The sequence below is a fragment of the Oncorhynchus masou genome, chromosome 6 (assembly GCF_036934945.1).
Source record: "Oncorhynchus masou masou isolate Uvic2021 chromosome 6, UVic_Omas_1.1, whole genome shotgun sequence".
Lineage (NCBI taxonomy): Eukaryota > Metazoa > Chordata > Actinopteri > Salmoniformes > Salmonidae > Oncorhynchus > Oncorhynchus masou.
The window spans coordinates 17,528,386-17,816,743 of NC_088217.1; the positions used below are offsets into that span (position 1 = coordinate 17,528,386).

The 288,358-nt window shown below is 42.9% G+C and overlaps 6 protein-coding genes, 1 long non-coding RNA gene, 1 other non-coding gene and 1 pseudogene across 16 annotated transcripts; 5 read left to right on the forward strand and 4 right to left on the reverse strand.

The window, feature by feature from the left end:
* Positions 1 to 15,766: 15,766 nt before the first annotated feature.
* On the reverse strand, positions 15,767 to 37,532 carry LOC135541470 (GTPase IMAP family member 8-like; annotated as a pseudogene).
* Positions 37,533 to 51,387: 13,855 nt separating this feature from the next.
* Positions 51,388 to 118,680, forward strand: LOC135541434 (disks large-associated protein 4-like). 2 transcript variants are annotated; one of them, XM_064967686.1, is made up of 10 exons: positions 51,388 to 52,758; positions 53,496 to 53,716; positions 62,004 to 62,166; positions 63,791 to 64,055; positions 90,092 to 90,540; positions 92,260 to 92,357; positions 96,914 to 97,413; positions 98,840 to 98,931; positions 108,720 to 108,884; positions 113,832 to 118,680. In XM_064967686.1, exons 1-10 carry the CDS (start codon positions 51,445 to 51,447, stop codon positions 114,069 to 114,071), a joined length of 3,507 nt encoding a protein of 1,168 aa, XP_064823758.1. In that variant the 5' UTR covers positions 51,388 to 51,444; the 3' UTR covers positions 114,072 to 118,680. The 2 variants fall into 2 exon arrangements, with proteins under 2 accessions (XP_064823758.1, XP_064823757.1); XM_064967685.1 differs by lacking the exon at positions 113,832 to 118,680 and having other exon boundaries at positions 108,720 to 109,359.
* LOC135541437 (uncharacterized) lies at positions 113,943 to 126,999 on the reverse strand. Its single transcript, XR_010455966.1, has 3 exons — positions 125,997 to 126,999; positions 117,008 to 117,130; positions 113,943 to 114,197 (listed from the first exon to the last, which is right to left on the reverse strand). It is a non-coding gene; the product is annotated as an uncharacterized LOC135541437 (long non-coding RNA).
* Positions 123,204 to 130,755, forward strand: LOC135541435 (homeobox protein TGIF1-like). Of its 2 annotated transcripts, none has more exons than XM_064967687.1 (3): positions 123,204 to 123,553; positions 125,492 to 125,742; positions 126,996 to 130,755. In XM_064967687.1, exons 1-3 carry the CDS (start codon positions 123,535 to 123,537, stop codon positions 128,100 to 128,102), a joined length of 1,377 nt encoding a protein of 458 aa, XP_064823759.1. In that variant the 5' UTR covers positions 123,204 to 123,534; the 3' UTR covers positions 128,103 to 130,755. The 2 variants fall into 2 exon arrangements, with proteins under 2 accessions (XP_064823759.1, XP_064823760.1); XM_064967688.1 differs by having other exon boundaries at positions 123,277 to 123,289.
* A 2,626-nt stretch (positions 130,756 to 133,381) lies between these two features.
* On the reverse strand, positions 133,382 to 138,039 carry LOC135541436 (myosin regulatory light polypeptide 9-like). The gene is made up of 4 exons (XM_064967689.1): positions 137,933 to 138,039; positions 135,287 to 135,488; positions 134,739 to 134,900; positions 133,382 to 134,484 (listed from the first exon to the last, which is right to left on the reverse strand). The coding sequence occupies exons 2-4, from the start codon at positions 135,468 to 135,470 to the stop codon at positions 134,309 to 134,311; spliced, it is 522 nt and encodes a 173-aa protein (XP_064823761.1). The 5' UTR covers positions 135,471 to 135,488; positions 137,933 to 138,039; the 3' UTR covers positions 133,382 to 134,308.
* A 6,074-nt stretch (positions 138,040 to 144,113) lies between these two features.
* LOC135541438 (phosphatidate phosphatase LPIN2-like) lies at positions 144,114 to 167,199 on the forward strand. Of its 2 annotated transcripts, XM_064967690.1 has the most exons (19): positions 144,114 to 144,180; positions 148,463 to 148,663; positions 148,780 to 148,875; positions 150,617 to 150,876; positions 153,132 to 153,239; positions 153,989 to 154,097; positions 155,576 to 156,578; positions 156,752 to 156,848; positions 158,564 to 158,751; positions 159,053 to 159,146; positions 159,264 to 159,333; positions 159,533 to 159,631; positions 160,202 to 160,296; positions 160,400 to 160,538; positions 163,334 to 163,482; positions 163,624 to 163,710; positions 164,022 to 164,289; positions 165,161 to 165,264; positions 165,543 to 167,199. In XM_064967690.1, the coding sequence occupies exons 2-19, from the start codon at positions 148,472 to 148,474 to the stop codon at positions 165,688 to 165,690; spliced, it is 3,306 nt and encodes a 1,101-aa protein (XP_064823762.1). In that variant the 5' UTR covers positions 144,114 to 144,180; positions 148,463 to 148,471; the 3' UTR covers positions 165,691 to 167,199. The 2 variants fall into 2 exon arrangements, with proteins under 2 accessions (XP_064823762.1, XP_064823763.1); XM_064967691.1 differs by lacking the exons at positions 144,114 to 144,180; positions 148,463 to 148,663; positions 148,780 to 148,875 and having other exon boundaries at positions 150,685 to 150,916.
* Positions 167,200 to 169,248: 2,049 nt separating this feature from the next.
* On the forward strand, positions 169,249 to 178,743 carry trim107 (tripartite motif containing 107). 3 transcript variants are annotated; one of them, XM_064967692.1, is made up of 2 exons: positions 169,249 to 169,414; positions 176,095 to 178,743. In XM_064967692.1, the coding sequence occupies exons 1-2, from the start codon at positions 169,399 to 169,401 to the stop codon at positions 177,621 to 177,623; spliced, it is 1,545 nt and encodes a 514-aa protein (XP_064823764.1). In that variant the 5' UTR covers positions 169,249 to 169,398; the 3' UTR covers positions 177,624 to 178,743. The 3 variants fall into 3 exon arrangements, with proteins under 3 accessions (XP_064823764.1, XP_064823765.1, XP_064823766.1); XM_064967693.1 differs by lacking the exon at positions 169,249 to 169,414 and adding an exon at positions 169,579 to 169,823; XM_064967694.1 differs by lacking the exon at positions 169,249 to 169,414 and adding an exon at positions 169,893 to 170,164.
* A 4,260-nt stretch (positions 178,744 to 183,003) lies between these two features.
* Positions 183,004 to 196,828, forward strand: LOC135541441 (transmembrane protein adipocyte-associated 1 homolog). Of its 4 annotated transcripts, none has more exons than XM_064967696.1 (11): positions 183,004 to 183,319; positions 183,949 to 184,114; positions 184,937 to 185,069; positions 185,457 to 185,543; positions 188,799 to 188,871; positions 189,647 to 189,726; positions 189,891 to 190,001; positions 190,325 to 190,385; positions 191,597 to 191,699; positions 193,489 to 193,572; positions 193,918 to 196,828. In XM_064967696.1, exons 2-11 carry the CDS (start codon positions 183,963 to 183,965, stop codon positions 194,177 to 194,179), a joined length of 1,146 nt encoding a protein of 381 aa, XP_064823768.1. In that variant the 5' UTR covers positions 183,004 to 183,319; positions 183,949 to 183,962; the 3' UTR covers positions 194,180 to 196,828. The 4 variants fall into 4 exon arrangements, with proteins under 4 accessions (XP_064823768.1, XP_064823767.1, XP_064823770.1 ...); XM_064967695.1 differs by having other exon boundaries at positions 183,005 to 183,458; XM_064967697.1 differs by having other exon boundaries at positions 183,007 to 183,458; positions 193,492 to 193,572.
* LOC135542820 (U7 small nuclear RNA) lies at positions 196,763 to 196,817 on the reverse strand. Its single transcript, XR_010456141.1, has one exon. It is a non-coding gene; the product is annotated as a U7 small nuclear RNA (small nuclear RNA).
* Positions 196,829 to 288,358: the final 91,530 nt, after the last annotated feature.

Genomic DNA, 288,358 nt, shown 5'->3' on the forward strand with positions numbered 1-288,358 from the left:
ATGTCTTTATATTCACACCCGTGACTTTAATAGCTTTACTTCAAGACCATAGCTGTACATTCAATCATGAATTAGTGAGGCAGCTTTTTGTTATCCTACACAGGGGAAATAGAATCCACTGAGTGTACCAAACATTGGATTGTGTGTGTGAGCCATTCAGAGGGTGAGTGGTCAAGACAAAAGATTGAAATCCCTTTCAACAGGGTATGGTAGTAGGTGCCCGGCGCACCGGTTTGAGTGTGTCAAGAACTGCAACGCTGCTGGGTTTTTCACGCTCAACAGTTTCCCGGTCCACCACCCAATGGACACCCAGCCAACTTAACAGCAGTGGAAAGTACTGGAGTCAACATGGGCCAACATCCCTGTGGAATGCTTTCGACACCTTATAGAATCCATGTCCCAACGAATTGAGGCTGTTCTGAGGGGAATAGGGGGTGTAAATCAATATTTAGGAAAGAGTTCCTAATGTTCTGTACACTCAGTGTATTTCCTCAGTTAAAAGATTTTCCTCGACTATATGCATGCCCAGAAACTATTTCAGCACTCAATTATCATTGCTCAGTTTGGAATTACCCATGCAAAATCTCTAACAGATACATTGTTATTGTTACTCAGTAGAGCCATTTACTGTTAGTGAGGACTCCTACCCCACACACATGCCCAATCTGGGAGAAAAATGTACCCACGAAAGTTGAGTTGACATTCATTATGCATTTCCTAAATTAAAATAAGAGCCTAATCCAACAACCCATCACCCGCAGATCCCTCATTGTGCTTACAAATGTTTTCTCTCGTTTGTCTTATAGTACTTTCCATTCCACAACCCCAGTGTGTGTGTGTGTGTGTGTGTGTGTGTGTGTGTGTGTGTGTGTGTGTGTGTGTGTGTGTGTGTGTGTGTTGTGTGTGTGAGTGTATGTTTTCTAGCGCCTGTGTGTGACTTCAAATCCATCTGCAGTGGGCTAAAAGAAGCCAGTGAATTCTGCTCAACATTATTCCCACTACTTCTAAATTCTGCTCAACATTACTCCCCCTACCTCTACATTCTGCTCAACATTACTCCCCCTACCTCTACATTCTGCTCAACATTACTCCCCCTACCTCTACATTCTGCTCAACATTACTCCCCCTACCTCTACATTCTGCTCAACATTACTCCCCCTACCTCTACATTTTGCTCAACATTACTCCCACTACTTCTAAATTCTGCTCAACATTACTCCCCCTACCTCTACATTCTGCTCAACATTACTCCCCCTACCTCTACATTCTGCTCAACATTACTCCCCCTACCTCTACATTCTGCTCAACATTACTCCCCCTGCCTCTACATTCTGCTCAACATTACTCCCCCTACCTCTCCATTCTGCTCAACATTACTCCCACTACTTCTAAATTCTGCTCAACATTACTCCCCCTACCTCTCCATTCTGCTCCATATTACTCCCCCTACCTCTACATTCTGCTCAACATTACTCCCCCTACTTCTACATTCTGCTCAACATTACTCCCCCTACCTCTCCATTCTGCTCCATATTACTCCCCCTACTTCTACATTCTGCTCAACATTATTCCCCCTACTTCTAAATTCTGCTCAACATTACTCCCCCTACCTCTACATTCTGCTCAACATTACTCCCACTACTTCTAAATTCTGCTCAACATTACTCCCCCTACCTCTCCATTCTGCTCCATATTACTCCCCCTACTTCTACATTCTGCTCAACATTCTGCTCAACATTATTTTTGAATAATCATAATTCTGCCAAATGTGAATTATTTCATTATGGTCAAAATGATCTTGTTGTTGTTGTTACAGTAAGTGCTCTAACTGGGTAGAAGGCATTGAGAAGATGACTGTCTTGTTTTATCTGATTTTGTTCCATCCGCACGCAGCACTATTGATAGACATTGTGACGATGAGGGGTTTTGAAATTAATCTGACTGAAAGAAAAGTATGGAATTGAGATGGAAATAGAATGAAATAGAAAGACATAACATCACTTCCACCACAGTTTGAATGGATTAAATGTTCAAGGGCTACTTTCACATTTGCTTTGCTGTGCTACATTAAATGCTGCCAAACACCTTGACGAGGAATGACAAACCAAAACAGTTTCATTTTAAAACTGGAAGATAAAGTGAGATTTCAGTACTTGTGCAGACTGGCTGTTCGTGAACCAAGACAGAGGTTGAGTCAGACACAACATCACTTTTTGTGAACACAAGTCTCTCCTCTCTCCAGCCAGTCTGTGCTGCTGTAGTCTGTGTCCCTCTCATACAACATATTGGATGTCTACTTTCATTCTTCCATAAAACAAGAGCAGGACTTCATGCCGAGATACTTTTGCTCCCCCAGTCTTCAAACGGGCTACATCCACTTTGAATATACATATAGAGGAGCATATTTTCCGTTCCTTCATATGGGAAAGTATTAAAAGCTTTATGCGTAATTTCTACCATCTCCCTTTCTTGAACCTTTGTAGTTGGTCTTTGTTTTTTGGGATAGAGCAGTGGTTGATGGTCCTTGTACAGTATGCACACACACACGTAGGCGCGGAAGCACATGCACGCGCGTATGCACAGACACACACACACAAACAATTAATCTCTGACAGAGAGAATCTGAGGAAGCTCTCCCTATGTAGTTGAAAGATTAGCCTCTGCCCTCGGGCCACTGTTAGCTCTGCCCAAACGAGCCCTCCACACATCAGAGTTGCCTTCGCTGGGACCCACTATGGTCCTCGATTAGTGAGCTCCAACAGGGCCTAGCCATGTCCAAACTCCAGCCTATAGTCCCAGAAAAAACAGAGAGGGGGCATTATAATTGGATGGTCAAACTGAACTCCCATAGCTAAGCTAACCCATCCCTAGTCAGCTGGATCCAACCCCAGCCTAAAGGCCCATAAATAACCCAGCCTAAAGGCGCATAATAACCCAGCCTAAATGCCCTTAACCAAGCCCCAATCAGCTGGCTCCAACCACAGCATAAACCCAAACTTTTTCACTCAGGCCCCAATTCCAGCATTGGGGAACATCTATTTCTATGGGCATAATGTCATGTATACTCCCTCTCTGGTGCTCCAGGTCGTCAGGCTGCTCATTATTACGCACACCTGTCACCATCATTACGCACATCAGCGCCTGATCAGACTCACCTGGACTCAATCGCCTGCCTGATTACCTTCCCTATATATGTCACTCCCTTGGGTTCTTCTGCCTGATTACCATCCCTATATATGTCACTCCCTTTGGTTCTTTCCCTATGCATATTGTTTCTGTTCCTGTGTTTCATGTCTCTGCTCTACTCGTGTTTGTTATATAGTTCCATATTATGTTTATTATTAACTCACCACCTGCACTTGCTTTCCTACTCCCAGTGTCCACGTTACACATAAGCACTGTTCACGACATACCTCTGATGTTGTTGGAGAGAAAATGTTGCATGTTCCTGCAATTCCACACATTTTTTCATGGGGTTCATAGGAAATTTGGCCGGTTTAAAGCAAATTGTCTTGCAATTCTAAACAATTTGCCAGGTCTAATGTAGAGGTCGAACGATTATGATTTTTCAACGCCGATACCAATACCGATTATTGGAGGGCCAAAAAAAACCTTGATACCGATTAATCGGCCGATTTTTAATTTTTATTTATTTGTAGTAATGACAATTACAACAATACTGAATGAACACTTACTTTAACCTAATATAATACATAAATAAAAATCAATTTAGCCTCAAATAAATAATGACACATGTTCAATTTGGATTAAATAATACAAAAACAAAGTGTTGGAGAAGTAAAAGTGCAATATGTGCCATGTAAAAAAGCTAAAGTTTGAGTTCCTTGCTCAGAACATGAGAACATATGAAAGTTGGTGCTTCATTTTAACATGAGACTTCAATATTCCAAGGTAAGAGGTTTTAGGTTGTAGTTAATATAGTATTTATAGGACTATTTCTCTCTATACCATTTGTATTTCGTTAACCTTTGACTATTGGATGTTCTTATAAGCACTTTAGTATTGCCAGTGTAACAGTATAGCTTCCGTCCCTCTCCTCACCCCTACCTGGGCTTGAACCAGGAACACATCGACAACAGCCACACTCGAAGCGGCGTTACCCATCGCTCCACAAAAGCCACGGCCCTTGCAGCGCAAGGGGAATAACTACTCCAAGTCTCAGTGACGTTTGAAACACTATTAGCGCGCACCCCGCTAACTAGCTAGCCATTTCAGAACGGTTACACCAGCCATTCGGCTGATAGGCTTATAATATATTAACACGCAGAAATATGAGCCTTTGGTCATTAATATGGTAGAATCCGTAAACTCTCATCTCGAAAACAAGACGTTTATTCTTTCAGTGAAATAAGGAACCATTCAGTATTTTATCTAACAGGTGGAATCCCTAAGTCTAAATATTCTTGTTACAATGTACAACCTTCAATGTTATGTCACAATTACGTAAAATTCTGGCAAATTTGTTCGCAATGAGCCAGGCTGCCCAAACTGTTGCATATACCCTGACTCTGTGTGCAATGAACGCAAGAGAAGTGACACAATTTCACCTGGTTAATATTGCCTGCTAACCTTGTTTTCTTTTAGCTAAATATGCAGGTTTAAAAATATATACTTCTGTGTATTGATTTTAAGAAAGGCATTGGTGTTTATGGTTAGGTACAGTCGCGCAAATGCGCTTTTGTTAAATCATCCCGCAGCGTTGCATCGATTATATGCAACGCAGGACATGCAAGATAAACTAGTAATATCATCAACCATATGTGGTTAACTAGTGATTATGATTGATTGATTGTTTTTTATAAGATAAGTTTAACGCTAGCTTCTACTGCATTCACGTAACAGGCAGTCTCCTCGTGGAGTGCAATGAGAGGCAGGTGGTTAGAGCGTTGGACTAGTTAACCGTAAGGCTACAAGATTGAATCCCAGAGCTGATAAGGTAAAAATCTGTCGTTCTGCCCCTGAACAAGGAAGTTAACCCACCGTTCCTAGGCCGTCGTTGAAAATAAGAATGTGTTCTTAACTGACTTGCCTCGTTAAATAAAGATTAAATAAAGGTGTAAAAAATCATAATACTAATTGGCGTCCAAAAATACCGATTTCCGATTTGTTATGAAAACTTGAAATTGTCCTTAATTAAACGGCCATTCCGATTAATCGTCGACCTCTAAGTCTAATGTCATAGTTGAGTGACTCGAACATTACTACAAAATCTATGACCTAAAAAACCTAACTAAAAACATTGTTTTGATCTGGGCATTTTTGGGACATTTCTGACAGATTATAAATAGCTCTCTAAGGTATACAATGACAGGCCTGACAAGAGAACACTCACACTTGTTATTTCAGGGTCAGTAAGCAGTGTATGGTGATCAGGGTCTCACACACACACACACAGAAAAACACACACACTAAGGCTGTAGTGCCCTTGCCTCCACTTGTATCCCCCTGTAGTATATCACACACACACACACACACACACACACACACACACACACACACACACACACACACACACACACACACACACACACACACACACACACACACACACACACACACACACAATCTTACATAATAAAGAACACACAGTTCACCCCAAGCCCCAGTCAAGCCCAGGTGTGAAAGCACCCTGCTGTTGAAAGGAACCTGAGCCAGCAAAAAACGTAACGGAACAATTTGACAACCCCTAACAAACGTTGAAGTTGTTTTTAATACAGATGAAGATGAGATGTTGTGAAGCCAGTTGGTACCTTTGTTCTCTATACTCTCAGGTGCAAAGAGAGAGAAAGATGAACGTAGGCCAGGGAAGTACAGTACAGTACGGTTGAGTACAGTACCGACTAGTACAGAATAGAATAGTACAGAATAGAATAGTACAGTACAGACTACTACAGTACACAATAGAATAGTACAGTACATATTAGTACAGTACAGAATAGAATAGTACAGCACAGACTAGTACAGCACAGAATAGAATAGACAGTACAGAATAGTCCAGTACAGAATAGAATAGAATAGTACAGTACAGTACAGACTAGTACAGTACAGACCAGTACAGTATAGTATAGTACAGAATATTACAGTAATGTATAGTACATTACAGTATAGTACAGAACATTACAGTAAAGTACAGTATAGTACACTACAGAATAGTACAGTACAAAATAGTGCAGAATAGTATAGTACAGTACAGTATAGTACAGTGCAGAACAGTACATAATTGTGCAATACATAATAGTACAGTACAGAATAGTACAGTACATTACAGTACCAAATAGTACAGTACAGTATAGAATAGTACTGTACAGAATAGTACAGTACATTACAGTACCAAATAGTACAGTACATAATAGAACAGTACAGTACAGAATATAATAGTACAGAATATAATAGTACAGTACAGACTAGTACAGTATAGTACAGAATAGTACAGTAGAGTATAGTACAGTATAGTACAGTACATTGTAGTACAGAATATTACAGTGAAGTACAGTATAATAGAGAATAGTACAGTACAATATAGTATTGTGCAGAATAATACAGTACAGAATAATACATAATAGTACAGTACAGTACAGAATAGTACAGTCCAATACAGTACAGAATAGTACAGTGTTTTTTAAATATATATTTCACCTTTATTTAACCAGGTAGGCTAGTTGAGAACAAGTTCTCATTAACAACTGTGACCTGGCCAAGATAAAGCAAAGCAGTGTGACAACAACACAGAGTTACACATAAACAGACATACAGTCAATAACACAATAGAAAAATCTATGTACAGTTTGTGCAAAAGTAGACGATTAGGGAGGTAAGGCAATAAATAGGCCATAGAGGCGAAATAATTACAATTTAGCAGAACAGTGCAGTACATCACAGTACCGGAATGTAACGGAACAGTACAAAATAGTACAGTACAGAATAGTTCACTACAGTACAGAATTGTACAATACAGAATAGTACAGTACAGAATAGTTCACTACAGTACAGAATTGTACAATACAGAATAGTACAGTACAGAATAGTTCACTACATTACAGAATAGGACAATACAGAATAGTACAGTACTGTGCAGAATAGTACAGTACAGAATAGTTCACTACAGTACAGAATAGTTTACTACAGTACAGAAAAGTTCACTACAGTACAGAAAAGGACAATACAGAATAGTACACTTCAGTACAGAATAGGACAATACAGAATAGTACAGTACAGAATAGTTCACTACATTACAGAATAGTACAGTACAGAATAGTACAGTACAATATAATACAGTACACTACAATACAGAATAGTTCAGTACAGAATAGTAGGGTACAATATATTATAGTCCTCTACAGAATAGGTCACTACAGAATAGCACAGTACACTGCAGTACAGAATAGTACAGTACAGAATAGTATTGTACAGTACAGAATTGTGCAGTACAGACTAGTACAGTACAGACAAGAGGAAACACATGGCATGCTGTTGCTTTGGCTTGATGGCTTGGTCCTAATCAGAAGGTTCCCCTAAAGACTTGTCTAGGATGAGATAATTATGATTTAATGCTGGCTTAGAAGTCAGGTGTGTGTGTGTGTGTGTGTGTGTGTGTGTGTGTGTGTGTGTGTGTGTGTGTGTGTGTGTGTGTGTGTGTGTGTGTGTTACTCAGGGATTTTCCATAGCAACAGCGTGTTTTGAGTTTACCTAAATTACATTAGTTATTCCCTTTACATTACCAAACTCATAATTGTTCTATTTTTCTTTGACAGGAAACTCCTTCCTATCGAGACCTTGGCTCCCCAAGAATGAGCTGTCAATGTAAGTACCTGGGTTGAATAAATTATTGAATGAATAAATGAATGAGTGAATGGATGAATGGATGAATGAGTGAGTGAGTGAGTGAGTGAGTGAGTGAGTGAGTGAGTGAGTGAGTGAGTGAGTGAGTGAGTGAGTGAGTGAGTGAGTGAGTGAATGAATGCCCTGATTCATCAGTTTACGTATATTGGCGGCTTTGGTGATGTCTTTTCATTAGACCATCTTCCGTACCAGGAGAGAAAAGGCAGCATTCAAAATTGATGATCAAGGCTGCTTTCAAGGAGTGGCACTGCTTGTAGTCGTAACCTTTCAGGCCTGTCTCCCTGACCCTTGGAAGGAGACGATGTGATTCCAGTGTTGAGGAAAATCAAGCTTTCATCTGCAGGTTGGGTACCTGGGTATTCTGAAGTTCCCATAGAATTGCAGTCCATGTCATCAGAACTTTTCATTATAGCCTCAGATCAAAAGATATGTCTTTATTCATAAAACGCTGATCTAGGATCAGTCTGTCCATGTTATCTTATTCATTATTATCTGACAGGCAAAGTGGATCCTAAATCAGCACTCCAGAAGCTTTTATGAAAGTGACATGGTCTGAAAGTGGAGAAAAGTATCATCAAATATATGTAGCTAGTCTCTCTCAGACCATGTAGCTAGTCTCTCTCAGACCATGTTGCTAGTCTCTCTCAGACCATGTAGCTAGTCTCTCTCAGACCATGTAGCTAGTCTCTCTCAGACCATGTAGCTAGTCTCTCTCAGACCATATTGCTACTCTCTCTCAGACCATGTAGCTAGTCTCTCTCAGACCATGTTGCTAGTCTCTCTCAGACCATATTGCTAGTCTCTCTCAGACCATGTTGCTAGTCTCTCTCAGACCATGTAGCTAGTCTCTCTCAGACCATGTAGCTAGTCTCTCTCAGACCATGTAGCTAGTCTCTCTCAGACCATGTTGCTAGTCTCTCTGTCTGTCTGTCTGTCTGTCTGTCTGTCTGTCTGTCTATTTCTGTCTGTCTGTCTGTCTGTCTGTCTGTCTGTCTGTCTGTCTGTCTGTCACAGTCTATACAGTCTCCTTTTGTCTGTCTGTCTGTCTGTCTGTCTGTCTGTCTGTCTGTCTGTCACAGTCTATTCAGTCTCCCTTTGTCTGTCTGTCTGTCTGTCTGTCTGTCTGTCTGTCTGTCACAGTCTATACAGTCTCCCTCTGTCTGTCTGTCTGTCTGTCTGTCTGTCTGTCTGTCTGTCTGTCTGTCTGTCTGTCTGTCTGTCTGTCTGTCTGTCTGTCTGTCTGTCTGTCTGTCTGTCTGTCACAGTCTATACAGTCTCCCTCTGTCTGTCTGTCTGTCTGTCTGTCTGTCTGTCTGTCTGTCTGTCTGTCTGTCTGTCTGTCTGTTGATGTCTGTCTGTCTGTCGCAATCCATACAGTCTTTCTCTCTCTCTCTGTCTGTCTCCATCTTGGCTGTGTCCATCTTATGTAACCCCCAACTTAAGGCCCTTTTCCAAAGCTTTCAAATGCATCTTCCAGTTGTTACTGAGCCATTGATTACTTCCATTGAGCGAGCTAGGATGGGTCGGTGGGTGGATGGATGGACGGGTGCATTTCCATTGTTTTTGAATAGGTCCTTGGAATAAAAACATCCCAGCCTGTCCTCCCTCCGGAAATGAGGACAGAGGAGAGGAACGGAGGAGAGAGGAAGGTGGAGTAGAAAGAGAGTGATGTGATTGATGCATTTGTCTGTCTCCACTGTCGCAGCCGAGGGAGTAGACTGATTGGCAATTTCCTTGAGTCAGAGAGCAGAACTTCTCTTCCCTACCTCCTTCTCCTCTATCTCTTTCTCCCCTTTTCCTTCATTGTGTTCTCATCCTATCCTCTTGGACTCAAAAACGTTAAGTGACCTTCTGTACCTCAACTGGTCTACAGTACCTCAACTGACCTACTGTACCTCAACTGGCCTACAGTACCTCAACTTGCCTACGGTACCTCAACTAGCCTACTGTACCTCAACTGGCCTACTGTACCTTACTGGCCTACTGTACCTCAACTCGCTTACTGTACCTCAATTGGCCTACTGTACGTTAAGTGACCTTCTGTACCTCAACTGGTCTACAGTACCTCAACTGACCTACTGTACCTTAACTGGCCTACAGTACCTCAACTTGCCTACTGTACCTCAACTAGCCTACTGTACCTGAAATGGCCTACTGTGCCTAAACTTGCATACTGTACCTCAACTTGCCTACAGAACCTCAAATGGCCTACTGTACCTCAACTGGCCTACTGTACCTCAACTTGCCTACTGTACCTTACTGGCCTACTGTACCTCAAATCGCCTACTGTACCTCAACTGGCCTACTGTACGTTAAGTGACCTTCTGTACCTCAACTGGTCTACAGTACCTCAACTGGCCTACTGTACCTCAAGTGGCCTTCTGTACCTCAACTGGCCTACTGTACCTCAACTGGCCTACTGTACGTTAAGTGACCTTCTGTACCTCATCTGGCCTACAGTACCTCAACTGGCCTTCTGTACCTCAACTGGCCTGCAATACATCAACTGGCCTACAGTACCTGAACTGGTCTACTGTACCTCAACTGGCCTTCTGTACCTCATCTGACCTACTGTACGTTAAGTGACCTTCTGTACCTCAACTGGTCTACAGTACCTCAAGTGGCCTACTGTACCTCAAGTGGCCTACTGTACCTCAAGTGGCTTTCTGTACCTCAACTGGCTTACTGTACCTCTACTGGCCTTCTGTACCTCTACTGGCTTTCTGTACCTCAACTGCCCTTCTGTACCTCACCTGGTCTGCTGTACCTCAACTGCCCTTCTGTACCTCAACTGGCCTACTGTACCTCATCTGGTCTACTGTACCCCCAACTGGCCTACTGTACCTCAACTGGCCTACAGTACCTCAACTTACCTACTGTACCTCAACTTGCCTACTGTACCTCAACTGGCCTACTGTACGTTAAGTGACCTTCTGTACCTCAACTGGTCTACAGTACCTCAACTGACCTACTGTACCTCAACTGGCCTACAGTACCTCAACTTTCCTACGGTACCTCAACTAGCCTATTGTACCTCAACTGGCCTACTGTACCTAAACTGGCCTACTGTACCTCAACTGGCCTACAGTACTTCAACTGGCCTACAGTACCTCAACTGGCCTACTGTACCTCAACTGGCCTACTGTACCTCAACTGGTCTACTGTACCTGAACTGGCCTACTGTACCTGAACTGGCCTACTGTACCTAAACTGGCCTACTGTACCTAAACTGGTCTACTGTACTTCAACTGGCCTACTGTACCTCAACTTGCCTACTATACCTCAACTTGCCTACTGTACCTCAACTGGTCTACAGGACCTCAACTGGCCTACAGTACCTCAACTGGCCTACAGTACCTGAACAGGCCTACAGTACCTCAACTGCATTCTGTACCTCAACTGGCCTTCTGTACCTCATCTGACCTACTGTACCTCAACTGGCCTACTGTACCTCAACTGGCCTTCGGTACCTCAACTAGCCTACTGTACCTTACTGGCCTACTATACTTCAACTGACCTTCTGTACCTCAACTTGCCTTCTGTACCTCAACTGGCCTTCTGTACCTCAACTGGCCTACAGTACCTCAAGGGTCCTACTTTACCTCAACTGGCCTACTGTACCTCAACTGGCCTACTGTACCTCAACTGGCCTACAGTACCTCAACTGGCCTTCTGTACCTCAACTGGTTTACTGTACCTCAACTGGCCTACAGTACCTCAACTGGCCTACTGTACCTCAAGTGGCCTTCTGTACCTCAAGTGGCCTACTGTTCCTCAACTGGCCTACTGTACCTCAAGTGGCCTACAGTACCTCAACTGGCCTTCTGTACCTCTACTGGCCTTCTGTACCTCAACTGGCCTACTGTACCTCAACTGGTCTACTGTACCTTAACTGGCCTACTGTGCCTCAACTGGCCTACTGTACCAAATGGTTTACTGTTACTGTATATATATATATATATATATAGTAGTATATGCTGAGCAAGAGTGTGCAAAGCTGTCATCAAAGCAAAGGATGGTTACTTTGAATAATATAAAATATATTTTGATTTGTTAAACACTTTTTTCGTCACTACATTATGTGTTATTTCATAGTTCTGATGTCTTCACTATTATTCTACAATGTAGAAAATAGTAAAAATAAAGAAAAACCCTTGAATAAGTAGGTGTGTCCAAACTTTTGCTTGGCTATCAACAACAAGGCAACTCCTATGACTAATTGGGAATGGGACGCAAGCGTAGGATTGATCACCCTGTCGCTGGCCGCCTTTGGGGAGGGTGTATAGTGTGAAAGGCCGAAACACCCTAGGAACCAAAGGTACACTACTGACGATGCGCTCCCCAAATTTCACCACGCTCACTGTTCATTAACTCTTGGAAGTGCTTGCACAAAGGATAGTAACATCTCATCCTGTGTTCTTGGAATCATTTGGCACAAATTGCCGTCGTTTCCGTGGTTACGGGCGGCTCCTCCCAGCTGATGTGTTGATAGGTTGACAGACGGCCATTACTGTATTTTGGTGACATCATGAGGGGATTGGGAAACTGACTGACACAGTTCTCTGAGAGGGAGGGGCCCCTGACCCTGTCACACTACTGTCACACTGCCACCCTACTCACACTCACAAACAGGAAATGCTGAATGTGACCTCCAATACCATCTGTCAAAAGAGGAAGTGCTCTTTCCCTTTCCTTCCTGTGGAAGGTCAAGGTCATGTCACTAGTTCAGAATGGCCGCCATGACCCCTGAATGCTGTGGATTTGCTAAGCATTTTGAAATGGATCACAGCTAGTTTGGGTTTATTGTGTAGATTTTAAGGATTTAATAGCCTAGATATGTTGTTTGTTCATTAAAAGAATGTTATTTGTTTATACTACAGTTGGCATGAGATTATGTGTGTATCCTGTTGATGGAGAGATAAACTGCTGTAGTGTGAGAGCTTTGGGTTGAGCATGTGGATTTTTGGACCATGTGTAAATAGTGTAATAGGCTTTCTATTGTACTGGTATGGAATATATTCCACTTTGGTCTTAATGGAATAGTATGCACAGATGGGGTTACATCACAGAGTTATGCTGCTTTATCTGCTGGTGTGTGTGTGTGTGTGTGTGTGTGTGTGTGTGTGTGTGTGTGTGTGTGTGTGTGTGTGTGTGTGTGTGTGTGTGTGTTTGCGAGTCTCTATTAGCCTCAGCTCTGCTCTAAGCACGGCACTTTGGGATAGCTGCCCATGTCCGTTTTATCCTCCCTTGCTAAATAAACACCCATTGTGCTACACACACACACACACAATCATGAGAGGCTGAAAGTAAAATAGCACAAGACTGGGACAACCTCATAGCGTTGCTCCAAACTGCCGCAACACACGTCAGCACTGCCTAATTTAAAGGGAAGCTCCCTTGAAATAGAGTTCCAATCTGGGATTCAAGTACACTACCCTGTTGACTTCACTCTCTTCAATCTGATTGGACTGGATTGGGGTAAGGAAGTGTCATAACAATAGGGTATTCCATCCTGCTCTCACCTCTCCATCTATCCACCTCAAATCCACAAGAGGAAGTCAACTAGGTTAGAGGGTAAGGATTTAGGTTTTCAGAGTGGAACTCAGACCATGCTCTCTACTTGTTCAGAGTGGACCACAGCCCTGCCATCTACTTGTTGTCACAGATGAGAGGTAAACACATTTCATGGCTAAATTACCACTTGTTGAAGCATCCATTTTAAGCTGTTAGTTCATTCTCCCTGTTGCGGCTTATAACTTGCGATATATCTGAGATTCAGAATAGACAGAGCTATAGACAGTATTAGGTCAACAAACTTTTCCAAACCTATCTTGTGCCATATATGCTATACACTGAGTGCACAAAACATTAGGACCACCTGCTTTTTCCATGACATAGACTGACCAGGTATTGATGTCACTTGTTAAATCAACTTTAATCAGTGTAGATGAAGGGGAGGAGACAGGTTAAAGAATAATTAAGCCTTGATACAATTGACACATGGATTGTGAATGTGAGCCGCTCAGAGGGTGAATGGCCAACCAAAAATATTTAAATGCCTTTGACTGGGGTAGTAGGTGCCAGGCTCACTGGTTTATGTCAAGAACTGCAATTCTGTTGTGTTTTTCACACTCAACAGTTTCCGATGTGTTTCGAGAATGGTCCATCACCCAAAGGACATCCAGCCAACTTGACACAACCGTGAGAAGCATTGGTGTCAACATGGGCCAGCATTCGATGGGCCAGAGTCCATGCCCCGATGAATTGAGGCTATTCTGAGGGCAAAAGGGGGTGCAACGCAATATTAGGAAGGTGTTCCTAATGTTTTGTACAGTCAGTGTATATGCCATAGCATGAGGCAAATAACTGCCCAGCACCAATTCATCCATCTCCCCCTTTCTCTCTCAGCATATCCCTTCATCCATCTCTCCCTTTCTCTCTCATCATATCCCTTCGTCCATCTCTCCCTTTCTCTCTCATCATATCCCTACGTCCATCTCTCCCTTTCTCTCTCATCATATCCCTTCGTCCATATCTCCCTTTCTCTCTCATCATATCCCTTCGTCCATCTCTCACTTTCTCTCTCATCATATCCCTACGTCCATCTCTCCTGTTCTCTCTCATCATATCCCATCCATCTCTCCCTTTCTCTCTCATCATATCCCTTTGTCCATATCTCCCTTTCTCTCTCATCATATCCCTTCATCCATCTCCCCCTTTCTCTCTCATCATATCCCTTCATCCATCTCTCCCTTTCTCTCTCATCATATCCCTTCGTCCATCTCTCCCTTTCTCTCTCATCATATCCCTACGTCCATCTCTCCCTTTCTCTCTCATCATATCCCTTCGTCCATATCTCCCTTTCTCTCTCATCATATCCCTTCGTCCATCTCTCACTTTCTCTCTCATCATATCCCTACGTCCATCTCTCCTGTTCTCTCTCATCATATCCCTACGTCCATCTCTCCCTTTCTCTCTCATCATATCCCTTTGTCCATATCTCCCTTTCTCTCTCATCATATCCCTTCATCCATCTCCCCCTTTCTCTCTCATCATATCCCTTCGTCCATCTCTCCCTTTCTCTCTCAGCATATCCCTTCATCCATCTCTCCCTTTCTCTCTCATCATATCCCTACGTCCATCTCTCCCTTTCTCTCTCATCATATCCCTACGTCCATCTCTCCCTTTCTCTCTCATCATATCCCTTTGTCCATATCTCCCTTTCTCTCTCATCATATCCCTACGTCCATATCTCCCTTTCTCTCTCATCATATCCCTACGTCCATCTCTCCCTTTCTCTCTCATCATATCCCTTTGTCCATATCTCCTTTTCTCTCTCATCATATCCCTACGTCCATATCTCCCTTTCTCTCTCATCATATCCCTACGTCCATCTCTCCCTTTCTCTCTCATCATATCCCTTCATCCATCTCCCCCTTTCTCTCTCAGCATATCCCTTCATCCATATCTCCCTTTCTCTCTCATCATATTCCTTCATCCATCTCATCATATTCGTCCATCTCTCCCTTTCTCTCTCATCATATCCCTTCGTCCATCTCTCCCTTTCTCTCTCATCATATCCCTTCATCCATCTCCCCCTTTCTCTCTCATCATATCCCTACGTCCATCTCTCCCTTTCTCTCTCATCATATCTCTTCGTCCATCTCTCCCGTTCTCTCTCAGCATATTCCTTCATCCATCTCTACCGTTCTCTATCAGCATATCCCTTCATCCATCTCTCCCTTTCTCTCTCATCATATCCCTTCGTCCATATCTCCCTTTCGCTCTCATCATATGCCTTTGTCCATCTCTCCCTTTCTCTCTCATCATATCCCTACGTCCATCTCTCCCTTTCTCTCTCATCATATGCCTTTGTCCATCTCTCCCTTTCTCTCTCATCATATCCCTACATCCATCTCTCCTGTTCTCTCTCATCATATCCCTTCGTCCATCTCTCCTGTTCTCTCTCATCATATTCCTTCATCATTCTCTCCCGTTCTCTCTCAGCATATTCCTTCATCCATCTCTACCGTTCTCTATCAGCATATCCCTTCGTCCATCTCTCCTGTTCTCTCTCATCATATCCCTTCGTCCATCTCTCCTGTTCTCTCTCATCATATCCCTTCGTCCATCTCTCCTGTTCTCTCTCATCATATGCCTTCGTCCATCTCTCACTTTCTCTCTCATCATATCCCTTTGTCCATCTCTCCTGTTCTCTCTCATCAAATGCCTTCGTCCATCTCTCCCTTTCTCTCTCATCATATCCCTTCGTCCATCTCTCCTGTTCTCTCTCATCATATCCCTTCGTCCATCTCTCCTGTTCTCTCTCATCATATGCCTTCGTCCATCTCTCCCTTTCTCTCTCATCATATCCCTTCGTCCATCTCTCCCTTTCTCTCTCATCATATCCCTTCGTCCATCTCTCCTGTTCTCTTTCAACCTCTTTCATTTTACAACAGATCTTCTAATTCAACATTTAGCTTTAGATCTTTTAGTTGTTTTTACCAATGTCACCACACCTCTCGTTTGCACCTCTCTCTGTATTATCCTTCAAATGTACATAGAATTTTCAGGTGTATCTATCAAATGTTATTTGTATACTGCTTTGTAAGTTTAGCATTCCAAATTGGGAAATGATTGATGTTGGTAATTGGTATGGAAACATGTGGCTGCCAATATTCATTCATGTTGAAAAGCGAATTGGATAGTGACTAATCAATAAGACCGGTTTTGACAATATTATCCGTCCATAATTTGAGATGCGTATTGTGTAGTATTCTGTCTCCTGTGGGGCTTTATTGCTCCTGATGGCCCAGTCACACTTCACTTTATAAAAATGACCTTGCAATGACCAATCCTAAAGCGTTTCTGAGCTAAAACGTTTGGGATCCACCTGATACTAAAGGAGGCTCCAATGCCAACTGGATCCTTGAAGAAAATTAATATTTCTCAACAAGGCTTATATCCGGCAGCTTACATCTGAGAGACTCTTGGTGGCTTTTACACTTGGAGTTTATCACCTCTAACAGCAAAACAACCAAATAGCCATTGTGTACAAAGATTTCACTATAAGATAAAACAATAGTGATGCATTTTTACAACTGTTATTGTATTAAAACACCACGTTGATTTTAATGGATTACCCATTTTAAAACTGTATATTATGATTCTCTCTGTGTAGAAGTTTCCCTTTAGTACAGATCTGGGATCAGCTTAACCATTACATATCTTAACCTTATCCAATAGGTAGTAAAAACACACAAATGCAAAAACAGACCTTAGAAAAGTGTCTAGGGGCAAATCCATCACACTCCATATGAATGCAGGGAGATAGTTATGTTTGTATTGGATAATATCACCACCTAATGGTTAGAAGGGCACATTGTTTCTATGTTTGTGAATGGAAATGTGGCGAGGTCAGGGATTGGACACCATGCCAAACTCTCCCTTCCCATTGGACCACGAGCAGATGGCAGCTCCCCTGTGCACGAGGCAGGGAGAATTCTCCTCCCATAAGCCGGTAGCAGGGCATGCACACACAAAAGCAGACATATTGACACAGATATACACACAGACAGACACATTGACACAGATATACACACAGACAGACACATTGACAGAGGTAAAAACACAAAACATCCAGATACAAATACAGACAGGACAGACACACAGACTCAAATACAAAAACAAGCCGACAGACAAACGGACACACACACACGCACGCACGCAAACACAGTTCAATTGGTCCTCCAGGCCTGCCTTTGATGCAGCTAACTGCATAATGATGCTTTCTGCTCACCCCTCCTTTATCTCTCTAGCTATTCTCCTCTTGAATCACCTCTTCTTTCTCTGTTAAAGAGATGTTATGGCTATAATGGTAGCAGGAGTTATGCAGTATCTATACCATTGTGCTGGTTATAGATAGCTTATAATAGTCATATTTTTGTGGACCGGGGTACTAAATGTTTGAAGAAATAGTGGGATTGTAAGTCGCATTGGATAACAGTGTCTGATAAATGAGTAAAATGTCAATGTAATAATCAGAGTGTTATTTCCTACCACAAGTTTCTTCATAATGAAAAGTCCATCAGACCATATTGACCTCGCTGCTCCATCAATCATCGCAGTGCGAAGCAGCTAGACTCAACTCAATACTTTCAGTAAATAGAGAAATAGCTGAATCAATTCTCTCCTACCACTGCCTGTGCTTCCATATTTTCAACTGCATGGACTCACTCACTCATTCAATTATATTATATAATTTATTACAGTAACAGACAGAACTGCATGCAGAAAATAAAATCAGAGTAGGCTAGCTACCTAACCCAGGTCTATTCCAAACACAGGTCTAAATCAGAGTAGGCTAGCTACCTAACCCAGGTCTTTTCCAAACACAGGCTAAATCAGAGTAGGCTAGCTACCTAACCCAGGTCTATTCCAAACACAGGGCTAAATCAGAGTAGGCTAGCTACCTAACCCAGGTCTATTCCAAACACAGGGCTAAATCAGAGTAGCCTAGCTACCTAACCCAGGTCTATTCCAAACACAGGGCTAAATCAGCGTAGGCTAGCTACCTAACCCAGGTCTATTCCAAACACAGGGCTAAATCAGAGTAGGCTAGCTACCTAACCCAGGTCTATTCCAAACACAGGGCTAAATCAGAGTAGGCTAGCTACCTAACCCAGGTCTATTCCAAACACAGGGCTAAATCAGAGTAGGCTAGCTACGTAACCCAGGTCTATTCCAAACACAGGGCTAAATCAGAGTAGCCTAGCTACCTAACCCAGGTCTATTCCAAACACAGGGCTAAATCAGAGTAGGCTAGCTACCTAACCCAGGTCTATTCCAAACACAGGGCTAAATCAGAGTAGGCTAGCTACCTAACCCAGGTCTATTCCAAACACAGGGCTAAATCAGCGTAGGCTAGCTACCTAACCCAGGTCTATTCCAAACACAGGGCTAAATCAGAGTAGGCTAGCTACCTAACCCAGGTCTATTCCAAACACAGGGCTAAATCAGAGTAGGCTAGCTACCTAACCCTGTTCTATTCCAAACACAGGGCTAAATCAGAGTAGGCTAGCTACCTAACCCAGGTCTATTCCAAACACAGGGCTAAATCAGCGTAGGCTAGCTCAGCTAATGACTCTGTAAGTGAGGCTGGGTGAGACCTAAGCATAATTATAAGGCATCTTTCTAATCAAGTTTAGCATATTGACTCTATTAAATCTTCACAAATGTGTGTGTATCTTCACTGACAGTCTGTACCTTGCCACTATTTTGGCCTAATGCTTGTCACAGGCGACAACAGCAATTATCATTCAGGAGGCTACACTAAGCCAAGCCGCGTGGCAGGATGTGATATGAGACAGTCAGCTAAATGTGCTGTGAGTTGATTATGAGGAGTTGACACTCTAGGCTATCAATCGGTGTAGAGATTGTATTTAGAGTTCTCTGTGACATTAAATGAGCATGTGTAGGATGCACGTTAATAGCTGTAGGATAGAAGTGGCAGTTGGTTGTGTGGGGAGAGATGCGCTAAGCTAATCGTCGGTTGTGTGGACGGGTGTCGTAATGAATGATAGTTAGGCTACTCTCTGGGAGCTGGGTTATCGAGTGTGTGTGTGCATTCTTTCTGTGTGTGTGTACGCCAGTGTGTGCATTCTTTCTGTGTGTGTGTACGCCAGTGTGTGCATTCTCGCTCCACCATCAGCATCATTCATCTCATTTGCCTATAAGTAAATCACACTCCATTTTCATGGGGCTGTGAATTAATGGAGATATAATCCGTGAGGTATTTGTTTGTCTGTTGCTATCATTTGCAGTCAGCCTAATAATACTGAGCTTCATGCATCTATCCTATTTTATTATTCCCTTTTTATGGGGGTTCAAGTTTGTTAGCATGTGATTGGAGAGTAACACGATTTATAACATAGGTCCTCTATTCCTAGATTACGGTCTAATAAGCTTTTTGTGCAGCAGCTGCGTTTGTATTTCTTTTGTCATCGGTCAGAATCCCCTCAACTTGTATTCGGGGGTCAGAACTACGGACCGTATGTATTCTAACTATCAACAAAAATACTGCATGATGTTGTTATATCACGCTATTAAGACCATATCAAATCAAAAAACAATATCCTGACACCTGAAGTTTTTGAGAGTGCGTATAGAAACTCATACAACGGGTGCATCTAATCCTGAATGTTGATTGGTTAAAAGCGCATTCCAGACGGTGTCAAATTTTTTTATTGACCCTTTCACTAAATATACTAATCAGCCACGTTCTGCATAAAGAAAACAGTGATAAATCAGACACAACATGCAGTGTTTTAGATACTCATAGTTGACCCCATAACCATGTAAAAAAAAAAAAAATGAATGAAAAAAACAGCTACAGGCTTTAGCTTGTACAGTCGAAGTCGGAAGTTTACATACACTTAGGTTGGAGTCATTAAAACTTGTTTTTCAACCACTCCACAAATTTCTTGTTAACAAACTATAGTTTTGGCAAGTCGGTTATGACAACTACATTGTGCATGACACAAGTCATTTTTCCAACAATTGATTACAGACAGATTATTTCACTTATTTCACTGTATCACAATTCCAGTGGGTCAGAAGTTTATATACACTAAGTTGACTGTTTTATTTATTTATTTATTTTTTAATTTCACCTTTATTTAACCAGGTAGGCTAGTTGAGAACAAGTTCTGATTTGCAACTGCGACCTGGCCAAGATAAAGCATAGCAGTGTGAACAGACAACACAGAGTTACACATGGAGTAAACAATTAACAAGTCAATAACACAGTAGAAAAAAAGAGAGTCTATATACATTGTGTGAAAAAGGCATGAGGAGGTAGGCGAATAATTACAATTTTGCAGATTAACACTGGAGTGATAAATGATCAGATGGTCATGTACAGGTAGAGATATTGGTGTGCAAAAGAGCAGAAAAGTAAATAAATATAAACAGTATGGGGATGAGGTAGGTAAAATTGGGTGGGCTATTTACCGGTAGACTATGTACAGCTGCAGCGATCGGTTAGCTGCTCAGATAGCGGATGTTTGAAGTTGGTGAGGGAGATAAAATTCTCCAACTTCAGCAATTTTTGCAATTCGTTCCAGTCACAGGCAGCAGAGAACTGGAACGAAAGGTGGCCAAATGAGGTGTTGGCTTTAGGGATGGAAAATGTGTTCCTTTAAACAGCTTGGAAAATTCAAGAAAATTATGTCATGGCTTTAGAAGCTTCTGATAGGCCAATTGACATCATTTGAGTCAATTGGAGGTGTACCTCTGGAGGTATTTCAAGGCCTACCTTCAAACTCAGTGCCTCTTTGCTGGAACTGTTTGGCCATAATGACCATCGTTATGTTTGGAGGAAAAAGGGGGAGGCTTGCAAGCCGAAGAACACCATCCCAACCGTTAAATACGAGGTTGCAGCATCATGTTGTGGGGGTGCTTTGCTGCAGGAGGGACTGGTGCACTTCACAAAATAGTTGGCATCATGAGGGAAGAAAATGATGTGGATATGTTGAAGCAACATCTCAAGACATCAGTCAGGAAGTTGAAGCTTGGTCACAAATGGGTCTTCCAAATGGACAATGACCCCAAGCATACTTCCAAAGTTGGCTTAAGTACAACAAATGGCTTAAGGACAACAAAGTCAAGGTATTGGAGCGGCCATCACAAAGCCCTGACCTCAATCCTATAGAAAATTTGTGGGCAGAACTGAAAAAGCGTGTGCAATCAAAGAGGCCTACAAACCTGACTCAGTTACACCAGCTCTGTCAGGAGGAATGGGACAAAATTCACCCAACTTATTGTGGGAAGCTTGTGGAAGGCTACCTGAAACGTTTGACCCAAGTTAAACAATTTAAAGGCAATGCTACCAAATACTAATTGAGTGTATGTAAACTTCTGACCCATTGGGAATGCGATAAAAGAATTAAAAGCTGAAATGAATCATTCTCTCTACTATTATTCTGTCATTTCACATTCTTAAAATAAAGTGGTGATCCTAAATTACCTAATCCTTTACTAGGTTAAAACTTCAGGAATTGTGAAAAACTGAGTTTAAATGTAGTTGGCTAAGGTGTATGTAAACTTCCGACTTCAACTGTATATGGGTTTAATTTCTTTGACTCTGCTGTTCCATTTTCAATTGTAAAGTAGCAGAACTCCCTGTGATAAAAAGACATACATCCCAGTGGAGGAGGATGGCTCATAATAATGGCTGGAACGGAGCCAATGGAATGGCATCAAAACACATAGAAACCATTTGTTTGATGTATTTGATATCCTTCCACCAATTCCTCTCCAGACATTAACATGAGCCTATCCTCCCCAATTAAGGTGCCACCAACCTCCTGTGATACACCCCCATTTAACATTTTACTGCAGTGGGCTAAATCAGGGTCACACAGTTTTCTTGCTCGAAAAAACATCCACTTTGCAACAAAAGTATACACCCCACGAACATGGCTATGGTCTTTAAAAAAAGAAGACACATGTACCATGTAAGATATAGAGTTGAAATATAGTCAATTTTTAGTTTGCATCCCAATATTACACTGTAAATACATCACAGAAAACTGAAATACAACAAAACCATTTGACATAGAAACACTGGATTTTCTGATTTTACGTTTTTTTGTGTTTATTAATTATGAAGAATATTAACAACATTCCACCTGTGAGGCCACTAGAGGGCGATTTGGTCATTTTACTGCAGGAAAGGGCCACTACTTTACTACTAAATAGATACTGTAAATATACTATATATCCCCATTAAATTCCAATTAGACCCAGTTCAAACTGGAGCAAACATTCAAACTGGAGCAAACATATCTTAAAGATGTTTTAAAGGCCAATCATCTCCTTAGTACATTCATAACCCTGGCTGAGGTCTCCAACTAGACCTACTGCCATCAATATTGGTGAAGAATAAAATGCCCTGGCTAACGTTACAGCTGCCCCACCAAGTGCTGCCCATTGACAGTATTTCAACATCTCTTCTCCGATCTTTTCCTGTGCCGTCTCATAATCCTCATTGGTGTAGTACTTTCCTCCATTATCCTCCACTATCTGCTCTATCTTCCTCAGCAGCTCTCTGACCTGAGTGTAGTTCTTTCTCTTGGCATTGATGATTGAGTGATATCTGTTCCCACAGCTTGTAACAAGTTTCCGCAGCTCCTTGCTCGTTTTCAGAAACTCAGAAACGGATGTTTCCCCTATCTGATCTTCACCAGTGAACAGCACCATGGTGTACATTGAGGCATCTTCTCCAAAGTTCACCTGGATCCACTTCACAGTGTTCCTTTCCTCCTCTGTGAACCTCCCCAGCCTGATCACCAGCAGGAACACATGGGGTCCTGGAACTGACATGTAGATGCAACTTTCTAGTTCCCTTTTCATTTGATCTACACTCATTGTTGGGTAAAAGAGTGCTGGCGTGTCAATCACATCGATCTTCCACCCATCCACCTCTTCACTCCCTTTCTCACACTCCAGTCTTACCCACCAGAACAATCCTCAGATCAGAGGGCTGCCCTGAATCTGTGGAAACAGACGAAAAAGTGGGGGATGCTTGAGTTGATCATAAAAGCAAGCTTCTAGATAAGATAGAGAAAAACATGTGTTCATGTGTTCTGTGTGCATGTGAAGTATATGGATGCGTACCTTGACATTGACCAGTAAAGATTTGCAGACACAGTGTTACCAGCAATAGAATCATCAGAGTCCTTTCTCTTCCTTGAGCCATCTCAACAGCTGCAGTGACCAACCAAAATCACAGAAACAGACAATTATGTCATTAGTAAGGTTGCAAAGTTCTGGTAAATTGTCCCAAACACCCAGGTTTTCCAGAAATCCTGGGTGTAAGATTCCTGGGTTCAGGAAGGAACAAAAGGGAAATCCCATTATCCTACAACTAGGATTTCTGGAAAACCAAGGAATTTGGGGGAAATTATTGTAATTTTGCAACCCTAGTCATTACCAACCAAACCAGTCCACACTTCTACAGAGACTCATTGGATAATGTATGGCCGTGTTCACAGATGGTTAAACCAATTATCATTTAATCTTAGCTGATTGATATAATGATCTAAACAATAGGCTTACTTTGCTTCACATCACCTGCCATCACATGGTTGGAGAGTTATTTATCCAATAGAGCCCAGAGAGTGTTCTTCAATGGAAGCTTCTCTACCATGCAAAATGTACAGTGCATTGGGCCGTCTATTTTTACAATTGATTTGCCACTGGTCTTACACAAAGCTTGAATGACTATGTATGCCGATGATTGCACATTCTACATGTCAGCACCCAAAGCCAGTGAGCTCACTGACATTCTAAATAAGGAGTTACAGTCAGTATCAGAATGGGTGATTAATAATGAGCTGGTCTTTAATACATCTAAACCTAAAAGCATTGTATTTGGTTCCAAACATTCTCTAAGACCTGAACCTCAACTGGAGTTGTGTATAAAGGTTGTGACCATTGATCAAGTTGAGGAAGCTAAATTCCTGGCTATAACATTGGATGGTCAATTATCATGGTCAAGTCATATTGACAAAGTTGTTATGAGGATGGGGAGGGGTATATCTGTTATAAACATCAACTGTGCTAGTTGTTCAGGCTCTGGTCTTGTCCTCTCTTGTTTACTGTCCGGTAACATGGTCAAGTGCAGCAAAGAAAGACCTAGCAAGGCTACATCATACATCATTAGCTGATCATGTATATCCTGTCTGATTTAACATATTCTGGTGTCTGACTCTGATCAGACCATACAGTTACTGTACAGAGAAGTTACAGGTGTGTCACTCTCACAACAATCTACTTTAAGGTTTATTGATCTAAGATGGACCCACTTGAACAAGATAAATAATTTCTTGAGCAACATTAGGATACCTAGACCTTACTATCCTAGCCTCGTACGATCATCCTGATGTTGTGATTCAATTGAATCTGCGTAGCAAAACTGAATGTAAGCTTGTTAGATCAGGATGGTTGTGCGATGCTGTTACTATCCTGACCTGGAACATATTTGAAGACTTTTTATTGGTTTAGTGGATATTGATGCCATTTTTTTAATCATTTAACGCAAGTAAAGTTTTGTTCAGTTTGGATATTGGTTTGATATTCAGAGTTTACTTGTCAATACCTATTTGACAGAAGGTCCTAGGATGATATACATATCTACACCGAACAATAATATAAACGCAACATGTAAAGTGTTTGTCCCATGTTTCATGAGCTGAAATAAAAGATCCCAGATTTTTTCCAGACGCACATGAGCTTATTTCTGTAAACATTTTTGCACAAATTTGTTTACATCCCTGTTAGTAAGCATTTCTCCATTGCCAAAATAATCCATCCTGTGGCATATCAAGAAGCTGATTAAAAAGCATGATCATTACATTACAGGTGCACCTTGTGCTGGGGACAATAACAGGTCACTCTAAAATGTGCAGTTTTGTCACAGAACACAATGCCACAGATGTCTCTAGTTGAGAGAGCATGGAATTAGCATTCTGACTGCAAGAATGTCCACCAGAGCTGTTGCCAGAGAATTTAATGATACATTAAAGCAGCCTCCAACGTCATTTTATGGAATTTGGCAGCATTTTCTTGAAAGAATGAAATAAAACAACATAATTCATGATGGTTTTTATTTGATTTTTGGAGTGAAAGATAGTTTCAGTATAGTTTTAGTTTTTCATACAGGTTTGTTAATTATTTGATTTTAGAGTACTAAATTTATTTTTCATTATTAGTTTGTGTTTCAGTTTCAGTTTAGTATTATAATCTTGCTATGGAGGAGGGAGGTCAGTGACCTAACATCAATGGTTTTAGATGTATATGCCATTTGGACTGGAAGATATTGAAACTGTGATCTGTATGTGAATTAATAACCACAGTTGTAATATAATAAACATTTGTAGAAAATCAAAGGTGGATAATTTAGAAAAAATGTATGGTGTACATTTGATGAGCGATGTTAAAGAAACTATAACGCTTGTATGTAGATCTGTAGCTCATATGGATAGGAAGGTATTGAAAGTTAGACCTATCACAATAAGTATGCCTGTAAAATCAGGGAAGTGTTGAACTGGAATTCTAACGAATGTAGCTGTCACACCCTGACCATAGTAAGCTGTTTATTCTCTGTGTTTGTTGGGGCGTGATAGTGACTAGGGTGGGTCATCTAGGTTTTTTGTATGTCTATGTTGGCCTGATATGGTTCCCAATCAGAGACAGCTGTTTATCGTTGTCTCGGATTGGGGATAATATTTAGGGAGACATTTCCTCATTTGTGTTTGTGGGATCTTGTCTACATTGAGTTGCCTGAGTGCATAACAGTAGCTTCACCTTTAGTTTGTTCTTTTTTGTTTTGTTTTGTTTGGTGAGTTTCTCTTTATTAAAATATTTGGAACTCTACGCACGCTGTGCCTTGGTCCATTCATTACGACGAACGTGACAGTAGCATGGATGACGGGGTCAGTGACTTCACATTATCTGGTTTTACATCTCCATTTCATCTAGATATGGAGCACCCTTAGTAGTTAGTGGTAACTAATACAAATATCAGGCCCTTCAGCGACTGGAGTCTCGATGCAGTGTGTGTCATCTTCATATTTGGGGAACCCTCCTGAATGGGAATTGCAATCACCTTTATTGCACTTTTATGAAGGTCCCTAAACCACCTGAGTGCCAGAAAACAATGTTGACTACTTTCCGGCTTTGTTAAAACTTCTTAGGGCTGCAATCCCGTAAACAGGTTCGATATGATAACAGCCAGTGAAAGTGTAGGGCGCCAAATTCAAAACAACAGAAATCTCATCATTAAAATTCCTCAGACATACATATATCTTATACCTTTTTAAAGGTAATCTTGATGTTAATCCCACCACAGTGTCCGATTTCAAATAGGCTTTACAGCGAAAGCACCACAAACGATAATGTTAGGTCACCACCAAGCCAAAGAAAAACTCAGCCATTCTTCCAGTCAAAGAGAGTCACAAAAAGCACAAATAGAGAGTTTGCCGTGTTACGTTCACTAGTTCCAAAAACATCCGGTGATATTGCAGAGAGCCACATCATTACAGAAATACTCATTATAAATGTCGATGAAAATTCAAGTGTTAGAAATTACATTATAAATATTCCCTTACCTTTGATGATCTTCATCAGAATGCACTCCCAGGAATCACAGTTCCACAATAAATGCTTGATTTGTTCGATAATGTCCATTATATTTATCCAAGTAGCTACTTTTGTTAGGGCGTTAGGTACACATATAAAAACATCATGCAGGTCAGGCATAACTTCAGACAAAAACTTCCAAAAGTTATATTACAAGTCTTAGAAACATTTCAAACTAAGTATAGAATCAATCTTTAACCTGTTGCGACGAGCATTCCCATATCCGGGAGCGTAACTATAGCCTCAAGCTCATTAGCATAACGCAACGTTAACTATGAAAATCGCAAATGAAATGAAATAAATATATTGGCTCACAAGCTTATCCTTTTGTTAACAACACTGTCATCTCAGATTTTCAAAAAATGCTTTTCAACCATAGCTACACAAGCATTTGTGTAAGAGTATTGATAGCAAGCATAGCATTAAGCCTAGCATTCAGCAGGCAACATTTTCACAAAAACAAGAAAAGCATTCAAATAAAATCATTTACCTCTGAAGAACTTTGGATGTTTTCAATGAGGAGACTCTCAGTTAAATAGCAAATGTTCAGTTTTTCCAAAAAGATTATTTGTGTAGGAGAAATCGCTCCGTTTTGTTCATCACGTTTGGCTAAGAAAAAACCCCGTAAATTCAGTCATTACAACGCAAACTTTTTTCCAAATTAACTCCATAATATCGACAGAAACATGGCAAACGTTGTTTAGAATCAACCCTCAAGATGTTTTTCACATATCTTTCGATGTTAAATCATTCGGGGCAGTTGACTTTCTCTTCTCAATCAAATGGAAACGTGCATGCACCTGGAGATTAAGCAATAGTTTTGACGGAGGACACCGAGCGGACACCTGGTAAATGTAGTCTCTTATGGTCAATTTTCCAATGATATGCCTACAAATACGTCACAATGCTGCAAACACCTTGGGGAAACGACAGAAAGTGTAGGCTCATTCCTTGCGCATTCACAGCCATATAAGGAGACATTGGAACACAGCGCCTCCAAAATCTGTCTCACTTCCTGTATGAAATTTCATCTTGGTTTCGCCTGTAGCATTAGTTCTGGGGCACTCACAGACAATATCTTTGCAGTTTTGGAAACGTCAGAGTGTTTTCTTTCCAAAGCTGTCAATTATATGCATAGTCGAGCATCTTTTCGTGACAAAATATCTTGTTTAATACGGGAACGTTTTTCATCCAAAAATGAAATACTGCCCCCAGAGGTTCAAGAGGTTAAGATGTTTTTATCATAAATCTTCAATAAAGTTCCAACTGGAGAATTCCTTTGTGTGTAGAGGAGCAATGGAACGCAGGTCGATATCATGTGAAATGCGCGTGACCAGGAAATGGCTCTCTGCCAGTAACCTGACTCATTCCCCTCTCATTCATCCCCACAACACAGTAGAAGCCTCATTCAACTTTCTAAAGACGGTTGACATCTAGTGGAAGCCCTAGGGAGTGCAACGTCATCCAATTCATTTCCTGGCATATAAGTTTCATTTTCCCTGTAACTAGTATGTTCTAGCCAATCAGAAAGTGTATTAGGCAAAAACCCAATCCAGTGCAGAGATGAATTCTGATAAATTATTATCAAGTACTCTCCTTAGCCTTATGCCAACAACCATAAAATGAGTGAAAAAATGTGTCAGATAGAATCTGTATACAGAGAGTCTGTCAGTGCCATACTGTATCCAACAACAGGTTGTATAGTATAGGATTCTATTGAGCCTCTGCTTATGTTGTGCTGTCTGTAAGGTAGCAACGTGGGTGGTAGCAAAGCAATGTTAGAGAGTATTAGGAAGGGCGCTCTTTGGATGAAAGGGTCTTGGCAATAATGAAAACTACTGTACTTTCCAAGGCACTGATATCTGGTACTTGATAAGAGCACAGATTTGTATACATTTGTATGGGTGTATGGCTCGATCAAGTTAAAAACAATACTCTGACACATGAAGTTTTTGAAAGTGTGTATAGAAACGGAGGTAGCCTGGCGGTTAGAGAGGCGAGCCGGCAACCAGAGGCTGGGTTGCCAGTTCGAGACACGGGTCCGATTGGAAAAATCTGGCGGGAAGTGAGCTGGCAACCGGAGGTTTGCAGGTATTAAATCCTAGATGCTGTTGTGCCCTTGAGCAAGGCACTTAACTCCCCGGGCACCTCTCCAAAGCCTGTATGTCAGGCAAAGATGTATAGGTGGCAGGGAAGTCAGGCGCAGGAGAGTCAAACGGAGTGTAAAATGGAGTCTTTTAATAAAGTCCACGTAGTATGCTCCATCACACTAAAATGTACATAAACAAACAAACATGGGTACGAGGACCCGACGCGCACCTATACAACAATAACAAACTACACTGACAATAAAACATTCTCTGACAAAGACATGAGGGGAAACAGAGGGTTAAATACACAACAAGTAATGAATGGGATTGAAAACAGGTGTGTGGGAAGACAAGACAAAACCAATGGAAAGTGAAAAATGGGTCAATGATGGCTAGAAGACCGGTGACGTCGAACGCCGAGCACCGCCCGAACAAGGAGAGGCAACGACTTCGGCAGAAGTCATGACAGTGTATGTGTATTTATTCGTGTCTTTTGGAGGGATTGGGTTAACGTGTTCACGCTACACGTTCCCCAAGGGCACCACCCCCCCCAAGCTCAACTCAAAAGATGGCGCACAGAATGCAAAAATATTCTTAGAAATATTTAACCTCCACACATTAACAAGTCCAATAGCTCAAATGAAAGATAAACCCCTTGTTCATCTACCCAGTGAGTCAGATTTCTAAAATGTTTTACGGCGAAAACATAGCACATATGTATATCAAACCACCACTAGGAAAACATACAATATGTAGCCACATTGTCATGCAAATAGCAAATCAAATCAAATTTTATTTGTCACATACACATGGTTAGCAGATGTTAATGCGAGTGTAGCGAAATGCTTGTGCTTCCAGTTCCGACAATGCAGTAATAACCAACAAGTAATCTAACTAACAATTCCAAAATGAATTTGTTATACACAGTGTAAGGGGATAAAGAATATGTACATAAAGATATGAATGAGTGATGGTGCAGAGCAGCATAGGCAAGATACAGTAGATGGTATCGAGTACAGTATATACATATGAGATGAGTATGTAAACAAAGTGGCATAGTTAAAGTGGCTAGTGATACATGTATTACATAAGGATGCAGTAGATGATAGAGTACAGTATATACGTATACATATGAGATGAATAATGTAGGGTATGTAAACATTATATTAGGTAGCATTTTTTAAAGTGGCTAGTGATATATTTTACATCCTTTCCCATCAATTCCCATTATTGAAGTGGCTGGAGTTGAGTCAGTGTGTTGGCAGCAGCCACTCAATGTTAGTGGTTGCTGTTTAACAGTCTGATGGCCTTGAGATAGAAGCTGTTTTTCAGTCTCTCGGTCCCAGCTTTGATGCACCTGTACTGACCTCGCCTTCTGGATGATAGCGGGGTGAACAGGCAGTGGCTCGGGTGGGTGTTGTCCTTGATGATCTTTATGGCCTTCCTGTAACATCGGGTGGTGTAGGTGTCCTGGAGGGCAGGTAGTTTGCCCCCGGTGATACGTTGTGCAGACCTCACTACCCTCTGGAGAGCCTTACGGTTGTGGGCGGAGCAGTTGCCGTACCAGGCGGTGATACAGCCCGCCAGGATGCTCTCGATTGTGCATCTGTAGAAGTTTGTGAGTGTTTTTGGTGACAAGCCGAATTTCTTCAGCCTCCTGAGGTTGAAGAGGCGCTGCTGCGCCTTCTTCACGATGCTGTCTGTGTGAGTGGACCAATTTAGTTTGTCTGTGATGTGTATGCCGAGGAACTTAAAACTTACTACCCTCTCCACTACTGTTCCATCGATGTGGATAGGGGAGTGTTCCCTCTGCTGTTTCCTGAAGTCCACAATCATCTCCTTAGTTTTGTTGACGTTGAGTGTGAGGTTATTGTCCTGACACCACACTCCGAGGGCCCTCACCTCCTCCCTGTAGGCCGTCTCGTCGTTGTTGGTAATCAAGCCTACCACTGTTGTGTCGTCCGCACAATCACAAACGCAGGATTAAAAGAAAAATAATTCACTAACCTTTTGAAAATCTTCATCAGATGACAGTAATAGGACATGTTACACAGTACATTTATGTTTTTTTCAATAATATGCAATTTATATCCATAAATCTCAGTTTACATTGAGCCATGTTCAAAAAATGCTACAGAAATGTTCGGAGAAATTATAAATAGGTCCGACAGATAACGCCAGATAACAGCAATACACATCATAAACTTTGACTAAATATACATGTTCTACATATAGTTAGAAAGATACACTGCTTCTTAATGCAACTGCTGTGTTACATTTATTTTTAACGTTACAGAATTCGTTCACTATTCAATAATCTGAGACGGCGCTCAGACATAAGCAATGTTTCACTGCTATGTTGGAGTCAACAGAAATACAACAATACAACATAAATATTCCCTTTGATGGTCTTCGATCAGAATGTAGTGGAAGGAGTTATACTTACCTAATATAACGTTTGGTTTCAGTTCGTGTGTCTTTGTATTAGCATGTGCTAACAGCTTCAGGAGAATTACACCAAAAAGGACTTCTGATCACGAACAGTTGCGCATCAAAACTTCAAAATTACATATTATATGTCGACTAAACTGGTCAAACTAAGTGCAGAATCAAGCTTTACAAAACAATTGGCGATTCAAACAAAAGAACGCAACTCTCCTCAGACGATGTGGAAAAAAGAGTGCGGTGTCTTCAATCGTGCCCTGACGCGCAGCTAAATTCACGTGACACTTCAGTATTTTGCCCGCCAACCGGTCAAAGCGCGAGGGATTTTCTTCATTACACGCCCCATTGAAAGAACACAGCACGCTGAAGACACAGAAACCGATCCCAGATCCGTAGCTGGTTGGGAAGGGTGGGGGCGATGACGTCAAAGTTGGCCCAACTTTCCTGATGAGAGAGAGTTTGGGAGAATGGCTGCCCTGTGAGTTCTGCTTTACATACAGACATAATTTGAACGGTTTTAGAAGCTTTATAGTGTTTTCTATTCAATAATAATTATTATATGCATATATTAGCAATTTTGGACAGATTTTTTTTCTGTTTACTATGGGCACGCAATTCATCCAAAGGGGGCAGTATTGTGCATAGCTTTAACAGGTTTAACAGAGGAAATAATATTTTGGTTGGACATTGCGGGTAATTGACTAATAAAGTGATCTTAATCTTAATAACAGACAAGAGGTAGTTACACTCTTAATTTATTTGTATTTAGCAATTCACCAAATATATTAATCAGACCCATTTTGCAAATAGAAAACAGTGATAAAATAGATGCACCTTTTTGTGTTATAGGAAAATTCAATAAATATGATTTATTAAATATGAATAAAGAATTGCTAAAGTGCCCAAAAATGTGCGCTTTGACATGTCCCTAGTCATGTTTTTCCAATTTCTAAGAATATTTAACCCACATAACCCACACATGGTTATACATTATTCCCTTTAAAATATTTGTTACAAAAGAAACATTGAACATATAATAGTCCCATTATAGTGTAATAGCAGGTGAGCTGCTTTCTGATATTTTATGGTGAAAACTGAGCCCGTTGAGCATATCAAGTCAACCCTGTTACCCATAGATAGATAGGCTAGAAATGTTGGTGAAAGGTGAAAATCTCAATTCAACCCTGTTACTTTAATGACACGTCCTTTGAACTTACTATACTCTTTTTTATCGCTTGAGACGGGAAAACATGTTTTTTATGGAGTTGATCATGTGCTCCTTATGGCAGAATGTTAAAATGTGGTTAAATTAATAGTTTTTTTGTAATCAAGTTACACTAACCAAAATGTACTCTATTCGTGTAACGAACCAGAACATCATACCACACACCAAACTAAACATACAGCTTCAGGCTTAAACTTAATTTGGGTTTCATTCCCTTGACTATGCTGTTCCATTTCAAATTGTAAAGTTGCAGAACTCCCTGTGATTTTGAATTGTATATCCCCATTAACACACACTTACTAAATACATACACCCTTAATACACACATCCCTATAAAAACATACACCGCTATGTAATACATTTAATACCACTAAATACATACTGTACATACTATATATCCCCACTAAATAAATACACACCCAATAAAATACAGTTGGCCTACACCTGCTTTGTTCAGAAAGTGTAGTGAACGTTTAAGTAAACAGAACATTGAGAATTGTAGCTCCTGTTGTTGATTGGGTGATTATGTATAGTGCACGCCGCGTTAGCAGGAGTTTTGTGTAAGCCAGTCAGGAAACAAGGGCAAGGCCAGACCGGCACGTTGATTTTATCGTATCCGTGAATCCAGTGCTTTCTCAGTGGTAATCATACGTTGATGTAAGGGGAGATGACGCATCGATATCCATACAATTTCCATCCATTTCCACAAATAAAACGTTGAGACGAGTTGAACTTTTGACGTGCCGACTGTTACGTAACCATCCGTTTAGCCAATTAGAAAATAGGGTATATTATACATGGCACACTCTACATGCACCTGGACCATGGACTAAAATGAATCTGTTCTAATTTGGTGTCCACAGACAGTCTGGCCTCGCCCTCAGTTGCCTCTGGTCCATTCCCCGTCATACCCATAAAATAGGAGCAAATGCATCTCAGTTGTAAGAAAACATGTCGTTCAGTATACTGTCGCAAAACATAGCAAAACGTTTAACCAACTGAATGCACCCCTGGCATTTTAAAGGTCAAGCATCTCCGTAGTGCAGTGTTTCTTAATCCCGGTCCTGGGGACACAAAGGGGTGCACATTTTTGGTGTACAGTATTGTTTTTGCTTTACACACCTGATTCAAATCATCAAATCTTGATGATGAGTTGATCATTTGAATCAGCTGTGTAGTGCTAGGGCAAAAATGTGCACCCCTTTGTGTCCCCAGGACCAGGATAATAAAACACTTGCTGAGTGCGTACAGGTAGAGGTATTTGCCACAAACCTGCTAAGCCAAACAACGTCCATGGACTGTGGAATTTAAATTGAGGCCAGATCTCTTCTCCGATCTTTTCCTGTGCCGTCTCATAATCCTCATTGGTGTAGTACTTTCCTCCATTATCCTCCACTATCTGCTCTATCTTCCTCAGCAGCTCTCTGACCTGAGTGTAGTTCTTTCTCTTGGCATTGATGATTGAGTGATATCTGTTCCCACAGCTTGTAACAAGTTTCCGCAGCTCCTTGCTCTCTTTCAGAAACTCAGAAACAGATGTTTCCCCTATCTGATCTTCACCAGTGAACAGCACCATGGTGTACATTGAGGCATCTTCTCCAAAGTTCTCCTGGATCCACTTCACAATGTTCCTTTCCTCCTCTGTGATCCTCCCCAGCCTGATCACCAGCAAGAACACATGGGGTCCTGGAACTGACATGTAGATGCAACTTTCTAGTTCCCTTTTCATTTGATCTACACTCATTGTTGGGTCAAAGAGTCCTGGCGTGTCAATCACATCGATCTTCCACCCATCCACCTCTTCACTCCCTTTCTCACACTTTGCAATGACAGAATCAGCTTTGGCCTCCACTTTAAACACCTCTCTCCCCAGGATAGTGTTTCCTGTTGCACTCTTCCCCACTCCAGTCTTACCCACCAGAACAATCCTCAGATCAGAGGGCTGCCCTGAATCTGTGGAAACAGACGAAAAAGTGGGGGATGCTTGAGTTGATCATAAAAGCAAGCTTCTAGATAAGATAGAGAAAAACATGTGTTCATGTGTTCTGTGTGCATGTGAAGTATATGGATGCGTACCTTGACATTGACCAGTAAAGATTTGCAGACACAGTGTTACCAGCAATAGAATCATCAGAGTCCTTTCTCTTCCTTGAGCCATCTCAACAGCTGCAGTGACCAACCAAAATCACAGAAACAGACAATTATGTCATTAGTAAGGTTGCAAAGTTCTGGTCAATTGTCCCAAACACCCAGGTTTTCCAGAAATCCTGGGTGTAAGATTCCTGGGTTCAGGAAGGAACAAAAGGGAAATCCCATTATCCTACAACTAGGATTTCTGGAAAACCAAGGAATTTGGGGGAAATTATTGTAATTTTGCAACCCTAGTCATTACCAACCAAACCAGTCCACACTTCTACAGAGACTCATTGGATAATGTATGGCCGTGTTCACAGATGGTTAAACCAATTATCATTTAATCTTAGCTGATTGATATAATGATCTAAACAATAGGCTTACTTTGCTTCACATCACCTGCCATCACATGGTTGGAGAGTTATTTATCCAATAGAGCCCAGAGAGTGTTCTTCAATGGAAGCTTCTCTACCATGCAAAATGTACAGTGCGTTGGGCCGTTGCTCTTCTCTATTTTTACAATTGATTTGCCACTGGTCTTACACAAAGCTAGAATGACTATGTATGCCGATGATTCCACATTCTACATGTCAGCACCCAAAGCCAGTGAGCTCACTGACATTCTAAATAAGGAGTCACAGTCAGTATCAGAATGGGTGATTAATAATGAACTGGTCTTTAATACATCTAAACCTAAAAGCATTGTATTTGGTTCCAAACATTCTCTAAGACCTGAACCTCAACTGGAGTTGTGTATAAAGGTTGTGACCATTGATCAAGTTGAGGAAGCTAAATTCCTGGCTATAACATTGGATGGTGAATTATCATGGTCAAGTCATATTGACAAAGTTGTTATGAGGATGGGGAGGGGTATATCTGTTATAAACATCAACTGTGCTAGTTGTTCAGGCTCTGGTCTTGTCCTCTCTTGTTTACTGTCCGGTAACATGGTCAAGTGCAGCAAAGAAAGACCTAGCAAAGCTACATCATACATCATTAGCTGATCATGTATATCCTGTCTGGTTTACTACATCCCTGTTAGTAAGCATTTCTTCATTGCCAAGATAATCCATTGTGTGGCATATCAAGAAGCTGATTAAACAGCATGATCATTACATTACAGGTGCACCTTGTGCTGGGGACAATAACAGGTCACTCTAAAATGTGCAGTTTTGTCACAGAACACAATGCCACAGATGTCTCTAGTTGAGAGAGCATGGAATTAGCATTCTGACTGCAAGAATGTCCACCAGAGCTGTTGCCAGAGAATTTAATGATACATTAAAGCAGCCTCCAACGTCATTTTATGGAATTTGGCAGCATTTTCTTGAAAGAATGAAATAAAACAACATAATTCATGATGGTTTTTATTTGATTTTTGGAGTGAAAGATAGTTTCAGTATAGTTTTAGTTTTTCATACAGGTTTGTTAATTATTTTATTTCAGTGTACAAAAATGATTTTTCATTATTAGTTTGTGTTTCAGTTTCAGTTTAGTATTATAATCTTGCTATGGAGGAGGGAGGTCAGTGACCTAACATCAATGGTTTTAGATGTATATGCCATTTGGACTGGAAGCTATTGAAACTGTGATTTGTATGTGAATTAATAACCACAGTTGTAATATAATAAACATTTGTAGAACATCAAAGGTGGATAATTTAGAAAAAATGTATGGTGTACATTTGATGAGAGATGTTAAAGAAACTATAACGCTTGTATGTAGATCTGTAGCTCATATGGATAGGAAGGTATTGAAAGTTAGACCTATCACAATAAGTATGCTTGTAAAATCTGGGACGTGGTGAACTGGAATTCTAACAAATGTAGCATGGATGACAGGGTCAGTGGCTTAACATTATCTGGTTTCATCTAGATATGGAGCACCCTGAGTAGTTAGTGGTAACTAATACAAATATCGGGCCCTTCAGCGACTGGAGTCTCGATGCAGTGTGTGTCATCTTCATATTTGGTGAACCCTCCTGAATGGGAATTGCAATCACCTTTATTGCACTTTTACGAAGGTCCCTAAACCACCTGAGTGCCAGAAAAGCATGTTGACTACTTTCTTGCTTTGTTAAGGGAAGAGTTCGACTATCGGTCTAAAATAATAATCATAATAATTTAAAATAATCTCATTCTAGATATCACTCTCATCATCCTAGGACCCTCCGTCAGAGAGCTATTAATGAGCCAACCCCTGAATATCCAAAGTCAAAACAAAGTTAATGTGGTGATCAACCATGCATAAAGACCTGGTATGAAGGTATCAATAAACCAGTTGCTATACAGTTATTCAACTATTGTAGAGGAATTGCAGTTGAATACTAGCCGGCTTTCTGAAACTGGCACATTTACAGTAACATTGATTCATGTGCACTGTCCCTGTAAAACGAAATTGAACAAAGGAGAGTAGATTGTTGTAGAACGTTTAGCAAAATATTACTCCTACGGTATAAAGTTGAATACTCACTTTTACTGCAGTTAAATGATTTGTGAATTGGTGCCTATAGTGACTATGAGAGCTGAAGCAATGTGCAGCGCCATATGTTATGAGTTTCGTTTTCCCTGCATGTAAGTTTCGTTTTCCCTGCATATAAGTTTCATTTTCCCTGTAACTAGTATGTTCTAGCCAATCAGAAAGTGTTTTAGGCAAAAACCCAATCCAGTGCAGAGATCAATTCTGATAAATGATTATCAAGTACTCTCCTTCAACCATAAAATGAGTGAAATGTGACATGTGTCAGATAGAATCTGTATACAGAGAGTCTGTCAGTGCCATACTGTAGCAACAACACAGTGAAAGCATTTTATGCATAGTTATAGTATCCAACAACAGGTTGTATAGTATAGGATTGTATTGAGCCTCTGCTTATGTTGTGCTGTCTGTAAGGCAGCAATGTGGGTGGTAGCAAAGCAATGTTAGAGAGTATCAGGAAGGGCGCTCTTTGGATGAAAGGGTCTTGGCAATAATGAAAACTACTGTACTTTCCAAGGCACTGATATCTGATACTTGATATGAGCACAGATTTGTATACATTTGTATGGGTGTATGGCTCGGTTTTGGCCATAATATCTCTCCTGCTGCACCCCTAGTCTCACAGTTTTTGAAAGTGCTTATATATCATTTTAAGGTCATATCAAGTTAAAAACAATACTCTGACACATTAAGTTTTTGAAAGTGTATAGAAACGGAGGTAGCCTGGTGGTTAGAGAGGCGAGCCGGCAACCAGAGGCTGGGTTGCCAGTTCGAGACACGGGTCCGATTGGAAAAACCTGGCGGGAAGTGAGCTGGCAACCGGAGGTTTGCAGGTATTAAATCCTAGATGCTGTTGTGCCATTGAGCAAGGCACTAACTCCCCAGGCACCCAGTGGGGCAGGCACCCCCGCACCTCTCCAAAGCCTGTATGTGTATTTATTTGTGTCTTTCGGAGGGATTGGGTTAACAGAGGAAATAACATTTTGGTTGGACATTGTGGGTAATTGACCAATAGAGTGATCTAAATCTTAATAACAGACAAGAGGTAGTTACGATCTTATTTTTTTTTAATTTAACACTTCACCAAATATATCAATCAGACCCGTTTTGCATATAGAAAACAGTGATATAACAGACACAACTTTCTATGTTGTTGACCCCATAAACATGTAAAAGGGTTGTATAGAGTACATTTTGTGTCCCTTTAATCTGCTGCCCGTGAAAACAGATAAGAAGTGGGGGATGCTTGAGTTGATTATATTGGCAAGCTGTGTGTGTGTGTGTGTGTGTGTGTGTGTGTGTGTGTGTGTGCGTGTGCGTGTGCGTGTGTGTGTGTGTGTGATTCATGTGGATGTTTACCTTGAAATTGACCAGTGACTAACATTGAGTGGCTGCTCTAACACACTGACTCAACTCCAGCGACTTCAATAATGGGAATTGATGGGAAAGGATGTAAAATATCACTAGACACTTTAAACAATGCTACCTAATATAATGTTTACATACCCTACATTATTCATCTCATATGTATATGTATATACTGTACTCTATCATCTACTGCATCCTTACAATGACATGTATCACTAGCCACTTTAACTATGCCACTTTGTTTACATACTCATCTCATATGTATATACTGTCAGCTTGGGGGATACCATCTACTGTATCTTGCCTATGCTGCTCTGCACCATCACTCATTCATATCTTTATGTACATATTCTTTATCCCCTTACACTGATGTATAAGAAATTCGTTTTGGAATTGTCAGTTAGATTACTTGTTGGTTATTACTGCATTGTCGGAACTGGAAGCACATGTTTTTTCCTACACTCGCATTAACATCTGCTAACCATGTGTATGTGACAAATAAAATTTGATTTGATTTGAAGGCTTGCAGAGGCAATGTTAACAGGAACAGAATTGTCTGAATCCCTCCTCTTCCTTGTGTCATCTCAACAGCTGTAGCAACCAATCAAAAGCATGGAAACAGACGATGGTGGCATTAGCAAACAAAAACAGCGGTGCGGTCAGTTTGACTCAACGTTTGCTACATTGCGTGGCGGTTTATCCTGAAAGACACATTTTCCCAAAACGGTGTGCACCGGTCTTCAACAGCCTTTGAGGTACGCTTGCTCCTGTTTGGTGAGTGTGGCCTGATCAGTATGGGTGTGACTATCTGAAATCGCAAAACTCAGCACATCTAATGGTAACTGCCCTCTGGGCCACAGTAATCACAACGTTTTTCACCTGGTCGTTCAGTACAGTACCATTTCCGTTGAATTCAACATGGCACACTGTTCTGTCATAGTGAACGCAACCCATTCTACACTTCTACTGTACCAAAGAAGATTTAGTATGGAGATGCCCAGAAACAGCTTTTCCAATATAAATCCCTGGTCAAACTTGTAGGTGATGTCATGGTAGCTAGCTAAACTCATGCGTAGAAACATGTCAGGGTCTAACAGTCGTGTTGGGCTGCACTGCACGTGTGTAGAAACATGTCATCGGGTCTAACAGGCGTGTTGGGCTGCACTGCTCGTGTGTGGACACATGTCAGGGTCTAACAGGCGTGTTGGGCTGCACTGCTCGTGTGTGGAAACATGTCAAGGTCTAACAGTCGTGTTGGGCTGCATTGCTCGTGTGTAGAAACATGTCATCGGGTCTAACAGGCGTGTTGGGCTGCACTGCTCGTGTGCAGAAACATGTCAGGGTCTAACAGGCGTGTTGGGCTGCACTGCTCGTGTGTAGAAACATGTCAGGGTCTAACAGTCGTGTTGGGCTGCACTGCTCGTGTGTAGAAACATGTCAGGGTCTAACAGTCGTGTTGGGCTGCACTGCTCGTGTGCAGAAACATGTCAGGGTCTAACAGGTGTGTTGGGCTGCACACTCGTCTGCAGAAACATGTCAGGGTCTAACAGGCGTGTTGGGCTGCACTGCTCGTGTGTAGAAACATGTCAGGGTCTAACAGTCGTGTCTGGGCTGCACTGCACAATAGAAACATGTCAGGGTTAACAGTCGTGTTGGGCTGCATTGACATTGTAGAAACATGTCAGGGTCTAACAGTCGTGTTGGGCTGCACTGCAAATGTTAGAAACATGTCATCGGGTCTAAAGTCGTGTTGGGCTGCATTGCTGTTGTAGAAACATGTCAGGGTCTAACAGGCGTGTTGGGCTGCACTTCGTGTGCAGAAACATGTCAGGGTCTAACAGTCGTGTTGGGCTGCACTGCTCGTGTGCAGAAACATGTCAGGGTCTAACAGGATATGGGCTGCACTGCTCGTGTGTAGAAACATGTCAGGGTCTAACAGGCGTGTTGGGCTGCACTGCTCGTGTGTAGAAACATGTCAGGGTCTAACAGTGTGTTATGCACTTCGTGTGTAGAAACATGTCAGGGTCTAACAGTCGTTTGGGCTGCACTGATTTTGTAGAAACATGTCAGGGTCTAACAGGCATGTTGGGCTGCACTGCTTGTGTGCAGAAACATGTCAGGGTCTAACAGGCGTGTTGGGCTGCACTGCTCGTGTGTGGAAACATGTCATCGGGTCTAACAGTTGTGTTGGACTGCACTGCTCGTGTGTGGAAACATGTCAGGGTCTAACAGTCGTGTTGGGCTGCACTGCTCGTGTGTAGAAACATGTCATCGGGTCTAACAGTCGTGTTGGGCTGCACTGCTCGTGTGTGGAAACATGTCAGGGTCTAACAGGCGTGTTGGGCTGCTCTGCTCGTGTGTAGAAACATGTCAGGGTCTAACAGGCGTGTTGGGCTGCACTGATCGTGTGTAGAAACATGTCAGGGTCTAACAGTCGTGTTGGGCTGCACTGCTCGTGTGCGACTGTTTTTGATGAAAATGGAAAACGTGTCAGTTTGTCACTTTCATGAGGTTTGACTTATAACATGTTCAGCTACTTTAGACATTGTCTCGAATCTAGGTAATGCCATTAGAAATCAACATGAACAACTAAGGACAATTGCTTCACTTCTCTAGTTGACTTTCCAAACCCCAAACCCCGGTCTGGTCTGTCAAGCCTGCTTGCGAGGCATTCCCAGAAGTATTGGACTGCTGTGCCTCTGGGTTAGAAAACTCTGTGCTTCTACACAATGACTCTTTAGAGAATGTTCTAGCCTACCATTCTACCATTGCCTGTCTGGTATTTGATCAGACCAGATAGACCTGTTCCTTCACGGTGGTATAATGATCTGTCAGAGAAATCTGAAAGTGTTATACTGTATGTACAGAGAAATCTGAAAGTGTTATACTGTATGTACAGAGAAATCTGAAAGCGTTATACTGTATGTACAGAGAAATCTGAAAGCGTTATACTGTATGTACAGATAAATCTGAAAGCGTTATACTGTATGTACAGGGAAATCTGAATGTGTTATACTGTATGTACAGAGAAATCTGAAAGTGTTATACTGTATGTACAGAGAAATCTGAATGTGTTATACTGTATGTACAGAGAAATCTGAAAGTGTTATACTGTATGTACAGAGAAATCTGAAAGTGTTATACTGTATGTACAGAGAAATCTGAAAGTGTTATACTGTATGTACAGAGAAATCTGAAAGCGTTATACTGTATGTACAGAGAAATCTGAAAGCGTTATACTGTATGTACAGATAAATCTGAAAGCGTTATACTGTATGTACAGAGAAATCTGAAAGTGTTATACTGTATGTACAGAGAAATCTGAAAGTGTTATACTGTATGTACAGAGAAATCTGAATGTGTTATACTGTATGTACAGAGAAATCTGAATGTGTTATACTGTATGTACAGAGAAATCTGAATGTGTTATACTGTATGTACAGAGAAATCTGAATGTGTTATACTGTATGTACAGAGAAATCTGCAGGTGTGTCCCTCTCCAGCAGCTTATTTACTGTAAGGTGTGTTGATCCTAGATTGATCCACTGGAACAAGATACAGTACAACTTGAACTGCACCAGTTCCTGAGCAACATTTTGATAGTTAGGCCTGTTGCTACATTATCCTGACCTTAATTTGATCAATCTTTTGTTGCTGCAAATTTTCTTGCACAATTGGAAATGCAAACTTGTAGTGTATTTGAGGTTTAAAAAACGTCTAATTTCCACTGACATTTCAGACTCGAGTTGCCCTAATGAAAAATGTTTCAAACCCTACAGAAATGTCCATTAATTATAATCTACATAATAATTTACGTTACCTGTTGCTGAAGGATTAATTTCCTGCTGTATAAAACTGGCTCAAATTGAGATACTACCTCTGTGTGGCTTGGCTATGTCCACATGTCTCTCTACCTGCCTCCACAGCAACTCAGACAGCCATTCTAGTCAGTATTTCACAGATTTCATTAATGGCTTCCATGGAATCAGCCTTCATCCATCCACCTTCTGTAAATTCTTGTTAATCTAAATGCACTGCCAATTTACAGTAGATATTACTGTGAAAGAATGCCATGCTATTGTTTGAGGAGAGTGTACAGTTATGTACTTGAAAATGCATTATTAAACCAATTAGGCACATTTGGGAAGTCTTGATATAAAAATTTAACAGAAATGTATTTTCTATTTAACTACACAAGTCAGTTAAGAACAAATTCTTATTTACAATGACAGACTACAAACAGTGGGCCTTGCTCAGGGGAAGAACAACAGATTTTTACCTTGTCAGCTTGGGGATTTGATCTCGTAACCTTTTGGTTACTGGCCCAACACTCTAACCACTAAGATACCTGCCTGCCCAGAAATACAATGATTCATTGGATAAGTCTAAAACTTTGCACATACACCGCTGCCATCTAGTGGCCAAAATCTAAATTGCGCCTGGGCTGGCATTGCGCCTGAGTAGCATGTTTTTTTCTATGTATTATCTTTTACCAGATCTAATGTGTTATGTTCTCCTACATTAATTTAACATTTCCACAAACTTCATAGTGTTTCCTTTCAAATGGTATCAAGAATATGCATATCCTTGCATCAGGTCCTGAGCTACAGGCAGTTAGATTTGGGTATGTAATTTTAGGTGAAAATTGAAGAAAAATTGAATTGAAGAAAAAAAAGGCTGGATCCGAAAGAGGTTTTAACCATCTTGCCAGGCAGGGCACTGGCACAGACCGTCTGGGGCTGGGCAGGCTTGCTGGAGTGGCACCAACCAGCCACCCCCCCTCTGCCACTCCCTGCCACCCGCCGCCGGCCCAATCCTCTTTACCTGCCTCACAATGCCAATCGGTGTGCCACCCTTTGTGCCTCATGCCAGGGATGCCCGTTGGAAAAGCTCTTCTGTTTTGGAGTCTGGCGAGAGAGAGACAGATGGGAAGCTGGGAAGAGGGAGGGGTCTACCCGAAGGTAAGGGCTCTCCTGGTGAAAAGACACTAGGGCTGTGGCTGTGTACCTGCCGGCTGTGGAAGGGGAGGTAGGGGAGATAGTCAGCAGCAGAAGGTGTTGCTATCAGAGTGGAACAGAAGCGAGGTGGAGGTTTGATGTTGGACGTGTGAGAGGAGAGGAGGGGACTCCTTGCTGGGTTTCAGCTGGCTACTCATGCGATGCTGAGAGCAACGACATACTGTATCTCCATCCATCCCCATGCATGAACACACACTCTCTCTCTCTCTCTCTCTCTCTCTCTCTCTCTCTCTATCTCTATCGCACGCTCTCGCTCTCTCACACACAACATACACTCTCTCTCTCTCGCACACTCTCTCTCTCTCTCGCACGCTCTCTCTCTCTCTCTCTCTCTTTCTCTCTCTCTCTCACAACACACACAATCTCTCTCTCTCACACACACACACACAATATAAAATGAACAGTTAACAAAAGTTCCAAAGGAATAGAGACATTTCAAATGTCATGTAATGTCTCTATGCAGTGTTGTAACGATGTGCAAATAGTTAAAGTACAAAAGGGAAAATAAATATGGGTTATATTTACAATTGTGTTTGCTCTTCGCTAGTTGACCTTTTCTTGTGGAAACAGGTCACAAATCTTGCTGCTGTGATGGCACAGTGTGGTATTTCACCCAATAGATATGGGAGTTTATGAACATTTGATTTGTTTTCTAATTCTTTGTGGCTCTGTGTAATCTGAGGGAAATATGTGTCTCTAATATGGTTATACATTTGGCAGGAGGTTAGGAGGTGCAGCTTAGTTTCCACCTCATTTTGAGGGCATTGTACACAAAGCCTGTCTTCTTTTGAGAGCCAGGTCTGCCTACGGCTATGCTCGCTGAGTCTGTACATAGTAAACACTTTCCTTCATTTTGGGTCAGTCACACTGGTCAGATATTCTGCCACTGTGTACTCTCTGTTTAGGGCCAAGTAGTATTCTAGTTTGCTCTGTTTTTTGTTAATTCTTTCCAATGTGTCAAGTAATTATATTTTTGTTTTCTCATGATTTGGTTGGGTCAAATTGTTTTGCTGTCCTGGGGCTCTGTGGTGTCAGTTTGTGTTTGTGAACAGAGCCCCAGGACCAGCTTGCTTAGGGGACTCTTCTCCAGGTGAATCTCTCTGTAGGTGATCGCTTTGTTATGGAAGGGTTAGGAACCACTTCCTTTTAGGTGGTTGTAGAATTGAACAGCTTTTTTCTGGATTTGACCATTAACAACAACCATAAAGGACAATGTATTCTAAACTCAGCAAAAAAAGAAACGTCCTCTCACTGTCAACTGTGTATATTTTCAGCAAACTTAATTAACACGTGTAAATATTTGTATGAACATAAGATTCAACAACTGAGACATAAACTGAACATACTCCATAAACATGTGTCATGTGTCAAGTGTCAGTGTGTAGTGGGTCGGACGAAGTCAGGCGCAGGACACAGAACTGAGTAAAAACTTAACTTTACTCGAAAATAAAGCAAACACCAGCTCACAGAAATACTGACCACTTAACAACGAACAAACACACACAAAAATAATGAACATGTAATTGGGGAATTGAAACCAGGTGCGTAAAACAAAGACAAAACAAAAGGTAAATGAAAGGTGGATCTGCAATGGCTAGGCCGGTGACGTCGAACGCCGAACGCCGCCCGAGCAAGGAGAGGGGCCGACTTCGGAGGAAGTCGTGACAACATGTGACTAACATAAATGGAATAATGTGTCCCTGAACAAATGGGGGGTCAAAAGTAACAGTTAGTATCTGGTGTGGCCAACAGCTGCATTAAGTACTGCAGTGCATCTCCTGCTCATGGACTGCACCAGATTTGCCAGTTCTTGCTGTGAGATGTTACCCCACTCTTCCACCAAGGCACCTGCAAGTTCCCGGACATTTCTGGGGGAAATGGCCCTAGCCCTCACCCTCCGATCCAACAGGTCCCAGACGTGCTCAATAGGATTGAGATCCAGGCTCTTCGCTGGACATAGCAGAACACTGACATTCCTGTCTTGCAGGAAATCACGCACAGAACGAGCAGTATGGCTGGTGGCATTGTCATGCTGGAGGGTCATGTCAGGATGAGCCTGCAGGAAGTGTACCACATGAGGGAGGAGGATGTCTTCCCTGTAACACACAGCGTTGAGATTGCCTGTGATGATAACAAGCTCAGTCCGATGATGCTGTGGCACACCACCCCAGACCATGATGGACCCTCCACCTCCATATCAATCCCGCTCCAGAGTACAGTTCTCGGTGTAAAGAATATGCCTTCGAGGATAAACGCGAATCCGACCATCACCCTGGTGAGACAAAACCGCGACTAGTCCGTGAAGTGCCAATCCTGCCAGTCCTGTCTGGTCCAGCGATGGTGGGTTTGTGCCCATAGGCGACGTTGTTGCCGGTGATGTCTGGTGAGGACCCGCCTTACAACAGGCCTACAAGCCCTTACAATGAAGATCTGTGAAGTTATTTTGGTTTTTACAAATTATCTTTGAAAGACAGGGTCCTGAAAAAGGGCTGTTTCTTTTTTTGCTGAATTTATAACTGATTAAAGTATTTTTAGCCAGAACCTAATTGGTATGTGAATTGTATGTTCCTTTTGATGACGTAGAAGGCCCTTCTTGTCTTGTCTCTCAGATCGTTCACAGCTTTGTGGAAGATACCTGTGTCGCTGATGTTTAGGCTGAGGTATGTATCGTGTTTTTGTGTGCGCTGTGGCAATGGTGTCGAGATGGAATTTGTCTAATCAACAAAAGTATGAGAAAACTTTGCCTTTGTTTTGGTTTGTTTGTTTGTCAATTAAGGTGTGCAGGGTGAATATGTGGTCTGTCGTACGGTAATTTGGTAAAAAGCCAATTTGACATCTGCTCAGAACATCGTTTTTGCTGAGGAAATGTACGAGTCTGCTGTTAATGATAATGCAGAGGATTTTCCTAGCGTTGCTGTTGACGCATATACCATGATAGTGCCATGACGTTGGCCTCTTTGGGTATAGCAAGCCCATCCCCCTCTCCCTGCCTCCCCCTTTCCTCCTTCAACTAGGTTGCTGTGGTCAGAGAGACGTCGTAAATTCCTGAGAATAACCTCAGGGACACACAGTATAGAGAGAGTAGATTTTCATGGAAAACAAAGGAAATCCTTCCACCTCACAGAACTTGAGGTACAAACATTTCATGTTTCGGAGAAAGTATAAAAGATCGGTGCAGAATCCAGCTACGAACTGGTCCGTTTGTCACAACTTGGGGAAGCTCATGAGAGACGGTGTGGCTACATTACCATAACACTGTTTATATAATAGCCTCACATATGAGGTTTACCTAATTTGTCTAATTGTTGTATAAGATGAATGAGTGAGTATGATACTGTTTGTATAATTGTGTAATATGATTTTGGACTGTTTAATGAAGAAAAATACAATTCCCTTTTGATTTGAACTAAATTAGAGGACCGTCCCTGAGCCCACTTAGGGTCAGGCCTCCTGGGACAGCCCCTTTTCTGCTATTCCAAATAAAACCCAACTTTAAGAAATTATCAGCAGAACGAGCTTACCTCAATTACGAGATGGCTAAAGGCTGCAGACCATGTTTTTCTCCAATTGGAGGAGAAAGGTTGTAGAGAATAAGAACAAGTCTTTGATATGAATTACTAGTCTGCAGCTAGGAATTTGGTATCATTGAACGTGAACTACGACAACCCCCGAAACAGCCATTCTATAACAAATTTCACTCTGAACAATTCCCTCTAACCACAACCGAGAGAGAGAGGGAGAGAGACGGACAATTCTCCAAAAGACATGAACTTTTCACCAACGATCAAGACGACACCCTGAGCGTAAATATATATATATATATTGATTGCAATTGTTCCCGAATGAGTGAGCGTTCATGTGTAAAGGATTAGCATTTCAATTGTAATAATTATCACTCTGTAGTGACTTCTTAGTCGACCCCCACTTCCCTTTTGTCTAACAAGCCGCCATGCCAGTTTAGCCCACTAGGGCACATTCTCCTATCATTTGATGTAACCACATTTACCTTGTTTGTTTGTTTGTTTATGCATTTCTGTGAATTACTTAGTTAGTAATAAATAAATGATTTAAAACAATTGATGTATGGATGACTCATAGTGAAGACTGGGTTTGTGCAGATAACCAACAATTTACGACGTTTGGAATGAGACTAACGTGAGGTAAAGTAAATAATTCATTAATTCGAAGACTAATTGATCAGATAAGATATCTGAAAAGTTATTTTAGGAAATGATAACTTTGTAATCTGAATATTTTTCCTTGGTGCCCCGGCTTCCTAGTAATTACGATTACATGATTAGTCAGTCTAATAACTAATTACAGAGAATCTTTGATAAAACTAGAAGTCTTCAGTTAATGATAGTAAAGACATGACAGTAGTTATTGGGGTCAAAATTGTGTCCACTTTTGTGGATTGGGGTCATCTTTCCTTGGTTCCAAATATTGGGGAAGATGCCAGAACTGAGGATGATGTTAAAGAGTTTAAGAATAGCCCATTGGAATTGGTGGTGTGTATATTTTATCATTTAATTTAGGATACCATCAACACCACAGGACTTTTTGGGTGGGAGGGTTTGTATTTTTTTCTGTAGTTTATTCAATGTTTTTGGAGAATACAGTGTGTTCTGGTAGTCTTAAATAGTTGACTCTAAGATTTGTATTTGATCATGTACAGTGCCTTTGGAAAGTATTCAGAACGCTTGACTTTTTTTCACATTTTGTTAGGTTAGAGTCTTATTCAAAAATGTATTCAATTGTTTTTTTCCCCTCATCAATCTACACACAATACCCCATAATGACAATGCAAAAACAGGTTTTTAGAAATTGTTGCAAATAAAACATACAAATAAACTGAAATATAACATTTCCATAAGTATTCAGACCGTTTACTCAGCACCTTTGGCAGCAGTTACAGCCTTCTTGGGTATGACGCTACAAGTTTGGCACACCTGTATTTAGGGAGTTTACTCTCTAGAGCTCTGTCAGAGTGACCATTGGGTTCTTGGTCACCTGTACCTCGACACAACCCTGTCTCGGAGCTCTACGGGCAAATTCCTTTGACCTCATGGCTTGGTTTTTGCTCTGACATGCACTGTAAAACATTATATAGACAGATATGTGCCTTTACAAATCATGTCCAATCAATTAAATTTACCTCAGGTGGACTCCAATCAAGTTGTAGAAACATCTCAAGGATAATCAATGGAAACAGGATGCATCTGAACTTTTTTAAATCAATTTTAGAATAAGGCTGTAATGTAACAAAATGTGGAAAAAGTCATGGGGTCTGAATCCTTTCTGAAGGCACTGTTTGTTTATGCTGTTGGTTATTTATTTTATTTTTTTTACAGCTTTTTTGCTACATATTCATACATTTTACATGTACATTTTACATACGTGTTACTTTTATATAAAGCAGTCACATAACAATAATACATTACCAAACATAAGCTCTTTAATCCCACCCCTCAGCCACTCTCAGCCCATCCCACCTATCACCATAGACCTCAGCTCTTTAATCCCTCCCCTCAGCCACTCTCAGCCCATCCCACCTATCACCATAGACCTCAGCTCTTTAATCCCTCCCCTCAGACACTCTCAGCCCATCCCACCTATTACTATAGACCTCAGCTCTTTAATCCCTCCCCTCAGACACTCTCAGCCCATCCCACCTATCACTATAGACCACCCTCATATGGTTTCCATGTGACATATATTTTTCAATTGTGATGTGATGTTTTACATTATTTTTTTTACCTTTCTAATCGTATAGTATCCACAGATTGTGAGCTAAAGATGAAAACCTTTCCTATGAATTGTATTATATTATTTATTGACTGACTATGGCTTTCCAAATCGCCCAACACTGCTATTTGTAAGGTTCATTTTAAGTGAATGTTGTGATTTTTGAAACATTCTTAAACCTGTGACCAGAAACAAGCTACATGGGGAAAATACAAGAATAAATTATCTATTGATTCTGTCTCTTCGCAGCCAAATCTACAGAGCTGAGATTGTTGTATGTCCCATGCCCCATGTTTGTTTGTTATACAGCCAAACATATTGGAGATGTGGTTTATCCATACATCTCTGTTTTGGATAGATAACTCTTCGTGTTGTTGTTTGTTTAGTGTGTTCCAATTTTCTCAGAAGTGGTTAGATTATATGGATTCTTCAATTACATTGAGCTGATTTCTGACATGTTTTAGTGATTCACCATATTGAAGATGTAGGCTCAGGTTTTCTGGATCTCTATGTTTTTGGTTGGATAGGTTTCTTAATTTCTTTCTTAGGTTTTTCCATTCTTCATCAAACTATTTGTCATTGTTGTTAACAGTTTTAGATTTGATAGGGAATCTGAGAGGTCAAATATTCTGTTTATGATTCTACTGCCAAGTTTGCACCTTTACTATCACAGTGAAATGTATTGTCCAGGAAGTTGTCTAAAAGGGATTGAATTTGCCTAATTGTTTTTTGGTATGTTTCCACACTACTTTCCTTCCATCTATAGTATTCCTTAATATTATTCAGTTCATTTGGCTTTGATGTCTCATGATTGAGTATTGCTCTGTTCAAGTAAAATGTGATTTTGTTGTGATCTGATAGGGGTGTCAGTGGACTGACTGTGAACAATCTAAGAGACTCTGGGTTGAGGTCAGTGATGAAGTAGTCTATAGTACTACTGCCAGGAGATGAGCTATAGGTGTACCTACCATAGGAATCCCTTCGAAGCCTACCATTAACTATGTACATACCCAGCATGCGACAGAGCTGCATGAGTTGTGACCTGTTTTTGTTTTTTATGTTGTCGTTGTTGTGTCTAGGGGGGGCATATGGGGGAGGGAATGCTGACACCTCCAGGTAGGTATTTGTCCCCCTGTGTGCTGAGGGTGTCCGGTTCTTGTCCAGTTCTGGTGTTTAGGTCGCCACAGACTAGTACATGTCCCTGAGCCTGGAAATGGTTGATCTCCCCTGTAGGATGGAGAAGCTCTCTTCATTAAAGTATGGGGATTCTAGTGGTGGGATATAGGTAGCACACAGGAGGACATTATCCTCTGTTGAGATCATTTCCTTTTGAATTTCTCTCTCTCTCTGTCTCACTCACACACACACACACACACACACACACACACACACACACATTGACTCTACAATGCCATAGCTGTAGTTGTTCATGCCTGCTAACATTTGTTGGTTTCCATAATACAAAATTAAATTGTTTCATTTCACTTCCAGTGATTCAACACTGATGTTCACCATGGAAAGCTGTGGGAAGCTGGCTCATTGAGATCTAAATATTTCCTTCACAGCCCTCAGAGGGCTCGTCTGTTTCTGAGCATAAATGGGTGTGTTTGTTTGCCTGCACATTTATGTACTGTATGATCAAAATGGTGTGTGTGCATGCGTGCGTGTTTTTGAAAGTATGTATATTATATTGTACAATGGTGCCTTTAGGGGTGCGCTCGTGTGCATATTTGTGTGTACAGCATGACAGCATTCATCGGTGCATTTCGGTCTGTCTGGGCAGAGCCTACTCTCGCTATCTCTCTTTTTTTTGTAGGACTTATCCTCCAGGCCTGTCGTATCTCTTCCCGGCTGGGGAATCTTCTAGAAGGGGGCCACCATGAAAGGGTTAGGAGCCAAACGCAACCGCCATCTGTCTGACTCCTGCGACCCCACCCAGGGCCCCCCGGAGCCCCTGTACTCACACCAGGCCTCCACCCTGCCTCGGAGCCCCTACCTCCTCAGCCCCACCAATATGGACCACTACGGCACAATGGATCCCCGCCACTACAACCCCAGTATGGAAGCCCACCACAACCAGGGATCCCTGCCCCCGGACTACTCCCTCCCCCTCAACAACCAGCTGTCCAACAGCAGCACCTTCCCCCATGTCCACTACAACTCCCATTATGACCCCAGCGACTTCTCCCCGCCACAGGAGGACAGCATCGGCGGCATAAGTACAGGAACCCTGGGCACCTCCATGTCGATGGGGATGGGGTTGCATGGAATGGGGGGCCTGCAGAGCAGCCGGGGGGCTATGATCACCAGTGGTTCGGCTACTATCTCCGGCGGGGCCAAGATGAACCGGCAGTTGCAGCCCAACCTGTTGGACCAGTTGGAGAAGCAGCTGCCCGGGGGGCCTCGTGACGGCTTCAGCACGCTGCAGTTCCCCCGGAGCACATCGGCTGCCTTCTCCGTCGCCTGCAAGCAGCGCACCGACAGCCCCGGGCGCATCCGTAACCTGATGTGCTCCGTCCAGAAGCTCTTTGCCAAGTCACAGTCCATGGACGGTCACAACCTCAAGGGCGTCAACGGGCGTTCGGGGACAGGTAGCGGCAGTGGCGGGACCTCGTCCGGAACCGAGGACAACGGGAAGCGGGACAGGCGAGCAAAGAGCAAAGACCGGGGCGGAGCCAAGTCAGATGGGGGCGGGACGGGCAAGCGGCGGCCGCGTTCCAACATGTCGGGCTACTGGAGCTCGGACGACCTGGACAACGCCGACCTCAGCAACTACCGCAACCCCATAGCCATGACGCTGGGACGCCCCACCACCCATGCCACCCAGCACACCACCCACGGTATTACCTACGATGCTCAGCAGGGGGCACTACAGCAGCAGCAGGGACAGCAGAGCCGCTACGTGGTCCACAGTGGCTACAACACCATTAGTTCGTCTAAGAGCAGCAACGAAGTCATGAAGTACCAGCAGATGCTGGCAGGACCCGGAGGTGGGGGAGGAGGGGGAGGAGGGATCAGCATGGGAGTGAACACTAATGACTTTATAAAGGGAGGTTCGTGGTCGACGCTGACCCTGGGTCAGCCCAGGCAGGTGCTGCAGAAGGGCCACTCGGCTACCCTAGACCGGTCCATGCTCAAGTCCAAGTCGTGCCAGCAGGAGCTTGCCTGCCACTACCTGCAAGTGGGCCGACAGGTGAGTATTATCTAAACAATTTCTGTTGTCAAACAGTTATCATCATATCGGATGAAGTGCTGGACAGAAAACAAATGTGGAGACAAAGAATAAAGCATAGTGCATACTTAAATACAAATATATTTACTGTCAAGACAGTTTGTCAGGTCAGACAAAGATCTGTTTGGATCTAAACATAAAAGTACTGTAAGTGTTGGACCATTTGAGTGTCAGGTTGATTATTCCTCCACTATGTCTCAGTCAGCCGTCATTTTGTTGCGTTTATTTAACTAAAATATGGCCATTTCTGCAAACGTTTTCTTTTATGAGCCTGACTTTATGTGCTGACATTTATGACATACCACTGTAAATGGCACACACAATTCCATGTGACATTAACATGCTGTTATATAAATGTCAGTTCCAAGTCTACCTATAGAATTGTTTTGACTTTGAAGTAAAGATATTCAGGGAGGAGTTGGTAACTGCCCCGTAGCACTCAAATAATTGTATTTATTTATTGTGTAATCGATAAAACCATATCTATGGTCAAGAAAATTAGAGTGGGAGTCCCTCAGTGATACATTTTGGATCGTCTTTAGCCCATCTGTAGATACTGTAGATTATAGAGTGAATACTGTAAAACAAATGACATTATGTAAAAAAAAAATATTATACTGTCACAATCATGTCAATATAAATGGCATAAGGATATAATGTCATATAGCAAAACATATCTGGGTTGCTGCTTCTTGCAGGGGGACTGGAGTAGCACGCTGGGCCGCGGCGGAGGAGGAGGAGCCAATGAGATCCCATGTCGGCGCATGCGGAGCGGCAGCTACGTGAAGGCCATGGGTGACCTAGAGGACAGCGACGACTCGGACGGCAGCCCCAAGCCCTCGCCCAAAATGGCTGCCCGCCGTCAGAGTTACCTCAGGGCCACCCAGCAGTCTCTGAGCGACCAGCTACCGCCACGCAAGTAAGCTCAGTGCCAAAGTTTCATCGCATGGACAATGGACATGTAAGCATAATGACATACAGTGCATTCGGAAAGTATTCAGACCCCTTGACTTTTTCCACATTTTGTTATGTTATAGACTTATTCTAAAGTTTATTAAATAACACATTTCTCTCATCAATCTACACACAATGCCCCATAATGAGAAAGCAAATCTATTTATTTATTTATCCGTTATTTTACCAGGTATGTTGACTGAGAACACATTCTCAATTGCAGCAACAACCTGGGGCATAGTTACAGGGGAGAGGAGGGGGATGAATGAACCAATTGTAAACTGGGGATTATTAGGTGACCGTGATGGTTTGAGGGCCAGATTGGGAATTTAGCCAGCACACCGGGTTTAACACCCCTACTCTTACGATAAGTGCCATGGGATCTTTAATGCAGGTTTTTAGAAATGTTTGCAAATTTATAAAAATAATAATGATGATACCTTATGTACATAAGTATTCAGACCCTTTGCTACTAGACTCGAAACTGAGCTCAGGTCCATCCTATTTCTATTGATCTAATGATCTATTGACATTTCTACAACGTAATTGGAGTCCACCTGTGGTAAATTCAATTGATTGGACATGATTTGGAAAGGCACACACCTGTTTATATAAGGTCCCACAGTTGATAGTGCATGTCAGAGCAAGAAGTCACAAGGTCAAAGGGATTGTCCGTAGAGCTCCGAGACAAGATTGTGTCGAGGCACAGATCTTTGGAAGGGCATCAATAAATGTATTCAGCATTGAAGGTCCCCAAGAACACTGTGGCCTCTATCATTCTTAAATGGAAGAAGTTTGGAACCACTGAGACTCTTAGAGCTTGCTGCCCGGGCAAACTAAGCAATCAGGGGAGAAGTGTCTTGGTCAGGAAGGTGACCAAGAACCCAATGGTCACTATGACAGAGCTCCAGAGTTCCTCTCTGGAGATGGGAGAACCTTCCAGAAGGACAACCATCTCTGCAGCACTCCACCAATCAGGCCAGACAGAAGCCCCTCAGCAAAAGGCACATGACAGCCCGCTTGGAGTTTTCCAAAAGGCACATGACAGCCCGCTTGGAGTTTTCCAAAAGGCACATGACAGCCCGCTTGGAGTTTTCCAAAAGGCATGACAGCCCGCTTGGAGTTTTCCGCAAAAGCACATGACAGGAGTTTTCCAAAAGGCACATGACATGACAGCCCTTGGAGTTTTCCAAAAGGCACATGGAGTTTTCCAAAAGGCACATGACAAAGGAAGGCACATGACACCATGAGAAACAAGATTCTGTGGTCTGATGAAACCAATATTGAACTCTTTGGCCTGAATGCCAAGCGTCACATCTGGAGGAAACCTGGCACTATCCCTACGGTGAAGCAGGGTGGTGGCAGCATCATGCTGTGGGGATGTTTTTCAGGAGCAGGGACTGGGATTGAGGATTGAGGGAAAGATGAACAGAGCAAAGTACAGAGAGGTCATTGATGAAAACCTCAGGACCTCCTACTGGGGTGAAGGTTCACCTTCCAACAGGACGATGACCCTAAGGACACAGCCAGACTTGAACCAAATCAAACTTCTCTGGAGAGACCTGAAAAAAGTACTGAGTAAAGGGTCTGAATACTTGTGTAAATGTGCCATTTAAGTTTTTTTATACATTTGCAAGCATTTCTAAAAACCTGTTTTTGCTTTGTCATTCAAAAATCGAATTTAAAAAATGATTCATTGTAGAATAAGGCTGTGACCTTAAAAAACAATATGGAAAAGGTCAAGGTGCCTGAATACTTTCCGAATGCAGTGTATGACTTGGTAACACATTCAGGTGGAAAGGAACCTAGACTAACAACAATTATTTTGCATTTCAAACACGCAAGCAAACAAACACACAAATCCTCATGCCCACTCTCTCTTTCTCTCTCAAACCATACATGTACACATATACACACACAGACTCACCACACACACATGGCCCATGGCACCATTTCAAACGGAGGTGTGACGAGGAGAAAGGAGATGGTCAGGCTTCCAGCTCTTGGCATTCCAGTTCACAGGCATACTAAAAGAGACTATAGCAAACACACACAGTCAGACAAGCTGTGCTCACTCAAGCGTGGGATTAAGCACTGTTAGACGCCCACCCCCTACACATGCCAGAGCTCCGATTACGGTTTCCTCATCCTTCATTTATTAAACGTTCCCACAACGTAACGGCTTGGCCTGAAATGATAGACTCCTCACACCGTAGCGTTTCCGCAACATCACAAACACGATGCCGCCTTCAGCTTCTGCTCAGACAGACAGTGAGTCACCACAAACTAAGCTACAGTCTCATCATCTCACACTGACTGACTGAGGTTTCTAGCACGTTGTCTCTAGATGACATCCCTTTCTGAAGCAGACAGACACAGACGGGGCTAGACACAGAGGGACACAATGCATTTGGTATCCTATTCATTTTCACAAAATGAAACCCCATTTGGATGAATAGTGGCAGAGAGTGGGAGCACCAATGAGCAAGCTGCTGTGTTTTGTTTTTTATGTCTCTGTTGATTTGCTCAAACAAAGACATTTGTTGTGTTCTCCGGGTTCTCTGTGGTCAGGGCTGTATTGAAGTAAATTTGTGCCAATAAGATCTTAAACCTAATTTGGCACAAATGTAATTCTATTGGGGAGTTTAGAGTGGCTGGCTATTATTTGGTTCAGATTGCCACCACAAAATGAGGAAGTCTAAAGGCAAAAGGAATACAGTACAATTTCAGTCCACAAGAGGACAGCAAATCATGAAGCAATAAGCATACATGCCTGGTAATATCACTTTATACATCAAATTACACATTTTTGGGGTCACAGACACATAGAAAAGGGGAATATATGAGTTACGTCATTATAGAAGCAGGTTTTTGTTGACAGAGACAACACGCACACGTAGCAGGAAGGTTTTCTCAAAGAAGTAAAAACATGCAGTAAAAAACACTTAAATGAATTTCAAACCTGCACGCTAAATGACTCTAACCCTGCTCCCCTCCTTGCTAAAAACCAAATGCCACACCCCTGTTCTCCCTCGTGGTCTGCTCCACCCTGGTTGTCAGGAGCAGCAGAGCCCTGGATTACACCATGCTGCAGGGGGAGCTGGAAGCACTGTGGTCTCCTCTGCACAGTGTGTCCTCTCTGCACCAACTGGGCAGGTCAGTGCTATGCAGCCAGCCAATCACCACCAAGGGGACAGGTTTACGCTTGCACCAGATTGGACGCTGACCCCAATCAATCAGTCAGTCACCCAGTCCCCCAGGTCTTGCCCACCTCTTCGGTTCACCCATGCTCCATCAGTGACAAAGCCATGCCACTCACCACCAGCCCTTTCCTCCAAGCTAATTCTCCCACCCCATAAAGGAGTGTCATTGCTGAGCTTAGCACATTCCATGCCAGGGGTACCCTGTCTGTACTCAAGGATCATCACAATCACATGACAAGTGCAATGTCATGTCACTATCACTGTGTGCCAGGAAATACCAAAAAATTATAGACTCTCTTTTGGTAATCCCATTCAGTATTTGTGAGCTGAATTTGAATAAATTTCCCTAATGCTCTTTAATGTTGGCACCATGATGTGTGGAATAAGGCTTTACATATGCTTGACCTGTGTATCATTGGCTTTGCATTGTTTGGGTGCTATATGGGGAATATTAATGTAATGAGATGGGAGATATATTATTCACAGGTGTTATAATGGGGCAGCGATGCTGACAGGTGTTATAATGGGGCAGTGATACTGACAGGTGTTATGATGGGGCAGTGATCCTGACAGATGTTATAATGGGGGCAGTGATGCTGACAGGTGTTATAATGGGGGCAGTGATACTGACAGGTGTTATGATGGGGCAGTGATACTGACAGGTGTTATAATGGGGGCAGTGATACTGACAGATGTTATAATGGGGGCAGTGATACTGACAGGTGTTATAATGGGGGCAGTGATACTGACAGATGTTATAATGGGGCAGTGATACTGACAGGTGTTATGATGGGGGCAGTGATACTGACAGGTGTTATAATGGGGCAGTGATCCTGACAGGTGTTATAATGGGGGCAGTGATACTGACAGGTGTTATAATGGGGCAGTGATACTGACAGGTATTATGATGGGGGCAGTGATACTGACAGGTGTTATAATGGGGCAGTGATACTGACAGGTATTATGATGGGGGCATTGATACTGACAGGTGTTATAATGGGGCAGTGATACTGACAGGTGTTATAATGGGGCAGTGATACTGACAGGTGTTATAATGGGGGCAGTGATACTGACAGGTGTTATAATGGGGCAGTGATACTGACAGGTGTTATAATGGGGCAGTGATACTGACAGGTGTTATGATGGGGGCAGTGATACTGACAAGTGTTATAATGGGGCAGTGATACTGACAGGTGTTATAATGGGGCAGTGATACTGACAGGTGTTTAATGGGGGCAGTGATACTGACAGGTGTTATAATGGGGCAGTGATACTGACAGATGTTATAATGGGGCAGTGATGCTGACAGGTGTTATGATGGGGGCAGTGATACTGACAGGTGTTATAATGGGGGCAGTGATGCTGACAGGTGTTATGATGGGGCAGTGATACTGACAGGTGTTATGATGGGGGCAGTGATGCTGACAGGTGTTATGATGGGGCAGTGATACTGACAGGTGTTATAATGGGGGCAGTGATGCTGACAGGTGTTATAATGGGGGCAGTGATACTGACAGGTGTTATGATGGGGGCAGTGATGCTGACAGGTGTTATGATGGGGCAGTGATACTGACAGGTGTTATAATGGGGCAGTGATACTGACAGGTGTTATAATGGGGGCAGTGATACTGACAGCTGTTATAATGGGGCAGTGATGCTGACAGGTATTGTGATGGGGGCGGTGATGCTGACAGGTATTATAATGGGGCAGTGATACTGACAGGTGTTATAATGGGGGCAGTGATACTGACAGGTGTTATAATGGGGCAGTGATACTGACAGGTGTTATAATGGGGGCAGTGATACTGACAGATGTTATAATGGGGCAGTGATACTGACAGGTGTTATAATGGGGCAGTGATGCTGACAGGTATTATGATGGGGCAGTGATGCTGACAGGTGTTATGATGGGGCAGTGATGCTGAGAAATGACAGATGTGTGATATGATGGGGCAGTGATAGTGACAGGTGTTATAATGGGGGCAGTGATACTGACAGATGTTATAATGGGGCAGTGATACTGACAGGTGTTATAATGGGGCAGTGATGCTGACAGGTATTATGATGGGGCAGTGATGCTGACAGGTGTTATGATGGGGCAGTGATGCTGACAAATGTTATAATGGGGCAGTGATGCTGACAGGTGATATGATGGGGCAGGGATAGTGACAGGTGTTATAATGGGGCAGTGATGCTGACAGGTATTATGATGGGGCAGTGATGCTGACAGGTGTTATGATGGGGCAGTGATGCTGACAGATGTTATAATGGGGCAGTGATACTGACAGATGTTATAATGGGGCAGTAATGCTGACAGGTGTTATAATGAGGCAGTGATACTGACAGGTGTTATGATGGGGCAGTGATACTGACAGATGTTATAATGGGGGCAGTGATACTGACAGATGTTATAATGGGGCAGTGATCCTGACAGATGTTGTAATGGAGCAGTGATACTGACAGGTGTTATAATGGGGGCAGTGATACTGACAGGTGTTATAATGGGGGCAGTGATACTGAAAGGTGTTATAATGGGGCAGTGATACTGACAGGTGTTATAATGGGGGCAGTGATACTGACAGGTGTTATGATGGGGGCAGTGATACTGACAGGTATTATAATGGGGGCAGTGATACTGACAGGTATTATAATGGGGGCAGTGATACTGACAGATGTTATAATGGGGCAGTGATACTGACAGATGTTATAATGGGGCAGTGATACTGACAGGTGTTATAATGGGGGCAGTGATTCTGACAGGTGTTATAATGGGGGCAGTGATACTGACAGGTGTTATAATGGGGCAGTGATACTGACAGGTGTTATAATGGGTGCCATGATACGGTCAGGTGTTATGATGGGGGCAGTGATACTGACAGGTATTATAATGGGGGCAGTGATACTGACAGATGTTATAATGGGGCAATGATACTGACAGATGTTATAATGGGGGCAGTGATACTGACAGATGTTATAATGGGGGCAGTGATACTGACAGATGTTATAATGGGGCAGTGATCCTGACAGGTGTTATAATGGGGCAGTGATACTGACAGGTATTATAATGGGGCAGTGATACTGACAGGTGTTATAATGGGGGCAGTGATACTGACTGGTGTTATGATGGGGGCAGTGATGCTGACAGGTGTTATGATGGGGGCAGTGATACTGACAGGTGTTATAATGGGGGCAGTGATGCTGACAGGTGTTATGATGGGGCAGTGATACTGACAGGTGTTATAATGGGGCAGTGATAAGAACAGGTGTTATGATGGGGCAGTGATACTGACAGGTGTTATGATGGGCCATTCATATTGACAGGCAATGTTCCCTCTAAACTGCAGGCTTCTCCAGGACTGCCACGCAGAAGAAATGCCAGGCCACGCACAGTGATGCCAATTTAGCAAATTTTCAGACTACCCTGGCAACTTTTTTTTCAAAAGCAACTAGCAACAAATTTAGCTACTTTTAAAAATGTATTTGGAACTTTTAGCAACTTTTGAAAGTGACTAAAATGCTAAAATACATGCATTTTCCCTCTAAATGACAAAAACGTCAGCAGCAGGCGCTCAGCTCGTGCATGGCAGCAGTCGGCCAGCAGCAATTTCAGCAAATTGCAAATCGTTGTTGGCTGACTGCAGCAGTAGTACGGGTTCGGCGCGCCAAACCCAATGGTCGCGAATGTTTGATCTTGAACAGAACTTACAACATCAATCAACATGTCTCAATCAAAATTGTACAACCAGAAGTACAGAAAAGAGTGGGAGTCTGTACCTGAACACATATCAAATCATATTTTTGCCGAGGTGGCCAGTCAATTTGAGTAACGTTATTGTGTATTCTATGTAATAACGCAGTTTTACGTTATCACGCAATGACATCGCAACGTCATTTATGAACTTTTTGCTGACAGGTGTTATAATGGGGCAGTGATGCTGACAGGTGATATGATGGGGCAGCGATGCTGACAGATGTTATGTTGGAGGCAGTGATGCTGACAGGTGTTATGATGGGAGCAGTGATGCTGACAGGTAATGAAAGGAACCAGGGATGATAAGTGACCTAACCTGAACTTCTTTCTACCTTTCTCAATTCCTCTTTCCTATCATCTCCGTTCCTATTCTTTTCTCTGCTTCTCTCCTCCTCCCCTTTCCTCCCCCTTATCTCTCACATCAACTCCACCCTCCTCCTCTCCTCTCCCTCATCCCCTTCTCTCCTCACACCAACTCTACCCTCCTCCTCTCCTCTCCTCTCCCTCCTCCCCTTCTCTCCTCACATCAACTCTTCCCTCCTACCCTTCTCTCCTCACATCAACTCTTCCCTCCTCCTCTCCTCTCTGATCTTATCCCCTTCTCTCCTCAAATCAACTCTGCCCTCCTATCCTTCTCTCCTCACATCAACTCTTCCCTCCTCCTCTCCTCTCTGATCTTATCCCCTTCTCTCCTCAAATCAACTCTACCCTCCTACCCTTCTCTCCTCACATCAACTCTTCCCTCCTCCTCTCCTCTCTGATCTTATTCCCTTCTCTCCTCACATCAACTCTACCCTCCTCCCCTTCTCTCCTCACATCAACTCTTCTCTCCTCACATCAACTCTATCCTCCTCCTCTCCTCTCCCTCCTCCCCTTCTCTCCTCACATCAACTCTTCCCTCCTACCCTTCTCTCCTCACATCAACTCTATCCTCCTCCTCTCCTCTCCCTCCTCCCCTTCTCTCCTCACATCAACTCTTCCCTCCTACCCTTCTCTCCTCACATCAACTCTTCCCTCCTCCTCTCCTCTCTGATCTTATCTCCTTCTTTCCTAAAATCAACTCTTCCCTTCTACCCTTCTCTCCTCACATCAACTCTTCCCTCCTCCTCTCCTCTCTGATCTTATCCCCTTCTCTCCTCAAATCAACTCTACCCTCCTCTGCCTCCTTCCCTTCCCTCCTCACATCAACTCTATCATTCTCTCCTTTCCTCTCCCTCCTCCCCTTCTCTCTGATCTCATCCCCCTCTCCTCTTCTCTCCTCCCCCTCTCCTCTCTTCCCCTGCTCCTGTCCTCTTCAGCTGTCTTCCTTCACTGCGAGAGCTGTCTACCAATCGTAGCCTGGATAACCTGGACTGTCTGGGGGAACCGGTGAGGGGCTCCCTGTTCCCTCGCTGGGACGATGAGGACTTCAGCCAGGGAGGCGGCTGCAGCACCCTGGGGAGGAGCAGCTACATGGGCCAGGTCAGAGGTCACCAGGGATGGGGTAGTGAGGTACAACTGGCATGTGACTTAAACTTCTCAGGATAAGATTAGTTTTTTCTTCTCCTGATCCCCTTTCAGGTTTGTATATATTTTTTGTGTCAGAATAGTGGGACTGTACAGAAAGAGGGAGATAGATGTAGGAAGGCACAGACAGGAGAGTGACTGAGACAAGGCTCAAACCCTGTTGCCAAATGCCATGCGTCATCCTGAGTTGGGAGCGTTACCACTACACCAGACTTTGGCATTTTAGACCATTTCATTGAACAGATTTTCATTTTAGAATGACCTATCCCATAAACTCTCCACTCCTACACCTCAGTAGACTCTGTTCTAGAAGATTTTGTAAACACCGGAATCCCAACACATAAACATACAAAACCCCTAGACCAGGCTAAACACATAAATCCCCCACGTCACACCCTGACCTAACCAAAATAATAAAGAAAACAACGATAACTAAGGCCAGGGCATGACAGAGTTATTTGGAGCTGCAAGGTACAATGTTAATTATTTCACCCCATTACTTCAGAAAGCCTTCCTGTGAAATTTTACTGTATATCAAACTAAACAGTACAACAATGCAATTGAGTAGACACATGCTGCTGTTATAAATATACAGTACTATAGGACTACTGGAGCAAAAACAGGTCTGGGACCAGGTTATAGATCTCATTCTCTCACTTTCTCTCTCTCTTTCTCTCACTTGCTCTCTCTGTCACTGCTCCCTGCTTTTGATTTGTTACCACTAAATCGTGAGGCCGAGCCAACTCCATAAGTTACAACTCAAATACCATATTTATTATATTCTTGTCACTCCAACACTGTGTTAGGCTTGCATTTTAGTAAGCTTGGTCATGTCCCTCAGTCAAAGCTCAGTCCTTCATTTGCACTGCTGCTCTGATCTAATTTCTCACCATGTTCATGTGAGTCAATCAAATTACTAGTTTTTATGAGAAGTTAAGACATATTTGATTAATACTATAAAAGTGACACTGAAACTAATTGGCAGTAAAAAAAAAAAATCTGTAGCTTGTTAACTACCTTGGACTTTGACTATAAGTTGCTATAAGGAGTTGATTCGGGGTCGGGACCAAGTGTAACTGCTGCACTTTGCTTTCCTCTCACCCAGCCTTAATACTGTAATGTGTCCTTTCGGCTGCATTTGATTGTATCCACGACAACTGTCACACAGGTGGAGCGAGCTCACCCCTCTAACAGACACTGTCAGCTATGCTCTCCATGGCAGACCTGGCTGAGTTCAAATAGTATTAGAAATTTGAAAAACTCAGGGTGTTTTCTTCAGCCTGCCTGAAGTACCTAATGGGTAGTGTTGGCACTTTTGGGACTATTCCATTGGTTCCAATACGCTAGGTAAGCCTGATTAAGCACAGTTAAAGTATTCCAAAAAAATCTAAATACTACTTGAACCCAGTTCTAATGACCATGCCTCTCTTGTCCTGGGACTAACCATGCATTTCTGTCCCAGTCTGGACATCTAGCCTGAAGTAGTAGCCATGCAATGCTGTCCTCTCACTCTAGCACTGCCACCCAGGCCATGATGCCAACCTATGCCACTAGTGCCAACCTGCCTCTCTCCTTTCAGCTGCAGGACCTGGAGATGATTAGCCAATGCTACGACGATAGCTGCTCTGAGTCGGCGTTCCGAGAATCCCACACACTCTCACACTCCCATTCCCAGGCGGTGGAGCCTCCGGATCTGCCAATGCCCACGTGCTTCCGATCCCGTAGCCATAGCTACCTGCGGGCCATCCAGGCCGGATGCTCACAGGATGACGACACTGCTTCCGTGGACTCGGATTCACCGCCGCCCACCGCCACTACGGTTCACACCTATAGCACCAGCACTGGTGAGTAGGCTTACCTACTGCTGCTGATCAATGGTTAGTTTTGCACTATTACCTGCTAACGGTCGAGCTTTACATTAGAGAGCTGGGTATTACGTTAAGCTGATTCTAGATCTGTGCATATGGGCAACTTTGCTGGATTCTTATTGTTGTTGCATTGTCGAGGAGGAACCCGCAAGTAAGCATTTTGTTGGATGGTACCATGTGTGTTCCGTACATAAGACTAATAAAATGTAAACTTGAAAAATGTGAATTATTGGATTATGGATTATGCAACATATCCTACACCGTTGTTGATTAAATTATATTCCTGAATTAAGTTTTGTGTTATTGGTTTGTGGCTGCAAACTGTAATGCTGTGAAAAGAGGATTGTGAAAGTGATGTAATCGTATGGGTCGAGATTGACAGAGATTGACCTGGTTATTGGTTATGTTTGTGCATAGAATCATACCTGTGAGCGCTCTCTGTTTGAATGAGGCATAACCAATAGAACTCTACATTAATAACTTCTTCTTGGCTAGTGACAGTTACCTAGCAATGGCCATTTTGTTTGTGGTGGCTGCAGGGGCGGAGCCAGAGGGGTGTCCAGGAAGGACATGAACTTTTTTGCTCTCCCGCAGAAGCTTTATAACTTTGTATCTGGCTCGTACGTTCATCTCAAGTGACTTACAGTTCAGAAAGAGCTGTATCCAGAGCAGCAGCCCAGGGGACGACAGAGACTTACGGGTGTAAGGTGGGCCTGCAGATACATGGCATGCCATAATCTGAGGGACAGGCTTCCAGCAGTTCTGAGAATGCTACAGGATATCACACTTGAAAATAGTGGTGATAGATCAGTGGAGGCAAAGGGCCTTCTTTCTTAGATAGATTTATATTTCATAGGGCTTTGGTTACCTTTTGTAAAGTGCTTGGTGATGCCAAATGTCTTTCTGACATGCTCCAATCCAGCTCCTGACCTAGAAAGGTCTGTGGGTCTAGTAGGTGCCCTTACAGACACATTACAGGACTACAGAAGTGAGGGTTACTTAGGAGAACTATGGAAGGAGGTTGAAGAGATTTCAGAGCACTGCAAAATAAGTGTACAAACAGTGTGTAAAAGACAGCCTAAAACAAGCTTAAGATTTCACGACTCATTACTGATGAGCACTGTAGGACAGAAAAATAGTGACCAAAGTGATGGTGAGAGCTTCCAAAGAGCTGTCTTTTATCAGGTGCTTGGACAGTCTCATAGCTGAGCTGCAGAGTCGTTTATCTTAGAAGAATTACGAGATAATGTAAGGGGTCCAGTCTCTCAACCCAAAGACTACAACATTCTTCAATGAGGAACCTGTGTACCTTTGCTCAGACCTTTGAGTCAGATTTAGAGGACCTCAAACACAAGGTTCATCACACCAAGCGGCTTCTTGATAGGAGAGAGAAAAGTGGAAGGGACAGACCGTCTACTCTCCATGACTTTGTTGTGTTTCTAGAACCTTATAAAGAGGTCTTCCATGAGCTATTTCTGTTGTTACACCAGTCAGCAGTGTTTCTTGCGAGAGAAGCTTCTCAGCTTCTCAGCTTTACAACTGATTAAAACCCACTTTAGGACAACAATGGTTGATGACAGGTTAAGTCACCTCTGAATTCTCAGTGTTGAGTCAAGGAGGCACTCTCCCTCAACATGGATAAGTTTGCGAAACATTTTGCCAGTTCTCACCAGAACTGCAGAATTATGCTGTTTTAAATCTACCTAGGATAATTTGGCACTTAGGCAGTCCCTCTGGTCATGATTAACACCTGCACTGTGTACTAGCTAGTACACTGACATTCTAAAATTATAAATCCAAAGGGTATCATGTCACACAGATTTAATTTGGTCTTGATTAGTCCAATTCCAAACGTTTTTTTGCTATTAGTTAACATAATATATATGAGCATAAATCTAATTAATAATAATACTAATACATGTAATATTGATGAGCACCAAAATTATTTTTATTTTTGAAGTCCCATTTCTGCTTGATCCTGGTATTTCAAATTGCTGTGTTTTTTTGTAAATAAACTATGCAATTTATGTAACACACAAATGCTCTTATCTCCTTGGTGCTTGAGCTTTATTTTCTGAAAATATTTTGGATGTTCAACACTTATAGACCCAGATTATATATTCATGAAAACAGTGGCCCAAGTCTCTCCCGTATGTGAGTACAGTGTGTGCGTGTGCGTGTGTGCGTGTGCGAGAGAGAGAGAGAGAGAGAGAGAGAGAGAGAGAGAGAAAGAAATTGAGCTGCAGTTCTGAGGTACAGACACTGACTAGTCATAGTATGCTAAAGAATTCTAGTGAAGTAAACCTTTTGGACCACACTATCTGCCTCATTGAAGAATTCCGGGTTAAGTGAATTATCACTTCTACCACTAATCAGCAATCATAGGATTCATTCATGCTCCTTACATGCCAGGTTAGGGTTACACACACATTTTCTGTCATGGTCTATGGATCCCCTGAAGTAGTCTTGGCCACCCCCTGGCCACCCCATGTATAAAACTCTAGTTCCGCCACTGGAGTCTGGCTGAGCAAGTACAGAGGCTGAAATAGACACTCGGTTAGTTAGAATTGACATCGTGAATTTCTTTGCTATTTTGTATCCACGTGTTACAATGCAGATTACAGTGTGTCATGTTGGTTGTTGTCAAAAGCCTCCACATCGCGGCGCTGTTGACCGTTTTCGCCACGCCACTTGACCCAGTTTAAAGAGACCGTTTCCTGGACAGTAGGCTTTACTAAAAGCTTGCTGTTACTATTTATCGTCTTTGACAGATACTGTTTCGACTTTGGATGTTTAGAAGTCAACAGCTCCTGCGATGTTGTCTTCATTTTTTTTAAATATATTTTTGTTTCTTCTGATAGGCTACGAGGGTAAGTGTTTGGTGCCAATAGTGTGACTTTTATGGAAATATCTATCTCAATCGCTTCTCAAGTCCTGAACAGCTTTGCATTGTATATTGTTCGAGCATGTGACGCAAAGGATAGGCTACTGTATATACGATAATGTAGCCGCTGCTATTTGATTTTGAAAGTAAACCTGCGGCGAGGACACAGTTGAGCTCTCTGAGGTATAACATTTGGCCACTGTCTATAGATGCGCAATAATCGTCAATCGAGATCAGAGCGCGCGCGATGTAGCCTATGTAAAGTCAGGTTTCATTCATTATTGTGTGCGAAAGGCGGATCATATTGTATTTAACTGTACGTCGCTATGGATAAGAGCGTATGTTAAATGAAAATGTATTTTGTTTTGTGTAGGCTATTACCAATAAGGTATCTAGGTGTATCTGAGCAACTTTATTCTACATTTCTGTGAAAATAGCCTGCCCTATAGCCAAGGAGAAGTTGTTCATATGGATATGTCTTGGCAATCAATTCTCATTGTCAACGAAGAGACCTCACTTGTAATGTGGGCTTTTGGCTATGTAAGCTTTACAAATAAAATGGGCATAATATCTATATCGCCCTGAACCAGTGAAAGCAAATCTGTTAGTCACATGGTAAAACCGGTAAAACTGACTGTGGGGATTATGTGACATATTACATGTGTTTGTTTAGCATCATTGTTGCCATACAGCAAGGTTTCTCAAAATTGATCCTGGGTCCACGGTTAGTTTTTTTTGCCTTAACACTACACAGCTGATTCAAATAACCAACTCATGATCAAAAGTGTTGATTATTTGAATCAGCTGCGTAGCGTTTCCCAAATGCAGTCCTCGGGACCCCAAGGGATGCCCGTTTTTTTGTTTTTGCACGGACACTACACAGTTGATTAAAAATATTAAAAGCTTGATGATTAGTTGCTTATTTGAATCAGCTGTAGTGGGGGTACCTGCCAAGTCCTAGACCTTTGGCCTGGTGGAAGGAACAAACCCACTCCATCGTGGGAGGGATATTCCAGGGTGAAAGCTCAACAGCTCTCCCAGAAAAAGGTCTCATTAGTGGAATTTGTGTAATATAGGGATGTGCACATATCCTCTGGGTACTCGGTTAAAGAGCATATTTGGCCCCTGTGCCCCTCTATTAGCCACTTCCCCTCTTCTGCTCTCTTTGCTAATCTGTTTCCATGTGGAGGGAGGAGATCTGTAGTAACATCTGCTAAATATGTGTATGAGACCAATAAAAATGGATTTGGATTTGATATGAGACAGCAATGCTCAGGAAACTAAATACCCACTGGGCAAAAACTGGTTGAATCAATGTTGTTTCCATGTCATTTCAACCATCAAAGTCATCAACGTAAGGGAATGTATTTACTTTTTCAAACAACTTTAACCAAAATGTTGGTTGATTTCACATTGAATTCACATTAGTTGACAACTCAGTCAAATGTAAATGAAAACTAGACTTTGAACTGACTTGTCAGTAAATAGTTGTGTTCTTCACTTACGTTTTAAATCAATTCTTTCCATACTTTGGTCTTTTAAAGCCCTTTAATGGAGTTCCATCACCAACAGTGATGTAGGTTGTGGGAATGGGGTTGGCCAATTTCCCTTTTCCAGAATATTCTCATAGCTAACTGTAGAACCCTATTAATAGGGGACAGACTCACTTAGCTGTGGTGAATCGACTGTGGTGAATGTCGAGAAAATTGTAGTTTTCAGTGATTAAATAGTGGTCCAGTTACCGAAGGGAGCCAAGAAACTGCAGTGTGTAATTTTCCTGACTCTCAGCCCTGCCTAGCATAGCAAAGAGCTAGTGAGCTACACAGTCGGCAGTGAAAGGACTGAGGATGACTCATTCGCACCCATGAGCTCATAATATGACACTGAAACCTGGGTGTTAGGGGAGAGGTTAGCTGTAGCTATGTGGGTGTGATCTATGATCCATGAGATCATACCATTCTAAATGACCATCCTCCTCAACTCCTCCCAACCCACCGATGGAGATAAGCTATAAGCTATAGGGAATGTCTGGCTTTGGTTGAAGCAAGCCTTGTGAATTCTAGAGGGAAAGTGTGTTTTGTGAGTGAGATTGTGGCTAGTGTGGTCACACTGAAACAATAGTCCTAATTCTTTTAGGTCTGTTTTACTGTGGGCAGCAGTAATTGAAAAGAGGTTGGGGAGTTAATTTGGCCACTGAATGTGCTGAAGTCCTTAAAGGAAGGTAGCCAAACCACCAAGGCCAGGTCCAATCCTTTATGTTCTGTGGAGAGATTACTTGTCCAAGTAGGATGACAGGAAGGCTGGCAATTCCAAGATGGTAGATACGCAGAAACAAGTTAGGTTTTCGGTTGCTAGGATCAGGAAAGCAGGCACCTGATTTGTCTGTCCATTGTTTCTAATTGGCCAATCTCATTCCTATCTATGGTACATTTCCCATAAATTAGCATAGCGAGCCAAGAACATTTGTTATGTTCATTTTTGTTTTGTTTTTTATAGTAGTTGGCAAGAGACCTTCTACTAAGCACTTTTCTTGGAAGATGCTTAGTGCAATGTTTCTCAAATGATTGGGATTGTACTTTACGGTTCTGTGTGAGTGGAGTCATTTGGACACTACCTATGTTCAGTTATGTATTCTTTCTTCAAATCAAGCCATCCCTGACCTCCAGTTGTCTCTGGGGAAGCAGGACAAATGGCAGTACTAAATACAAGCTGCTGATATGCCTCTACCCCTTTACGTTGCCACGGCATCTGTCTGTTTCTTTTCACCCCTGATGACTAGTGAAAACTTTTTTTAAATTTTATTTTACTAGGCAAGTCAGTTAAGAACAAATTCTTATTTTCAATGACGGCCTAGGAACAGTGGGTTAACTGCCTGTTCAGGGGCAGAACAACAGATTTTGTACCTTGTCAGCTCGGGGATTTGAACTTGCAACCTTTCGGTTATTAGTCCAATGCTCTAACCACTAGGCTACTCTAGAGAGAGAAGGCCTTGTCCCACTTAGTATGTTCATTATTTTTGTAATGACAGTGTGCAAATCATTGGTAAGGTGACACTCTCTCCCTCCGACACCCCTGGATTTACGAGCAGGTGTTAAATTTGTGCCACATCGCCAGGGGAGGCAGCTTTTCACCACCTTTTCAGCGGTGTCATCTCTGTCATGTAATAACCATCAGGCTGCCAATTAGGGCAGTGGCGGTCACAAAATTTAATCAGCCGGTGACTGTCAAGCAATTAACTGTCGGTCTCACAGTAATTGACCATTAATTAACATAAACACAATTAGCATCTCCTGGCTTCCACACGTAGCCTACAAGCCCTACAAGCCCCCACACGTAGCCTACAAAAGTCTAATAAATCCATGTAATATAGCCAACACCTTCACATAAGTCCATTATTTATTCTAGACAAGTCTAAAGAAGCATAATATGAAGAAAATGTAGTCTATTTCAGAAGAAAAGAATAGCATGCTCTGAGTTGTCCTGGTGTGGCTTTGTGAAATGGCTGTGGGCTGCACGAGTTCATTTAGCAGGCAAGATTAGTTTATAATTCCGTGACATTATTTTATAGAATGAATAATACAATTGAACAAAGCTGAATAAAATATAAATATTTTCTCCAAATTATTTGAAGGAGTGCGCACATGCAGCTATTCTGTGTTGAGCGGTTAACAGAGAAATAAGTATTCCTGTATGCTTAATTTAGAGTTATTAATGTGCCTTGAGTTGTTCTACAAACGTTGGGCTATGTTTTGATTTTTAATACATAGTATGGCTGCATGATGAGACTGTTAGTAGTTTGAAAGGCCATGAGCTCTGCTTTGTTTTTTGCACAGGTGGTACTTACTCCAATAGTCTCTCATTCACAATTTGACATGCACTTGATAATGCCTCAAATTTCATGGCGGCATCCCCTTGTGGCCGTAATTCACCCTAAAAAAATCCTGCCTGCTAATTATCTATAGGCTATGTTTCAACTTTTCAATTTCAAATGATTTTCTAACAAGTTGTATTTTCTAACAACAGTTTGAATTGAGCTGTGTTCCGCCTCCTCATTAATTCACATTCAGCGTTGCAGACATTTTATTTTTGAGGTTTTACTGAGCCGGATAAACTTCTCTCTTCGAGGAGAGCACCCCCCCCCGCACTTCATTCATGTTTGCGCAGATCAAGTATGCATATATTTGCGCAGTCTTGCAAGAATTGGAACTTTCTCTGGCGCTCGCTTTGTCTTCCTTGTTGTTTTCCTTACAAATAATAACTTTGGACGTGTGTGCATTCCCATCAAAGTAAGTTCCTTATTTTCTGTATATCATGTTGTCTTTTCTACTGTAGGCGCATACTGTATGTATGTATGTATGTATGTATGTATGTATGTATGTATGTATGTATGTATGTATGTATGTATGTAAACTCAGCAAAAAAAGAAACTGTCAACTGCGTTTATTTTCAGCAAACTTAACATGTGTAAATATTTGTATGAGCATAACAAGATTCAACAACTGAAGATTCAACAACTGAGACATAAACTGAACAAGTTCCACATACATGTGACAAACAGAAATGGAATAACGTGTCCCTGAACAAAGGGAGGTTCAAAATCAAAAGTAACAGTCAGTACCTGGTGTGGCCACCAGCTGCATTAAGTACTGCAGTGCATCTCCTCCTCATGGACTGCACCAGATTTGCCAGTTTTTGCTGTGAGATGTTACCCCACTCTTTCACCAAGGCACCTACAAGTTACTGGACATTTCTGGGGGGAATGGCCCTAGCTTTCACCCTCCGATCCAACAGGTCCCAGATGTGCTCAATGGGATTGAGATCCGGGCTCTTCGATGGCCATGGCAGAACACTGTCATTGCTGTCTTGCAGGAAATCACACACAGAATGAGCACTATGGCTGGTGGCATTGTCATGCTAGAGGGTCATGTCAGGATGAGCCTGCAGGAAGGGTACCACATGAGGGAGGAGGATGTCTTCCTTGTAATGCACAGCGTTGAGATTCCCTGCAATGACAACAAGCTCAGTCCAATGATGCTGTGACACACCGCCCCAGACTATGACGGACCCTTCACCTCCAAATCGATCCCGCTACAGAGTACAGGCCTCGGTGTAACGCTCATTCCTTCAACGATAAATGCAAATTTGATCATCGCCCCTGGTGAGACAATACCGCGTCTCGTCAGTGAAGGGCACTTTTGCCAGTACCGACTGGTCCAGCGATGGTGGGTTTGTGTCCATAGGCAACGTTGTTGCCGGTGATGTCTGGTTAGGACCTGCCTTACAACAGTCTGAGCACTGATGGAGGGATTGTGGTTTAACTCAGGCAGTTGTTGTTGCCAGCCTGTACCACTGCGAGATCGATCAGTCCGTTCTGTCTCTCTGTAGTGCTGTCTTAGGCATCTCACAGTACAGACATTGCAATTTATTGCCCTGGCCACATCTGCAGTCCTCATGCCCCCTTGCAGCATGCCAAAGGCACGTTCACACAAATGTGCAGGGACCCTGGGCATCTTTCTTGTGGTGTTTTTCAGAGTCAGTAGAAAGGCCTCTTTAGTGTCCTAAGTTTTCATAACTGTGACCTTAATTGCCTACCGTCCGTAAGCTGTTAGTGTCTTAACAACGTTCAACAGGTGCATGTTCATTAATTGTTTATGGTTCATTGAACAAGCATGGGAAACCGTGTTTAAATCCTTTACATTGAATATCTGTGAAGTTATTTGTATTTTTATGAATTATCTTTGAAAGACAGGGTCCTAAAAAAAGGGACGTTTCTTTTTTTGCTGAGTTTATGTAGCATAATGTATTTACAGTTTTATTCACAAGTACTCGTGACAAATAATGCATTCCGATTATTTCATATATTGTAATGGACACCTATAATATGTGTAAAATACTTTTTTGAAGGTTGTACTGATTATAATGAGCTAAGCTATTTGCCAGCTATGTGTGGCCCCAATGTTTGTTGACATTATACAATGCATTCTGGGTGTCAGGTAATCTGTCAGACCAAAAATGTTATAATAGGTGAAGGATTGGTTCACTCATCTTTGGGTAAACTTCCGGAAGTGAATGAAGGCAAGTGGATGATCGTAGAGGACACACCCCCTTCAACATGCATACTATAAACAGACCAAACTCATGTTGTCTCCTTTTAATATCTTTGGTTGATGAAAAAAAAAACATTCCAGCGCACAAACTACCCATTTTCAGATTACTTTCGATTTCTAGAAAGAGTTTTACTCCATTATTTCGATCAATGGTGAGCTCACCCATGACGTAATTAATTATAACTTTGTAAAGACCGTGTTTGTGCAAAATGTTTCTGTGAAAAAAAGGGTTGCCAGCTCAAATGCTTATTATTAAGTCATTAGAAAATGGACATTCTAAATAAGCGTTTTAATCAGACGTTCTCATCACACCGGTTTGATCATAGGCAACAGGGACCACTATAGATTGATCACACCTGTTTGTTGGTCCGTGTGAAAAGGTTAAAGATATTGTCAGAACTGTCCACATTTACTATCACCCATAGTACAAAAGTCAACCTATTCTGCGCAACAAATAAATATTCCAAACATAGTCTGGGACAGTTGTGGGATGCGATTGATCCCAAATTAATACAACCACTAGCATTAAAAAAAACGTTTTTTATCCAATGTGGCTGATGCAACCGTTCAAAACCTTTAGCTTAAAATGTTGATAAACTATCAGTCTACTTCTTCGCATTATAAGTGCAGCAATGCACACGTGGTACTAGACTATAAGCGCAAATGTTCCATTAGCGGAAAACACCATTATCAAAAGTGACCGCAAATGCAATTATGCATGTAATGCTTTTATTATAAAGGTGAATTATTTTATTTATTTACCCCTTTGTCTTCCCAATTTCGTGGTATCCAATTGGTTGTTACAGTCATGTCCCATCGCTGCAACTCCAGTATGGACTCTGGAGAGGTGAAGGTCAAGAGCCGTGCGTCTGTAACGTCTGCTTCCAGCTCACACTCACTCATAATCCCCTGAACACAGCTCACACTCACTCATAATCCCCTGAACACAGCTCACACTCACTCATAATCCCCTGAACACAGCTCACACTCACTCATAATCCCCTGAACACAGCTCACACTCACTCATAATCCCCTGAACACAGCTCACACTCACTCATAATCCCCTGAACACAGCTCACTTTCCAGCTCACACTCGCAAACACATAATCCCCTGAACACAGCTCACTTTCCAGCTCACACTCGCAAACACATAATCCCCTGAACACAGCTCACTTTCCAGCTCACACTCAAACACATAATCCCCTGAACACACACTTTCCAGCTCACTCGCAAACACATAATCCCCTGAACACAGCTCACTTTCCAGCTCACACTCGCAAACACATAATCCCCTGAACACAGCTCACTTTCCAGCTCACACTCGCAAACACATAATCCCCTGAACACAGCTCACTTTCCAGCTCACACTCGCAAACACATAATCCCCTGAACACAGCTCACTTTCCAGCTCACACTCGCAAACACATAATCCCCTGAACACAGCTCACTTTCCAGCTTTCAGACACATAATCCCCTGAACACAGCTCACTTTCCAGCTCACACTTTCAGACACAAAATCCCCTGAACACAGCTCACTTTCCAGCTCACACTTTCAGACACAAAATCCCCTGAACACAGCTCACTTTCCAGACACATAGATCCCCTGAATGAAACTCACTCTCCAGATCCCAATCACCTGAATTCTGTGTATGACCTTCTGCCTGCCCCTGGACCCAGCAACCTGCCTCCTCCTGTTGTCCTTTACTAATAAACACCTGCTGTTTGAAACCAGCACTCTGTCTCCCATTATAATAATTGCAGCATCCTCCGAAACACAACCCAGCCAAGTTGCGCTGCTTCTTGACACAATGCCCGCTGAACCCGGAAGCCTGCACCAATGTGGTGACCGTGTCAGCATGCATTGTGCCTGGCCCGCCACAGGAGTCAATAGTGCGCGATGAGACAAGAACAGCCCTGTCGGCCAAACCCTCCCCTAACCCAGACGACACTGGGCCATGGGTCTCCCGGTCGCGGCCGGTTGCGACAGAGCATGGACTCGAACCATGGTCTCTAGTGTCACAACGATGCAGTGCCTTAGACCACTGCGCCACTCTGGAGGCCCTAAAGGTGCATTTTTATGGAGAAAATGATCTTCCCAAACTTGAAACTCACTCGCTGTTTAAACAATGGGGCAAAACAGTATTTAGTCAGCCACCAATTGTGCAAGTTCTCCCACTTAAAAAGATGAGAGAGGCCTGTAATTTTCATCATAGGTACACTTCAACTATGACAGACAAAATGAGAAAAAAAAATCCAGAAAATCACATTGTAGGTATCTCGTCCTGGGACAACAGGTACACATGACTCTTGGGAAGCGCAGCGTTTACCTGGAGATCTATCGTACAATCCCTTCCCGGTCGATAAGGTGGTAATTTAGTCGCTTTCACTTTACTGAAAGCGGTTGCCAAATTGGCATACTCGGGGGAATCCACACCGTGGAACCCTGGTCTGGACTCTCCACCGACGTGGCACCGATGGAAACTCCCAAACACCTTCCAGAACACTCCTCTGACCACCCCTGGAGAACCCCCTGTCTCCACGAAATTTTAGGATTGTGCCGGGCCAGCCAGGGAATCCCCAGCACCACTGGAAACGCAGGCGAATCAATAAAAAAAACTGATATGCTCCCTATGATTCCCCTGCGTCACCATGTCCAGTGGGACCGTGGTCTCCCTGACCATCCCTGACCCTAATGGCCGGCTATCTAGGGAGTGCACGGGAAAAGGAGAATCTATCGGCACCAGCGGAACCCCTAACTTAAGGGCGAGTCCGCGATCCATAAAGTTCCCAGCTGCGCCTGAATCGACTAGCGCCCTATGCTGGGAAGAGGGAAAAAAGTGAAGGAAAAAGGTTAAGACAAACATGTGGCCAACAGGGGGTTCTGGGTGAGTTTGATGCTGACTCACCTGGGGTGACCGAGAAGCGTTCCACCTGCCATCTCTACTCCCAGACGGACCCCCCCAGCACCGATCAGACGTGTGTCCTCTCCGACCACAGTTGGTGCAGGGAAGGCCTCCTCCTCCGGTACCCCTCGGCACAGCCCCTCCCAACTCCATCGGAATCGGGCTGGGTGGTGGACCGCACAGGACCCGCTCTGAACGCCCGCGGGCAGCCAGCAGATTGTCCAGTCGAATGGACATGTCAATTAGCTCATCCAGTGACAGAGCGGTGTCCCGACACGCTAACTCCCGGCGGACGTCCTCTCGGAGACTACACCTGTAGTGGTCAATAAGGGCCCTGTCGTTCCACCCAGATCCTGCTGCCAAGGTCCGCAACTCCAGCGCGTAATCCTGGGCGCTCCTCCTCTCCTGCCTGAGATGATATAGTCGTTCTCCCAAACTCTGGGTAGTGCTCCCGTGCTGAGTCTGGGCCATTCCAGACTGCGTTCGCCCACTCCAGAGCACGACCCGTGAGGCAGGAGATGAGGACACTCACCCTCTCCGCTCCCGAGGGAGTGGGTCTGACGGTGGCCAGGTATAGCTCCAGCTGAAGCAAAAACCCCTGCCCGGGAAGGGAAAACACCCCCGGTCGGACTCGTGACACAGTTAGGCTCTGCACCACTTGTAAAGCTGATTAATGTGCTTAATTTTATTAAGTTATTTGGCCACTTTGGTTGGGGTACAAACCTTATTAAACATAGATAGGCCCATGGGCTAGGCTACATAAGGTGTGCAACTATGATTTGAAAAAGTTGCAAAAAAAGGCATTGTTTCTTATGCTGGGCATCATTCACAAGTGATAATATACTGTATAATTCACAATAATATTGTCATCCATTAGACTATTCTTGATTTAATATTGTCTTTACATATACTAAATAATATTTGTGACATTTGTTTTGATTTAGAATGGACCATTATCCTGCACCTGTATCCTAACGGGCAACGGGGAAAAATACATGTAATCTATTCACTTAAATAGTGAATGGAGGACGCTTTTCCCTGTGGTTTATTTTCATGCCAGCCAGGTTCACTGTACTCCTGTTATGAATATAAGCAATGTGCTTAATATTAGGAAAGTTGATTAAAAATATATAGTTGGCCTAGTGTATAGAAAGCTGATGAGATCCTCGTCTTTTTATTAGTGGCCATCACTCTATTTTCTCCTGCAATTTCATAGCCTATAGAAATGTTGTGCAACATGAGCTCACGGGCTCATGAAGATTCACCAATACATTTTCATTTGTGTCATATTGATTAGAGGGACAATAGAGGGCTGAATACCAGGCAGTTATCAAGTTTGATAGGCTACTAATGACCAGCAGCAGCATCAGAGTTTGGAGAAGCCTAATTACCGTGACTAAACGGTCATGTGTAATTTGACTGCCTTTATGACTCGTGACCGCCGGTGTGGCGGTAAGAAAGTCACCACAACAGCCCTACTGCCGATGGACCTGTAATCATCTCATTTTTTTTTTTTTTGCATCGCCAGTTCTTCTTGGGAGCGAGATCTAGTGGGGGAGAGAGAAAGTGATAGATGCTGAATATTTGTTTTAGTACACTGTTTTGTCATTAGTGTTGCTGGGGTATCTGCGGTTCATTATCATGTGTGCTTATTGCCTGACATTTTGTTAATTATGTAATGAAGTCCTTGCCTTTGCATCAGTGTGAAAGTTTCAGGTTCTCAGCTAAACAGTAAGTCATTTCTAAACAGACACGTAAAATGACTTGTCATGACAACTATCCTGCTTAGTTTGCATCAGGAGGTTGCCTTGCAGTTGGACAGTGTAAGGTGCCACATGATTGGGTTAGTGTCTGTCCATTATGCAGCATTGTTTACACCTCCAAACAACTCATGAACTAGTCTCACAAGTGGACAGCGTCCAGAGGGCATGATAAGACCAGACCGTTGGCTCCTTTCACATTCCACAGAGTAAACATTTTGAACAAAGCTCCGGGTTGTTGCATAACTTCTGGTTAAGTCAGAACAGCTACTCTTATTTAATAGAATTGCACTTCGGGGGTGGCAGCCAGCAACGAGTACAGGCTGAGCTTCATTAAGTCAGGAAAGGTATTTAGATTGACTGTTTGCAAAGCCTTAAACTGTTTTGCAGATGGGTTCTGAATGTGAGCTTTGTCAGCATCACAATTCTGTACATTACTGGTGGAAGGATTAGTTGCATTATCGCAGTCATCACACACTGGGCTGACTATGTTGTATGTAAGTGAATAGGCGTAACAGACAGAATTTGGAGGGAAATTTACTCTGGAGACCTGCACTCTCTTCCGCTATCCATATAAGATCTCACATTTAATTGGCATTTAAAGGAACATTCCACCCTAAAACTATCTTTGAAAGTTAAATATCTTGAAAACTTTGCTGACATGCAAAACATTTTGGGACTACATCAAAAATGGACTAATAAAACAAATGCCAAAAGATGGTTAAATTTCAGTGGCTTCCTTTCCTACATCTTGACTAATCTGAAGATACCAGGCTAGGGGAAAGCAATATGGGAGGATGCCTTCACCAGTACATTTCTTTAATGGCAGGTGCAAATGGCCCAAAGAAGACATTTAAAGGAAGCTACTTTAAACTATTGAGATGCATGTTTTCACCTTCTTTAGATGTTTTCACTCTTCTGTATCCTGGGGTAGCCTGATGTACATTGCCTTCAGAAAGTATTCACACCACTTTCCACATTTTATTGTGTTACAGGCTGAATTTAAAATGGAATGAATTTAGATATTTTGTTCCTGGCCTGCACACAATGCCCCATAATGTGAAAGTGTGTAACGGCGTTCCTCGTTTGTTGAAAGAGAGTCGGACCGAAATGCAGCGTGGTGGTTACTCATGTCTTTAATGAAGCAAAACCGGAACGATACATGAAATAACTAATAAAAACAACAAACGGAACGTGAAACCTAGTACAGCCTATCTGGTGAACACTACACAGAGACAGGAACAATCACCCACCAAATACAAAGTGAAACCCAGGCTACCTAAATATGGTTCCCCATCAGAGACAACAAGAATCACCTGACTCTGATTGAGAACCGCCTCAGGCAGCCAAGCCTAAACTAGACACACCCCTAATCAACCACAATCCCAATGCCTACAAAAACCCCAATACGACAACACAATAAACCCATATCACACCCTGGCCTGAACAAATATATAACGAAAACACAAAATACAATGACCAAGGCGTGACAAAGTGGAATTATGTTTTTAGAAATGAATTCAAATTGACAAGCTGAAACGTCAATATATTCAACCCCTTTGTTATGGCAAGCCGAAATAAGTTCATAAGTAAATATTTCTTAACGAGTCACGTAAGAAATTTAATGGACTCACTGTGTGTGCAATAATTGTTAAACATGATTTTTGAATGACTACCTTATCTCTGTACCCCACTCATACAATTATCTGTAAGGTCCCTCAGATGAACAGTGAATTTCAAACACAGATTCAATGACAAAGACTAGGGAGGTTTCCAATTCCTCGCAAAGAAGATTGGTACAAATTAAACAAGCAGACATTGAATATCCCTTTGAGAAATGTGAACGTATTAATTACACTACATTATTATTAATCACTACAAAGATACAGGAGTTGTTCCTAACTCAGTTGCCGGAGAGGAAGGAAACCATTCAGGGATTTCACACAAGGCCAATTGTGACATTACAATAGTTATAGTTTAATGGCTGTGATAGGAAAAAACTGAGGAAAAACAACTTTGGAGTTACTCCACAATACAAACCTAAATGACAAAGTGAAAAGAAGGAATCCTGTTCAGGTTTAAAATAAAGTAAAACTGCAAAAAATGTGGCAAAGAAATTGACTTCATTTCCTGAATAATAGAGTTTGGGGCAAATCCAACACAACACATCACTGAGTTCCATTCTTCATATTTTCAATCATGGTGGTGGCTGCATCATGTTATGGGAATACTTGTCATCGGCAAGGACTAGGGAGTTGTTTTTTTTATTATAAAAGAAACAGAATAGAGCTAAACACAGGCAAAATCCTAGAGAAAAATCTGGTTCAATCTGCTTTCCACCAGACACTGGGAGATTAATTAACCTTTTAGCAGGACAATAACCTAAAACACAAGGCCAAAGGTACACTGCAGTTGCTTACCAAGACGACATTGAATGTTCCTTCGTGGCCTAGTTACAGTTTTGACTTAAATCTGACTTGAAAATGGCTGTCTAGCAATGATCAACAACCAACATTGACAGAGTTTGAAGAATAATAATGTGCAAATATTGTACAATCCAGGTGTGCAAAACTCTTAGAGATATACCTGGGGGGCGCTAGAGAGCGTGCTATGGAGTAGACATGCTTTGCTTAACATCTCACAACCTATAACTTCAAACATTGTCTAGCAGTATGACAAAAGGAAAAGGCAGCAAAAAAGGGGCGCTAAACGAGATAGACAACGAACCAATTTCAACATCGCCGACCCACGAGGAGTTAGCTGAAGATGCTAGCTCCCAAGAGTTCCCCTCAGAACCTACTCAAAGTGACCTACTGGCTGCTATAAACTCACTAAGCAAAGAGGTGGGCACAAGGTTGGCTGATATCTAAAAGATTATTGGGACTTTGACTGAAACTGTGAAGGCAACTAAGGGCAGGGTGCATGAGGTTGAGCAGACGACAGTTGATCACGAGGCCAGGCTACAGGACAAAGACACCAGAACATCCGAAATTTGGGATCCAGGAGGACACTGAGCAAGGTAAACCCACTGAATTTGTCTCGGGGCTGATACCGGCATTGCTGGGGAGTGAACACTTCAAAACAGCCATCCAGATCGACCACACACACAGATCACAGGCAACGAAGCTGGCCAAGGACGCGCCACCAAGGACATTCATTGCACAGCTGCACAATCCCCAGACCAGGGATCACATCCTCAAGCTGACTAGTCAAAAGTTCCCCTTTAACTACAACGGAGCGAGGGTGTCTTTCTACCCAGATCTTACTTTGGAGTTGAGGAACCGACGAAAAGACTATGATGAGTTATGCAAGAAATGCAGGGCGGCCAACATCCAATATGGATTCCTCTTCCCAGCGCGGTTTAAGGTAACAATTGAGGAATCAACACGTACGTTTGACAACCCCAAATTGGCCGATCTGTTCTTGTCAAGCAAGCTCCCTCGCTGAGGATATAGAACGGTTGTGTCAACCGGCTAAGTGGCCAAATACAGGCCAGGAATGTGTTTGAATTTCCTGCAAATGTATTTTCGATCAGAAGATCAGAAATTGGGACTTACAGTGCTGTCAAAAAGTATTTGCCCCCTTCCTGATTTCTTATTTTTTTGCACATTTGTCACACTTAAATGTTTCAGATCATCAAACAAATTTCAATATTACACAAAGATAACCCAAGTAAACACAAAATGCAGTTTAAGTGATCATTTTATTTATTAAGGGAAAAAAGCTATCCAAAACTTCATGGCCCTATGTGAAAAAGTAATTTCCCCCTAAACCTAATAACTGGTTGTGCAACCCTCAGCAGCAACAACTGCAATCAAGCGTTTGCGATAACTGGCAATGAGTCTTTCACATCACTGTGGAGGAATTTTGGCCCACTCTTCTTTGCAGAATTGTTTTAATTCAGCCACATTGGAGCATTTGAGCATGAACCACCTTTTTAAGGTCACACCATAGTATCTCAATCAGATTCAAGTCCGGACTTTGATTAGGTCACTCCAAAACCTTCATTAAGTTTTTTTAAGCCATTCAGAGGTGGACTTGCTGGTGTGTTTTGGATCATTGTCCTGCTGCAGAACCCAAGTGCTCTTTAGCTTGAGGTCACGAACAGATGGCCGGACATTCTGCTTCAGGGTTTATTGGTATAGAGCAGAATTCACGGTTCCATCAATCACAGCAAGTCATCCAGATCCTGAAGCAGCAAAGCAACCCCAGACCATCACACTAGCACCACCATGTTTGACTGTTGGTATGATGTTCTTTTTCTGAAATGCTGTGTTACTTTTACGCCAGATGTAATGGGACACACACCTTCCAAAAAGTTCAACTTTTGTCTCTTCAGTCCACAGAATATTTTCCCAAAAGTCTTGGGGATCATCAAGATGTTTTTTGCCAAAAGTGAGACGAGCCTTTGTGTTATTTTTGGTCAGCAGTGGTTTTCACCTTGGAACTCTGCCATGGATGCCATTTTTGCCCAGTCTCTTACTTATGGTTTAGTCATGAACACTGACCTTAACTAAGGCAAGTGAGGCCTGCAGTTCTTTAGATGTTGTTGTGGGTTCTTTTGTGACCTCTTGGATGAGTCGTCGCTGCGCTCTTGGGGTAATTTTGGTAGGCCGGCCACTCCTGGGAAGGTTCACCACTGTTCAAAATTTTCTCCATTTGTGGATAATGGCTCTCACCATGGTTTTTAAATATATATATTTTTACCTTTATTTAACTAGGCAAGTCAGTTAAGAACAAATTCTTATTTTCAATGACGGCTTGTAACCCTTTCTAGACTGATGTCAATTACTTTGTTTCTCAACGGTTCCTGAATTTCTTTGGATCACGGCATGATGTCTTGCTTTTTGAGATCTTTTGGCCTACTTCACTTTGTCAGTCTGGTTCTATTTTTTTATTTATATGTGTGTGTGTATGTATATATATATATATATATATATGTGTATGTATTATTTTTATATTTTATTTTTTACCCCTTTTTCTCCCCAATTTTGTGGTATCCAATTGTTTAGGAACTACTATCTTGTCTCATCGCTACAACTCCCGTACGGGCTCGGGAGAGACGAAGGTTGAAAGTCATGCATCCTCCGATACACACCCCAACCAAGCCGCACTGCTTCTTAACACAGCGCCATCCAACCCGGAGGCCAGCCGCACCAATGTGTCGGAGGAAACACCGTGCACCTGGCAACCTTGGTTAGCGCGCACTGCGCCCGGCCCGCCACAGGAGTCTCTGGTGCGCGATGAGACAAGGAATTCCCTACCAGTCAAACCAGCCCTATCCCGGACGACGCTAGGCCAATTGTGCGTCGCCTCACGGACCTCCCGGTCACAAAGGAAAGGAAAAATGAATGGAGCCATGTATCGTGAGATTTTGAGTGAAAACCTCCTTCCATCAGCAAGGGCATTGAAGATGACACGTGGCTGGGTCTTTCAGCATGACAATGTTCCCAAACACACCGCCCGGGCAACAAAGGAGTGGCTTCGTAAGAAGCATTTCAAGGTCCTGGAGTGGCCGAGCCAGTCTCCAGATCTCAACCCCTTAGAAAATCTTTGGAGGGAGTTGAAAGTCCGTGTTGCCCAGCAGCAGCCCCAAAACATCACAGCTCTAGAGGAGATCTGCATGGAGGAATGGGGAAAAATACCAGCAACAGTGTGTGAAAACCTTGTGAAGACTTACAGAAAATGTTTGACCTCTGTCCTTGCCAACAAAGGGTAAATAACAAAGTATTGAGATAAACTTTTGTTATTGACCAAATACTTATTTTCCACCATAATTTGAAAATAAATTCATTAAAAATCCTACAATGTGATTCTCTGGATTTTGTTTTTCTCATTTTGTCTGTCATAGTTGAAGTGTACCTATGATGACTAAATACTTTTTTGCCCCACTGTATATACTACAATTTGAGACGCCTTTTCAACGTAATGTATCATGATCATAAAGTTGAGGCAGTGGTAATTGCTCTTGACGCAGAGAAGGTATTTGATCAAAATATGGCTGGATAAATACTGGATAAATGGTCTAGTCCTGCTTCATAACTGGGTTGATGATCTGCTCCTACTCTGTGCTGTGCTGTACTCCACTCAATATTTATTTTTGGCTTAACTACACTGCTTGTAATGACTATATGCTGTCTTCTTATACATGTACCTTCTAATAGGATTTAGTTTTATTTTGTGTATGTATGACTTAAGTTTTGTTTTGTCCTCTAAATTGGCCATCCCATTCAACAGTCAATGTCAATGTTTGTATTGCTGTCTTTTTTTTTTATTTTTTTTTTGAAAATAATAAACATATATATATATATATATTATTATTATTTTATTTTTTATGTAGATTTACCCAGAAAGATTCACAGCTGTAATCACTTCCAAAAGTGATTCTAACATGTATTGACTCAGGGGGTTGAATACTTATGTAAATGAGATGTATTTCTGTATTTGCAAAAATGTCCCTTTTTTGTAGATTGTTGATAAAATATGACAATTAAATTCATTTGAATCCCACTTTGTAATACAAAATGTGGAAAAAGTCAAGGGGTGTGAATAGTTTCTGAAGATAATGTAGGTTATAGCCAGCTAACCCAAATACTGTAGGACCTCAATAACCCTCTAGCCCAAAATAAACGATGTTCTATGTAATCTGAGAAGAGGAGGTCATTTATGATTTTCTATTTGTAAGAAAAGCTGATTTTATGGGTTTTCCACCCAAGGGTAAATTCTGTTTAGATGTATGCAAGCGTGCTATGACACTTGGAACCCATAGGGCAGGGAAGGCATCCAAATCCTGTCTCGCACGCACACACACACACACACACACACACGCACACGCACACGCACACGCACACACACGCACGCACGCACGCACGCACACACGCACACACTGCAGAATGGAATCTGGAGCAGAGCCAGCATGTCACATAGCTGCCATTACGACAGCAAACCCTTCCAGCCCCGGGAACATCTCTGTTATTCGAGGTGGCAGTGGTCACTGGTCCCACTATCAGCACCATCTTCCTCTGACATGGCTGTCTGTTATAAACTATGGAATATAGTATATGTCTGGTACTGTATAGCATTAAACAGCAGGGAAACACTTTTTCCAAGATTATTTACAAGATTATTTATGTGATACAATCTTACTTAATTGTCTTGCACCAGCCGTATGGTGCTTACCTGTTGAAATACATTTTCTAAAACTTAGGTGGTAAGCACTGCATAAGAGAATTTCCTTAATTCCATAGATTATAATTTATAACCCAGGTATTTACTCTGGTACAGGGTCTTTGCAACATAAATTTTGACCAACAGACCAATATGACACACTACCTAACTAACACAAAGGAACCAACCACTCACAGCAGTTGACATGGCAGTACATCTCCACAGCATGTGTTGCCTTTGATTATTTTTAGAAAATTATCCTTTATTTTCTCCCAAAGCAGTTGGCCTTGCTGTAAGGCAGTCTATGGTCATAGACTAGTGTGAGTGATTTATGGGGCGGGCAGAGCGTGAGGAATCTTTCCTGGAGCCATATAGCCAGGTAGTTACTGGATATGGTGTCAATGGTATGTCAATGTGGAGATGGATGACTACATTGGAAAGATGAACTTATTCTCATCCTTACACAAGCTATGTACTGTTGTTGTTGTTGTACGGCTATAATGCTCTACTGTTGTGGGGAATGAATGTTGTTGCTGCCCTATTTGAACCAGAAATGTGTGAGGTGAGGCAACGTGTAAAGTATGAGAAGAGATAGGAGCAACTAGGTATAGTGTTGTTGTTCCTCATAGTGATGGAATAGCGAAGGCCAGAGATTTCCGAAGAGCATCCTTCATTCAGGGTTCAACCCGTCATGCTGGTGTGTTCATTGCCAATGTGATACCTATCTACAGTGCCTTGCGAAAGTTTTCGGCCCCCTTGAACTTTGCGACCTTTTGCCACATTTCAGGCTTCAAACATAAATATATACAATTTTATTTTTTTGTGAAGAATCAACAACAAGTGGGACACAATCATGAAGTGGAACGACATTTATTGGATATTTCAAACTTTTTTAACAAATCAAAAACTGAAAAATTGGGCGTGCAAAATTATTCAGCCCCCTTAAGTTAATACTTTGTTGCGCCACCTTTTGCTGCGATTACAGCTGTAAGTCGCTTGGGGTATGTCTCTATCAGTTTTGCACATCGAGAGACTGAATTTTTTTCCCATTCCTCCTTGCAAAACAGCTCGAGCTCAGTGAGGCTGGATGGAGAGCATTTGTGAACAGCAGTTTTCAGTTCTTTCCACAGATTCTCGATTGGATTCAGGTCTGGACTTTGACTTGGCCATTCTAACACCTGGATATATTTATTGTTGAACCATTCCATTGTAGATTTTGCTTTATGTTTTGGATCATTGTCTTGTTGGAAGACAAATCTCCGTCCCAGTCTCAGGTCTTGTAACGGCGTTCTTCGTTTGTTGAAAAAGAGTCGGACCGAAATGCAGCGTGGTGGTTCACCTGACTCTGATTGAGAACCGCCTCAGGCAGCCAAACCTAAACTAAACACACCCCTAATCAACCACAATCCCAATGCCTACAAAAACCCCAATACGACAACACAATAACATAAACCCATGTCACACCCTGGCCTGACCAACTAATTAACTAAAACACAAAATACTAAGACCAAGGCATGACAGGTCTTTTGCAGACTCCATCAGGTTTTCTTCCAGAATAGTCCTGTATTTGGCTCCATCCATCTTCCCATCAATTTTAACCATCTTCCCTGTCCCTGCTGAAGAAAAGCAGGCCCAAACCATGATGCTGCCACCACCATGTTTGACAGTGGAGATGGTGTGTTCAGGGTGATGAGCTGTGTTGCTTTACTCCAAACATAACATTTTGCATTGTTGCCAAAAAGTTCAATTTTGGTTTCATCTGGCCAGAGCACCTTCTTCCACATGTTTGGTGTGTCTCCCAGGTGGCTTATGGCAAACTTTAAATGACACTTTTTATGGATATCTTTACGAAATGGCTTTCTTCTTGCCACTCTTCCATAAAGGCCAGATTTGTGCAATATACGACTGATTGTTGTCCTATGGACAGAGTCTCCCACCTCAGCTGTAGATCTCTGCAGTTCATCCAGAGTGATCATGGGCCTCTTGGCTGCATCTCTGATCAGTCTTCTCCTTGTATGAGCTGAAAGTTTAGAGGGACGGCCAGGTCTTGGTAGATTTGCAGTGGTCTGATACTCCTTCCATTTCAATATTATCGCTTGCACAGTGCTCCTTGGGATGTTTAAAGCTTGGGAAATCTTTTTGTATCCAAATCCGGCTTTAAACTTCTTCACAACAGTATCTCGGACCTGCATGGTGTGTTCCTTGTTCTTCATGATGCTCTCTGCTCTTTTAACGGACCTCTGAGACTATCACAGTGCAGGTGCATTTTAGACTTGATTACACACAGGTGGATTGTATTTATCATCATTAGTCATTTAGGTCAACATTGGATCATTCAGAGATCCTCACTGAACTTCTGGAGAGAGTTTGCTGCACTGAAAGTAAAGGGGCTGAATAATTTTGCACGCCCAATTTTTCAGTTTTTGATTTGTTAAAAAAGTTTGAAATATCCAATAAATGTCGTTCCACTTCATGATTGTGTCCCACTTGTTGTTGATTCTTCACAAAAAAATACAGTTTTATATCTTTATGTTTGAAGCCTGAAATGTGGCAAAAGGTTGCAAAGTTCAAGGGGGCCGAATACTTTCGCAAGGCACTGTATTTCTAACATTCTGTGTATTGTTGTTGCATTCCCCATCTTGCTCTTGGACTTGCCATAGGGATTCACTCACTATTTGTGCAATGCATTTTTTTTGCCCTGACCACCCTTTTAGCGGTGTGCCTTACATTTACTGTGAGAAGAGTAGGAAAGATCGTATCTCACTGTGAGATAAGGATGAGACGATTATAACCTTTGAGACAATATGAGACGATTACCAGTATCTGAAAGTTATGATCCTGTCCTTCTGTTGTAGTTTGCAGTTGTTTAGTAAGACTTAAAACTATGAATTCATTGTCTGTAGTTTTAGAGTTATACAATGGCTTAAAGTTTCTAAATGCTGCAGACTAGTTTCACTTTGAGACAAACCTTACCGAGGTTGTAGCCTGCACTTTGACAGAGCAACGAGAGGCAGTGTAAACATTAGCTTGCTGCTTTGCAGTGAAACGAGAGTGAGCTGATGTGAGCATATCATTTGGTGAGGCCGTGACACACACAAAGGCTATAAGTCCTATAAAGCTATAAGTCTGTGGATCAAGCCGCACAACAGATCTTTTGTTTTGAGTGTTTTCTTTCAAGCTCCCTCATGTGTTTATGTTGCTCGTAGGGTTCAAAAAAGCCCCTCTCAAGTAGCTGAGATTTACAGCCATAGGGAGATATTACTAACATAGCAATGTTAATTCTAAAAAAAAGCTGTCGTAGTCGTACACGTTTCCTTTAGGCTAAGGGTGAAACATTTGGAAAAACACCCCAGGGAATATGCTAGAAAAAGATCATGGCTATTAACTGTTTAGCTTTGTAGGTGATCACATGTTGACTTCGATGTCCAAAAAGTGACTGTGCCATGTCATGCCAATGCTTGTTACAGGCTACATCTAGCCTACAGCTGCAACTGCCTGTCATTGAGGATGTTCAACTCACTTTTGATATAATAAATATCTCTGGGCAGATACACCAGGCTAAATTCATCTTCACTTTCAAATAGTATTAAAATATAGTAATTTGAGACTGCACAACCTGACACACGTCCAGAGCCGTCTTAGGACACACCAAAGCAAAGTGTCCTCAGACAAAATCCATTGTCTTGTGCGTCGGTGATGTCAGCATGCGCATTGGTTACATTCATGTGAACATTTTTCCTTTGGCACATTCAGACCTTTGCCAAACCCACCCCAAGCTCCAAAAATGCTAGCTCCCCCACTAAGCCTATGTCCTTACTAACCCTCCTCTAGAAGCCTGCTACGTATCCCCTCCATAAGGAGTGGAAAACAAGGAAGCAAAGTTGTGTCAAAGCCATTATTTGGGCTACAGTAAACGTTGGTGTTTTGGTGAGGCAGATGTCCTCTGTCAAAGGCAGCTATGCTGATTTTTAAACACTCAAAATAGATCCACTCAGAGTCGTCTGTAGCATGATGCTAGACTAAAATTGTATGACATTATTTGAGGATAATTTTGAGTCAATGTGGTTGCCTGTCAGCTGGCCTATAATTTGAGAAGTCACTTCTCCAGTCCTAGATTTGAATGCTGTTTTGGAACTGATTAGTCATTAGGGGAGCAGGCTAACTGTCGTCAGTTGACTCGGATTGTTTACAATGACATTCCTGACCACCACTATAGATGGTTTCAGATACAGCCTCCCATTAGGTGTCAAGTAAGGTTTCCATTGTATATATCTATTGTAGAGATCCCACAGCAACCACTGAATTTTTTGACGTGCACTCATCCCACTCTTATTTCATGAGGAAGACTTGATGTGGGGTGATCAAAAGGCAACAGTGCCACTTTGACACTTTGTCCTGCATGGTGATTGACTGCGCTATTTTGGATTAGTTTCACACCTGACCCCTGTCTGGGAAGAGCAAAAATGTATATATTGTACACAATGTGGGATATTCATCACTGAATGCATTAGACCAGGGGTGGGCAGATGGGGGGGAGGGTGGAACTCAGTCAGGGTCTCAACTTACTGTTGAGAATTAGAATAATAGAATATGCAATGTGCAATTTTGAAAGTTGGTTGTGCATCAGCAGTCACTCAATTAGATTATCTTCCACAATGGAAACAAGTTTTGAGACATTTTTAGATGTTTTTAGACAAATGTATTAAGAATACAAAACAGAAATAGCTTATTTACATAAGTATTCAGACCCTTTGCTATGAGATATGAAATTTAGCTCAGGTGCATCCTGGATCCATTGATCATACTTGAGATATTTTGACAACTTGATTGGAGTCCACCTGTGGTAAATTCAATTCATCGGACATGATTTGGAAAGGCAAACACCTGTCTATATAAGGTCCCACAGTTGACAGTGCATGTCAGAGCAAAAACCAAGCCATGAAGGAATTATTCCGTAGAGCTCCAAGACAGGATTGTGTCGAGGCACAGATATGGGGAAGGGAACCAAAACACTTCAGTAAAATTAATCGTCCCAAACAACACAGTGACCTCCATCATTCTTATATTGAAGAAGTTTGAACCTTCAAAATTGGTGTCCACACTACATACTCTATAGGAATCTCTCTCATGCTCTTTCGCTTTCTCTCTCTCGCTCTCTCTTTCTCTCTCTCTCTTTCCCCCTCTCCTCCAGTCTCCACATGCATCACCACCTGTAAGAAGCCTGTGCCACCGCCCGTGCCGCCCCGCACCACTTCCAAGCCCTACATCTCTGTGACGGTGCAGAGCAGCACTGAGTCAGCCCAGGACACCTACCTGGACCACCAGTCTGAGCGTGATCGCCGCAGCAAGACCATTACCAGTCAGTCCAGCCAAGCCCACAGCAACTCCTCCGACAGCCTCGACAGCACGCGCGCCAACAGCTTGGCTCGGGGTATCCCTTGGCCCATCCCCGTCCCCGTCGCTACCCCCCGGGAACCCCTCACCACCACCACCGTCCACCACACCACCACCGGGACTGACACCAACGACTCCCAGCGTGAACCCTTGAAGACGACGGGCACCAACAGGGGGAACCTGATGGCAGAGGAGCCCCTCGCAGACATCGTGCCCCGGAGGAAGCTTTCCTCCATAGGCATACAGGTTGGAGCTCCGTTACGTGCACCGTTAGTCAGTGACGTTATGGTATCGTCAGTGAAGTTAGAGTCATTAACGTTACATTAGTCCGTAACATCACAGTAGTGGAGCTAGAGTTTCTGTGGCAGTATGGTTAAGGCCCAGCAATGGACTGGCGTGCAGCAACCAATTGGCTGCTGGTTCAAATCCTGAAATGGATGCGTGGGGGTGTGTACTACTATTGTTTCCTTGACAACAGCAATGAATATAGTACCAGTCAAAAGTTTGGGCACACCTACAAATTCAAGGGTTTTTCTTTATTTTTACTATTTTCTACATTGTAGAATAATAATGAAGACCTAAGAACTATGAAATAACACATATGGAATCATGTAGTAACCAAAAAGTGTTAAACATATCAAAATGTATTTTATATTTGAGATTCTTCAAAGTAGCGTGGGGGTGTGTACTACTATTGTGGGGGTGGCTACTTTGAAGAATCTCAAATATAAAATACATTTTGATATGTTTAACACTTTTTGGTTACTACATGATTCCATATGTGTTATTTCATAGTTCTTAGGTCTTCATTATTATTCTACAATGTAGAAAATAGTAAAAATAAAGAAAAACCCTTGAATTTGTAGGTGTGCCTAAACTTTTGACTGGTACTATATTCATTGCTGTTGTCAAGGAAACAATAGTAGTACACACCTTGATGACAGTGTTGCACACTCTTTGCATTCTCTCGACCAGCTTCATGAAGAATGCTTTTCCAACAGTCTTGAAGGAGTTCCCACATATGCTGAGCACTTGTTGGCTGCTTTTCCTTCAGTCTGCGGTCCAACTCATCCCAAACCATCTCAATTGGGTTGAGGTCCGGTGATTGAGGAGGCAAGGTCATCTGATGCAGCACTCCATCCCTATCCTTGGTCAAATAGCCCTTACACAGCCTGGAGGTGTGTTTTGGGTCATTATCCTGTTGAAAAACAAATTATGGTCCCACTAAGCGCAAGCCAGATGGGATGGCGTATCGCTGCAGAATGTTGTGGTAGTAATGCTGGTTAAGTGTGCCTTGAATTCTAAATAGATCAGTGTCAACACACCATCACACCTCCTCCTCCATGCTTCACGGTGGGAACCACACATGTGGAGATCATACGTACACCTACTCTGCGTCTCACAAAGACACAGTGGTTGGAACCAAACATCTCAAATTTGGACTCATCAGACCAAAGGACAGATTTCCACTGGATGTGCAATACTAAATTTCTCAATATGTCAAAATATGTACTTTTACCTTGGGCTCATATTTACAGAGGGTATTAAACCTAACCATTGATTGTTTTAAGAAATAACCAAGCACTATACTGCACTGATGCAGTATGGATTTTTCTTGTGCTTACAGCTCATATGGGGCTTGCTGAATTTTTAGAGCATGCCATCTGGAAAATGAAAAACCCAAAAGAGTACTCCCCATGTTTGCCTGAGGCAAATATTATGGTTTCACTTCATTATTTAAGATGTTTATTTTTTCAGACTCAAGTGTTGAAGGTTTGGAATTAGACAAGTAGTCCTTTTTTTTCATTCGCACTCTGCAAATGGTCAAATCTCACAATGCTAGGAGAAGTGTTTAATATCTCAAGAACCACATTGATATATAATTTTAATCTTGGAATTCTGGATGACCACCAAATTCCTCCAGATTCAACCTTTTGATGACTGTGTTTTCTGATTGGTTGCCAGGTTGACTGCATTCAGGAGGAAGTCCAACGAGTGGAGACACCGACACCACCATTGGCCAGATTCCAGTCAATCGGAATACAGGCGGACGACGGCTGGCAGTAAGTAACAGCACTTCCTGTCCCCCCGGTCATGACATGTCAACCATTTCCCATAAGGAAATAATATTTCTGCTCCACACAATAAAATGTTGCCTATCTGTATTCATCCCTGAGGGGGCATTTTAATGTAGTCACTGAGAAAATGTCCATAATGTGAGAAAACAGTTACATGTCTGTTATGTTGCCAAGAGCATACAGCATTTACATGCAAGATTTGAAGGTCATTCTGTAGTGCTGTAGCGTAGTACTTGTCGTGTAGTTAACATAGTTTTGTGATATTTTGAATTCCAGGAAGTCCTTGCATGCCACACTCGGCTTCACTCCCCTTTGTTCCCTCTGTTTGAAGTGTTATGTTTTATTGGTTGTATGTACAGGATACACATGGTATACACCATCCAATGAAATGCTTAATTGCAGATTCCTTCACGACAATGAACAACAATAAGAAATGAGAAAATACAAGAATACGAGCATGAAGTAAATGGCTCAGGAGAATGGAATTAACATTGTAGAATAAGTATAATACAGGAAGGCACAATTTATAGTAAATTTAGAAATGTATCAGGGACGCGAGGTAACTCCTAGTTTGCATGCAGAGTGTTGTGAAGTTGGTTGTCAGAATTTTCTCACAATTTGATTACTTCTGAATGTGGCCTGTATCAGTTGATATCGTATAAAGAGCCTAAACAAAGAGCTTTGTCTTACTTGACTCAAACAAAATGTGTATATATACTGTTGAAGTCAGAAGTTTACATACACCTTAGCCAAATACATTTGAACTCAGTTTTTCACAATTCCTGACCTTTAATCCGAGTAAGAATTCCCTGTCTTAGGTCAGTTAAGATCACCACTTTATTTTTAGAATGTGAAATGTCAGAATAATAGTAGAGAGAATCGTATATTTCAGATTTTATTTCTTTCATCACATTCACAGTGGGTCAGAAGTTTACATACACTCAATTAGTATTTGGTAGCATTGCCTTAAAATTGCTTAACTTGGGTCAAACATTTCGGGTAGCCTTCCACACGCTTCCCACAATAAATTGGGTGAATTTCAAATCATTCCTCCTGACAGCTGGTGTGACTGAGTCAGGTTTCTAGGCCTCCTTGCTCGCACATGCTTTTTCAGTTCTGCCCACAAATTCTCTATAGGATTGAAGTCAGTGCTTTGTGATGGCCACTCCAATACCTTGACTTTGTTGTCCTTAAGCCATTTTGCCACAACTTTGGAAGTATGCTTGGGGTCATTGTCCATTTGGAAGACCCATTTGTGATCAAGCTTCAACTTCCTGACTGATGTCTTGAGATGTTGCTTTAGTATATCCACATAATTTTCTTACCTCATGTAGCCATATATTTTGTGAAGTGCACCAGTCCCTCCTGCAGCAAAGCACCCCCACAACATGATGCTGCCACCCCCGTGCTTCACGGTTGGGATGGTGTTCTTCGGCTTGCAAGCCTCCCCCTTTTTCCTCCAAACATAACAATGGTCATTATGGCCAAACAGTAATATTTTTGTTTCATCAGACCAGAGGACATTTCTCCAAAAAGTACAATATTTGTCCCCATGTGCAGTTGTAAACTGCAGTCTGGCTTTTTTTATGCCGATTTTGGAGCAGTGTCTTCTTCCTTGCTGAGCGGCCTTTCAGGTTATGTCGATATAGGACTTGTTTTACTGTGGATATAGACACTTTTGTACCTGTTTCCTCCAGCATCTTCACAAGGTCCTTTGCTGTTGTTCTGGGATTGATTTGCACTTTTCGCACTAAAATACGTTCATCTCTAGGAGACAGAATGCGTCTCCTTCCTGAGCGGTATGACGGCTGCGTGGTCCCATGGTGTTTATACTTGTACTATTGTACTATTGTTTGTACAGATGAACGTGGTACCTTCAGGCGTTTGGAAATTGCTCCCAAGGATGAACTAGACTTGTGGAGGTCTACAATTTTTTTTCTGAAGTCTTGGCTGATTTCTTTTGATTTTCCCATGATGTCAAGCAAAGAAGCACTGAGTTTAAAGGTAGGCCTTGAAATACATCCACAGGTACACCTCCAATTGACTCAAATTATGTCAATTAACCCATCAGAAGCTTCTAAAGCCATGATATCATTTTCTGGAATTTTCCCAGCTTTTTAAAGACACAGTCAACTTAGTGTATGTAAACTTCTGACCCACTTGCCAAAACTATACATTTGTGGAGTGGTTGAAACACAAGTTTTAATGACTCCAACGTACGTGTATGTAAACTTCCGAATTCAACTGTATATATGGGTATATATAAGGGTATACTGTATAACTATTGTTATTTAGGGTGTCCATCTAAACAACAGTATTCGTTTTTCAAATAAAAACCTCAATGCTATTTTATTGGCACCCCATACCAACAATTAAAGTACAGTGCCTTCGGAAGTATTCAGACCCCTTGATTTTTCAGCCTTATTCTAAAATGTATTGAATATATTTTTCCTCAGCAATCTACACACAATACCCCATAATGACAAAGCGAAAACAGGTTTTTATACATTTTTGCTAATTTATCAAAAATAAAAAACAGATACCTTATTTACATAAGTATTCAGACCCTTTGCTATGAGACTCAAAATTGAGCTCAGGTTCATCCTGTTTCAATTGATCATCCTTGAGATGTTTCTACAAATTGATTTGAGTCCACCTATGGTAAATTCAATTGATCGGACATGATTTGGAAAGGCAAACACCTGTCCATATAAGGTCCCACAGTTGACAGTGCATGTCAGAGCAAAAACCAAGCCATGAGGTGGAAAAGATTGTCCGTAGAGCTCTGAGAAGGAATTGTGTCGAGGAACAGATCTGGGGAAGGATACTAAAAAGTTTCTGCAGCATTAAAGGTCCCTAAGAACACAGTGGCCTCCATCATTCTTAAATGGAAGAAGTTTGGAGCCACCAAGACTCTTCCTAGAGCTGGCTGCCTGGCCAAACTGAACAATTGGGGGAGAAGGTCTCTAGAATTCCTCTGTGGAGATGGGAGAAGCTTCCAGAAGGACAGCCATCTCTGCAGCACTCAACCAATCGTGCCTTTATGGTAGAGTGTCCAGACAGAAGCCACTCAGTAAAAGGCACATGACAGCCGCTTAGAGTTTGCCATAAGGCACCTAAAGAGTCTCAGACCATGAGAAACTCGATTCTTGGGTCTAATGAAACCAAGATTGAACTCTTTGGCCTGAATGTCAAGTGTCATGTCTGGAGGAAACCTGGCACCATCCCTACAGTGAAGCATGGTGGTGGCAGTACCATGCTGTGGAAATGTTTTTCAGCAACAGGGACTGGGAGACTCGTCAGGATCAAGGCAAAATTGAATGGAGCTAAGTTCAGAGATCCTTGATGAAAACCTGCTCCAGAGCGCTCAGGACCTCAGACTGGGGTGAAGGTTCACCTTCCAACAGGACAATAACCCTAAGCAGGAGTGGCTTCGGGACAAGTCTCTGAATGTCCTTGAGTGGCCCAGCCAGAGCCCGGACTTGAACCCATTTGAACATCTCTTGAACGCTCCCCATCCAACCTGACAGAGCTTGAGAGGATCTGCAGAGAGGAATGGGAGAAACTCCCCAAATACAGGTGTGCCAAGCTTGTAGTGTCATATCCAAGAAGATTCGAGGCTGAAATCGCTGCCAAAGGTGCTTCAACAAAGTACTGTGTAAGGGATCTGAATTATTGTGTACAATTGATTATTCAGTTTAAGAATTTTAGCACATAAATTCTAAAAACCTGTTTTTGCTTTGTCATTTTAGGGTATTGTGGGTAGATTGATGAGGGGGAAAAACTATTTAAAAATAATAATAAGTCAAGGGGTTTGAATACTTTCTGAATAAACTGTATGTCCCTTATTCACTATTATTATTATTGTTTATTATTATCCTATTAAACATGAATATTCAGACTTCTATGTATTTTTCACAGATTTACATCTTCCCCTTGTTTGGTGTTTTCTATCACTTGAATGGGAAGGCAGGATGGTCAGGGTTTGTGTGCTTGTTCCCCAGTCAAGTTCTTTTCCCATACATGTAATGAGTCATCGAGATGGATAGAGGGTGAACTTGCCACAAAAGACTGTGATACCATGTGCAACTACATTTTTTAAAGTAGTTAACTGTGTGGTATGCCCTGTATCCATCTCTATGGTCTAGTCTAGGTTCTGTGTGTTATTCCTATATTGATCAGTCCAGGATGAAGTGTCTGGCATTGAGAACATTGCTTGGTTTGTTTTGTAGCAGGAAAAGGCTTCATCATATGTTTTCCCCTGGTGTTTGTTTTTACACACAAGAATAACAAATGTGATGTTTTTTTCACATCCAGAAGCAATCAGGGTTGGTTTGACTTTGTTTGGCTTTATTTTGGAATTGGTGTTAGGTTGCAGGCACATTCTGGTTCATGAAGTTTACTTATACATATTAGTTTACCAATACTATATATCGCATTGCCTTGACAACATTATTAGAGATGCAATGTCTATTTTCACCATTGTTATTGATTGAGCATTGACCTCGTTTTCCTATGTCACTTTGTGTGTGTTTTTTCAGGCTCAGTCGCTCCAGTAACATGGCTTCCAAGCAGGAGACAGACTCAGACCTACAGGACCTCCCTGTCATCTCCCACGCCAAGCCCGCCCCGGAGAAGAAGAGCATGGTCAACAACGCCTGCCAATCCATGGACTCTCCCCCGAGCGGCGGCCAGTTCAGCCAAGGCAACGGATCAAATCCAACCGCTGACAACAGTACGTCTCCACCTCCGCTACGGCAGTTCCTCAACCGCTCCACCACACGGTCCTCCTCCGACTCCTTCGCCGAGAGCCTGGATCCGGCCCTGGACCCCTCGTTCCTACCTCCTCCGGACCCCTGGCTGGAGAGTGGGAATGAGAATGGGGGCAGTGGGAACCCTAACGCGGTGCCCCCTCCAGGCCCTGCATGCCGGCGGGACGGCCATTGGTTCCTCAAGTTGCTGCAGGCAGAGACGGGCCGCATGGAGGGCTGGTGCCAGCAGATGGAGCAGGAGACCAAAGACAACCAGCTCTCAGAGGAGGGTAAGACACACTTTAGTATATAGCCCCACCATCCACATCATGACAGTGAATTGATCTACAAAGTGTTCTGACATGATGACCTGATCTGACCTGACCCATGGGCTTAAAGCCTAGTGAGGGTTCAACCACAACACACACACACACCGACACTCTGCGGTGGATAAGGCAGTAATAGCTGGAGTTAACACACAGACAGGCCTCTAATTCCAGAATTACACTAATGTACTCTGGACCTGATTACAGATCCAGATTAGTACCTCAACATCAGGCTGAAATAACACACACAGACAGACACACTGAACAGTCCTCACACAAAATCTCAGTCAAGCATGCATGCTATATCAGAATATCTTGACCAAACTAAGAAAAAAGCAAAGGGTCATTTTGTGTCAGTGTATGTTTCTGCCATTTGCAGTGTGTGTGCTTGCGCATTCATTTCTCTCACTTTTGGCACGATAGAGTTGACATTGAATCTGATTAGTGCCGGACCATAGAACCACCTGGTTCTGCTGGCCCCCTAATCTCAGTGAATCTGATTCATTGCAGGACTATAGAAACACCTGGTTCTGCTGGCCCCCTAATCTCATTGAATCTGATTAGTGCCGGACCATAGAAACACCGGGTTCTGCTGACCCCCTAATCTCAGTGAATCTGATTTATTGCAGGACTATAGAAACACCTGGTTCTGCTGGCTAAGAGTGCTACCTTTAAAGAGGATAACACTGCCCATTACACCTAATCCTCTTGGGTGGCCCCCATGTAGTTTTTAGACACCTCACATTTGCTTTGGTTTGTTTTGGGAACGTTGCTGGGATGGTTTGCTGTGTTAATGCGATGTTTCTGTTTGAACAGGCTGAGATTTTTCTCCCTCACAAATCATCTTGTCTCCCTGTGACAAATCCTTTTCAGAGATGTCCTTGTGTGCAATCTAGCTGTCAATTTAGTTGTACAGATAGAGGGAAGTGTGTAGAGACAACCACATCTCCTCTCTTATGATGGTAGTGTTCTAAACCCATACTTTCTTGGGACGAGTGACCTTTAGGCCTGGTGTCCGTGCTCAAAAAGGTCCTCGACTCTCAGTACGTGGCAGAACAGTCTTGTTTTTGAGAATGTACTGAAATGAATGTATAGGAAGACCTGATACACATCAGTTGCTAGGGGGGAAAGTTTATTAGCGTTAGGTTCGAGTTTTGTACCTAAATGGAGCAATGAGAGACACTCCTTGACACGCTCTGTTTATTGGTGTTGCATTCCCAATGCCCCAACAAACTGTGTGTATGTGTGAGTGTCTGCCTGACTACCTAACTGTCTGTCTATGTCTGCCTGCCTGCCTGTCTGTACCTGCCTGTCTACCTGTGTCTATCTGTCTGTCTGTGCACGTGTGTGTCAGTATGACTCAATCTGTATGTATTCTTGTTATCTGCAGTGTTGGGGAAAGTCCGCAGTGCAGTGGGCAGTGCTCAGCTCCTCATGACCAAGAAATTTGAGCAGTTCAGAGGACTGTGTGAACAAAACTTGGTAAGTATCAACTCTCCATGTTACAACTCACCCATACCATTTTGGAGGCTATATACAGGGGGTACTAGACAGGCAGAGGCAGTAGGGATTTTCACACCTACAGTAGCCGGGCTATTAAACATCCCCAGACAAAACAATAAAACACCATCACCAGACAAAACTATACAACACCATCACCAGACAAAACAACACTACCACAACACCATCACATCACCAGACAAAACAATACTACCCCACCACAACACCATTACACCATCACAACATCAGACAAAGCAATACTACCACAACACCATTACACCATCACAACATCAGACAAAACAATACACCACACACCATAACCAGACAAAACAATACTACCCCACCACAACACCATTACACCATCACAACATCAGACAAAACAATACTACCACAACACCATTACACCAACACATCACCAGACAAAACAATACTACCCCACCACAACACCATTACACCATCACAACATCAGACAAAACAATACTACCACACACCATCACAACATCAGACAAAACAATACTACCACAACACCATTACACCATCACAACATCAGACAAAACAATACTACCACAGCACCATTACACCAACACATCACCAGACAAAACAATACTTCCCCACCACAACACCATTACTCCATCACAACATCAGACAAAGCAATACTACAACAACACCATTACACCAACACATCACCAGACAAAACAATACTACGCCACCACAACACCATTACACCATCACAACACCAGACAAAACAATACTACCCCAAAACAACACCATTACACCATCACAACACCAGGCAAAACAATACTACCACAACACCATTACACCATCACATAACCAGACAAAACAATACTACCCCAAAACAACACCAATACACCATCACAACACCAGACAAAACAATACTTCCCCACCACAACACCATTACTCCATCACAACATCAGACAAAGCAATACTACAACAACACCATTACACCAACACATCACCAGACAAAACAATACTACCCCAAAACAACACCAATACACCCACAACACCACAAAACAATTACACCATCACATCACATAACCAGACAAAACAATACTACCCCAAAACAACACCAATACACCATCACAACACCAGGCAAAACAATACTACCACAACACCATTACACCATCACATAACCAGACAAAACAATACTACCCCAAAACAACACCAATACACCATCACAACACCAGACAAAACAATACTACCCCACCCCAACACCATTACACCATCACATCAACAGACAAAACAATACATGACCATCACATAACTAGACAAAACAATACTACCCCACCACAACACCGTTACACCATCACAACACCAGACAAAACAATACTACACCATCATATAACCAGACAAAACAATACTACCCCACCACAACACCATTACATCACCAGACAAAACAATACTATCCCACCACAACACCATTACACCATCACATCACCAGACAAAACAGTACTACACCCTCACATAACCAGACAAAACAATACTACCCCACAACAACACCATTACACCTTCACATCACCAGACAAAACAATACTACACCATCATATAACCAGACAAAACAATACTACCCCACCACAACAAAACAATTACACCATACACATCAAATAACAGACAAAGACAAAACAATACATACAGACCAATCACAATACTATCCACCAGACAAAACAATACTACCCCACCACAACTTCACCAGAAAAAACTATACTATTCCATACTCTACACACACATCAAATAACCAGACTTAACAAAAGTTAACACAACCCAACACACATCAAATAACCAGACTTAACAAACCCTGGATTAACACAATATGTGGACACATTACCAGATAATCAATCCCACATACTAACATTACCAGAACCACTTATATTACCAGATAATCAACCCCACATACTTACATTACCTGAAAACCACTTATATTACCAGATAATCAACCCCAAATACTAACGGAGCATACAGAAAGTATTCAGACCCCCCGATTGAATAAACTTTTTCCTCATCAATCTACAATGAGAACTTGTTCTCAACTAGCCTACCTGGTTAAATAAAGGTGTTCTCAAACCTGGTTAACAAAAAACATCGAAAATCAAAAAGGTTTTTAGAATGTTTTGCAAATGTATTACAAATAAAAAACAAATACCTTATTTATAAATGTATACTTATTTATATAAGTATTCAGACCCTTTGCTATGAGACTCAAAATTGAGCTCAGGTACATCCTGTTTCCATTGATCATCCTTGAGATGTTTCTTCAACTTGATTGGAGTCCACCTGTGGTAAATTCAATTGATTGGACATGATTTGGAAAGGCACACACTTGTCTATATAAAGTCCCACAGTTGACAGTGCATGTCAGAGCAAAAACCAAGCCATGAGGTGAAAGAAATTGTCCGTAGCGCTCCAAGGCAGGATTGTGTTGAGGCACATATCTGGTGAAGGGTACCAAAACATTTCTGCAGCATTGAAGGTCCCCAAGAACACGGTGGCCTCTATCGTTCTTAAATGGAAGAGGTTTTGAACCACCAAGACTCTTCCTGGAGCTGGCTGCCCGGCCAAACTGAGCAATTGGGGGAGAATGGCCTTGGTCAGGAAGGTGACCAAGAACCCGATGGTCACTCTGACAGAGTTTCTCTGTGGAGATAAGAGAACCTTCCAGAAGGACAACCAGCCAGGCCTTTATGGTAGTGTGGACAGACGGAAGCCACTCCTCAGTAAAAGGCACATGACAGCCCGCTTGGAGTTTGCCTTAAGGCACCTAATGGACTCAGACCATGAGAAACAAGATACTCTAATCTGATGAAACCAATATTTCACTATTTGGCCTGAATGCCAGGCATCACGTCTGGAGGAAACCTGGCACCATCCCTACAGTGAAGCGTGGTGGTGGCAGCATCATGCTGTGGGGGATGTTTTTCTGCGACAGGGACTGGGAGACTAAAACGTTCCACGGGTAAAACGTTCCACTGCAATAGTGAAGGTGTAAACTTGGCAGTAGAAAATCTTAACAGTATATTTGACCTCTCAGTTTCCCTATCAAATCTAAAAATATCAAATAGAAAACCGAAGAAAATTAACAACAATTACAAATCGTTTGATGAAGAATGCAAAAATCTAAGAAAGAAATTGAGAAACCTGTTCAACCAAAAACATAGTGAGTCTACGCCTTCACTATGGTGAATCACTAAAACAATACAGAAATACACTACGGAAAAAGAAGGAACAGCACGTCAGAAATCAGCTCAATGTAATTGAAGAATCCATAAACTCTAACCACTTCTGTGAAAATTGGAAAACACTAAACAAACAACAACACAAAGAAGTGTCTATCCAAAATGGAGATGTATGGGTAAACCACTTCTCCAATATTTTTGGCTCTATAACAAAGAATAAAGAGCAAAAACATATACAGTGGGGCAAAAAATTATTTATTCAGCCACCAATTGTGCAGGTTCTCCCACTTAAAAAGATGTGTGAGGCCTGTAATTTTCATCATAGGTACACTTCAACTATGACAGACAAAATGAGAAGAAAAAAAATCCAGAGAATTACATTGTAGGATTTTTAATGAATTTATTTGCAAATTATGGTGGAAAATAAGTATTTGGTCAATAACAAAAGTTTATCTCAATACTTTGTTGGCAATGACAGAGGTCAAACGTTTTCTGTAAGTCTTCACAAGGTTTTCACACACTGTTGCTGGTATTTTGGCCCATTACTCCATGCAGATCTCCTCTGGAGCAGTGAGGTTTTGGAGCTGTTGCTGGGCAACACAGACTTTCAACTCCCTCCAAAGATTTTCTATGGGGTTGAGATCTGGAGACTGAAATGCTTCCTACGAAGCCACTCCTTCGTTGCCCGGGCGGTGTGTTTGGGATCACTGTCATGCTGAAAGACCCAGCCACGTTTCATCTTCAAAGCCCTTGCTGATGGAAGGAGGTTTTCATTCAAAAACTCACGATACATGACCCCATTCATTCTTTCCTTGACACGGATCAGTCGTCCTGGTCCCTTTGCAGAAAAACAGCCCCAAAGCATGATGTTTCCACCCCCATGCTTCACAGTAGGTATGGTGTTCTTTGGATGCAACTCAGCATTCTTTGTCCTCCAAACACGACGAGTTGAGTTTTTACCAAAAAGTTATATTTTGGTTACATCTGACCATATGACATTCTCCCAATCTTCTTCTGGATCATCCAAATGCTCTCTGGCAAACTTCAGATGGGCCTGGACATGTACTGGCTTAAGCAGGGGGACACGTCTGGCACTGCAAGATTTGAGTCCCTGGCGGCGTAGTGTGTTACTGGTGGTAGGCTTTGTTACTTTGGTCCCAGCTCTCTGGAACGAAAGGCGGCCAAATGAGGTGTTGGCTTTAGGGATGATCAGTGAGATACACCTGCTGGAGCGCGTGTAGATGACATCGCCGAAGTCGAGGATCAGTAGGATAGTCAGTTTTACTAGGGTAAGTTTGGCGGCATGAGTGAAGGAGGCTTTGTTGCGGAATAGAAAGCCGACTCTAGATTTGATTTTCGATTGGAGATGTTTGATATGAGTCTGGAAGGAGAGTTTACAGTCTAGCCAGACACCTAGGTACTTATAGATGTCCACATATTCAAGGTCGGAACCATCCAGGGTGGTGATGCTTGTCAGGCTAGCGGGTGCAGGCAGCGAATGGTTGAAAAGCATGCATTTGGTTTTACTAGCGTTTAAGAGCAGTTGGAGGCCACGGAAGGAGTGTTGTATGGCATTGAAGCTTGTTTGGAGGTTTTTGCTCACCGTTCTTGTGATCATTTTGACCCCACGGTGTGAGATCTTGCGTGGAGCCCCAGATCGAGGGAGATTATCAGTGGTCTTGTATGTCTTCCATTTCCTAATAATTGCTCCCACAGGTGATTTCTTCAAACCAAGCTGCTTACCTATTGCAGATTCAGTCTTCCCAGCCTGGTGCAGGTCTACAATTTTGTTTCTGGTGTCCTTTGACAGCTCTTTGGTCTTGGCCATAGTGGAGTTTGGAGTGTGACTGTTTGAGGTTGTGGACAGGTGTCTTTTATACTGATAACAAGATCAAACAGGTGCCATTAATACAGGTAACGAGTGGAGGACAGAGGAGCCTCTTAAAGAATAGTTTACAAGTCTGTGAGAGCCAGAAATCTTGCTTGTTTGTAGGTGACCACCGTAATTTACAAATAAATCCCTTAAAAATCCTACAATGTGATTTTCTGGATTTTTTTTTCATTTTGTCTGTCATAGTTGAAGTGTACCTATGATGAAAATTGCAGGCCTCTCTCATCTTTTTAAGTGGGAGAACTTGCACAATTGGTTGCTGACTAAATACTTTTTTGCCCCACTGTACATGATCAAATACAAATCTTAGAATCAACTATTAAAGACTACCAGAACCCACTGGATTCTCCAATTACCTTGAATGAGTTACAGGACAAAATAAAAACCCTCCAACCCAAAAAGGCCTGTGTTGTTGATGGTATCCTTAATGAAATTATCAAATATACAGACAACAAATTCTAATTGGCTATACTAAAACTCTTTAACATCATCCTTAGCTCTGGCATCTTCCCCAGTATTTGGAACCAAGGACTGATCACCCCAATCCACAAAAGTGGAGACAAATTTGACCTCGATAACTACCGTGGAATATGCGTCAACAGTAACCTTGGGAAAATCCTCTCATTAACATCCGACTTGTACATTTCCTCAATGAAAACAATGTACTGAGCAAATGTCAAATTGGCTTTTTACCAAATTACCGTACAACAGACCATGTATTCACCTTACACACCCTAATTGACAACCAAACAAACCAAAACAAAGGCAAAGTCTTCTAATGCTTTGTAGATTTCAAAAAAAGCCTTCGACTCAATTTGGCATGAGGGTCTGCTATACAAATTGATGGAAAGTTGGGGGTAAAACATGCGACATTATAAAATCCATGTACACAAACAACAAGTGTGTGGTTAAACTTGTCGAAAAATACACAAATTTCTTCACACATGGTCGTGGTGTGAGACAGGGATGCAGCTTAAGCCCCACCCTCTTCAACATATATATCAACAAATTGGCGCAGGCACTAGAAAAGTATTCAGCACCCGGCCTCACCCTACTAGAATCCGAAGTCAAATGTCTACTGTTTGCTGATGATCTGGTGCTTCTGTCACCAACCAAGGAGGGCCTACAGCAGCACCTAGATCTTCTGCACAGATTCTGTCAGACCTGGGCCCTGACAGAAAATCTCAGTAAGACCAAAATAATGGTGTTCCAAAAAAGGTCCAGTCGCCAGGACCACAAATACAAATTCCATCTAGACACTGTTGCCCTAGAGCACACAAAAAACTATACATACCTTGGCCTAAACATCAGCGCCACAAGGAACTTCCAGAAAGCTGTGAACGATCTGAGAGACAAGGCAAGAAGGGCATTCTATGCCATCAAAAGGAACATAAGCAAATCCAAATTTGATAAACTCCCATATCTACTGGGTGAAATTCCACAGTGTGCCATCACAGCAGCAAGATGTGTGACCTGTTGCCACAAGAAAAGGGCAACCAGTGAAGAACAAACATCATTGTAAATACAACCCATATTTATGCTTATTTATTTTCCCTTGTGTACTTTAACCATGTGTACATTGTTACAACACTGTATATATATGTATGTGTGTGTGTGTGTGTGTGTGTGTGTGTGTGTGTGTGTGTGTGTGTGTGTGTGTGTGTGTGTGTGTGTGTGTGTGTGTGTGTGTGTGTGTGTGTATATATATATATATATATATATATATAGACATTTGTAATATCTTTATAGTTTTGAAACTTCTGTATGTGTAATGTTTACTGTTAATTTTTATTGTTTATTTCACTTTTGTATATTATCTACCTCACTTGCTTTGGCAATGTTAACACATGTTTCCCATGCCAATAAAGCCCCTTGAATTGAATTGAATTGACTAGTCAGGATTGAGGGAAGATAAATGAAGCAAAGTATATTCTTGAGGAATACTTGCTCAAGCGTGCTCAGGACCTCAGACTGGGGTGAAGGTTCACCTTCCAACAGGATAACGACCTTACAAAAAAACAGAGCAAAATATAATGCTATTTGGCCTTAAACAGAGAGTACAGTGGCAGAATGGCACACAGCCCAAACATTGCAGGAGTGGCTTCGGGACAAGTCTCTGAGTGTACTTGAGTGGCCCAGCCAGAGCCCAGACTTGAACCCGATTGAACATCTCTGGAGAGACCTGAAAATAGCTGTGCAGTGACACTCCCCATCCAGCCTGACAGAGCTTGAGAGGCTCTGCAGAGAAGAATGGGAGAAACTCCTCAAATACAGGTGTGCCAAGCTTGTAGCATCATACCCAAGAAGACTCGAGGCTGTAATCGCTGCCAAAGGTGCTTCAAAAAAGTACTGAGTAAAGGTTCTGAATACTTATGTAAAGGTCATATTTCAGTTTTTTACTTTAATACAATTGCAAAAATGTCTAAAAACTGTTTTCGCTTTGTCATTATGGGGTATTGTGTGTAGATTGTTGAGTTTTTTTTAACACATTTTATAATAAGGCTGTAACGTTTACAAAATCTTAAATACTTTCCGAATGCACTGTACATGACCACAAAACCCCTTACATTACCAGATAATCAACCCCACACACTTACTTGACCAGATAATCAACCCCACACACTTACATTACCAGATCACCATCCATCCCACACCCTTGTTTACTTTACTTTGTTAAGTTTATTTTTACATGGACAGTGCACATTGATCAACATTTCTGAAAAAGTGCTAGTTTTAGCAAGGCCTGCTAATTTTCGACCACAGTCCCTGGGCACACTTTATCACATCACTAGACAAACACATGCCAAATGGAAAGACACAGAGCTTAAATTTGGCTAGCTAAGTGACAAGCTGAATGCTAACAGACAGTAAGGTCAATGGAGAAGTGATTGATGGGACTTTTTCCAGACCTGAGTGGTTAAACTATCGTAAGGGGTGGACATGGCTGTATCGTTCTCAGGGCAGGTCTGCCGGTTTTGACTAAGATAAATAACTTTTCGTAGCAGGTTAGGAGAATTAACGTGGCAAGTTAGGAGAATGTTTAGGGTTAGCTTTAAATGCCAAAATTGTCGCAGACACGACTCAAACATATCTTGCTACAACCAGACCTGCCCGTGGAACAGTCTTGGTTTACACTAATGTGATGCTGTGTAGACATGTCTCTTTGTATCACGTCACTCTACTGATCTCAGTACAGGGTACTCAGACTGACACCCCCAATTATTAGGATAAGACTAACCTCAGGTTGACGGTCTGCAAATGCCTGCATTTTGTTGGTAGCATTCTCTGACTGTTAGCTATTCTCAGTGGAAATTCAGTGTCATCGTATTCGGAATGTATTATGTTCTCTCAAATGAGAGAGAGACCAGCAGTTATTCAGACAGAGGACCGACAAGCTGTGGTTGTTAATGCAGTTTTAATGAATAATGATAATCTCGTCATGAAGCTCAGTGTAAGTATCAGAGTAGCAAAGGCTACTGATTGTGTTGATTGAGTCAGTTATAATAGGAGTCTATTTTAATGCAGCTACATTATTGAACTCATGTTTTGTATTAATCGTTGTGCAGTGAACCTTTTTGGTTAGCGATTAATTGTGAAATGATGTGGTATCCTAATAAAATTCTATGAAAGGGCACCCTGATCCAAAATAAGTTGAACCATTGTACCATTGCAAAAAGAGTTTGACATCCAGAATAATGTTTTTCCTACATGTAAAAAAATGTATATTTTGTATTTATGGACAATTTCCTATGGATGCTTTTCATATCATTACACAGAAATTCACTCTTTGCATGCTAGTGCTACCATCTTTTGTTGTGCGTTTTGTTCTGTGTATTCTCCTATTTGAAGATCCAGAATGCAGAATTAGCATGATTAAACTTGGCGGAGAGTTGAGTCACAAGGCTCTGGATAAGGGCTCAAACCCCAGTCTAGTTGCAGCTGCAAAGATGCTGCGTGGGCAAGAAACACAAGCAGACCCAACCATAACAAAGAGCATTAGTAACAGAATGAGTGAGTCAGGTGGGAAGAAAAACTATGGGTTTCCGTATGTGGCCCAGGTTCTCTGAAGGAAATTAGGGCGTTATCTCACTATGGGGAATGCTAGAGAGGGCGTGTCCCATAATGAGATGTCACACCGAGTCGACTGAAAGAGAACAAGTCGAAGTGTGACCGTCATCCCATCCATCTGCTCTGACTGACTTATTTTACATACTTTAAAAGGAGATGAGGCAAAACAGAGTCCCTTCCAATTCCCTACGGTTCATGTGAAGTGGTCAGTCCACCTTTTAAAAAAGTGTTGTTTTTTCTTCACAGGGAAAAAATCTATTAATAGTCCCAATAAAGCAGTATAAGTTTTTGACAGGCATACATTAAACAATAATACAGTAGCATCAACATCGACACCTTCCAACATACACAATATTTACCCAGAATAGTCAGATGGAATTAAACTATTCAGTTTGATGAGGTCTCCTGCCATTGTGTTGTAAGACAGCTCCCTCTAGTGTCAAAAGTGGACAAAGCAACACTGAATTCATTTAAATCTCCTCTTTTCAATCTCCTCTTCATGCCTCTCTCCTTTTCTCCCTTTCTGCCCTTCTTACATCCTCTCTCTTCACTATTTCTTTATTTTCTTCCACTTTCCCACACCTCTCTTTCTCCCCCATTTTCTCCTTTCTCCCTCCTTTCAGAATGTGAACGCCAACCTGAAGCCCACAGCCCAGGACCTGGCAGGCTTCTGGGACCTGCTGCAGCTCTCCATCGAGGACATCAGCCTCAAGTTTGATGAGCTCTACCACCTGAAGTCCAGCGACTGGCAGCCCCCTGCCGTGGCCCACTCGCCCCCCGAGCGGAAGGTACTTCCCACCCCTGCTGCCCAGTGCCCAGGCTGGGGTAGGAAAGCCGCCGTAATCGGCCTCTCTCCTCCCTCCCCACCTCCCCTCTCACTTCCCCCCTCCCTATGTGAAGTGAACACTAAAAGGGCCTTCCCAGCCCAATGTGAACGGGCTTGGGAGAAGGCACCTCCCTTTACACATGCATGGGCTTCAATCTCAAAGAGGACAGTTTATGACTGTTTCTGCAGTTTAAGCCGCTCTTTTAAAAATGCATGTCGGGGTACAAGACATGCTCTGCTCTGATGTCTCAAGTATGGTAATGGCAGAGCTGCATCACGTCACGGAATGTGACCTGGCTTTACGCTCTCTCCTGTGTGTGTGTGTGTGTGTGTGTGTGTGCGTGTGCGTGTGCGTGTGCGTGTGCGTGTGTGTGTGTGTGTGTGTGTGTGTGTGTGTGTGTGTGTGTGTGTGTGTGTGTGTGTGTGTGTGTGTGTGTGTGTGTGTGTGTGTGTGTGTGTGTGTGTGTGTGTTTACCAGAAGTCCTTACAAGGATAGTAAAACAAGGAGAATTCGGACAAGGGGGGACATTTGGCTGGTCCCCACAAGGAGAAAGGCTATTTTAGGGTTACGGTTAGGGTAAAAAAAAATATGATTTTGAATGGGAATCAATTTGTTTTGTTTGTTTTGTCCCCATAAGGATAGTAAAATGTGTGTGTGAGTGTGTGAGGGAGAGCTCTTTGTGACTGTGTATGTGTGAATATATAGTTCATTTGTGTGTGTGTGTGCGTGTCTGTTGTCTGTCTCTCTGTGTGCGACACTGCGTGTTGGGGTCGTAGGGGGGTGATTAGTTGGTATGATGCATATGGGGGTGGTAGAGGGGTAATTAGTTGGTATGATGCATGTGGGGGTGGTGGGGGGGTGATTAGTTGGTATGATGTAGGGGGGGATTAGTTGGTATGATGTGTGTGGAAGTGGTGGGGGGGTGATTAGGTGGTATGATGCGTAGGGGGGTGATTAGGTGGTATGATGCGTGTGGGGGTGGTAGGGGGGTGATTAGGTGGTATGATGCATTTGGGGACGGTGATTAGTTGGGATGATGTGGAGGTGGTAGGAGGGGTGATTAGGTGGTATGGTGCAGGTGGAGGTGGTAGGAGAGGTGATTAGGTGGTATGATGCGTGTGGAGGTGGTGGTGGGGTGATTAGGTTTTATGATGCGGGTGGAGGTGGTAGGGGGGTGATTAGGAGGTATGATGCAGGTGGAGGTGGTGGGGGGTGATTAGGTGTTATGATGCGGGTGGAGGTGGTAGGAGGGGTGATTAGGTGGTATGATGCGGGTGGAGGTGGTAGGAGGGGTGATTAGGTGGTATGATGCATGTGGAGGTGGTGGGGGTGATTAGGTGGTATGATGCGTGTGGGGTGGTAGGTGGGTGATTAGGTGTTGTGGTGGATGTGGTAGGGGGTGATTAGGAGGTATGATGCGGGTGGAGGTGGTAGGGGGGTGATTAGGTGGTATGATGCGGGTGGAGGTGGTAGGGGGGTGATTTGGTGGTATGATGCGTGTGGGAGTGTTAGGGTGTGATTAGGTGGTATGATGCGTGTGGGAGTGTTAGGGTGTGATTAGGTGGTATGATGCGTGTGGGGGTGGTGTTTAGTTGGTATGATGCATGTGGGGGTGGTAGGGGGGGGTGATTAGTTGGTATGTTGCGGGTGGAGGTGGTAGGGGGTTGATTAGGTGGTATGATGTGGGTGGAGGTGGTAGGAGGGGTGATAAGGTGGTATGGTGCAGGTGGAGGTGGTAGGAGGGGTGATTAGGTGGTATGATGCGTGTGGAGGTGGTGGGGGGGTGATCAGGTTTTATGATGCGGGTGGAGGTGGTAGGGGGGTGATTAGGAGGTATGATGCGGGTGGAGGTGGTGGGGGGTGATTAGGTGTTATGATGCGGGTGGAGGTGGTAGGAGGGGTGATTAGGTGGTACGATGCGGGTGGAGGTGGTAGGAGGGGTGATTAGGTGGTATGATGCATGTGGAGGTGGTGGGGGGGTGATTAGGTGGTATGATGCGTGTGGGGTGGTAGGTGGGTGATTAGGTGGTGTGGTGGATGTGGTAGGGGGGTGATTAGGAGGTATGATGCGGGTGGAGGTGGTAGGGGGGTGATTAGGTGGTATGATGCGGGTGGAGGTGGTAGGGGGGTGATTTGGTGGTATGATGCGTGTGGGAGTGTTAGGGTGTGATTAGGTGGTATGATGCGTGTGGGAGTGTTAGGGTGTGATTAGGTGGTATGATGCGTGTGGGAGTGTTAGGGTGTGATTAGGTGGTATGATGCGTGTGGGAGTGTTAGGGTGTGATTAGGTGGTATGATGCGTGTGGGGGTGGTGTTTAGTTGGTATGATGCATGTGGGGGTGGTAGGGGGGTGATTAGTTGGTATGTTGCGGGTGGAGGTGGTAGGGGTTGATTAGGTGGTATGATGTGGGTGGAGGTGGTAGGAGGGGTGATAAGGTGGTATGATGCATGTGGGGGTGGTAGGGGGGTGATTAGTTGGTATGTTGCAGGTGGAGGTGGTAGGAGGTGATTAGGTGGTATGATGCGGGTGGAGGTGGTAGGGGGTGATTAGGTGGTATGATGCATGTGGGGGTGGTAGGGGGTGATTAGGTGGTATGATGCGTGTGGGGGTGGTAGGGGGTGATTAGGTGGTATGATGTGGGTGGAGGTGGTAGGGGGTGATTAGGTGGTATGATGTGGGTGGAGGTGGTAGGGGGTGATTAGGTGGTATGATGCGGGTGGAGGTGGTAGGGGGTGATTAGGTGGTATGATGCATGTGGGGGTGGTGATTTGTTTGTATGATGCATATGGGGGTGGTAGGAGGTGATTAGGTGGTATGATGCGGGTGGAGGTGGTAGGGGGTGATTAGGTGGTATGATGCATGTGGAGGTGGTAGGGGGTGATTAGGTGGTATGATGCGTGTGGGGTGGTGTTTAGTTGGTATGATGCATGTGGGGGTTATAGGAGGGGTGATTAGGTGGTATGATGCATGTGGAGGTGGTAGGAGGGGTGATTAGGTGGTATGATGTATGTGGAGGTGGTAGGGGGGTGATTAGGTGGTATGATGCATGTGGAGGTGGTTGGGGGGTGTTGGGTTTGTAGATTGAGTGAAGTCGTACACTACCATTCAAAAGTTTGGGGCCACTTAGAAATATTCTTACTTTTTATAGAAAAGCACATCCCCCCCCCCCCCCCTTTAAAATAACATCAAATTGATCAGAAATACATTGTCTAGTTTGAGAATCAGATGCCTCACAAGTCATCAACTGGCAGCTTCATTAAATAGTACCCACAAAACACCAGTCTCAATGTCAACAGTGAAGAGGCGACTCCGGGATGCTGGCCTTCTAGGCAGAGTTCCTCTGTCCAGTGTCTGTGTTCTTTTCCCCATCTTACTCTTTTCTTTTTTTGGCCAGTCTGAGATATGGCTTTTTCTTTGCAACTCTTCCTAGATGGTCAGCATCCCGGATTCGCCTCTTCACTGTTGACTTTGAGACTGGTGTTTCGCAGTACTATTTAATAAAGCTGCCAGTTGAGGACTTGTGAGGCGTCTGTTTCTCAAACTAGACACTAATGTACTTGTCCTCTTGCTCAGTTGTGCACCGGGGCCTCTCACTCCTCTTTCTATTCTGGTGATAAACAGTTTGCTCTGTTCTGTGAAGGGAGTAGTACACAGCGTTGTACGAGATCTTCAGTTTCTTGGCAATTTCTCGCATGGAATAGAATTTATTTCTCAGAACAAGAATAGACTGACGAGTTTTAGAAGAAAGTTATTTGTTTCTGGCAATTTTGAGCCTGTAATCGAACCCACGAATGCTGATGCTCCAGATACTCAACTAGTCTAAAGAAGGACAGTTTTATTGCTTCTTTAATCCGGACAACAGTTTTCAGCTGTGCTAACATAATTGCAAAAGGGTTTTCTAATGATCAATTAGCCTTTTAAAATTATAAACTTGGATTAGCTAACACAACGTGCCATTAGAACACAGGAGCTATGGTTGCTGATAATGGGCATCTGCATGCCTATGTAGATATTCCATTTAAAAAATCTGCCGTTTCCAGCTACAATAGTCATTTACAACATTAACCATGTCTACACTGTATTTCTGATCAATTTGATGTTATTTTAATGGACCAGAAAAATTTGCTTTCTTTCAAAAACAAGGACATTTCTAAGTGACCCTAAACTTTTGAGTAGTAGTGGATGTTTTGGTGGATGTGTGCTTCAACTACTTTGACTTCATGCCGCTATTTCACTATGACTGCAGTGAATTAAGTGTGGTTTATCCAATGTCCGCATCATAAAATTAATTATTTGAGTACCAAACCAACCCCTAGCCCGTACCCACTAGGCACCAGGTATATTTGAGAAGAGGTTATTGTTGGTTTGGGATTCAGGGATCCAATATTAATTCAGTGTCTAGTCCAAGGAAGAGTTGCCATCAATGTCATATATTTGGCTACACAGTCCATATTATGTATATATATGTAGATTGTCCATGTCAAGCCTACTTTGTACATATTTTGTAGAAACCATAATCAAACATCACTGTCAATGATCCATGTCTACCAAATGAAACTCACTATGCTCTTTTATATAACCTCTGTATTACCTTTCATTGTTTCGTTGCTTTTCGGAAGAAAACCTTGCATCTCCAAAACTGAAGCTTTTCAGGAAACAAAAAAAAGCTATATTTACATACAAGCACAAAACTTCAGAAGTTGTTTTGAATAGTTTTTCTTGGTCCTAAAGTCATAAAATCTTCAAAGTAGGGAGTTACCCCTTTCAATTCATCAACAAAAAAAGGTTTTCTTTCAACAGCAACAACGCCTTGCATCCTCTCACTCTCCCCCCCCCACATGTCTCTTCTGTTTCCTTGTGGTTCACGGTTGACTTCGTCCATTGCGGCCCTCCACCAACACCACCAGGAGGACCAGAAAGAGCCCCCTCCTCCAGTGCCAAAGAAGCCCGTTAAGGGGAGGCCGATGCTGGGACGTGAGAAGAGCGTCGACTCCGCCTCTTCCACCTCTTCAGCGGAGAAGCACCGGACGGAGGCCCGCAGGCGACTGCTGGCCGCCAAGAGGGCGGCCTCGGTTCGGCAGAACTCAGCCACGGAGAGTGCCGACAGTATTGAGATCTACGTCCCCGAGGCCCAAACACGTCTCTGAGAGAGAGAGAGCGAGAGAGGGGGAGAGGGAGAGGGAGATAGGAGGAACTGCCTCTGAGATGGAGGGGAGGGTTGGGGTCTTCTCGCCATACACACACAGGGTAGGCTGGTCCTGGTGGCAGCAAATCTAGATTAAGTGAGAAAGAGAGGAAACAATAAAATAAAAACTATTGGGCTGTAGACTATGGGGAACTCTCGTCTCCTCTCACAAGGCTGTCATGGAAAAACCTCAACCGCAAACTTTGTTACTATTGTTAGTACTCTTGATTATTACAAAAATTATAAAAATGGTTATTGATGATGATATTATCTCCTAACGAACCTATATCAAGACTGTTTTAGATGTACCTGTATCTTGGCTGTAACAGATAAGCGGACAGAGTAAGCATTTGTGCTTTCCACCGCTCCTCCCTGACTCCCTCCCCCATGCCTTGGCCAACTCGTAGTTTGCACAACGCCACCATGTGGTTTAATGTACACACTTACTCAGAGGAGCACACACACACACACACACACACACACACACATGCTTCAGACCCTCAGCTATCTATGTCTTCCTGGTGCTTTTTTGTTTGTTTTTATTTGTTTTGTAAGAGCCCCTTGCCTGCATTCAAAGCAGTTCTAGATTCTTAAAGAGGTTTTGGAGAGCAAGGAACCGAGAACTAAGGGTGGAAATAACAAGTATCACCACTTGTATAAGTGAGATCTATTGAAAGCACAATTGATGTTTACTTAGTTCATTTTTTGTTTAAAAAAAAATATTTTTTATTTTTTATTTATTTAACATTTTAGGTACTTTTTAACTGACTCAAAACACACTCACAAGTCAATATTTTCTGGAATGTAATTTGAATATCCTACTATTCCATTGAGATTATATTGTTTTCTGCCATTTTAGTTTTAGGATGTATTCATCAGCCAATGTCCACAGTCCCATGACAATGGCCACGCTTTGTACTTTCATTTCTGTGTATTGCTCTGTGAATTTATTTCTAGGTCATATTCATGAGGCAGTTAATCAGTTTCACCTTTTGCTACAGTGTGCCCTAATGAATAATATCATGGTGTGGGTATATCAGAGCAATTGAACATAATTCAGGTTTGAGTGAAGGACCAGGACCACCATTGAGAACAATCCCACTGTGCAAAATGTGTTTAAGTCTGCATTGTTTCCTCGTTGTTTCAAGATCCTTTACCAGCGTAATGATGTTGCATCATTGTGGCTATTTCATTGAACATTTAAAAAGCCAGTAGGTTTTTAAAGTAGGTACTTCCAGCAACTCAAGCTGGGTTGCAGCAGCATCAATATCACAAGGATTGAAAGGTTAGAGGGGTTTCTTTCCCCCAACTTCTGCCCAGCGTCTCTCTCTGCAATGAACCTTTTGTTGTTTTGTCGTCACTGTATTTCAATGAGTAAATTAGTTGGCACGGATGCAGGTGCGTTTCCCACATCGGACCCTCACTCAATATACATGGAAAAACATGTGGCCCATTCCACCGTGAAATTCCAGTCACTCCAACCATGATTTGAATTGCCCTCCTATAGAGAATTTAAATGGAATTACACCCAATTTGGACTTGTAGTTAAGCATTAATTAACTTTGACTAATGGCTGCACACTGCACTCGGCAATGGGAATTTGAAATTGATACATTACACTGAATATTCGGTACTATTATAGGTATTTGCTACTGTATGGGGCGGCAGGTAGCCGAGTGGTTAAGAGCATTTGGCCAGTAACCGAATGGTCACTGGTTTCAATTCCCGAGCCGACTAGGTGAAAAAATCTGTCTGTGCCCTTTAGCAAGGCACTTAAGCCTAATTACTCCTGTAAGTCGATAAGTGTCTGCTAAATGACTAAATTCATGTAAGTGTAATATATTTTTCTACATCATGGATCTTGACCAGACACCCTCTTGAAAAGAGATGGCTAGAGAAAGGAAAGGAGACAAGGGAAGGGACTAGGAGAGGAAACCCTGTCTGACTATTGAGATGCTTCAGTGACACTATGTGAAACCAGGAAGTTGTTATTTTATCTTCCTATTGGTCATATTTTGCACTACATCTCAAATGTCCATGACACTTTTGGAGGGAACAAATTCATCCTGGAATGAAGAAGAAACGCATAGTTTTTTAAAATTTGTTCAACCATATTGCTATCTACCATTGTTGTTTTTGTTAAATATCATCCCCAAATGCCTACACTTTTTTTTAATTGAGACAAATCATTAAATCTCTATTACATTACATAAATGTAATTTGTTTGCCATCCTTTGTTTTTGAAAATGCTGTTGATGGTACAAAAAAAGAAATGCATTATCATTGTGCCTCTATGGGAAGTAAGTATAGTGATATCAAAGCTGATTCACTCTTTTAATAGGTCTGTGAAAGTGGAATGGGGGCCTCCCGAGTGGCGCAGCGGTCTAATGCACTGCATCGTAGGCATCACTGCAGACCTGGGTTCGATACCAGGCTGTGTCACAGCTGGCTGTGACTGGGAGACCCATGAGGCGGCGCACAATTGGCCCAGTGTCGCCCAGGTTAGGGGAGGGTTTGGCTGGCTTGGAATTCCATGTTCCATCGCGCTCTAGCGGCTCCTTGTGGCGGGCCGGGCGCCTGCAAGCTGACCCCAAGTCACCAGCTGGACTGTGTTTCCTCCTACAAGTTAAGCTAGCAATGTGTCAAGAAGCAGTGTGGCTTGACAGGGTCGTGTTTCGGAGGATGCATTGGCGGCTCTCAACCTTCACCTCTCCCGAGTCCATAGGGGAGTTGCAGCAATGGGACAAGACTGTACTACCAATTGGATATCTCAAAATTGAGGAGAAAAAAATTACAAATAAAAATGAAAGTGGAATGGAAAATGGTTCCAGGCAAATGATTAAAAAATTATAATCTAACAAAACATTATATCAAATATATTTATATAGCCCTTCTTACATCAGCTAATATATCAAAGTGCTGTACAGTTGAAACTGGAGCAGCAGCACGGCCAGGTGGACTGGGGACAGCAAGGAGTCATCATGCCAGGTAGTCCTGAGGAATGGTCCTAGGGCTCAGGTCCTCCGAGAGAAAGAAAGAAAGAAAGAGAGAGAGAATTAGAGAGAGCATACTTAAATTCACACGACACTGGATAAGACAGGAGAAATACTCCAGATATAACAGACTGACCCTAGCCCCCTATACATAAACTACTGCAGCATAAATATTAAAATGATCAAATATCAAATGATCATAACATATTCTCTGTTTGTGGTTGAGAGATCAAGAAAGTTTGAGTCTCACTGTAGGTATTTGATTGTCCAAAGTGGTGTAGGGTGAAGTTGCCCCTGGACGCTGATTTGGGGTAAGTTTTGCATTTCCCCCACATGGTTAAAGTTAAGATTGGAGGGGGGAAGCTGATGCTAGATCTGTACCTAGCGGAAACTTCAGCCTGGAGTCCCACAGTCAGGTTAAAAAGATCTCACTTGCCAGACTCGCAGAGTGAACTGTATACTAACAGTGAACAGCATTTTTTAACAGTTGGTCATCACAATCATGATTTCCATCATATATTTCCAACCAATAGTAGTTTTTATATCAAATTATGACTTCAAATGACTAACCTTTGTATTTGCATGAACACGTCTGCTAAATGGCATATACACTGAGTATACTAAACATTAGGACTACCTTCCTACTATTGAGTTGCAACCCCCCATCCCCTTTTGCCCTCAGAACAGTATCAAGTTGTCGGGCATGGACTCTACAATCTACAAGGTGTCAAATGGGTTCCATAGGGATGCTGGCCCATGTTGACGCCAATGCTTCCCACAGTTGTGTCAAGTTGGCTGGATGTCCTTTGGGTGGTGGACCATTTTTGATACACACAGGAAACTGTTGAGCGTGAAAAACCCAGCAGCGTGGCAGTTGTTGACACAAACCGGTGAGCTTGGCACATACTACCATACCCCGTTCAAAGGCACTAAAATCTTTTGTCTTGCCCATTCACTTTCTGAAAGGCACACATACACAATCCATGTCTCAATTGTCTCAAGGCTTAAAAATCCTTATTTAACCAGTCTCCTCCCAATCTACACTGATTTGAAGTGACATCCATAAGGGATCATAGTTTCACCTGGATTCACCTGGTCAGTCTATATCATGGAAGGAGCAGGTGTCCTAATGTTTTGTATACTCAGTGTATTTCTGTGTTACTTTCTTGGTTGTGCGAGAAAACACATGCAGTTTTCATGGCTAGGGCATACACATGGCTAGGGCATACAGTAGTGGCTAGGGCATACACATGGCTAGGGCATATAGTAGTGGCTAGGGCATATACAATGGCTAGGGCATACAGTAGTGGCTAGGGCATACACATGGCTAGGGCATACAGTAGTGGCTAGGGCATACATATGGCTAGGGCATACAGTAGTGGCTAGGGCATACACATGGCTAGGGCATACAGTAGTGGCTAGGGCATACACATGGCTAGGGCATACAGTAGTGGCTAGGGCATACACATGGCTAGGGCATACAGTAGTGGCTAGGGCATACACATGGCTAGGGCATACAGTAGTGGCTAGGGCATACACATGGCTAGGGCATACAGTAGTGGCTAGGGCATACACATGGCTAGGGCATACAGTAGTGGCTAGGGCATACACATGGCTAGGGCATACAGTAGTGGCTAGGGCATTCACATGGCTAGGGCATACAGTAGTGGCTAGGGCATACACATGGCTAGGGCATACACATGGCTAGGGCATACAGTAGTGGCTAGGGCATACAGTAGTGGCTAGGGCATACATATGGCTAGGGCATACAGTAGTGATAGGGAGGGAACTCTCCACCTACGTTTGTACTGCGTAGGTCAAAGTCAACTTTAGTAAACAGGTTGTTTGCTCCTTGTCAGGTCTTAGAACAGCCCTTAGTTGAGTTATTTATGCTATAATCCCTGGGTTCTCGTGCCTTATTGCTTTACCAGTTTACTCTGGTTCATCTGAGCATAATTTGTTTTCTTTACATTTCTTCTCCTTGTCCCCCCCACATGTGTTGTGCTGCATCAAATGGCCCGTAAATGTACACTAGCTTTCCCTGCTAATCAAATAGTGGTTCTTATGTTACAATGGCTCCGTCATTTGGAAGATGGTGCTTGCAACACCAGGGTCTCTGCATGGGCCACATACTATGTGTTCACTTGAATAAAAAGGACATTCACTTTTACTCAACCATATGTCGGGTTGCTTGTTATCTAGTTGCTCCATGTCTCTTTTAAATTTGTCATTGTATTTCTCCCTCCACCAATGCAAAGCTTGAGGCTTTGCATTGAAAAGGCCTGGCTGTATTGGCCATCATCCACTCCCTCCTGGGGAGAGATCTCTCTTGATTGCAGGCTATTGTTTGCTGTTGTGTGTTTGCCTAAGCTGCTGATGGCCCCTTTACTCTGCTTAGTAAAAGGTAGGGTGTCAATGGCTCTGGCCCTTCCCTGGTTGAGGCATCTGAATGCTCCTCCATTTGAGCATGGCTCCAATCGTTAGCGCCTCCAGGCTTTGTGTGACAGTGGTCTGTCGTTGGTGTGATCCTTTACCAACGAGGGGGTTTGTGTGACTGCGTCTATTAAATTGTTTTCTTGATTTGCTCTTGTGACCATGAAGTTAGTACTGGCTATTTGTTTTTCCATTGCTAGTCCTGGAACAGTCCTAACTATTTTCTGATGTTCTTGTAGTCCAACGACATGTACTAGGATCTGGACACAATCTGTTATAACATATAACATGCTTTTTTTAAGAATATATAGGATTCCCGCTAGATTGCAAAGAGATGATTTACATCGAATGGAGTTAAAAGAAAATAATGTAATTTCCGTACAAGATTTACCCCAGTGTTTTACCCAAAAGGCTCAGACCTTTCTGTTTCCATCTATGTTGGCCAGCACCCGTGTTTCACTGAGTTATGGCTCCAGCAGACCTGCTCTCACGTGGGGCCAAGCCAGGCCACTGGTACTTCTCAGCTGTCAGGGATCCTGAGTGGCGCAGTGGTCTAAGGCACTGCATCGCATTGCTAGAGGCGTCACTACAGACCTGGGTTCAATCCCAGGCTGTATCACTACCGGCCGTGGTCGGGAGTCCCATAGGGAGGCGCACAATGGGCCCAGTGTTGTCCAGGTTTGGCCGGGTTAGGCCATCATTGTAATTAAGAATTTGTTCTTAACTGACTTGCCTTGATAAATAAACAAAAATATATAAAAAGTTGGTGGTACTGTTCTGGCCCTCAAAAACCCTCTCACACATTGATAAAGGGCAGTTGGAAGTACTGTTCCCAGGTGGTCTCCCATTGAAGCTCTAACCAGGCCCAATAGCTTCAGACGAAAGAGATCGGTCGGCCCTATCAGCTCTATTTTGATTTGAGTCTGTGCCTGACTGGAATTTAAATAATTCAATATGCATATGGGGAGAGTGAGAGAGAGGTGTGTCAAGGACAGAAAGCTATTACAGGGTGACAGAGACAGTTCGCTGCTGCTCTAAACTGCAAAGACATGAATACGTAAATGACAGAAACTATCGGTCACTGAGAGACTAAGGAGTTCGTCTCATACATTTAACAAGGCCCTGGTCCAATACACAAACCAGAGGGCCTCACCTAGGCCTATTTCATCAAGGTCCTGACTCTCTGTGAAAGATCATATCCTATGGCACACTGTTGAAGTGTTTTAAACCATAGTGACATGCATATAGTACCCATTCATTTTGTTGTTGTATGCTATTGTTTTGGAGATATATGCCTAGCCTAAGAGCATTGAATTGCTTTATTTATTCACATACTGTCGCATTTGCTTAAAATTACAAGGCTATTTATTCACTTTCCTAGTTTCCAGGTGAAGTGGCTGTGGAATTTATAAATGGCAGTTGGAAGTACTCTAAAACCAACAACAATTTCATCATGGTCTCTTTGGTGTGGATTACACGATGTGCGTACTGTATATTGAGTTAATGTGCTCTATGAAACTGCATTTGGCCATGTTGTTTCTATGCGTTAAGTATTCACTTGATATTCCTATGCGTTATAGGCCTACCAAACAATACATTTGTAGCAAACCTGACAAGGAAGAGATGTTTTAGACTGTCTTATAATTCACAGCTCTTGTATAATTCACAGCTCTTATATTTTCAAGACTTACAAAATGTGTAATGTGTGGCCATGGTCTGGGTCCTCTTTATTTAGTGTTGCTGTTGGCCTTTCACACCCTAACTCCCTATACTTCAGCAGGGTTTTTCCTCCATTTATTTTTAGGAGCTTTCACTGCACATGTTTTGACCCAACACACCTCTGCTGTTAGTAAGTGTGAAATATTAGGGGAGGAAACAATATTTTTGGGATGTGTTCACTATGGAATTCTGACTGCAGAAAAATGTCCTGTACATTTTTTGACAATTTCGAACTTCTAGAGGACATGACTGTTGTGGTGGACACTTGCCATACTCGCTTGGAGAATACAGCCAACTAATAGCAAACTAATTTCTGTGAGAGTGAAGTCCCTTTGAACTGATTTACAGTACATTACTCTCAACGCTAGGCTTTAACAAGACTTTTGAGGGGTTGTTGGGTCACAGCATGCCGGAAAGAGTAGCCCAAGGTAAGGGTACCTGTCAACCCACTCCCCTGGTTCAAAGGCCTACAAAGTAAAAAGAAGCCCCCTCCTGAATTGTCTGTGCACTTTGGTTTGTACCCTTGGCCTACAAGGGTTGGGAGAGTAGAACAACCAACACTCTTAGCAGAAGAGATATGTAGCAATTCTTTTTTTACTATAACAAACAATAATGAAATATTTTATGAAACAAGCATATATTTTATTGACTAGGATTTGTTCAATATTGATAATGCTTTACAAGTTAGGCTGTGTATGTCAGGGTTTTGGTTTAGTATAAAGGGTTGAGATAAAATGTGAATGAGTGGTTTTGTTCATAAAATGAGATTTACTATGATTCTTGTATTTATATCTACTCTGGTAACATGAATGCATATTGTGGAATACCAAATTAAGTACAATTGGTATATGTTAAGATTTGATGATATAATTTGATGATAAAGCAATTCCATAGCCTGGTCTCTGCTCGTGCTGTGTCTTGGCTTGTCATGCAGCACAAACAGATCTGAGACCAGCTAGTAATTCCCCATGTGCTAATCAATTTATTTTATTTTTTATTTCACCTTTATTTAACTAGGCAAGTCAAATCACATTCTGTTGTGAATAAAAATGAAATCTGAATGCAGAGAACCACTCCATCTTTTACAATGCTGTAGATTTATTTATACAATTACAATGAGCTAATTTGTTAAAATATGTACTGTAAAATACTATGAAGAGAGAATATCATTCAATAAAATGCACACAATACTTTCTCAAACTGTTCACAATGGTCATTTTGTTAATCCTCTATCGGGTTGATGGTGTCAGAGATGATTTTATTATAGTGAGTAATGGGATTATTATAATCTACACTAGGCTATATAGGCTAGTCTATAATCTAATCTAGACAATCTAGAGATTGTAGTCTGTCTAGTGCAGTCATTTGGTTAGTCTTCCACACCAGTGACTATTTACATTCTTGTCACATTGTATTATCACATAATGCAAATTCCTACCTACGTGCGAGACAAAACTAAAATAATATTGCCTGACATGTAGATATTTTGCAGTGGCAACAACAAGCTTTCCGAGGCAGCCCCACGTACAGCACCTAGAGTATTTTGCTGCATATGAAAGAGGATGGGAGCAAGGTGAGAAAGCTTCGACTTTCTCCTGCAGTTGTTGGGAAGATTCTGCTGTTCTATTGACCAGCCTTTTTACTGTTTTATTACTGCATCCATTAGTGGCCGTGGCCCACTGTTGCTGTCAAGATTTTTGATCCCGTTTATGTAACAAGAAAACATGATCGTTTCGGTTACATAATATTCCGAGTACATGAGGAAACCCCCTTTGGTTTGCTGGCCACTAATATGTTGGCAAAAACAATAGTTCGTGTGTGTTCATTTCAATAATGTCGGAAACAAAGCAACATTATTCAATAAAATATTGTACTGGATTTTGAATTAAATGCTTCGTCTGTCAGTCACTCAGGAATGATGACACGGTATGTCTACTGGAAAGAAAGAGCCGTGATTGGATCGCGCAGATACAGGAGGCGGGATTATTCCATCTTCTACTGTCAGATTGGTATAGAGTTGGCTTTGCTTCTGCAGGTAAAAAGAACTGAGCGACACAAATTATGAAACATTTGTTCTAGCAAGACATCGAAACGCTATAGAACAACAGCACGCTTATGTCGCAAGAAAAAAAAGATTTGAAGCCTTGAAAAGCAAAGTAAAAGCGTGCAACACCTTTGGCGCTTGGAAACAAAATCTCGCTTTGTCAACATTTAGCCGGGGCACGCATTTTACAAGGAACTTCGACAGCTGCGTGTTTTCGAGCAAGCCATCAACAAAGAATGAAACCCCTAAAACGAGGTAGGCAGAAATTAGCCATGTTATTTTTATTTCCAGGTATTAATTGTTGCCCTGACCGTGTCTGACGGTTTGCCTGGTGTGCTCGCCCGTTGGTGTTAAATGGAATGCAGTTTTTTGTTGCGAGCAAATGCAGCGTGTGTTTGTTTGAATTTGGAGGGACAGCTAACCAGCTAGTTATCTTTGGAAGCAAGCATGGTGTCCATCTGGCGGAGCGACAGAACAGTCCTACATGCGCTATGGCGTGCGTTCAAAGGGTTCTTTGTACGTTTGCTACGTGACGATGGGAAGATGGCTAGCAAACTTAGTCAATGTTTTCTTTGCTCATTTTTCGAGCTCTAACAGGATTTTCTTATTTTCGCAATTTTTTTTGCATTTGGAAATTGATTGCTTTCAGCTAGATAATTTTGATTTCTCTGGAACAATGTTAACTGCACTAGACGAGATTGAATGGAACAGAATACCAATCACTGACGCGAACTTCATTGTTTGCTTTGTAGCCTGCTAGCCTTAACAGCTAGCTAGTTAACTAGCTAAGTTACGTTGGTTGTAATGCCCTTTTCGCCTTGAGGATTTTAGTGAATTTAGCAACTCGATTTCTACTCACGCCTTTGAAGTTTAACGCATTGAGTAATTTCAAAAATATAATATTAGCTCTAAGATAAGAACGGCCTTTGCTTTGTAGACAGTTGAGGTTTGATAGAGGAGCAACGTGTGAGATGTAAGTTAACTGACTTCAAGCTAACCTCATCAAACTAGTTAGCTCAAATTATCCCACGTTTTATGACCCACCTGGAGTGCATTCATTAGCTACTAGCTGAAATACAGGTCATTACCAGCTGTGTAACGGGATCGCTAGTAACTTTAATTGCTACTTTCAAGCTGTTCAATGGACAAAATATTGACAGAACTAAAACCACTGAAAATCCAGTGTTTTAGACACTATAAAAATAACTAGTTTACCAATTTAAGTCGTTGGCATATTTAGTTTGCTATAATCAATTATCTGTTTTGCCCTTTCATGCACGTAACACTTTTAAAAAGATTATAGCCGCATAGAAACAAGTGAGGAGTGTCTCCAGGACTCTGAATTTCCCTGGCAAGAGGTGAAAATGGTCCCTTGCACGGTCTATAGCTCGCCCGCCGCTGGAGATGGTGATATGCACACAATCTCCTTTGTAAGGACAGGCTGCCCCCCGGGGGTCAGATTTCAACCGGAGAAAGACATTTACTGCGCCCTGTGAGAAAGCATGCTCCATTTTGAGTTGCCCCCGGGGTTCTGAATGTGTTTTAGTTCAATTAATGGCACATCACTTTAATAGTAAGTTGTCATTGATGAATGCTTTTAGTTGTGCTTACCTGACTGCTTTACCCATACTAGGTCTCTAACTCTAGGCGGCATTCTGTCTTCTCCATACAGTTCACAACCATTCACTTCGACCCACGACAGCCCCGCGTGAACCAAAATCGTCTGGATTGTAAACGTTTAGAAATGTAATTCATCGCCTGCGGTAAGGCGTTTGAAACATATGGCCCTTATTGTACATCAGCGAAAGAATCCAAATAAAAAATATGCACTTATTGTAGCAGTTTTGGACAGATGCATACAGCTGTGGGCGCCTCCATCTGACAACACTACACTTCAGTTAAGCTTACACACATGTGTTCAGAGCATACTAGATGGCTAATTGGCACAGGTCACCCCCTGTTTTCTGTAAACAAGCGTCTCAATTTAACCCTTCACCAAACCTATTTCTTTATAGGTTGGTGGATGTACAATAACAAACAGGCCTACAGAAGAAGTAGATGCGTAACATGGTAATCTGATTTGGAGGGAACACAATACATTCCATAACAAATGAGTGAATGTCCAACCCTGTGAACAGTGTCCACCATACAAACACTAGCTCGGCCAAACTGACCCCTCCCCTCCCCCCTTAGCTCTGGAAGAGGAGCAGATACGGGAGCTGTCGTCAGCCATGTCTGACAGCGACCCCTTTGAGGATGACGGCTTTCCCCTTGACCTGTCAGGGGGCGGCGTGGCCTCTGGTAAGCGGCGTCGCCGCGGCAACCTGCCCAAGGAGGCGGTGATTGTGCTGCGGACCTGGCTGTATGAGCACCGCTACAACGCCTACCCTTCAGAGCAGGAGAAACTCAGCCTGTCAGATCAGACCAGCCTCTCCGTGCTACAGGTGAGTGGACCGGCCTAACATTGTTAAAGCAAAATGAATGAAGGAAAGCCTGCACATGGTAAAATGTCCCAAGTGCCTGTAAGGTTATACTATGTGATTTACTATTAATCATTGTGGCCTTCATAGTTCTGATTATGCTGTGGGGTAGATCTCACACTGACCCGAACAAGGCTAGATAGATTTAAACTCGCACTATTTGAACTGTTACAAATGTTTTAGACATTTTAGGTTCGGTTTCATCATGCTCCCCTTACAAGTGTAGTGTTGAAATGAATGATTTACAATGTCCTCCAGTTGAATGGTTCCAGATATGCTGATTAGCTCCTGATGCAGTGTAAACAGTTGATCACAGCAGACACTTGGGGCAAGATGAAGCCATGACCACCTACTCGCCCTGTCGAAGATAGAGAACACAATATCTGATAAACAACTATTGGCCTTGTGTGCGGGGCGATAAATACCGCAGCACCTATAGGCCTACTTCAGGCTGTTGCTAAGTATTCTATAAACAGCGATCCATCCCATGGTATTTACTTCGTACTTATCATCGTACTTCAGCCCTTGGGTGTTTCACAAGTGTAGCAAATATCCCATGACTGATGTACTACTGTACAGATGAATTTGCCACCGTTACAGCAGCCCTTGTAGGCCAACCATGTGATGTTTCCTCTTCCCTCCAATAGACACACTCTCACAACCCAGGAGTTGGTGACATGAGCAGACAGAGCAAGAGGCTAGAGCAGACAGCCGGACCAGTTTTAACTCTTTATTATATGAGTCAGTTGAGCTAATTATTAGGGTCTTCTAGTTGACTTGAAGCCAGCAGACAACCGGGTTGCAATGTTGTGCCCATGGCTGGCTGTGCACTTCTCTTTGGCTAATTTTTCACCCGAGACTTCTTTAATGCCAACAGTCTGAGGCCCCTCATCTCACTGTGTGTGGGGGAGGTGTTTCCCACTAGAGGGCGGTAACCAGGCCTAAAGGTGAGGGAGACTAAGAACATGTGGGCGGAAGTCTATTCCCAAACAACTGGCCTCGGCCCAGTTTTAACACTTTATACTAGTCAGTTGAGCTAATTATTATGGTCTTCTAGTTGACTTGGCACACACACCAAAAAAAAAACTTTCTAAGTGACTTGAGATTTATATCTGTAGTTTGGCTCTTGACAGAAGCCTAGTTGGGCCCTTGAGATGCACCCAGTTTGTTTTCTCAGTCATGCAGGCATTGTTAAAGGAACTTCCTCCACTTTCCAGATATGCAACTGGTTCATCAACGCCCGTCGCCGCCTCCTCCCTGACCTACTCCGCAAGGACGGCAAAGACCCCACCCATTTCACCATCTCCAGGCGGGCAGGAAAAGGTGAGGGTCGCTCATCCACTGGTGGTGGAGGTAGCTCCCCTGAAAGCCCCACCTCCTCGGTCCCCTCACCAGCCCTGCCCCCACTCCGGCCATCAGTCATCCGGCCAGCCCCCACGCTGGACCTCAGCCTCCTGGGCAACACAGCCACGGCCATTCTGACGGGAGCTGGCTACCCAGGCCAAGAGGGCTGCTGCGTCCAGGCCCTGATGCAGCTGGACATGCACGTTCTCCTGAGGGAGGTCGAGGGGAAGGGCTCTACGGTTATTAGCGCCAGTCCCACTGGCGTGCTATTCAACACGCCACCCCCCACCCCTCCGGAGCTGTGCCCCGGCCAGGACTTCAGTGACCTGAGGCTGCTGGTGGACGCAGCTCTTCAGAGGGCCGCTGAGCATGAGAGTCAGACCAAGGCCACTACAGAGGCCACGGTCTGCAGCAGTGCTATGGGTCTGACTTTTCCACCAGAGCCGAGCCAAGCTACGCTGAACTCGCCCAGAGAGCAGAGTCCCACGGAAAAGGCTGTGGTGTCCGCAGTTTCAGTCCCAAGCCCCGGCACGGTCTCTTCAGCACCTAAACTCACCCCAGCCTTCTCCTTCATTCCTGCGCCAAGTCTGCCTCCTCGCCAGGCCCAAATTCCAGTCCTAGTGCCAGTTTCAACCCCTGTCCCAACCTTCATCCCAGCACCAATCATACCCCCTGTGTCAGCCCTAAGCCCCGTTCAAACCTTCACCCCTTCACTAACTTTATCCCCTGTCCCAATCTCATCCCCAACTTTAGCCCGAGTCCAAGCACCTCCGCCAGCCCTCACCCCATTCCTAGGCCTTTCTTCCTCCATCCCCAGCAGCAGCAGCAGTGTCCAGAGGGCCCAGTCGGTGGCCAGTGTGTGGAGCATGGTCCACAGCGATGTTCCAGTTCGACAGCCTGGTCCCGTGGCACAGACTCCCATAGCCACAGTGTGGGGGGCGCAGCACACCCTGCATGCTGTCAGCGAGACAGTCAACTAGAGCCACGGCCCACACCCTGGTCTGTATATGGGGGTGCACCAGGCTGTGTATCTGAGAACATATTCCTTTCATCAACCCACTGATCCTGTATCTCTGCTCTGCAGTTTGAATATGACAAGTCTGTCATATACATCAGACACGGGGATGGAAATACAAGTGTTTTAAAGACTATGCTTTTTTTAAAGCATTTTTTTAATCAGGACTTTAACAAAATATTTTATCCAATAGAGCCTGTTGCTGGGCAGAAGCTGTCAACTTGTCAACATTCCAGAATATAGGTTAAATGTGACGTCAACATAAGAACGACAACAAAAAGTTCTATTATGTAGTTTTGAACTTTTACGATCTCAACCATTTCCAAACGAGGACATTTCCTTCCCCTGTTAAACATTTTTTTTAATGTCTTGAAACCAGCACCAGCAGATCTAGCCTCATCAGTAGCAGTACCGGACTTGGTTGAATGTATAAAGCGGGACTCGATGACTTTAAACCCTGGCTGTCTAGCCTGTCAATCATTCCCACCAAGGCTAAACAAGGGCGGACTTGGGGCGGAGACAACCGTGTTTGTTTCAAGCGCAAGTGTCGTGCTCCTCCAGTACAGTTTATGCACTTTAGATTTTCATTTTTTTAGTCCGGCCTTCACAATCTCAAGCATTCCGACGCCCCCTTCCCCCTCCTCACAATGCCGGAAGACAGGCGGAAGGGAAATTGATTGTACTGCAGTGTGCCTGACTGCACAGCTCCAATGTCCTTCTCTCCTTGCCTTAAAGCGACTAAACATCTACATTGAAGACACACACCCAAAATCATCAGTCGCAAAGTATATGAACACTACCATTTTGTTTTACTTTAAAATATTCATTTTAACCCATTTCCAAAATAGTATCTCAGCAGGTAAGCAGTATTTGTGTGTATATATGAAAAGAGGGATGTTTTTTTTTGTATTGCTCTCTGTTATCTTTATGTATTGTGTATGATTTTCTGGGATGTTTTTAGTGTGGATGTGAAGGAGGTGACTTCCCTGTGTGTGTGTGTGTGAACATAAGGTCATGTAACAGAACTCAATTTCTGCGGTTGACGCTGAAGGCTTAGTCAGGTGACGCCGTCAGGCTAGTGCCCTACTATGCCATAGTTGATGAAGACTGTTACAAACATTTTCAAGCTTTGGGTCATCCTGTTTGGAGAGGGTTTGACCCAAGCAGCAAATCATTGGAGCCTTAAGATCTGGTCCTTGTATTTCAAACCAAAATGTCTTCATTGAAATACTCTTAGTTGTTCCCTCAGATGACAAAGGCTGGTCAGTGTTGTATTGAAGTCATTGATCAATGTTGAGGTTATTGAGAAGCAAACTGTCTGGAAAATTTGACTCTCCTTTCCTCTCTGTATTTTCTCTCTGTTAGTGGACTATATCCTCTCCTCAGTGTTACTCATTCTTATACAGTTGTAGTTTCCATGAAACAGTCTTAGTTTATATACCACATTTTATGGCTAAATCCTAACTTTTGACACAGCACAAACATTAGTGAGACCCTACGTCAAAACACTGTGCTGCGGCAAAGTCTTATATTCTGTCAGTTCAAACAGGTCCAACTTAGACTTCTCTATTCTTTTCAACTCTTAAGCTTTGAAAAGAACATTGTCACAATTCCAGAAAATGTTTGATCTTCCAGCTAGAAAGAAGCATAAGAGCTGATATGGAATTGTATTATTAGCCTGGGTTTGTGACGCGCACTGATCCCATTCTCTCCGTCATGTCTCCCAGATATGTAGGCTACCCCTGGATTTCTTTCATACGGCTGGATGTCGGCATTGTTTCCTGATTTGTTGTTGGGAAAGGTAGATCGTACAGGTACTCCACTAACGGAGATGTGCTGAAGAGTTTTAAGGCTCACACACGCTGCACCCAATGTGGATCTAGCATTCTGCCTGTCATTCAGCACGCTGTCTTTTGGGGACCTGCTGTATATTGACTGCCAAAATGTTAATGTGTTTCTGTGTAAAATCGGTGCGCACTCTGTTGGCAAATTATGTTCACAGGTGCTAAGTATTCTCGGCCAGCAAACACTTTTGGTGCGTCTGAGCCCTTAACTCCTCCTTAAACCAGTTTGGGGGGAAGGAAGGGTTCCTGGTCATAGTGATTTGTAAGAAATAATGGTGTGAATAGATATACAGTACAATTAAGCGGGTACGTGGTTTATTCATTACTACATGCCACTGACTACATGTTACTTGTTGCGATACTGGAAACAACCTGGATACTGGACATTATTTAGAAAGATAGATAGATAGATAGATATATATATCAGGTTTTGGATGCAGAATGAAACTTGGGTCGTAGATGCCAATGTGAAAATGCATGTAAATTCATCAATGTCAGGTGTTTTTCTTTTGGCATGAATTGTAGCTGAAATGACAATGTGTAGCTTCTCAATATGATCAATTGCATCCTAAAAATGTTTTTCCATTTCACTGTATGAATCATGGCTGATGTATTGAAAGTATAACTGGCTATCGTGCCTTAAACATGGGATTGAGGGATATACCCCTTCTACATAGAAACTTTTGAATAGTCTGTGCAATATATGCCTTAAACTTTAAATGTGTTTTGTACAAGCATTTCAGAGAATAAAAGTTTTTCTTTTTCATATGCTGATCCATGTGCTTTGTTTCTTTCTATATAAAATTTGAACTGTAGTGTCACATTACCATGTCCTTTTGTCTTGAAGCACTAAGATTAATGACACAGAATTTACATGCGCAAGATATTGTACCATGGATGCCCTCCCCCAGTTCTATCCAAGACAACCATTTTCATCTAAGTTGAGTCCAAAGGTCTACTGAACCTTTTTCGATGGTCACCTTCCTGCCACCCAGGACCTCTATGGGTGGTGTCAGAGGAACTCCCTAAGTCAGACTGTTCTCTGCTACTGTATGGCAAGCTGTACCGGAGCACCATGTCTGGGACCAAAAGGCTCCTGAACAGCTTCTTCCCAAGCCATGAGACTTGGAACAGTTAATCTGGATCCTGAGTGGAGCAGTGGTCTAAGGCACTGCATCTCAATGCTAAAAGTGTCACTACAGACACTGGTTCGAATCCGGGCTGTATCACAACTGACCGTGATTGGGAGTCACAGGGCGGTGCACAATTGGCCCAGCGTCTGGGTTTGGCCGGAGTAGGCCGTCATTGTAAATAAGAATTTGTTCTTAATGGACTTGAATAGTTAAATAAAAAAATTATCAAATGACTACCTGCACTATTTGCATACACCCCCCCCCTTGCACTTACCCTAGCACAGGCTTGACGTACACTCACTGGACTCTAACCACACAATACCTGGATAAACACAAAAAAACAAATCATTTCTATTGATGCCAAACAGTGCATTTGGTCAGTATTCAGACCCCTTCACTTTTTCCATATGTTACAGCCTTGTTTAAAAAATGAATTCGATTGAGGAGAAAATCTACACACTACTCTCCATAAAGCATAAACTTTTAAATGTTTGCTAATGTATATATTAAAAAAATACAATTCACGTTTACATAAGTAATCAGACCCTTTACTCAGTACTTGGAAGCAGCGTTTTACAGCCTTGAGTCTACTTGGGTGTAGCTAGGGTCGTTGTCCAGTTAGAAGGTGAACCTTTGCACCAGTCTCAGGTCCTGAGCTCTGGAGCAGGTTTTCATCAAGGATCTCTCGGTACTTTCCTCCGTTCATATTTCCCAAGATTCTGACTTGTCTCCCAGTCAAGTGGGAGACTGCTGAAAAACATCCCCACAGCATGATGCTTCACCGTAGGGATGGTAATGGCCAGGTGATGAGCGGTGCTGGTTTCCTTCAGACGTGATGCTTGGCATTTAGGCCATCTTGGTTTCATCACTCCAGAGATTCTTGTTTCTCATGGTCAGAGTCCTTTAGATGCCTTTAGGAAAACTCCAAGCGGGCTGCCATGTGCCTTTTACTAAATAGTAAAGGCCTGATTGAAGTGCTGCAGAGATGGGAGAACCTTCCAGAAGGACAACCATCTCCACAGAGGAACTCTGGAGCTCTGTTGGAGTGACCATCGGGTTCGTGGTCACCTCTCTGACCAAGGCTCTTCACCGATTACTGTTTGGACAGGTGGCCAGCTCTCGGAAGAGTCTTGGTGGTTCCAAACTTAAATTTAAGAATGGAGACCACTGTGTTCTTGGGGACCTTCAATGCTGCAGAAATAATTTGGTACCCTTCCCCCGATCTGTGCCTTGACACAATCTTGTCTCGGAGCTTTACGGACAATTCCTTCTCATGGCTTGGTTTTTGCTCTGAAATGCACTGTCAACTGTGGGACCTCATGTCCAATCAATTTAATTTACCACAGACAGACTCCGAGTTGTAGAAACATCAAGGATGATCAATGGAAACAGGATGCACCTGTGGTCATTTTCGAGTGTCATAGCAAAGGGGCTGAATAGTTACGTAAACAAGGTATTTTTATTATTTACATTAGAAAAATATCAACCTTTTTTTCTTTGTCATTACAGGCTATTTTGTGTAGATTGCTGAGGATTTTTCATTTAATTCATTTCGAATAAGGCTAATGTAACAAAATGTGAAAAGTCCAGGGGTCTGAATACTTCCGAATGCATTGTACATTCATATTCCTTCACATGCTGCTGCTACTCCAGGTTTATATATGCAGTCACTACCCCTACCTACATATTACCTCAACTAACCCGTACCCCTGCACATTGACTTGGTTCCAGTGCCCCTTGTATAAAGCCTCGTTATTTAGTTGATCTTTTTATCCTTTATATTTAGCTTTTTCTGTTGATGCATGAGGTGAAACAATATTAATGACCTTTAAAGTTGATCTGCATTAGGAGAAATGTCGCCACTGGCCGCCCCAGGCGCATTTTTGTTTTTGCATCGCCATAAAACAAATCTGTACATAACACTGTTCTCTCACGTGCAATGATGTCCGGGGGGGGGGATGGTGTTCACTGTTTGAAGTAACATATTGTAATATCGCAAACGGGGTGGCAGTTTCTCTGCTACTGATTTCAGCCAAGACTCGGTGACTCTTGAAATACTGCGTAGTCTACATCTGGTGCTCGTGCTTTAACCTGGATCACTTCATTTGATCATACATTTTTATGTCACATGCTTCTTAAATGATTGGCTAACAGACTAACAGTGAAATGCTTTCTCGCGGGTCCTTTTCCAACAATGCAGAGTTAAAGACATACAGTAAATATTAAGTATTCTTCTCAAAGTGGTGTGAAGTGTCACAACTGCAATGTAAGAATATCAATCAGTTTATATTTTATTTTCTCTGATAGAATATTAAAAAGGTATTGAATGCTGCACTGAATGCAGCAGGACATTGAAATTACTCATCTGAAATAAGGGACACAGTGGAATGTCACTTCAGGGTACTTCGTTAGTCCTAGACAGGCATGATCATTTTCCTGAAACAATAATTCAACCCAAACATGATTATACCCGAACACAACCAAGCCCAACCTCTTCCTTCTGTTCTCTCTTATGAAAGAGCAACGAGTAAACAATTTCAAAAGGCTGACTTTCTTCACGACATCATCCCTCGCTGTCTTGTACAGGTCTGACCCTTCATGTTGAGTGTTTTATCTTGAATGAGGTTGTGGTGCATCAATGCAGGCAGAGTTAGAATAGACCTGACCAGATGACAAGGAGATATGACTAGCACTGGGAAACATGTCCAACGAAAGAAGGGTGGAATGATAAGCATTTAAGCAATGAAGGTAACATACAACCTGTCAAAAACATTACATTAATAGAATAGAAGAGAGTCCATTACAATGTGGTTTTCCAACACAGCTCCTTGATAGAAGGTGCAGTTCTTTACAGAGGTGGTGCTGGTGTGAGGCAAGAAGAGGTACTTGGCTGGTATGTAGTGCGGAATGCTTTTTAGGGGGAGTGGGGCACACATACAAAGGCGTTCAGTGCATCTCAAGAGTCTAATGTTGCTTCCTTTCAACTTGTCACCTTTCCTGGAATGGATTAGAGTAAAGCAATATTCAGATCACTGGGAATCTCAGAAAGGATACAGAGAGGAAGCCACTACAGACTTATTGAGATGCACTTAGCTGAGATACACTCCAATGGATAATCACCATTGACTATAAAACAGAAGTCAATTCCATCTAAAAAGCACTGTGTGTGCGGGCCGCAAAGCAGTTGTCTCTCCCTACATGTCGTCCTTGTCCTTAGCTCCGTGTTTGAGGATGCGGGTGAACTCGGCGTAGTTGAAGTTGCCCTTCGTGTCGATAGGCGCCTCACGGAACAGCTCGTCCACTTCCTCATCAGTGAAGCGGTCGCCCATTGTGGTCAGTAACTCTCGCAGGTGGTCCTCGTGGAGCACTCCTACAAACGGGAGAGTGAGGCGGGTCATCATTTGGCTCTTTCCTTGATTCTTCTCATCCTCTCTCCTTCTCTAAACATTGGAGAAGAAGGTTCGAGTGGGGGGACCTTGAACCTTCCCAATACGGTCGAGAAGGTGGTAAGAAGAGAGGCTGAGAAGAATCGAGGATAAGGATTTCCTTTTAAGTGTTTGACATTACTGTGAAGGTGGATGCTAGTGGTTGACATTGAAGAGCGTTTGTGCTCGTGTGTCTCACCAGAGCCCTCCTCGTCGAAGCAGGCGAAGGCGTTGCGGATAACGTCCTCGGGGTCGGTGCCGTTGAGGCGCTCTCCGAACATGGTGAGAAACATGGTGAAGTTGATGGGCCCCGGTGCCTCCGCCATCATCCCCTCCAGGTACTCATCTGACGGGTTCTTACCTGGGGACCACAACAGAACACTCACACCATAGTCAACATTAAGTGGTAAAATCTGATTCTGTTCTAAGGTAGACATTGAGGAAATCTAAATATTATGGTTCAATCCCCATTGGGACATACTTTCCATGTCCGTTGAACCAATGTTAAATTGACTTATGTGCCCGGTTGGACGTTATTACCGGTCTGCATGCTTATTGTTAGCGCTCTCTGACAGTACTGGTATTTCACTGGGAAATGTTCTGTTGCTATACATCTCTAAGGTTGGTTTTGGGAAGGATGTTTCAGTCTAGAATTGAGGAGTATACGCTCGTTAGGTTTTGTATATAGAATATAGTCAACCCACTAACAACAGGTTCCTATGCGTTCCCCTTTGGCCTATGTCTTACCCAGTGAGGCCAGCATGTCATGAAGATCCTCCTTGTCGATGAAGCCGTCTCGGTTCTGGTCGATCATGTTGAAGGCCTCCTTGAACTCCTGGATCTGAGACTGGTCGAACATGGCGAACACGTTGGACGTGGCCCTCTGGGGCCGCTTTTTGGTGGTCTTCCCCTTTGCACGTTTGCTCGACATGATGGTGGTTGGATGGGCCTAAGGCGTGCAAAATAGGATATAGATGGTTACGGTTGGATGAAAGATACGACTCCTCAAAGTGGGCTGTTGTATTGGGGAAGAGGATGGTTCTCATCTCTCCCACAGGAAATGTCTCCCCCAAAAATGATTGAATAAAGAAAAATGCTCTTAATTTATCATGGCACAAGAGTATAAATGCAAAAGCCTGACAGTGATGATTTAGTTAGGCCTACATGTCAACCTCATCAGCGTGATTGCGATATGCGCTGAATAGGATCATACATGAGCAACATTTTTACATAAATTGTCTAGGTAAGGCTAGGGACTTTACTTGGTGCCAGAAAATTGGTTATTACTTAGTCTCATTTATTACATTTTCAGTCTCTGCATTGGTGCCAGATGCCATCGACCTCCAAATTACACTTTCTCTCTGCACCAAAGATTCTGGTTGTGCCACTGCTAACTGTCATCTGCAGTGAGCAGTGTGAAGAGGTCACAAGATAGCCACCTGGTATCCTGGAGAACAGGCCAAACTTAGACCCGTCACTCAGTGTGCGTCATTGACAATGTGTGCACAGGCGGGGATAGTGCTGCTGGGTGGTGGCACATCAGAATACAGACTGAGCGAGAGCCAATACCATACAGGAAGTAACATGTCATTAAGGTTGAGTCATTTAGAGGTATAATGAGTTCATTGACTGCCAGACTATGACATAATGCATTGAGAGCCACTGAAGCATGTTATTCATATCAATGATTCGCTTAGACTCAGGGACGCTCTCCACACAAAATCTCTTCCTCATGTTGGATGACTGACAGATAAACAAAATATACTCTCTCTCTCTACTGGCATGTGGTACAGGAGATAAAATCACTGGTAACCAAGATATAAAGCAGGCTACCATAACATCATTTAGCAAGCCTTATTTGAGCATAGATGGGAACGACGTGTGTTTGCATGAGTGTGATAGAGGTAGATCACAAAATCATGGCAGTTTTCAACAGGCACAAAATTAGAGATTGTTTTTAAATGTCAAAACGTTCTCATTTTTATTTACCTTTATTATTCATTGGGGCAATGTCAGTTGGTACCAACATATTTTCTACCATTTCATCCCTACTGAACAAGACCCAGTTGTCAAGTGACATAACCCAGTCAAATGTTAGGCAAACGACAGGTCTCTCTCACTCAGAGTGTCTCAGCTTGCTATTGGAGGTAACAGAGATGTAAGGGAGTTGTGACTGGCAAACTGCTTGCTCATTGTCCAGCTTCATTTCAAAGAATGAAGGAATTTTAAGATTTGGGCCTGAGGGCAAAAGTTTCTTCTCAGAAGTTCTCAGTCCTTCTCTTTTCCATGCGTTTATAACATATCACCATGACTCGGGGGCTGTTCAAAAGTGAGAATGTTAGAAGTGAATTTCTCAGGGTTGAGTTACCTGATTTCCTGTAACATTTCACATTCTTGTAGAGGGATGACTAGATCCCTATGTCATTGTAAGCACATCATGCACAACCATTTAAAACGGATCAATTAGTCTTGTCCAAACCCTCATCTCATTCTAACTAACTAGATCTTTAGTCTGAAGCCACCTTGGAAATGCGTTTCCCAACTTCACTCTAGAATTAATTTCTAGGCCATTATTACTTCACTGCTTCTGCAACCAATTGAATTCCTCAGGTTTCTCGACTGGCTGACTCACCGATTTGGTTTAGAAAACATTTCAAGATCATCATTGGTTTGTTATTCTCTGGGATGTACTGTGTGTTTATCAGTGTACCAACCACACCTCATCTCTGCGGTCAGGGCTCCACTGACCAGACACACACACAAACAGTTATGTCAATCACTGTCTTGACCTAACCACCTAACCTCTCATCACGGACACCACGACTACTTCTGAGGGGTCAGCACTGGGGATGTTCCTAAATGCGACATACTTCAACAGACCAAACCAACCTCTCGGTGTCTAAAAACAGGTAAACATAAGGCTCTAGATTAGAAGTGAGGCAGTTCCATTGCATTTTTTCATTGTTCCTCTCTAATCATGGACTGATTTAGACCTGGGACACCAGGTGTGTGCAATTAATTATTAGCTAGGACAGAAAACCAGCAGGCTTCTGACCTCTTCCAGTAGGAGTTGAAGAGTTGAATACCCTTGCTCTAGTGTTTAGAAAGCTCTATATGGGGCACAGAGTGGTGACAACTGGTCAAATCTTAATTCCACAACACCGTGATGAGTAGCTACACCAGATGACCCTCGACCTGTGACTGGTCGCTTTAGGCATACAAGAAGAACTCAGAAACCCTATCCAGCCCTCACCTTTAACTCAGCTTTTACAAATGTTGACAGTTTCCCATACAATTCTAACTAATGCTTTAAAAGTGCCACATCAAATACAAACATAAAATCCCTCTAAGATAAACAACATTAAGGAAAATGTTTTTAAAAATCCATCTCACCTTGGCTTCAGGTGAATTGTAGTTGTTTTGGGGAGTTCTCTGAGGCCTTCTGTCTGGGTCTCAGTGCTTAGTTGGAAGGGAAGCAGGCAGTCCCACTGAAAAGTTTGTTTAAAGAAAGTCTTCAACCGGCCCATCCCACTCCTCCATTGGCCAATCGCCTTGCCCGGCTGTCCCAAACAGAGCCAGCCCTGCTCAGGCATTTACCCATACAAGGGAAAAGAATGTGCAGGCCTGCAGCTCGCCACTGCCACAGCGGAGCCAGGGTTGTTTGGCAATGGGAATATGGCTGAAATGACAGGAACTCTGATAAGCTGCCTTATTTAGAGAAAATGCTAAAGGGCCGCTGTGCGGACGAGCTGTCTATGGTTTGTGGTTTTACATCTGGGAGGGAGAAGATGATAGGAGCCGTGTTCTGAAGCTCCCAGTTGTTTGAAAAGCTGCCTGGGGGACTCCTTAATAAGGCAGTTTGTCTGGCCAAGCTACTGTCTGGATCTCTAGGGAACACCTTTTTATCATGTCATTGCTGTACAGTAGCATAAGTTCTTCTGTGGTACTGTCCTCTGCCATATTGAGAACAACTGTTATTCTGTTCCAATGAAATTACACATTTATATTGTGTTATTGTTCTTGCAAATACCTACCAAGAAACAAAATATCTGGTCACATTTGAGTTGCACAGATGCACTTTCTGTAACTACACAGTAATTGTATTAACATAATTTGGTCAATGTCTTTTACGTTTCACCTTTTAACACCTGATTTACTTAACAAATGGCAAATCCAATAGGTGGTCCAGGTCGAGGGGGGGGGGGGGGGCTTCCTCTTTTATTCTCTATCCTCCTCTTGTTCCTCAACCAAGGGGGACGGCTGATGACATCACATTTGACCATTAGACCAACTCCTTGAATGCCCTACTCCTTGGAAGTTTGCAGTTGTCTAAAAAACACTATTTTGCTTTAGTGTGTGTACTTTACTGTACTAATACTTGGGATATTGCTTTTCAACAGGAGAAGTTCAAAAATGGCTGGAGGACATCTTTAAGAGAAGTATAAAATAGTGTATTATGGATGTAAGTTTAAAGTGTATGAAGGGTTTGTCAATGTCTTTTCAGGTTCTCTCTTTCAGTGGACTTATGCAAATGATGTGTTTATGGAAATTGTGTTTTTTATCAATATAGATTTGCAATAAGAGTTTTGCTTTGACCACATTTTACATTTGCAGAATAACCTGTACTTCATATGGGGCGGCAGTGTAGCCTAGTGGTTAGAGCATTGGACTAGTAACCGAAAGGTTGCAAGTTCAAATCCCCTAACAAGGTACAAAATCTGTCGTTCTGCCCCTGAACAGGCAGTTAACCCACTGTTCCTAGGCCGTCATTGAAAATAAGAATTTGTTCTTAACTGACTTGCCTAGTAAAATAAAGGTAAAAAAAAAAATATGTACAAATAAAAAAATATATGTATTGAGCTTGCAAGTAAGCATTTCACTGTACTGTTTACACCTACTGTATCCTGTGCAGGTGACAAATACACATTTAATTTGTTTACATGCAATGGGTATAAATGTCTGCCTGGAATGATGCACCTATGAAACTCCTATACTTTGCTTTATATTGCCTATGCTACTACTCTGTGCAGAGCATACTGGAGTCCATTGCATCCATTGCCTGTAAACAAGAAAATGATGCCATCTGCACTACACAGCTGATTCAAATAATGTATTCATCTAGCTTTGATCATTTGAATCAACTGTGTAGTGTTTGGGTGGCCAGAGAAAGTTAGTTTTTTTTTGTATAATCTACAGTAATAATGATCGTTTTCTGATTCTATCATAAACTAGTGTTTCCCAAACTACAACACAGTTACACATGGAGTAAACAATAAACAAGTCAATAACACAGTAGAAAAAAGGAAAAAAAGGAGTCTCTATACATTGTGTGCAAAAGGCATGAGGAGGTAGGCGAATAATTACAATTTAGCAGATTAACACTGGAGTGATAAATGAGGGTGGGGGGGGGGGGGGGGGGGAGCTGTTGGCCGAGGTTGGAGTAGCCAGGAGGAAGGCATGGCCAGCCGGTGAGAAATGCTTGTTCAAGTCTTTGATTATCATGGATTTATCGGTGGTGACTGTGTTACCTAGCCTCAGTGCAGTGGGCAGCTGGGAGGAGGTGCTCTTGTTCTCCATGGACTTTACAGTGTCCCAGAACTTTTTGGAGTTAGAGCTACAGGATGCAAATTTCAGCTTGAAAAAGCTGGCCTTTGCTTTCCTGACTGACTGCGTGTATTGGTCTCTGACTTCCCTGAACAGTTGCATATCGCGGGGACTATTCGATGCTATTGCAGTCCGCCACAGGATGTTTTTGTGCTGGTCGAGGGCAGTCAGGTTTGGAGTGAACCAAGGGCTATATCTGTTCTTAGTTCTGCATTTTTTGAACGGAGCATGCTTAACTAAGATGGTGAGGAAGTTACTTTTAAAGAATGACCAGGCATCCTCAAGTGACAGGATGAGGTCAATATCCTTCCAGGATACCCGGGCCAGGTCGATTAGAAAGGCCTGCTCGCAGAAGTGTTTTAGGGAGCGTTTGACAGTGATGAGGGGTCGTCGTTTGACTGCGGAACCTTAGCGGATACAGGCAATGAGGCAGTGATCGCTGAAATCCTGATTGAAGACAGGGGAGGTGTATTTGGAGGGCCAGTTAGGATAACGTCTATGAGGGTGCCCTTGTTTACAAATTTAGGGTTGTACCTGGTGGGTTCCTTGATGATTTGTGTGAGATTGAGGGCATCTAGCTTAGATTGTAGGACTGCCGGGGTGTTAAGCATGTCCCAGTTTAGGTCACCTAAAAGAACAAACTCTGAAGCTAGATGGGGGGCGATCAATTCACAAATGGTGTTTAGGGCACAGCTGGGAGCTGAAGGGGGTCGGTAGCAGGCGGCAACAGTGAGAGACCTTTTTCTGGAGAGATTACTTTTTAGAATTAGAAGTTCGAACTGTTTGGGTATGGACCTGGAAAGTATGACATTACTTTGCAGGCTAACGCCCCCCTTTGGCAGTTCTATCTTGACGGAAAATGTTATAGTTGGGTATGGAAATCTCAGAATTTTTGGTGGCCTTCCTAAGCCAGGATTCAGACACGGCAAGGACAATTAAACGACATCTATTGCAGGATAAATCAATGTTAAAGTTTACATTGCTGGCTATATATGGATGTTACATTTTACTTTGTGTTGGTTATGTAGGCTTCTTCTAACCCATCGCTTTCTACTACATATAATAATATGATTAAAGTATGTCTTAACATTAAAAACCAAAGTCTAACAGAATTCCAGTCATTCCAATAAATGTAATGCCCCTTGATCTGTTATCTTCAAGTATAGATTAGCCAAATTGTTTTACCTGAGCATGACCCCAAAACTAAGGATTTATTAACCAGCCCTACTGTTGTTTATGATTTTGTTGTCATGGAGGACTGATTGGACTCATTGATTCCAGTTGAAAAATGCTGCACTCATGGAATGACATGCTTTGAGCACTACTGAAAAGTGCTATTTACATGTGAAAAATGAATGTCATATGCTGCATTTGCTATAGTCCTATTGTTTACCTTTTGTTGCTGACACTTGATAATATGCAGCTGTTTCAAAGGGCAAATCCACAGATGAAACAATAACAAAACAGTTGCCCTGCCTCTTGGTAAAAAACTGAGGGATGGGCCTGGAGAAATGTGACCACTCTCAGATGAATATACAGAGCTATGGATGCAAGGACTGACCATCCATGATATCATTTGTTTTGTTTCAACCATGTTAGGAGGCTATTCAGTGTTTGTTACATTTACAATGTTTACAAACATTGGAATAAAACAAGCTTATATTTTTGGTTCTCATGAGTGTGACAGTTGAACTAAGCTCATGAAACATTTAAGTTATATTCTTCAAGAATCAATGAAGATATATATTTATATTACTGTTCAAAAGTTTGGGCTCACTTAGAAATGTCCTTGTTTTCCATGAAAACATAGATGAAATTAGTTTAAAAATGAATAGAAAATATTGACAAGGTTATAAATAATGATTTTTAATAGAAATAATAATTGTGTCCTTCAAACTTTGTTTTCGTCAAAGAATCCTCCATTTGCAGCAATTACAGGCTTGCAGACCTTTGGCATTCTAGTTGTCAATTTGTTGAAGTTATCTGAAGAGATTTGACCCCATGCTTCCTGAAGCACCTCCCACAAGTTGGATTGGCTTGATGGGCACTTATTACGTACCATAAGATCAAGCTGCTCCCAAAACAGCTCAATAGGGTTGAGATCCGGTGACAGTGCTGGCCACTCCATTATAGACAGAATACCAGCTGACTGCTTCTTCCCTAAATAGTTCTTGCATAGTTTGGAGCTGTGCTTTGGGTCATTGTCCTGTTGTAGGATGAACTTGGTTCCAATTAAGCGTCGTCCACAGGGTATGGCATAGCATTGCAAAATGGAGTGATAGCCTTCCTTCTTCAAGCCTTCCTTCAACAAATCTCCCACTTTACCACCACCAAAGCACCCCTAGACCATGCCTGACAAATGGCGTCAAGCACTCCTCCAGCATCTTTTCATTTTTTCTGCTTCTCACAAATGTTGTTCTTTGTGATCCGAACACCCCAAACTTAGATTCTGGCCTTAACACTTTTTACCCCAATCTTCCTCTGTCCAGTGTCTGTGTTCTTTTGCCCATCTTAATGGCCCGTCTCAGATATGGCTTTTTATTTGCAACTCTGCCTAGAAGGCCAGCATCCCAGATTACTCTTTTCACTATTGATGTTGAGACGGGTGTTTTGCGGGTACTATTTAATGAAGCTGCCAGTTGAGGACTTGTGAGGCATATGTTTCTCAAACTAGACACTAATGTACTTGTCCTCTTGCTTAGTTGTGCACCGGGGCCTCCCACTCCTTTCTATTCTGGTTAGAAACTGTTTGCGCTGTTCTGTGAAGGGAGTAGTACAGAGCGTTGTACGAGATCTTCAGTTTCTTGGAATAGCCTTTGTTTCTCAAACAAGAATAGACTGACGAGTTTCAGAAGAAATTTGTTTGTTTCTAGCAATTTTGAGCATGTAATCGAACCCACAAATGCTTATGATCCAGATACTCAACTAGTCTAAAGGCCAGTTTTATTGCTTCTTTAATCAGGACAACACTTTTCAGCTGTGCTAACATAATTGCAAAAGGGTTTTCTAATGATTGAGCAATAAAAGCCCAATTTCTATTCCATAGATTTGGATCCGCACTATGTAGCGCATTTTTCATTGGCTGTCCACTGGTTTCAAAAACAATGATTGATAGGCAGCTACAACTTCTTGAATGTAACCATTATTGGGTTCAAATACACATTTAGATTTGTGAACAGCCATCCACAACAACCACCATCTGTAAAGCACAATAATAAGTGACATCCTTATCGCCGTAGACTTCACCACTGCTGTCATCCTTACCTCCAAGCGTTTGTTCTCATTGGATAATCTGTGGATGCCGACAGCAGTCGCACCATTGGAAGACATTGCTTCGACTGTAGCCGACAAAAACCCATTCCTGCTATTTTCCGCGATCCGTGGTGTGTCATCATAGGGGTCTCTGATATGTGGTCATATTCGCTCAGGTGGAACAAATTTAAATTTGAGCCATTTTTCTATGCTGATGTGAATGTCATTGAGAAAATAAAGAATTGTCAAAGATTTTTTTCACAAACATATTTTCTGAATTTCAAAGTAATCCTCGAAGTAATCATCTAGTTTTTCAAAAGTATCTGTAATCTGATTACAATATTTTTGCTGGTAACGTAACGGATTACAATTAGTTTTTGTAATCCCTTACATGTAAGGAATGACATGTAATCTGTTACTCCCCAACCAGCATTCGATAATATATGTTTTATTTATTTAACCTTTATATCCTCAGTTCAATAAGAATTACTTTCATTTACAAGTGTAAATAAAGGCTATTGATTCCGTCGTTTAATACATTCTATTAAACTACGGCATGTTTATTGCGTTTGCCCCAGATTAACCCTTTACGTCTAAATACGTAGCTCTGGGTGCACACATTGAGTACAAAACAAACCAGAGGCGTGTTCTTTGCTTTTTCCCCCATATATTTTAATTGGTTATTCGAATGATTGACTTGCGTCTTCTTCCATTCATAGAATCGTGTGTGCATGCGCCTGAAGTAGGAAGTGTCACTTAATTTTTTGGAAACTCTTGTCTGCCAGGTAAGATAAAATCAACAGAATCGTTACTTTAGTGTTGTTTAAGAGTTCCAAAATGCCAATAGAACGTTGATATGTTATGAAGCTTTGTTTTGTAAAGTAAACCTAATAGTTGCTATTTCAGCCAGCCGCGTTGCAAGAGACTGGGAGTTGGGTCGATCCTGTTGTTATCCAGAATATGAATTCCCTGACAACTATCTAAATTAGCTATGATGGCTGGCTAGCTGGTAGCCCACCACCAACTGCTTTTAGCTACGCAACTGGTTTGAAAACGATAGATAGTTACCGAATGTAGTCTGTTTTAGACATGCAGACTGCCAGGCTAAGTGTCTGGATGTTCGTCATTATAAAAATAATAAATTAATCATAATTTGGAAGCGCGGTTTGTTTGTTTGTTTGTCTGACTGACTAGTTAGTTACTATAGCTAGTTAGCACAGCCACAATGTCAAATGTATTTTAGGAATATTATGGCTACATTTACACAGGCAGCCCAATTCTGATATTTTTTCCCACATTGGTGTTTTCACCAATCAGATAAGATATTTTTCCAACAATGGGCAAACAAATCAGAATTGGGCTGCCTGCCTCAAGGTAAATTCTGTTCACGACATCTGACGTTCTCCCCCAGTTAGGCATGTCAGTTTTTGTCCAAATAATACCCTGTTTGAAATCTGACCCATCCCTTAAATTAACAAATTCACTATTGAGGGAGTGAGGATTTTGGCATCAAATTTGATGCTATTAGATCATGTGACCATGGCAAATTCCACCTACACCTGTTTTACAGGTCACGTCATGGCCATTATTTGCTCCACATCAGGGGCATGCTGGTAGCATATATGTCAGAGGTACACACACAGTAAGTGGATGACATTAACAGATGGGATGAGTCTATTTATTTTTTGCCTCTGGGCTTGTTTGCCTTTGAATTATCTCTACCACTTAAGCTAATCTGAATGAATGGTTCTCCATGACTATGATGCATGTCGTGGCTAAGATGCATCTTGTAGCCTGTCTGACACATCAGGACATGTAGAAATCGCACGCTTTGTCTAACGCTTGAAAGGATCAGCAGCAAAGTCACAAGTCATTCACATACTGGCCATTCATAGTGATCTGAGAAGCCTTACTGCAGTAGTACTACAGTTCAACTAGCTTAATCATGGATGGACGTCTAAATGTCTTGGTTTGTAAGAAATGTATCATCAAATGTCAGTTTCCCCAACTCCCATACTCAATTTGCTCTACCTCCATTTTGTCCATTGTGGGCTTTGTGTCCAGACTCCATTTTACTTCTGACCGCACGTATTATTTCACAAAGTAGCCTAATGTATCACAAAAATTAGCAACCACAACGAGAAAAGCCTGAAATAGCAAAGAGAAGAGCACAATCACACCACCATCGCTCTAGCCCAGGAGCTTTCCACTGGCCCTGCCTACATTTCTAGAAGCAGCATGGCTAAGTTATTAGGTCAATTGCACTGTGTGGACCTCTACTCACACCATACTTTCATCCTCACCCCCTTGTGAAGTGTGCACCAACTCAAATCAAATTTTATTTGTCACATACACATGGTTAGCAGATGTTAATGCGAGTGTAGCGAAATGCTTGTGCTTCTAGTTCCGACAATGCAGTAATAACCAACAAGTAATCTAACTAACAATTCCAAACTAATTTCTTATACACAGTGTAAGGGGATAAAGAATATGTACATAAAGATATGAATGAGTGATGGTGCAGAACTGCATAGGCAAGATACAGTAGATGGTATCGAGTACAGTATATACATATGAGATGAGTATGTAAACAAAGTGGCATAGTTAGTGGCTAGTGATACATGTATTACATAAAGATGCAGTAGATGATATAGAGTACAGTATATACGTATACATATGAGATGAATAATGTAGGGTATGTAAACATTATATAAGGTAGCATTGTTTAAAGTGGCTAGTGATATATTTTACATCATTTCCCATCAATTCCCATTATTAAAGTGGCTGGAGTTGAGTCAGTGTCAGTGTGTTGGCAGCAGCCACTCAATGTTAGTGGTTGCTGTTTAACAGTCTGATGGCCTTGAGATAGAAGCTGTTTTTCAGTCTCTCGGTCCCAGCTTTGATGCACCTGTACTGACCTCGCCTTCTGGATGATAGCGGGGTGAACAGGCAGTGGCTCGGGTGGGTGTTGTCCTTGATGATCTTTATGGCCTTCCTGTAACATCGGGTGGTGTAGGTGTCCTGGAGGGCAGGTAGTTTGCCCCCGGTGATGCGTTGTGCAGACCTCACTACCCTCTGGAGAGCCTTACGGTTGTGGGCAGAGCAGTTGCCGTACCAGGCGGTGATACAGCCCGCCAGGATGCTCTCGATTGTGCATCTGTAGAAGTTTGTGAGTGCTTTTGGTGACAAGCCAAATTTCTTCAGCCTCCTGAGGTTGAAGAGGCGATGCTGCGCCTTCTTCACGATGTTGTCTGTGTGAGTGGACCAATTCAGTTTGTCTGTGATGTGTATGCCGAGGAACTTTAAACTTACTACCCTCTCCACTACTGTTCCATCGATGTGGATAGGGGGGTGTTCCCTCTGCTGTTTCCTGAAGTCCACAATCATCTCCTTAGTTTTGTTGACGTTGAGTGTGAGGTTATTGTCCTGACACCACACTCCGAGGGCCCTCACCTCCTCCCTGTAGGCCGTCTCGTCGTTGTTGGTAATCAAGCCTACCACTGTTGTGTCGTCCGCAAACTTGATGATTTGAGTTGGAGGCGTGCGTTGCCGTGCAGTCGTGGGTGAACAGGGAGTACAGGAGAGGGCTCAGAACGCACCCTTGTGGGGCCCCAGTGTTGAGGATCAGCGGGGTGGAGATGTTGTTGCCTACCCTCACCACCTGGGGGCGGCCCGTCAGGAAGTCCAGTACCCAGTTGCACAGGGCTGTTTAACATAGTGGTACTTTACTTAGACCTATTGTCTGAAATTCTATCTCTAAATGTATTGATTTGTTAGGCCTAGAGCCTGTTACATTGTCATAAAATAGTTAGCAGTAGTCTGCAGTTCAAACAATAACAAAGTGTCAACCAACCACTGATTTAAATGGACAAATATATAATACATTTAAGTGTCTAAAAATGGTTGTAGCAAGTGCAGCTATCCCCTTTGAATTAAGAGAGGGAGATCCATCATATTTCACCCAATGAATAGGAACTATATAAGGTGTGTTGATTCATCATCATGAGTAGTTCAATTAAATCACATCACTAGATTGTTGTGTTGGTTCTGCAGTGCTGAACCTTGATCTTGATCAGAGCAGTGTATCTTTAACCTATTTTTTTCATTCCAAAGGTCAGTAAAGCTTGTTCGGAACACTTAGGCTAGCCTATTAGCATCTTGGTTTAGCATGACAAAAGATTTGACAGTGGACTTGATCCTGGTACACAAAACATTAGGAACACCTTCCTAATATTGAGTTACTTTTGCCCTCAGAACAGCCTCAATTCATCGGGCAAGGTGTCAAGTGTTCCACAGGGATGCTGGCCCCATGTTGACTCCAATGCTTCCCACAGTTGGGTCAAGTTGATGTCCTTTGGTTGGTGGACAATTCAAATAAAATTTTATTTGTCACTTACACATGGCTAGCAGATGTTAATATGAGTGTAGCAAAATGCTTGTGCTTCGAGTTCTGACAATGCAGTAATAACCAACAAGTAATCTAACCTAACAATTCCAAAACTACTACCTTGTACAAACAGCCTCCTGAGGTTGAAGAGGTGCTGCTGCACCTTCTTCACAACGCTGTCTGTGTGGGTGGACCAATTCAGTTTGTCCGTGATGTGTATGCCGAGGAACTTAACTTAATATCCTCTCCACTTCTTGATACACATGGGAATTGTTCAGAAGGAAAAACCCAGCAGCATTGCAGTTCTTGACACAAAACCATTGCACCTTGCACCTACTACCATACCTAATTCAAAGTCACTTACATGTTCTGATTTGTCCATTCACCCTCTGAATGGCACACATGGACCATCCATGTCTCATGGCTTAAAAATCCTTCTTTAACCGATCTCCCCCCTTCATCTAAACTGATTTAAAAAAAATAAAAGGTTTTAACAAGTGACGTCAATAAGGGATCATAGCTTTCACCTGGTTAGTCTATGTCATGGAAAGACCAGGTGTTCCTAATGTTTTGTACTTTCAGTGTATGTAAATATTCTGCTTTGCCAACAAACTTGGATGATATCTCAAATCAATAAGATTGGACAAGAATTGCCCCTTGACCTGCTCTCTCCCCTCCAGTCCCACACCATGAACTACGTGGGGCAGCTGGCGGAGACTGTGTTTGTGACGGTCAAAGAACTATACCGGGGCCTGAACCCGGCCACACTTACGGGGGCCATCGACGTCATCGTGGTTTGTCAGCCCGACGGCAGCCTCCAGTGCTCTCCGTTCCATGTGCGCTTTGGCAAGCTGGGGGTGCTGCGCTCCAAGGAGAAAGTGGTGAGTATGAAGAAGAAGAAGATTGGAGTGTGTGGTGTTTACAAATGGAGGGTGCATGTACTGTATGTAAGCGGATCGTCTCTCACACACACACTGCCTGTGACCGTGTGTTGCAGGTGGACATAGAGATCAATGGGGAGCCAGTTCACCTGCAAATGAAACTGGGGGACAATGGAGAAGCTTTTTTTGTGGAGGAAAATGAGGATTTTGAGGTATGTTTTTAAACATTTTGTTTTGACTATCTGATCCTATAGGTTTGTTCAGTCATGGAGGTGAACCTCTTTATAGTTGTGTTGAGCTAATAGGGAAGGTGACATGATGTAACCTATTTTGTTTCTTCTGTAGCTTATTGATGCTGTACAGGACATTCGGAAGGTATTCAGACCCCTTCACTTTTTCCGTATTTTGTTACAGCTGTATACAATTGGCTCATTCATCCCCCTCCTCTCCCCTGTAACTATTCCGCAGGTCGTTGCTGCAAATGAGAATGTGTTCTCAGTCAACTTACCTGGTAAAATAACGGATAAATAAATTCTAAAATGGCTGAATTTGTATCCCCCCCCTCCCCCTTCAGTAATCTACACATAATACCCCACAATGACAAAGCAAAAACAGGTTTTTAGAAATTTTAGCTAATTTATTACAAATATAAAACTGAAATATCATATTTTACGTAACTATTCAGACCCTTTACTTAGTACTTTGTTGTTGCACCTTTTGGCAGCGATTACAACCTTGAGGCTTCTTGGGTATGACTCTACAAGCTTGGCACACCTGTATTTGGGGAGTTTCTTCCATTCATCTCTCCAGATCCTCTCAAGCCCTGTCAAGTTGGATGGGGAGCGTCACTGCACAGCTATTTTCAGTTCTCTCCAGAGATGTTCTATCAGGTTCAAGTCCAGGCTCTGGCTTGGCCACTAAAGGACATTCAGAGACTTGTCCTGAAACCACTCCTGCATTGTCTTGACTGTGTGCTTAGGGTCGTTGTCCTGTTGGAAGGTGAAACTTTGCCCCAGTCTGAGGTCCTGAGCGCTCTGCAACAGGTTTTCATCGACGATCTCTCTGTACTTTTCTCTCTGTTCATCTTCCCCTCGATCCTGACTAGTCTCCCAGTCCCTGCTGGTAAAAAACATCCCCACAGCATGATGCTGCCATCACCATGCTTCACCGTAGGGATGATGCCAGGTTTCCTCCAGATGTGATACTTGGCATTCAGGCCAAATAGGTCAATCTTGGTTTCATCAGACCAGAGAATCTTGTTTCTTATGGTCTAAGAGTTTTAAGTTGTCTTTTGGCAAACTCCAAGCGGGCTGTCATGTGCCTTTTACTGAGGAGTGGCTTCCGTCTGGACACTCACCATCAATGCCTGATTGGTGGAGTACTGCAGAGATTATTGTTCTGCTGGAAGTTTTTCCCCTCCCCACAGAGGAACTCTGGAGCTCTGTCAGTCACCTCCCTGACCAAGGCCCTTATCCCCCGATTGCTCAGTTTGGTGGTGCCAAACTTCTTCCATTTAAGAAGGATGGAGGCCACTGTATTTTTGGGGACCTTCAATGCTGCAGACATTTTTTGGTAACCTCCAGATCTGTGCCCCGACACAATTGTCTCGGCGCTCTATGGACAATTCATTGGACCTCATGGCTTGGTTTTTGCTCTGACAACTGGGACCATATATATACAGGTGTGTGCCTTTTCAAATCATGTCCAATCAATTGAATTGACCACAGGTGGACTCCATTCAAGTTTTAGAAACATCTGAGCTCAATTTGAGTCTCATAGCAAAGGGAATGAATACATATGTAAATAAGGTATTTCTGTTTTTTATGATGAGGAACAACTTTGATTAACTTTAGAATAAGTCTGTAACGTAACAATGTGGAGAAAGTCAAGGGGTCTGAATACTTTCCCAATGTAATTCAAACCTTAGTTTGACATGTGTACCCCCCCCCCCAGTCCAGAGTGCCAGCCCACCTCTGCACGTCGCCCATCCACATGGAGCTGCTGGAGGTGGCCGAGGAAACCTTAGAGGGGCTCCCCAGTTCCGGAAGCACGCGAAGGAAAAAGAGGCGGCGAGTACGCATACGCTCCGACTCCCACCGACGAGAAGATGGTAGCTCCTCATCCGACGAGAGGGAAAGGGAGAGAGCGAGGGAGCAGTCAGGAGAACAGGAGAGCCACTCCAAAGAAGAGCCCAGCACGCACATGCTTGCCAGGTCACCATCAGGGTTGTTCCACGAATAGAGTACATTTTGGGTAGTGTAACAGGTGTCGTTTTAAGAGTTCAGAAATCAGCGTTTGAAACCTTTTCACCTGTATTTTATATTGAAAGTCACTTTGTTTTTGTTGCTTCGATCAGGGGCGTGCAACTATAATTTTCCTTTGCTGAAAATACATTGCTGCAACACATTTGGCAGAAAATAGCTTCATTCATCAGATGCAATTTGACACAAGTTGGCTAGCAGCCACAAAAGTAATTGAGCTTACAATGAAAAAGCAAGGTATGTTTTTGCCAAAACGATGCATATTTCTAATGTTTGTCATAGAAAGAATGTAGCCAGCTACGTTTGCTTAAATCAGTCTTGCATTTTACCCGAGAAAAGTAGGCTACACCAAGAAAAGTAGCTACACATCTCTCTGCTGATAGAATGCCCATTTGTGAATTCTCATCCGAGTGCAGCTGAAGCACAAAATTAGTCTGAGCAGAAATTACAATGAGATCTGCATTTACAAAACAAGATATTTCATATGCCTTATTTTTTTGCGTGAAAAACATGACACTTCTGAAACTTTATTTTTTTATATTGTCATAAAGAGCACACGTTCAACTTAATAAAACATATATGTTTCCCATCTCAAAATAAAATGACAGTTGATGTTTTCCATCTTAAATCATCCATAAATAACCTTGTGACAGGGGGAATAGAAGCTTGTTGTGTGCAACAGGGAGAGCAATTGAATGCAAGCTTCACAAAAAAGTTTACATTTTTAAAAGATTTCTAAACTATCTATTAGTGCTCAGCGATGAACCGAAATGTCAGTTATTTTTCAATGTCTAATTGTCCAACTTCAGTTCAGTTGTTTGAATTCCATTTACCTCGTTACATTTTGTCCATTTCGTTCGCACATTGCATTGCAGTTTCTCAGATAATGCCTAAACTGTGGGACATTGTAGGGAGTTGTAGTTTCCAACAGGCCAATGTTCTACGTACAGTACCAGTCAAAAGTTTGGACACCTATTAATTTCACGTTTCTATTTTATTTTTACTATTTTCTACATTGTAGAATAATAGTGAAGACATCAACTATGAAATCATACAGTAACCAAAAGTGTTCAACAAATCAAAATATATTTTACATTTGAGATTCTTCAAAGTAGCCACCCTTAAAAAAAAAAAATGTTTAAAAAATACAATAGAAAAATAACAAATAATTAAAGAGCAACAAAATAACAGTAGCGAGGCTATATAAGGGAATACCAGTACAGAGTAAATGTGCGGGGGCACAGGTTAGTCAAGGTAAACAACAAATAAAACAAATGTAATATACACAACAACTGAAATATTTTAGTCATGTAAATAACTGATGGTTAAAAAGTGATATGCAGTCACTACTGTCATGGGACTTTTATATAATCAAACCGAGCTGACCTCATGACTATCTGTGGGTAACGGTTGACATGTTATGCTCGACGGGCTCAGTTTCCCACCACAAAACACCAGAAAATGAACAAAAAGATGACATCCAGCTGTCCTGCTTTTACAGTATAATTTGATTCCATGTTCAATGTTTCTTTTGAAAATATAATTTTAAAGGTATAATTTCATCATATTAAAAAGAGTTAAGTTCACCTATCAGGGTTGACCTTAAAATGAGGGACTGAAGTAAAGTAATCACATGAAATAAATGATAATCTTCAGAAATGATTGTCAAAGCCAGAACGTAAGTAGGGCCTTACAATGATGGTGAAAACGTGGACAAATGGTGGCGATAAGTGGGTTAAAATCTTGCTAGAAGTTTGAAAAACTAGAAGAGAGACAGATTTCTGGCAATGAAGAAAGTCTTTATTCATATAAAAAATCTAATTTATTGAATTTTACTTGTGGTCTATAATAAAGGGCACTTCATGTAAGATAACAGGCTTTTTAAAATTAAATATTGGTGCACAAATGCTACTTAAAATATCAAAGGGATGCAAAATGTACTCTTTGTTGAACAACCTATCAACTACAATTTGAAAACATTGATTCCTTTGGTTGAAAATTACTATTCTATCGGTTTCATTGTGCCGTCCAAGCTAAATCAGGCACACCTTGAGTGTTAGGTGGAAGGCGAATACATATTCAACCCAGGTCTAATTGTTAGATCCAGTATGTAACCAGCATCCAGTATGTGGCTTTGAGTGATCAGCTTTAGTGTTCTGAAACCCTGTGGCTAACTTTTTAAATATATTTCTTTGTCTCCCTAACAGTAAGTCTGTGTACTTCTCGCTGTCAGAGGAGCCGCATGAAGAGTTGGTGGCCGTGCAGACCAGGGACGTCCACCCTCACTCTGATGGAGAGTGGTCCCCCTCAGAGAGGTCAGTCAATCAATCAATCAAATGTATTTCATAAATCCCTTTTTACATCAGCAGTTGTCACAGTGCTTTACAGAAACCCAGCCTAAACTCCCAAAGAGCAAGCAATGCAGGCAGAAGCACCGTGGCCACGAAAAAATAACTGAGAAGCCAGGCTCTGAGTGGCCAGTCCTCTTCTGGCTGTACCGATTAAGAGTACATTTGGCCAGACAACAGGTCAGGAAATTTACCTGCACTTTAAGGGGCAGTTTCCTGGACACAGATTAAGCCTAATCCCAGACCCTAAACAAATTATCCAATGAGTTTGCTTTTTGATCCAGGACTAGGATAGTCTAATCTGTGTCCTACCCACCACCCCTGGTAGTCAGTTAAAATAAGTTTGTATTTTCATTCTCTTTTACTGCCTGTCCCCCTCTTTCTCCAGTTTATGAACCCTCTGTCACTTTTTCCCTCCTTTCTTTTTTTTTCTCCTGCTCTCTCTAATTAGGAAAAACACTCACACATCTGAGGTTAATTGTTGCAGGTGTGTGCAAATTATTTGTAATTGTTGAAATAAGAAAAAAAACCTGCACGCTCCTCTTGCCGCTATCAGTTGTTTATCTAGCTTAGCTTACGTATGCATGACCTTCATCAGAGCCTTCTGAGGGCTTCTTCTGATCCCCCCCCCCATCTCTTTCTGTCTCTCTTTCTCAACAGTTTCTCTCTCTCTTTCCTTCAGTTAATTAGCCTCTCTCTGTGTCTTCTATTTCCAGTGTGTTCTATAGTCGTCCTTCCTCCCCCAAGAGTGACTCTGAGCTGCTGGTGAAGCCTCCGGAGTCTTCAGGGCCTCCGATGCAGTGGAACTGGGGCGGCTTTCCCGAGGTATAACATAACAGGGCATATTGAGGCCCTAACTGGGTGTACAGGTGTCATAACAGGACATATGGGTATCATAACACGGCATATGTGTCATAACAGGAAGTACAGGTGTCATAAAAGGACATTAGGGATGTAACAAGTCACTGATGGGCGTCCATCCCCGGTTCAAAAGTGGCATGAATTGGTCCGAAAATTATTTAACACATCATGAACAGCTGCTTCACTAATGTTTTTTTTTTTACTCATATAATTTTATCCCCCCCCCCCCCCCTCCAAAAATCTAATATTTTGTGACTGAGTTGATGTGTCCTCTCCTTCAGTAGCCTAACTAACTACGCATGTAACTGTGTATGAGTCATTGATCTTTAAGTCTGATAACAACTGCACGCAGAGTGCAGCTGCTCATGCCAACCAGAGCCTCCCTGATCTAATATTCCTAGCATCTTCAGCATTCAAATGTTTGTAAAATGGCTTTCGCAATGTCAACTCATAGGCTTTATTAGTTGGGTGACAACCAATGTTATTTGCTTGGTCATTATTACCAAATGCACTGTAGAAAATCTTTTTACCGACAAGAGTTGTGTACGCTACCGGAGTGTCACAACTCACTGCTGCTGATTGGGGCTTTTCGATTGCCACTTTCACCATTGGAAAGATGAAGGTAGTTTTGCTTTAAATAGTCAGTTTATTTGGTCATTTTTACATGGACAGGGTAAAGTTGTAATTTCTGCTGTACTTATTTTGAGCTGCATTGTAGGCCTATTGTCTGAGCGGGAGTCGGAGTAGAGCAGCTCTCAAAGTTCTAAACATTTAGCAGATGCTCATATCCAGAGTGATTTAGACAGGCGCAATTAGGGTTATGTGCCTTGCTGAAGGTCACATTGACAGATTTTTTTTTTTCACCAAGTCTGCTCGTGGGATTCAACACTCTTAACCGATAGACTACCTACCGCCCCAAATGGTCAAAACCGTTCACTTTTAAGACTGGGGTGAAATCCAAAGCTGTTCTATAATAATTGCTAATTTCTACAGATAAATATTGACATATTACTAAGCGCCCCAAAAAATGTGCTGCAAAATTCTTTTTTTTTTTTTTTTACTAGGCAAGTCAGTTAAAAACAAATTCTTATTTTCAATGACGGCCTAGGAACAGTGGGTTAACTGCCTGTTCAGGTGCAGAACGACAGATTTTGTACCTTGTCAGCTCAGGGATTTGAACTTGCAACCTTTTGGTTACTAGTCCAATGCTCTAACCACTAGGCTACACTGCCGTTAATTGGTGGGTGATGGGGATTCCCCCCCTCCCACACACTCACACAGTACACTCGTTCCTGTACTGTATCAGAGCCCATGTATCTAGATGCGAATCGAATCGTGGTTGAAAGGCACATACCTACATGACACAGGACGTACAGGTGTTATAAACAGTTCGTTCAGTAGCTCCCATCACCACACTGCTTTGTTTTCCCTGCTCCCTCTAGATGTGTCCAACGGAGAGAGAGAGGGTGGAGGTGCAGCATGTCTCTGCTGGCATCCACTGCTCGGACAGCTCCCACTTCCGCACCATCCAGCGGCAGGACTCCTTCGACATGGGCTTGGAGCCCGGGGTCCACTTTGTCCGAGAGAGCAGTAGCGTCACGGTGGTGGTCAGGCCCACGCCCAGGACCGGACCAGCGGTCCAACCCACAGAAAGTTCATGCATAGACCTGGAGAGAGCCTCCAATATGACCCACCCCACCCCGAATCACCACACCTCAGAGCTTCTCTCAGAACCGCTAACATTGGCATCGTTAGCGATGGCTAACATAGAATCGCCCCAAGCCCCAGGGCTGAGAAAAACAAAAATGCAGCCACAAGTAGAGACCCAGCAGGCAGGGGATGAAGTAGCCGAGGAGTCCCCATCCAACCCGGAGCTGGAAGACTCCAGAAACTCCCTGGCTAACACAATTAGTATTGCTAATGTAGACAACACTGATAGACAAGCTAGCGAAGAAAGCACAGCAAATGTTGAATGTGTAGCTAACAACCTGGTTAGCCAAGTTGAAAACGACTGTATAGACACACATATCCCATCCATAAAAGGTAGCAAAGCTGGCACAATCAGCGCAGACAGGCTAGCTAGCGACAGCACAGCTACTTTAGATAACAAGGCTAGTTTGGCTAACACAACTAGCTATGCCAGCGCAGCCAACTTAGGTCTCATTACCACAGAGTATCTGGGTAGCAGAGCACAACCAGAACAGCACAGTGCCTTTCCAGAACCCAATGGACAAGGGCCAGAAGTTGTCTTGAGTGAGGGTGACAGCGGGATTGAGCCCTGCACTGAGGGAGGGGAGAACACAGAGAACGGCTCTGAAATGATGGACAAAGCCGTCTCCCTGACCAATCAGGCTGCAGAGAGTGTCGGAGTGACAGACTTGTTAGCCACTGAGGCTCTGGGGGAGGAGCAGTCTTGCTCAGCAGACCACCAGGACAAGAAGAAAGGTGAGAAACCTATCTCGTCTCACTCCCTAAACCCTGGGCACGCATCCTGTAGATCTGAGAGGATTTGAAAGGTATATGCATTATAGTAACATCTTCAAGAGGATTTGACTGTTGGTTGTGACATGACATTGAATTGTGTGGTCTGTCTCTGCTGCTGTGCTGTGTGAACACAGGTAAACGCAGTCAGCACCTTGGACCCTCTGACATCTACCTGGATGACTTGTCTAACCTGGACCCAGAGGTGGCAGCTCTCTACTTCCCACCTAAAAGGTAAAGGGCTCCCAGCTCTCCTTCCTTCCGTCCTTTTCTTCCTCAATAGCATGCAGTGAATTTATATTAGACGAAAAGCCGAAACAAGTATGACATCCTAGCATTGAAAGTGTAGGTTGGCATTTATTGTCATGCATCTTGCACTGGAGGTAGCTCTGCAAAGTCAGAAAATCAGATTTTAAACTTAACCACACTACTAACCCTAAAGTGTAACCCTAACCAAGACCAAAAAAGCTCCTTTTTGTTTTCAGGAATTTATATAGCCAATTTTGACTCAAATTGGCCCATCTAGTGAAAATTGCTCCAGGGCAAGATTCATGACAGTGAACGTCAACCTTCATTTAACCCTTGTCCTACAATTCTCTCTCCCACACCCTCCACCCTGTGGAAATCAAATAATAAAATCCCCATTAAGAATTGATTTGCTTAAGCTGGAGAGATGCTTTTTTTTGTGCATTGTCTGCTTCTCAATCCACGAAATCTGCTGATATCACCCTTCCACATCAGCGGTAAAATGAGGTAGAGCTAGAGCAGTGTTTGTCAGACCATGATACATTCCAGAAATCAGTCTTCTCACGAAAACGTCTGTAGCGTCCGAACGGTTTGGCCTGAAAACTATTATGAACCCTATATTGACAGATGACTCAATACGACCCCCACAAGCCTCTTGGGACTCCTCTGAAGCTCCCCAGTACTAGTTTAAAAAATGAATGGAAGTGTGTATATATGGAGATAAATGCATGTAAAACAAAATATAAAATATTTCTTATGTCAGAAATAGGGCTGACATTTCAGAACAAACTTCCTTTAGATTTTTTGGGGGGGACTATCTGTTGTAATGTAGTGAATCTGTTATTCAATGCATTTCTATTGGCTAATAGCAGTAATGCAAAATTCAATGTTCCCTCTAGATGGTTAAAGCATACAAAATATTTAATGTCACATTATCTAACTCTCTATTTTTGTATACCCAAAATGCCTACTATTTATAATGCAAGTACAGGTATTCGGACATGGCCAGTGAGCTTACATAGTAGGTGAGTGCATGGATTCTAACATGGAGCTACTTATAGTTAGAACGGACATTATTCTTTATCAACTGGGGTTTTCATGCCCCACAGAATTATGTTTTGGTATTTCCCATGGAATGGAGGTCAACAGGAAATTGATTTCATAATATGTAGCCCAAAATATGTCACCTTTCCCCCACTTCTGTCGAGAAATGACCCAAGTTCCCAGTTGGCATACCTTCCGCAATCCACACTTACTCAGTGTCAAGGATGACACAAATCAGTTAACTATGTGTATAATATAGCAGGATGCGTTCCCTAACCAGATCATGAGTAATGTTATCTTATCTTAGGCTTGACTGTCCTCACAAGGCAGGTCACACTGGTAGGGACTCACATGGACATCAGCAAACATAAGATGTCATAGACTGTATCACATCCTATACCAAATCAATAGTAATTTTTGAGTGTTTCTCAAAGTTAGAACCTATTGATCCCACTCCTGAATAGCACCTGATAAATGCAACAGCTTGGAACTTTCTATTCCCTCATAGTGATGAAATATTAGTGTTAGATTATCCATTATGTACATGGAATTAGCATGGGGATCAATTCCATTTCAACTCGGGCAATTCACTTCTCAAGTAAACACGTAAAAGGCATAGTGGTAGAAGATTTTGCTAATGGTTATGCCTCTCTACTCAGTGAGGCAGAAGGATGCTCGCGGCTCAGTGCGGAGCAAGGGTCCGGTTCTGGTAACCAGTCTCCCCAGTCGGTGGGCAGTGGGGCCATGGACAGCGGCACAGAGTACCTGTCTGACTCTACTACTGACCACATGGACGTTACAATGTCCCTCTGCGGCCATACCGGGCACACCAGTCAAATCAACAAAGGTGTGTGTGTGTGTGTGTGTGTGTACAGATGTGGATCCTAATTTGATCACCCTGTTGCAGAAGAACTTTCCTGCGATGTCCATTTCTGTGCAGCTGTGTATGTGTCCGGATGGAACCACATCCGCTCACCATTAGCTGCTTCTAGTGATGATCTTTAACAAGCAAGAGAGAACAATGAAGACTGACCTTTTTTAGATTAAATATGAACACGTGGTAACCTATGCATTCTTACCAATTTCTAACAGTTGGATTGATGAGACTTTTTCTTGACTTTCTCTATTGCCATTTGCCTCTGTTCCAGATCAGTTTATGGAGCACGTTGTGAACTACCAGGATTTGGTGAGCAACCCTGGAATCATCGAAGATCCAAACCTGGTTATCTGCATCAACTCAAAGTAAGTGTTAGAGTTGCATTTGGTCATGTATAATACGTTGTTTGCTTGTAGTTCTGCCATCATATTTTGAATGTGTCTGTCCATTGACAAATTCATGTTTTTTTTGTGTTCTTTTAGGTATTATAACTGGGCAGTGGCTGCCCCTATGGTCCTGTCAATGCAAGTTTTTCAAAAGAATATACCAAAGGTAAATCTCTAATCTCTACCCTTGTTCACTTCCCTTCGTGAATTTGAAATTAAATGACGAGTATAAATAAATATGAAAGTTTTTCTCTGGCTCATACCTACTGACACCAATGTATGGGGAGTAGTGTATGAGTGCACACTTCAGGAGGAAGTAGGGAAAGTGGTGACAGGTGTGATCTTCAACCTTGTACTGTATGTAGAGTGCCATTGACCAGCTGGTGAAGGACAAGATGCCCAAAAAGTCTGGCCGCTGGTGGTTCTCCTGGAGGAGGAAGGACATGGACACTAACTCAAACCAGGTAGCCAATCACAGGGTTTCTCAATCCATGCCAGGGTTGTGTTCAGTAGGCACAAAACGGAAGAAAAAAGGAAGGTACTATCTGAACTTGTCCAATAAGAAACAATCATTTTTGTTTTCAGTTGCAACATGTTTTGCTAGAGTGTCACATAATTAACACGACCCAGGTTTTCTGGGAACCCCCAGCCATTACACATGTTGTTCCTGTCCAGCACACCTTATAATTAACAGTTTAGTCAGTTTGGAATTTCATGAATCATCATCGTATTTAATTAAGCAATAAGGCACAAAAGGCTGTGCTATATCATGAATATAGTCACAGATAAATGCTGTTGAAAGAAATTCAAGAGAAGGTTCGGACAGCATCGTGGACATGATGATATTCTTATGGCGGCGCAGTGATAACGTTGAAGGAACTGTTAGCAGGCATAGGTGTGCCAATTTCAGCAAATACACCACAGCCTTGAACACTGTTCGTCCAATCAGCATCCAGGATCCAAACTACCCGTGTTATAACGGTAAAGAGCCGCCGAACAACAACAATGTGTTTCTTTGTCTTTCCCTATGGCAGACTGGAGAGAACTCTAAGCAGGACCAAGAGGAGGCACAGACCAAGAATGATGTCTCAACCTCTGTGTCTGTCACTGGTCCCTCAACAACCATACTGTGAGTGATCACACACACACAGTTCCTTATGCGTAACGCATATGACCGATTTTAGTTTATTTTAGCTGATGGACTAGTAATTCTGCCATGTGTGACTTTTCAGGGCGACTCTGGATGACCTGACTAGTGACGAGGAGGCCGGCCTAGGCAGAGTGGGCAACCTATCATCAGAGACCATAAACACTGCCCAGTGTTTTAGCCAAATGTACCGCAAGTCCCTACGCCTCACCTCCGAACAGATAGTACGTCATCACTGCCACACACACACCAGTAATTTTTCTGCCATTGATATCCTTGGGCGGGCTGCTTAAGCATTTTTTTTATTTTTTTCGGATCGCCTAAGTCCATTCCTTTTTTGGGATTGAAAAATGTTTTCCCTGTAATTTTAAATGACTAAAACCCGATATACAGTGCTGTGAAAAAGTATTTGTCCCCAGAGCAGAATTCATGGTTCCTTCTATTAAGGCAAGTCGTCCAGGTCCTGAGGCAGCAAAGCATCCCCAAATTAACACACTACAACCACCATGCTTGACCGTTGGTGTAAGGTTCTTACTATGGAATGCAGTGTTTGATTTTCGTCAGGCATAATGGGACCCATCTCATCCAAAAAGTTATTATTTTGACTAATCTTGTCTATAGAATTCGTCCAAGAGTCTTGATGATCATCCAGGTTATTTTTGGCAAACTTGAGTCAACTTTTTGGTCAAGCATGGTGGTGGTTGTGTGACGGTTTGGGGATTACAGCTTGCCTTAATATAAGGAACCATGAATTCTGCTCTGTATCAGACAATTCTACAGGAGAATGTCAGGCCATCCATCTGTGAGTTGAAGCGCAGCTGGAACATGCAACAAAACAGACAGTGATCCAAAACACACAATCAAGTCAACATTAAATGGTTAAAACTAGACATTTTTAGTTTTGGAATGGCCTAGTCAAAGTCCAGAACTAATCCAAATTGAGATGTTGTTGCAGTCCATGCTTGAAAACCAACACATTTCACTGAGTTAAAGCAGTTCTGCATACAAGAGTGGGCCAACATTCTTCCACAGCGATGTGAAAGACTGATCAACAACTACAGTAAACATTTGGTTGCTGTCATTGAGTGTAAGGGGGCAATTACTTTTTTTACACAGGGGAATCGGTTGTTGAATAACTTTGTTAATTAAAAAAATATATATATGTATGTATGTATGTATGTATGTATATATTTATGTGTATATGTACGCTCTGGTTCCCTTTATCTATTAAGTTTTGTTTGAAGATCCAATTTAACATTCTGTAGCAAAAATAGAGAATCAGAAAGGGTGCAAATACTTTTTCACAGCACTAACTTGTATAGAAAAGGTAATGGATCAACAGTACCAGTCAAATGTTTGGAAACACCTACTCATTCAAGTTGTTTATTTATTTTTTTACTATTTTCTACATTGCAGAATAATAGTGAACACATCAACTATGAAATAGCACATATGGAATCATGTAGTAACCAAAAAAAGTGTTTAAACAAATCTAAATCTATTTTCTATTTGAGATACTTCAAAATAGCCACCCTTTGCCTTGATGACAGCTTTGCACACTCTTGGCATTCTCTCAACAAGCTTCACATGGAGTGTTTTTCGAACAGAGTTCCCACATGCTGAGCACTTGTTGGCTTCTTTTCCTTCACTCTGCAGTCTAACTCATCCCAAACCATCACAAATGGGTTTAGGTCGGGTGATTGTGTAGGCTAGGTCATCTGATGCAGCACTCTATCACTCACTTTCTTGGTCAAATATTCCATACATGCAGAGATCATCAGTTCACCTACTCTGTGTCTCAAAGACACAGCGGTTGGAACCAAAAACCTAAAATTTGGACTCCATTGCTCGTGTTTCTAGGCCCAAGAAAGTTTCTTCTTATTGTCGTCTTTTAGTAGTGGTGTATTTGCAGCAATTCGACCATGAAGGCCTGATTCACGCAGTCTCCTCTGAGCATGTTGAGATTTGTTACTTGAACCCTATGAAGCATTTATTTGGGCTGCAGTGTCTGAGGCTGGTAACGCTAATGAACTTATCCTCTGCAGCAGAGGTAACTCTGGGTCTCCCATTCCTGTGGCGGTCCTCATGAGAGACAGTTTCATCAGAATGCTTGATAGATGGTTTTTGTGACTGCAATTAAAGAAACCTTCTAAGTTCTTGACATTTTCTGCATTGACTGACCTTCATGTCTTAAAGTAATGATGGACTGTAATTTCTCTTTGCTTATTTGAGCTGTTCTTGCAATAATATGGACTGAGCCCTATTTGGTAATAGACCATCTTCTGTATACCACACCTACCTTGTCAACTGATTTTCTCAAACTCATTAAGAAGGAAAGAAATTCCACAAATGAACTTTTAACAAGGCACAGCTGTTAATTGAAATGCGTTCCTGGTGACTACCTCATGAAGCTGGTTGAGAGAATGCCAAGAGCGTGCAAAGCTGTCATCAAGGCATAGGGTGGCTACTTTGTTATAATTCAAACAATATATTTTAGATATTTCACCTTTTTTTGGGGGGGGTTACTGCGTGATTTATAGTTTTGATATCTATACTATTATTCGACCAATGTAGAAAATATTTAAAATAAAGAAAAAATCCTGGAATGAAGTGTCTAAACTTTTGGTGTTTGTTAGACCGTTAGACCAACAGGAAGAATTGAACATTCCAAAAGCAATTTATTTAGCAGTAAAAAAAGAAGTTTGAGCACAATATTAGCCATGGGAAGAATTTGAACATTCCAAAATATGGCAAAATATGTAGAATCGCAGGACTTTTGCTTTAAAACTGCAAACACTTCTCAGGTCCATGGAGAAATGTGCAGAATTGCAGTAAATTGTTTTAAAAATGCTAAACGTTCTCTACACCACCAAGATGGGGGGGCCTCAAATGTTGGCATGGCAGACGAGCCGACTGTGTCCCCCTGCCACCCCCACCACCTAAGCCTGTTTGATCCAGAAAAAACCCTGCACACAGTCATACACACTGCCTCATAATCCCTACCCTGTGTTGTGATCAGGAGCGGTTGAACCTGCGTGAGGGGGCCAACAAGGTTACGTTCAGCGTAACCACTCAGTACCAGGGCACCTGTCGCTGCGAAGCCACCATCTACCTGTGGAACTGGGACGACCACGTCGTCATCTCAGACATCGATGGCACCATCACAAAGTGAGTGTGTGTTTGTGTGTGTAAGAAAGGTACTACCCTGTGCTTTTTGAGACAATTTAGCACCATCATGGCCCAGTATGCTCCAATCTGTATGTACATGTGTGTTTAATGCTTTATGATCTCTCTCCTTGCCCATTACAGGTCTGATGCCCTGGGTCATATCCTACCTCAGCTGGGGAAAGACTGGACACACCACGGCATTGCCCGTCTCTACCATAAAATCCACCAGTAAGTCACACCAGAGTCCTGTTCAGTAGATGTCTAGATAGTCCCTCTCTTTTTCAGTCTGTTTTCTTCTGTTAGGTTCATAATGAACAAGAAGCAGCCGTTCCCTCCACCATCAGTATTTACTGTGCATGTGTTGATTCCAAAACTCTTATTTTGAGCCAAAATGAGAACATTGTGAAACAACACTTCCCGCTCTAAATTAATGTGCCATTCTGTGCCTCTCATTGGAAGCCAGTGATAACTTACAAGATGCTTGTATCCAGTTGTTGTTATATCAATGGGTAACCCCTCCCTCTCGCTCTCCCTTCCAGAAACGGATACAAGTTCCTCTACTGTTCGGCGCGGGCCATTGGCATGGCTGACATCACCAAGGGCTACCTGCAGTGGGTGAACGACAAAGGTACCGTCCTCCCCAAGGGCCCCGTGCTGCTGGCCCCCAGCAGTTTCTTCTCTGCCCTGCACAGAGAGGTGGTAGAGAAGAAGCCGGAGGTGTTCAAGATTGCCTGCCTCACCGACATCCGAGACCTGTTCAACCCCCAGAGGAAGCCCTTCTATGCAGCCTTTGGCAACAAGACCAATGTGAGCCACACACACACACAGGTCTTGTCCGATTCCCTGACTTAAGTTTTTAGTTGTAGGCGCTTTGGGAAAATATAAAGTTTATAGGGGACGGGCTGTACCAAATGAAGAAATGGCGGGAAACAACACAATTATGCATTTGAGCCAAGTATGTTGATATTTTTTGCTCACTGTATACCAAACATATATATTTTTGTACTTTTACCCCCTTTTCATGATATCCAATTGGTAGTTAGTCTTGTCCCATCGCTGCAACTCCCGTACGGACTCGGGAGATGCGAAGGTCGAACCATGCGTCCTCCTGAAACATGACACTGCCAAGTCGCACTGCTTCTAGACGCACTGCTTGCTTAACCTGGAAGCCAGCCGCACCAATGTGTCGGAGGAAACACCGTACAACTGGTGACAGAAGTCAGCGTGCATGCACCGGGCCCACCACAAGGAGTCGCTCGAGCGAAATGGAACAAGGACATCCCAGCCAAACCCTTCCTAACCCGGACAACGCTTTGCCAATGTGCACCGCCTCATGGGTCTCCCGGTTGCGGCCGACTGAGAAACAGCCTTGGATTGAACCGGTGTCTGTAGTGATGCCACTAGTACTGCGATGCAGTGCCTTAGACCGCTGCACCACTCGGGAGGCCCACTGTATACATTTTTACTAAACAGTACTTTCTAAATAGTATGTAGTATGATTAGTCCACCGTATGTGGTTTTAGTAGGTAAGACAGATTTTAGACACTGCCACACACACACACCGCTGACTCACTGTCTGTGTTTGGCAATCGTTTCTCAATCCATTCCCTGGGGGATGGATTGAGTTTTTTTGTATTTTAAATAAACCTTAAATCAAGTGTTGTCTGGGCTTTCCCAGGATGCCAATGCTTATAAGGAAGTGGGTGTCCCTGACACCAGGATCTTCACTGTGAACCCCAAGGGAGAGCTCATTCAGGAGAAGAACAAAGGGAGCAAGTCCTCGTAAGTACACTAGCCACAGAGGAGTGACGGTCATCAGTCTACCCCTCAAAAGTGACACTAAATACATACAGTACAGTTTTTGTCTTGATTTAATAATTATTTTAAAAATGTATTTTTTTTAAATGTTTTAATGCTCCTGATAACAGCATGCTTTGGTTTAGAGCATGCTGTCATGTCTGTTCTAAGATGCGGAATCGATCACTCCTAATAATTACAGCTGAATTTATAGAGCTGTGATAGCTCCGGCACATTATTGTGTGTGTGTGTGTGTGCCACAGGTACACTCACCTGAGCGAGCTGGTGGAGCACTTCTTCCCTATGATCTCTGAGGATGGGAGGTCGTCCTCCTTTGACTTCCCCGAGTTCAGCCACTTCTCCTACTGGAGAGAGCCCCTACCACCACTGGACCTGTCCACTCTGGATTAGACACACACTCGCCATGGGACCTGTCCACTCTGGATTAGACACACACTCGCCACGGGACCTGTCCACTCTGGATTAGACACACACACACACACACTTGCCACTGGACCTGTCCATTCTGGATTAGACACACACACACACACACACACACACTTGCCACTGGACCTGTCCATTCTGGATTAGACACACACACACACACACACACACACACACTCTCGCCACTGGACCTGTCCACTCTGGATTAGACACACACACACACACAGTTGCCACTGGACCTGTCTACTCTGGATTAGACACACACACTGTCTGGGGTGGCAGGTAGCCTAGCCAAAAGGTTGCTGGATCGAGTCCCCGAGAGGACAAGGTAAAAATCTGTCTTTCTGCTCCTGAGTAAGCCAGTTAACCCACTGTTCCCCGGGCGCTGAAGACGTGGATGTTGATTAAGGCAGCCTTCCGCACCTCTCTGTTTCAGAGGTGTTGGGTTAAATGCAGAAGACACATTTCAGTAGAAGCCTTTCAGTTGTACTACTGACTAGACTACTGTACAACTGACTGATTTTCCTTTCTCCTTCTCTCTCATCGCCCCTTTTTTCCCTCTTTTGATCCCTTTCTGAGTTCAGAAATATTTTTAATTGATAAGCATTGATGGCCAGGAATATTGTAGATGTGCAAGGTTCTCATTTAATATACTCTGTTTTATGTTGATTCATCTGATGCAATTGACAACTAAAGTTTCTGGCTTTCAGCTAAATGTACACATGCACAGATGACACTGCATTTTACGCAACACTATATACTTCATATTGTGCAATACTTGATTGCAAAAAGACACTGCACTGGCCATACCATATTGCCATTATCCAAATGATACTGGCGCAATGTGCATTTGTGCTGCTCAAGAATTCCAGTTATATTTACATTTTATTCGTTTCGCACAGGGTTTTCCAAACTTTTTGATTCAGGCCCACCTTTCCAGAATTTGAGAACAATAAGTAAGGTAACTTATTTGAAAAGTAATTTATTACATTTCTCATTTTCTTGAACGTTTGTCATAATTAGTTAAACCAATGAATTTGTATCCGCTCTCGGACTTCGACTGCTTATTTTCTTCAAATCTGAAAACGTTGAAGTCACGCCCATTTTCTGAATAATTACATTATAGGCCCTTAAGCACGGAAAGAGTGTCCACTGCTTGTATACTTCGTATTTTGACAAATGTAGTATTCGAACACAGCTATAGACATGGTATCTACGAGTTCACCGGATTCTTAAGAAGTAGATAAAGGGCCTCATCGGCATTTTGGCAAAGTATCCCTTTAATTATATTTAGAAATATATATATTTTTGTCATCCTAAGTGATACCAATTACTCTGTTTAGAGAGACATTGCATTGGACCTGAAGATCCTTGTTATTTTCAAATGATCTACACTGAAGACAAAATGTGAAGTGTTGGTCCCATGTTTCATGAGCTGAAATAAAAGAACCCAGAAATGTTCCATGTGCACAAAAAGCTTATTTCTCTCAAATTTTGTGAACTAATTTGTTTACATACCTGTTAATTAGCATTTCTCCTTTGCAAAGATAACCCTTCCACCTGACAGGTGTGGCATATCAAGAAGCTAATTAAACAGCATGATCATTACACAGGTGCACCTTGTGTTGGGGACAATAAAAATCCACTAATGTGCTATTTTCTTACACAACACAATGCCACAGATGTCTCAAGTTTAGAGGGAGCGCACAATTAGCATGCGGACTGCACGGATGTCCACAATAGCTGTTGCCAGATAGTTTAATGTTAATTTCTCTACCTTAAGCCACCTCCAATGTTTTAGTAAATTTGGCAGTATAAAAGCAATATGCAACAATTTCAAAGATTTTACTCAGTTACAGTTCATATAAGGAAATCAGTCAATTTAAATAAATGCATTTGGCTCTAATCTATGAATTTCACATGACTGGGAATACAGATATGCATCTGTTGGTTACAGATTCCTTTAAAAAAAGGTAGGGGTGTGGATTAGAAAACCAGTCCGTGTGACCACCATTTGCCTCATGCAGTGCAACACATTTTCTTTGCATAGAGTTGATCATACTGTTGACTGTGGCCTGTTGTCCCACTCCTCTTCAATGGCTGTGTGAAGTTTCTGGATATGGGCAGGAACTGGAACATGCTGTAGTAAATCAAATCATATTTTATTTGTCACATACACATGGCTAGCAGATGTTAATGCGAGTGTAGCGAAATGCTTGTGCTTCTAGTTCCGACAATGCAGTAATAACCAACAAGTAATCTAACTAACAATTCCTAAACTAGTGTCTTATACACAGTGTAAGGGGATAAAGAATATGTACATAAGGATATATGAATGAGTGATGGTACAGAGCAGCATAGGCAAGATACAGTAGATGGTATCGAGTACAGTATATACATATGAGATGAGTATGTAAACAAAGTGGCATAGTTAAAGTGGCTAGTGATACATGTATTACATAAGGATGCAGTCGATGATATAGAGTATAGTATATACGTATGCATATGAGATGAATAATGTAGGGTAAGTAACATTATATAAGGTAGCATTGTTAAAAGTGGCTAGTGATATATTTACATTTCCCATCAATTCCCATTATTAAAGTGGCTGGAGTTGAGTCAGTGTGTTGGCAGCAGCCACTCAATGTTAGTGGTGGCTGTTTAACAGTCTGATGGCCTTGAGATAGAAGCTGTTTTTCAGTCTCTCGGTCCCAGCTTTGATGCACCTGTACTGACCTCGCCTAGTACACGTTGATCCAGAGCATCCCAAATATACTCAATGGGTGACATGTCTGGTGAGTATGCAGGCCAATGAAGAACTGAGACATGTTCAGCTTTCAGGAATTCTGGACAGATCCTTGTGACATTGGTCCGTGCATTATCTTGTTCAAACATGAAGTGATAGAGGCGGATGAATGGCATGACGATGGGCCCAGGACCTTGTCGTGGTATGTGCATTCAAATTGCCATCAAAATGAAATTGTGTTGTCTGTAGGTTATACCTGCCCATACCATAACCCCACCGCCACCATGGGGCACTCTGTTCACATCCGCAAACCGCTTGCCCACACGATGCCATACATATGGTTTGCATTTGTGAGGCTGATTGGATGTACTGCCAAATTATTTATTTAAACTGGAAGAGAAATGAACATTCAATTATCTGGCAACAGCATTTTATGACTTTTTTGTTTGTTTTGGTTTTCGGCAAGGGTTATTTCGGCTGATAGTGCACAGACAAAAATGTCTTGAGGCAAGCCAAAGTCAGTAGCCGAAGTCTATGCCCCTACGTAGGTGATTGGTTAACAGTAGGGATTCTTCAATTAAGTGTTTACAAATCGTTTTTATAAAAATAAAAAAAAATCACTTGAAATACTGCATCAAACATCTTAGTTGGATGTAAAATCTCCTTGACAAATGTCAAAATTAATTCTACTTTTTTTGCGTTCTGAGATTAATTCTGGTTATGGCGAGCACACTCGTTCGCCTTGCCGAGTTTAAACTCGAAGCATGCGGAAGGTTTAAACAGTCTATGGAACACCTATGACAGCAAGCCATGCTTTGGTTTAGTTTCTCTGGCAATTTGAATATGATGGCCAAAAAATGATATAATGGGATTTATGCCACAAATGCTAAAACGTTAGCATGTGAAAACAGTTTCAGGGACTTCTAAGCATGGACTGTTTATACGGTAAGGGAACCGAAATTAAATGTTGTAATCTGGGTTTGCTATTCCTTTTTAATATTACAGGATAGGACTGTTCCACCTTATTTTATTGACTGTAATTACAGTGAACGCCCAGGTAACTTGCAACATAACAGGAAGTAGGTTAATAATTCATTTCATCGTGGACAGGCACTTTTGATGTCACGGTGAAAGTAGGCTACGGCTAATTCAAGACAACTATCATGTTTCTAGTTTGTCTTCACTATTATTATTGACCTAAATTACCATCCCCAGTTGTGCGGTGATGAACAGGTGCTGATCTGTGCAGTTCCTATCCGAATGCGCGTGGAAAAAAAGTCGAATTTTAATGCAATACCAACAACGACAAGGTCTCCACGTTGAAAATATCGTGTCCTACTAAGCAGGATTTTAGGTAAGATACTTTTGTTATGGTTAATTGCATGTTTTGTATTACAGCGACACCGGGAATAGAAACTTCCAAAGCCACCTGATCCCGCGAGTTTACGTGAATTAGAAACGGAATTCCCAGGAAATCGAAAGTTATCTGCGACTCCTCTCCTGTCGTAGACATATTCGACATTGAGCTCATAAGGGCCACAGTTTGGAGATTTCTGACATGTTGCTTAAGTTTAGCCTTGTCATTCGGTATACATTTGGGATTGTGTTCTAAGATTTCCAGATGTCTGAGTTTCTTTGTAAATTATGAACTAATATACTAATATACCTCATTCAGAAGGGCCACAGGGCATGCAGGTAAGGTTTGTTTCATTTCTAGACTAGATCAAGTCAAATAAATGTACCTGACACATCCACATGATTATAATACGGCCTGCTCTACTGTACAAGAGGAATTAGGTTTAATACTATTGTTTGATGGCCTTTTGCACACAATGTATATAGACACTTTTTTTCTACTGTGTTATTGACTTGTTTATTGTTTACTCCATGTGTAACGGTGTTGTCTGTTCACACTGCTATGCTTTATCTTGGCCAGGTCGCAGTTGCAAATGAGAACTTGTTCTCAACTAGCCTACCTGGTTAAATAAAGGTGAAAAAAAAATGGTAGCTGTTTGAGGTGTCAGCTGGATTAATCAAATGATTAAACCTCTACTGGGTGTAGGTTTTCTCAGTTTACAACCCCGAGAGACGTAACTGCATGTTTTGGCCATCCAAACATACTCTTAAGGGACAGATCGAAATTTCCTGGGGGAGATTTTATTTTGGGGAGGGTTTTATTGAGCACAGGGGAGGGGTTGTGTGTTTTTTGCCTGGTTTACTGTTGCTCTTCTGCTCGTATTTTCCCTATAAACAATAGCTTGACTTACTTTTTGATATTACCCTAATACAGTTTAGAAATGCTTGTGACAGTTTGGTATGGTGTGGCTATTATTAAGCTTGAGATAATTCAGGCCTATGATATAAAGGCAGACCATTGTGTTCCAATTGTCTCCGACAGTTGAACGTGACGCGAGGAAGACTGTTTCAGGATATTGCGGACAGTCTGAGCACTGATGGAGGGATTGTGGGTTCCTGGTGTAACTCGGGCAGTTGTTGCTGCCATCCTGTACCTGTCCCGCAGGCTGATGTTCAGATGTACCGATCCTGTGCAGGTGTTTGTTACACTGGTCTGCCCCTGTGAGGACGATCAGCTGTCTGTCCTGTAGCGCTGTCTTAGGCATCTCACAGTATGGACATTGCAATTTATTGCCCTGGCCACATCTGCAGTCCTCATGACTCCTTGCAACATGCCTAAGGCACGTTCACACAGATGAGCAGGGACCCTGGGCATCTTTCTTTTGGTATTTTTCAGTCAGTAGAAAGGCCTCTTTAGTATCCTGAGTTTTTATAACTGTGACCTTAATTGCCTACCGTCTGTAAGCTGTTAGTGTCTTTACGACCGTTCCACAGGTGCATGTTCATTAATTGTTTACAGTTCATTGAACAAGTATGGGAAACAGTGTTCAAACCATTAACAATGAAGATCTGTTAAATTATTTGGATTTTTACTAATTATCTTTGAAAGACAGTGTCCTGAAAATGTTTTTTTTTTATGTTGCTGAGTTTATGTATAGCAGACGCAGTAGCCATCCTGACTTAAAGAAATGTATGTCTGTGTCGTAGAATGCCCCCGTCATATCTCTATCTCAGGGGTTAGGCCTAAGCTTCTGTAAACCCACTCATTCAAGGGTTTTTCTTTTATTTTTACTATTTTCTACATTGTAGAATAATAGTGAAGACATCAAAACTATGAAATAACACATGGAATTACGTAGTAACCAAAAAAAGTGTACAAAATATATTTGATTCTTCAAAGTTGCCACCATTTGCCTTGATGACGGCTTTGCACACTCTTGGCATTCTCTCAACCAGCTTCATGAGGAATTATTTTCCAACAGTCTTGAAGGATTTCCCACATATGCTGAGAACTTGTTAGCTGCTTTTCCTTCTTCCCAAACATTTTCTGTATTGACTGACCTTCGTGTCTTCAAGTAATGACAGACTGTCGTTTCTCTTTGCTTATTTGAGCTGTTCTTGCCATAATATGGATTTGGTTTTTAACCAAATAAGGCTATATTTTGTATACCAACTCTACCTTGTCACAACACAACTGATTGGCTCAAACACATTTGGAAGGACAGAAATTCCACAAATATACTTTTAACAAGGCACACCTGTTAATTGAAATGCATTCCAGGTGACTACCTCATGAAGCTGGTTGAGAGAATGCCACGAGTGTGCAAAGCTGTCAAGGCAAAGGGTGGCTACTTTGAAGTATCTCAAACATAAAATATATTTTGATTTGTTTAACACATTTTTTGTTTACTCCATGATTCCATATGCATTATTTAATAGATTGTCTTCGCTGTTATTCTAAAAAAATAAAAACCCTGGCGTAGGTGTGTCAACTTTTGACTGGTACTGTGTGTGTGTGTGTGTGTGTGTATTACAGTGGACACCTAAGGTTATGTCTACACTTGACACTTATGTGCAACTTCTGCTATCAGAATACGAAAATTGCATTGAAAAGACCCATCTAGACGCACAAAAGTCACTTTTGGTCTGATTGTGTTCAGATCTGGCTGACCAATTCAGGAGGTGGTCATGGATGTGTTGTGTGCAGATTTCTCCTCAGTCTGGACCCAATCAGGCTACCGAAAAGCGCATAAAATGACCGATGTCATCAGCACTCCTCCCACAAGTCTCGGGACCGAGAGGTATCTTTTCATTATAACGTTGGAGGAAATACACAAGGAACGTATTTGCTGGCCTCAAATGCTAGCCAGCTAGATTAATATTTAGAAAAAAAACATTTTTTTTTGTTTGGCAGGAGTTATGCTAACCCTTTTGCAATCTCTTTAGCGTTGCTGGCGAGCTACAGACGTTAGCTTTCTTGTTAGCTACAGTAGTTCGCTACTGCCATCAGTTGTGTTATCATATTTTGCCTTTTCCAACTTTTTGTAGATTGCATATTGGCATTTCAATATAGTGCGGGAAAAGGGAATCCAGATACATTAGACATGGTAGACACATTTAAATGTAGGTGTAGATGCATGTCTCATTTGGAATTCCTTGATCATAATTCTATGATCAGAATACTAAAACTGTTAAGTCTAGACACTGCCTAAGCCTATAGGCCTATGCATGCTGTGCCCTGAAACAGTTAGTGCTCAAATCTCTGACAGCTGAACTGTGAGATGGACAATTATTGTTTATGAAGTAGCCCGCAAAAAATAGGATTTAAGGTTTTGCATATACTACATAGGGAAAAGTATTTTTGTAATTTGTTATAGGCTGTTTTTAAGGACACGTGGCTCATATTTCCAACATCCGTTGTTTATTAATGGTGCTGGCTGCACCAGGTTGGATCTGAATGCATATGGGTGTCTGAAAAATGTTTTTTTTTTTTTTTTAAATATCCATTAAATTAAAATCTTCTCTGTCATGTTGTCTGCCTCCAAATTTTCCTATAGAAAACTCTGAAATAGCATGTTGTCTTTATTAAAAATTTTGAATATTCCCATAAATCTTTTGCCAATTGGATGGAAACCTAGCTGTAGACCCCATAAAGACTCTGGCAAGTGCGCTAGTTCAGTGTCACTTTGATTATGCCTGCACATAATGGCTCACCAGCAGCTCCAAACATCTTAAGACTAAGGTACCAGACAAAAAGAGGGGGGCAAATTCCCGACTTTATTGCGCACTTTGAAAAATCTTTCTTTATATATGTTTTATTTTATTTTACTGACAAATAAAATCAATCCATCCAAACTGTGCAGCGGGAATTGATGAATGGAAAGAGACGTCTATTACAAAACAGCAAAAAGTTTAATGACATTCGGGGATTGCCAAGCCTTCTACACTGGGCACGCGAAGGTAGGCAGGGACGTATTTTTTGTTAGTCGAGATTGACATTAGTCTATTTATTGTGTTGTTGAAAATGCAAACCATGATATTGATGTCGCAGAAGTCGGTATGCTTTGAATGATTGGTTGTGTGGTACATTGCCACAAAGTTTTTGGTGGAAAATTAGTTTGATATTTTATATAATTGTAAATATGGCATCAAAATGTTGAAAATCTAATTTCAAACGTAGCTGATCATTATCTGCAGCCAGCTCTGATTATATTGTAATGAAACAGGCAGAGAGAGTGAGCTCGTCTGTGGTGGTTGGCGAACCCTCAACCTTCTGGCCCGTAGCCCTGCGTGGCATTGGCTATGCCACAAAAGCATGCTGAAGTGGCAAAGTCAATACCCATGTTATTGTTATTTGTGGTGGTAAACATTATTTTGAGTTAATTATATGAGGGGGGAGTGTTCAGTTTATTTTACAGTACAAGGGGAGGGTCATGCAAAAATATTTTGAATGTTGGGGGGGGAGGGTTTGCATTTTTGATTTTGACACCTTGAGTTGGACCAGCTCCCCCACAGTAAATTTCAAGCTGTCCCTAAAAGGCAGTGGTCACCAACTGATGAGATCAACTGGTCGATCTGATCTCCAAAGCATTCCAAGTCAATCACCAAACATTTCTGTAAAAAAACCCAACATTTCTATTAAAAATTCTGCGCTTTTGGCAGTAGGTGTACTTGATTCAGCAGCGCTAGCGCCAGGAAGGCAAAGTGTTCACATTGTTAAGTGTACCTATAGTGCTACCACTGGCCAATCAGATAGCTTCGATCACCCTGTGTGCACAGTTTCCTCGAGCCATAGACTGTAAAATTGAGCATTGTACCGCAAAGTTGATACTGTGACGATGCAAATCTTTTAAAACCATGACTACAGAGACACTCAACGAATACAGCACAAAGCTGCTGTTTTTTTTAAAGTTCACGTTTAAGTTGTTATTCAATACTGTCAACACTTCGTTCAACACTTTTATAAGCCATAAAATGTGCATTCTCACTACATACACTACAACCAGCACTGCAGATGCAATGAGTGAGTATGGCAAAGTTTTCCGATAAGCTTGCGTTGTTATTATTAGCGGCTTGTCTTTTGTAATATCAATGAATATTCACTTTCTCTGGTCATAGGATTAACAACATGAATTGGTGCATGAGGCAGAAATAATGCAGTACGACTTGTGTTTCACCATCAGCTGGAAGACGGTGTCCACTTTGCTCAGTGGAGAGAGGGAAAGCGAGCAGCGGGATATGAGTGAGAGTTAGCCTCACCGCTACGCCCTCCCTCCCCTCAGACCGACCATTAGATGCAGGTCATCAGTCCAGTAAAAAACATCTGGAAATGATTATGCTCACTCAGCTGTGCCTCACAAGTAATACAACAAATTATCTATTACCAGTGTGATCAAATACCTAGCATGTTGAAATATAATTTCAAAATGGTCAGAGAAGAACAACATTGGCAGGGCAATTCAAGCATAGCCAATATGCCGTGCTAATGTATTGGGTCCACAGCCTATTCCACAAACCTCATTGCTACAGAACTGTTTTTAGTTGGTTAATGTTGCATAGGCTTACGTTTTTAAAGCCATGATTAAAAAAAAAGGGAGTGTTATGAAATTCTTACACTGGGACACTCAATCTTAAATTAATCATTCTTTATCAGCACACTGGAGAGGTTCCAACTGACTCAATGCACCAAGTACACATGTCGATCAGGAGCTCTCACGGGGCAGTCCTGTTAGTTCTCTTATATACTTACACAGAAAGTAATAATTGCACGATTTAGCTTATTCATAACTAATTAATTCTCATTAATGTTTGCTATCATTCATGTGACAGACCAATACTGGTTCATTCATGTGACAGACCAATACTGGTTCATGCATGTGACAGACCAATACCTACCTCTTCTTCTCTCCAAGCTGAGACATTGAAACTGAGATATCGTTCTCAAAAAAGGGTCTGGGCGTACTGCGAATTTGCAGATACTATAGTGAGGATTTCTCCCAGGCGTTGCATGAACAATAACCACAAGAAATGGGTTATTAGAAAAGCACAAACAGAACACAGAAATTGTCTGTTAGAAAAGCCCAAATGTAAAAGGTACACAGGTAGATCTTGGCTTGTATTATGACTCGGAGTGATCTTGACTCATACATTAAGGTCTCCTTCAGTTGTATTGAACTACATATAATGTAATTCAAATTAAGAAATCCCTATATACCTATATAGCTACCTGAATTTACATTAATTTTGTGTTTTTTTATTGTGCATTCTAGAGCCTGCCACTGCCAGCATGTCACTGTTTGAGACTGAAGGACCCCTCGTGCTGGACCTGAGCTGCCCTATCTGCCTGCAACTCTTCTCCGACCCTGTGTCCCTACCCTGCGGCCACGTCTACTGCTCAGCCTGCCTTGAGAAGTACATGGACACTGACACGGCCCACCACTACTGTCCCGAATGCCAGGTTGAGTACCAGGGCCTCCAGGCCCTCGTGAAGAACTTCAAGATGTGCAGCATCATCGAGAGCTATAAAGCCACCACAACAGGAAAGGTCAGATCTGTCACAGATGGTGGTGATTGCCACCAGGGGGTATTGTCACCGAACCAGAGAAATGATGGTAAGACCTCTGAATGTCTATTAGACATAGAACAACAAGAGTTACAACACACAGGCTTGGGAGATGCAGCTGCAGCGCCCCCTACTTTTCTGAAAAATCAACTGACCAAGATGGAGAAGTCTAAACTTCTATTAGCGTCTCATGTAACGGAGTTGACGGTGAGGCTGCAGATGGCTGAGGACCAGCTGAGGAGGGAGGAGGAGAGGGAGGTCGAGGTCCGGGCCGCCAATGCCCTTCTGAGAGGAAAGGCAGCCAAGCTGCTGGAGCAGATGACTGAGCTGACGATCAACTACGTTACTGGGATGACAGAGTTGATTGAAGAGGAACTGCGCCCCACCGAGGAGAGCCTAGGCAGCCGAGTACACCAAGTCTCCGAGATCCGAGTGAAGTTGAGGGATGCCCAGCTCCGAGCCAAATCCCTCCTGACCGAGGAAGACAGTGGCGTGTTCAGTGAGGGGCTTCAGGAGGCACAACCGCGCATCATGGAGCTGATGGCCCAGCAACCTCTAGAGGAGCTGGACCACGACAACACCTGTCCTGAGTCGAAAGTTGACCCAGGCCGAGCTTGCGACGAGCTGGAACGGAGGAGCGCAGAGTTGAGGGAGGGACTCGGGACGGCCCAGCGTTCCCTACGCAATGTCCTCAACCCCTCAGAGGTGACCTTTGACCTAGACACTGCCCACCCCAGCTTGGTGCTGTCGGAGGACTTGAAGACGGTGACCTTCAGCACCAAAAAGCAGCCCTACCCGGCCCTGCCAACAAGGTTTAGCAACTTCCTCCAGGTGCTGAGCACCCAGAGCTTCTACGGAGGCGAGCATCGCTGGGAGGTGGAGCTGGACGGATCTTCTCCCTGGATCATAGGGGTGTGCTACAGCGGGGCGCTAGCACGCAGCGGGTTAGCGAGTGCCCTAGAGAGTAGCCGTGGCTCCTGGTGCCTGATGTGGTTCGATAACCTGCTCAGGTCCTTTGAGCAGGGCCATGATGTCCCATTGAAGAGAACCCCGGCAGTACATAGACTGGAGATTACGCTGAGTTTTAAGACTCAGAGGTTGAGCTTCTATAACGTCAGCCAGTGCAGTGGGAAGACTCACGTGTACACCTTTAAGGCGAACCTCACGGAGCCGGTGCATCTGGCTTATAGGATGATGTCAGGCCAACCGAAGGCACGCATAACAGTATGCTCTTGAACGGTCATTGGTACAAAAGAGAACCTAGCAAGATTACATACTTTTGTTTTTATTAATCCTGTATTAATACCAAATGTTTCTTGTTTACATTTTATGTTGTTCATGGTTGTAGAGACATAGTTGTTTTGGTCTGTTACTAGCGGTACGGGAGAGTGGAGTAAGTTGAGCCACCCATTTTTTTTCTAGGAAACCATACACAAAATGTATAATAGATTATAATTTAATGGAGTCTAGAAACCACATGGAAACCCACATGGATAAAGTAGTAAGCAAGCTGGTCCAAAAACTTTTCACAAAGTCAAATTAATATTTTGTCTTATAGGTTTCATGATTCTTGTATCTAAACCAGATAGTTTTAAGATTTGTTTTATAAATCAGTTTGGTTCTCTTTATGCTGCATGGAATAAACCCAGCATGAAAGTGCATCCTTGTAGCTGTGTGGGCTAAGATGGTCAAAATGTTTGCCTTGGGGTAAGTTGAGCCAATGACCACCATACCCCATCCAAATGGCGATTTACAGAGTGTCCGGTTTATGAATAATATTTATATTATTTTTGCAATGTGTCATCCATATGGAATCAAGATGGTGCATTTTTATTGTTGCAGATATCCTCATACCCTGTGTATACAAGTGTAAAACAAGCAGGGGTCTTGCCCCACTTAAGGTTTTTAAGAGTGCAGCCAAGGAAGGGAAGTTCATTTGAGCAGCAGCAAGAGATGGAAAAAATGTACAGAATTGCACGAGGAGGTACATCCACAAAAAAAAAAAATATTTTTCTGTGCGAAAGAGGCACACAACACAATTGATCTGATAACATGGAGTCCGAGCTTATTAAACATATTAAGAATCTCGCACACCAGTTTCTTGGGTTTAATAGCTTCAAATGCAGAGAACTTCCCCACAAATTGGCACATCAAAACTACATCCCTGTCCCAGACAAGAAATGGAAGGGTATATCTGAATGTAGACATACATTTAAGATATACAATATACTCAGAGCCCCACCTTTTGTTTTTTGTTGCCTGTTTTGCATGTTATTTTGGCAATGATATGTGTCACATCAGTTTGCAAACAATGTAAAAAAAAACAATTGAGTTAATAAAGCTGCATACAAACATGGTCTGTTTTTTGCTTTCTTGAGTAAGGCAGCTCCAAAATGCAGGTGTTTCAGCCTAGATCAGTGCTTTTTGTGGTGGTGGGGCAGCCGGCAGAAAATACAGTAGAGGTTGATAATGTTCTCTAGTTGCGCTGTGATTGTCTCAGTATACTGTCACTCATGGGGACACAACGTCACCACAAAATCTACCGGGAGAGCTCGACAATTCAAGCCTGTTGGGTGCTGCCATAGAGTTACATTAGAAGTGCCCATCCAAGAAGGCCACAAAAAAATGACATCAAGTCACATTATAACTACCATAGCTTTGATTGGACTGATCATGTCAACATCATACTTTAAAAATCTTAGCTAGCAAGCTAGACAAGCAGTCATAATCATGAATCACATCGACAATCTATTGGCAAAATCCTTGTCATATGGAGAGAAATTATAGATAAAACATATCGCTGCTCATCGGCCATTGGACATGAACATTACACAACAACATGGGTCAAAAAAGTTTCTGTCAATCCAGCGTGACAGTTCAAAACAACTGGGAACTCGAAAACTGGAAAATCTCAAGACTTCAGTGAGTTCAAGACAACTGGGAACTCGGTAAAACAGTTCCAACTGGGGGGAGAAAGTTGCCATAAATCCAGAGATTGACTGACTTTGATGACAAATCTTGATGACAAACTTTGCACACGAGGACCACCGCATCACCTTTCTGTTTTTGTGAGCACAGCACAACCAGGTGAGTCCAAAAATGTATTGTATGCTGCTGCATACAGTGCATTCGGAAAGTTTTCAGACCCCTTCACTTTTTCCACGTTTTGTTACGTTACAGCCTTATTCTAAAATGGATTAAATAACAATTTTTCCTCAATCTACACACAGTAACCTATAATGACAAAACAGGCTTTTAGAAAGAAATGTTTACAAATTTATTACAAATATTTAAGAAAAATCACATTTATATTTGTATTCAGACCCTTTGCTATGAGACTTGAACGTGAGCTCAGGTGGATCCTGTTTCCATTGATCATCCTTGAGATATTTCTAGAACTTGATTGGAGTTCACCTGTGGTAAATTCAATTTATTGGACATGATTTGGAAAGGCACACCCCTGTCTATATAAGGTCCCACAGTTGACAGTGTATGTCAGCAAAAACCAAGCCATGAAGGAATTGTCCATAGAGCTCCGAGACAGGATTGTGTTGAAGCACAGAACTGGGGAACCAAAGAATTTCTGCTGCATTTAAGGTCCCCAAGAACACACTGTCCATCATTCTTAAATTGAAGAAGTTTGGAACCACCAAGACTTTCTAGAGCTGGCTACCCAGCCAAACTGAGCAATCGGGGAGAAGGGCCATGGTCAGGGAGGTGACCAAGAACCCGATGGTCACTCTGACCGAGCTCTGTGGAGATGGGAGAACCTTCCAGAAGGACAACCATCTCTGCGTTTATGGTAGAGTGGCCAGATGGAAGCCATGACAGCCCACTTGGAGTTTTCCAAAAGGCACCTAAAGGACTCTCAGACCATGAGAAACAAGATTTACTGGTCTGATGAAACCAAGATTGAAGATGGACACTATCCCTACGCTGAAGCATGGTTGTGGCAGCATCATGCTGTGGGGATGATTTTCAGAGGCAAGGACTGGGAGACTAGTCAGGATTGAGGGAAAGATTAACAAAGAAAAGTACAGAAAGATCCTTGATGAAAGTCAGAGTGCTCAGGACCTCAGACTGGAGGAAGGTTCACCTTCCAACAGGCCAACAACCTTAAGCACATAGTCAAGACAACGCAGAAGTGGCTTCGGTACAAGTGTCAATGTCCTTGTGTGGGCCAGCCAGAGCCCGGACTTGAACCTGATCAAACATCTCTGGAGACACCTAAAAATAGCTGTGCAGTGACGCTCCCCATCTAACCTGACACAGCTTGCGACAATCTGCAGAGAACAATGGGACAAACTTCCAAAATACAGGTGTGCCAAGCTTGTAACATCATACCCAAGAAGACTTGAGGCTGTAATCGCTGCTAAAGGTGCTTCAACAAATAATTGAGTGAGGGGTCTGAATACTTATGTAAATGTTATTTTTCAAAAATGTTTTTGTTTTGTCATTATGGGTATTGTGTGTAGATTGCGGGAAACTGTTTAATACATTTTAGAATAAGGTTATAACACAATGTGGAAAAAGTCAATGGGTCTGAATACCTTCCGAATGCACTGTAAATGGTGTAATATGCCAGGGAGAAATGTATATTAAGGCAGCTCCAAAATGCAGGTGTTTCAGCCTAGCTCAGTGCTTTTGTGGTGGTGGGGCAGCCATCAGAAAATACAGAGTGTAGGGGTTGATAATGTTCTCTAGTTGCGCTGTGATTGTCTCAGTGTACTGTCACTCATGGGGACACAACGTCACCGCAACATCTATGGGGAGGGCTCGAAAATTCAAGCCTGTTGGGTGCTGCTATAGAGTTACATTAGAAGTTCCAATCCAAGAAGGCTCAAGGTCATTGGCCACAAATAAGATGACATCACATCACATTATAGCTACTGTAGCTTTGATTGAACTGATCATGTCAACATCATACTTTAAAAATCTTAGCTAGCAAGCTAGATAAGCAGTCACCATCATAAATCAAGTCGATAATCTATTGGCAAAGTAATTTTCAATCCATATCATATGGAGAGAAATTATGGATAAAACGTATCAGTGCTCATAGGCCATTGGACATAAACATTACACAGTTGGAAATTGCAAATTCAACAATGATTAGTTTGGATGGAATCAGTGTGGCAAACTGAAAGCGTTGCAAAGCAATCACTAGCCTGCTATTCAGTGGAGTGGATGTGTGGTCCAAGTCTGGGTTTAAGGGTCTCTTTTCCAAACTTAAAAGGATAAACATTCAACAACATGGGCCAGAAAGGTTTCTGTCAATCCAGCATGACAGTTCAAAACAACTGGAAACTCGGATTTGGGAAATCTCAGACTTCAGTGAGTTCAAGACAACTGGGAACTCGGTAAAAAACAGCTCCGACTGGCAGAAAAAAACAACATTTTGAATGCTCATCCAACTTACGCCTCTTTCTAGAGTTCTGACCTGAAGATCACTGACATCCATGATTCAACTTTCTTTTCCCCCCCAGAGTTACCACTTGTCTTAAAAGCACCATAAATCCAAAGAATGACTAACTTTGATGACAAAATGTGCAAAATGTTCTGTTTTTGTGAGCACAGCACAACCAGGTGAGTCTAAAAATGTCTTGTATGATGCTGTAACAAAATGTGGAAATGTCAAGGGGTCTGAATACCTTCTGAATGCAATGTAAATGATGTCATTTGCCAGGGAGAAATGTATACTGTAGCTAAGGAAGTAATACTAAGTGTATGTTGTGTAGTAAGCTGTTAGTAGCCCATGTGGTTCATCCTAATAATTGGGTCCCTTTCCCCCTCATAACGTAGCTTCATGTTCTGACTTGGTGGTGCACAGCCTCTTTACATTAAAACCCAAAGTCTAACAGAATTCCAGTCATTCCAATAAATGTTAATACCCCTTGATCTTCAAGAATAGGACTTGGAAATATTGAAGTATAGATTAGCCAAATTGTTTTACCTGAGCATGACCCCAAAACTAAGGATTTATTAACCAGCTCTACGGTTGTTTATGATTTTGTCATGGGGGACTGATTGGACTCATTGATTCCAGTTGAAAAATGCTGCACTTATGGAATGACATGCATTGAGCACTACTGAAATGTGCTATTTACATGTGAAAAATGAATGTCATATGCTGCATTTGCTATATTCCTATTGTTTACCTTTTGTTGCTGACACTTGATAATATGCAGCTGTTTTAAAGGGCAAATCCACAGATGAAACAATAACAAAACAGTTGACCCGCCTCTTTTGGTAAAACTGAGGGATGGGATTGGATTAATAGACATAGCTATGGATGCAAGGACTGACCATCCATGATATAACAATTATAGCTTTAACCATGTCATGAGGCTACACAGTGTTTGCAAAGGGTGGCTACTTAGTCTTAAATATAAAATATATTTTGATTTAACACTTTTTTTTTGTGTAGAAAATTGTTGAATTGTTGAAAATCAGTTTGTTTCACAGTACAAGGGGAGGGTCATGTGAAAATATTTGTTATGTTGTGGAGGGGGCGCATTTTTTTTTTTGACACCTTTTCGTTGGACCAACCCCTCCCACCAGTACATTTTGATCTGTCCCTTAATGTTAGAGCTTGTCTTCAAAGACAAGATGCAATACTGGCAACCTAAATAGTTTATTCATATAGCTGTAATACGAATTGTACAGTATCGCATATTACTGGTTACTTATCATGATAGGTACTAATAATTGCAATAATGATGCTTATTTGCATTTTTCACGTTTGCATATGGCGATCCCTAAACTGAACCAAATCGAAGTGGAAGGGAGAATCTCAATCGCACAATTGTCGCATCTTCTCAAAACCCATTGTAGGAGAAATTCAGGGGGACGGGACCTTACTTTCTCATCCACAGTTTTGAGAAGGAGGCGAAGAGAGATGACGCGAGGGTAAAGAAGTGAAAGCGGTTTGTCAGGTGACTAGCTGGCTCGGACAATTCATGAATTTAACAGTCGACAAAAGTATGATATCTAGGTTGTTTGTACCAACATTATTGTCCGCGAAAAGTCCTGCACAATAAACAATTTCCCCCTGAATTTGAGACTACTGAAACGGTAAGATGATTGTTAGCGTGCTAAGTTATGTTATTCAGTTTTGACGTTAGCTCGTTAACTTTTTCTTATCTACTAAAAGTGTAAGTTGGCTCTCTAACGTCAGCATTTAACTTAGTAACTACTAACTTACTGTTAGATGCGTCAGTCAGCATTATACTTAACGTTAGCAAGCTAACGTTACTAGTAGCCAACTAAGTTAACATCAAGTTTCGTGACACTGACCGGTCCTTCCAGCGATACGTAATGTTTACCGCCTGACGTGGAGAAAGACCAGATTGAACAGACAGACAGTAATTTAAGGTTGTGTGGCTACAGAGCGGACACAACAAGCGTGTCGAATAAACCCTTGCGGAATAATTTCCTAATCTATCTGCATCTGTAAATATACCTACGTCAGGGAACAAGAAAACCGCTATTAATTGACCTTGAATAACAACAACCCATTGTGACAATTGTGTCCCCTGTAACACATATCTGCCCCTACTACTAGGCTTTGAACGCATTATGTTTGACACCGTGACTGCGGGGGCGATGATTGCGCAATACAATGGCAGTGTATTGCCTACCTCAGTGGAGAACACATCAGCAACACCAACCTGGGGACCAGAGCCTCACAGATGTTTGCAGGTCCTATACGAGGACATTGGCGAGTTAAGGTAAGCCAGTTAGGGCTATGTTGGTCCTGTCACTATAATTGTGCTTCTTTTCAACTTACTGCATTCCCTCAGTGCAACATTTTGAAACATGTTAAGACAAGGTGTCAGCTCATTCACATTGCTGGAACTGTTGAGTTGTGTATTTTGTGTGGTTGTAAAGTCTGTAGTTTAGGAAGAACAACACTTTCTCTTTTGAAATAACAAGCATATACACTGTAGAAAACAAACTGAGTTTCCATGACAGACCAAGAAAATCCAGGTGAAAGCTATGATCACTTATTGATGTCACCTGTTAAATATACTTCAATCAGTGTAAATAAAGGGGAGGAGACTGGTTAAAGAAGGATTTTTAAGCCTTGAGACATGGAGTGTGTGTGTGTGTGTGTGTGTCATTCAGAGAGTGAATGGGCAAAACAAAAGATTTTGTGTATATGCTTGTGCCTTTGAACGTGGTATTGTGGTAGGTGTCAGGCTCACTAGTTTGTGTCAAGAACTGCAAAGCAGCTGTGGTTTTCACGCCCAAGTGTTCTGTGTGTATTAACAATGGTCCACCACCCGAAGTTGTAGTCAACATGGGCCAGTATCCCTGTGAAATGCTGTCGACGCCTTGTGGAGTCCATGCCCTGACAAATTAAGGCTTTTATGAGGCCAAAAGGGGGTGAAATTCAATATGTGGAAGGTGTTCCTAATGTTTTATACACAGTGTAGACTGCACAGCAGGTGACAGGGTTTGGATTGGTCAATAATAAGGTTTGAGTTTCACAGCCCAAGCTTCCAAGACATTTTCATGTCCTTTTGCCTGTCTCCCCATCTCCCCATCAGAGTGCGGTTTTGGGACCTCATGCTGCTCATTCCCAATGTAATCTTCTTCATGTTCTTGATGTGGAAACTGCCCTCAGCCAGGGCTAAAATCACACTCACCTCCAGCCCCATCTTCATTACCTTCTACATTCTGGTAGGTAACCACTTATATCAAATCTCTGGAAATAGGACTTGTGCAGATAAGAGAAGTGTAGACATATACAAAAAGTAGGCTCTTGATAGATTTTTTAAAAGGCTAATTACATGTAGTTTGACAGCTCTTTGACATGCTTCAGATGCTGAATATAAAATTGAGCAAAAATAAAGGGATAACATAGTGGGTTAACTGAATTCATATTGATTCATTTCACAATATCAGATGGTAATTGCTATCTCAAACATGTGTTTGAGATATTGGTTTTCTACCTTACACTGATATGAACACAATGACACTGACAAATATGGATAATGACGAACCTGTTTGCCCCCACTGCCCACAACCCCTCTTTTTTGAATGCATGTCTGACCCTTGTCCTCCCAGGTTTTTGTGGTGGCAGCGGTGGGAATCACCCGTGCTATCGTGTCCATGACCGTCAGTGCATCAAGTTCTGCCACCATCATTGACAAGGTAAGGCCACATGTAGGGCATAAATGGTGACACACTATGAACCACCTGTGCTCAAGTTACTTACAGTGCCTTTTATCCCACTTGTAGTGTGAAATAGACTTTCTGTCATCATTCAAAACAGCTGAAGGCTCTTTGCAACAGCTGTTGTAGATGCACAAAGACTTTGGATTTGTAATGCACTACACGCAGATGAACCTTATATGGAGGTAGATCATAAGTCAATGAGTGTCCCCGGGTTCAGCCCACCTTGCGTGAAAAGGGGTACCCTGAGGGACTTTCGGATCAAGAAAAGCATAATATCACAGGACATTTCACAAGATGATTATCTCAGAACAGAAAGAGGGCAGTCAGATGTCTGCTATGATCAGGACAAACATGGCATATATCTGAATGTTTCTTTCTTTTCTGAGATAGGACACTACAAGATGACTGAGGTAAAATGTGTTTTTTTTTACAGTTTGCTGTGATAGAAAGGATAGAGGGGACAGGGGGATACCTCGTCAGTTGAACAACTGAAATGTGTCTTCCGTATTTAGGGCTGTGAAGGGCTGTGGTGTACTGCATTAGCATCGGATAGCCCCCGCGATATGCAACTTTTCAGGGAGGTCAGGAACCAATATACACAGTCAGTTAGAAAAGCGAAAGCTAGCTTTTTCAAACAGAAATTTGCATCCTGTAACACTAAAGTCCATGGAGAATAAGGTCACCTCCTCCCAGCTGTCTACTGCACTGAGGCTAGAAAACACTGTCACCATCGATAAATCTATGATAATCGAGAATTTCAATGAGCATTTTCTACGGCCGGCCATGCTTTCCACCTGGCTACCCCTACCCCGGCAAACAGCTCTCCCCCGCAGCAACCTGCCCAATCCCCCCCCTCCTCTCCTTCACCCAAATCCAGATAGCTGATGTTCTGAAAGAACAATCTGGATCCCTACAAATCATCTGGGCTCAACAATCTGGACCCTCTTTCTAAAATTCTGCCGCAATTGTTGCAACCCCTATTACTAGCCTGTTCAGCCTCTCTCTAGTATCGTCGGAGATCCCTAAAGATTGGAAAGCTGCTGCGGTCATCCCCATCTTCAAAGGGGGAGACTCAGACCTATATACCAATATCAATCCTGCCCTGCCTTTCTAAAGTCTTCAAAAGCCAAGTTAACAAACAGATCACCAACCATTTCGAATCCCACTGTACCTTCTCCGCTATGCAATCTGGTTTCCGAGCTGATCATGGGTGCACCTCAGCCACGCTCAAGGTCCTAAACGATATCATAACCGATAAATGACACAACTGTGCAGCCGTTTTCATCTACCTGGCCAAGGCTTTCGACTCTGTCAATCACTGTATTCTTATCGGCAGACTCAATAGCCTTGGTTTCTCAAATGACTGCCTCGCCTGGTTCACCAACTACTTCTCAGACAGAGTTCAGTGTGTCAAATAGGAGGGCCTGTTGTCCGGGCCTCTGGCAGTCTCTATGGGGGTTCCACAGGGATCAATTCTCAGGCAGACTCTTTTCTCTGTATACATCAATAATGTCGCTCTTGCTGCTGGTGATTCTCTGATCCACCTCTACGCAGATGTATACAGAATGGTGTCATCTGGCTCTTTGGACACTGTGAACAAACCTCCAAACGTGCTTCAATGCTATACAGCTCTCTTTCCATGGCCTCCCAACTGCTCTTAAACACTAGTAAAACTAAATGCATGCTCTTCAACCCATCAAAATTAAATCTAGATTCGGCTTCCTATTTCACAACAAAGCCACCCGCCCGCCCGACTAGCATCACTACTCTCAGCAAACTGGACGGTTCTGACTTAGAATATGTGGACAACTACAAATACCTTGGTGTCTGGTTAGACTGTAAACTCTCCTTCCAGACTCAGGCTTCAAACATAAAGATATAAAACATTAAGCATCTCCAATCCAAAATTAAATCTAGATTCGGCTTCCTATTTCACAACAAAGCCGCCTTCACTCATGCTGCTAAGCATACCCTCGTAAAACTGACTATCCTACCGATCCTTGACTTTGACCATGTCATTTACAAAATAGCCTCCAACACTCCCTCAGCAAACTGGATGCAGTCTATCACAGTGCCATCCGTTTTGTCACTAAAGCCCCATATACTACCCACCGCTGCGACCTGTATCTTTTCGTTTTCTGGCTCTCGCTACATATCCGTTGCCAAACCCACTTGCTCCAGGTCATCGATAAGGCTTTGCTAGGTAAAGCCCCACCTTATCTCAGCTCACGGGTCACCATAGCAACACCCACCCATAGCACACGCTCCAATAGGTATATTTCACGTCATCCCCAAAGCCAACACCTCCTTTGGCCGCCTTTCATTCCAGTTCTCTGCTGCCAATGACTGGAATGAATTACAAAAGTCACTGAAGCTGGAGTCTTATGTCTCCCTTACTAATTATAAGCGTCAGCTGTCAGAGCAGCTTACTGATCACTGCACCTGTACACATCCCATCTGTAAATAGCCCACCCAACTACCTCATCCCCATATTGGTATTTTTTTTGTTGGTCTTTCGTTGGTCTCCCAGTATCTCTACTTGCACATCATCATCTGCACATCTATCACTCCAGTGTTAATGCTAAAATGTAATTATTTCGCCACTATGGCCTATTTATTGCCTTACCTCCCTAACCTTACTACATTTGCACACACTGTATATAGATTTTTATTTTGTGTTATTGACTGTACGTTTGTTTATCCCATGTGTAGTAACTCTGTTGTTTTTGTCGCACTGCTTTGCTTTATCTTGGCCAGGTCGCAGTTGTAAATGAGAACTTGTTCTCAACTGGCCTACCTGGTTAAGTGAAGGTGAAATAAAAAATGGGAAAAAATCGACATTCACGTCTTCGGCGCCTGGGGAACAGTGGGTTAACTGTCTTGCTAAGGGGCAGAAGGACAGATTTTTACCTTGTCCGCTCAGGGATTCGATCCAGCGACCTTTCGGTTACTGGCCCAACGCTTCCAACTGCCAGGCTACCTGCCGACCTGCACACCTTTGAGAATGTGGATAAATCCAAAACAGAGGCTAAAATGCTAAAATATTAATAATTTATTTGGACGTCATGATGCCCAAAAAGTGCGTGGTGCAGAAAAGAGCATACATAAAATGACACTGATCTGAGGAGAGCGGATAAGTAAAAGAGAAATGCAGATTAAGGAAAGGTGAAGAGCCGCAGAGGCGTTTTGAGACGACTGAGATTTACCTCTTTTCAATGTTGTCTCCTTTAGGTGCTGTGGGAGATCAGCCGTTTCTTTCTGCTCACCATGGAGCTCAGTGTTATTATCCTGGGACTGGCTTTTGGTGGGTCTTCCAATAACCACCACAGTATTTTGATTCATAACGACATCTCCTGCAACTCAAATCTACTGTACAGTAGCCTGGTCCCAGAATCATCTTATGCTATCATGTCAACCGCTTGATAGCCTGGGTGCCAGTCTGTTTCTGCTAACTGTAAAATATATGAAAACAAACACTACCAAGCACATGCTAAATACAAAGATTTCTTAGGACAATATGGAGAAGTACATGACTAATGTGTGTGTCCGGACAGGATACTGAAAACAGCACATTAGTTAAATAAATGTGCAAGGTACAGTCAAAATGTTTAATTATCTGCAAAACTAAAATACTTCCTGTCGGCACTTCTCACTTCTGCTGTAAGACTAACACTTGGGATGACTTGGTCACCGCAACTGGTATGACTACAGTCACACATATAGTCATGCACTGTATAAGCAGAGGTGGATATATGAGTTGTTTAAACTTAATGTGTCCTTAGAGGGGGGTGGGAATAGGCTGTTTATAGGCAGTATAAACAGTAAAGCTGTATGCAGTTTTTGGCATAGCCAGGGATGTGAGCAGGACAACAGATTTGTATTATTGTTTCATCAGGAAAATTCACATCCCTGATTATTACTACAGCATGTAAAATTATGTTTTTATTTGAATTGGCATGGTGGAATCATCGTCATGTTACATTCACTTTGTGTTCGTTTCCAGTATTAAAGACCAACGCACTCAACTCTTTAGTGGTGCTGTTGAAAGCATGGCTTCTAAATGTTTCCTCTGTTGACAGGCCACCTTGAGAGTCAGTCCAGTATAAAGCGTGTGCTGGCTATCACTGCTGTACTGGCACTGGGCTACTCAATCACACAGGTAAGACTAGAGTCCTGAATGCTGATTTTTAGTTTGACGATGTTTTACATTTTTACTATGTTGTTCGCTACGGAACAAGACCCGGATGTTAGACGCTGAACCAATCACAGCTCCATAGATACCGCGTTTCCTCTTAGCTAGGCTTATTCCCTTTGCACCCTCAGGGCACACTGGAGATCGTGTACCCCGACCAGCACCTGTCTGCCGAGGACTTCAACATCTACGGCCACGGAGGACGCCAGTTTTGGTTGGCCAGCTCTTGCTGCTTCTTCCTGGTGAGCGGCTAGTGGCTGCAAAGCAAATGCAGTGCTTTGAATAAAAAAAAAAAAAAAATCTTATTAATGTAATTGTTCAAAATATAAAGTTAACTTGTGTTCAATTAATACACGGACAGAGAGGATTTTAATCAGTCATGTTGTGAGAAAGGGTCAAATTGAACATGCGTGTTCCACACATTTGGACTTGCAATTTAGCCTTCTCATAGTTTGGATTGGAATGAAAATAAGCACCAATGTGTCCACCACTGTGAACACAAAGCACTAACTGAATAAACTGTTTGAGAGTACAAAAAGGATAACACTGGTCCTTTTCCTTCCAGGTCTACTCTTTGGTTGTCATCCTTCCCAAAACCCCGGTGAGGGAGAGAATATCTCTGCCATGTGAGTAATTGGGACATTTTATTCACCAAGCAAGCTCCACAACATGGCCAAATGTATGTGGACACCTGCTCGTCGAACTTCTCATTCCAAATTCATGGGCAGCATTTGCTTCTATAACACAGGTCCCCCTTTTGCTGCTGAAACAGGAATGGGCCTTCCCCAAACTGTTGCCACAAAGTTGGAAGCACAGAATCATCTAGAATGTCATTGTATGCTGTAGCGTTAAGATTTCCCTTAACTGGAACTAAGGAGCCTGTCACAAACCATGAAAAACAGCCCCAGACCATTATCTAAACGTTACATTTGGCACTATGCATTGGAGCAGGTAGTGTTCTCTTGGCATCCGCCAAACCCAGATTCATCCGTCGGTATGCAAGATGGTGAAGCGTGATTGATTACTCCAGAGAAAGCGTTTCCACTGCTCCAGAGTCCAATGGTGGGGAGCTTTACACCACTCCATCCGACGCTTGGCATTGCACATGGTGATTTTAGGCTTGAGTGCGGCTTCTCGGCCATGAACAGTTTTTGTACTGATGTTGTTTCCAGAGGCAGTTTGTAACTTGGTAGGACTGATGATTTTTACTCCCTTCAGCACTCGGCGGTCCCATTCTGTGAGCTTGTGTGGCCTACCACTTCACAGCTGAACCGGTGTTGCTCATAGACGTTTTCACTTCACAATTACAGCACTTACAGTTGACCGGGGTAGCTCTAGCAGGGCACAAATTTGGCCAACTCACTTGTCAGCAACGGTTGTGGCTGAAATAGCTAAATCCACTAAGTTGAAAGGGGTGTCCACATACTTTAGGCAATGTGTTTTTTTTCAGGGTACTTTCCTCATCTACCACAGTTCTTTTTGACTATCTCTTCTGTTAATGTTTAGCTGGAGAGTGGCCTAGTGTTCTATACAGCTGTCAACATTCTACAAGGAAAGAGCCACATAATCAACATTATATAATCATTAACCAGATTACCCTGGATACCAGACATAAATGAGTGGTAACTCAGTTCTAGAATGTTGTCATTGATGATAATGAATCTAAAAATCTATTGACATATATTCACATTCAGAATTGTTTAATTGATTGTTTAGCCATCCAGAGAACAATGTTCAAATGCACAGTATCTAGTTTTTAGGAGTGGTCTGCAGTAGATTCTATAGCTGCAGAGGTAATGCACACCCCTTGTTTCCTCTTGGTTCCCTCCCTCCACAGCTAAGAAGAGTTTTTATGTGTACGCTGCAATTCTGTCCCTGCTCAATCTGGTCCAGGGGCTGGGCAGTGCCCTTCTGTGTGCCGGCATCATAGAGGGGCTCTGGTGAGTGGCTGCTTCTGTGTGTAGAAGGATGTGCTGGAGATTCAAGAGTTTGTTAAGCAAAAGCGTAAAAGATTAAATCATCACACTACGATTTATTCTAATGAAGATCAAAACAGGCTTGAAAACATTCTTATAAATCACACTTTGAAACATTTATCACAGCGCGTAGTCCGTTTCTTTAACGTCTGTGTTTAATCAGTCAACTGTAGCCTAAATGCAAAGCAATGGATTTCTCAAGGTTTTTATCTGCTGGCCTGTTATGATAGTGTTATGTAGACCTTATAGCTGATGGACCAAGTACATAATAACTGGTGGTCCAAGTAAAAAGGACATATCTGAAATTCACTTTCCCCTCAAAGCGGAGCGGCTTGTTTGGCGTGTCCATGTTCTGATGTTTTCTGTGTAGCCTAACTGAAGCCAAGAGTTATTCTGGTGCCGGCCTATGGAGCTCTTCAAATTGTATTGGTCACATGAGCCGAATACATTAGGTGTAGACCTTACAGTGAAATGCTTACTTACGAGCCCCTAACCAACAATGCAGTTTAAAAAAAATACAGATAAGAGATAAGTAACAAGTAATTAAAGAGCAGCTGTAAAATAACAATTGCGAGACTATATACAGGTGGGTACCGATACAGAGTCAATGTGCGGGGGGGCACTGATTATGTACATGTAGGTAGAGTTATTAAAGTGACTTTGCATAGATGACAACGGAGAGCAGCAGTGGTGTAAAGATGGGACGACAATGCAAATAGTCTGGGTAGCCATTTGACAAGATGTTCAGGAGTGTGATGGCTTGGGGGTTGAAGCTGTTTAGAAGCCTCTTGGACATAGACTTGGCGCTCCGGTACTGCTTGCCGTGCGGTAGCAGAGAGAACAGTCTACACTGTTGTGTCATTGGCAAATTTAATGATGGTGTTTGAGTCGTGCCTGGCCGTGCAGTCATGAGTGCAGAAGGGGATTGAGTACTCTGTGACCCCCACTGTGTTGAGGATCAGCGTGGGGGATGTGTTGTTACCTACCCTTACCACCTGGGGGCGGCCCATCAGGAAGTCCAGAATCCAGTTGCCGAGGGAGGTTTTTAGTCCCAGCATCCTTAGCTTATTGATGAGCTTTGAGGGCAGTGTGGAGGGCAATAGAGATTGCATCATCTGTAGATCTGTTGGGGCGGTATGCAAATTGGAGTTGGTCTAGGGTTTCTGGGATGATAGTGTTGTGAGTCATAACCAGCCTTTCAAAGCACTTCATGGCTACAGATGTGAGTGCTACGGGTCGTTAGGCATGGTGATAGAAATTTTGATTTAAGTTTCCCTGCATTAAAGTCCCCGGCTACTAGGAGCGCCACCTCTGGGTGAGAGTTTTCATGTCTGCTTATGGCGGAATACAGCTCATTCAATGCTTATTTACAGCCAACCTCTGACTGTGGTGGTATGTAAACAGCTACGAAGAATACAGATGAACACACTCTCTTACCAGATGCCGCTGTTCTATCCTGCGGTACATCTTCTAACCAGCCAGCTGTATGTTGATATTGTCGTCGTTCAGTCACAACTCCGTGAAGCATAAAATGTTACTTTTTAATGTCCTGTTGGTAGTTTAATCTTCCGTGTAACTTGTAGATTTTAATTTCCCAAGGAATGCACGTTTGCTAGCAGAATGGAGGGAAGTGGGGGATTATTCAATCACCTACGAATTCTCAGAAGGCAGCCTGCCCTTAAGGTACGGCTACTGCGTAGGGGTCACAGTCAGCCCCCTGTTAAAAGTTTGATGTGTTTCTGTGTCATTTAAGCAGCTGCGTGGATGTCACCACCTTCATCTACTTCTCTGTGTTTGCCCCACTCATCTATGTCACCTTCCTCAAAGGCTTCTTTGGGTATGTAGATCAAAGGCCAAAAACTTTGGCTTTGTCTGAATGTTACTTGATGTCAAATCCTTGCTTCCGCTGTCCTTTTCTTTTTTGATCAATTCCTCGAGGCTCATTGAGGGGAGGTTCAAAGGAGGGGTCTTAGATCCTCTGATCCAATGCGCTTTGAGATGAATTGAGGAAAGAAGGATGGAGGACACGGCAATGTTCTCAAATGTATATTTGGTCACGTTTTACTGCCACCTTGTGATACAATCTCTCTCTCCTGTTGTCTTTGGTCTCTTTATCCCTCACTTTCTCTCCTCTTCCCTCTCTCTACCATCTCTCTTCATCCTTCTCTCCTTCTTTCTCTAGCTCAGAGCCCAAGGTCCTCTTCTCCTACAAGTGCCAGGTGGACGAGCCTGACGACCAGACGGATGTCCACCTGCCCCCCGCCTCAGGCCTGGGCCACAAGGAGCAGCTGGAACGGGGCTCCTTCTACCCCGGCACCCAGATAGATGGCCTGACTGCTGCAACCATGGGCACTGGCATAGCTGCTTACCTGGACAATGTGGCCTCTGGTCCTTTCGGGCCGGACAACATAAACAGCGACCGCTGGAGAGCCATCAACGCCTGAGAGGAAATGAGAAGGCTGGATAGGGGATGTTGGACTTGTTGAGTGGAGAAGTTGAAGTTTGCTATGGCTCTCTCTCCCTCCGGAGACACTGTGAATTGACTCATTTCAGCCCCTGTCTGTTCTCCATTTTGTCCATTCTGGCTCAAACATTACATTTTCCCCCAATACCTGCAGGGGATATTTCTACAACTTCAGTCAAGTATTTTCCCTCCTGTAAATGCGTGTGTGGCTGACCAAGATAAGAAGATAATGTAAAGGTAATGTCCATCGAAGGATTACAACTGAGGTATAGTCCATTAACTGTGGCCTTGTATTAGATTTGTAATCGTCTCGTATTGAAAAACCGCCTCGCTCCCTGTAGGCCAGCCCTGTTCTTATCGAGCTAGGAGCCTTCTCTAAATTGCATCACTCATAATGAATCAAGTGTGCTTAATTATTTTTTTAAATGTTTGATATCAGTGCCCCCCCCTCCCTTGTTGATGATCGAAATCCTACAGTGTAACGTCATGTACAAATTGAAGACCTGTTTGGCTTGAGTCTACAGGGACTTGGTATGCCATGTCAGACAATTAGCAGTGCAACTGGTATCTATAACTTGATGCTGGGAGAGACTCAAAATGGATGCCATTCCGCACCCGCATCGCTCTACCTACTTTGTTTGCCGTCGGTTTTATTTATTTTAGTGACTGCTTGGTTTTATGTCGATAGGTAGTTCCATCAGCTGATCATTCCTGGTATTAAAGGTGCTTATGACTTAGGTAAAACTTTCCAACCACCAGTCAAATGAGATGGAGAAGGCAGGAACAGCACTTGTGGCGAAACAATGTTTATTTGTGGACATTTTTATTTCAAGAAATATTTATGCCCATATACATTGGATTCAACCCAAAAGTGTTTTTTTTTTTGTTTTAAACGATGTAAAATGTGTTTTCACTATATGAAATTATTGATGAAGTCACCTTATGGGGTTTCCCTTGTGTTCTTTATAGTCAACCCTGATTTCATCACAAAGAAAGAGCAACTTTTAAACAAAGTCCTTCTGCTTGCTCATGATGCTCAACGCAAACTAAATACAATTTTCATGAAGCCCTACTTTCTTGCGTTAATTCCTACTTGTATGTCTGCTGTGAACTTAGTAGCCCACCACTCATGGCTTGCTGGGAAACCAATTCTATTGGTGCCAGAAAACGATGTCTTTCCAGTTTGTGTGAATTACGATGTCACTTTTTAGTTTTGTTTATGCCCCTCTTGATTTTGTCACTATATTAATTTCGCCAAAAATTATTACGTTTGCTATGATAAAATGTGAAGTGGGTGAAGTTATTCATGTGACATAGCATCCAGTGGAGGCTAGTGAGGGGAGGATGGCTCATCATAATGGCTGGAACAGAGTAAATGGATTGGAGACCATGTGTTTGATGTATTTTATTCCAGTCATTACCACAAGCCCGTTCTGCCCAATTTAAGGTGTCACCAATTTACTGTGATAGCATCACTACGTAATATAAGAGACATTTATTTTTTTTATAAGCGTAAGCCACCACAAAACAATTGTTTTATGTTGTCATTGTAGTATTTTATACAAGTCTTCTGCTTTGCTCTTCCCAATACCTGCCCTGCATCAACAAACTCTGTTGCTTGCTCTCAAACACTGCCTTATATTTCTAGAGAAATGTCGGAAGAGTTGCGTTTGAGGTACGAAATTATACTATACTCAAATCATCATGAGTAAGGACTCTGGGTGTGGGTTTCAAATGCAAGTGCAGTCATGTTAAAGACTGAATCAAATATTGAAGATGGTAAATGAAAGAACTTTGAAAAAGAGTGAGGATACGTGATGCTAGAAATTTGTGAAGAATTTATAGCTCAATGATACACTATTACAAGAACAGCATTCCATGAGAGACTATTTAAAATCTGCTTCCTTTTCATTCCTATAACCTGCCCGTATGTATTTTCTTTGGACCGTGTCTCCCCTTGGTGTTTTGTGGTATTGCAAATGGAAAAGCGGTCCCAGTAAATGTTTCAGTTGTGCATGGCATGCAGTGTTTCAGTTGTCTGGGGTTAGCCAAAGCTGAATATATGGCATATATATTTTGGACTAACCAATCATCTTTCTTGTACAAAAATGCACAACATTTGGAGATTTAGATTTCTGGGAGGCGGGATGCCTATGATACATGATAAAATGTAATGGCATTCTGATGATTTTATCCACCTATACTGTGGAGAATACCGCATGTCCTTTCCTTTTGGAGGCCCTAAGCAAGATTTGGTGTGAAGGGGGGTCACTTCAGGAGGCAGAGCATTTTAGTGGCCCCCCTCTTGATGGTGGAGAGACACTTTTTTTCTTTAAGTACATTTCCTGTAGTTCTACACATTTTGCCATGGGATCTCACATGACAAAGTTCTATAGTATACTTTGGTATAGATACAGAGAATGGTATATTTTATACTATCGTGTTCACTGTAGTGTTTTAACATTGTTGTGTTTTTGCGGACATGACTAGTATACTGTAGTGTGTCGGTGGACATTACTGTAGTGTACTGTATTTACTACAATGTTTTTATTTTATTGGACATGTGGGCGCTTTCTCATTGAGGAAACCTACAGGACAAATATTAAAAGAGCACATTTTCCAAAACCTGTAGGTAGGACTGGAGTCTGAATGGGTAGTTCAAAGTTTCTGCTCTTTTCTATAACCTGTAGGGAACACAATATATACTTTTTTTCTGAGGACATTACTTTAGTATTCACTAGTGTTTTCTGGGGGGAATAATACTATATTTCCAATAGTATACTACAAAATTCTATAGGAAGTACGACACATGATCGAGGGATACTTGTGTGCTGTGTTTGAGCACACTGCCATGCACAGCTCAGTGACTTTCAACATGGCACCGTCATTGGATGCCACCATTCCAACAAGTCAGTTCGTCAAATTTCGGCCCTGCTAGAGCTGCCTTGGTCAACTGTAAGTGCTGTTATTGTGATGTTTAGCAGCAACAACTGCTCAGCCACAAAGTAGTAGGGCACACAAGCTCACAGAACAGGACCGCTGAACTGCGTAGTGCCTAAAAATAGTCTGTCCTCGGTTGCAACATTCACTACCTAGTTCCAAAAGGCCTCTGGAAGCAACATCAGCCCAACTGTATTCTCGGTTCCCCCAGCCCGCTATGCGTCGTGGTCTGGCCAGCACGCAACACTGTAGCAGCTGGTAGGCTACAATAAGAAAATGAAACTTTTAACCGTAATAGAGCTCGCCAGCTTCTAGTCCTATTACCCTGAAATGGGCTACCTCTAGTTCGTTCTGCCATCTCTAGGGGGAAATTAATGGGGAAAGAATAATATTTTGGAATAAACACCAAAAAATAAGGTTTGAGGTTAATATAGGCTTTGGAGATGTTATTTGTTTTGTTCTATGATATAATAGCAGTTAACATGACCACTACATAAATGCTTTAAAATTCACAAAAAGTGACGTTAGCTGATGTATATTATCTCATAGAACAAAACATATAAGATCTCTGGGTGAACTTCCCCTTTAATTATCTATAAAAGATTGTACAGTTTTATAACCACCTATAAGTAATTATGCACACTTCTAGTCAGTTTCATAATACATTAGAAGTGTATCATAAGGCATTAAAAAGGATGTTATAAATCAGTATACATTTACTTCATAGAAAGTGTTACCCTTACATTTGATCAGGGTTTTCTTTTTTTTACACAACCTTAGACTTTGAACACCTACTTCATATATTCTAACTCACATTTGAGAAGGTTCATTATTTGATTGTTTCCATATTAAGACGCCTAACCTAGGAACACATCTCTGTCCTCTCTTGAAGATGTCTCTCTCTCCCTTACCTCCACTCGCTCCCTTTAACCCTACACCTTTTGCAGAACCAGGAAGTCCCTCCCCCTCCCACAAACTCTCTTCTGAGCAAAGAAAACTGATCTGAGTCCCTGTCTGTCTGTTTGCGAGTGAACAACAGTTTACATGTCTCAACAGGGAGTTCTGCTAGACCAGGACCAGTTCTGTCTGCCTGGATATACTGAAGGAGCTGGTTATTATTAACTGTGGACACATTTACTGTAGGGGCTGTATTGACGGCTGCTGGGATCAGGATGATGACAAAGGGATCTACATCTGCCCCCATTGCACACAGACCTTCACTCCAAGGCCTGCTCTGATGAAAAATAACATGTTTGCTGAGGTGGAAGAAAAAATAAAGAAGATGGGACTCCAAGCTGCTCCCCCTTCTGCTCTGTGCTATGCTGGACCTGGAGATGTGGCATGTGATTTCTACACTGGGACCAGAAAGCCCTCATGTCCTGTCTGGTATGTCTGATGACTGCTGTGAGACTCACCTCCAGCCTCACTATGATAATTCTGGACTAAAGAAACACAATCTGGTCAAAGCCACCGCACATCTACAGGAGAAGATCTTCTCTCGTCATAACAAACTGCTGCATATTTATTGCCGTACCGATCAGCAGTGGGTTTGTTATATTTCTACAATGGATGAACATAAAGACCATGATGCAGTGTCAGCTGCAGCAGAGAGGATGGAAAAACAATGTTTACTGCCTCCAGAGCCCAAGACCAGAGAACACTTCGAACAATATTCCTGTCAGCTTACACTGGACTCAAACACAGCACATAAAGAAGACCCATTTGCGACCAAGCTTTAACTTCCTGACTGTCTTGAGATGTTGCTTCAATATATCCACATAATTTTCTTTCTTTCCTTTCTTTGTGTCATGACGCCATCTATTTTGTGAAGTGCATGAGTCCCTCCTGCGGCAAAGCAACCCCAAAATATGATGCTGCCACCCCAACTTTTCACGGTTGGGATGGTGTTCTTCAGCTTGCAAGCCTCTCCCTTTTTCCTCCTAACATAACAATGGCCATTATGGCCAAACAGTTGTATTTTGTTTCATCAGACCAGAGGACATTTCTCCAAAAAGTACAATCTTTGTCCCCATGGTTGTTTGCAAACCGTAGTCTGGCTTTTTTTTACGGCAATTTTCGAGCAGTGGCTTCTTCCTTGCTGAGCGGCCTTTCAGGTTATGTCGATATAGGACTCCTTTTTACTGTGGATATAAATACTTTTGTACCTGTTTCCTCCAGCATCTTCACAAGGTTCTTTGCTGTTGTTCTGGGATTGATTTGCATTTTTCGCACCAAAGTACGTTAATCTCTAGGAGACAGAACGTGTCTCCTTCCTGAGCGGTATGACTGCTGCGTGGTCCCATGGTGTTTATACTTGCGTGCTATGGTTTGTACAGATGAACGTGGTACCTTCAGGAATTTGGAAATTGTTCCTAAGGATGAACCAGACTTGTGGAGGTCTGCATTTTGTTTTCTGAGGTCTTGGCTGATTTCTTTTGATTTTCCCATGATGTCAAGCAAAAAGGCACTGAAAAATACATAGGCCTTGAAATACATCAACAGGTACACCTCCAATTCACTCAAATGATATCAATTAGCCTATCAGAAGCTTCTAAAGCCATGACACAATTTTCTGGAATTTTCCAAGCTGTTCAAAGGCACAGTCAATTTAGTGTATGTAAACTTTTGACCCATTGGAATTGTGATACAGTGAATTATACGTGAAATAATCTGTCTGTAAACAATTGTTGGAAAAATTACTTGTTTCCTGCACAAAGTAGATGTCCTAACCGACTTGCCAAAACTATAAATTGTGGAGTGGTTGAAAAATGAGTTTTAATGACTACAACCTAAGTGAAGGTCATCTTCCGACTTCAACTGTATATGGGTAGGTTTCCCGGACACAGATTAAGCCTAGTCCTAGACTAAAAAGGATGATCAATGGAGATTCTTAATGGAGATGTCTGGGAAACAAGCCCCACGTTTGTCCTTTATGTTATTGACTAAATAATGAAAAATTGAAAAATATTTCTTAATTTGCCACTCAGTATATCAGTAATGCTCTGAATTTTACTATGATATCATTGGAGATTGACGGTCTTTTAAATCAACTATCCAGAGTGAGGAACACATTAAATTAGGTCTGCTACTGTTCAGGGATTAAATAAGGGTCCTGGTGATGACTGTTTTTAACTTGTAAATGTTACAAATGGTTCCCTATACCCTACATAGTCTACTAGGGTGCTTTTGATCTGGGACCGTATTCACGGGGAGTCTCAGTGGAACTGCTGATCTAGGATCAGGCTCTCCCTCTAATTTTGGGTTGAAAGGCTAAACTGATCTGACTCTAACTCTGGGAAGCTTTGGAAGTTGGCCCAAGACAAAAGTGCTGCCCTACATAGGAAATAGTGTGTATATTTGAGATTTGCTCACAACCCATGTTTCCATCCACAGTTTTTATGCGAGTAAAGTTATACCGTATCTAAAAAAAACAACAGCTGTGATGGAAACAGGAAGTTTCAGTACAATTTTCTAAATGCCAACAGACAAATACAAAGGTTCTCGCGCTTATCCATAATAATTATCATCGCTTAGACTTGCCTACTCACACTGTATCTGCCAGCTGTTGGCTAGAGTACACGTGCCAAGACCACAGTAAGCACATTTAGCTATTTAATGCAACAGTTTGTCACAAAACTATCAGTAGAGTTGAAAATGCTATGAACACATAGAAATGTAGATTTTTATTCAGTACATGAAAACTTTGCTAAAAAGTACATTTTGTGTTCACTACATCATCACACACTGATTTCTATCCACAACAAATCTGTTTGGTGGAAACTCATCACTGGTGGAATATTTTCTTTATGCTGATTTTAGAACATTCGCATGAATGGTTTCCATCCAATTGGCTACAGACTCTCTACTGTCATCAAAATATTGAAATATGGTGCTGTAACGTTAGTGGTCATCCTTCGCCTTTTGTTTTTCATTTTATGTGTGTTTTTGTGTTCCCTGTTCCTCAAATCAATAAACAATCACAAAAAAAGGTTGGTCACCCCTGCTCTACAGATCTTCACTGTCACATGTGTTGTGTTTTTCACGTGTGTCATATGTCCTGTGTGTAAGTTTGAGCGGGAGCATGCCCAGGTTCAGGAGCAACTGTCTCGGCTGGCCCAGAGGGAGAGGGATGCAGCAGTCTAGGCAGCAGCAGCAACAGGGGAGAAATGGGACGCCCACGAAGACCTGAGAAGGGCAGGACCCATGATAGCCTGATGAAAGCCAAACTGGTGAGTCAGTGGGTTCCTCTCTGCTGCCCTCTACAGCTACTCAAGGGACATGTTTCACTTCCACATTTATCACTCTGTTATCATAGAAATGAAATACATAATTATGTCAAAATAGTAAGTGAGTGCTCGTTACTCTTATAGAAATGAAATACATAATTATGTCCAAATAGTAGGTGAGTGAGTGCTCGTTACTCTTATAGAAATGGTATAATGGCGTCAATTGTAATACCTGAGTATGTCAAGGGAAATGCTACATCATAAAGATTACGGCGTATTAGCCTGAAATAGGTTCCAGTACTCATTTTGGGTGCCGAAAATCTGATTTGTTTGTTTTAGGATTCCTGGCAATGTAAATAGTTTGTTTGTATGCTTGTTTGCATGTGACTATTCCTCTTTTGTTTGTTGATATATTTTTTGTAAGTGTAGGTGTGCGTAATGATAGTTGCCAGGACTGGTGGTTAGTACAGTAAACCGGCGACGTCGAACACCGGGGGGGGGGTTAGATGTGACAGAGAAAAATGCGTGTTAGGGAAACTAAAACTAGCGTCAGGTTATTTTGTGTGCAAATACAAATAGTTATTATCTGAGATTCTTTACATTCACTTTAACAGATGGTGACACCAGCTAGGAGCGAAAAGCAGCAAAGTTTCCCAGGTCTCGCCTTCCTTTCGTCCTTCTTGCCTGGATGTCGTAGCACTTGGTCCCCTTCTTGATTCTGCTCCGGTAGCTCCCCTTCAGTTTCTCCTGAGTCTTGTCGATGTTCAGTCTCACCTTGATTGATAACAGGAATAAATGCAGTTATATTTCATATTACAAATACATTCTCTCAAATACAAATCATCCTTTTCTGTCTTTTCATTGTATTTCAATGTTTTCTTTAAAGTGTATTTAATAATTTGTCTCAAATCCCTGATAGTATTTCATGAATATATAAAAAATACATCAATTCACACAACAAAAATATTAAATTCCAAACCAATTCACATCCTAGAATTCTTTAGATTTATACCCCAAACACATTTACTCTTAACTTTAAATAACCTGTTTAGGTTATAATTATGTAACGTTAGTTGACCCGGAGCTAGCCAAAAGCAAACATTTACAGTACAACAACTACAAAGATCTTAAACATCACAGTTACAACATTACATTCTCTTAACAATTAGGATATTGTCAGTGTCTATTAAAAACAAATCAGGAGTTTCACGAGCAGGTGCCCACACAGTGGACATAACCAGCAAAGGAGTCAGATAGCTACCAGAAGCAGTTTAATGGACTGCAAATACTGCTACACAATTGAAACCTATCATGCATTCTACACACACACACAGGTCCAGAGCATGGCAAACCCCAGACAAAAGTGTCCGTGATGAGACTCCAACAGTCAGGCAGAGAACAGCTGCTGTGTTTTGTAGAATATGCCTACCCTATGTACATCCACACAGATAACTACAAGTACTATTGACTTCAATACAGTGTTTTATCAGAAATATGCTTATTGGCTGGAAAGAACATGTCAACAAAGTATGACTCGTCTGTTGTGCTCAAGGTATTTCACATGCCAAACTGTGATTTAATTTTCTAACCAGCAGAGGGCACTGTTCATTATCGCTCCATAGCACTCAACTGTCATCATGAAGTGCTTTCAGAGGCTAGCTAAGGATCATTTCACCTCCATCTTGCCCGAAACCCTAGACCCACTATAAATTTCATACCACCCCAACAGATCCACATATGATCAGATCCGCATGAGGCATACTTGGACTCCATTACCTCACTCATTACCTCCCCTTTATTTGGCACTCCTTTTGGTTCTTTCCCCAGGTAGTATTTGGTCCTGTGTTTCATGTCAAGACGCTACTCCTACGTTGTATCGTTCCATGTTCTTTGTTATATTAAACTTACCACCTGCTTTTCGACAGAATACTGCCTCACAAAATGGAAGCAGCAGGAAATCAGAACATCTCCCAGACGGGTCGACGAGCAAGGATATCTACTTCGTCAACAGCAAGACCAGCTGGCACAACTGGGGACGGCTATGGAAGAGGTTCTTCGCAGTGTTCAACGTCTCGAACATACCTGAGACGCGTTGCCTTCAATTACTGGCGGGTAGTCGACACAGCGAGCCAGCCCATTTAGCAACCCGCCCAGGTCAACAATGCCCGTTTGTCCCTTCCGGATAAATATGACGGCACATCATCTAAATGCCCTGGCTTCCTACTACAGTGCTCCCACTACTTTGTGCACCAGATGGGAGCCCCCACTACCGAGATGTCCAAGGTTGGAGGGAGCAAAGGACCCATTCGTCATCCTCACCGACCATCAGAACCTGAGGTACATACGGACAGCAAGGAGGCTGACTCCACGCGATGTAAGGTGGGCTCTTTTCTTTATGAGATTTGACCTCACGCTAACCTATTGCCCAAGTTCAAAGAACACCAAAGCCGATGCCCTGTCCCGTCTCTACGATTCGGGAGAAGCTCCTGTCCAGAATGTATCCATAAACCCTTGCTCTCGAGTCGTAGCCCCTGTGGTCTGGGACATAGATGTGGACATTCGCCAGGCTCTGGAGAGGGAGCTCGCACCCACTACCTGTCCTCCTGAGTGCATGTACGTTCCCATGGGGTTTAAGGGATGGATTGCTAACCTGGGCGCACACAGCTGTCGTCGCTGAACATCCAGGTACTTCTCATACTACTCAATCTATCTCCGAGAAGTATTGGTGGCCTACCTTGGCGCAGTACTTTTTCGCTACATCAACTCATGTTCCGTATGTTATGTGCTCAAACCAAATCCCCCGGCATGCTCCAGCAGGGAAACTCCTTCCCGTGCTTCATCTTCCCTGGTCTCATCTATCCATTGACTTTTATCACTGATCTCCCCTCTGACGGTTTCACCACCATTTTGGTGGTTGTGGATAGATTTTCCAAATCCTGTCGTTTTATCCTTCTCTCTGGTCTCCCTACTGCTCTCCAGGTCATAGAGGCACTGTTCCAGCAGGTCTTCCTGCATTATGGTCTTCCGGAGGACATTGTCTCCGACCGTGACCCCCAATTCACATCAAGGGGTTGAAGAGCCTTTATGGGGAAGCTTGGGGTCATGGTCAGCCTCACTTCTTCTGGGCAAAGGCCTCAGTCTAACAGGAAGGTGGAGAGTATGAACCAGAAGCTGGGGAAGTTCCTGAGGAGTCACTGACAGGACCGGCAGGGGCAGTGGGCCCAATTCCTTCCATGGGAGGAGTTTCGGACAGAATTTGTTGCGTCACTCCTCCACCGGGCTGACTCCCTTCCAGTGTGTTCTGGGTTTTCAGCCGGGCCTGGCTCCTTGGACTCCGGGCCAGACCAAAGCTCCTGCGGTGGATGAGTGCTTCAGGCATGCAGAAGAAGTGTGAAACGAGGCTCACGTGAGACACCAGCGCACCGGCCACCTCAGGCAGACCGCCACCGCAGTGAGACTCCCGTGTTCCATCCTGGGGATTGTGTCTGGATCTCTACCAGGAACCTCCCACTCCACCTGCCCTGCAAGAAGCTGAGCCCCAGTTTTGTGGGGCCGTTCAAGGTCAACGAGGTGATGTATAGGTTACAGGTTCCCAGTGACTACTGTATCTCACCTTTTCATGTCTCCCTTCTCAGGCCAGTGGTTCCTGGTCCCCTAGCTGATGCTCCCACGACACCCCTCCCCCCGGACATCGAGAGAGGTTCCGCCTATGCCGTCAGGTCCCTACTGGACTCCCGAAGTCGTGGGGGTCGGCTCCGGGTACCTGGTGGAGTGGGAGGGCTACGCCCCAGAGGAGCGGTTTGGGGTTTCGGTAGAGGACATTCAACATCATCCGTGACTTCCATCTTCGCCACCTGGCCTGCTACTCGTTGTCCTGTGGCTGGAGCCACGCGTCGGAGGGGTAGTGTCATGCCTCCCCTCCGACGTTTGACCTTGCCGGTTTACTAACCACCGATCATGTCAACCATCATTACTTGCACCTGGCATCAATCATTATGCACACCTGCCCTTCATCATGAGGCACACCTGGACTCCATCATCACCATCAACCTCCCCTTTATCTGGCATTCCCTTAGGTTCTTTCCCCAGGCAGTATTGTTTCTGTGTTGTATGTCGAGACGCTACTCGATACTTGCTACATTGTATCGTTCTTTGTTATATTAATAACGAGTTTGGAGGGTACTATGGTGTTAAATGCTGAGCTGTAGTCGATGAACAGCATTCTTACATAGGTATTCCTCTTGTCCAGATGGGTTAGGGCAGTGTGAATGCGTCGTCTGTGGACCCATTGGGGCGGTAAGCAAATTGGAGTGGGTCTAGGGTGTCAGGTAGTGATATGGTCCTTGACTAGTCTCTCAAAGCACTTCATGATGACGGAAGTGAGTGCTACGGGGCGGTAGTCATTTAGCTCAGTTACCTTCGCTTTCTTGGGAACAGGAACAATGGTGGCTCTCTTGAAGCATGTGGGAACAGCAGACTGGGATAAGGATTGATTGAATATGTCCGTAAACACACCAGCCAGCTGGTCTGCGCATGCTCTGAGGACGCGGCTGGGGATGCTGTCTGGGCCTGCAGCCTTGCGAGGGTTAAACTTACTTCTCGACTCCCAGCGTCTACGTTAGTTTTCCTAGGGTTACCTCAGTGGAAGCCAACAATCTTCTACAGTTGGAGCAGTTGGCTGGTCGCCCACTGAAAGCACCAGTACCTGGTGGAGTGGGAGGGCTACAACCCAGAGGAGCGGTGTTGGGTTCCGGTGGAGGACATTCTGGATCCCAACATCATTAGTGATTTCCATCTTTGCCACCCGGACCGCCTCTCATTCCTTGGAGGATGGCCTCGAGAAGGGAGACATGGAGAAGGGAGACATGGAGAAGGGAGACATGGAGAAGGGAGACATGGAGAAGGGAGACATGGAGAAGGGAGACATGGAGAAGGGAGACATGGAGAAGGGAGACATGGAGAAGGGAGACATGGAGAAGGGAGACATGGAGAAGGGAGACATGGAGAAGGGAGACATGGAGAAGGGAGACATGGAGAAGGGAGACATGGAGAAGGGAGACATGAAAAGGTGAGATACAGTAGTCACTGGGAAGCTGTAACCTATACATCACCTCGTTGACCTTGAACGGCCCCACAAACCGGGGGCTCAGCTTCTTGCAGGGCAGAAGGAGTGGGAGGTTCCTGGTAGAGATCCAGACACAATCCCCGGGATGGAACGCCCTACACTTCTGTGAAGCCCAATAGACAAAGTATGTTAAGCTGTGGTTGACATTAGCAGGAAATGGTAGTTATGAGTTTATAAAAATGTACCTCTTCAATTTACCTCTTTAAATGACTTTAGGATCGACTGTCTGATTCCCCCAGGAGTTATCCCATCCACCAGAAACAGTGAGTTTGAATCAGTCTGATTGTGCTCTGAGTTGGAGGGGGAACAGCTTGAGGTAGTCTGTACCTTCCAAAAGTGTTAAAGTACATATAACACTGCGCTAGTCCATAACATTTTCTCACAGTAAGTGTAACCTGTGTGTTTGCTTGTTTACGTCTCTGTCTCCGACCCTGTTCCCTTTACACTGCTCCTGTTCTCCAGGACCTAGGGTTCCTGCCCAACACCCAGACATTGATCCACCTGATGTCCTTCATTACTAACCACCCTCCAACTTTTCATTACATCAGCTACTGTTATTGTCATGTTGTCATTATCTGCTAAGAAAGAGCAAGAAAACTATCATACTGGGCATATCATGTGAGATACACAGATGAACTAAAAACACTAGCACTGCAAACACTCAGAACAAAGAGAGCCGCAGCAACTTTGCAGTCTCCCTCTTCAAGTTCCCCTTCTGAGACTGACTGCCTGTTGAGAACAAGTGACAGGCAGAACCTCCCATCCACACAGCAATCACCTCCTCTATATTCCACACACCAGAACTTACTTAAATATTGGCAGGTTGGTTTTCACAGCTGTTTCACAAGGTGGTCATTGTAAGTTGTAAGGTATCCTTTGATGGTATATAATTGTTCCACATGATTCATTGTTGTAGGGTGTACTAATGAGCTATGCGAGAGAGATTTTTTTTTATCCTACTAGAGGACTACTGAAATTATATTACTTCAGTATAGATGAGGGAAACGCAGGTTAAAATAAGAACATGACAGCCAGACAAGCCAGTGTATGAATCAAACAGATTTGCATATGAATGGAGTGGAAATTTGCTGACTTTGTGATCTGTAAGGTAAGTAACAATGTCTTAAGTTGATTACTCATTTTCTTTGCTATTTCTGAAAAGTAGCAATGTTTAGGACATGGGTTTCATGCTGTAATGTTAACAAGGTACCCAGACGTATTTAGAAGTAATTTAAATTTTGTTAGCTAAACAAAACTTGTTTAAATAGCGACATTTTTGCGGAAGTCAGCCTTGTTTGCATAACGATGATGAAAATAATGTAATTTACACTGTAATGATCTCCAAAATTCTAATCATTAGGTCATCACACCGTTGATATAGCAACGGATGCTAATAGTTTATTGATTCCCATTGTGACGCAGTGGCACAGGTTTTGAGGGAGCATGTAATTGGCAGGCTGACTGAAGGAATGTCCACCAGAGCTGTTGCCAGCGATGTAATTTCTCTATCATAAGCCACCTCCAACATCTTTTTAGAGAATTTGGCAGTATGTCCAATTGGCCTCACAACCGCAGACCACGTGTAACCGCGCCAGCCCAGGACCTCCTTACTGATGTCAATGTTGTGAACAGAGTGCCCCATGATGGCGATGGGGCTATGGTACGGGCAGGCATAAGCTATGGACAACAAACACAATTGCATTTTATCGATGGCAATTTAAATGCACAAAGATACCGTGACGAGATCCCGAGGCCCATTGTCGTGCCATTCGTCCTCCGCCATCACCTCATGTTTCAGCATGATAATGCATGGCCCAATGTTGCAAGGATCTGTACACAGTTACTGGAAGCTGAAAATGTCCCAGTTCTTCCATAGACATGCCACCCATTGAGCATGTTTGGGATGCTCTGGATTAATGTGTACGACAATGTGTTTCAGTCAGTTCCCACCAAAATCCAGGAACTTCGCACAGCCATTGAAGAAGACTGGGACAACATTCCACAGGCCACAATCAACAGCATGAGGTAAATGGTGGTCACACCAGATACTGACTGGTTTTCTGATCCATGCCCATACCTTTTTCAAAAAGGTATCTGTATTCCCAGTCATGTGAAATCCATAGATGAGCGCCTATTGATTGATTTCCTTATATGAACTTTACCGCCCTTGCTGTCTCTGCCTGGCCAGTTCCCCCCTCCACTGGGATTCTCTGTCTCTAACCCTATTACAGGGGCTGAGTCACTGGCTTACTGGTGCACATCCATGCCGTCCCTAGGAGGGGTGTGTCACTTGAGTGGGTTGAGTCACTGACGTGATCTTCCTGTCCGGGTTATGCTCTCTCTCATTCTCTTTCTTTCGGAGGACCTGAGCCCTAGGACAATGCCTCAGGACTACCTGATGACTCCTTGCTGTTCCCAGTCTACCTGGTCATGCTGCTGCTTCAGTTTCAACTGTTCTGCCTGCGGCTATGGAACCCTGACCTGTTCACCGGACGTGCTACCTGTCCCAGACCTGCTGTTTTCAACTCTCTAGCGACAGCAGGAGCGGTAGAGATACTCTCGATAATCGGGTATGAAAAGCCAACTGACATTTACTCCTGAGGTGCTGACCTGTTGCACTCTCAAAAACCACTGTGATTATTATTATTTGACCATGCTGGTCATTTATGAACATTTGAACATCTTGGCCATGTTCTGTTATAATCTCCACCCGGCACAGCCAGAAGAGGACTGGCCACCCCTCATAGCCTGGTTCCTCTCTAGGTTTCTTCCTAGGTTCTGGCCTTTCTAGTGAGTTTTTCCTCGCCACCGTGCTACTTCACCTGCATTGCTTGCTGTTTGGGGTTTTAGGCTGGGTTTCTGTACAGCACTTTGAGATATCAGCTGATGCAAGAAGGGCTTTATAAATACATTTGATTTAACTCAGTAAGATCTTTGAAATTGTTGCAATTATTTTTGTTCAGTGCAGAAACAGCAGGTGTTGTGTTATCCATAGCTGTTTTCAGAGTTTGAACAGAAGTGAGAGAGATCCTAGAGATAGTAGTGTTGGCATAAAATCTGATATACCCCCTCTCTCTTTCTTTCTTTCGTGCTTTGTTTTCCTTTCACTTTCTTTTTCACTCTCTTTCTTTCGCTCTCTCTTTTTGTGCGGTGGATGAGGGGGGCTTGGTTTTTATCTTTCTAGTCTGTTCAAATGAAATAAAGTCTTAATTATGTTTTAATTATGTAAGTATTTGTGCCAAATTTGTAATTTAAAATAATCACACACACAGGAGGGATTCTGACAGCATGACTCTTGCTCCAGGGAAATTGCAGTCTTTCTGAAAGGTGTTACCTCCAAACCTTCAACTATTTCTCACCTTATCACAACTACACTGTGTTTACAGCTTCTTGGTTTGGATTGTGTGTGGAATTGGAGTGTGTGTGCACGTTCGTGTGATAAAGGGACCATCTATTTTAAATTTCTTCTATACGCATAATTTCGTTGCTCTCTTGCCTCATCTCAAAGTTTCAGTCTCATCTGACTCCCATTGTTCCATGAATCCAGTCAACAACAACATCCTCCACTCTCAAATGCAAATCTATTGTAAGTGGAGTGTATTAACTCCAGGAGGGCACTTCGGAGAGAGAGGAAGGAGCGAGAGAGAGAATAGAGAAAGGTAGAGAGTGATTGGAAGAGGAGGCATAGCAGGTCTACTCTCAATGTAACTATATTAACCTTAGGAGTGCACTTTAAGAATATACGACAAAGGTACATTAGCATAAAACTCTCCTCCACCACTCTTCTTTCATTAACACATGCTTTCATTCCTTTCACCCCTCTCTGCAAATAAACACTTCTTCTTACGCACAGACACCATACACGCAGGCACGCACATAGGCACTGACAGAGAAAAACACACACTGACAATTGGGAAATGCATTACAAGCTCACATATACAGGAATAACCATCTGCTTCAAACATATGTTTATTCAATTTGGAGTCATTAAGTGTTTGAAAATCTAGTTGGTGCTGACAGGTTGTGTGTGTGTGTGTGTACACAACTATGTAATCCATATGAATTTATTTCCAGTATACTTTATCTTGTAGTTCCTAATCCTGAAAATCCTCCCTTCTGTGCTTTAACACCTCAATCCTGGACTTGTGTTTCACCCCAACAGCAGTCCTGTCACATGGTTTGGGGGTTGGGCTGGGGAAATGTAACGATTCTATTAGATGGTGATTGTTGGACTGACAGTCCATTAAATCGTCATGATCCTTTTAAACATAAAAAAGGTAAGCTCCTCTCTTCACCACTAGATGGCAGTAGTAGATCTTATCATATCCAGGATATGAGCAAGGATTGATCTGTACCCAGCACAGCAACATGTGCTGTCTGCTAACCAGTCTGCTAACCAGACCAGAATTTTTAATTCCCCTCAATTCTCGTGTGTGTGTGTGTGAGTGAAATGGACGGCTAAAGATGAGCCACTGCAGTGCTTCCGACACTGTCCAAAAGAATGATGTTGAAAGCCGTCATGAAAGGCCGAATGTTCATTAAATTCAAGGCTGGGAAAGACACAGACAGACCCACCCACCCTGGCTGGCATATATCAGCAGCTTATGCTCTGCATGTTAACACAGACTCCCTGCTACAGGCTGGAGAATGGGCTGGTTATGACTACGTCATCTCTCCTGTCTACACATGACAAAAAACAGGATTTCCCATAACTTTATAGTTCTTTAGGTGGAGCGGGCTCCATCGAATAGCTCTGTCCTCCCTATACCACAGAGAATACAGCTTTTTTTGCAAAATGTTGACTTTGTCAGCCCTTTGTAAGGAATCTACAATAACAACCAACCTAACTCCATATTGAAATTCCCTCACCCACACAATATCAAGCATCAGTGTGGAGTGCCACCTGAATGAAAAACCCCTCATTTACAGTGAAACACCTGGTAACCGTTGTTGGCAGACTGAAAACAGCGGTTGTGAAGCAAATGGTGGAATTATTGTGACTGCAGTTTAGGAAGCGATATTGAGATGAGAGGTTACAGGAGACTCTGCAGACGATATGATAATGAATTCATTCAGTCGTCTGGCACTAGGCACTAGCGCTCCTTGTTAACTGTGTCTTTGCAAGAACACTAGCGAGAGACGGCTCCGGGCTTGAGCGGGAAGGGAGGACAGGAGGCATCTTGTCAGTGGGTATGGGAGAGAGTGGGGGAAAAAATAAAAGGTGAGACAGAGGAGGAATAGTGAAAGAGAGAGTAGGAAGGAATAAGAGTGAAGTAAAGAGGAGGATTAGAGTGAAAGAGAGGGGGAATGAAAGAGATGAGGAATAGAATGAAAGAGAGCGGGGGAATGAAAGAGATGAGGAATAGAATGAGAGGGGGAATGAAAGATGAGGAATAGAATGAAAGAGAGGGGGAATGAAAGATATGAGGAATAGAATGAAAGAGAGAGGGGGAATGAAAGAGATGAGGAATAGAATGAAAGAGAGAGGGGGAATGAAAGAGATGAGGAATAGAATGAAAGAGAGGGGCATGAGGGGGAAGGAAAGAGATGAGGAATAGAATGAAAGAGAGAGGGGGAATAGAATGGAGTGAAAGAGAGAGGTGGCGAGAAAGCTAAGTGTATTGAAATATAGTCTCAGGGCACCACTGAGAATGAGATCCTGGTCTCAATTGTGCTGTATGTATATTTATTTATATCGATTATATATACAGTTTTAGTCAAGAGTTTGGACACACCTACTCATTCAAGGGTTTTGCTTTATTTGTACTATTTTCTACATTGTAGAATAATAGTGAAGACATCAACACTGTGAAATAACACATATGGAGTCATGTAGTAACCAAAAAAGTGTTAAACAAATCCAAATATATTTTGCATTTGAGATTCTTCAAAGTAGCCATCCTTTGCCTTGATGACAGTTTTGCATACTTTTGACATTCTCTCTACCAGCTTCATTAAGCAGTCATCTGAAATGCACTTCAATTAATAGGTGTGCCTTGTTTAAAGTTCATTTGTATAATTTCTTTCCATCTTATTGAATTTGTGCCAATCAGTTGTGTTGTGACAAGGTAGGGGTGATATACAGAAGATAGCCCTATTTGGTGAAAGACCAAGTCCATATTATCTCAAAAAACGCTCAATTAAGCAAAGAGAAACAACAGTCCATCATTACTTTAAGACATGAAGGTCAGTCAATGTTTCTTCAAGTGTAGTCACAAAAACCATCAATGAGCTATGATGAAACTGGCTCTCATGAGGACAGGCACAGGAAAGGAAGACTCCGAGTTACCTCTGCTGCAGAGGATAAGTTCATTAGTGTTACCAGCTTCAGAAATCGTCAATTAGCTGCACCTTAGAATGCAGCCAAATAATTAGAAGAGACTTGCTTGGGCCAAGAAACATTTGACCAGTGGAAAGCTGTCATTTGGTTTGACAAGTACAAATGAGATTTTTGCTTCCAACTGCCGTATCTTTGTGAGACGCAGAGTAGGTGAACGGATGATTTCCGCATGTGTGGTTCCCACGTGAAGCATGGAGGAGGAGGTATGATGGTGTGAAGGGGCTTTGCTTGTGACACTGTCAATAATATATTTAGAATTCAAGGCACACTTAACAGGCATGGCTACCACAGCATTCTGCAGCGATACGCCATCCGATATGGTTTGCGCTTAGTGGGACTATCATTTGTTTTTCAACAGGACATTGACCCAAAATACACCTCCAGGCTGTGTAAGGGCAATTTGACCAAGAAGGAGAGTGATGGAGTGCTGCATTAGATAAGTAGGTTTCCACAATCACCTGACCTCAACCCAATTGAGATGGTTTGGGTTGAGTTGGACTGCAAATTTAAGAAAAAGCAGCCAACAAGTGCTCAGCATATGTGGGAACTACTTCAAGACGGTTGGATAAGTAATCCTCATGAAGCTGATTGAGAGAATACCAAGAGTGTGCAAAGCTGTCAAGGCAAAGGGTCTAAAATTTAAAATATATTTAACACCTTTCTAGTTACTACTTGATTCCATATGCGTTATTTCATAGTTTTAATGTCTTCTAATATTCTACAATGTAGAAAATAGTCCAAATGAAGAAAAACCCTTAAATTAGTAGGTGTGTCCAAACTTTTGACTTGAACTGTATGTAAAATCCTTTCTATGTTTGGGGGCTAGGGATTGATTTGTGATTGGGGTGATTGACCGATTGACATATAGACACACACATCATCGAACTACATTGCGAGGAGATGAGAAAAGCACCTATGGGCCTCCAGATCCACCCGGGCTTTATCAGTCTATGTAATCACCAGACTTGACATATTTTGGAGCCATTAAGCTCCACTCTCTCTCAGCTCTTCTCCCATCTCCCCCACTCTTCCCGCCCCTACCAACAACAGCCTCTGTAATTATTGAAGAGTTGACCACACGGGCTGAGGACATTGAGAGTGACGTCTGATGGTAATCCTGGCAGCGTAAATGTACTAGGAATACCGTGGGCTCAGATCTTATTGTGTGACTTAATGAGGCAGTGGGATGAGGAGAAGCGTTTTGAATCATGTCGTAGGACACGGTCTGTGTGTTCTAGACAATTTTGGTTCTGTTCCTGAGACAATGGTTATAGCAATCATATGGGGACGGATAGGGGATAACGTTTTTTGAGTAAATGTGATGTGTATTTTCTCCTGTTCGTGGTGTAGTGGTATGAGTGGCTAACCGTTCTCCAAGAGAGCTGACTGTCCTAGAGAGCTGACTGTCCTAGAGAGCTAACCGTCCTCCCCGGAGAGCTAACCGTTCTCTTTTTCTCTCAGCAAACAGTCCTCCCCGGAGAGCAAACAGTCCTCCCCGGAGAGCAAACAGTCCTCCCCGGAGAGCAAACAGTCCTCCCCGGCGAGCGAACAGTCCTCCCCGGCGAGCGAACAGTCCTCCCGGCGAGCGAACAGTCCTCCCGGCGAGCAAACAGTCCTCCCGGCGAGCTAACAGTCCTCCCGGCGAGCAAACAGTCCTCCCGGCGAGCTAACAGTCCTCCCGGCGAGCTAACTGTCTTCCCGGACAGCTAACTGTCTTCCTAGAGATCTACTTGATTGCTGGGCTGTGTTAGAGCAGGAATGCACACCCAGTAGCCCTCCAGGTGGAGTGATGGCCACTGGTTAAAGCAAGCAATACAACGACTTGGGGCCCAATTGGGTCACAACTGGTTTCTGATATACACTACATGACCAAAAGTATGTGGACACCTGTTCGTCGAACATCTCATTCCAAAATCATGGGCATTTATATGAAGTTGGTCCCCCCCTTTGCTGCTACTCTTCTGGGAAAGCTTTCCACTAGATGATGGAACATTGCTGCGGGGACTTGCTTCCATTCAGCCACAAGATTATTAGTGAGGTTGGGCATTGATGTTGGGTGATTAGGTTTGGCTCGCAGTCGGTATTCCAATTCATCCCAAAGGTGTTCGATGGAGTTGAGGTCAAGGCTCTGTGCAGGCCAGTCAGGTTTTTCCACAACAATCTTATTTTTGTATGGATCTCACATTTGTTGCGTTGTCATGCTGAAACAGGAAAGGGCCTTCCCCAAACTGTTGCCACAAAGTTGGATGCACAGAATCGTCTGTAATGTCATTGTATGCTGTAGTGTTAAGATTTCCCTTCACTGGAACTAAGGCACCTAGCCCAAACCATGAAAAACAGCCTATGGCTATTTTTCTACTTGAATGTTTTAAAATGTCAAAATGTAAACATTCTCATCAGACAATGTCAGTTAGTATCAAATGTTTTCTACCGTTTAATTCCTACTCAACAAGACCCAGTTGTCTAGTGAAAGTAACCTCGTTAACTGTCAGACTTGCCGTTTGCCTATCTTCACAGTCCTTTATTGCTCTCTCTCTCTGAAACTCTGTTGCTTTCTCTTTCTCACCCCTTTCTTGCTCTTCATTTTTCACTCACACTTTCTGTTCCTCCCTCCCCTTTATTCCGCAGTTTGTTCTCAGGATAAACTGATGATGAGGTGCTAATTAATTTAGCATCCCGAGCTATGTAAGGAGAACACACACTTAATGAGTGTGAGAGCAAGCAAGCGTATGTTTGTGTGTGAGCAAGCAAGCGTGACTGTGTCTGAACTTGCAGGTCAAATCAAATTGTATTTGTTATCTGCTTTGTAAACAACAGGCGTAGTCTAACAGTGAAATGCTTACTTATGGGCCCTTCCCAACAACGTAGAGAAAAAGAAAATAGAAATAATAAAAGATGTAAAACATGTAATAATCGAAGTAATAATGACTTCACAATGAGTAACTATAACTTGACTTTATACACAGGGTGCCAGTACAGAGTCGATGCGCAGGGGTACAAGGTCATTTAGGTTGATACAGTACCAGTCAAAAGTTTGGACACACCTACTCATTCAATAGTTTTTTTTACATTTTTGACTATTTTCTACACTGTAGAATAATAGTGAAGATATCAAAGCGATTAAATAACGCATATGGAATCATATTGCAACCAAAAAAGTGTTTTAGATTTTTAGATTCTTCAAAGTAGCCACCCTTTGCCTTGATGACAGCTTTGCACACTTTTGGTATTCTCTCAACCAGCTTCATGAGGATTACCTATCCAACAGTCTTGAAGGACTTCCCACATATGCTGAGCACTTGTTGGCTGCTTTTCCTTCACTCTGCGGTCCAACTCATCCCAAACCATGTCAATAGGGTTGAGGTCGGGTGATTGTGGAGGCCAGGTCATCTGATGCAGCACTCCATTACTCTCATTCTTGGTCAAATAGTCCTTACACAGCCTGGACGTGTGTTGTGTCCTGTTGAAAAACAAATGATCATCCCACTAAGTGCAAACAAGATGGGATGGCGTATTGCTGCAGATTTCTGTGGTAGCCAAGCTGGTTAAGTGTGCCTTGAATTCTAAATAAACCACTGACAGTGTCACCAGCAAAGCACCCAAACACCATCACACATCCTCCATGCTTCATGATGGGAACCACACATGCAGAGATCATCCGTTCACCTTCTCTGCGTCTCACAAAGGCATGGTGGTTGGAACCAAAAATCTGAAATTTGGACTCATCACACCAAAGGACAGATTTCCACTGGTCTAATGTCCATTGCTTGTGTTTATTGGCCCAAGCAAGTCTCTACTTCTTATTGGTGTCCTTTAGTAGTGGTTTATTTGTGACAATTCAACCATGAAGGCCTGATTCACACAGTCTCCTCTGAACAATTGATGTCTGTTACTTGAACTCTGTGAAGCATTTACTTGGGCTGCAATCTGTGCAGGTTACTCTAATGATCTTATCCTCTGCAGCAGAGGTAACTCTGGGTCTTCCTTTCTTGTGCCGGTCCTCATGAAAGCCAGTTTCATCAAAGCACTTGATGGTTTTTGCGACTGCACAAGAAGAAACTTTCAAAGTTCTTGAAATGTTTCTAATTAACTGACCTTCATGTCTTAAAGTAATGATGGACTGTTGGTTCTCTTTGTCAAGAACAGCTCAAATAGGCAAAATATGGACTTGGTTTTTCACCAAGTAGGGCTATCTTCTATATACCACCCCTACCTTGTCACAACACAACTAATTGTCTCAAACGCATTAAGAAGGAAATAAGTTCCACAAATTAACTTTAAACAAGGCACACCTGTAAATTGACATATATTCCAGGTGACTACCTCATGAAGCTGGTTGAGAGAATGCCAAGAGGGTGCAAAGCTGTCATCAAGGCAAAGGATGCCTACTTTTAAGAATCTCAAATATAAAACACATTTTCATTTGTTTAACACTTTTTTCGTTACGACATGATTCCATATGTGTTATTTCATAGTTTTGATGTCTTCACTATTATTCTACAATGTAGAAAATAGTACAAATAAAGAACTGTATGTACACACAACTAAGAATAAATTGACTACGTAACAGGATAGATGATAAACAGTAGCATCAGTGTGTGTGATGAGATAAAACAGTTGGTGCAAAAATAATCATTACAGATAGTCCGCTATTGGTCAACTCTAACTCACTATTTTATGGCTTGGGTGTAGAAGCTGTTCACAATCCAGTTGGTTCCAGACTTGGTGCGTGTGTGTGTGTGTGTGTGTGTGTGTGTGTGTGTGTGTGTGTGTGTTAGCACAAATCAAGGCTGTTCCTGGTCCTTACCGACAGGGGGTGTATAAGAGTGTGTGTGAGACTGAGGAGGAGAAGACTGAGTTTTTTGGCGGGGCTTACTGTGTGTGTCTGTGCCTGGGGCTGGTACCCGTTATTTTCAGGAGAGGGTAAGCACTCAAGAACTATAGGCTCAGCCCAAAAACCTCTTTCATATACATTTTACTTTCAGACCTTAGACATCTCTGCCTCTGTGTCTCTCTCTCCCTGTATCTCTCTCCCTCTCTCTCTGTCTCTCTCTCCCTGTCTATCTCTCATCTGTGTCTTTCTCTCTGTCTCTCTCCCTGTCTATCTCTCCTCTGTGTCTTTCTCTCTCTCTCTCCCTCTCCCTGTCTCTCTCTCTCTCCCTGTCTCTCTCTCTCTCTCCCTGTGTCTCTCTCTCTCTCCCTGTGTCTCCCTCTCCCTGTAAATTCAATTTCAATTCAATTCAAGGGGCTTTATTGGCATGAGAAACATACTGTATGTTAACATTGCCAAAGCAAGGGAAGTAGATTATAAACAAAAGTGAAATAAACAATACAAATTAACAGTAAACTCACAGACGTTCCAAAAGACTATGTTATTATAGTGTTGTAACTATGTGAACATGGTTAAAGTACAGAAGGGAACATAAATACGGGTTGTATTTACAATGGTGTTTGTTCTTCAATGGTTGCCCTTTTCTTGTGGCAACAGGTCACAAATCTTGCTGCTGTGAAGGCACACTGTGGTGTTTCACCCAGTAGATATGGGGGTTAATAAAAATTGGTTTTATTTTCAAATTCTTTGTGGATCTGTGTAATCTGAGAGAAATATGTGTCTCTAAAATGGTCATACATTTGCCAGGAGGTTAGGAAGGTTAGGCAACTCAGTTTCCACCTAATTTTGTTGGCAGTGTGCACATAACCTGTCTTCTCTTGAGAGCCAGGTCTGCATACGGCAGCCTTTCTCGATAGCAAGGCTATGCTCAGTCTGTACATAGCCAAAGCTTTCCTTAAGTTTAGGTAAGTCGCAGTGCCACTGTTTACTCTCTGTTTAGGGCCAAAAAGCATTCTAGTTTGTGCTGTTTTTTTTGTTGTTAACATTTTTCCAATGTATCAAATCAAATAATTGTATTAGTCATATGCCCCGAATACAACACGTGTAAACTTTACAATGAAATGCTTACTTACGAGCCCCTAACCAACAATGTAGTTTAAAAAAATGGATAAGAATAAGAAACAAAGTAACAAGTAATTAAAGAGCAGCAGTAAAATAACAATAGAGAGACTATATACAGGTGTAACGGTACAGAGTCAATGTGTGGGGGCACCGGTAAGTTGAGGTAATATGTACATGTAGGTAGAGTTATTAAAGTGACTATGCATAGATGATAACAACAGAGAGTAGAAGCTGTGTAAAAGAGGGGGTGATGCAAATTGTCTGGGTAGCCATTTGATTAGATGTTCAGGAGTCTTATGACTTGGGGTAGAAGCTGTTTAGAATCCTCTTGGACCTAGACTTGACACTCCGGTACCGCTTGCCTTCCTTTTGCAGAGAAAACAGTCTGACTAGGGTGGCTGGAGTCTTTGACAATTTTTCGGCCCTTCCTCTGACATTGCCTGGTATAGAGGTCCTGGATGGCAGGAAGCTTGGCCTCCGTGATGTACTAGGTTGTTCGCGTTACCCTCTGTAGTGATGCAGTGATGCAACAGTCAGGATGCTCTCGATGGTGCAGCTGTAGAACCTTTTCAGGATCTGAGGACCCATGCCAAACCTTTTCAGTCTTCTGATGGGGAATAGGTTTTGTCGTGCCCTCTTCATGACTGTCTTGGTGTGCTTGGATCATGTTAGTTTGTTGGTGATGTGGACACCAAGGAACTTGAAGCTCTCAACCTGCTCCACTGCAGCCCCATCGACGAGAATTGAGGCATGCTCGGTTCTCTTTTTCCTGTAGTCCACAATCATCTCCTTTGTCTTCATCACGTTAAGGGAGAGGTCGTTGTCCTGGCAACACACAGCCAGTTCTCTGACCTCCTCCCTATAGGCTGTCTTGTCGTTGGGTCATCAGCAAACTTAATGATGGTGTTGGAGTTGTGCTTGGCCATGTAGTCATGAGTGAACAGGGAGTACAGGAGGGGACTGAGCACGCAACCCTGAGGGGCCCCTGTGTTGAGGATCAGCGTGGCAGATGTGTTGTTACCTACCCTAACCATCTGGGGGGGGGCGGCCCGTCAGAAAGTCCAGGATCCAGTTGCAGAGGGAGGTGTTCGGTCCTTAGCTTATTGATGAGCTTTGAGAACACTATGTTGTTTGAACACTGAGCTTTAGTCAATGAATAGCATTCTCTATTAGGTTTTCCTTTTGGGGCAGTGTTAAGTGCAATAGAGATGGCATCATCTGTGGATCTGTTGGGGCGGTATGCAAATTGGAGTGGGTCTAGGGTTTCTGGGATAATGGTGTTGATGTGAGCCATGACCAGCCTTTCAAAGCACTTCATGGCTACAGACATGAGTGCTACAGGTCAGTAGTCATTTAGGCAGGTTACCTTAGTGTTCTTGGGCACAGGGACTATGGTGGTCTGCTTAAAACATGTTGGTATTACAGACTCGGAAAGGGAGAGGTTGAAAATGTCAGTGGAGAGGCTTGACAGTTGGTCAGCGCATGCTCGCAGTACATGTCCTGGTAATGTGTCTGGCTCCGTGGCCTTGTGAATGTTGACCTGTTTAAAGATTTTACTCATATCTGCTGCAGAGACTGTGATCACACAGTCGTCCAGAACAGCTGGTGCTCCCATACATGTTTCAGTGTTATTTGCCTTGAAGCGAGCATAGAAGTAGTTTAGCTCATTTTGTAGGCTCGTCTCGTGTCACTGGGCAGCTCTCGGCTATGCTTCCCTTTGTAGTCTGTAATGGTTTGCAAGCCCTGCCACATCTGACGAGCTTCAGAGCTGGGGTAGCACGATTCGATCTTAGTCCTGTATTGACGCTTTGCCTGTTTAATGGTTCGTCAGAGGGCATTGCAGGATTTCTTATCAGCTTTCGGGTTAGAGTCTCGCTCCTTGAAGCGGCAGCTCTAGCCTTTAGCTCATTGCGGATGTTGCCTGTAATCAATGGCTTCTGGTTGAGGTATGTACGTACTGTTACTGTGGGGATGACGTCATCAATGCACTTATCGATGAAGCCAATGATTGTGGTGTACTCCAATGCCATTGGATGAATCCCAGAACATATTCCAGTCTGTGCTAGCAAAACAGTCCTGTAGTTTAGCAGCTGCTTCATCGAACCACTTTTTTATTGATCTAGTCACTGGTGCTTCCTGCTTAAATGTTTGCTTGTAAGCAGGAATCAGGAGATAGAATTATGGTCAGATTGCCAAATGGAGGGCGAGAAAGTACTTTGTATGCTTCTCTGTGTGCGGCGTAAAGGTGGTCCAGAGTTTTTTTCCCCTCTGGTTGCACATTTAACATGCTGATAGAAATTTGGAAAAATGGATTTGTTAAGTTTCCCTGCATTAAAGTCCCCGGCTACTAGGAGCGCTGCCTGTGGGTGAGCGTTTTCTTGTTTGCTTATGGCGGAATACAGCTCATTCAGTGCTGTCTTAGTGCCAGCATCGGTCTGTGGTGGTATGTAAACAGCTACTAAACACAGATAAACTCTCTAGGTAGATAGTGTGGTCTACAGCTTATCATGAGATACTCTACCTAGGCGAGCAATAGCTCGAGACTTTCTTAGATATCGTGCAACAGCTGTTATTTACAAAAATACATAGTCCGCCGCCCCTTGTCTTACCAGATGCTGCTGTTCTATCCTGCCATTACGGAGTATAACGAGCCAGCTGTATGTTGATGGTGTCATCGTTCAGCCACGACTCTGTGAAGCATAAGATATTACAGTTTTGAATTTCCCGTTGGTAGTTTAATCTTCCACGCAGGTCATCTATTTTATTCTCCAATGATTGCACATTTGCTAGCAGAATGGAAGGAAGTGGATATTTTTTTGTTTGCCTACGAATTCTCAAAAGGCAGCCCGCCGCGTGGCCCCTTTTACTCCACCTCCTCTTCACGCAAATCACGGGGACCTGGTCCTGTTCCCGAGAAAGCAGTATATCATTCGCGTCGGGCTCATCAGACTCATTAACTTCCTGGAGCACCCATCCCGTCAGCGGGATCATTTTTGTCAACATCCACTGAATTGCAGAGAGCCAAATTCAAATTAAATTACAAAAAATATTTAATTTTCATGAAATCACAAGTGCAATATAGCAAAACACAGCTTAGCTGTTGTTAATCCACCTGGCGTGTCAGATACAAATTTTAAAAAGCTTTACATCGAAAGCAAACCAATCCTTTATGTGAGGACATCTCTCTCAGCAGACAAAACATTACAAACAGCTAGCAGCAAAGTAGATTGGTCACGAAAGTCAGAAAAGCAATCAAATTAATCGCTTACCTTTGATCTTTGGATGTTTGCACTCACGAGACTCCCAGTTACACAATAAATGTTCCTTTTGTTCGATAAAGTTTATTTTTATATCCAAAAACCTCCATTTGGTAGGCTCGTGCCTGTGGATTAATCAATCCTCAGGTTGTTTTTACAATAAATAATCAATAATATTTCAACCGGACCGTAGCTTTTTCAATAGGAGAGAGAGAGAAAATGTCTGCTCCAAGCTGTTTGCGCATGCAAAACTCTGCTGGCACCCAGCCATCCACTGATGCGATGTGATCATTCTTGCTCATTTTCAGAATAAAAGGCTGAAACTATGTCTAAAGACTGTTCACACCATGTGGAAGCCATGGCGAAAGGAATCTGGTTTTAATACGTTTTAAAATAAGTTTGAAACAAACAAAAAAACACAATCGGTTTGGGACACGTAAAACATCAGGCTTCTTCTCTGGCGCCATGTTACAGTCAAGTAATTATCTTTTTGTTTTCTCATGATTTGGTTGGGTCTAATTGTCTTGATATCCTGGGCCTCTGTGGGGTCTGTTTGTGTTTGTGAACAGAGCCCCAGGACCAGCTTGCTTAGAGGACTGTAGGTGATGGCTTTGTTATGTTTGTTAAGTTTTGGGAATCGCTTCCTTTTTGGTGGTTGTAGAATTCAACAACTCTTTTCTGGATTTTCAGCCTAATTCTGCTCTGCATGCATTACTTGGTGTTTTATGTTGTACACAGAGGATATTTTTGCAGAGTTCTGCATGCAGAGTCTCAATATGGTGTTTTTCCCATTTTGTGAATTTTTGGTTGGTGAGCAGACCACACAACCATAAAGGGCAATGGGTTCTATAACAGATTCAAGTATTTTTTAACCAGATCCTAATTGGTATGTCGAATTTTATGTTCCTTTTGATGGCATAGAAGGCTCTTCTTGCCTTGTCTCTCAGATCGTTCACAGCTTTGTGGAAGTTACCTGTGGCATTGATGTTTAGGCCAAGGTATGTATAGTTTTTTGTGTGCTCTAGGGCAACGGTGTCTAGATGGAATTTGTATTTGTGGTCCTGGCAACTGGACCTTTTTTGGAACACCATTATTTTGTTTTAACTGAAATGTACTGTCAGGGCCCAGGTCTGGCAGAATCTGTGCAGAAGATTTGGTGCTGCTGTAGACCCTCCTTGGGTGGTGACAGAAGCACCAGATCATCAGAAAACAGTAGACATTTGACAACAGATTCTTGTAGGGTGCTGCAGACTGTTCTAGTGCCCTCGCCAATTCGTTGATATATGTGTTGAAGAGGGTGGGGCTTATGCTGCATCCCTGTCTCACCCCACGGCCTTGTGGAAGGGAATGTGTGTGTTTTTTGCCAATTTTAACCACAGATGCATATCCCACGGTAGTTATTGGGGTCAAGTTTGTCTCCACTTTTGTGGATTGGGGTTGATCAGACCTTGGTTCCAAATATTGGGGAAGATGCCAGAGCTAAGGATGATGTTAGAGTTTAAGTATGGCCAATTGCAATTTGATGTCTGTATATTTTATCATTTCATTGAGGATACCATCAACACCATCTGTGTCTCTCTCCCTGTGTCTCTCTCTCCCCTGTGTCTTTCTCCCTGTGCCTCTCTCCTGTCTCTCTCGCTCCCTGTTTATCTCTCCTATCTCTCTCCTCGATCTTTCTCTCCCGGTCTCTCTCTCTCCAGTTCTGACACCAACAAACAAAGTGACGCCAAAATCTTTCCTCCCAAACACCCACAGATTTTATTAAAATGTATCATTTGCATAATTGATACACTTCTCTCCATGCGAGTCAGTGTGTGAGACCAAAAGGTCTCGTCCTCTTGGTAACACACACACACACACACACACACACACACACACACACACACACACACACACACACACACACACACAATTGCTGTTACATTTGGGATATTCCATATCTTGCCTGCGACGTGCTAACTAGGATATCTGTTCGCTATGGTAGTGCACCTCGGGTCACCAGATGCACCAGGTTGGCAATGGTTCATTCCACGGTTGGGTTACGGTGGAAACTCTCTTGCTTTGGCAGGGGGTGAGATTGTGTTATCTTCCAGGGGTGCAGCAGCCACTCTAGCCCAATGGAAAGACCCCATGTTTAGCCTATCTGATGGGCACAAGGATGAGGCTTTGTTGCTATGATGTGCCCAGACAGTACACACACAGACTCAGACACACACACACACACACACACACACACACACACACACACACACACACACACACACACACACACACACACACACACACACACACACACACACACTCTCTCATTTGTGTATGTAACTCAAAATGTGTTGGAGCATATGTTGAAAAGAAATGGTTGAACTTGTTTCGGTAAGATGTAAGGTTTGGGCTGACTGCTTGTCCCTAGGTGAACCCAGAGCGAAGGAAACTAATGGCCAGAAACATACATCTGAAAATTTACGGACCATTTTATAGAGCTCAATGGAGTGTAAATCCAGACCCTTAAATCAGTGTGTGTGTGCGTGCGCTTTTATGTACATCCAAAACTAATCCTTAGCATCCAAAACTAATCATTTGGTCAATATATTCCAACCACAATTGAAATACCAATAGATTCTGTATTACCTAAAATTGTGTTGGTCTAACTCTAACAGTCGGGCTCCCGATTGGCGCAGTGGTCTAAGACACTGTATCTCAGTGCAAGAGGCGTCACTGCAGTACCTGGTTTAAATCCAGGCTGCATCACATCTGGCCGTGATTGGGCGATGCACAATTGGCCCAGCGTCGTCCGGGTTTGGCCAGGGTAGGCCGTCATTATAAATAAGAATTTGTTCTTAACTGACTTGCCAAGTTAAATTGTTGAGGACTACGGTGGGCCCATTTACTATTGTAGATTGTTGAGGACTACGGCGGGCCCATTTACTATTGTAGATTGTTGAGGACTATGGTGGGCCCATTACTATTGTAGATTGTCGAGGACTATGGTGGACCCATTACTATTGTAGATTGTTGAGGACTATGGTGGGCCCATTACTATTGTAGATTGTTGAGGACTATGGTGGGCCCATTTCTAATGTAGATTGTTGAGGACTATGGTGGGCCCATTTCTAATGTAGATTGTTGAGGACTATGGTGGGCCCATTTCTAATGTAGATTGTTGAGGACTATGGTGGGCCCATTTCTAATGTAGATTGTTGAGAACTATGGTGGGCCCATTGCTATTGTAGATTGTTGAGGACTATGGTGGGCCCATTTCTAATGTAGATTGTTGAGGACTATGGTGGGCCCATTTCTAATGTAGATTGTTGAGGACTACGGTGGGCCCATTTACTATTGTAGATAGTTGAGGACTATGGTGGGCCCATTTCTAATGTAGATTGTTGAGGACTATGGTGGGCCCATTACTATTGTAGATTGTTGAGGACTATGGTGGGCCCATTTCTAATGTAGATTGTTGAGGACTATGGTGGGCCCATTACTAATGTAGATTGTTGAAGACTATGGTGGGCCCATTGCTATTGTAGATCTTCTCAAATTGAAATGTTTAAAGTATTCTAAGGGTGATTATTAGGTTGCATAAACATGATTAGTGCAAGTGCATAGTTGGCGATAGGGGATCCAGCCATAACATGAGAAGTTGAGTAGCACTGTGTTGTGTAAAGCCATTGAAAGCCAGTCGCTGCCTGGCGCTTTGCGGTGGAAAAGTAATTCCCAAATAATCAAATTAATCGTAGGTATATTATTGGTGGAATTGACCTGTCTCTAATATTTGTGGGGTCATAACCCTCCTGTCATAAGTTACGCGCCTGCCAGGGAGGTCTTGCAGAGCGTAACACCTCCTATGTGAATGGCGCCACTACATTCCAACAAATAAGACTCATAGTGCACTACCTTTGAGTAGGGTGCCATTCGGGATGCACCCTCTGTGAGGGTTCTGAAGAGAGGGGAGGTTGAAACAGAAACAGATGGGCTGTAACCGTTTCACACCGCCCGCTTCTGTAAGCTCTCCTCATTTACCACAATGGGACATTTTATGGCCCGTGGACATATTTTATTAGCCCACACTCCTATTGTACTCCATGTATTTCTATGACCCTGGGTCCAGTGGTGGAGTACTGTTCAGTGTTTTCCAATTGGTTGCTCTATAGGACCCCCAGGACTGTACTTTTCTGTTCCAGTCTGGCACTGTACTGACCTGACTCGATTAATGAAGAGCTTGGTGGTTTAGTTTAGTAATTGGATGGTGCAGCTGCTGGGTTTGGGCTGGAAGAAAATGTTTTGCGACACTGTGGTGGATGCAGTTACCGAGCAAGACAGTCTAAGTAGTCTTAGTCTTAACCTCGGTTGTCTTCACCTCGGTTGTCTTAAACTACATCACCCTACAGGTGCCCCTAGGGGAACCACGCCCCCCCACTCAACTCAAACCGTGGCGCACAGAATGCAAAAATATTCTTAGAAATATTTAACCTCCACACATTAACAAGTCCAATAGATCAAATGAAAGATAAACACCTTGTTCATCTACCCAGCGAGTCAGATTTCTAAAATGTTTTACGGCGAAAACATAGCACATATGTATATCAAACCACCACAGACACACAGACGATATGCAGCCATTTTGTCAAACAAAAGAAGCAATCACAAACGCAGGATTAAAAGAAAAATAATTCACTAACCTTTTGAAAATCTTCATCAGATGACAGTAATAGGACATGTTACACAGTACATGTATGTTTTTTTCAATAATATGCCATTTATATCCATAAATCTCCGTTTACATTGACGCCATGTTCAAAAAATGCTACAAAAATGTCCTGAGAAATTATAGATAGCTCCGCCAGATAACAGCAATACACATCATAAACTTTGACTAAATATACATGTTCTACATATAGTTAGAAAGATACACTGCTTCTTAATGCAACCGCTGTGTTACATTTATTTTTAACGTTACAGAATTCGTTCACTAGGCAATAATCTGAGACGGCGCTCAGACATAAGCAATATTCCTCCGGTATGTTGGAGTCAACAGAAACACAAAATTACAACATCAACCTTCCCAAGTTCTCTCACGTCACCCCGCTCCTCCGCTCTCTCCACTGGCTTCCAGTTGAAGCTCGCATCCGCTACAAGACCATGGTGCTTGCCTACGGAGCTGTGAGGGGAACGGCACCGCAGTACCTCCAGGCTCTGATCAGGCCCTACACCCAAACAAGGGCACTGCGTTCATCCACCTCTGGCCTGCTCGCCTCCCTACCACCTGAGGAAGTACAGTTCCCGCTCAGCCCAGTCAAAACTGTTCGCTGCTCTGGCCCCCCAATGGTGGAACAAACTCCCTCACGACGCCAGGAACGCGGAGTCAATCACCACCTTCCGGAGACACCTGAAACCCCACCTCTTCAAGGAATACCTAGGATAGGATAAGTAATCCTTCTCACCCCCCCCCCCCTTAAATGATTTAGATGCACTATTGTAAAGTGGCTGTTCCACTGGATGTCAGAAGGTGAATTCACCAATTTGTAAGTCGCTCTGGATAAGAGCGTCTGCTAAATGACTTAAATGTCATGTAAATGTAATAAATATTCCCTTACCTTTGATGGTCTTCGATCAGAATGTAGTGGAAGAAGTCATACTTACCCAAAACATCATTTGGTTTCAATTTGTGTGTCTTTGTATTAGCATATGCTGCAAATTCCAGCTGAAATGCTACCAAAAATTACTTCTGGTCACGAACAGTTGCGCATCAAAACTTCAAAATTACATATTATATGTCGACTAAACTGGTCAAACTAAGTGCAGAATCAAGCTTTATGATGTTCTAAGCGTACAAAACAATTATCTAATCTATCGGACATTCTTGCTTGCTCTCATGCATTCTGGAACAAAAGGACCTCTCTCCAAATTCCGCGCTCTCCTGACTTGGTATATTCTCGTGACACTTCAGTATTTTGCCCGCCAACGGGTTAAAGCTCGCGGGATTTTCTCCATTACTCGCCCTATTGAAAGAACACATCCCGCCGAAGACACAAACTGTTCCCAGATCCGTAGCTGGTTGGGAAGGGTTGGGGCGATGACGTCAAAGTTGGCCTAACTTTCCTGATGTGAGAGAGAGTTTGGGAGAATGGCTGCCCTGTGAGTTCTGCTTTACATACAGACATAATTCGAACGGTTTTAGAAGCTTTAGAGTGTTTTCTATTCAATAATTATTATTATATGCATATATTAGCAATTTTGGACAGATTTCTTTTCTGTTTACTATCGGCACGCAATTCCTCCAAAGGGGGCAGTATTGTCCTGAGCCTTAACAGGTGGGGCTATGGGAAATACTGCCCCCTTTGGATGAATTGTGTGCCCAAAGTAAACTAAAAAAAAACTGTCTCAAATTGCTAATATATGCATATAATAATTATTATTGAATAGAAAACACTCTAAAGCTTCTAAAACCGTTCGAATTATGTCTGTATGTAAAGCAGAACTCACAGGGCAGCCATTCTCCCAAACTCTCTCTCTCCCCTAAGAAAGTTGCTCCAACTTTGACGTCATTGCCCCCACCCTTCCCAACCAGCTATGGATCTGGGAACAGTTTCTATTTCTTCAGCGCGCTCTCGTCTTTCAATGAGACGTGGAATGGAGAAAATAGCACAAGCTTTGACTGCTTGGCAGGCAAAATACTGAGGTGTCACGAGTTTTCAGGAGCGCGCTCTGTGAAAAGGGACTTTTTTTTCCAGTCTGGCTGAAGATAGTTTGTTATGTTTGATTTAATCGCCAATTGTTTTGTACGTTAAAAACATCCTAAAGCTTGATTCTGCACTTAGTTTAACCAGTTTAGTCAACATATAATATGTAAATTTGAAGTTTTGATGCGCAATTTTTGTGATCAGAAGTCCTTTTTGGGGTAAATCACCTGAAGATGTTAGCTTTTGCTAATACAAAGACACACCAACAGCAACCAAACGTTATATTAGGTAAGTATAACTCCTTCCACGGCATTCTTGTCGAAGACCATCAAAGGTAAGGGAATATTTATGTTATAAAATTGTATTTTTGTCGAATCCAACATAGTAGAGAAATAATGCTAATGGCTGAGCGCCGTCTCAGATTATTGAATAGTGAACGAATTCTGTAACGTTAAAAATAAATGTAACACAGCGTTTGCATTAAGAAGAAGTGTATCTTTCTAAATATATGTAGAACATGTATATTTAGTCAAAGTTTATGATGTTTATTGCTGTTATCTGGTGTTAGCTGCCGGAGATATTTATAATTCCTCCGGTCATTTCTGCTGCATTTTTTGAACATGGCTCAATGTAAATGGAGATTTATGGATACAAATTGCATATTATTGAAAAAAACATAAATGTACTGTGTAACATGTGCTATTACTGTCATCTGATGAAGATTTTCAAAAGGTTAGTGAATTATTTTTCTTTTAATCCTGCGTTTGTGATTGTGCTATTTTGCATAGCCATGTGGCTACATATTGTATGTTTCCCTAGTGGTGGTTTAACATAAATATGTGCTATGTTTTTGCTGTAAAACATTTTAAAATTCTGACATGCTGGGTAGATGAACAAGGTGTTTATCTTTCATTTAAGCTATTGGACTTGTTAATGTGTGGAGGTTAAATATTTTTAAGAATATTTTTGCTTTCCCTGAGCCACCGTTTGGGCTGAAGGGGGGGGGAGGGGTTCCTAGTTGGGAACCCGTAGCCCCATATGGTTTTAAATTAACCACGGTTGACATTGTAATGTGGTCAGAAATGCATTATAATATATCATAGTGAGTCTAATATATAGCATAATCAGTGGATATAATTTGAAATACAGAAATTATTTCCCAACCCACCACATTTTCCCACAATGCACCATACTTAACAGTACACTGCAGTAAAACCTTTCACAGTATTTTGCTGTTGATAATACCCCAAATGACCTTATAAATTATATTTTTCCATTATAGTGTAGCCTAAAACCTCTTCCTGTGCTTAATCGCCAATGCAAAACTTCTAACCCTCCACTTGCCACTAGTTCCTCTATTGTGCTAACCTCCTCTCCTCCACAATCTCAGTTCATGATAGTGTTTTCTTTCTTTCTTGATCAGCACTCGTTCTGTACATCAAGACTAAGTCATGTGATTCATGTGGGCTTTGTCTGGTGATAAATTGTCCTTGTGAGATTACCCAATGTCCTCCCCCCCTCTCCTCTTCTCCTCTGCTCCCTGTATCCTCCTCATCTCTGTACTGTCTCCTTAATCATGAGCTATGGCACTGCACTCATTGTTATCCCTGTTTGGTTTCATGGCAGGCGAGCGTTAGCTAGCCGAGCACAGCTCCCAGCGTGGTTGGCGAGCAGCCCATAACTCTATGAATTACTATACTAACCTGGTGTGTTCTGCTTTTCTAGTCTCTCTAGCATCTCCTCTATCTCCACTGTCTCTCACCCTCCTCCTCTCTACCCTCTCTCTCTCAACTCATACTTTCTCTTCTATTCTCTCTGCTTGCTTTTAATCTTACTTTACTCTCTACCTCCATTCTAATGTCATGTTTTCATTGTGCATTAAAACAAGGTTCTGAAGATGCCTCTTCCTCCCCTCCACCCCACTAGCTGCCTTCCCGTCACCAACAACACTTTGGGAGGTATTCAGCTAGAAAATTGCACATCATCTGCTGGCTACCACCACCCGCCGCTATCCTCGCTTACAACAGACAGCAGCTGGAGAAGTAGTGAAAAAAAGGTGTGTGTGTGTGTGTGGGGGGGGGTGTTTGTGTGCGCTCGTGTGTGTGCGTGCAGTATCAGTTAGCATAAGAGTTTGTTAGGTAGTAGGTTTGATTACTTTGGATGTAAGTGTGTGTGGGTGCACATGCGTGTGTGTTGTACTGTACTTGTGAAGATAAGTTCACACTGTAGGATAAGAAAAATAAATTGATCTCTAAAGGGAAAATATGATCACACACAGCAGACATCAGTTATCACTCAGTATTATGTTAGGACATGAAAGTGTCGGTGTGTGAGCGTATCCGCGTGTGTGTCCATGCGTAATTACACACACAAACACACAAGCATGGTCACACATTGCCTCTCACCTTCGTAGACAGTTGAACTAGTATGTTCTTCTGTCTGTCCCTCGCATTGTGTCACTTGCCCTTCAATGTAGGTGCCTCAGTCTATCATAGAATTAGAATAGTAGCAGTGGAGCATGTTGAGAGCTTCAAGTTCCTTGGCTTCCACATCACCAACAAACTAACATTTCTTTTTATTTTAGCTTTATTTATAAAGGTTTTTCTCATTGAGATAACATCTATTTTCCAAGAGAGACCTGGTTCATTAGCAGCAGGGGGATCAATGTTTCAAACAAGCAACTTACACTAACACAACATTAAACAAAACTATAAGCACACATACAGTACAACATGTATTACATATTACATTAAAAACACGAAAGTCTTGACTTAAAAACAGCTGTCCTGAAGACAATTACACTCTTCTATGGTATATACATCCTGAAGACAGTTACACTCTTCTATGGTATATACATCCTGAAGACAGTTACACTCTTCTATGGTATATACATCCTGAAGACAGTTACACTCTTCTATGGTATATACATCCTGAAGACAGTTACACTCTTCTATGGTATATACATCCTGAAGACAGTTACACTCTTCTATGGTATATACATCCTGAAGACAGTTACACTCTTCTATGGTATATACATCCTGAAGACAGTTACACTCTTCTATGGTATATACATCCTGAAGACAGTTACACTCTTCTATGGTATATACATCTTGAAGACAGTTACACTATGGTATATCATCCTGAAGACAGTTACACTCTTCTATGGTATATACATCTTGAAGACAGTTACACTCTTCTATGGTATATACATCCTGAAGACAGTTACACTCTTCTATGGTATATACATCTTGAAGACAGTTACACTCTTCTATGGTATATACATCTTGAAGACAGTTACACTCTTCTATAGTATATACATCCTGAAGACAGTTACACTCTTCTATGGTATATACATCGATCAAGTGTTTTAAACTCCACCAACAAAACTAGATCATCATGCAAGTTAATTACTTAAAAATCATACAATGTGATTTTCTGGATTTTTGTTTTAGATTCTGTCTCTCACAGTTGAAGTGTACCTATGATAAAAATTACAGACCTCTACATGCTTTGTAAGTAGGAAAACCTGCAAAATCGGCAGTGTATCAAATACTTGTTCTCCCCACTGTATATAACATCACTAAAATCTAAAAGCGCCAGTAACATGGTTCAAGCACACCAAGACAGTCATGAAGAGGGCACGACAAAACCTATTCCCCCTCAGGAGACTGAAAAGATTTGGCACCATCAAGAGCATCCTGACGAATTGCATCACTGCCTGGTATGGCAACTACTCGGCCTCCGACCGCAAGGCACGACAGAGGGTAGTGCGTATGGCCCAGTACATCACTGGGGCCAAGCTTCCTGCCATCCAGGACCTCTATACCAGGTGGTGTCAGAGGAAGGCCCTAAAAATTGGCAGACTCCAGCCACCCTAGTCATAGACTGTTCTCTCTGCTACCGCACGTTAATTGATACCGGAGTGCCAAGCCTAGGTCCAAGAAGCTCCTAAATAACTTCTACCCACAAGCCATAAGACTTCTGAACAGCTAATCAAATGGCTACCCAGAATATTCGCACTGCCCCCCTCCGCAATGCTGCTAGTACTCTCTGTTATTATCTATGCATAGTCACTTTAATAACTCTACTTACATGTACATATTACCTCATTTACCTCGACACTGGTGCCTCCGCACATTGACATTGACTCTGTACTAGTACCCCCTGTATATAGCCTCCACATTGACTCTGAACTAGTACCCCCTGTATATAGCCTCCACATTGACTCTGTACTAGTACCCCCTGTATATAGCCTCCACATTGACTCTGTACTAGTACCCCCTGTATAGCCCCGCTACTGTTATTTACTGCTGCTCTATAATTAATATATTTGTAGGTATTTTATTGAAACTGCATTGTTGGTTAAGGACTTGTAAGTAAGCATTTCACTGTAAGGTCTACAGCTGTTGTATTCGGGGCATGTGACATACAATTTGATTTGATATCTTAGAGCTGTTAAGGACAACACTACAAGGAACAGCTAGATATCTTGGAGAAGGCAAGGACAACACTTCTACAAGGATTAGCGAGATATCTTAGAGAAGGCAAGGACAACACTTCTACAAGGAGCAGCTAGAAATCTTAGAGAAGGCAAGGACAACACTTCTACAAGGAGCAGCTAGATATATTAGAGGGAGTAGAAAGAGAGAAGAAAATAACATTGCTGTATACAGGAAGTAGAAAATAACATGGCTATATACAGGTAGTACCATTACTGAGTCAATGTGCAGGGGTATGAGGTAATTGAGGAACCTATGTACATATAGGTAGGGGTAAAGTGCCTAGACAACATAGATAATAGACAGAAGCAGCTGTGTGGTGTGTGTGTGTGTGTGCAAGAGTGTGTCTGTCTGTGCGTGCCTGCCTGCGTGCATCAGTATGCATGTGTGTGTGCTTGCATACGTCTGTGCGCGTCAGTATGTGTGTGCGTGTGTGCACGTGCGTCAGTATGCGTGCGTGTGTGTGTGTGTGTGCGTCAGTATGCATGTGTGTGTGTTATGTATATGTAGTGTGTGAGAAGAAGACAACATAGTATAGGAGTGGAGGGAAGTGTTCAAATTGAAACAAATAAAATTCTATTCAAATTTAATTATAAATCGCAACTTCCGCATTTGGACGTTAACAAGGTGACACCATCTTAACTCCTCCTCCACATTTACTGGATTGGTTGAACAGTACAGAAGAGACCCTCCAGACAGTTTTATTCTTCTCGTCAAGACCAGTATGTAGGGGATCTAGTTTCAGGCATCTCTTTTACGCCTGCTATGTTAGAATACCCGGAAGAGGACACAGGAATCAGTCCTTTGACCAGGAAGTTCTGAGTCTGAGGAAACCAATCAGAAAGACAAAGGGTCTGATGAGCATCAACTCAATTAACCTTTCATTGCATGCTATTGCATTAGCTTGTTTTTGCATTAGCTTTGCATTTGCTTGTAAAAAAAGGGGGAAAAACATTTTATCTACAATTATTGTCTTTGTGTTCCTTATAAGTTATTTAATAATTCATTAATTATTATTACTTAAAATCTGAATAAAATCCATTAGAGTAACACCAAACACGAGAGAGTAGAATATCCCAATTGACACACACACACACACACACACACTTCTTTATGTCCTTGTCAACACTTGAATTAAGATGAAAGGATGAAATGCAGGTCTAAGGGTACATACATTCATGGAACATGCACACATGCGTGCACACACACACTGCACGCTGCAGTATTCACCCACTGTTGCCCTAGCTACTCTTTGTCATTCCACCCCTCAGCGGTCTTCGCTTTGCTTTGGGAGAGGACTATCAGCAGTAGCTCTTATTGTGGCCACCAAAGAAATAAATAACCTTTTTGTCACATGCTTGGTAAACATCAGGTGTAGACTAACAGTAAATTCTTACTTATGGGCTCTTCCCAACAATGCAGAGAGAAAGAACATAGAGAAACAATGGAGAAGTAAAACACGTAAAAAGTAATGATAAATACACAATGAGTAATGATAACATGGCTTTATACACTTTTTATTTTGTTTTAATTTCACCGTTATTTATTAAGTTGAAAACTAGTTGAAAACAAGTTCTCATTTACAACTGCAACCTGGCCAAGATAAAGCAAAGCAGTTCGACACATACAACAACACAGAGTTACACATGGAACTAACAAACATACAGTCAACAATATAGTAGAAAAAGTCTATATACAGTGTGTGCAAATGAGGTAGGATAAGGGAGGTAAGGCAATAAATAGGCCACGGTGGCGAAGTAATTACAATATAGCAATTAAACACTGGAATGGTAGATGTGCAGAAGATGAATGTGCAAATTGATATACTGGGGTGCAAAGGAGCAAGATAAATAAATAAATACAGGATGGGGTAGTTGAATGGGCTATGTACAGGTGCAGTGATTTGTGAGCTGCTCTGACAGCTGGTGCTTAAAGCTAGTGAGGGAGATAATGTGTCTCCAGCTTCAGTCATTTTTGCAGTTCGAGAACTGGAAGGAAAGGCGGCCAAATGAAGAATTGGCTTTGGGGGTGACCAGTTACATATACATGCTGGAGTTCATGCTACTGGTGGGTGCTGCCATGGTGACCAGTGAGCTGAGATAAGGCGGGGCTTTACCTAGCAGAGACTTGTAGATTACCTGGAGCCAGTGGGTTTGGCAACGAGTATGAAGCGAGGGCCAGCCAACGAGAGCATACAGGTCGCAGTGGTGGGTAGTATATGGGGCTTTGGTGACAAAACGGATGGCACTGTGATAGACTACATCCAATTTGTTGAGTAGAGTGTTGGAGGCTATTTTGTAAATACTGTGAAATTGTGAAAATGATGATAATGCCATTTTAGTGTAAGCACAGTTTGAAAAGACCGACTGAAATTTCAGCACGTTTTGGTTGGATGGAGTTTTGTTCTGCCTGGTGACAGTCATAGACCAATAAGAAAGAGTTCCAAACCTCTCTGCCAAAAGCAGCTATTTTTCAGTATCCCCCTCCCAAATAAGACCACTTCCAAACAATCTTAGCAAAATTCTTTCATGAGAAATTGCTCTGTGCTATAAGCTATTTTGACTGTTAAAGTTGAAAACAATCCTAGTAAGGTACTTAATTGCCTCCAAAAAATATTTAATATTGTGATAAAGAATGGCTGTATTGAACCTTTAAGCAACTGCCCTGTTTGTCTCCTTTCATATTGCGCAGTGGAATTGCAGGGTGCCAAAAGAAATTCCAGAATTAAAATTCCTCAAACAAACAAGTATTATCCACCATTTTAAAGATAAACTTCTTGTTAATCCAACCACAGTGTCCTTTTCAAAAAGGCTTTACTGCAAAAGCACACCATGCAATTATGTTAGGTCAGCACCTAGTCACAGAGAACCATACAGCCATTTTTCCAGCCAAAGAGAGGAGTCACAAAAGCAGAAAGAGATAAAATTAATAACTAACCTTTGATGATCTTCATCAGATGGCACTCATAAGACTTCATGTTACACAATACATGTACAGTGAGGCAAAAAAGTATTTAGTCAGCCACCAATTGTGCAAGTTCTCCTACTTAAAAACAATGAGAGGCCTGTAATTTTCATCATAGGTACACTTCAACTATGACAGACAAAATGATAATTTTTTTCCAGAAAATCACATTGTAGGATTTTTAATGAAAAATGCATGTGTGTGTGCTTGCATACGTCTGTGTGCGTCAGTATGTGTGTGCGTGTGTGCGTGTGCACGTGCGTCAGTATGCGTGCGTGTGTGTGTGCACGTGCGTCAGTATGTGCACACACAAATTATGGTGGACAATAAGTATTCGGTCACCTAAAAACAAGCAAGATTTAAGGCTCTCACAGACCTGTAACTTCTTCTTTAAGAGGCTCCTCTGTCCTCCACTCGTTACCTGTATTAATGGCACCTGTTTGAACTTGTTATCAGTATAAAAGACACCTGTCCACAACCTCAAACAGTCACACTCCAAACTCCACTATGGCCAAGACCAAAAAGCTGTCAAAGGACACCAGAAACAAGGCTGGGAAGACTGAATCTGCAATAGGTAAGCAGCTTGGTTTGAAGAAATCAACTGTGGGAGCAATTATTAGGAAATGGAAGACATACAAGACCACTGATATTCTCCCTCGATCTCGCAAGATCTCACCCCGTGGGGTCAAAATGATCACAAGAACGGTGAGCAAAAATCCCAGAACCACACGTGGGGACCTAGTGAATGACCTGCAGAGAGCTGGGACCAAAGTAACAAAGCCTACCATCAGTAACACACTACGCTGCCAGGGACTCAAATCCTGCAGTGCCAGACGTGTCCCCCTGCTTAAGCCAGTACATGTCCAGGCCCGTCTGAAGTTTGCTGGAGAGCATTTGGATGATCCAGAAGAAGATTGGGAGAATGTCATATGGTCAGATGAAACCAAAATATAACTTTTTGCTAAAAACTCAACTTGTCGTGTTTGGAGGACAAAGAATGCTGAGTTGCATCCAAAGAACACTATACCTACTGTGAAGCATGGGGTGGAAACATCATGCTTTGGGGCTGTTTTTCTGCAAAGGGACCAGGACGACTGATCCGTGTCAAGGAAAGAATGAATGGGGTCATGTATCGTGAGTTTTTGAATGAAAACCTCCTTCCATCAGCAAGGGCTTTGAAGATGAAACGTGGCTGGGTCTTTCAGCATGACAGTGATCCCAAACACACCGCCCGGGCAACGAAGGAGTGGCTTCGTAGGAAGCATTTCAGTCTCCAGATCTCAACCCCATAGAACATCTTTGGAGGGAGTTGAAAAGTCCGTGTTACCCAGCAACAGCCCCAAAACATCACTGCTCTAGAGGAGATCTGCATGGAGGAATGGGCCAAAATACCAGCAACAGTGTGTGAAAACCTTTGTGAAGACTTACAGAAAACGTTTGACCTCTGTCATTGCCAACCAAGGTATTATAACAAAGTATTGAGAAACTTTTGTTATTGACCAAATACTTATTTTCCACCATAATTTGCAAATAATTTCATAAAAACCCTACAATGTGATTTTTCTGGATTGTTTTTCTCCTTTTGTCTGTTATAGAGGCCTCTCATCTTTTTAAGTGGGAGAACTTGCACAATTGGTGGCTGACTAAATACTTTTTGCCACCCTGTATGTTTTGTTCATATTTTATATCCAAAAATCATAGTTTATATTGGCACATTATGGTCAGAAATGCATTGTCTCAAACCAACATCCGTTGAAAGTGCAGAGAGCCACATTAAATTACAGAAATTCTTATCATAAACATTGATAAACGATACAATTGTTAAACATACGAATAAAGATACATTTCTCCTTAATGCAACCGCTGTGTCAGATTTCAAAAATGCTTCATGGAGAAAGCACACTTTGCGATTATGTTAGGTCAGCACCTTGCCACAGAAACTCATACAGCCATTTTCCAGCCAAGGAGAGTGTCACAAATGTCAGAAATAGCATTTAAATTGATCACTTACCTTTGATGATCTTCATCTGTTGGCACTTCCAGTTCTCCATGTTAGACAATACATGTTAGTTTTGTTTGCTAATGTCCCTCTTTATGACCAAATACCTCCCTTTTTGTTTGCACGTTTTTTCCAGTAATCCGAATACTTAAGGCACAAAGTCCAGATGAAAAGTTTTTTTTAAAGTACAATAAATGTTAGTAGAAACATGCCAAACGATGTTTAAAATCAATCCTCCGGTTGATTTTGTCATAAATAATCAATAATATTTCACCAGGACAAAAGCTTCAATAGGAAAGGAAAAACAAGAAAGGCGCGTTCCCGATCAGGCGAAATGGCTGATGAATGGAAATTTCCACTGTCCACTGATTGAAAGTGCTGTATCTCCCTCATTTTTCAGAGTAAAAGCCTGAAACAATGCCTAAAGACTGGCCACGTGTAGAGGAAGCCACAGTGCTCATATGGTGGATAGGCTTTCAATGGAAAAACAGCCTTTCAAAATAATAGTACTTCCTGGTTGGATTTTCCTTGGGTTTTCACCTGCCATATCTGTTATATTATTTTAACAGTTTTAGAAACTTTAGTGTTTTCTATCCAAATCTACTAATTATATGCATATCCTATCTTCTGGGCCTGAGTAGCAGGCAGTTTCATTTGGGCACGCTTTTCATCCAAAATTCAGAATTCTGCCCCCTACCCTAGTGAAGTTAAGTTCCCAGCCCTGGCTACTCTCCCTTTACGTCCTCCAATGAGTATTCCTGTTGAGCTTTTGGCACTAGCTAGCTCAGTTGCTAGCGCTGGTGTCTGTATCGAGGCTAACTCTACCTCATTCGTGCTCACTGAATCTGAGTGTTATCACTTCACTAGCTCCTGGAGCCTACCCCGCTGGAGAAGTGACATTTCAACCCAGTCCAGATGCTCTGCCAGTGGGGAGATGCTCTGTCAGTGGGGATATTTAGAGATAACAGTGGCCAAATCCTCCTTGTTTAATTGACTACAGTGCAAGTCCCCAACCTGAACACTGGCAGTCATACTTGGGTTGCTTCACAAATGGCACCCTTTAAAGTGCACTGATTTACACACTAACCTTATGGGCCCTGGTCAAATGTAGTGCACTACATTGGGGATAGGGTGCCATTTGGAACGCTGCCATGGAGTCCTTCTTCCACCCTGGGAGACGTGGTATTTTCACTTGTAGAATCACCAGGGTCAACTGGATTATAGACTCAGGATTTAGGGATGATCGCACGCTGGACACGTGGGCGCTCCATTTCAGCTCAGAACTACCTAACGTTGCCCTTGGACTGTCTTAATTTATGGAAATGTACTCTGGCCTGTGTCATTTTAAAATAATCCCTTCTTCAAGATCTTTAGATTCAAATCCTGCCATAAGTGAAGAAATGCGAGATGGGGAGAGAGTGGTGTATTCCGACCCTTTGACCTTTTCCACATTTTGTTACATTACAGCCTTATTCTGAATTAGATTTTTAAAATCCTCAGCAATCTACACACAATACCCCACAATGACAAAGGGAAAACATTGTGATGTTTCTACATCCTTGAGATGTTTCTACAACTTGATTGGAGTCCACCTGTGGTAAATTCAACTGATAGGACATGATTTAGAAAGGCACACACCTGTTTATATAAAGTCCCACAGTTGACAGTGCATGTCAGAGCAAAATCCAAGCAATGAGGTGGAAGGAAATGTCCGTAGAGCTCTGAGACAGGATTGTGTTGAGGCACAGATCTGGGAACCAAAAAATGTCTGCAGCATTGAAGGTCCCCAAGAACACAGTGGCCTTCATCATTCTAATGGAAAAAGTTTGGAACCACCAAGACTCTTTCTAGAGCTGGCCGCCCGACCAAACTGAGCAATTAGTGGAGAAGGGCCTTGTTCAGAGAGGTGACTAAGCATCCGACAATCACTCTGATAGAGCACTAGATTTCCTCTGTGGAGATGGTAGAAACTTCCAGAAGGACAGCCATCTCTGCAGCACTTCACCAATCAGGCCTTTATGGTAGAGTGGCCAGACGAAAGCCACTCCTCAGTAAAAGGTACATGACAGCCCGCTTGGAGTTTGCCAAAAGGCACCTAAAGACTCTTATGAAACCAAGCTTGTACTCTTTGACCTGAATGCCAAGCGTCACGTCTGGAGGAAACCTGGCACAATCCCTACGGTGAAGCATGGTGGTGGCAGCACCATGCTGTAGGGATGTTTTTCAGGGGCAGGGACTGGGAGACTAGTCAGGATCAAGGAAAAGATGAACGGAGCAAAGAACAGAGAGAACACTTGATGAAAACCGGGGCGGTAGTGTAGCCTAGTGGTTAGAGCGTTGGACTAGTAACCAGAAAGTTGCAAGTTCAAACCCCCGAGCTGACAAGGTACAAATCTGTCGTTCTGCCCCTGAACAGGCAGTTAACCCACTGTTCCTAGGCCGTCATTGAAAATAAGAATTTGTTCTTAACTGACTTGCCTAGTTAAATAAAAGGTTAAAAAAAATTCCAACAGGACAACGATCCTAAGCACACAGCCAAGACAATGCATTAGTAGCTTCGGGACAAGTGTCTGAATGTTCTTGAGTTCTTGAGTCCGTACTTGAATCCAATCGAACATCTCTGGAGAGACCTGAAAATAGCTGTGCAGCAACACTCCCCATCCAAACTGACAGAGCTTGAGAGGATCTGCAGAGAAGAATGGCTGCTGTAATCACTGCCAAAGGTGCTTCAACAAAGTACTAAGGAAAGGGTCTGAATTCTTATGTAAATGTAAATGAGCAAAATGTTCTCAAAACCTGTTTTTTCTTTGTCATTATGGGGTATTGTGTGTAGAATGACGAGGGGGAAAAAACAATACATTTTAGAATAAGGCTGTAAAGTAACAAAATGTGGAAAAAGTCAAGGGGTCGAGATACTTTCCCAAAGCACTGTATATAAGGACACAAGGCGAGACCCAAATGCAGACAGGCGAGAGTTCATAAACCAGGTCAGAGTCCAAACAGTACAAGGGGATAGGCAGGCTGGTAGTCAGAACAAGCAGAGTGGTCAGGCAGGTGGGTTCGGAGTCAGGACAGGCAAGGGTCCAAACCAGGAGGACTAGAAACAAACAGAGACTGGGAATAATGGGAGCAAGGAAAATCGCTGGTTGAATTGGCAAACAAGATGAACTGGCACAGAGAGACAAGAAACACAGGGATAATAAGTGACACCTGGAGGGGGTGGAGAGAATCACAAGGACAGGTGAACCAGATCAGGGTGTGACACTGTATATATAAAGAGTGACATTATATTATCTTAGTTACTGATGTTAGGAGGGACTACTTTATAGATAACAGGTTATCCTGAATATAAGAAACAGGAATAAGAGTAGCCCTTCCATTGGTAGGGATATGAGTTTCCCCCCATAAAACTCCATTGAGCTCCGAGAAAGGTGCCATATGAATCCAATCCATTATTAGAGTGTGTGGAATAATATGAAAATGACTATGGGAATAGGTGGATGGGATTGTAGAGGATGTTCATGTTTCAATTATCCTCTTCCCTTTCTCTTCATCCTTTGAGGATGTCATCGATTATTAATGCATACGGAGTTGAGATCATGGGTATTGGTTTTCAATGGTGATGAGAGAGAGAAGTGCACCTATTTATTTTATTGTACCCTCAATGTCATTTACAGTGCCTTCAGAAAGTTATGAAGCTTTACTTTTTTTACATTTTGTTGGGTTACAGCCTGATTTTAACATGCAAGGTAGTAGCCTAGGAGGAGATTGTGTCACTAATCTACACACAATATCCCATAATGTAAAAGTGGATTTATGTTTTTAGAAACATTAACACATTAATAAAAAATGAAATGATGAAATGTCTTGAGTCAATAAGTATTTGTTATGACAAGCCTAAATAACTTCAGGTGTAAAAATGTGCTTAACAAGTCACATAAGTTGCATGGATTCTGTGTGCAATAATGGTGTTAAACATGTATTTTGAATGACTACCCAATCTCTGTACCCCACACATACAATTATATGTAAGGTCCCTCAGTCGAGCAGTGAATTTCAAGCACCGATTCCAGGAAGGTTTTCCAATGCCTCAAAGAAAGGCACCTATTGGTAGATAAACATAATAAAAACATGGGTGAACATAATAAAAACGTACATTGAATATTCCTTTGACCATGGTGAAGTTAATCATTACACTTTGGATGGTGTATCAATACATCCAGTCACTACAAAGATATGGGCATCTTTCCTAACTCAGTTGAGGAAGGAAACCGCTCAGGGATTTCACCATGAGGCCAATGGTGATTTTAAACCAGTTTCAGACTTTAATGATTGTGATAGGAAAAAGTCTAATGATGGATCAACAACACTGTAGTTACTCCACAATACTAACCTAGTTGACAGAGTGAAAAGAAGGATGCTTGTACAGAATAAAAATATGACAAAACATTCATCCTGTAAGCAAAAAGGCACTAAAGTATTACTGAAAACAATGTAGCAAAGAAATGAACTGTTTGTCCTGAATACAAAGCATTATGTTTGTGTCACACCCTGATCAGTTTCACCTGTCTCGTTATTGTCTCCACCCCCTCCAGGTGTCGCTTGTTTTCCCCAGTGTATTTATCTCTGTGTTTCCCGTCTCTCTGTGCCAGTTTGTCTTCTATGTTTCTCAGTCAAGCAGTGTTTTCGCCATTCTCCTGCTTTTTGCATTCTCCTTTTTCAAGTCCTCCTGGTTTTGACCCTTGCCTGTTTCTGGACTTTGTACCTGCCTGTCTTGACCATGAGCCTGTCTGTAACTCCTGGACTCTTACAATAAACATTGTAAGACTCCAACCATCTGCCTCCTGTCTGCATTTAGGTCTCGCCTTGTGCTTTGATAGTTTGGGGCAAACACAACACATCTCTGAGTACCGCTCTTCATATTTTCGAGCAAGGTGGTGGTTTGCTTTATGTTAGGGACTTTTTTAGGATTAAAAAGATAAGGATTAAAAAGATAAGGAATATAGCTTAGCACAGGTATAGTTCTACAGGAAAACCTGGTTCAGTCTGCTGACATTGGAAGACAAATCCACTTTTCAACAGGAGAGAAACCTAACATGCTGACCAGACCGGACAGGTTGCGTGCGCGAGTGTTGTAAAATACATTTACACATCCATGTTATTCAATCATTGCACCCACACTGCTCACGGGCATCAGCGAGCGTCTGCGTGGCCAGGTACTAAAATAGAAATTGTTTCTATTTGTGACGCTCAACGCGCTGCAAGTCCGGCCTCTCCCATCTCCTCATTGGTTTTTAGGAGCATATACCCACCTGGGTGATTGAAAGATGAACGTAGGTCCACATTCCGGTAGGTTGTAGTAATACTGTAAAGTTGGTTGCCAACCATCATATAAAGTACAAAGAAGAAAAAGAAGCCTTAAGGAAGGAGAAGAGATGATGAGAAACAAATTCGGTTTACCGTTTTATCTGTGGATTGTTTAATTGTCGGAGTTGAGGACCTTGTGCATTTCAGGTAAAATAACAACCCCATGTTTATTTACCAAGACAAATGAACTAGCAACAGCAAGCTAGTTAGCTAAATTACCATAGATGTTTAATTCTTTTTGACCTGTCCACAAATTAATATAACTGGTTCAGAGTTTGTTTTGATATTTCAACCTGCCCGTCCTGATTGCTTCTGGTGTGGAAGAACAAAATCAACGTGTGCACGCAGATACACGCGTGTCCCGTTTGGTCAGCATGTAAAACATTAGGCCAAATGTACACTGGAGTTTCTTACCAAGATGACATTGAATGTTCTTGAGTGGCCTATTTACAGTTTTGACTTAAATTGGCTTCAAAATATATGGCAAGACTTGAAAATGACCAACTTGACAATGCATGAAGAATTAAAAAAAGAATAATGGCAAACATTGTACAATCCAGGTTAGCAAAGCCCTTAAAGACTTACCCAGAAAGACTTACAGGTGTAATCACTGCTAAAGGTGATTCTAACACATTGACTCAGGGTGTTGAATACTTCCGGCGCCGACAGGGATGGCCGCCTCGCTTCGAGTTCCGAGGAAACTATGCAGTATTTTTTTTAACGTGTTATTTCTTGCATTGGTACACCAGGTAATCTTAGGTTTTATTACATACAGTCGGGAGGAACTATTGGATATAAGAGCAATGTCAACTCAACATCATTACGACCAGGAATAAGACTTTCCCGAAGCGGATCCTCTGTTTTGCCCACCACCCAGGACAATGGATCGGATCCCAGCCGGCGAACCAAAACAACAACGCCGTAAAAGGGGCAAACGCAGCGGTCTTCTGGTCAGGCTCCGGAGACGGGCACACCGCGCACCGCTCCCAAGCATACTACTCGCCAATGTCCAGTCTCTTGACAACAAGGTTGATGAAATCCGAGCAAGGGTAGCATTCCAGAGAGACATAAGAGACTGTAACGTTCTTTGCTTCACGGAAACATGGCTCACTCGAGACACGCTATCGTAGTCGGTACAGTCAGCTGGTTTCTTCACGCATCGCGCCGACAGAAACAAGCATCTTCCTGGTAAGAAGAGGTGCGGGGGTGTATGCCTTATGATCAACGAGACGTGGTGTGATCATAACAACATACAGGAACTCAAGTCCTACTGTTCACCTGACTAAGAATTCCTCACAAGCAAATGTCGACCGCATTATCTACCAAGAGAATTCGGTTAAAATCACAGCCGCATATATTCCCCCCCAAGCAGACACATCGATAGCCCTGAACAAACTTTATTTGACTCTATGTAAACTGGAAACCACATATCCTGAGGCTGCATTCATTGTAGCTGGGGATTTTAACAAGGCTAATCTGAAAACAAGACTCCCTAAATTCTATCAGCATATCGATTGTGCAACCAGGACTGGTAAAACCCTGGGTCATTGTTATTCTAACTTCCGCGATGCATATAAGGCCCTCCCCCGCCTTCCTTTTGGAAAAGCTGACCACGACTCCATTTTGTTGCTCCTTGCCTATAGACAGAGACAAAAACAGAAAGCTCCCTTGCTCAGATCTGTTCAACGCTGGTCCGACCAATCTGATTCCACGCTTCAAGATTGCTTCGATCACGTGGATTGGGATATGTTCCGCATTGCATCAAACAACAACATTGACGAATACGCTGATTCGGTTAGCGAGTTTATTAGCAAATGCATCGGCGATGTCGTACCCACAGCAACTATTAATACATTCCTCAACCAGAAACCATGGATTGATGGCAGCATTGGTGCGAAACTGAAAGCGCGAACCACTTCTTTTAATCAGGACAAGGTGACCGGAAACATGACCGAATACAAACAGTGTAGCTATTCCCTCCTCAAGGCAATCAAACAAGCTAAGCGTCAGTATAGAGAAAAAGTAGAGTCGCAATTCAACGGCTCAGACACAAGAGGTATGTGGCAGGGTCTACAGTCAATCACGGATTACAAAAAGAAAACCAGCCCCGTCGCGGACCAGGATGTCTTGCTCCCAGACAGACTAAACAACTTCTTTGCTTGCTTTGAGGACAATACAGTGCCACTGACATGGCCCGCTACCAAAACCTGCGTTCTCTCCTTCACTGCAGCCGACGTGAGTAAAACATTATTATTATTTTTATTTTTTTGGGGGGGATTTTACCCCTTTTTCTCCCCAATTTCATGGTATCCAATTGTTTTTAGTAGCTACTTTCTTGTCTCATCGCTACAACTCCTGTACAGGCTTGGGGGAGACGAAGGTTGAAAATCATGCGTCCTCAGACATACAAATGAGTAAAACATTTAAACGTGTTAACCCTTGCAAGGCTGCAGGCCCAGACGGCATCCCCAGCCATGTCCTCAGAACATGCGCAGACCAGCTGGCTGGTGTGTTTACGGACATATTCAATCAATCCTTATCCCAGTCTGCTGTTCCCACATGCTTCAAGAGAGCCACCATTGTTCTTGTTCCAAAGAAAGCTAAGGTAACTGAGCTAAATGACTACCACCCCGGAGCACTCACTTCCGTCATCAGGAAGTGCTTTGAGAGACTAGTCAAGGACCATATCACTTCCACCTTACCTGACACCCTAGACCCACTCCAATTTGCTTACCGCCCCAATGGGTCCACAGACGAGGCAATCGCAACCGCACTGCACACTGCCCTAACCCATCTGGACAAGAGGAATACATCCAAAGTACATAGTACCCACCTTGGGTCTCGACCCCGCCCTGTGCAACTGGGTACTGGACTTCCTTACGGGCCGCCCCCAGGTGGTGAGGGTAGGTAACAAAATCTCCACCCCGCTGATCCTCAACACTGGGGCCCCACAAGGGTGCGTACTGAGCCCTCTCCTGTACTCCCTGTTCACCCACGACTGCGTAGCCATGCACGCCTCCAACTCAATCATCAAGTTTGGAGATCATCAAGGACAACAACCACCCTAGCCCCTGCCTGTTCACCCCGCTATCATCCAGAAGGTGAGGTCAGTACAGGTCCACACAGGCAGGGACCGAGAGACTGAAAAACAGCTTCTATCACAAGGCCATCAGACTGTTAAACAGCCATCACTAACATTGAGTGGCTGCTGCCAACATGCTGACTCAACTCCAATCGCTTTAATAATGGAAAAATTGATGTAAAAAATTTATCACTAGCCACTATAAACAATGCCACTTAATATAATGTTTACATACCCTACATTACTCATCTCATATGTATATACTGTACCCGATACCATCTACTGCATCTTGCCTATGCCGTTCTGTACCATCACTCATGGCATCGATAAAAGACAGTACTGTGCAGCCGTCTTCATCGACCTGGCCAAGGCTTTCGACTCTGTCAATCACCATATTCTTATCGGCAGACTCAGTAGCCTCGGTTTTTCTAATGACTGCCTTGCCTGGTTCTCCAACTACTTTGCAGACAGAGTTCAGTGTGTCAAATCGGGGGCATGTTGTCCGGTCCTCTGGCAGTCTCTATGGTGGTGCCACAGGGTTCAATTCTCGGGCCGACTCTTGACTCTGTATATTTCAATGATGTTGCTCTTGCTGCGGGCGATTCCCTGATCCACCTCTACGCAGATGACACCATTCTGTATACTTCTGGCCCTTCCTTGGACACTGCTATCTAACCTCCAAACGAGCTTCAATGCCATACAACACTCCTTCCGTGGCCTCCAACTGCTTTTAAACGCTAGTAAACCAAATGCATGCTTTTCAACCATTTGCTGCCTGCACTCGCACGCCCGACTAGCATCACCACCCTGGATGGTTCCAACCTAGAATATGTGGATATCTATAAGTACCTAGGTGTCTGGCTAGACTGTAAACTCTCCTTCCAGACTCATATCAAACATCTCCAATCCAAAATCAAATATAGAATCGGCTTTCTATTTCACAACAAAGCCTCCTTCACTCACGCCGCCAAACTTACCTTAGTAAAACTGACTATCCTACCGATCCTCGACTTCGGCGATGTCATCTACAAAATAGCTTCCAATACTCTACTCAGCAAACTGGATGTAGTTTATGACAGTGCCATCCGCTTTGTTACTAAAGCACATACCACCCACCACTGCGACCTGTATGCTCTAGTCGGCTGGCCCTCGCTACATATTCGTCGCCAGACCCACTGGCTCCAGGTCATCTACAAGTCCATGCTAGGTAAAGCTCCGCCTTATCTCAGTTCACTGGTCACAATGGTAACCTCCTCATGCCTTTTTCACACAATGTATATACACTCTTTTTTGTAATAAAAAAATTATACTGTGTAATTGACTTGTTTATTGCTTACTCCATGTGTAACTCTGTGTTGCTGTCTGTTCACACTGCTATGCTTTATCTTGGCCAGGTCGCAGTTGTAAATGAGAACTTGTTCTCAACTAGCCTACCTGGTTAAATAAAGGTGTTCTCAACTAGCCTACCTGGTTAAATAAAGGTGTTCTCAACTAGCCTACCTGGTTAAATAAAGGTGTTCTCAACTAGCCTACCTGGTTAAATAAAGGTGTTCTCAACTAGCCTACCTGGTTAAATAAAGGTGAAATAAAAATAAATCAATAAAAGGCTGGCATCAGAGCTTGAAATTAAGCAAAAAAACTGTCATATAATCCAAACATGATACTTAGATTTACAAGATGTTTCCAGCTAATTGGTATAACTGGTCCTTTGTCTCTGTCTTTTGCATTTTGACTTCTACCAACAGATGACTGAGCAGTACAACGAGGCAGCCAACACAGCCCAGGCCCATATCAAGTAAGTAGTTTAGGATATATAAGTGTTTCTTAACCTATTGTCACTACTTCTAAGAGGACCACATACAGTAGAACTAAAACTTGAGAACTGTCGAAATGCGTGTCAGCTAACCATCCATTAGCTAACCATCCAATACTTTTACTGTTTAGCCAGTTTATCATTACTGTTAGACAGTCACACCTCAAGAAGAATGGGTTCAACAAATGAATAGTGCGTGCAGACATAGAGAAATACTGGTGACGTCTAGAGAATGATAAGTGGGTTAATTCCTGCTATTCATTATGTAGTACCATAGCAACACATGCATATATCATTCTTATATCCCCTCAGGTTTATGAAATATTGCAGCACATTTCAACAAAAAGAATGACTCTCTAGGTTACCTTGGTGATACATTGGCTACCAATGGTCTTAAACACAGTAGATAAGAAGTAGCCTTTGATTGCCCAATCTGAAGTGAACAATTGCTGTAATCCTTATTTAGAAAAGCGATGGGGATTAGAAGGAAAAGTTTTTCATTTGGGTGGTGCTTTTAAAAGACCACTGAGGAAAGATCCGGTCACTTTTATTCTGCCAGTGATTACCACCATGCTGGCAGTATCCAGATTCTGCCAGTGATTACCACCATGCTGGCAGTATCTAGATTCTGACAGTGATTACCACCATGCTGGCAGTATCCAGATTCTGACAGTGATTACCACCATGCTGGCAGTATCTAGATTCTGCCAGTGATTACCACCATGCTGGCAGTATCTAGATTCTGCCAGTGATTACCACCATGCTGGCAGTATCTAGATTCTGCCAGTGATTACCACCATGCTGGCAGTATCTAGATTATGCCAGTGATTTACCACCATGCTGGCAGTATCTAGATTCTGCCAGTGATTACCACCATGCTGGCAGTATCTAGATTATGCCAGTGATTTATACCACCACCACGCTGGCAGTATCTTCTGCCAGTGATTACCACCATGCCAGTGATTACCACCATGCTGGCAGTATCTAGATTATGCCAGTGATTACCACCATGCTGGCAGTATCTAGATTCTGCCAGTGATTACCACCATGCTGGCAGTATCTAGATTCTGCCAGTGATTTACCACCATGCTGGCAGTATCTAGATTCTTCCAGTGATTACCACCATGCTGGCAGTATCTAGATTCTGCCAGTGATTTCTTCCAGTGATTTACCACCATGCTGGCAGTATTATGCCAGTGATTACCACCATGCTGGCAGTATCCAGTGATTACCACCATGCTGGCAGTATCTAGATTATGCCAGTGATTTACCACCATGCTGGCAGATTAGATTCTGCCAGTGATTTACCACCATGCTGGCAGTATCTAGATTATGCCAGTGATTATCACCATGCTGGCAGTATCTAGATTCTGCCAGTGATTTACCACCATGCTGGCAGTATCTAGATTCTGCCAGTGATTACCACCATGCTGGCAGTATCTAGATTATGCCAGTGATTTACCACCATGCTGGCAGTATCTAGATTCTGCCAGTGATTATGCTGGCAGTATCTAGATTCCCACCATGCTGGCAGTATCTAGATTATGCCAGTGATTTACCACCATGCTGGCAGTATCTAGATTCTGCCAGTGATTACCACCATGCTGGCAGTATCTAGATTATGCCAGTGATTTACCACCATGCTGGCAGTATCTAGATTCTGCCAATTTAGGCTGCTCCACTACCGTCTCTCCCCATCAACCCTATGAATTATATCTCTTGAAACGAGAGTCAATCTGAATAACCAGAAATATTTTCTCTTTGTTTCTAGGTAGGTGTGGACTTATTCTCACGTAACTCATTCAGCTTGTTCGTCTCCTCTGTGATTTCTTCAGGCTTTTAAATCACATTTTCCTTTATAAGTTCCACACAACACCATACAGTACGTCTCAGCCCCTCACCCATCTCGCCACCCACACTCACCCACTCCTCCTAAACTTAGTCTCCCCGTAAATTACATGGTTTTGTTGTTTTTGTTAAGTGTTTCATTCATTAAAAGAGAATGTACGCATACCATGCTGCGCCTTGGTCTCACTCATACGACGATCTTGACACAAACATTTCTTTGGTTGATTAACTTAAAGTAAAATTGTGGTCATAAGTAATTTTTTTATTTTACCTTTATTTAACCAGGCAAGTCAGTTAAGAACAAATTCTTCTTTTCAATGACGGCCTAGGAATAGTGGGTTAACTGCCTGTTCAGGGGCAGAACGACAGATTTGTACCTTGTCAGCTCGGGGGTTTGAACTCACAACCTTCCGGTTACTAGTCCAACGCTCTAACCACTGTGTGACAGTTAAAGGTGAACAAAACACACCGCAAATTTGGGGCCACACACACATGCACGTGTGTGTACAAATGCAAACAACTGTGCAAAGTGAAGATACACAGTGTCACTGGCATAGAAACTGTGATAGAACTAAGATTGTGTGAGCACGGTTTAACATTGACACCCCCAGGCAAAGTGTACCACCATCCACTAACATGTTTCAGTCATGATGAAGAGGATGGGCAAGAGTAGCAGAAATAACATGTCAATACCAAGCCTTCACCTAATATAGAGGAATAGAGAGACAGAAAGAGAGAGGGATGAGAGCATGCCAGATGAAAAGAGATAGAGAGAAGGATGGAGGGAGTGAAATGAAAAGAGAAACAGGGGACGCATTAAAGAGACCAGAACAGAAAACAGAGATAGAAAGGAAGAACAAGACAAACAAAGAGAGAGAGGGCCAGGGAGAGAGAGTGAGTCAGAGACTGAGAACCCAATACAAACACACATATACACACACACACACACACACACACACGCACACACACACGCACACGCACACGCACATGCACACACATGCACACAGATAGTTAACAGTAGGGTGCTTGTGGAGGTCCTCTGCTCTCCCTGCATCAGTAAATTGAATAATTACTGTGTGGTCAGTGTAGTGTGAAATGGCAGTGAGATCACAGCACAATAAAACGCTGCCCAAATTGTGACAGAACATGATGAGTGCAAGCTGACTGAATACAAAGTGTGTTCGTGTCTGTATGAGAGAGAGAGAGAGAGAGACTGCTCATATGTGTGTGTGTGCGTGCGTGCGTGCGTGCGTGCTCACGTGCATGCATGTGTGTGTACACATGCCAGTGCGCACGTACTGCTGCAGGAGCACTGAAAAATAATGAGCAGCACACTGTGACTGGTAAAATGCACTCCCTTTCTAAAGCTCAACACAAAAATGGACATGGAAAACTAGTCTAAACAGAGCTGTATGTGACTGTAATGGACCTCAAACCGGATCTCAATCAATTTGAGTGCTTGTTAATACAATTCCTTTCAGTTCAATTCAGTTCTATTCAATGTGAAATGGTTAGATTCATTTCCTCCCAACTCAACTCAATTTTCTGCCACAGTGGACTGCAATGTCTGTGTAACGTCATGAGATCAGACCTACAGTGCCTTGCGAAAGTATTCGGCCCCCTTGAACTGTGCGACCTTTTGCCACATTTCAGGCTTCAAACATAAAGATATAAAACTGTATTTTTTTGTGAAGAATCAACAACAAGTGGGACACAATCATGAAGTGGAACGACATTTATTGGATATTTCAAACTTTTTTAACAAATCATAAACGGAAAAATTGGGCGTGCAAAATTATTCAGCCCCCTTAAGTTAATACTTTGTAGCGCCACCTTTTGCTGCGATTACAGCTGTAAGTTGCTTGGGGTATGTCTCTATCAGTTTTGCACATCAAGAGACTGACATTTTTTCTCATTCCTCCTTGCAAAACAGCTCGAGCTCAGTGAGGTTGGATGGAGAGCATTTGTGAACAGCAGTTTTCAGTTCTTTCCACAGATTCTCGGGTTTGGACTTTGACTTGGCCATTCTAACACCTGGATATGTTTATTTTTTAACCATTCCATTGTAGATTTTGCTTTATGTTTTGGATCATTGTCTTGTTGGAAGACAAATCTCCATCCCAGTCTCAGGTCTTTTGCAGACTCCATCAGGTTTTCTTCCAGAATGGTCCTGTATTTGGCTCCATCCATCTTCCCATCAATTTTAACCATCTTCCCTGTCCCTGCTGAAGAAAAGCAGGCCCAAACCATGATGCTGCCACCACCATGTTTGACAGTGGGTATGGTGTGTTCAGGGTGATGAGCTGTGTTGCTTTTACGCCAAACATAACGTTTTGCATTGTTGCCAAAAAGTTCAATTTTGGTTTCATCTGACCAGAGCACCTTCTTCCACATGTTTGGTGTTTCTCCCAGGTGGCTTGTGGCAAACTTTAAACAACACTTTTTATGGATATCTTTAAGAAATGGCTTTCTTCTTGCCACTCTTCCATAAAGGCCAGATTTGTGCAATATACGACTGATTGTTGTCCTATGGACAGAGTCTCCCACCTCAGCTGTAGATCTCTGCAGTTCATCCAGAGAGATCATGGGCCTCTTGGCTGCATCTCTGATCAGACTTCTCCTTGTATGAGCTGAAAGTTTAGAGGGACGGCCAGGTCTTGGTAGATTTGCAGTGGTCTGATACTCCTTCCATTTCAATATTATCGCTTGCACAGTGCTCCTTGGGATGTTTAAAGCTTGGGAAATCTTTTTGTATCCAAATCCGGCTTTAAACTTCTTCACAACAGTATCTCGGACCTGCCTGGTGTGTTCCTTGTTCTTCATGATGCTCTGCGCTTTTAACGGACCTCTGAGACTATCACAGTGCAGGTGCATTTATACGGAGACTTGATTACACACAGGTGGATTGTATTTATCATCATTAGTCATTTAGGTCAACATTGGATCATTCAGAGATCCTCACTGAACTTCTGGAGAGAGTTTGCTGCACTGAAAGTAAAGGGGCTGAATAATTTTGCATGCCCAATTTTTGAGTTTTTGATTTGTTAAAAAAGTTTGAAATATCCAATAAATGTCATTCCACTTCATGATTGTGTCCCACTTGTTGTTGATTCTTCACAAAAAAATACAGTTTTATATCTTTATGTTTGAAGCCTGAAATGTAGCAAAAGGTTGCAAAGTTCAAGGGGGACGAATACCTTCGCAACACACTGTAGGTCAAATTCTTAGTTTTGGGACTATTCTATTGGCTCCATCATAAAGTTTTAGATGGATACTATAGGGCATGGATCATCTTTCTTCAATTTATTTTTTAAAATTTAACTTTACCCCTTTTTTCTCCCCAATGTTGTGGTATCCAATTGTTAGTAGTTACTATCTTGTCTCATCGCTACAACTCCCGTACGGGCTCGGGAGAGACGAAGGTTGAAAGTCATGCGTCCTCCGATACACAACCCAACCAAGCTGCACTGCTTCTTAACACAGCGCCATCCAACCCGGAGGCCAGCCGCACCAATGTGTCGGAGGAATCACCATGCACCTTGGTTAGCGCGCACTGTGCCCAGTCCGCCACAGGAGTCGCTGGTGCGCGATGAGACAAGGATTTCCCTACCGGCCAAAACCTCCCTACCCCGGGCGACGCTAGGCCAATTGTGCGTTACCCCACGGACCTCCCAGGTCGCGGCCGGTTACGACAGAGCCTGGGCACAAACCCAGAGTCTCTGGTGTGACAGCTGGCGCTGCAGTACAGCGCCCTTAACCACTGCGCCACCCGGGAGGCTGGGGCATGGATCATCAGCTTGATCCTGAGGACTATTTTTTTCTTGAGCGGATGGTCAGAGGGCTAGAACATAGTTACAAATCATTTCCAACCTTGCTTACATTTGTATACGATCACATATATCTCTCTATTATGCGTGGGAATACTTTGGACCAGATTTCCTCAATTAAAATCACTGCTGATTTGCTGGTGTTTTTACAGTCTTTTATTATTTATTTTATATTTTATTTCACCTTTATTTAACCAGGTAGGCAAGTTGAGAACAAGTTCTCATTTACAATTGCGACCTGGCCAAGATAAAGCAAAGTAGTTCGAGACAGACAATGACACAGAGTTACACATGGAGTAAAACAAACATACAGTCAATAATACAGTAGAAACCAGTCTATATACGATGTGAGCAAATGAGGTGAGATAAAGCCAAAAAAAGGCTATGGTGGCAAAGTAAATACAATATAGCAAGTATAACACTGGAATGGTAGATTTGCAGTGGAAGAATGTGCAAAGTAGAAAAATATAAAAATAATGGTGTGCAAAGGAGCAAAATAAATAAATAAAATAAATACAGTAGGGAAAGAGGTAGTTGTTTGGGCTAAATTACAGGTGGGCTATGTACAGGTGCAGTAATCTGTGAGCTGCTCTGACAGCTGGTGCTTAAAGCTAGTGAGGGAGATAAGTGTTTCCAGTTTCAGAGATTTTTGTCGTTCGTTCCAGACATTGGCAGCAGAGAACTGGAAGGAGAGGCGGCCAAAGAAAGAATTGGTTTTGGGAGTGACCAGAGAGATATACCTGCTGGAGCGCGTGCTGCAGGTGGGTGATGCTATGGTGACCAGCGAGCTGAGATAAGGGGGGACTTTACCTAGCAGCGTCTTGTAGATGACATGGAGCCAGTGGATTTGGCGACGAGTATGAAGCGAGGGCCAGCCAATGAGCGTGTACAGGTTGCAATAGTGGGTAGTATTTGGGGCTTTGGTGACAAAACGGTTGGCACTGTGTCAGACTGCATCCAATTTGCTGAGTAGGGTATTGGATGCTATTTTGTAAATGACATCGCCGAAGTCGAGGATTGGTAGGATGGTCAGTTTTACAAGGGTATGTTTGGCAGCATGAGTGAAGGATGCTTTGTTGCGAAATAGGAAGCCAATTCTAGATTTAACTTTGGAATGGAGATTTGATGTGGGTCTGGAAGGAGAGTTTACAGTCTAACCAGACACCTAGGTATTTGTAGTTGTCCACATATTCTAAGTCAGAGACTTCCAGAGTAGTGATGTTGGACAGGTGGGCAGGTGAAGGCAGCAATCGTTGAAGAGCATTTATTTAATTTTACTTGTATTTAAGAGCAATTGGAGGCCATGGAAGGAGAGTTGTATGGCATTGAAGCTTGCCTGGAGGGTTGTTAACAGTGTCCAAAGAAGGCCCAGAAGTATACAGAATGGTGTCATCTGCGTAGAGGTGGATCAGAGACTCACCAGCAGCAAGAGCGACATCATTGATGTATACAGCGAAGAGAGTCGTTCCAAGAATTGAACCCTGTGGCACCCCCATAGAGACTGCCAGAGGTCCGGACAACAGACCCTCCGATTTGACACACTGAACTCTATCAGAGAAGTAGTTGGTGAACCAGGCGGGGCAATCATTTGAGAAACCAAGGCTGTCGAGTCTGCCGATGAGGATGTGGTGATTGACAGAGTTGAAAGCCTTGGCCAGATCAATGATTACGGCTGCACAGTAATGTTTCTTATCGATGGCGGTTAAGATATCATTTAGAACCTTGAGCGTGGCTGAGGTGCACCCATGACCAGCTCCGAAACCAGATTGCATAGCAGAGAGGGTATGGTGAGATTCGAAATGGTCGGTTATCTGTTTGTTGACTTGGCTTTCGAAGACCTTAGAAAGGCATGGGTCAAGAGTGGGTCAAGAGTGTAGCTGCTTTCCAATCTTTGGGAATCTCAGACGACATGAAAGAGAGGTTGAACAGGCTAGTAATAGTGGTGGCAACAATTTTGTCAGATAATTTTAGAAAGAAAGGGTCCAGATTGTCTAGCCCAACAACGAAAAAATGTGCTCGGAAAACTTTCAACGAGTGTTCTGGAAATTTCTGTTTTGATGCAAACTTTCTTTATGCTCTGCAACAGCTCACAACTTGTGCTTTCTTCATAATTTTTCTCAGAATCGGCAGTTTATCCGAAACATTAACAAATAGAGCTTAATTTTTTCTCTGTGCTATGCTAATGTTTTTCTAATAAGCCCTCACCTGTAATTTCACTCAAAAGGCAGCTGCAGCAGATTAGGCGAGGCAATTTTCTGCTTCAGATTATTTTATTAACACGGGCATCATATTAGAATGCTGCCAATGCAGTGAATTCTAAAGAAAAATCTAACGTTTCTTATCTGTGCGGCGCTAGCCTGCGACTTTTGTTTTGTCCTTCTCTAAAGGGTAGTTGGACAAAATGGCCGCAAGACCAGAGGTAGAAATATAGTGTATATATTGGACATGGGTCTGTGTAGGGCAGACAACAGGTTGCCTACATGTATGTAATGTGAATATAGTCTTTTTAGAGGGCTAAATACAGTACAATCAAATAGCACTTCTGATGATACCATACACAGTAATATATTGCTTATGATTGCAGTGAGCATGAAAGCAATTCAACTCTGCATAAATCCGACACATTGCGTGTGTCTCAGTAGAAGCTGTCAGCCATAAACCAAACTTTCTCAAGTTGTATATAAGCATACTGTAGGATTCATAATGTGGTCATGAATCAACATGTATGTAGCCAATAAAGAAATACATGGGCTATTTCAGAGGAGACAACCCAGCTCTCCAATATAAACTCCATTAGTGGGTGCAGTCCATCCATAATGATGTGTGAATCATGCCTTTGAGAACATCTCATGAAGGGGCTACTCCCAGCTAGTTACACTGAGTTGTAGAGCATGTGGTAAGGTGGCATGGCTAATATTCACACCGCGTGTCGTCGCCAAGGAAGTCTTCACACCACGTGTCTTTGCCCCAGCACACACATGGTTTGCTGGGGTGTGGAGACGAAAAAGGAGTCTGATGAATGGTTGCCCAGGTTACCATTTGTCCGCCGCGTGTTGTTGTGAGTGTTATGTTGTGAGGGTTATGTTGACAGGGATATGTTGTCAAGGTTATGTTGACAGGGATATGTTGTGAGAGATATGTTGTGAGGGATATGTTGTGAGGGTTATGTTGTGAGGGATATGTTGTCAGGGTTACGTTGGCAGGGTTATGTTGTGAGGGTTATGTTGTGAGGGTTATTTGTTATCGTTCTATCACTGTCTCTCTTTTGATTTTTCTCTTCCCTGTTCATGAATATTCTCAGTGATTTCCTAAATCCTGTCTTGTTATCCTCCACCACACACACACACACACACACACACACACACACACACACACACACACACACACATGCTGACACGCTCACACAGTCAATCTGTCAGTGTGGTCAGGGACCTCCAATCTCATTCATTTGTGAAAGATGCATGAATCTGTAATTGCAATGCGGGGTGGCGGGAGGTCAGCGTTTGTGTGGATTTCATCTGGTCAGAGTTCCCCAGAATGCGCAGTCATGTCAAATGAAGTAATGCATCTCCTCGTCAAATAGAAAGATGTTTGATTGGCTCGCTCATTAGCCAAGCTACAACAAGCCTGCAGCACATATGGAATAATGAAGCTTTATTTTACCGTCTTGACTCGACTGGTATTTATTAACCAACAAGTAGGCCTTCACATCCTACCACATGTCCTTTTTGTGAAGACATTCACACTGTCGTTGTGCTGTTTTGTTCAGTATTCTGTTTCATGATAATGCAGACACTGTAGTTTTCATTTCAGTGTCAGGCTACGGTTGTAACTGAAACACATTGGATTTTATCATGTAGCTCTCTTTTTTTTCTCTTCTTCTGTTGTCCTTCAGGTAGTGGTTAGAGTGTTGGGCCAGTAACCGGAAGGTTGCAGGATCGAATCTCTGAGCTGACAAGATAAGAATAGGTCGTTCATATACATTTTAGTATATGTGACCTCAGAGGGAATCGAACCCACAACCCTGCCGTGCCACATTCTTATCAACTTGGCCACACAGAAGAGGTCTTCACTGGTCCACCCAAATACCAGAGAATCGACCCAGGGCCGGTTCAAAAATTCTAACTTTTCCCTCAGGTCCAGATCGACTACGGCTCTGCATTGCCTATAGCATATTTATTTTACGCTAATACGGTGCATCTATTGATTTATAGAAGGCCTAGACAGCATATATAACCAGAAGAGATCTCTACCACACAGGTCCTTACACTGCCCTAATTTTCCCTTTGTTCCCATGCAGGCTCAGACTGGCAGTGTCTATCTGTCCTGAGCTCCAGACCTAGGTATTCCACTGCTCCAGACCTAGGTATTCCACTGCTCCAGACCTAGGTGTTCCACTGCTCCAGACCTAGGTGTTCCACTGCTCCAGACCTAGGTGTTCCACTGCTCCAGACCTAGGTGTTCCACTGCTCCAGACCTAGGTGTTCCACTGCTCCAGACCTAGGTGTCCCACTGCTCCAGACCTAGGTGTTCCACTGCTCCAGACCTAGGTGTTCCAGTGCTCCAGACCTAGGTGTTCCACTGCTTCAGACCTAGGAGTTCCACTGCTCCAGACCTAGGTGTTCCACTGCTCCAGACCTAGGAGTTCCACTGCTCCAGACCTAGGTGTTCCACTGCTCCAGACCTAGGAGTTCCACTGCTCCAGACCTAGGTGTTCCACTGCTCCAGACCTAGGTGTTCCACTGCTCCAGACCAGGTGGTCCACCCAGACCTAGGTGTTCCACTGCTCCAGACCTAGGTGTTCCACTGCTCCAGACCTAGGTGTTCCACTGCTCCAGACCTAGGTGTTCCACTGCTCCAGACCTAGGTGTTCCACTGCTCCAGACCTAGGTGTTCCACTGCTCCAGACCTAGGTGTTCCACTGCTCCAGACCTAGGTGTTCCACTGCTCCAGACCTAGGTGTTCCACTGCTCCAGACCTAGGTGTTCCACTGCTCCAGACCTAGGTGTTCCACTGCTCCAGACCTAGGTGTTCCACTGCTCCAGACCTAGGTGTTCCACTGCTCCAGACCTAGGTGTTCCACTGCTCCAGACCTAGGTGTTCCACTGCTCCAGACCTAGGTGTTCCACTGCTCCAGACCTAGGTGTTCCACTGCTCCAGGCCTAGGTGTTCCACTGCTCCAGACCTAGGTGTTCCACTGCTCCAGACCTAGGTGTTCCACTACTCCAGACTTAGGTGTTCCACTACTCCAGAAAGAACCAGCAGCAGACCCACCACTGCTCCCCCATGGCCAAGGACTACATGGACTACAAGGACTACATGGATTGCATCCAAACTGCCAAGAAGGTACAGACGTGCGCGCGTGTGTGTGTGAGAGTACAATTAACTATATGGTAAAGACACTTTCCAAAGCGTTTTATGTTTTTCACCCCCAAAAAGGTACCAAATCACTTAACTTCACAAACAAATAAGCTGCTTTATCAACATGCTTCAAATGGATTTGCATCATTTCATACATTTGTGATGTGCTGCTTCGAAGTCTCCAACTGTGTGCTGCATTTTTGAGCATTCTGATAGTGAGATTACACTTTTATTAACATTGGGAAAATCAGTTTAGGCACTCGGCTCTTTTGAAAACTATTATTTTCTCAGTCAATGCCATTCAGAAAGCATTTAAACATTGCATTCATTCTCAAAGTGCTCACATCTCCAGTTCTCTCCATCAAAACCAAATATTGAATCAAGCAATTTGGACCTTGTTATTGGGACTGAAAATCCCTGATTTTGTTCCAGGAACAGGCATAAGAAGACAAACAACAATGGCAGGATTTGGCTGTTTAAACTGATGATAACAACACAGGAATTCATTTGGCAGTTTAAACTGATTATAATAGCAAAGTAAAGAACACAAAAAGGGCAATCAGTTTCTTATAGCTTGTATCAAAAGACCCATTCTGGATATTAAAATGGGAGTAGTTCTATTTGTGAAAAGGCTGTGGGGTGTGTGTTTGTGTGTGTTTGTGTGCGTGTGTGTAACCGAGTGTTTTGAAGCAGAAGTAGCTTTCTTTTTTTTGTGCATAACCCAAGCCGCTCAATTATTTCAGATTCATTCTGACGTAACCTTGAACTAGAGACAAATAAATCACGTTTTTTTATGATAGTAAGGGAAAGGTAGAAAGAAAGAGAGACCTCAACCCTAATCAAAGAACAAATCTTTGTCTCTGACCCTGTCTCACCTCATGGAAAGAGGGAACGAGTGAAAGAGGGAACGAGTGAGCGGAGGAGTATTGGCGCTGAAAGCTCGGCCGTTGCCGGCCTGTCTGGCTGTTAGCCAATAGGAATCGGCTTGGGAGCCCACATGATCCCCGCGGGAGAAGAAGTAGAGATTCTCATTCCAACCACTCACTGACTGACTCACAGTATCATAATGGGAGACGGGAGAGAAGATTGAAGGGAGAGGTTTGAAGATAAGAGTGATTTCTATGTCCCTATACCCTAAGTTGAAGTACACAGAATAATCATATGCTGTTCCTGAAGTTACCTGTTGAATTACAAGGCAACTTGGAAGCCATTTTGTGTTGTCAAAGATTGTGGCTTTACACAAAGCATGAATAGTTCAGAGCAATGTAGTAATGCATATAATCTCTCTTTCTCTCTCTCTCCCCCTCCCAACTTATCCTCCAGCTCTGATCCACCATTTCTTGGACCTTCTTGTCTCTGTCCCTTTTCATCAATCTCTTCTCCTACACTTCCATCCCTCCCGCCTTCCTGATTAAAACCTCTTCTGCTGCCCACTTTGTCACATTAGTGTGCATTAGCTTCGATCCGCTCCACTACCCACCAAGACATTGTCATCACGCCTTGGACAGGCGTGTCTGTCTCCTGTTCTCATTTATTTTAATGTCTGAGCAGTGTTACAGTGTGCAGCCTCCCAGGCCCTTGGGGTGTTTAAGCTCGACTCTCCCATTCAGCTTTAGACCAAATTGTCTTCATTTTCAGCATGACATCATGCTGGAGTTGGGCCATCTTCATTGCCAATGGCAGTTGCCTTGTGTCCGGTCATTTCTGGAAGAGGATAGTAAGTGATTGAGTAGAGGAACAGAGGAAAATATTATTACTGAGGAAAAAACGAGTGAAAGTTATTTTTTATAATTTCAATAGTTGTAATCAGTGGCATTTGGAATACAGAATATCAAGGTCAGAGGAGAAAGAAATAGCAGGTCTGTATTGAAAGCAAAGGCAAGGAAGAGTGAAATATAAGAAGACACTGACACATCACAGGCTGCCTGGTATAGTGCTTGGATGGGGGACAGAGTGGAGAACTATTTATGGTTACACTTTATTTGGATAGTCCTTTAAAAAATATATTTGCGCTGAACTAACTATCTGGGATTTTTGGTTCTGATATGATACCGATTTTAGGTAGTAAAAAGTCACTTATTATCGATATTGATAATACAGTTGAAGTTGGAAGTTTACATACACTTAGAGTCATTAAAACTCGTTTTTCAACCACTCCACAAATTTCTTGTTAAGAAACAATAGTTTTGGCAAGTCGGTTCGGACATTTACTTTGTGCATGACACAAGTCATTTTTCCAACAATTGTTTACAGACAGATTATTTCACTTATAATTCACTGTATCACAATTCCAGTGGGTCAGAAGTTTACATACACTAAGTTGACTGTGCCTTTAAACAGCTTGGAAAATGACTTCATGGCTTTAGAAGCTTCTGATAGGCTAATTTACATATTTTGGGTCAATTGGAAATTGTACTGTGGATGTATTTCAAGGCCTACCTTTATAATCAGTGTCTCTTTGCTTGACATCATGAGAAAATCAAAAGAAATCAACCAAGACCTCAGAAACAAAATTGTAGACCTCCACAAGTCTGGACCATCCTTGGGAGCAATTTACAAATGCCTGAAGGTACCACGTTCATCTGTACAAACAATAGTACGCAAGTATAAACACCATGGGATCACGCAGCCATCATACCGCTCAGGAAGGTGTCATACATACTTTGGTGTGAAAAGTGCAAATCAATCCCAGAACAAAAGCAAAGGACCTTGTGAAGATGCTGGAGGAAACAGTATCTATACCCACAGTAAAAAGAGTCCTATATCGACATAACCTGAAAGGCCGCTCAGCAAGGAAGAAGCCACTGCTCCAAAACCACCATAAAAAAAAGTCAGACTACGGTTTGCAACTGCACACGGGGACAAAGATCATACGTTTTGGAGAATTGCCTCTGGTCTGATGAAACAAAAATAGAACTGTTTGGCCGTATCGTTATGTTTGGAGGAAAAAGGGGGAGACTTGCAAGCCGAAGAACACCATCCCAACCGTGAAGCACGGAGGTGGCAGCATCATGTTGTGGGGGTGCTTTGCTGCAGGAGGGACTGGTGCACTTCACAAAATAGATGGCATCATGAGGTAAGAAAATTATGTGGATATATTGAAGCAACATCTCAAATCATCAGTCAGGAGGTTAAAGCTTGGTCGCAAATGGGTCTTCCAAATGGACAATGGACAAAGTTGTTGGAAAATGGCTTAAGGACAACAAAGTCAAGGTATTGGAGTGGTCATCACAAAGCCCTGACCTCAATCCTATAGAAAATGTGTGGGCAGAACTGAAAAAGCATGTGCGAGCAAGGAGGCCTACAAACCTGACTCCGTTACACCAGCTCTGTTAGGAGGAATGGGCCAAAATTCACCCAACTTATTGTGGGAAACATGTTGAAGGCTCCCCGAAACATTTGATCCAAGTTAAACAATTTAAAGGCAATGCTACCAAATACTAAATGAGTGTATGTAAACATCTGACTTTCTGGGAATGTGATGACAGAAATAAAAGCTGAAATAAATAATTATCTCTACTATTATTCTGACATTTCACATTCTTAAAATAAAGTGGTGATCTTATCTGACCTAAGACAGGGAATTTTTACTTGGATTAAATGTCAGGAGTAGTGAAAAACTGAGTGTAAATGTATTTGGCCAAGGTGTATGCAAGCTTCTGACTTTTTATTTTTTTATTTCACCTTTATTTAAAACTAGGTAAGCTAGTTGAGAACAAGTTCTCATTTACAACTGCGACCTGGCCAAGATAAAGCAAAGCAGTGTGAAAAAAACAACAACACAAAGTTACACATGGGATAAACAAGCGTACAGTCAATAACACAATAGAAAGTATATAAAGAAAGTCTATATACAGTGTGTGCAAATGGCGTGAGGAGGTAGGCAATAAATAGGCCATAGTAGTGAAATAATTACAATTTAGCAGATTAACACTGGAGTGATAACTGAGCAGATGATGATGTGCAAGTAGAGATACTGGTGTGCAAAAGAGAAGAAAAGTAAATAAAAACTATATTGGGATGAGGTAGATAGATTGGGTGGGCTATTTACAAATGGACCATATACAGCTGCAGCGTTAGCTTCTCAAATAGCTGATGTTTAAAGTTAGTGAGGGAGATATAAGCCTCCAACTTCAACGATTTTTGCAATTACTTCAGCTGTATATACAAAAGTATGTGAACACTCCTTCATATTAGTGGATTTGGCTATTTCAGCCACACGGTGTATACAGGCACACAGTCATGCAATCTCCATAGACAAACATTGGCATTAAAATGGCCATACTGAAGAGCTCAGTGATTTTCACCGTGGCACAGTCATAGGATTCCACTTTTCTAACATGTCAGTTCATCAAATTTCTGCCCTGCCAGAGCTGCCCCGGTCAACTGTAAGTGCTGTTAGTGGTAGTCTACACAAGCTCACAGAATGGGACTGCCTAGTGCTAAAGTGCATAGCGCGTAAAATCGTCTGTCTTCGGTTGCAACACTCACTACCGAGCTCCAAACTGGAAGCAACGTCAGCACAATAACTGTTCGTCAGGATCTTCATGAAATGGATTTTCATGGCCGAGCAGCCGCACACAAGCCTAAGATCACCATGCGCAATGCCAAGCGTCAGCTGGAGTGGTGTAAAGATCGCCACCATTGGACTCTGGAGCAGTGGAAACACTTTCTCTGGAGTGATGAATCACGCTTCAGTCCAACGGACGAATCTGGGTTTGGAGGATGCCAAGAAAAAGCTACCTGCAAGAATGCATAGGGCCAACTGTAAAGGTTGGAGGAGGAGGAATAATGGTCTAGGATTGTTTTTCATAGTTCGGGCTCGACCCCCTAGTTCCAGTAAAGGAAAATCTTAATGCTACAAGCATACAATGACATTCTAGACAATTCTGTGATTCCAACTTTGTGGCAACACTTCGGGGAGGGCCCTTTCCTGATTCCGCATGACAATGCCCCTGTGCACAAAGTGAGGTCCATACAGAAATGATTGTTGAGATTGGTGTGGAAGAACTTGACTGGCCTGCACAGAGCCCTGACCTCAACCCCGTCGAACACCTTTGGGATGAATTGGAATGCCGACTGCGAGCCAGGCCTAATCGCCCAACATCAGTGCCCGACCTCACTAATTCTCACGGGAAGCAAGTCCCCGCAGCAATGTTCCATCTCGTGGTAAGTCCCAGAAGAGTGGAGGCTGTTATAAAAGTAAGGGGGAACCAACTCCATATTTATCCACATGATTTTGGAATGAAATTTTCGATGACCATGTGTCCATTGTCAGCTGCTGACAGCACATGCAACAAAATTGTTAGCTCAGGAAATTTCCCACTCAACCTTCGGCCATACTTCCGCCAAGAATAAAGGCTTTATTTTCTGTAATTTGGCTAACAAGTGCACAATTACCTCGATAAGGTTGGAAAAGGTGTTCCTCAGGCTTCAGTTTCAGGGCCTGTCCAATTTGACTTTCACTCCGCTGGTATTCTTTGTAATGATGTTCATATTTTTCGACAACAGTATTCCACTTCCGGGTGATTGGTGAAAAGCTAAATAATGAGCAAAGCCATGAATCTCTGAATATTTGTTACTTGCCAACTAATCAAACATGTACAGTAGTTTGTTCATAGTTTAAGCATACAAACCTCCTAGAAAATGCTATCCAAATAAACACTGTGACTTAATTGGTTGCTGTTGGTAGTTTTGGGGTGGGTAGAGGGACTGTTCCTTCCAATTCAATTTCAATTTATTTTCCATTCCCCAGTGTTTGTGATGGGGACACTGAGCTGCAAATGGTGCTGTGTTACCGATCAGAGGTTATATCGAAGTCCTAATTATCTTCAGCCACTTAACGTACCCATGGCACTTGTTATTTTGGAAAGACTTGCGGTGTTAAATAAATTGTCATATCAAATCAAAGTTTATTTGTCACGTGCGCTGAACCTTACAGTGAAATGCTTACTTACAGACTCTAACTAATAGTGCAAAAAGGTAATAGGTGAACAATAGGTAGGTAAAGCAATAAAACAACAGTAAAAAGACAGGCTATATACAGTAGTGAGGCTATAAAAGTAGTGAGGCTACATACAGACACCAGTTAGTCAGGCTGGTTGAGGTTGTATGTACATGTAGATATGGTTAAAGTGACTATGCATATATGATGAACAGAGAGTAGCAGTAGCGTAAAAGAGGGGTTGGTGGGTGGTGGGTGGGACACAATGCAGGTAGCCTGTTTAGCCAATGTGCAGGAGCACTGGTTGGTCGGCCCAATTGAGGTAGTATGTACATGAATGTATAGTTAAAGTGACTAGGCATATATGATTAACAGAGAGTAGCAGCAGCGTAAAAAGAGGGGTTGGGGGGAGGAACACAATGCAAATAGTCTGGGTAGCCATTTGATTACCTGTTCAGGAGTCTTACTTGTTATTTTGGAAAGACTTGGTGTGTTTACTGAGTTGTCCCGGACAAACTCTAAATCTGGGCCCTCTCATTTCAACCACGGCATCTAATTATCCCATAACTGGAAATGGGTTCCAAAAACCTTTCACCTGTCCAATTCTGGCATTCTGGCACAAATTGGCTTCTGAGCTGCATCACATTGGGGTCTACAAAAGTGTCATTCCCAATTTGGGTGATGCGCGGCAGCCATTTTAGTGGTGACTCATCCCCACAGAGAGATACAGATCCTGAGGTAAAAAATCATAGCCTTCAATACAACTCATAATATAACACTAGTTATAGAAAAAACAACAGACGTATCAGGTTGTTTTGAAAACTACCTTATGTGTATTGTGTGAAGTGCTAGAAAATGTCAAGCTATCACTCTCTTTTATCAAAAGCAGCATTTTGTGAGACACAGCAATGTTGGACACAGCAATCTTTTGCTTTTGTAGTGGGCACCAATGCATTGCTCGACACCCAAGCTCTCTCAGGATTGTAAAACCTGCCACACCCATTAGAAAGCCTTTATTTTCTATGGTGGAGTAGGTCAGGGCGTGACTGGGGGGTGTTGTAGTTTTTTATTTCTATGTGTAGTCTAGTTTTTGTATTTCTATGTTGGCCTGGTATGGTTCCCAATCAGAGGCAGCTGTCTTTCGTTGTCTCTGATTGGGGATCATATTTCGGCAGCCTTTTCCCACCTGTTGTTTGTGGGATCTTGTTTTTGTATTGTTGCTTTTGAGCCCTACAAGGCTGTACGTTCGTTTGTTTGTTTCTCTTTATTGTTTTGTTGCTGGTTCACATTTAAATAAATTATGATGAACCCAAATCACCCTGCGCCTTGGTCTACCCATTTCAACGAGCGTTACAGAAGATCCCACCAACAACGGACCAAGCAGCGTGCACAGGAGGAAAGCCAGGAGTGGAGAACATCCTGGAAGTGGGACGAGATTATGACAGGAGATAGAAGCCTGCCATGGAAGCAGGCGGAGGCAGCGAGGGAAGGACAGCGACGACGCTAGGGTTCGCGAACACGACGCAAAGACAGCACAATTTTTCTGCTGTTGGGGGGAGCACACAAAGTAGTCTGCGATGCTGAGAGGTGAGTCAGAGACCAAGGATGAATACTGGGACAGATTGAGCAAGGAGTGGGAACCAAAAGTTGAGGGGAGTGAACCACAGCCAACTCCCCGAACTCACCGTGGGGAGCGTGTGACCGGTCAGGCACCATGTTTTGCGGTGATACACACCAGGTCTCCAGCACGCCTTCACAGCCCAGTACGTCCTGTGTCTCCTCCCCACACTCGCTCTGAGGTGCGTGTCACCAGCCCGGTGCCACCTGTACCGGCCCCACGCATCAGGCCTCCAGTGCGCCTCCCCAGTCCAGTACGTCCTGTGCCTACTCCTCGCGCTCACCCTGAGGTGTGTGTCACCAGCCCGGTGCCACCAGTGCCGGCCCCACGCACCAGGCTGCCAGCGACGAGCCCTAGTCCAGAGCTTCCTGCGACAGTTCCCAGTCCAGAGCTTCCTGCGACAATTCCCAGTCCAGAGTTTCCTGCGACAGTTCCCAGTCCAGTGCTTCCTGCGACAATTCCCAGTCCAGAGCTTCCGGTGACAGTTCCTAGTCCAGAGCTTCCGGCGACAGTTCCCAGTCCAGAGCTTCCGGCGACAGTGACCAGTCCAGAGCTTCCGGCGACAGTTCCCAGTCCAGAGCTTCCGGCGACAGTGCCCAGTCCAGAGCTTCCGGCGACAGTGACCAGTCCAGAGCTTCCGGTGACGGTCCACAGTCCGGAACCTCCTGAGACGGTCCACAGTCCAGAACCTCCTGAGATGGTCCACAGTCCAGAACCCCCTGAGACGGTCCACAGTCCAGAACCTCCTGAGACGGTCCACGGTCCGGAACCTCCTGAGACGGTCCACGGTCCGGAACCTCCTGAGACGGTCCACGGACCGGAACCTCCTGAGACGGTCCACGGCCCGGAACCTCCTGAGACGGTCCACGGTCCGGAACCTCCTGAGACGGTCCACGGCCCGGAACCTCCTGAGACGGTTCACGGTCCGGAACCTCCTGAGACGGTCCACGGTCCGGAACCTCCTGAGACGGTTCACGGTCCGGAACCTCCTGAGACGGTTCACGGTCCGGAACCTCCTGAGACGGTCCACGGTCCGGAACCTCCTGAGACGGTCCACGGTCCGGAACCTCCTGAGACGGTCCACGGTCCGGAACCTCCTGAGACGGTCCACGGTCCGGAACCTCCTGAGACGGTCCACGGTCCGGAACCTCCTGTGACGGTCAACGGTTTGAAACCTCCATCTCCATGGCCGGAGCCTTCCCCTGCGCCGATGCGGGTTCTTCGTCCCACACCAGAGCTGCCCCCGATGCTGGCGGATGAATGGGTACTTCGCCCCGCACCAGAGCTGCCACCGACACTAGACACCCCCACTAACCCTCCCTTTTTGTTTCAGGTTTTGCGGTCGGAGTCGAAGACTCCGGAATTGTCCGGATGGAATATTATTGAACATTTATGATAAAAACATCCTAAAGATTGATTCTATACATCATTTGACATTGTTTCTATGAACTGTAATGGCACTGTCGTCTGAACTAAGTTCCTGCCCCTTGTGAATTTGGATTTGTGAACTAAACGCGCAAAAAAAAGGAGGTATTTGAACATAAATGATGGACTTTATCGAACAAAACAAACATTTATTGTTGAACTGGGATTCCTGGGAGTGCATTCTGAGGAAGATCATCAAAGGTAAGTGAATATTTATAATGCTATTTCTGACTTCTATTGACTCCACAACATGGCGGGTATCTGTATGGCATGTTTTGGTCTCTGAGCGCTGTACTCAGATTATTGCATCGTGTGCTTTTTCCATAAAGCTTTTTGAAATCTGACACAGCGGTTGCATTAAGTAGAAGTATATCTTTAATTCTGTGCATACTACTTGTATCTTTTATCAAAGTTTTGGCTAGTGCCCATTGGCTAGTGCTAATAAAAGTCCTCAAGTGTGTGTGTGTGTGTGTGTGTGTGTGTGTGTGTGTGTGTGTGTGTGTGTGTGTGTGTGTGTGTGTGTGTGTGTGTGTGTGTGTGTGTGTGTGTGTGTGTGTGTGTGTGTGTGTGTGTGTGTGTGTGTGTGTGTGTGTGTGTGCGCATGCGCCCCTGCATGTGCGTGTGTATGAACACTACAGTGCACAAATGGCCTACCAGTTGGCTCCCTTTTACTATAGCCCTTTTTGTCAGTGCAATAAGTGGACTAGGGTTACTGTTGCCATTGTTTGTCTCTCCTGGGCAGTGGTGTAAGGTACTTAAGTTAAAACACTTTAAAGTAGTACTTAAGTCGTTGAGTATTTGTACTTTACTTTAGGATTTATATTTTTGACAACTTTTACTTTCACTTCACTACATTCCTAAAGTGTACTTTGGCTATCTACTCAGCGACATCTATCGACAGTCGTCGCAGTGACATCATAAACATTCTATTGAAATACTTGCATTGTGGAGTCTTTTGTTTAGACATGTAGCTAACTAGCTAAACAATTGACCATAATCCCAACTCATAACGCTACTGCCTTGCATGAATTTGTAGGTAGCTAACCAACCAGGTTCAATGTTAGCTAGCTAACATTAGGCTATAACAAGCAATGCAAATTGCTCTGAGATACAAATAATATTACTACACAGATCATACACGTAATGTTAGCTAGCTAGGCAGCCAGCTAACGTTAGCTAGCTAGCTAACAGTACACTTTAACGTGAAATGAAAATGACTTTCTGACCAAATTAGAAACGTGTAATATCTGAAAATGAAGCTAGCTAGACTCTCTTACCTGTATACATCCCTCTCTGTCACGGATGCCATGGTTTCCCTTAGTTTGAAGATTTTACCCGGAGACAGGTGTTTTACACAACTGCCACCTGGTGTGTCCTCTTTTTGACTCCGTCTGCATATCTGCAATCAAACGGCAGAATTTTCTCCATCACCTTAGCTATTATAACCTAATTCCACTGATTTCAAAACTTGGTCCTCCAGAAAGTGGAGAGCAAAACTTAAGCAGTTCTACTACGTGATATCTTTCAAAAAAGCCACGTAAGAAAGTATTACCTACACAAACTGATCATGTTATAGATTGAAGGTGATACAATCTACAATCCGAACTCATCTCTCAGCATGTCCAGCCCACTCATTATCTCAGCCAATCATGGCTAGCGGGAAGGTTGCTGGCTTTTTCAGTGGCTAAACCAACTAGGCTTGTAATTTCACAATTTTATTTGTATTTGCAGATGGCATACAAGTTTGTTATTAAAGCATATGAAAGTTCACATGTTCCAGAATGCTTTTCTGCAAAAAAACGCATTTTGATAAAGAAAAAAAGTTTACATTCAAATGGCGCTCCTGTGAAGTAGTGACAAGCGACATACGCCTAGTTTCCTGAAACATGTCACATATTTTAAACCAAATACTTTTCGACTTTTACTCAAGTAGTATTTTACTGTCTGACTTTTGCTTGAGTAACTTTCTATTAAGGTTTCTATACTTGTACTCAACTATGAAAATTGGGTACTTTTTCCACCACTGCTTCTGAGTTACTGTAGCCTATATTTGTCTCTGCTGGGTTACTGTTGCCACTATTTGTCTCTGCTGGGTTACTGTTGCCACTATTTGTCTCTGCTGGGTTACTGTTGCCACTATTTGTCTCTGCTGGGTTACTGTTGCCACTATTTGTCTCTCCTGGGTTACTGTTGCCACTATTTGTCTCTGCTGGGTTACTGTTGCCACTATTTGTCTCTCCTGGGTTACTGTTGCCACTATTTGTCTCTGTTGGGTTACTGTTGCCACTATTTGTCTCTCCTGGGTTACTGTTGCCACTATTTGTCTCTGCTGGGTTACTGTTGCCACTATTTGTCTCTGCTGGGTTACTGTTGCCACTATTTGTCTCTGCTGGGTTACTGTAGCCTATGTTTGTCTCTGCTGGGTTACTGTTGCCACTATTTGTCTCTGCTGGGTTACTGTAGCCTATGTTTGTCTCTGCTGGGTTACTGTTGCCACTATTTGTCTCTGCTGGGTTACTGTAGCCTATGTTTGTCTCTGCTGGGTTACTGTTGCCACTATTTGTCTCTGCTGGGTTACTGTTGCCACTATTTGTCTCTGCTGGGTTACTGTTGCCACTATTTGTCTCTGCTGGGTTACTGTTGCCACTATTTGTCTCTGCTGGGTTACTGTTGCCACTATTTGTCTCTGCTGGGTTACTGTTGCCACTATTTGTCTCTGCTGGGTTACTGTTGCCATTTTTTTGTCTCTCCTAGGTTACTGTTGCCACTGTTTGTCTCTCCTGGGTTACTGTTGCAACTGTTTGTCTCTCATGGTTTACTGTTGCCGCTGTTTGTCTCTCATGGGTTACTGTTGTCAATGTCTGTCTCTAATTGTGTACTCTTGCTACTGTTTATCTCTCCTGGGTTACTGTTGCCATGGGTTTCAGATGGTTATACTAGAGAGGATAGTGGCAATGAGTAAAAAGAGAGAGAGTGAAATAGCAAGCTGTCGAGAAGAAATATGTGAAATGGCCAATGACTTAACAGTTCATTTCAAGCTAGATGTTGTCATTCGATCTCAGCCATCAGAATGGAGTGCTTTCCCCAGTGGGTCAGCGGACTAGGTTTAATAGGACAGTGTTTTCTACCAGACAGTTATCAAAATGTTTCTACCACATCTGCGCTGTCTATCATTAGAGGAGAAGAAAAAGATTGGTGCAAGGAAGATAAAGGGAGAGGGGGCTGTCTGTCAATAGAGAAGAATGGAGAGAACAACAGATGACACTTTCCCTTTGGTCAGTCATTGTCATGCTTATGACACCTTCTCGTAGTGTGGGTCACAGGGAAATGTCAGTGGACCAAAGCGGTGGGTTATCGTTTCCTTTGCAAATTAACCCTATAGCGGCCATGTTTGTTGTCACCTCTTTGCTTGTCTGGAAGCTGGGGAGACGGTGTACTTCAAGATGATGAAAGAGACTGGACAGGCTTGGCGAGGAAGAAGAGAAAGGGGAAAGGAAGGAGGAAGAGAAGAGAGTAGATGTTATATACAGTACACACACGCACGCACACACACACACATATGCACACACGTATGTTGCACACACCCATACTGTACTGTATACACACACACACACACACACACACACACACACACACACACACACACACACACACACACACACACACACACACACACACACACACACACACACACACACACACACACACACACACACACACACGTGTACTATACAGTCACATATGTCAATTTAAGCTAGAGATATCTGTTTTTTTTTGCATTGGGTGTGTCTCAATCCGCCTGTGCCGCACTTCCTCATCTGCGGTGAAAGGTGACAGCTAGAGCGATGTTTGTCAAACCATGAGACATCCCGAAAATCAGTCTTCCCACAACATCGTCTGCAGCGTCCGAATGGTTTTGACCCCTCTATGGAAAGATGGGACTCTAACGAACAAGTTGGTGTTCTCCATTTTTCTCTATGACCTCCACGTGTGTCAGGAGACTCGTCTGAAATTGGTACAGCTGATCTGCAAACTTCTTTCTGTCTGTAGCGTCCGAACCGTTTGGCTACAAACTAATATGTATGCACTCCTCTGTGCAAAGATGAGACTCTCCCGAACATGTACATGTCGTTTTTTTGCTCTAGGATACCCACAGGCCTCCGAAGACTTGTCTGAAGGTCCCCTGGTACCAGTTGAAAAAAATTAATGGAAGTATTCTGTATATCGAGACTGTTTAATGCCAAAACTATTAGCTTAAATACATGTTCCATGTAATGAATCTGTTATTCAATGAGTTTGAATGGGCTAATAGCAGTAAGGTAAAAAATATATTTTCTTAAAATAATTGTTTTATATGTGGGGCGGCAGGGTAGGCTAGTGGTTAGAGCATTGGACTTGTAACCGGAAGGTTGCAAGTTCAAACCCCTGGCCTGACAAGGTACAAATCTGTCGTTCTGCCCCTGAACAGGCAGTTCCTAGGCCATCATTGAAAATAAGAATTTGTTCTTAACTGAATTGCCTGGTTAAATAAAGGTAAAATAAAAAATATATGTATTTTTATGCTTCAAGGAGTCTTAAAATTCAAAATCAAATCGTGAAATGATCCTTGGCATGACCTTTCAAAAAATTACCATATAGCTTAGTAGAAGCCACCCCACACCATTTACAGGTCAGTACTGTTAACAACTTCTTAGGGCTGCAATCCCGTTACCGGGATCGATATAACAACAGCCAGTGAAAGTGCAGAGCGCCAAATTCAAACAACAGAAATCTCATAATTAAAATTCCTCAAACATACATGTATTTTAAACCATTTTAAAGGTAATCTTGTTGTTTATCCCACCAAAGTGTCCATTTCAAATAGGCTTGGGTTCTTCTTCACTGAACCAAACATATTTCTATATTCTGTATACTGAACAAAAATATAAACGCAACATGTAAAGTGTTGGTCCCATGTTTTGTGAGCTGAACTAAAAGATCACCGAAATGTTCCAAACACACAAAAGCTTATTTCTCTAAAATATAAACACAAATTTGTTTATGTCCCTGCTAGTGAGCATTTTGTTAAGATAATCCACGCACCTAACAGTGAGGCATAGCTGATTAAACTCCATGATCGTTACACAGGTACACCTTGTGCTGGGGACAATAAAAGGCCACTCTAAAATGTCCAGTTTTGTCACACAATACAATGCCACAGATATCTCAAGTTTTTTTCAGCTCGGAAAGCTATCGCCAGTTCGAACAACGTGACTCTAACCAGAGCATAACGGACCTATTATTTTTATCCCCAGATTCCCACCGCAAACGGAACATTTTCATCTGGATCTTCACAACTAGCTAACCTCAACCCCGGATGACTACTCCTGGCTAGCGTTTCCATCCACTTAGCTTGAAGCTAGCCCGGCCAGAACTCCTGTGCTACCACCGAAGCATACTTCTAGGCTACAATATCCGGACCCACGACCGGTCTATCGATGTCACCGCATGAAGAGGCATAAACAGACTTAACCCCATCGTGACGTCCCCCAAAGGCTAACTTTCTAGCCCTTGCTATCTGCTTGCTTGCTAATTCGGCCTGCTAACTGCTAGCCTGCCCTGGTCTACTAACAGCTAGCTTGTTTAGCCCCAGTCTGTTAACTGCTAGCTTGTTTAGCCCCGGACTACCAACTGCTAGCTTGTTCGCACAGGCCTGCTAACTGTCTGAATCGGCGTGTCCCCAGCTAGCCCAACCACTCACCGGACCCATATTTATTTTCAATCTCTTTTCGATTTTTTAATTCGATTATACCTTCCGGTATCCTGCCTCACACAATGTTATACGGAATCGCTATTATTTTTAATTTTTAGAACACATTCAAGAACCTCCAGAAGCTAACCAGCTAACTAGCTACAAGCTATTTAGTCATTGTTAGCCACTGCTAGCGGCTTTTACCTTCTGCACAGCCAGACAGATTTTTTTTTGCCTGGATAACTGTCTCTCCACAACAAGCCGGATTCCTGCCGTAATCCCTGGACCATTACTCCTGATCTTCACAGCTAGCTTGCACGCAGTACCGAAGCTATCCCTGAGGCCCACTTCCTGGCCTACTCAGCTGTTCACCCGAACCACACTCATACACGGCTAGAGCCCCATACTCCAACGGATCCTTGCTGTAAACTTGGCTACATAGCTGATGCCTGCTGGACTGCCCATTAATCACGATACTCCATTCTGTTTGTTTATGTTTTTATCTGTCTGCCCCAGCCGCACTCAGTCTCTGTGTGTAGTTAATCCGACCCTCTCTGCCTAGTCAACGCCATTTTACCTGCTGTTGTTGTGCTAGCTGATTAGCTGTTGTTGTCTCACCTGCTGTTTTAGCTAGCTCTCCCAATCAACACCTGTCAATATGCCTTGTATACTGTTGTTCAGGTTAGTTATCATTGTTTTAGTTTACAATGGAGCCCCTCGTTCCACTCCTCATACCTCTGATACCTCCTTTGTCCCACCTCCTACATATGCAGTGACCTCACCCATTACAACCAGCATGTCCAGAGATACAACCTCTCTTATCATCACCCAGTGCCTGGGCTTACCTCCGCTGTACCCGCACCCCACCATACCCCTGTCTGCGCATTATGCCCTGAATATATTCTACCATGCCCAGAAATCTGCTCCTTTTATTCTTTGTCCCCAACACTCTAGGCAAACAGTTTAGATAGCCTTTAGCCACACCCTCATACTACTCCTCCTCTGTTCCGTGGGTGATGTGGAGGTAAACCCAGGCCCTGATTGTCCCCAGGCACCCTCATTCATTGACATCTGTGATCGAAGAAGCCTCCTCCCTAAGTTTCTTTTACACACTGCTTTAGCACACTCTGCTAACCCTGATGTCCTTGCCATGTCTGAATCCTGGCTTAGGAAGGCCACCAAAAAGTCTGAGATTTCCATACCCAACTATAACATTTTCCGTCAAGATAGAACTGCCAAAGGGGGAGGAGTTGCAGTCTACTGCAGAGATAGCTTGCAAAGTAATGTCATACTTTCCAGGTCCATACCCAAACAGTTCGAACTACTAATTTTAAAAATTACTCTCTCCAGAAATAAGTCTCTCACTGTTGCCGCCTGCTACTGACCCCCCTCAGGTCCCAGCTGTGTCCTGGACACCATTTGTGAATTGATCGCCCACCATTAGTTTCAGAGTTTGTTCTGTTAGGTGACCTAAACTGGGATATGCTTAACATCCCGGCAGTCCTACAATCTAAGGTAGATGCCCTCAATCTCACACAAATCATCAAGGAACCCACCAGGTACAACCTTAAATCTGTAAACAAGGGCACCCTCATAGACGTCATCCTGACCAACTGGCCCTCCAAATACACCTCTGCTGTCTTCAACCAGGATCACTGCCTCATTGCCTGTATCCACTACGGATCTGCAGTCAAACGACCACCCCTCATCACTGTCAAACGCTCCCTAAAACACTTCTGCGAGCAGACCTTTCTAATCGACCTGGCCCGGGTATCCTGGAAGGATATTGACCTCATCCCGTCAGTTGAGGATGCCTGGTCATTCTTTAAAAGTAACTTCCTCGCCATTTTCGATAAGCATGCTCCATTCAAAAAATGCAGAACTAAGAACAGATTTAGCCCTTGGTTTACTCCAGCACAAAAACATCCTGTGGCGGACTGCAATAGCATCGAATAGACCCTGCAATATGCAACTGTTCAGGGAAGTCAGAGACCAATACACGCAGTCAGTCAGGAAAGCCAAGGCCAGCTTCTTCAGGCAGAAATTTGCATGCTGTAGCTCTAACTCCAAAAAGTTCTGGGACACTGTCCATGGAGAACAAGAGCAACTCCTTCCAGCTGCCCACTGCACTGAGGCTAGGTAACACGGTCACCACAGATAAATCCATGATAATCGAAAACTTCAACAAGCATTTCTCACCGGCTCCAACCTCGGCCAACAGCTCCGCCCCCCTGCAGCTACTTGCCCAAGCCTCTCCAGGTTCTCCTTTACCCAAATCCAGATAGCAGATGTTCTGAAAGAGCTGCAAAACCTGGACCTGTACAAATCAGCTGGGCTGGACCCTCTATTTCTCAAACTATCTGCTGCCATTGTCGCAACCCCTATTTCCAGCCTGTCCAACCTCTCTTTCATATCGTCTGAGATCCCCAATGACTGGAAAGCTGCCGCAGTCATCCCCCTCTTCAAAGGGGGAGACACCCTGGACCCAAACTGTTACAGACCTAAATCCATCCTGGCCTGCCTATCTAAGGTCTTCGAAAGCCAAGTCAACAAACAGGTCACTGACCATCTCGAATCCCACCGTACCTTCTCTGCTGTGCAATCTGGTTTCCGAGCCGGTCACGGGTGCACCTCAGCAACGCGCAATGTACTAAACGATATCATAACCGCCATCGATAAAAGACAGTACTGTGCAGCCGTCTTCATCGACCTGGCCAAGGCTTTCGACTCTGTCAATCACCATATTCTTATCGGCAGAATCAGTAGCCTCGGTTTTTCTAATGACTGCCTTGCATGGTTCACCAACAACTTTGCAAACAGAGTTCAGTGTGTCAAATCGGAGGGCATGTTGTCTGGTCCTCTGGCAGTCTCTATGGGGGTGCCACAGGGTTCAATTCTTGGGCCGACTCTTTTCTCTGTATATATCAATGATGTTGCTCTTGCTGCGGGCGATTCCCTGAACCACCTCTACGCAGACGACACCATTCTGTATACTTCCGGCCCTTCCTTGGACACTGTGCTATCTAACCTCCAAACAAGCTTCAACGCCATACAACACTCCTTCCGTGGCCTCCAACTGCTCTTAAACGCTAGTAAAACCAAATGCATGCTTTTCAACCTTTCGCTGCCTGCACCCGCACGCCCGACTAGCATCACCACCCTGGATGGTTCCGACCTAGAATATGTGGACATCTATAAGTACCTAGGTGTCTGGCTAGATTGTAAACTCTCCTTCCAGACTCATATCAAACATCTCCAATCTAAAATCAAATCTAGAGTCGGCTTTCTATTCCGCAACAAAGCCTCCTTCACTCACGCCGCAAAACTTACCCTAGTAAAACTGACTATCCTACCGATCCCCGACTTCGGCGATGTCATCTACAAAATAGCTTCCAATACTCTACTCAGCAAACTGGATGCAGTTTATCACAGTGCCATCCGTTTTGTTACTAAAGCACCTTATACCACCCACCACTGCGACCTGTATGCTCTAGTCGGCTGGCCCTCGCTACATATTCGTCGCCAGACCCACTGGCTCCAGGTCATCTACAAGTCCATGCTAGGTAAAGCTCCGCCTTATCTCAGTTCACTGGTCACGATGGCAACACCCACCCGTAGCACGCGCTCCAGCAGGTGTATCTCACTGATCATCCCTAAAGCCAACACCTCATTTGGCCGCCTTTCGTTCCAGTTCTCTGCTGCCTGTGACTGGAACGAATTGCAAAAATCGCTGAAGTTGGAGACTTTTATCTCCCTCACCAACTTCAAAAATCTGCTATCTGAGCAACTAACCGATCGCTGCAGCTGTACATAGTCTATCGGTAAATAGCCCACCCAATTTACCTACCTCATCCCCATACTGTTTATATTTATTTACTTTTCTGCTCTTTTGCACACCAGTATCTCTACCTGTACATGGCCATCTGATCATTTTTCACTCCAGCGTTCATCTGCACAATTGTAATTATTCGCCTACCTCCTCATGACTTTTGCACACAATGTATATAGACCCTTTTTTTTTTTTTTTTTTCTTTTTTTTCTACTGTGTTATTGACTTGTTAATTGTTTACTCCATGTGTAACTCTGTGTTGTCTGTTCACACTGCTAGGCTTTATCTTGGCCAGGTCGCAGTTGTAAATGAGAACTTGTTCTCAACTAGCCTACCTGGTTAAATAAACGTGAAATAAAAATAAAATAAAATAAAAAATGCAATTGGAATGCTGACTGCAGGAATGTCTTGTTCACAGATAATTTAATGTTAATATCCGCCTCCAAAGTTGTTTGGCAGTACTTTACATTACTTTAGTCTGTAAATAAGCCCTTAAGTGGAGAAAAACTCTTTCTAAATGGCTGGGCCTGGCTCCCCAGTGGTGGGCCTATGACCTCCCTGTAATGTGTGCGTGTTGGTGGCAGAGATGTCAAGCACAGGAGAATCGAACTAGGTATAAACAGAGTTGTTTAACTTCTTATGGCTGAGGGCAGTATTGAGTAGCTTGGATGAATAAGGTGCCCAGAGGTGCCCAGAGTAAACTTCCTGCTCCTCAGTCCCAGTTGCTAACATATGCATAGTATTCTTATTTTCGGATAGAAAATACTCTGAAGTTTCTAAAACTGTTTGAATGATGTCTGTGAGTACAACAGAATTCATATGGCAGGCAAAAACCTGAGAAAAAATCCAACCAGGAAGTGGGAAATCTGAGGTTGGTCAATGTTCAACTCAGCCCCTATTGACGATACAGTGGGATATTGGTCATGTTGCACATCCTAAGGCTTCCACTAGATGTCAACCATCTTTAGAAACTTGTTTGAGGCTTCTTCTGTAAAGGAGGAGCCCATAAGGGCTCTTTGAGTTAGTGGTCTGGTAGAGTGCCACAGGCTCGTGACGCTCGTTCATGTGAGTTAGCTCCTGTTCCATTGCTTTTCTGAAGACAATGGAATTCTCCGGTTGGAACATTATTGAAGATTTATGTTAAAAACATCCTAAAGATTGATTCCATACATCGTTTGACATGTTTCTACGGACTGTAACGGACCTTTTTGACATTTTGTCTGCTCCTAGTGAACGCTCTTCGTGAGTTTGGATTTGTTTACAAAACGCGCTAACAAAAGTAGCTATTTGGACATAAATTATGGACATTTTCGAACAAATCAAACATTTATTGTGGAACTGGGATTCCTGAAGGTGCATTCTGATGAAGATCATCAAAAGTAAGTGAATATTTATAATGTTATTTCTGACTGATGTTGACTACACATCATGGCGGGTATCTGTATGGCTGGTTTGGGCTCTGAGCGCCGTACTCAGATTATAGCATGGTGTGCTTTTTCCGTAAAGTTTTATAAATCTGACATAGTGGTTGCATTACGGAGAAGTTTATCTGAAGTTCCATGTATAATAGTTGTAACTTTTATCAATGTTTATTATGAGTATATCTGTTAATTGATGTGGCTCTCTGCAAAATCACCAGATGTTTTTGGAACTACTGAACATAAAACGCCAATGTAAACTGAGATTTTTGGATATAAATATGAACTTTATTGAACAAAACATACATTTATCCATTTTATCTCTATTTCTGATTTTTGTAACTCCTCTCTTTGGCTGGAAAAATGGCTGTGTTTTTCTGTGACTTGGCTCTGACCTAACATAATCGTTGGTGGTGCTTTCGCCGTAAAGGTAATTTGAAATCGAACACTGTGGTGGGATTAACAAGAAGTTTATCTTTAAAATGGTGTTTGAAAAAATCTTTAAAATGATGTTTGAGGAATTTTAATTATGGGATTTCTGTACTTTTGAATTTCCCGCCCTGCACTTTCATTGGCTGTTGTCATATCGATCCCGTTAACGGGATTTCAGCCCTAAGAAGTTTTAATCAGTGCTTCACAAAACAAAACAAAAATGTGGGTACAAAACTCGTCGCACACCAACACATAATACACAAACATACAATCAAACAATCTCCGACAAGGACATGAGGGGAAAAAGAGGGTTAATCCACAACGTGTAATTGATGGGATTGAAACCAGGTGTGAAGAAATACAAGACAAAACAAATGGAAAATGAAAAATGGATCATTGATGACTAGAACGTCGACTGCCGAACACTTCCCGAACAAAGAGAGGGACCGACTTCGGCGGAAGTTGTGACACTCCCAGTCCCCCCATTGCTGCATCCTTGCCCAGTCATGTGAATCCATAGATTAGGGCCTAATGAATTTATTTCAATTAACTGAATTCCTTATATAAACTGTCTCTGCCTGGCCGGCTTCCCTCTCTCCACTGGGATTCTCTGCTTCTGACCCTATTTACGGGGGCTGAGTCACTGGCTTCCAAACCTTCCCTAGGAGGGGTGCATCACTTGAGTGAGTTGAGTCACTGATGTGATCTTCCTGTCCGGTTTTGCAGCCCCTCGGGCTTGTGCGATGGAGGAGATCTTCGTGGGCTATACTCAGTCTTGTCTAAGGGTAGTAAGTTAATGGTCTGTTGATTTCTCTCTATTGGTGTGGAGGCTGTGCTTTGGCAAAGTGGGTGGGGTTATATCCTGACTGGTTGACCCTGTCCGGGGGTCATGTTCCACTCCAGATCCCCGCTAAATCAAGGCCAAATCCCCAATCACTTTTTACTGCTCAACTCCAAATCAATGACACAGGAGCTGAGAACTACAAATGCCGTGGTGATCTGGATGAGCCTGCCAAATTGAAGTAAGAATCTCTGGATTAACTATCTAATCTTAGCTAAATGTAGTAATTAATAAATTGTAATTAATAAATTGTCTACATTTCTTCAAATTGACAATTATGTGAACTGTCTTGTGCAAGTTTTAAATTGACATAATACCTGCTAGTCAAAGGTTTCAGCAAAAGATGACGTGCAGGAGCTTGCAGGGATTTGTAGTCTTGCATGATGTCTACTTTGAAGATTAGAACCATTTCCCTGTTTGACTGCTAGGTTTTATGGGTATTATGCCCCCAGCAGCCATGGGTTGTCCTGGTGTGTGTGTGTTTCTGCTTGTTTGTGCGTGCATGTATCAAAATAGAGGTGGCTAGCTTAGTGCTTTTTATTTTAGGTGTGTAGGCTAGTAAACACTTTTTGCTCTCACAAAACTCAAGCAAAATGACCAATTGGTAGAGGTACCATTTTGGAAGATAGAGTAGACAAAGCTATTTACAAAGTTATTTCAGGCTTAGGCAGACAAAGCTATTACGATGTATTCATTGACATTGTCTCTCCTAGTCGCCTAGTTGTCTTCCTCTCACTGTTTCCTCCACTGCCTCCCCAGGTGTTGTAGCCACCAGGCTGATCCCGATGTGTGTAGTGTTGTGTATGGCCACAGGTCTTCTAGGTTGTGTGTGTGTGTGTTGAGGGACGTATAGCCATTAGTCTAGTCACAGTCTGTGTGGCCAGAGAGCTTTTGATTTTCTGTGGGAGTGTAGTAGTGGCACCTGTGCTTATCATCCTGTGGGAGGTAGGGAAGTAGGGACAGAGGGAGGGCGAGAGGGAGGGAAGTAGGGAGAGAGGGAGGGCGAGTAGGAGGGATGTAGGGAGAGAGGGAGGTCGAGAGGGAGGGATGTAGGGAGAGAGGTAGGTCGAGAGGGAGGGAAGTAGGGAGAGAGGGAGGGCGAGAGGGAGGGATGTAGGGAGAGAGGGAGGGAGGGAAGTAGGGAGAGAGGGAGGGCGAGAGGGAGGGAGGGATGTAGGGAGAGAGGGAGGTCGAGAGGGAGGGAAGTACGGAGAGAGGGAGGGCGAGAGGGAGGGATGTAGGGAGAGAGGGCGGGCGAGAGGGAGGGAAGTACGGAGAGAGGGAGGGCGAGAGGGAGGGATGTAGGGAGAGAGGGAGGGCGAGAGGGAGGGAAGTAGGGAGAGAGGGAGGGCGAGAGCGAGGGATGTTGGAGAGAGGGAGGGCGAGAGGGAGGGAAGAAGTCTTATTACGGTATGACTGAGTGTATTAGTATGTTGTACAATCTGTAGTACATTGTGAGATTGTGAGTATGATAACATTTCTTTGAGATTGTGCATGTGTTTGCCCATGTCTGTAGATTATGAATGACTGAGAGTCTCTTACTCAGCCTACTGATAAACCACAGCGGAGAAAGAAGAAGAAAATGAAAGAAAAGAATGAAGACAAGGAGGAGAGCAGCACATCCATCCAAGTGCATCATGTTGACTTGTTGTCTGCAGTGTATTATCGTGAATTGTTTTCTGTAGTGCATTATCTTGAATTGTTGTATGTAGTGCATTATCTTGAATTGTTGTATGTGGTGCATTATCTTGAATTGTTGTCTGTAGTGCATTATCTTGACTTACTGTATGTAGTGCATTATCTTGAATTGTTGTATGCAGTGCATTATCTTGACTTGTTGTCTGTAGTGCATTATCTTGACTTGTTGTCTGTAGTGCATTATCTTGACTTGTTGTCTGTAGTGCATTATCTTGACTTGTCATCTGTAGTGCATTATCTTGACTTACTGCATGTATTGCATTATCTTGACTTGCTGCCTGTAGTGCATTATTCTTGATTTACTGTCTGTTGTGCATTATCTTGACTTACTGTCTGTTGTGCATTATCTTGATTTGTCGTCTGTAGTGCATTATCTTGATTTATTTTGAATTTGCATTCGCACATCGTTCGAGTCTAAAATAAATCCCTCCAATCCTGACGAAATGAGACTGAAGATTGCTCTTTGCCGTACAGCATCTCCCAATGTTAATGCCCCGCTCTCGAGTTGCTCCCTACCGACAATGCACGGTGGCAGTGCTTGATTGCGCGTGTTCATGGTTTCATTAAACAGCCGGAGTCCTTAAGCTGCCACCATGGAGATAGAGATGGAGACTGTGTGTGTGTGTGCGTGCGTTTCTGTGTGTATGTCAGTGTGTGTCTGTTTCAATCTAAATGGATTAGTTTAACAAAACCAACAGTCATAGTACCAACGACCCTGCTGCTTCAATAGTGATGTGGGTACGCTAAAAAAGAAACATCCTCTCACTGTCATCTGTGTTCATTTTCAGCAAACTTAACATGTGTAAATATTTGTATGAAAATAACAAGATTCAATAACTGAGACATAAACTAAACAGCTTCCACAGACATGTGACTAACAGAAATGGAATAATGTGTCCCTGAATAAAGGGGGGTTCAAAATCAAAAGTAAAAGTCAGTATATGGTGTGGCCACCAGCTGCATTAAGTACTGCAGTACATCTCCTCCTCATGGACTGCACCAGATTTGCCAGTACTTGCTGTGAGAAGTAAGCCCACTCTTCCACAAAGGCACCTGCAAGTTCCCAGACATTTTGGGGGGGAATGGCCCTAGCGCTCACCCTCCGATCCAACAGGTCCCAGACGTGCTCAATGGGATTGAGATCTGGGCTCTTCACTGGCCATGGCAGAACACTGACATTCCTGTTTTGCAGGAAATCACGCACAGAATGAGCAGTATGGCTGGTGGCATTGTCATGCTGGAGGGTCATGTCAGGATGAGCCTGCAGGAAGGGTTCCACATGAGGGAGGAGGATGTCTTCCCTGTAACGCACAACGTTGAGATTGCCTGCAATGACAATAAGCTCAGTCCAATGATGCTGTGACACACCGCCCCAGACCATGATGGACCCTCCACCATCAAATCGATCCCACTCCAGAGTACAGGCCTCGGTGTAACGCTCATTCCTTCGAGGATAAATGCGAATTCGACCATCACCCCTAGTGAGACAAAACCGCAACTCATCAGTGAAGAGCACTTTTTGCCAGTCCTGTTTGGTCCAGCGACAGTGGGTTTGTGCCCATAGGTGACGTTGTTGCCGGTGATGTCTGGTGAGGACCTGCCTTACAACAGGCCTACAAGCCTTCAGTCCAGCCTCTCTCAGCCTATTGAGGACAGTCTGAGCACTGATGGAGGGATTATGCGTTCCTGGTGTTGTAACTCGGGCAGTTGTTGTTGCCATACTGTACCTGTCCCGCAGGTGTGATGTTTGGATGTACCGATCCTGTGCATGTGTTGTTACACGTGGTCTGCCACTGTGAGAACGATCAGCTGTCCATCTTGTCTCCCTGTAGCTTTGTCTTGGGCGTCTCACAGTACGGACATTGCAATTTATTACCCTGGCCACATCTCCAGTCCTCATGCCTCCTTGAAACATGCCTAAGGCACATTCAAGCAGATGAGCAGGGACCCTGGGCATCTTTATTTTGTTTTTCAGAGTCAGTAGAAAGGCCTCTATAGTGTCCTAATTTTTTATAACTGTGACCTTAATTGCCTATCGTCTGTAAGCTGTTAGTGTCTTATCGACTATTCAACAGGTGCATGTTCATTGATAGTTTATGGTTCATTGAACAAGCATGGGACACAGTGTTTAAACCCTTTACAATGAAGATCTGTGAAGTTTTTTGAATTTTTACGAATTATCTTTGAAAGACAGGGTCCTGAAAAAGGGACGTTTCTTTTTTTGCTGAGATTATATGCAATTTTTTAAGTTCAACAAAAATTTACAAAGCTATAATGTCTAACGCTAGTTTATGAAATGTAGTTTAATTCTTGCAACTAGCAATCCTGGGTCCGGGAGCGTAATCATAGCCTCAAACGAATTAGCATATGCAGCGGACATAAATACCCCTAGAAACTTTTCCTATTCATGAAAATCGCAAATGAAATATATTCAAACACAAGCTTAGCCTTCTTCACAGTCCACAAATCCAGTACAGACTATGGGAGGCGCACAGTACGAGATAGAGCCGTGGTGATGCAAGCAGGGGCGGCAGGGTAGCCTAGTGGTTAGAGCGTTTGTCTAGTAACCGGAAGGTTGCAAGTTCAAATCCCAGAGCTGGCAAGGTACAAATCTGTCGTTCTGCCATTGAACAGGCAGTTAACCCACTGTTCCTAGGCCGTCATTGAAAATAAGAATTTGTTCTTAACTAAAGGTTAAATTAAAAATAAATTTAAAAAAGATCTTTATCTTTCCTGTAACATCGAGTGGTGTAGATGTCCTGGAGGGCGGGTAGTTTGCCCCCGGTGATGCAGAGCAGTTGCCGTACCAGGCGGTGATACAGCCCGCCAGGAGGCTCTCGATTGTGCATCTGTAGAAGTTTGTGAGTGCTTTTGGTGACAAGCCAAATTTCTTCAGCCTCCTGAGGTTGAAGAGGCGCTGCTGCGCCTTCTTCACGATGCTGACTGTGTGGGTGGACCAATTCTAAAATGTCTATGATGTGTATGCCGAGGAACTTAAAACTTACTACCCTCTCCACTACTGTTCCATCGATGTGGATAGGGGGGTGTTCCCTCTGCTGTTTCCTGAAGTCCACAATCATCTCCTTAGTTTTGTTGACGTTAAGTGTGAGGTTATTTTCCTGACACCACACTCCGAGTGCCCTCACCTCCTCCCTGTAGGCCGTCTCGTCGTTGTTGGTAATCAAGCCTACCACTGTTGTGTCGTCCGCAAACTTGATGATTGAGTTGGAGGCGTGTGTGGCCACGCAGTCGTGGGTGAACAGGGAGTACAGGAGAGGGCTCAGAACGCACCCTTGTGGGGCCCCAGTGTTGAGGATCAGCGGGGAGGAGATGTTGTTGCCTACCCTCACCACCTGGGGGTGGCCCGTCAGGAAGTCCAGTACCCAGTTGCACAGGGCGGGGTCGAGACCCAGGGTCTCGAGCTTGATGACAAGCTTGGAGGGTACTATGGTGTTAAATGCCGAGCTGTAGTCGATGAACAGCATTCTCACATAGGTATTCCTCTTGTCCAGATGGGTTAGGGCAGTGTGCAGTGTTGTTGAGATTGCATCGTCTGTGGACCTATTTGGGCGGTAAGCAAATTGGAGTGGGTCTAGGGTGTCAGGTAGGGTGGAGGTGATATGGTCCTTGACTAGTCTCTCAAAGCACTTCATGATGACGGAAGTGAGTGCTACGGGGCGGTCGTCGTTTAGCTCAGTTACCTTAGCTTTCTTGGGAACAGGAACAATGGTGGCCCTCTTGAAGCATGTGGGAACAGCAGACTGAGATAGGGATTGATTGAATATGTCCATAAACACACCAGCCAGCTGGGCTGCGCATGCTCTGAGGGTGCGGCTGGGGATGCCGTCTGGGCCTGCAGCCTTGCGAGGGTTAACACGTTTAAATGTTTTACTCACCTCAGCTGCAGTGAAGGAGAGTTCGCATGTTTTCGTTGCAGGCCGTGTCAGTGGCACTGTATTGTCCTCAAAGCGGGCAAAAAAGTTATTTAGTCTGCCTTTGAGCAAGACATCCTGGTCCGTGACAGGGCTGGTTTTCTTTTTGTAATCCGTGATTGACTGTAGACCCTGCCACATACCTCTTGCGTCTGAGCTGTTGAATTGAGATTCTACTTTGTCTCTATACTGACGCTTAGCTTGTTTGCTTGCCTTGCGGAGGGAATAGCTGCACTGTTTGTATTCGGTCATGTTTCCAGTCACCTTGCCCTGATTAAAAGCAGTGGTTCGCACTTTCAGTTTCACGCGAATGCTGCCATCAATCCACGGTTTCTGGTTTGGGAATGTTTTAATCGTTGCTATGGGAACGTCATCTTCAACGCACGTTCTAATGAACTCGCACACCAAATCAGCGTATTTGTCAATGTTGTTGTCTGACGCAATACGAAACATATCCCAGTCCACGTGATGGAAGCAGTCTTGGAGTGTGGAATCAGCTTGGTCGGACAAGCGTTGGACAGACCTCAGCGTGGGAGCTTCTTGTTTTAGTTTCTGTCTGTAGGCAGGGATCAACAAAATGGAGTCGTGGTCAGCTTTTCCGAAAGGAGGGCGGGGCAGGGCCTTATATGCATCGCGGAAGTTAGAATAACAATGATCCAAGGTTTTGCCAGCCCTGGTTGCGCAATCGATATGCTGATAAAATTTAGGGAGTCTTGTTTTCAGATTAGCCTTGTTAAAATCCCCAGCTACAATGAATGCAGCCTCAGGATGTATGGATTCCAGTTTGCAAAGAGTCAAATAAAGTTCGTTCAGAGCCATGGATGTGTCTGTTTGGGGGGGAATATATACGGCTGTGATTATAATCGAAGACAATTCTCTTGGTAGATAATGCGGTCGACATTTAATTGTGAGGAATTCTAAATCAGGTGAACAGAACGATTTGAGTTCCTGCATGTTTCTGTGATCACACCACGTCTCGTTAGCCATAAGGCATACGCCCCTCTTCTTACCAGAAAGATGTTTGTTTCTGTCGGCGCGATGCGTGTAGAAACCAGCTGGCTGCACCGACTCCGATGGCGTCTCTCCAGTGAGCCATGTTTCAGTGAAGCAAAGAACGTTACAGTCTCTGTTGTCCCTCTGGAATGCTACCCTTGCTCGGATTTCATCAACCTTGTTGTCAAGAGACTGGACAATGGCGAGAAGAATGCTAGGGAGTGGTGCACGATGTGCCCTTCTCCGGAGTCTGACCAGAAGAACGCCTTGTTTCCCTCTTTTACGGAGTCGTTTTTTTGGGTCGCCGGCTGGGAACCATTCCGTTGTCCTGGGTGAAAGGCAGAACACAGGATCCGCTTCGCGAAAGTCATATTCTTGGTCGTACTGATGGTGAGTTGACGCTGCTCTTATATTCAGTAGTTCTTCTCGACTGTATGTAATGAAACCTAAGATGACCTGGGGTACTAATGTAAGAAATAACACTTATAAAAACAAAAAACTGCATAGTTTCCTAGGAACGCGAAGCGAGGCGGCTATCTCTGTCGGCGCCGGAAGTTGCCGACAGCGATGGCCCCACTGTATGTGCTGAGAAAAGGACAGTGCACTGTCTAGCCATACTCCTAAGTACTTGTATGAGGTGACTACCTCAAGTTCTAAACCCTCAGAGTTAGTAATAACACCTGTGAGAGGAGGGGCATTCTTCTTACCAAAGCACATGACCTTTGTTTTGGAGGTGTTCAGAATAAGGTTAAGGGTAGAGACAGCTTGTTGGACACTAAGAAAGATTTGTTGTAGAGCATTTAACACAAAATCCATGGAGTGGCCACCTGAGTATAAGATTGTATCATCAGCATATAAATGGATGAGAGAGCTATGTTGTTATGTTGTTGATGTAAATTGAGAAGAGCGTGGGGCCTAGGCTCGAGCCCTTGGTGATAGGCAGTGGCTGAGACAGCAGATTTTCTGACTTTATACAGTGCACTCTTTGAGAGAGGTAGTTAGCAAACCAGCCCAAAG

Coding starts and splice junctions, on each gene's coding strand:
- LOC135541438 (XM_064967690.1), top strand. CDS start 148,472: ATGAACTACGTGGGGCAGCTGGCGGAGACTGTGTTTGTGACGGTCAAA. Junction 156,579..156,751: donor CCACCAGGACAAGAAGAAAG/GTGAGAAACCTA, acceptor GTGTGAACACAG/GTAAACGCAGTCAGCACCTT. Junction 164,290..165,160: donor CCTTTGGCAACAAGACCAAT/GTGAGCCACACA, acceptor GGGCTTTCCCAG/GATGCCAATGCTTATAAGGA.
- LOC135541441 (XM_064967696.1), top strand. CDS start 183,963: ATGTTTGACACCGTGACTGCGGGGGCGATGATTGCGCAATACAATGGC. Junction 190,002..190,324: donor GCTCTTGCTGCTTCTTCCTG/GTGAGCGGCTAG, acceptor TTTTCCTTCCAG/GTCTACTCTTTGGTTGTCAT. Junction 193,573..193,917: donor TTCCTCAAAGGCTTCTTTGG/GTATGTAGATCA, acceptor TTCTTTCTCTAG/CTCAGAGCCCAAGGTCCTCT.
- LOC135541435 (XM_064967687.1), top strand. Junction 125,743..126,995: donor CCAGCCTCTCCGTGCTACAG/GTGAGTGGACCG, acceptor TCCACTTTCCAG/ATATGCAACTGGTTCATCAA.
- LOC135541434 (XM_064967685.1), top strand. CDS start 51,445: ATGAAAGGGTTAGGAGCCAAACGCAACCGCCATCTGTCTGACTCCTGC. Junction 53,717..62,003: donor GACCAGCTACCGCCACGCAA/GTAAGCTCAGTG, acceptor TGTCCTCTTCAG/CTGTCTTCCTTCACTGCGAG. Junction 64,056..90,091: donor CACCTATAGCACCAGCACTG/GTGAGTAGGCTT, acceptor CCTCTCCTCCAG/TCTCCACATGCATCACCACC.
- LOC135541436 (XM_064967689.1), bottom strand. CDS start 135,470: ATGTCGAGCAAACGTGCAAAGGGGAAGACCACCAAAAAGCGGCCCCAG. Junction 134,901..135,286: donor TGACATGCTGGCCTCACTGG/GTAAGACATAGG, acceptor TGTGGTCCCCAG/GTAAGAACCCGTCAGATGAG. Junction 134,485..134,738: donor CTTCGACGAGGAGGGCTCTG/GTGAGACACACG, acceptor TCCCGTTTGTAG/GAGTGCTCCACGAGGACCAC.